Source organism: Vicugna pacos, unplaced genomic scaffold, assembly GCF_048564905.1.
Source record: "Vicugna pacos unplaced genomic scaffold, VicPac4 scaffold_20, whole genome shotgun sequence".
Taxonomy (NCBI): Eukaryota; Metazoa; Chordata; class Mammalia; order Artiodactyla; family Camelidae; genus Vicugna; species Vicugna pacos.
In genome coordinates, this window is record NW_027328741.1 from 47,489,677 (window position 1) to 47,727,612 (window position 237,936).

A 237,936-nucleotide genomic window follows, 5' to 3' on the forward strand; every position below is an offset into this window, starting at 1 on the left:
CTACCCTCAAATCTGCTTCTCTCCTAGGCTTCCCAACTACACTACCTGGCACTGTCATTTACCTGTGGGCTAAGGTCAAAAAACTTGAAGTCAAACTTAACTCTAGGCTATTTCCACCCCTCATATCCAGTGTCCAGGAAATTGTGTTATAAATGTAAAAAAAAAAAAAACTGACCACCATTCATCAGCTCTGCTGTTAAAGCTCAAATATTTATTGATTCTTCATCTTTCACTTTTAGTGCCTATATGCTATTTCCCAGGCTAACTAATCCTTTTCATCTGAATATGCTACTTATTTGCTCAGAGTTCCTCAAAATATTTTCATTACTCATAAAAAACATACTGCAATCAAAAGTCTGACATGATCTGGTCATCCTTGCTCTATTGACTCATCCACTATCTGCAGATCATCCAAGGTGTTTTCCTGATTATGCCCTGACCACAGGAAGCACATCCCACAGTAAGGCTTTACCTTTGCAGACTGCTTTGAAGTTATTTCTCATCTAGTTACTTGGCTAACTCCCTTATCTTCTCATTGAGGCTCTCCTATTTTTTTATTTTATTTCATTTTTTTAATTGAAGTATAGTCAGTTACAATGTATCAGTTTCTGGTGTACAGCATCATGTCCCAGTCATGCATGTATACATACCTATATTCTTTTTCATATTCTTTTCCATTAAAGGTTATTGCAAAATATTGAATATAGTTCCTTGTGCTATATAAAAGAAATCTGTTTTTAATCTATTTTTATATGTAATTGTTAACATTTGCAAATCTCAAACTTCCAAATTTATCCCTTCCTAACCCATTTCCCCCAGTAATCATAGGATTGTTTACTATGTCTGAAAATCTGTTTCTGTTTTGTAGATGAGACCATTAGTGCCCACTTTTTCCTTTTTCTTTTCTTTTCTTTTCTTTTTTCTTTTCTTTTTTTTTTTTTTTTAGATTCCTCATATGAGTAATATCAGATGGTATTTTTCTTTCTCTTTCTGGCTTACTTCACTTAGAATGACAATCTCCAGATCCATCCATGTTGCTGCAAAAGGTATTATTTTATTCTTTTTTTTTTAATCACTGAGTGGCATTCAATTGTATAAATATACCACAATTTCTTTATCCAGTCATCTATCAATGGACATTTAGGTTGCTTCCTTGTCTTGGCTATTGTATATATTGCTGCTATGAACATTGGGGTGCATGCCTCTATTTAATTAAATAAAAACTCTCACCTTTCAAATATTCATTCTATTTTCTTTTCACAAGTTACACTCTAATTTGTTTTCAGAACTCTTCTTACATGGAGAACTGTCACAGCATAGTGGTTAAGAGTACAGATTTTTTGGAGCCATATTTTCTGGGTTTTACTTTTTAGTAGTTATGTGACCTTGAGCAATTTTACCTTACCACTCTGTGTTCTGGTTTCCATAACCCTAAAAATGAGGCTAATAATAGTATCTTGATAGTGATAATGTTACTTTATCTAAGGGGCTTAAAACAGTGCCTGGCACATGGAAAATACCAAATATTAAGTTATATATTTATTTGTTATTATTTATTTCTCACATTAGAGTGAAAGATACATGAGAAGGGGCAATTTGTCAGTTTATTTACACAATCTTCCTAGATCCTAGAAAAAATGCCTGGCCTATACATGAATAGAAAGGCCAGAGTTAAAAAATATACATACAGATGCAAGAAGACATCAACAAATAATTATAATTAAATAAGATAATGCCCAGAAGAAATATTCAAACAGGGAATTGGGAGATGAGAGGATTAAAAAGAAAATCTATCTGTACTGTTTTGAATTAAATTAAATTGTTCTTTTAGTTTCACTCTTTTGTTAGCCATTTCTGCATCCATCCTTCATAACATTTTACATAGGTAAGGCTAACTTGCCTTGGCTTATCAACAGGGCAAATCATGTGACATCCAAGATGCTCCATTTGAAAGCATGCCATGTAATGCAATTAAGAGAGGACCATGTCAGTAAATAGGAACCTGGATTCATTTCTTTACTGTACCACCACAAGGGATTGATACTGCTTTGTGTCTCTCATCTTAGTTTTCTCATGAATGGAACTGGATTAAATAGTTACTATTAACCTTCTAGCTTTCTAATTTGTTGCATTTTTGTGGTATGCTCTGACTTTTTCCTGAATGTTTTCTATCTTTGTCCTCTTTCTGTCCTCAATTGGCACCAGTAGAAGGCATCAAAGTAATTTTAATATCATGGTAAACAGAGCATAATTGCAAAAATAAACATAAGGCGCAAAATTATATGCTATACATGTGTACTCACTGATAGTTGAATGTTATGCTATTTGGATTAGCATGGGTAATAATTTCTTATCTTGCCCAACCAAATATGGTAATATGAATTGATGTTAATTGATAGCATAAAGCACATGAAAATGAAGCAGTAAATGTAAGTGAAATAGAGAAAAGAAGGGTACCAGATAAAATTACAAATGGACAAAATGAGGGCAAGCCATCATAATTTATATATTTCCAATGGCTTCAAATTCTTTCTTGTTTCACAAATTAACCAAAACTGCTTCCTGGTGAAATAAGAGAATGGAGAAAATCAACAAATATGTGTAATCCTGAATCTGATTTCCAAATGGGCATCTGATTCAGTGAGGATGTGTTGTCTTCAAGTTGTAGAAAATCTGAATAATTTTGGCTTCTACTGTAGGCACTTGTATGCTTTCCTTTAATAGAGATTTTAGAAAAAGAGAATCTCACAGAGGGTGCTCCAGTGATGGAATGATGGAATCCTTTTCAAGCATTCTGCTGACTAGTCTGGTTACTCCTCCATTCATCAGATGGTGCTGGGGATTCAGCATCACATCCTCAGTTAACAACATCTGAAAGAAGCAAGGAAGGAGCGTGTAGAGGAGATCTTTCTTACTACTCTCCCTTTTCATCAGGAAGAAATAATGTTCCCTGAAACACCAAGTATTTTCTCTTATGTTCTCTTTGAAGACAATCTCCAGCAAAATAAGCCAATTGGGCTGAATATTGGTCATTTCCTGAGTATAAGGTGTCATCTGAAAACACTGATATCCTTATTAAGTTTATTTGTGTTTTTTAACAGAGAAGTGGGAGGGAAAGACAGACTGTTGGGATCAAAGTGTGTTTGTTTATTTGTAGTTGTTCTTGCTTTTCACATGTCCTTTAATAGGTAATAGTTCTAAACAAGGTCTATATTATTTTGGGCCTTGTATAAGATTGTTCTTCATTTCTTTAACTTTTATTTTAATATGATTTGCCCCTCAGGCTGAATATCCCCATCGCCTTCCCAGGAGCAGGAGGTGAAAAGATGGAGTCCTTTTTTTGGAGTTTTGCTGTATATTTTTGTATAAGTAAAGCTGATAAACACACATGGGAACATTTCTGGACCTACTCTGTGTTGGTGCACTTAATGATTTTTAGATTTTTAAGTATCACAACTGCTGACTTCCATTGATCTTCACAAAATGAAAAATAGAAATAAGTTGTGAACAAATCACTCATAAACTCTTTAGCCACAGTTGAATCAATCATTTCCTTGTGATGGAATTTTGGGAAAAGAGGGTTACAAATAAAGCAAAGTCCCTACTGGGAGAGTTTCAACCACCAAAACAACAAAACAAGTGTTAGATATGACACTGTCTTCTTAAGAAGGAGCCCTTAACATTGGCCAGTGTATGATTTTTGTGTGTTAGTGTGTGAGTGTATGTGTGTCTGCATGTGTGTGTATGGACTAAATTATTAAATATCAGGGATGCTGTTAATTCTTAGGATTATTTGCATTATTAGGAATAAAGAAGTATTCCATAAGGGCAAAGCATTTGCCATAATTTTTTGTGTCCTTTATTATAGTATTTTAATAATTTTTCAGAAAACTAAATACCTATATATTTTAATTAATTATATAATTTCTTGTAACTTCATAAATAGTAACTATATAATTTATTAAAATAATACTTATAATAACTTATTAGAAAATTTTAAGGTGCTCAAATGTTTTATTATTGTGATATATAACAGAAATATATGAGAAATTATCATTTAATATATTAAAAAATCAAATAAGGATAAAAATTAAAATAAATTCTTAAATGCTAAGTAGTACACAAATTTCATGTTGTCATGGTAACCTAAATATCAGAGATCAACTGGAGTGTCAGAATGGCAGACAGCTTTAATACATTTGTTTTAGAATTTTTGCCTCATGTAGTGATATTTTATGCATTTAACTACATTTTCATTCATGTATTATCATCTAATGAGTAATATAAATGACTGTCAATGAACCAAATATGTTACTGTAGAAAATATAATTTTAAAAGACGTGAAATCAAAGCGAATATTGTACAAGTACCATAAATGCAGACTTCCTTCTCGTCGCACATTAAATAAATATTATTATATAAATTCTCTCAGTACAATGATTTTCAAACAGAATAACACATATTCAGCTCTTAAAATCATCTTTATATGAGTGCCCTGTTTTCCTGTGGAGTTTCAAGTTAAGTGACCATTTCTTCCTCTTTTGCTGTTGTCAATCAGGCACTTATTCAAAACATAGAGCTTACACAGACATTGTCAAATGAAGAGCCAATCCGAAGGAAAACAAAGAAAAATAATTATCACGGACATCCTTTGAAAGCAGAATCTAAATAGCTGAAACTAATGCCAAGTAAATTCAAGGGGTTTTTTATTAGTTTTTTCTCTCTCTCTCATTACTGCTGTGTTTCCTCTGATAGCAAAATTCTTTTCAAAACTGCTATATAATTTTAGTTTTATTGAAAAGTCTCCAATTGATTCTAAATATATGAGAATTTAAATCAACCTATCTGAGACAAGCCTTTGGGGGCAGGAAAACGGACATTTCTGCCTCGAGGTCTTGAAGGTTTTTACGAGTGACAAGATGACAAATGCTAAGGTCATTGTCCTGGATGAGCATATCAGTGATTTGATATATGACAATCCGTTTTGAACAACTTGTTTGGGATATTGAGATTGAATGCTATTGCATCTATGTGATTGAAATTTTATTAAATTTTATTCTCCACCCCCCATATTCACAATCAAATAACAGGGGAAATATTAAATCAGTGGTTATAGATTATTTCATTATGTTTCATTGATGGATTTCAGAAAAACACATAATCCTGATACTTATCACAATTAAGTCTCGATAAATACTCTATCCTTGTTCACACTTTAGGGAAAAATATATCAAAGTATTGTGAGAGAAGTCCTTAGTGTTTATGAATACTAGCTTTACAATTGGTAGCCTCCACACCAGTGTTTGTATTTTAGTGCCAGCCTAGCAGTTTGTCCTAGGATTTAAATTTCCTAATGTCCAAAATTACTAATTTTTTGGCTTCAATCACCAAATATGTACTGATGTATCTCTCATCTTTATTTCCAGATTAAAGAATCTTTGCATTCATCTTAATTTAATGTTGTTAAAATAAAAAGCAAGGTGAGTTTTTAGATTTACCAAATTCTCTGTAACTCACAGGTTACATTTTAGTGGGTCATTTTAGGATAAAGTATAAGAGACTTTGTTCCATTCTAAAGAATGTGTTATTAACCCTTTAAAATAATAGAAAAATTTTAGTCTTTTCTCTTTAGAGCTTGAACTGAATGTAGGCATTAAGAAATAAAGAAATTGTGGTAACAATAGAAGTTACACATAGAAAAGTAAAGAAAATGATCACTTTTAATTCCTAATTTTAATGACTTTGATAATGATAATAACATCAAACTATAGTATAAAAGTCTAGATGTTCTAATAACTTAATGTATTTTATCCTTTTAAGCCTCCCTGATAATTCCATGAGCTAGGTTTCATTATTAATCCAATTTAACAATCAGGAAAACAGAAATTAAGAGTTTAAGTTACTTGTACAAGATCACACTACTTATAAATGACAAACTTAGTATTAGAGCCAAAGGAGACCCGGCTTTTTACACTACGTTGATACTTCTTTCTCATAAATTTCAGTCTTCTTTGGTGTCCAAACATCACAAATTTCTCCCTGCTTCTTCTTAGTCTATCCATTGTTTTTATCCTGCTACCTTTTGAATATATATGAACCAGAGCTTAGTTCTAAGATTTTATATTCTCACCTTGTACCTAGTTAACTTGTTAATGTAACTAGAGTAATTTACTTCACAAGACAGCAATCTTTTGGAGATTAAGACATTTTTACTCCATATTACTCGGTGGCTGCTGGAGGCATCTTGCCAATGATATTAAATCTTAAATGCGATTGAGCTCTGCAGTCATCACATAAGGTAATACAGGCAGACTTCCAAGTTTTCATGCTGTTGGGTGTAAGCCTCCTGGGAACCATGTGATAGCTCTGCCTTGTTTGCCATCAAGTAGAATCTCATACAAATCAAATCCTTCTTGCATTTCATCCAAGAAAATTTGCAAAGATTTGTATGCAAAAATCCTTCCCTTTAATGTATCAAGCTTGTAAATATCTGGTGAACATGTTTGATGGCAAGCTGTTTTCCAAGGCAGGGCAAACTTCTTCCATGAGGAAAATTCATTTTTCAAAAAAAAAAAAGCATAAAGCAATAAAAAAGATCAACTTATATCACCTTTAACAAATGGATCTAGGGGACTTAAAATTTTTCCTGAATGTTTTTCCTTTGATGAATGTGGTTAAATTGTATATCATATCTAAGGACAAAATGATGAGTTTTCATTCTTTGATTTACTAAGGCCTCTCATCTGCTTCTGCTCTCCAACACACACTCCACTTTCCCCTTCACAGGATAGTAGGGAAGAGAGTTCTGGATTTAGAAATAAGAGATCATGGAGTAATAGTACTATTTAAAAAAAAGATCAACAATCGCTTAGGCTCCTACATATGGATATGTGTAATGCAGTCTTTCTTATACGCATAATGTGTTTTAAAAATAAGATACCACGTGGATAGTTCACACATAAAAAAGGTAGTCCTCTATATAAGTTTACAAATATATATAATGGATATTTTGTGTGTTTGCTTGTGGATGTGAAACTAAGTAAATGTATTCATATACACACATATATACACATACATATATATACACATATACATATATATATTTATATACACACATACACACATATATATATATATATTCAGTGCTGTTCCAGAAGGTGATTATTACCTACATCTTTCAGACATACTGGAGGTACAAATACACTAATAAACATTTTTCAAAGACATTAATCCATGCATAAAGTCTCTATCAGTTATCTATTTGCTTAGTTTCATCATTTATATTATAGCGGGCCTCATGATGTTAGATATGAATGCAATATGGTCAATTATGTCAGGCCCCAGGTTGTTAAACACTCCCATTGAGCTGGTAATCTTTTCAGAAAATTGCATTGTCATAATACTTGTTAACCACAAGCAAATATTAAGAACTTACTACTTCATTGTGCATTGCTAAATGCAGGATAATTAGTTGAAGGGTTTTGTGACTTACAGAAGCAAAGTCCGTGATCTCTCTGGTATCATAGACACAGTTACATAACAACCTTAGGAAACAGAGATAGGAAATGTTAATTAAAAATGAATATTTGGATAAGTACTAGAACAATATAAAACAGACATCCAGGAAGCTTTTCAGATAGAAACACCAGAGAAGAATGCCATAGAGGTTTGAAAGATTTTGAAAAAATTGGTAAAGTGAGCTGGGAATTAGACATATATTTTTAAAGGAGGAAGGGATATTGATTTGGAATTGGATCAAACATCTACTTTCTTTATGCGATTTAAAGGACTTTTCAAACTTTTCTTCTTCAATGATTTGATGAACTCAACAACCACAAAACTAGTTTCAATTAATTCCTGTTAATCCACTGAAGAACTTCGTTCTAACTCAACCATCCACATATATATGAGTTTTAAGTTGTTATTAGCTTGTACTAGCAACCATCACCCATAGCTAAATAAATAATTGTACAACTATTTAGATGTCACAATTTACAATATTTTCACTCTTACATTTGAACCTCAATATAATGTGAGTTAAGGAGGACATGGTATATGTTTTTTCAATTTTGCAGATGAGAAAAATGAACATGGCATCTTGAATCAGATATACTCGATTTCAAATTCTGGCTTTGTAACTTACGATCAATTTGCATTTCCATGCATTCTTCAGTATTTTTTAAATAAAATGTTTTGAACAGTTAAATTAAATAGGGGCAGTAAAGCTGTTAGTACAGTCTAACAGATTAAGAAATGGTAGTTATTTTGTTTTAAATTTAAAGCGAACATTTTCTCACTCTGTCAAGTTGAATGCTAAATCTCAATCATTCAGGTAATTTAGAATTTTTACATACTAGACAGGGTATTCATAATTATTCATGCAATTTAACTTTTAAACCCTGAACTGTATGTTTTGGCACATATTCTATTCCATATGTAATGACAAAGATATGTGAGTCCCAGTCATTAAGTGGAGTTAGGTGAGGCAGAAAGGAGAAATGACACTGATAAATAATTCCAGGCCATTTCTGTGAACCACAGATGTTTACATCAAGCTATTAATACTTTCATAATTCACAATAGATTAATTTATTGTGGGTTGCCACCTCCAGCTCTTTTATAAATCAAATTTTTAAAATTGTATTTAATAAATCACTTTCATTTTCTAAAAATATGTAAAAAACTTAGCTGTCATATTAACATATATTGTGAGTCCACAAAGGAAGATTTTTTGAACTCTAACTCCCATAAAACAGAAAGAGATTTCATATATTGAAATACAGACAGCCTTTGAAAACATTTGTACATCATTATCAGATAATAAGTTTAAGGCAGATGTCATCTTTTCATCTTTATCAATCTGATCAAGTTTGTCCAAATATTGGTCAAAAGAGGAATCTGAGTCTATAATCTTATTCCAGTCTCCTGCCCCGACAAAGGTTTAGTTTATTTTCTTTAGAGACCTCTGTTGGAGGTACATATTTCTTGTTAACTACCTTCTTTCATATATGTATTCTCTTCTCTCACATTTTATGATTATAGTTTTCATATTATCTTTAAAAATATGAGCAGATTATTCAGAATGATTTTGTAATCAAGTAAGTTAATTATTCATACTTGACCCTAACTACAAGCAAATCTATAAACTAAAAAGGCTGTTAAATAATTGATTTCCTGTCTTGTTTTAAGCGAGTTGCTCAAACTGTGATTGTTAATTTTGCCGGAAATTTCAATTTAATCGCCTCTAAGACAGTATGCAGTTATTTTACTAGGTTCTTCTCTCCCCATTATAAATTTTTAAAACAATTTTCTAAATGTATTATTGATGAACTTTACCTACCTATCTGTCTATCTATCCCTTCCCTTCCTCAGGATTTAACTAATTTCTCATCTCCACTCTTCTGCTTATCTGTTGTGGACTGAATTGTGTCTTTCTAAATTTCATATGATGTCATATGATGTCCTAACCCCCAATGTAATTGTGGCCATACATAGGACATTTATGAGGTAATTAGTTAAATTAAGTCATTAGGGTAGGACCCTAATCCCACAGGACTTCTGTCTTTATCAAAAGAGGAAAAGATACCTGGTCTCTCTCCATGTACATATGAAAAAGGGGACATATGAAGACACAGAGAGCAGATCATCATCTACAAGGCAGAAAGAGAGGTCTCCCAGAGACCAGCCTGTTGGCAACTAGATATCAGACTGCCAGCCTCCAGAATGGTATGGAAATAAGTGTGCCTGTTGTTTAAGCCACCCAATATGTGGTATCTTGTTATACCAGCCTGAGCAGGCTCATCCTAAGCCACTAATTTCTACCACCCTTTCAGATATCTGTGTAAATATCACCTTTTCCAAAGCCCTTTCTATCACATCCGTTTTCATCAACACCACATTACTAGACTTGCTGCATTTTTATATGTTCTAGCTCATACTGTTTTGGATTTCTGTCACCTGTGACTGATTTAGAGGCTTCTTAAGTTTAGAGACTGTTTCCCACCAATTAGACATCCTTAAGACCTATCACAGGGAGTGGTGAATGTTAGGCTACAAGAAATATTTGTTGAAGTGCATTTTTGGAGACATATCAGTACCTGGAAGGCTAGCTACCATAAAGATGTCAAACAATTGTACATGTTCAATTTAACTTGAATTGTAATTCTAAAGACCTTTTTTATGTGGTAAAATCATGGGGTTCTTCCCTGCAGTGAAGTAAAATATCTACCAATGAAAGTATTAATTATATTATGCTATATCAACTCAATAGACAAAACTATTTAAGATTTCTTATTTACAAGATTATCTTATGTTATCTACCAATAGATACAGTTTCACTTTTCTCTTTTAAATCTAGATTATTTATCTTTCTTGTCTGCCTTAGCTAGAACTTCCATTAGAGTGCTGATTAGTAGTAAAAAGTAGACATCCTTGATTTATTCCTGACCTTAGGGAGACTGAATTATTTTTTAAGGCAATATAGGCAGGGAGTTATTTTGAATTTCATAAGATATCTATGTGTTTGACTCAAAGGAAAAAAAAAGAGTATCGGACATTAATTCCTTTAAAAAATCAGTTTCAGAGTTCTGTTTACCTTCTGATTTAGAGTAACATATCCCATTTTTTATTTCAGTTAGGTTAAAATAAAATTATACATGGATTTCATTATGGACCCACAATTTCTCCAAAGAAAGGTTACAACACAGAGCCTTTTCTAGAAAGGTGCTCCAATCCAATCCACAGGTACTAGGCTATAAGGCTTAGCCATGCCTTCTCTCACTGTCCACCTCTAATCTCCAAGAGAGAAGTCTTTATCCCATATTTGGACATAATTCTGGAAAAGAAACACAGACTATATGAAACTATTTGACCCATTGATGTCCTGAAGTTTTTGTTTTAATGCAATTCCAAAAACTACAGTACGGTCTGACTCAGAAAGGGAAGATAATCTCAAATTCGGAAGTCCCTAAAACTGTCCTGCATATTAGACTGAATATCTCCAATGAGTATTACTTATTTATCTTTATATACTTTTACATACTCTAATGGAAACCAGATGTTCCTTTGATGTTTGTTAAACAGAATAAATGAATACATAAACAAGTGAGTCACCGTTCCCAACGTATCCCTTTCCTAGGTGAGTTCCTGGAATAGGACTTCCTGAGACAGTTTCAGAAGCAGAACCCTCTCTTCAAATGAAACCTTATCCATAAGCCTTTGTCTCTGGCAATTGTTAAGAAGGTCAAAATTGGAACATAAAATATAAGAAATAAACAAGATAAAGCTAATATATGCCCTAAAGACAAGGGGATACTCTGAACCCTAATAAAAAAAATGAAAGGAAATACTGATTCCATATATTGTTCAAATGAATAACTAAAAGCCATATTTGCTTTCTTTGTTACATTTTAGACATTATGACATTTTGCCTCATAACTTTCCAGATTATGATATCAATTGTCCACATAAATCCCCTTGTGTAGACAGCACATATATGAAGACATAAAGAAAGTAACACTATGTGTGCCTCTAATACTTGAGAACTTTCCAATTCTTTTTCATTTGGGTATCTTTAAAAAGTTTAGGCTCAAAAATAGAACAGCCTTCACATATTATGGTATGCTAAATAATGATCCCCAAAGATATCTGGTCCCCAAAGCTATTCTAATCTCTGGAACCTCTGAATGTTAACTTCTGTGAAAAAAGAGACTTCGCAGTTGTGATTAAGTTCAGGATATTGAGGTGGGAAGATTACCCGGGATTATGAGCGCAAGCTGGGCCACCCTAAGTGTCCTTAGGAGGGGGAAACCAGGAGCACTGGCCCAGAACTGACACCAATGAAGGTAAAGACACTGAAGCAAGAAACTATGCCACTGGCTCTGAAGACACAGCAAGAGGCCATGAGTCCAGGACTGCAGCTCTAGAATCCAGAAAAAGCCCAGGAGACAGATTCCTCTCTAGAGCTTTTGAAGGAAACATGGCTCTGTCTACACCTTCATTTTGACCAGATGAAACCATTTGTGGACTTCTGTCCTTTAGAACTGTGAGAGGATACATATTATTTTAAGCCACCAAGTTTACGGCTTTGTTATAGCAATCATAAGAAACTAAGACATATATGTCCATTACAATTCTTTATACACAAGCACAAATTCCTATTCTGTGTTTCGCTAACAATTATTGAGTAAGTTTGATGTGCTTACTCTTTACCAGATGTTTGTGATGACACAATGATGCAGTAGACACCGTCCTCCCCTCAAAGATCACATACCCCTCTGGCAGGACAGACTAGCAATAAGGTAGGTAAACTATGAGAAGTGCTAAGACTGGGGACCTGTATCTTGTTAATGGACACAAAGCAGATATACTCAATTCCTAGTAGTTCCTAGGGGTTGGGGGAGAGCTGACTGGCAAGTATGCCTGAAGTTTCCCAGAAAAGCTGACATTTCTACCCTAAGTCCTGAAAAGTTATTAGGAATCAACTAGAGAATTAGGTTGCAAGGGGGAAAAAATAAAGTCACAGCAGGATTACAGTGTCCAGGTGGAGAAGGCAAAAGCCTCATAAGAGTGTGTGTTATGTACTGAGATATGCAAGAGCCCGAGGTGGGTGGGAAGGAAGAAGGAATTTCAGGGGTAAACAAAGGGTAAAAGCATGAAGGCCCCTCAATGCCGTGCTAAGGGGCCCGGGCAATGGTTGATATTAACAATTTAAAACGTACAAGAGTTACAGTCAGATGGGCCTTTGGAAAGATTGCTCTCATTGAAATGGGACAGAAGGGTGATGAAAGGAAGGGCTGAGTGAGGACAATGGAAAGGCCCCCACTGCAGTGGACCTAAGGGAAAGGTGAGAAAAGTCTGAGCACATGAGGGAGAGCCCCTGGGATGGAGAAAAGCCCCTGAGGTGGATAGAAAACATCTCTAAAGGAGTGACATCACATGAATTTTTTTCCAGCAACATTTACATGAAACACAAATGAAAAACAAAGGAAGCAAAATCTCAACATGAGAGAACAAACATATTCATCTTGTCAAACTGAAATTTCTTTGCCCCAGAGTAGGCACTATGATTCTCCTCAATTGGTGATTTGAAGAGCTTATCAACATCCCAGGAAACATAAAGGTGCAGAAGATTTAGGAAACAGGTCATTTGGCAAAAATTTCAGATCACTGAAGGGTTTCCATATCTTTCTGCAAGAGATATAATTATTTAATCCTCCTGTGCAGTGGATTTATGAAGAGAGTTCAAAATAGTTTAAAAGTTTGTGTAATCTTTGACATGCACAAGTCTTTGCCAGGACACTTCATAAAATGCTCTCTTAACCAACTCAGTTCATAAAGATGTAAATTTCAGTCTCCTATCTTGGCCACAATAAACTTGTCCATACACAGTTGTGATAAATCTTTCAATAATGCAAAATTCAATACATACACAGAAAATATAAACTTTCTAAAGGGTATTAAGATTAAATTCACATTTTTTTCCAGTAACTGCAAATATGTGAAATATTATTTTTTGAATCAAATATTCTTTAGTTTATTTTGCTTTGTCTGCTATCCATACCTTCTTATATATGACAGCAAAGTAATGAAACTGCTGTACTAGAGTTATGCATCTGCAAATACCAAGTTATTTCTCAATGAAATATTAATGAAGATAATTAATTGCCTATCAAAAGCAGTAATAATTTATGTGGGACCAGATATGAAACAGATTACACTTTGACTTTATAATCTGATGAATTAAAGTTTTATTCACATAGTTATCACTGGATCACTAGAAAAATTGGTTTTTCTGTATTTTTCCATTCTTTCAGAAAAACACTCCTTGTCCACCAGTAGCAGTACAATTTCATTTCCTCTAATCCCAAACTGTATATCAAGGGCAACATAGAACCAAATATTCTGCAGTGTCTGCCTGACCATGTACTGTACAACTCACTTCTCTCTGGGTCTGCATTCATTACACACATCTGTTCTACCCAGAGAGCTGTAACACACACACACACACACACACACACACACACACACACACACACACACAAATTCAGAACTTCTATCTAGGCATGCATGTTGATTCTTGCTGTATCTAAACTAGTCTTTCATTCATTCAGCCAACATTTACTGATTGCCTGTGATGGGCCAGACCCTGTGTTAGGCACTGGGATGGAGAAATAAATCTGATTCTGTACTGGATTTCAATGAACAACCAGATGAGTAATAGAGCTATAAAGATACAAGGGGATTTAAAAAAAAAAAAAAAGGTCAATGAAGTCATAAGGAAAAGCATGAGGAATAATGGGAACCCTCAGAGATGATCCCTTCACCCACCCTCCAAGTGGAAATAGGGGAAATGCCTCTCGAATCACGCATCACCTGGTCCTATCCCCCCAAACGAGGGGTCTCACAAAAGGAAAGTAAAGAGCATGTCGGGCAGACTCCATAATTATGTAGCCCCTTTGGTGTCCTATGAAGGGTGTGAAGAAGAGACCAGGAAAAACTGCCAACAGAACCATAGCATGGCGGCACTAGCCTTTACATATGGTGGCTGATGGCTCTCGGCATAATAGCTATCAGGTTGGTAGGTCAAGATGCTACTGTAACATCTACCACTGGGTGCAGCAGTAGCAAGAGAAAAGAAAAAAGTTTGAGAAAGACTTAGGCTGCAAAATTACTAAGACCTGATGATACAGTCATGTATTCAGAAATATGTTTTGAATACCTACTAACTTTCAGGCACCATTCTAGGTGCTGTGAATACAGTTGAAAAAAATTAAAAATATAAGCAGTTCTTTGTTTCTTGGCAATTTACCATCCAATCATAGAAGGGAGACAATCAGCATATATTTAATGTAAATACATAATATTTTAGTTGGTGATTAAATACTACAAAGAAAGATAAAGGCTGGGAATTGTGAGAGGAAGTGATGAAGTGAAACAATTCATTAGGGGACTTTGGGAAAGACTTGCTATGAGCAGAAACCTGGATGAAGGGAGGGAAAGGAAGAGAGAAGAATGGAGTGTTTTGGGTGTGACCAAAAAACAAATCACTGGGCTAAGAGACATAGTTGGAAGTAACTCACCTCAGGTATCTTTATTTGGGCACATGCTATGGTGTTGCCTGAAATAGGTAATCAGAGTCAACATCCAGCCTGTTGTCAATACAGTGGGGGAGCAGACTGAACACTGACACTAGGCAGTCACGGGACTCAAGAGGAGAAAACAGTTGCTGATGGGATCCAGATACAAACTGCATTCTTAAGTTTTTTTCTTTTTGTTTTTTAAACCAAGTGTAATTTTAATACATGTCTCCTCAGTGATATTCCTCAAGACAAAAAGACCTGGCTAAGATCATCTGTGGTTTGAATCTTCTATGAAAGCCATTAGTATTGATAATTCAGAATTTACTCAATCGTGTTGTGCACAGTTGTATGTACCACCAAGGGACACACAGGACACCTCAGCATGAGGAATAATTACCCCATGAGGAAATCTCGATGCTACAATCTGGGGGAATCCCATTTGTGCCTTCCAAATGCAGATGGAAGGTAACACTCATGCTACAGCTTAAAAGGGTAAATAAAGTAGTTTTCCAGATCGAGGTCACTGCTCTCTGCTTCAGTTTGTCCATGATGAAAACAGAATTCTTATGGAACTCATGGAAAATTTAAAAGTGTCTGTTAGTGATCATTGAAAGATCTTTTTTTTTTAACTTGATAGATGGATATGTCTCTTATCCTTAGAAGTGATACAATGTGCTATTTTCACTTATTATCTTTTTTGAAAACAGTGCTATAAAAATATCTTAACACAAATACATTAAAAGTTATATACATCTCTGATGAATCTTGATCAATGTATTGTTTTCATATGGTAAAAATCTCTTAGAATCTCTAGCAGCTTTTGCATTGCTCTGTTAACTGGTTCTATTTCCAGTGCCAATTCTTCCTTGAGAACATTTTCTTTTCTAACCTGAAATGATTATTTTTAAAATTTTTTGTGAGTGGGGTAAAGTAATTAGGTTTATTTATTTTTAGAAGTACCAGGGACTGAGCCACCCAGGACCTTGTGCTTGCTAAGCATGCACTTTACCACTTGAGCTACACTCTCCCCAAAACTGAAATGATTATTTCTAAATTAAACACACACATACACACACAAACATCTGAAAAATTAGAGATGAGTGATAGAATTGACAAAAGTATTCCAAATAAAAGTCACCTTTTCAATATATTTTCTATCTCCAAATTTTATCTTAAAACTGTTTCCCCTATTTCTTTATTGTTGCCATCCTAAGTCTGATCTAAAATCATGTCTTCCCTTGGTTATTTCAACAGTCTCCCAATAGCATCCTTGACCCTTTGAAGCCAGTCGATACACACTATTCTATAGTGATTTTTATAAACACTTAAATTGAATCACATTACCTACAACTCTTCCCATCCCCTTCCCCTTGAATTAGATCCAGACTCCTTGCTTTGTTCCATAAGATTCTGCCTACTTCAACATCATTTCAAACAACTCTCCTCACTCCCTAGTATTCAAACCACAGAGCTTCCTTTGCTTTTGGCCAGTATTTCTTTCCTGCCTTACATCATCTGGACATGTGTGTCCCACTAGCTGAAATTACCTTGTGTGTATTTCTCACATAGTTGTCACCTACTTACTCTTCACATCTCAAATTTGTGTTGCTTTACTGAAGACTCCCCTAAAGTCTCCAGATTTTCTATTGATCATCCTAAGGGCTAACCAAGACTTGAAATCCTTTTTATTCATTTGTTTTGCTTCTATATTCCACTAGAAAATGAACTGCCCAAGTCCCTTATTTCCCCATAATTGTATGCCCAAATCAGAAGAGGACTAGGAATACAGCAGGTGTTCAATACATAGGTGTGATCAAATGAATAAATAAACCAAGATGCAGGTGACATCAGATACATGGTGGGGCAAGGCATTCCTTCTCTTCCCTTTTTGTAATAACTAACTAGACACCCATAACCAAACAAAAGTAACTCTACTATTACACCAAGGGACCTGGAGATTTCTAGTCCACCTGGTCATCCAAACATAAACAAAGGGGATGTCAGTGGGGGTTGTGAACACAAAGGAGTTGGAAAAAGCTGCCATACTTCCACTCACCGAGATCAGAAAAGAAAGAACAAGGAGAGGGCAAAACTGGGCACATACTCATGGACAGGAGAATGTTTGGAAGTACAGGCTTCCTAGGGGAGATTCCTGAATGCCACTGGAATGGAATAGAGAACAGTTCAGTTGCAGAGGAATGGGAGAAAATTTCTGAGGTGCTTCTCCCTCTCCAGTGTGACGCAGCAAGGGCTAAGTTTCTGGAAGTGGCAGTAGCTACCTCTCCAGCAGAAGAGGTTAAAGAGTATTGATCTCTTTCATAGAGGGAGTGGTAACCACAAAGCAAAAATCTAGAGTAGATTCACAAAAACATCAAAAAGGGCCAGAGAAAACATCATCATGGAAAACCACCAATTTACAAAGACAGGTAAAAGAGTAAAATAATGGGCATACAGAACAACCAGAAGGCAAACAAGATGACAGTAGCAGATCCTTACATTTAAATGTAAGTGAACTGAATTCACCAAACAGCAAAGAATATCTGAATGGATTGAAAAAAAAGGGTCCAATTATATGATGCCTACGGGAGACTCATTTCAGTTCTAAAGACACATGGAGGCTCAAAGTAAAAGGATAGAATAAAACATTCCATGCAGGTGGAAACCAAAAGAAAGCAGACATAGCCATACTTATCAGACAAAATAGACTTCAAGCCAAAAATGAACACAAATAAGGTCATTATATAATAATAAAGGAGTCTCTCTCTCCCTCTCTATATAGGTAGATACATATTATTATACCATATATATATTATCATATCTCATATATACATATACATACATGTATACATACATACATTATACACACACACACACACACACATATATATATATAAACAATCATGACTACATACACACCCAGCCTTAGGGCACCTAAATATATTAAGTACTAACATATCTGAAGGGAGACATGTACAACAATAGTATACCTCTGTCAGCAATAGAGATCACCCAGACAAAACTGATGCAGAAATGTTGGAACTGAACCATACTTTAGACCAAATGGACTTAACAGATGTATATAGAGTATCCATTCAACAGCAGCAGAGAATACATTCTTTCAAGTGCTCACAGAATATTCTCCAGATTAGATTATGATAAGACTTATCTTGTGTCCTAGCAAATTTAAGACTGAAATCACATCAGCCATCTTTTCTGACCACAATGGTATGAACCTAGAAATCAACAAGACAATCTACAATGATGTGGAAACTAAACACACTTCTAAACAACCAATGGGCAAATAATGAAAACAGAAATAAATTATCTTGAAACAAAAAGGAAAGAAAACATCAAATCCTAGGTGATATTGCAAAAAACAGCTCTTGGAGGAAAGTTTACAGTAATAAGTGGCTATGTTAAGAAATTAGAAGTCTGAACTACCTAACTTTATACTTCAAGAAACCACAAGAATAAATTCAGCCCAAAGTTAGAAGAAAGCAAATAAAGATAAGGGAGAAAATAAATTAAAAAATCAGAGAAACAAAAGAAATGATCGATGAAATTAAGCTGGATATTCAAAAAGATGAACAAAATTGACAAACTCTCAGCTAGACTCAAAAAACAGAAGACTCAAAATTAGAAATGAAAGAGGAGACATTACAACTGATACTACAGAAATGTAAAGGATAATAAAAGACTACTATGAACTGCTATATGCCAGCAAGTCAGATAACCTGAAAGAAAAAGATAAATTTCTAGAAACACGCAGCCAACCAAGACTGAATATGGAAGAACAGAAAATCTAAAGAGACCAATAATGAATATGGAGACAATTTATAACCAAAAACCTCCCAAAGCAGTAAACTACATAACCAGATGGCTCTATGTGTGAATTCTATCAAACATCTGAAGAATTTATGCCAACCCTTCCCATACTTTTCCAAAAAACTCAAGCGAAGGGAACACTTTCAAATTCATTCTACAAGGGCAGCATTACCCAGATACCTAAATTAAATATGGCCACTAAAAAACCCCCCAAAACTATACACCAATACTACTGACAAACATAAATACAAAAAAATCAATATTAGTAAACTGAATTGAACACATTAAAAGGATTACACACCATGATAAGTAGGATTTATCCCTGAGATGCAATATGCAAATTGATAAATGTTTTACATCTCATTAACAGAATGAAAGAAAATATTTTCACATTTCCTTCCACGATAAAACCCTGAAGAGATTGCATATAAAAGGAACATACCTCAACATAACAAAAGCCATCTGTGACAAACCCAGACTTAATATTATACTCAACAGTGAAACACTGAAAGGTTTTCCTCTAAGATTAGGAACAAAACAAGGTTGCCCATTCTCACCACTCTTATTTAACACAGCATTAGAAGTCCTAGCTAGAGAAATTAGGCAAGACAAGGCAATAAAATATATCCAAGTCAGGATGGAAGAAGCAAAACTCTCTACTTGCAGATGATATGGTTTTGTATACAGAAAATCCCAAAGATTTAACCAAAAAACTGTTGGAACTAATCAATGATTTCAGTAAAGTTTAAGGATATAAAATCAACAAAAAGAAATCAGTTGTACTTCTACTCACTAGTAATGAAACATCTGAAAAAATAAAGAAAACTATCCCATTCACAATAGCATCAAAACCAATAAAATACCTGAGGATAAATTTAACCAAGGAAGTGAAAGATCTGTACAATGAAAACCACGATACTTCACTGAAAGAAGTTAAAGAAGACATAACAAATGGAAAGATATCTTGTATTCATGGATAAAAAGGATTTATATTGTTAAAAAATCCATATCACCCAAAGCCATCTGCAGACTCAACACAATGTCTATCAAAGTTCCAATGGCATTCTTCACAGAAATAGAAAAAACAAATGCTAAAATTTGTATGGAATAATACATATTTAGCTAAATAGATAAAGAAATCCTGAGAAAGAACAAAGCTGCAGGTATCACATTTTCCGATTTTACACTGCATTATAAAGCTATAGTACTTCAAGTATGGTACTACCATAAAAATAGACAAATGGAACAGATTAGAGATTTCAGAAGTAAACTCCAACACATTCAGTCAACTAATATTTGTTTAATATTAGTTAAGGAGCCAGGGACCACCTGATGGGGAAATGATAGTCTTTCCAACAAATGGTACTCAGAAAGCTGCATAAACACTTATAGAACAATTAAATTGAATCCCTATCTTACCCTACTCATGAAAATTAACTTGAAATGGACAAAGCCCAAACACAAGACCTGATACCATAAAACTGCTAGAAGAAAATGCAGAAAAGAAGCTGTTCAACAGTTATCTTGGATTGGAAGAATTAATATTGTTAAAATAGCCATAATACCCAAAGGAATCTACAGATTTAATGTGATCCCTATCAAGTTACTCAGGATATTTTTCAAGAACTAGAACAAATCATGCTAAAATTTAAATGAAATCACAAAAGACCCAGAATTGCCAAAGCAATACTGAAGAAAAAGAATGAAGCTGGAGGAATAATCCCCCCACACTTCAGACAATACTACAGAGCTACAGTAATCAGAACAGAATAGTATTGGTACAAAAACAGACATACGGATCAATGGAATAGAATAGCCCAGAAATAAACTCACAGACTTTTGGTCAGTTTTTTTTTTAATACAAAGGAGGCATGAACATACAATGGAGTAAAGACAGTCTCTTGACCAAACGGTGCTGGGAAAACTGGACAGCTGTGTGGAAATTAATGAAGTTAGAATACTCCCTCACCCCATACACACACACACACACACAAACTCAAAATGGCTTAAAGACTTAAACATAAGACAAGACACTATAAACCTCTTAGAAGAAAACATAGGCCAAAACATTAGCTGACATTAATCTTAGCAATGTTGTCCTAGGGCAGTCTACCCAGGCAATAGAAACAAAAGCAAAAACAAACAAATAGGACCTAATTAAACTTATGAGCTTTTGCAGAGCAAAGGAAACCATAAGTAAAACAAAAAGACAACATATGGAATGGGAGAAAATATTTGCAGAAGATGAGACTTGTCTAGAGCTTAATTTCCAGAATATATAAGCAGCTCATACAACTTAAAAACAAACAACCCAATACAAAAAATGGGCAGAAGATCTAAACATGCAATTCTCCAAGGAAGACAAACAAATGGCCAATAGGCACATGAAAAAATGCTCAATATAACTAATTATTGGAGAAATGCAAGTCAAAACTACAATGAGACTACCTCACACCAGTCAGAATGGCCATCATTCAAAAGTCCACAAATGATGAATGCTGGAGAGGCTGTGGAGAAAATGGAGCCCTCCTACACTGTTTGTGGGAATGTAGTTTGGTGCAGCCATTATGGAAAACAGTATGGAGATTCCTCAAAAGACTAAAAATAGATTTACCATATTATCCAGCAGTCCCACTCCAGGGCATATATCCAGAGGGAACCTTAATTCAAAAAGATACATGCACCCAAATGTTCATAGCAGCACTATTTACAATAGCCAACACACAGAAACAACCTAAATGTCCATCAACAATAACTGGATAAAGAAGCTGTGATAGATTTATATAATGGAATACTGCTCAGCCATAAAAAAAATAATAAAATAATGCCATTTGCAGCAACATGGATAAACCTGCAGATTGTCATTCTAAGTGAAACAAGCCAGAAAAGAGAAAGAAAAATACCATATGATATTACTTTTATGTGGAATCATAAAAAAAAAGAGACAAACTTATTTGCAAAACAGAAACAGACTCACAGACATAGAAAACAAACTTACGGTTAACAGGGGGAGAAAAGGGTGGGAAGGGATAAATTAGGAGTTTAAGATTTGCAGACACTAATATATATAAAATAGATAAACAACAAATTTATACTGTATAGCACAGGGGACTATATTCAATATCTTGTAACTTATGGTCAAAAAGAATATGAAAACAAATACATGTATGTGCATGTATGACTGAAACATTATGGTGTACACCAGAAATTGATACACTGTAAACTGACTATACTTCAATTAAAAAATAAGGAAGACTATTAAACAAAACAAACAAACAACAACAAAAAAACCAATGGTCTTGGCGATGACTTTTTGGTTATGACACCAAAAACATAAATGATAAAAGTAAAAATTGACAAATAGAATCACATCAAACTTAAGATTTTGCACAGCAATAGAAACAACTAACAAAGTGAATAAGCAACCTCTAGAATGGGAGGAAACTTTTGCAAACCATATATTAGATAAGAGGTTAATATCCAAGATATATAAAGAATGTATACAACTCAATAACAAAAAACAAACAATCCAATTAAACACTAAGCAGAGGACCAAAATAGACTTTCTGAAGAAAACATCCAAATGGCCAAGTAGTGCATGAAAAGATTCTCAACACCACCAATCATCAAGGAAATGCAAGTCAAAACCACATGGGCTATCTTATGACCCCGTTAGTATAGTAATCATCAAGAAGACTAGAGACAACAAGTATTGATGTGGGTGTAGAGAAAGGCAATCCCTGCACACTGTTGGTCAAATGTAAATTGGTGCGGCTACTATGTAAAATACGCAGATTCCTCAAAAAAGTAAAAACAGAACTACCATATGATTCAACAATTCTACTTCTGTGTATACATCCCCCAAAAGTGAAAACAAGATATCAAAGAGATGCAGGCATTCCCATGTTTACTGCTGCATTATTCACAATAGCCAAGATACAAAAACAATCTATGTGTCCATCAATAGATGAATGGATAAAGATGTAGAGTATATACATGATGAAATATTATTTAGCCATGAAAAAGACATTCTGCCACTTGTGAACATATGAAAGATCTTCAGGATATTATATGAAGTGAGATACATTAGTCAGAGAAAGACAAATACTATGTTATCTCACTCATAACTCATATCACTGTTACATCATACTCATACATGGAATCTAAAAAAGCCAAACTCATAAAAGCAGAGTAAGAGGGGTTTCCAGGGAATGGGAGTGAAGGGATTTACAGGGATAGGATAGTTATTTAATGATACAAATTTGGAATTAGCAGAAAATAAGTCCTAGAGATCTAATGCACAGTACAGTGAATATGGACAACAATATTGTGTTATAATCAAACTTGCTAAGAGACTAGAATTATTCCAGCCACTAAAAGGGAATGGTAATTATGCAGTGTTACAGGTAATAATTTTCACTATAATCACAATCACATTACAACCTACAAATGTACAGAATTAACATGTCATACACCTTAAATGTATGCAATGCTATAAGTCAAATATATTTTAAGACAAAAATTTTAAAAATAAACTAATATGTACATTAAAGGTGAAAAAAAGATTTGAGTTGACCAACTTTGGCCTCTGTAAAATGGGTCCATTACCTGCTTACGATGTGTTTAATGTTTCTGAAAGTAAAATTACTGAATAAAATTCTCTAGACTAACTGAGTAAGCAGAGCAACAACCATACTAATTAAAAAATCATTAAACCTTAAATTGCATTCCTATAAATATCCTAAGCAAAACGAGCTGTTACACTGGCAATAAAGAATAAAGATGAACTATCATTTAGTCGACTTGTGTGTAAAAACTGAATTCAATTTGCCATTTCTGGCATTATTGAGAAAGTTTATTAGAATACAAGACCTTGATGACAGAGACAAAAATCTACTTTTTTTTTAAGAGTTTGTCACTCAAACATCAATTCTCTCTATCCATACCTTCTGTAAAATCCCTAACTTGTTTAGTTTTTTTAAAAAGGTAATTAAAAACCAAAAAATAGGGGAGGAAATTCATAAGCCGCATTGTAATCATTAATCTCAGCCTCTTCCATCAGTGTTTACCCTGACCATATTTAACCATCATTCTTTTCTCTGTTCAACAATATCTTTTAAATCATCCCAAGGTTCCCCATCCCCTCCCCCCAAAAACAGTCTTCACCCAGATTAACATCACAAAAACATTTCCAGATTGCCTAATTTCTTTTCTACAGTTCTAGTCTATTAATTTGGGTGTACTTATATACTGCACTGTAAAACATTTAAAATTAAACTTATTCTTTGGTATTCTGTCCACATCTTTAGAAGAAATCCAAGGCCTGATGCCTTCTAAATATATGACCAGAGCACCAATAAAGCATAAAATATATTTGTTTGTACTGGACTTTGGCTTTCTCGGAGAAGAGTGAGATATGGATATGTGCATTTCATACGCCCATATTGTATGAGAGGCAGTGTGTTCTTGCCAGAGGAGAAGGGAAACATTACTAAGAAACAAAGCTACTAATTCTAGACCTGGGACAAACCTCCCCATCTCCTTACCAGAGCTGTTGCAGTGGGCGGGGTCAACCAGCCTTCCATGTTTATCAGAGTAGGTCATTGCTCGGAAGCGCACGCCTTTTCCACATTCTTTGCTGTCTCCTTGAACCCGCAGTCCTCTGTGAGGCTCCCTTCTGCCTTCAGGAAGAAGGAAATCTGACCAATTACCATAAGGTTGAGATATAAACACATCACAAGGACATGGTTCTGTTTCCACCAGAGGGTACAGGTAAGCATCTTGACATTTCTCCTTCTTCCTGCTTTTGCCTGTTCCAACAAGAGACATTCATGTATTAATTTCACATCTGCTGTTTTGTTAAAAGTCACTTACATTGTATTAAAAGCTATTAGACTATTAGTTCGTAATAAAGTTTTTTCACTCTTTTTTTCCACACGGAAGTAAATCCTAGGACAATGGAAGCAGGTCCCAGAGCATCTGTGAAATTAAAATTTATTTGGGAAAAAAGTTTCATGTTGAATACTGGCAGAAAATACTTAGAAGATGTTTGCTATGGTGGCTCAGCAACTAGAAAAGGTCTTGGTTGATTTATTTACTATCAATTTCCCTATGATTTACTGATAAAAACAGATTGATTACCTTGTCTCCATTTTCTTGAAATTAATGGTCGCCAGGGAAACCAACAAAATATTGTAAATATTAACTCCTTCTGTGTTTAGTCAAGTAGCTTTTTAAAGAGTTTATGTATTCAAAGAACAAAATGGTATCCTCCCAGACAATGGCCCTGGAGTCAGGCTGGGTGTCACATGGGGTGGTGGGCAAAGTGGAACTTATTTTGGCTCCTGCTGTTGGGCAGCTCACAAATGCTGCCAGAAACAACAGATTGCAATAAATGCTCAAATCACATTGGATAATTTAATCTGAGAAAAAGGGTATGCCTTCCACTTTGAGAGACCTTTTTATCTCAAATATTTTAGAATATGACCTTACCTTGCCAACTGACTTTGATGGACCTTTTTGCTGTAATACTAACTTTGAGTAATGACAATGCAAAGTCATTTTTCAAAGCTGTGAGTTCTTGCTAATCATGTTCAATGGATTCCAAGACAGCCTGCAACTTGACTCAACTTAGCTACTAACACAGTTCCTCTAGATTTTTTAAAGGATTTCCTAGATCTAATAATTTTACTTTGTTTCTTCATTAGTAGGTCATTAGCTAGAGCCTTGGCTCTGATTGTGTGGGGGGGAGGGAGAGAAGGTGGCTTTATTAGTCTATTTTCAGTTTTTATGGCTGTTTTGGAAATGCTGGATACAAGCTGATGCATAGACTACTTTCACTGGCAGATGGTTTACATTACACACAAGTCTACAGTTGTCACCTGGACACTTGGCTCTATGTCTTCTGTGATGCTTATGGTCACAATAAATGCAGGACCTGAAATGACCTTGTGAAAGCTCAGCCACACCAGTGTCCTGCTGGGAGGAGTTATTCACTTACCTCTATTATCAGTGACACTTACTGAGAATAAGTTTGAGAGGCACAGCTTCTACCACAGCTGGGGAATGTACCGGTTGAGAGATCTGTCAGTGGGTGGGGAATGGCTCCTTATCAGCATTTAACCTGCCCAAGTCTCTGGTGCTTTCTGAATTCCCATAAGGTACTGTTATCTCCATCTCTTCCATTTCTGCTCTCTCAACACATGTAACCCTAGATTCTAAGTCTACCTATTCCTTTAAACTACTTACTCTCACCAAAGTAATAAAACAAACCAAGCCCTGAACTATCTTTTCTTATCTTTTAGACTTGATCATTCAGTGATAGCTGTGAGTACTGACTGCATCATCATCCTTGAAATAACCTTTCCAAGTTTCATCATACCTTAACTTTTTGTCCCTTGCCCCTACCCCACACCCCTACCATCTCTCTGGGCACATCTTTATTTGCTTGTTGCAATCTCCCACCCTACCTCTCTTAACTGATGGGCTTCCTCAGGGGACTGCCCTAGATTCTCTTTTCTGATCCTACACTTTCACCCACACACAGAGTTTAAGTAATCGTCTATATGCCTTTGATCCCTAATTATTACCTTCAGCCCAGATTTTTTTACTCAAGCTCTGAGCCAGACTGGAAAACTACACTAAAGGACCAGTCAAACTCAATGTGACAAAACCCACCCTTCTGAACATCACAACTTTTCTCTCTCCTTCTGTGTTTCCCAGTTCTAACAATATGGCCAGGTCAAAAAATGGAGTGTCACACTTGAAACATATCTCTATCTTTTAATGACAAAAATAATTTCAAATACCTAAATATCTCCTGAATCAGCCCATTGTATCCACTCTGACTGATACCACCCATATTTAGCCCACCTGCAAATCCCCAGCTTAAATCACTACAATGGCTCCTTCCAAGACGTGACTGCCACCACAACCCCCTCCCTCCCTTCCAACTATTCCCCACACTGCAGCCAGGACCAACCTACAAATTTGGAAGTCTGATGACAACACCCATCTATTTAGAACTACGGTTCATGGAATGAAGTCTAGACTCCTCAGCCTGGTCATCAAGGCTCCAAAGGATCTGGGCTTATTAGTATCTGCCTCCTGCCTGTGCTGCACCACTCTGCCTCCAGCAGGTTACAAACTAGCATCTTTTAGCTCCTAGAAGCCACTCATCTAACTTCTGGCCTTTGTATGTTCTACTCCAGAAACTTACCAGTTCTATCCTCCCTCCATAGCCTAGCTAATGACTGCTTGCCCTTTAGGTCCAGAATAAGAGATTAGTCCCTCCAGAAAGTCATCCTTGAACACACTCTTCATCTCAGCCCTAGAAGAGGTGTTCTTCTGTACTTGTGTATCCTGTGGTAGGCAGAGTAATGGCTCTCCAGCAATGTTTACATCCTAATCCCTGAAACAGGTGAAAGTGCTACTTTAGACAGCAAAAAGAACTTTGTAGATGTGACTAAGAGTATGGATTTTGGGGTAAAGAGATTATTCTGGATTATTCAGGTGGGTCCAACATAATCACAGGATCTTAAATTCAGAGAACATTTCCTGGCCTCCAGTAGAGGGTCAGAGGGAATATGACCAGGAAAGAACAACCCAACAGATGCAATGTTACTGAATTTCAGGACTTGGAAGGGAGCCATGAGCCAAGGAATGTAAGTAGCCTCTAGAAGGTGGAAAAGAAAACCCTTTCCCCTAGAGTTTCAGGAAAAAAATGCTATCCTGCCAATCTTTTGCTTATAGGCATTAAAACTTATGTCTGACTTCAGACCTTCAGAAATCTAAGATAATAAATCTGTGTTGTCTTAAGCCACCAAATTTGTGGTAATTTGTTACAAAAGCAATAAAAAAGACTCACACAGCACCCTGTAACAGCTACTGTAGCAGGTACTACACTGTACTGTGACTTCTGTAGCAAAATTCTTATCTCCCATTAGCCTGTAAGCTCTTAAATCAGGGTCATGTCTATCTATTCCCTTGTAATGCCTAGAGCAATAAGTGGTAAGCAAAAATTGTTCCTTGATTAATTGAGGAAAGTTTTTAAGAAAGAAGGAAAAAGGAGGAAGAAAGAAAAGAGAGTAGAAAGAAATAAAGAAAACATCCACGTACAGGGTAACCAAAAGTTACTGGCAGAGCAAATATTCTGCACATATATACACTGTCTCTGTATTTGTAATATCCTTCTTAATCACATGGCATTGCTGTTTGAAGAATTTGAGCAAATCAGTTAATGAAGAGATGGTTCTCATAATAAGAAACAAGTTACCAGTAGTTTGCTTTGATTACATTCAAGTCATAATCAGCATTGAACTCTGGATTCAGAACCAGCTAATACTTTAAAAAAAATTTTAAATCAATCCCTACTACAGCTCTAAAGATATTTTTCCCCTTAAATCAGAGAAATTTATAACTGATTCCACAAAAACAAAACAAAAAACTACAATATTTAATGGGTATTAGTTATCCAATTATTTTTGAAAAAAAATTATGAATAACCTAGACAGACCTCCTATTTGATGGGCTGATTATTTACAGTACTGTATAGACAACAGCTTTAATTATCACTGAATCTAAAACTGTGATTTTCTTCTTTACGTACAATGCAGAACACCCAGATATTCAATTAAAACCTCTGGTTAACAAAAATGGAAAAAAGAAACAAACAGCCTAGATGGCCCCCTGTACAATGGGAGGCCTGTATTTATGTCTGTATGTTGCCGTGTGTGTGACTGTGTAGAAGAGAGAGTCACACTGCCTTGCAATCTAAGCCCAGGCCTTTCACTATCATTCGTGTTAGACACTGCTTATTAAGTTTACTACCAAATTACATGGGGAAAATCAAAACACAAGCATTAGTATCACATCAAATAAAGCTTGAGAAGCACACATTTTCCACTGCTTGTTTTTCCACCAATGACACTGCAAACAATGAAGAGTAAAGAGCATTTTACTCTCCGCCCAAATCTACAAAGGTTAACTCAATGCAGTGGCTGACTGACAGTGAACTCACTGTTTCAGGCAGAGGAAATTAAAGACAGTAACAGGATCCTCTGTGCTTTAGATAAACACTCTTAGCTTATTAGGCGCATTTCAGGAAGAAGTGTAATTACCCCCTCTTCTTGCATCTTCCCACACACGGAAAAACATCACGATCTTTAGCTTGATCATTCCTGTTCTTTGTGACCAGCAGTAAGTTTTCATCAAGATGTATGCTAATGCATGTATTCCCCAAAAACAAAATTGCAAGCTAGCCTTCCCCCATACCTGTTTGGAGCAGTTCCTCAGAGCTATCTGAGAGGCTGTCTCCAGCTCTAGAGTCCTCAGTAAGACCTTGCATAAACCTTAACTCACAACTCTTACACTGTGCATTTTCCTCTCAATCAACAGCACTAGATAATTCATTTGATTCTATTTTTAAAACAACTCTTATATCTCATGAAAACAGCCAGTTGTTTAGGTGTCATCCAGATATTAAGACATGCAAAGATCAATTAGCTAGGCAAAAGCACAGCAGTTAATAACCTAGAAAAGAAATTCTAAATAGTCTTTAGCATGAGTAATTCTTGGGATAGAGTTTGCAGAAAAAAGTATAATCATTTGCCAACATTTACATTAAAAGTTATGCTAAATAAAAGTCCAATCCATTACATTTTTGACCATTCATAACACAAACTGCACTGGTTGTAAAATGAATAAATATCCTAGGATTTTCAGTATTTTTCATTCTCAGTTTGCACGTACAAAGTATCACCACCAATTAAAAACTTTCTTTCCTCTTAAAGGAAATTCTCTCTCATCTCAAAGTTACAAAGAGAGTTGCTAGGATAATGACTTTTGAAGCATTATGTATGAACACGTAAACCAAGCTCCATTAAATTGTGCCTGAAGTTGGAATTATGCCTGTCATATATATTCTATACCAGTATATTGTTTCTCTATAAGAAATCTGTTTTATCTGAGAAACATAAGCAATATTGCATAAAATTATATATGAATAAATTTTTATAGAAGAGAGATCAAACTATAACTTATTTTATTTGATGTTTCCATTTGTGATTATGTTTCACCTGTACTTACAAATGGGATCCTGATGTGGGTGCAGAAATCCTGTTAAAGGCTCTCATGGATTATGTCAATCCATTAGAGTGAGTCAAATTTAAAACAATCTTGTGTGTAATGCATTCCAACAAAAGGGGTCTTGAAACAAGAGAATTAGCTCACGAATTGCTCATGAGAACAAATGTCATCTGTGCTTAATTCTTCAATGTCAACCCTAACTTTATTATCCCAATTGTTATTTTGGCATCTTTCCTTGGGTTCTTCACTCCCTGAATTAAGTTTTCTGCTTATACAAAAAAAACATACAATGAAGAGAAGTTCTGGCATATTTATTTAGACAAGAAGTAAGATAAATTATTGTATCAATTATCTGCATATTATAGGCACAATTTCTCTAGGACCTTGATTAAACTATTCATTGCTTTAATTTCCATTAAATTTCAAGGATGTAAATAAAATCATTAATTAATATATATCACCAAAATGGAATTTATTTATGCAATTAATTTTTTGCCTTCCCCTACTAAAATTTTAAAATATCCAGTTACTTAAAAGGTAATAGTAAAAGATGAAGACATGAATGAGATCTGCCTGTAATGTTATTTACAAATCCGGGGCTGCTTCCAAGCTGGCTGAGATCCTGGCATGAAAACGACACCAGATAATTTGCCATTAACTACTCCCAGAAAGTTGCTGGGTATATTGCCATTTATGACTATAAAGATTATAATGCTGTGTAGAGAGTAACTTTAGAGCTATAGAATGATTCACATCTTTCATTTGTTTCACAAGCATTTAACTGAGTATGTACTATGTAGTAGGTACCAACCACAGGCAAAGAGGATGCATAATGGCAGGGAGGGACGGGGAGAGGGAGAGACCTGATACAATTTCCTGCCCTTCTGGAACTTGATAGGTTCAGGAGAGCATCACTTGTCTGAAGACAAAGAGTGAGAGGCACACCCTACCTGTGAGCTGGCGCCGTCTACTTCGAGTTGTTTCACAATTCGTGGAGCAGGGCGTAAACTTGGACCAAGCACTGAAGGTGCAGTCATCACGACATGGGACCGTACACTCCTGCACAAGGGGAGGCATGCCATATGTCTGCCTGAGGCATTCCATCATTTCTGCTGACTGGTTGTTATCAGAGACACATGAGACAGCTAAAAAAACAGAGACAAACATTTGTTATTATTTTAATTAAATCAGTCTGCTGCTGGTTCTTTGACAAAATAGCAGAATTTCCCAACATTTGAAGAATTTGGTTATCACAGTGATTGCAAAAGGTGTTCAACATAGCTAACCTTATTCATCTCTGGAAATTAAATGTTTATTGTTGCCAGTGGAGGTTTTTGAGAATTCAATTGGTTTCATTATTAATACAAATCCTGCATTGACAGCAACCAAAGTAACATTTAGTAATTTACTGTATGTCCCACTTTGAGCATCTGATCTCTAGAGGAGATATAAACCTAGAAAAACAGAATCTGTAAAACAGTAATATAAAGACCAAAAAGGACAAAACCATCAAAAAATCATTAAAAATTTTCCTAGATTTGATCTTTTTGTTTAGTTGTTGAAGTGGCACTTATGGAAGTGGTCCTATTTTAATTTCACAGTCAGTATTTAAAAAGGAATTTCTGCTCTCTACAAGTAACCTTCTTCCTTACTAACATTTCAGGGTCAGTGAGAAATTCTAAATCATTTTTTTTCAACTACAAGCTAGTCTATCCAGATAATCCCCACTACAAATATTCTACCAACTGCAGACAATTCTTCCACGTTTCTCACATACATTTTCAACTAGGACGTCTCTAGTCATACCATGAAGTAATTAATAATCTCAAGATAAAACATTTATGAGATTTTACTTGATTTTTTGGGCTAATGAAATTTACTTTATTCAATTATGAATGGATAATATTTTTGTGAATCTTTTACTCACCCTTATTATGGACTCTAAGGATGTATCTTTATTTTCTAGACCAGCACGCTTCAACCTTGGCACTACTGACATTTTAGATTAAATAGTTTCTTTTTGTTGGTCCAAGAGTCTTGTGCATTGTAAGATATTGAGCAGCATTTCTGGCCTTCACCCATGAGTTGCCAATAACACACACACCCTCCCAATTTTGGAAACCAAAAATGACTCCAGGCATTGCCAAATATCAGCCCTAGTAGAAAAATACACTTCTAAGCCAATTCCTAACCAAAAACGTCTATGAGAATATATTCAATGGTGTAAATTCAGACCTACTATGTCAGCATCTCCGGGGGAGAAGTCCAGGAATATTTTTGTCTTTAAGTGTCAAAGGTGGTGCTGACCCAGTCTGCCCACTGACTGGCCACACCTGGCATGATGCCTCTGGATGTGGTATATGTTAATGGCTATTTGCTGAGATCATCATCTTAAAGAAACCAAAGTTTAGGGTCATTTTATTATAGCTCTATAAAATCTACCAAGATACAAGGAATAAAGAGACCACAGCTTTGGATCAATATTGTTAAGAACTCTTTACATAAGCCTCTCTAATACAGGATAAGTGTACATAAGGGCTTTCAGTTGCCCATTACTCTTATATTCTGAATTCCTTTCTTTATTCTGAACACAACAGAGAACAAGTCAATCTGAATCCCATCCATCCAGCCAGCCATTTACTTATTATTTATGAACTGGTGAAAGCCAATCGTACTGAATGATTTAGGACCTAGGAATTAGCTGAGATCACAATGGAGGCACATACAATACTTCCCAGTTTGTACATCTGCTCTGTGGCAGGTGGAGCTATTCATTCATTTTGAATAATTTTTTGTTTTTATTTTTATCCACATCCTAGGAATAAAATTTACTGCATATCAAGCCAACATCACCTGCATTTTCTTTGTTGGGAATATTATAGCCATTAATGATAAATATAGCAATATATTTTCTTAACTAGGATACAAGCAAATGTTATTTGAATTTCATATTGAGAACACTAATTTGGAGTCAATTTAGGGGACTTTTATTGTGCCAAGTTTATTTTTTCCCAAGATGACAATACACTAAATAACACGAAGAGAAATTTTAAATACTTTCAAAAAATACTGCCATTTGAAATTTAACATCTATGAATACACAAATGAAGAGCTTTTTTCCAATGATAATAAAATATTAACTTTCTATAATTTCATTTGAGTAAGTTTAAAATTTGAAAGCTATGATAAACATTCAATGATATTCTGAAGTTCTACAAACCATATAAATTAGAATGTACTGGGTTTATTTAAGTCCATATTGAACTATTTTGCATAAGAAATTAAGAATAGCTTCAGCACATGACAGAAATCACAGATACTGCTGTCACATGGCATGAATGCAAATTCCAACTCAAAACATCTGGGAATTATATGAACTAAGTTATTTAAATTCTTTATGCTTTAGTCTCCTCATCTTTAAAATGACTATAACAAGGGCATATGCAACAAAGTGTGAGAATTCTCGTAACAGTGCCTCACACCCACTAAGGGCCAAATAAATGCTATTATTATCCTTTATATTTGTTTTAAATCAAGCTGATAGTTCTAGCAGGTACACACACACTCTTGCTCGCCACACCACATTTCTTCCTTGGCCATCCTCAGAATCTGAAGGATAAAGATGAAAAGAAAACTGAGGGAATCTTCACCTGATTGCCTACTACACTTAAAATCACCCTTAGTCAACTCATATATTAGATACACCCTCAAAACTTTCACTGCATTAACAGGACTATGCAGAGCAAATCTGAGCCATCACTCCTACACAGACTTATACACTAGTCTAATGGAGACACTTGAGGATTCTAAGGGCCACAGAATACATTCAAAGTTGTAGCATGAAGTCTGATCCATATTACTCTGAAGACCAGTATCTCTAGGATCATTTATCTCAAGGGTTAGTAGTAACTGACAAGCTACAGAGCATGCAATCATCAGTTTAGGCCAGGCCCTGTGGTTTTCAATTTCTTCAAGTTCAAGATTCTAATTTCTTTTCACAAGCAAAAAGAACCACTAGAAATAAAAACATGAACAAGTTAAATAAAATGATTTCCTTCTTGGGACTGATTCGAGTATAAAAGGAATCATTGAATATACATTTATTGAATTGTACTAAAGGGGAGGCAAAAAATGAAGAAAGCACAAGTGAGAGGTAGGCAGGACTAGAAACCCAGCTGAGGAAAGGAGACAGATACACATACAAAGGAAATGAGAAGACATTTAGAGTCAGTGGGAATACACCCATTCACAGTTCCCCTCCACTGGGCAACTCATGGGCAAAGGATATTTTTAAAATGTTACTTTTAACTTACAATATAGTTCTGGGGCCAATATTAAATGTGTATTAACTCCATCAGTTAGATAACTTCTTTTGAGGACTAAATCAGAGGTGGCAGGTAGACTGTACCACCAAATTGTGGGGCTGGTGTCTAACAGAACTAAGGATGGCTTTTATATTTTTATTGTTGTTACCTTGGGCAAATTATGTAAATTCTCTGAAGGTAATTCATTCATCCATACCATGGGAATGATAACATCTACATCAGATGATAAACTGATGCCGATGAAGTGCTTAGCACAGAACTAAGCACTTGGTACATGTTTCTGGAGAGCTACCTATTACTTTGAAGAAGGCTAGTGGAAATGAAACCTAAGACGTGGTTGGAAAGAGGATTCCACCATCACTCGTCTTAGGTCAGGAAGAATTTTCCAAATCCCACCAAACTCTCTTGACCCTTAAAAAGTGTGACTGGACCCTCCCTTAAATTATAATGTCGCTGCAGCCTCTTCCAAAGACTGTGTGGCCCTCCCTGGGATATTGTGTTTTATTTCCAAGTGAAGCTCTGTGCACTGTGTTTAATGTCTATAAAAATGAGGCTACAATGTAAGCTCCCATATAAAATCACAACTCCAGGAAAAGTCAGAAACAGAAATCTAGGGTCTGCTGGAAATTCTTTTCAGAGGCAGCAAGATCAAAATACTTTCATAGAGTTTAATGGGAAAAGAGTGAAGATTTGTGTCAGAGTGCTGTCCATATTTACACCTCACTTACTGAGGTGGTCATATCCCACAGAAACAGGTGCCACGCCCCTCTCTGCTAAAATATACTGAATTCATGAGAATTTTAACACCTAAGTAGTATTTAGGGGTATATATCAAAGCTTTTCAGACCATTAGAACCATTTCAGTTTCATTACTGATCAGAAGAACAATGAACATAAGGCAGAAAAAATAGCTTATGCCTCGGGATTGAGAACAGAACTTCTTAATGTCACTTACTTCCCTGGTGGCCTAGACTTTAGACCACTTATACACATTGATCCTTATTAACTACATCTTCTGCCCTAATACTTACTGAAATTGACCTACTTTTTCATTCATCCATTTCTCCATCCACTCACTTGGTCCCAAAAAATATAAAGAACTAGGAATAATTATAAAAACATCCTGTGTGTGTACACAGATATGCATGTACATACAAATAATTCAGTTTCTGAGAAGCTACATTAGCGGCAGTAACAGGCAGGTAAATAGAAAATAGTAGCATAATACTACAGTTTACCTACTGGCGATAACCAATCGGGAAGTCCTGGTTTACCAAAGTAGGTACCTCAGTCTTGAAAAGATGTGTAAGAGGCAGACAGGAAAAACAAGCCATTACAGAGAATGTACCCATAAGACATCTGCTTTTTAGTTGAACTCTGATTTCCAGATCTTCCGGCTCATAGCATATCACTTACAAGTCATAATCTTAAGAGTTCTCTTTTGGTGCTTTTATGTATTGAAAGTGCTGTACCACACTAGTGAGAAAGGTGCTTTCCATCAGGCAAGGAAGAGGCATTTACTGCTGGCCATGCCTGTCATGTATTTCTACCTGTGGTGAATCGTTCAAGAGCAGTGGCAATTCAGAGATTATATTTTATTTACTAAACCTGAAATGTTGTCATCTTCACTAGAGTAAAGCTGTACTCCCATGTAAAAATCAGCTCAGAGAGCTGCAGAACATTCTCATCGTGCTTTGTTTGAAACTCACCTAAGCTCAGAGTAGCTGCCTGCAACAGCAGGGTCTTCTCATTAAGGGAGAGTCACCACGTAGGTGGGTCCAGTGATCTGGAGCTCTCCAGCAGCCTCTGTGATGCCTCGGGTCCCATTTTTCTATTCATAGTGTCTAGCAATGTATGTAACATATAGAATTGAGTTCAGCATTATCTTCCTCTCAATCAAGACACAGCCTGAGCAAAAATCACCCAAGAAGGAAAACAAGTTACTAATTGCTTTCCCTTGTTACCTGATTCTTTTCAATTCTAGCAGCATGAAAAGGAATGGCCTGGGAGAAAATGTAAAATTATCTGAGAATTTAGCAAAATAAATATAGCAAAGATGTGTATGAATTCTGAGTGTGTCTCAGAGTTAATTTTTTGAATACAGCAGCTTTTATGTGGGATAGTTAGGCAGCCTTCTTAGCCTTTAATGATGACTGAAATCAGCAGATTATTAACCACTACTAAATGGCTAGTCTTTCTGGCCCCATCACCTCTCAACTCTGATAGTCACACATGCCATGGTAAGTTTGTCTTCTTTTCAGTTATGATGTGAAAAGGGCAGGGTTTACTGGCCTTATGATAAGAAATGATAATGTTCTATCTGGAAAGATGAAATAAATGATAGAGCCCAGATCTGCTTATGTTTATCTCCTTCACCAAGGACACCCGCATCACTTTCCTGAAGTCACTTCTTACAGATTTCAACTCTAATAGTTGACAAAAAAGGGCAAAAAGAATTTCTTTCAAGAGGTCATGATTTCCAGGAAATAAGGGTGAGATGCTAGGAAAAATAGAAGGGCTCCATTAGCTTGCTGTCCTACAATCGGGAACTGCTTCAGTTCAGATACAGAGCTCAAGGGACATGCACCTCCAGGAGCAGGGAGGTGAGGGTTAGTTGGGGAGGGGGGCAGCAACTGCTAGATCAACATGCAGACAATGTGCTCTACAGGGCAGACCTTGCACTAGTGGTCTGGGCTACCCAGATGAAAGAAATCTGGAAATAAAAGTACCCTACACCTAGGGTCCCACAAGAACATAACTCCAGGGGCCTCAGACACTAGGCAGTCAGGAGCTTTCCTGGACCATGGAGACGCATGAAGAATGAGTAGGATGCACCCAGCCCAGATGGAGCCCGGCCAGGTGCTTGGCACACCTTATGCCTGTGCAGAGGAACAAACAATGATACAGGCTAGCTTCCTGCCCTTGCTATGCACATTCTAAGATCCTTAGATAAGGCTCATAACACTTGCAATTACACATTCCACATCTGTGTAGCAAGGTCACTAGTTCAATGATACAATGCAGGTTGCCAACATGTGTGGAGACCACAAACCACATGTTTTATTTCATGATTGCCAAAAGTCACTTCAGATTAAAACCTCTGTAAATATAAAACAACATCTGTGGACCTTTAGGTCAAACCCTGTAAACCATCAGCCTTTTTCTTCTGAGTGAACCTTAGAAAATGTATAATACCTTGAATTTTGAAAATTTTTTTAGTAATCAGATTTCAAATAAACCAGTTTGGTTATTATATTTAAAAAAAATAGGAGGCCACAAACCACATGTGGAAAGAGAGAGAAGTTATAATTGAAATGCACAAACGTGTAATAGATCAGTTCTACTCTGCCTTAATGTATCCGTCTTCATGACTGGGAACATTAGGGTCCAGTAAAAACTCTGGGATGACCTGGAGTTTCAGGCTGAAATGGGGCAGTGTAAGGGTTGTGGGCCCGGGTCTCTTGCCGTCCACCTTCTCATCTCACTCCCAGCTGGATTCTACCCCTGGAGGGACGTCCCTGCACTTAGGAGTGGGCGCTACAGTCTGTCCCCCAAAGCTCAATTCATGAATCAGTCACTCCTGTCCATCCCACAGGTCTAGGATATACAGAGAGGCAGTGCAAGTCTTCCTCTGAAGGCAAACTCAGAAGACAGGGCCGGGCCCTGCAAGTCCTTAAAGCTAGCTCAGGGCCATTGGTTTGGCAGGGGATTCTGGGGTCCTGACAATTGGGCAGAGTTTAAATAAGTGAATGGATGGGGAAGCATGGGGTCCTGTGGGGCTCCTCACCTGTGGGAAGGAACAGGCTGGAAGAAGGCCAGAGGAAGGACTCCTAAGGTCTAGAGGCCAGGGCAGGGCAGGGCAGCCCCCTCCACCTCCCTTCAGCCCAAGGCTAAGGGGGGAGAGCTGCACACCATTCCAATTACTTCATTAGAAACACGTGTCACCCTCCTTAGGCACTCCCTTCCTAGCAGGTAATCAGGAAAGGTACAAATGCCAACTAAAATGTATCTCAGTTTTGGCCATTTTGATGAGTTTCCTTCCTATTTAATTATTTTTGGGTAAATCTGGGTGCCTGCAGCAGCCAGCAAGGGTCTCAGATCTGCATAAGGCTTTTCAGAAGTGCTCTGGGTCTTTGCTAGCATCTGCAGGAAGAGTGGCCACCAGCGAAGTCTCAACTCAGGCTGATGACTCACGCTCAGCCCGGTCAGAGACTGTCCTCTAGCTGATGAGGTCTCAGCCCACACTGGTACCTGCTGGTGTGGAAGATCCTGGGGGACCATGGGACTAGAGCCCTGGGAGAGACAGGGCAGGTTCTCAGGTGAGACCTGCCAGCACCGGCAGCTGCCACGCCCCTTTCTCTCTGGAGCACAGGAAACTCAGGAAGCACCTGGGGAGGCACTAAGGCCCTCCTTCTGGAATGGCATTCCCGGAGGGCATCTCTTCCCAGAGTCCCAAACAGGACACAGAGTAGAAAACCTTCAGCTTTCCTCTTTTTTCCTTAGCCAAACTCTCCACCCCTACATCAGCCCTGAGTCAGGGAAAACCATGACACGGGTTCCTTCTAATCTACTTTCATCTCCCCTCTTTTTCTACCCACCACCTACCCTGGCAGGAGGAGAGCTTTTCATTCTTTCTGACTGATACTTTCCCTGCACAAAGTCCATCTCCCATCTGAAGTGGCATTTGTCTCCTCCCTTTCCCTGAAGCCATAATGGCAGACAGGATGCAGAGAAAGCTGATTGGATCAAGGATACAAATTAAAAAGCATTTAAAAAATACGAAGCCTGACATACACAAGCCGAGGCCCTAGTGAACTAAGCCTGTGACGGGCTGGTGTATGGATGTGTCTCCTAGTAAGAGAGGATGCATATGAAGGCACCCCTAAATACAACAGATGGACTCTCTGAAGCCCCACCATGAAGGAGGAGGCAGGGGCTGCTGCACAACACACATTTGGGAGAGGTGAGGGTCAAGCGCTGAGGGGCCAAGATGCTGTAGAGGACAGCCAGACGCCATCTGGCCTTTAGTTTCAGGAAAGTCCCACGAGATGGTCTGTTTGTTTGTAAATATTAATTGGTTTCCAGGGTATTACTGCTTTTCTGTTGCCTCTGTATCAAATTAGCAAAAATTTAGCACCTTAAAAGAAAAGAAACATTTTTCTTTCAATTCCAGGTGTTAGAAGTCTGAAAACAGGTTCACCAGGCTCCAGTCAAAATGTCTGCAGGACTGGTTCTTCTAGAGGCTCCAGGGAGGTGCAGGTACCTTGCCCGTTGCAGCTTCTGAGGCCTCCGACTTCCTGCACTCCTAGCGCCTCCCTCCGACTTCACAGCCAAGGGAAGCACTACCCACCTCTCCACCTCCTCCTTACTTCCGGCTTCACAGCACTTCCGGCCTCCCTCTTATAAGGGACCCACATTGGACCCACCTGGGTAATCCCGGGTGCTTACCTCCCCCACCTCAATCTCCTTAACTTAATCCATTACACCTGCGAGGTCCCTTTTGCCAAGTAAGGTAAGATATTCACAGATTTTGAGCATTAGGACTTGGGCCAGCCTACAGCACAGGGCAAAAGTACTTCTTCCTAGCTCTCAGGCACTGCCTCATCCACTGGAGTGAGAACCTAGCCCACCTCATCTGCTTCCAATAAGAAAAACAGAGTTGACACAATCAGGTTTACCGTGACTTCCCCATTCCCAGCTCCTACAGCTGGTTGGTTTTCTTTTGTTTTTTAAGTTTTCTATTTATTTATTTACTTACTTATTTATGGAAGTATAGTTTGTTTACAAAGCTGTGTTAATTTTTGGTGTAAAAAATACATATATTTTTATGGAGGTACTGGGAATTAAACCCAGGCAGGACTTCTACCCACCCCCCTCCCACCCTCGCCATTCCTATTAATTCCTTCATTTGTCAATAACCTGCCTGGCTTCCCTCAGTCACTCTAAGTCAGAATTACTCTCCCCATGTTCTGTTGCATGTCCTGAGTAAAAATAAGCAGACTTATTTCTTATTCAAGATGAAACATGAGTAAGAATGTCTATCTATGCTAAACAAAAGTGAAGTGCATTTCAGTGACAAAGACCAGTATTTGGGTCAGTCTGAGCCATGCAATATGTAATGCCACTTTCCCCACATCCAACTAGAATGCTTCGACTGTCAGCTTCATGAATGCATGAAGGGACAGTCTTTTCAGAGAGATACACAAAATTGAAGAGAGCGTGAGAACAGCTAGAAGGAATTGGAAGTTCTATGTCCTAGAAAAGAAGGCTGCCTCTAACCTCTCATTCACAGCAAGCATATCTTGGAGACCCTGCTCTGACCTGTCCACCGTAGTGACAATAGCCCTGAGGCACTCCCACAGGCCACCCCAGGCTTGTGAGCCAAAAGCTGACCAAGGTTGGGGTGCATTCAATGTAGGCTCTCAGATGCTGTGTAGACTAGTCTTCCCAGCTTGTCTGGGCCTAGTTACCCTGTCCATGGAGGAGAGGGAAGGACCACTCTAATCCTTCCCCCAGGTGGCCAGCACTGGTGCGGGGCAGGGCCAGGAGCCCCAGCAGCATAGGTGGGGACAGGGAAGGAGGCCACCTAGCATCGCATTTCCCAGGCACAGAGACTGGGGCCCCCTGCCATCCTGACCAAGCTAACCTGTCCACTCAAGGACCAAGCCCAGGCCCTTCCCCTTTGGATGTCCATCACCTGAGCTCTGCCAATGCCAACCAACCACGGTAACTGCTCTAATCCTCTCAGTGGACACCCTAGCAATTCCATTTCAGGGACAATTATATGCAATAGAAAAGACATTTTCACCTGTCATTATCCAAATGAGTCAATTTAGAAGTAAAAGCCAGTTTTGGCCATATTCCCAGGGTTTTCCTTTCCCCCTTGTATTTTTTTTCCTCTCCTGATGCAGAGCACAGTGTGAAAGCACAGTATTTGGAGGTCTCATTCTTCAAAACTCCCATTTGAATAAAATATGTGCTTATGATTACATGCTGAAAGACATATATGCAAATTTTGAGTGGAATAGCGTGAGTGGTGAAAACTGAATTAAACAATAAACCCATAACTACTTGTTAGGGTGCTTTAATTGACTCATAAGTACAATATGCAATGTTGCGTGGCTGCAGGAGCCCAATTATAAGCTTGCTTATGGAAAGATACAACTCATTTTGCATGTTGGAAACATATTCCCCAATTATTGTTGTTGCCCTCTCAGAAAAAAAAGGCATTTCAAATAAATAAGAAATGCTTAGTAAGCAAATAATATATACTTAGTCCCTTGGTAAGCTTGGAACACTTTATCTAGCTTCTAATACAAGATCAGGAAATAAATAGTTAAAAATGCCCATTCACTTTATTCTGAGGTATTTTTTAAAGCCCCGGAGCTCTCTGTGTTCACAGCTAACCGAAGAAATATACCTCGATACGGCTATTGGCTTCAAAGGATTTGTCCCCTAACTGAAAAACACCAGGAAGTAATAAAGATTTCAGGAAAAAAATAAATAAAATTACAAATGATTCATAAATTATATCAGAAACAAAAAAAGAAACCAAACAAGAGAATAGCTAATACAGGTGAGAGTCACAAAGAAGGAAGAAGGGAGATCTTGTAACTCTGACTGCTAACCTGGTGTGGCAGATTCCAGAAGGGAAAGTCAGGAATTGTGATCAAGTTACCCAGCCATGGTTGGAAGCAAAGTAATCACACTCAGCTGTGGGCCTTGGGGAGTGGGTGGTGGGAGTGGGAAAGACAGAAGGTCCAATTTGACTACCTGGTAAAATCAGGAAATCGGGAGGTTCTAGACCAAGAGTGTGAGCTCCTTTAAAAACTCAAGTGGAGAAGGAGTCGTCAGTGGGAATCCTGCACCTAATGAAGAAAAGCATTTAATTGCTTTACTCTAGGATACAGGGTAGCCTGACCACAATGTCTGCATGAATACAAGGGTCCTGGAGCAGCTTTAGACCCCCAGTGGCCTCCATTAGCCACAGTGAAAGCATGCCAAATCAAGATTTAAGTACAGAGAGTAGCTCACTTGTTGACAAAGCTGCATGACAGGTCTCTTAATCCCCAACCAGACCAAAAAATATATACACCCTGAATAGAAAGATCAGGCGATGCAAACTCAGCTTTAAAAGTTCTTAGCCTTTCCTTCCATTTAGACTGCCTCCTATCGACAAATACTAAAACCTGTATTGAAGAAAGCCACTTATAAATGCATATAAATCATCACATTCAGCAAGACATTTGGTAGCCATCACTCTAAATTAAGCCATGACAGTGACTCTGAAGGAGCCATCACTGCAACCAAGGTTTTTATACATCAGTGATTCTCTCCCTGATTTTACAACACCCTAGAGTAACTGCATTTATCTCAGCTGACTTTCTTCCATTAAAAATAACTCAGTGGGGAATGACTGCTCATAGTAGAGTGTTTCTTTAGGGGCTAATGAAAATGTTTGAAATTAGACTGTGATGATGCTTGCACAACTCTGTAAACATACTAAAAACTATCACATTGCACACTTTAAAGAGTGAATTTTATCTCAATGAAGCTAGTAAAAACATTTCATCCTTTAAATATTCTGACTCTCAAATAAATAAAAACAATTTTAGAAGAAGAGTTCAAAAAGCATGTCACAAACTTGTGTCAATTAGATGCTGTGTTTCCAGAAATCCTGAGAATTATAGGCATTTACCAGCTGGTGAAGAAATTATTCTCCTGAAAGTTATGCCCAGAACCATTTACATTAACTTTTACAAATAATTAGTAATAAAATTAAGATTTTAATTTTAATGCAGTTCTTTTCTCAAGATTCTGACCTGTAATCTGTTTATTTTTTATATCTTGTTATTTATTTTATAATCATATTTAACATTATGAATTTTATGTATGCTATGATTCTCATCTGCAAAATGGGTATAATATAATCATGATGCATTTTATTATTATAGGATAATAATATAACAGTAATAATAAGGTAAGAGGTGTCAATAAATATAGGTTTAAGAGGATCAAATAAGATAATATATGTGAAAGAAATAAACAAACATAAAGCGCTTATATTTTTAATTAATGTCATTCACAATAATGAAATGTTTCTTTTTTATTGAAGTATAGTCAGTTTATAATTTTGTGTTAATTTCTGATGTACAGTGTAGTGATTCATTTATACATTATATATATATATTCCTTTTAATACTCCTTTTTCATTATAGGTCATTACAAGGTACTGAATATAGTTCCCTGTGCTACACAGTAGGACCTTACTGTTTATCTACTTTATATATAGTAGTTAGTATCTGCAAATTCCAAATCCCTAATTTATCCCTACCCCCCTCCTTTTCCCACCTTGGTAACCATAAGTTTATTTTCTATGTCTGAAATTTATTTTTAAATTTTGTCCTACATTAAGAAAAATAAAGAAGACATTTGCCTAGACTGACTTACCAAGTTGGGATTCTACAGAACACAATTTCGAGGATATAGTCAGTTGAAATATGAAACATAACAGACGAATATCAGACAGAATTTCTGCCCTAAGAGGCTCATAATCTGCACAGAATACTCAACTTTCAGCATGTGGGGAAAAAATCCACTAAATACATAAATATCTATGAACCACCTGCATTTAGATGTATTCAGAATGCACATAAGCATTGCATGGTGGTTAGAGTTAGGTTCTTCACATGTTATAAAACTCTGTTGGGTAGGAAATCATGTAACTGCCCTTATAAGCTAACTCCTCTTCTTTTTCTGACTTCTTTCTGTGTCATGGCCTCGTTAGAGGAGTAAACTACCGATGAGGATATGCTCTAGCACGTCCAAGTTGTATTTCTCACAGCCACTAAAAAGACATCAGATCTGATTCCTTCAGAAATATCTCCCACATCTAAATTCAGCATCTTATGCCAAATGAAGTCCTCGAGTCAAACTGGATGAAAATGTTTTTGGCATTGCTTTTATATATCTGGGGAAAAAATTCATAAACACTTCTTTCTCAAAAAATATTGTCTCTAGGCAATAAGCTAGAGGCTTTATGCTCCTCTGGTCCCTATTTTATGTACCTGTACAAGGGGAAGGTGTATTTGGCAGGTATGAAAGAATAAATATGCTAATTCACACACAGCATGTGGAAAGTGATTTATTCCATTTTTAAAGGAATATGGCAGTATTTACATAAGTTTCACCTGTATCTCTGCTAACAGCTGTTGTGCAACCAAATTCCAAATCAGGAGAAAAAATGGGCTGGATATTTTTTAACAGTTGCTCTGGGTTTGACAGATGGATGGTGTTTAGTTACCTGCTGCACTTCTCACAAAGGCACAGGGAAGACTGGGGTCAAATCACTGCAGCAAGTAATTATAGATTTTTTTTCAAAAATGTACTTACTCTCGGATTATAAGAGGTAAGAGTCTAAAAAGCCTTTGTAAAACAAGAATTTTAACTATACCTGCCATGAAATAAGCTATCTTGATAATGAGTGCTGTATTATTAATCAGGAGGCTAAACTTCATGTCATAAAATCATTCCAGTAACAGTAACTAAGTAACCAATGAGACGTGAAACTCCCATTAGAAATAATTTGGTGTTCTCTATTGAAAATCAACTTCAAAGACCCAGGATATTAATTATTGCATTGCTACAGAGAAACAACAAATCAGCCCAATGTCCACATTTATCTTCCCCTCTTACCAAGCACACTGCATTTTCTCATGGATCTATCTACTTAAGGCATCTTCGAAGGAGCTCTCCTTATTCCACGCCTGATTTCCTCTTTGTAGATCACCATGGGTACTCATGCTTCACATGAAACCATAATCACTGCCATTATAATAAATTGCCTGTTATGTACAAAGCTGATGTCATGTCAAGAAGACATTTGTTTTCATTTTCTTGGGTCTCCTCCCACATAGACGCTGCCAAGATGCTGCTGAAATTATGTTTATTCATTCCCATTTCCACTTTGGTCCCTCAGGAAACCATGCATTTGCTACATCCTTTATGAAAAACAAATTTGTTACACTAGTATCTCAAACTGAATAAAACCCCATAATACAAGTCTGAATAATGGTGGATTCAGAGGATTCTACGCATGGTAAATATTCACTGGTCATACAACTTCGTTTCTCCCCCAAGACTTAGAGAAGAACGACTCACTTCACATAGTATGTAGATGGATTCCTGAAAAGCTGTATGCAAGAAACACAAAGGAAATGAACCTAACAGGGAAGCCTGCTATGTACAGAAAGGCTTTCTACCCAGAATAATGCTGCTTAACCTCAAAGATTCATTTTTCAGTGTAAACAAACAATATTGTGCTTATGTGAAGTTGAATTTGTTTAAAGTGATATATATCCCCAAACCAAATGCCTCCAATTTCTTATGTGTAATTGTTTTACCTGCTAAAAGTAGCTGAATTAAGATTAAAGCTGAAAAAAATGACACAAATGAACTTATTTACAAAACAGAGACAAACTCACAGGCATAGAAAACAAACTTAAGGTTACCAGGTGAGTAATAGAGGTGAGGAGGGATAAATTGGGAGTTTGGGATTTGCAGATACTAACTACTACATATAAAATAGATAAACAAAAGGGTCCTACTGTATAGCCCAGGGAACTATGTTAGTACCTTGTAATGGCCTACAATGAAAAATAATATTAAAAGGAATATATATATATGTGTGTGTGTGCATATATATATATATATATATATATATATATATGAATCACTATGCTGTACACCAGAAATTAACACAAAATTGTAAACCAACCATACTTCAATAAAAAAAAAAGATTAAAACTGTCTTCCGTGTCTTACCAGTGATGACTGAAGTCAGGAACTTGATCTATTTTTATCTTTAAGCACTGAAAAATAATTAATGTTAAGGTGACTAGCAACATTCAATTCACACCTTTAACTACTTTGAGGAAGTATTGGCCTCCTGCATGATTTGAACCACCAAGGCCAACTGGGCACTGTAACCAGATCATCTCCTGACAATACATTGTTTTACAGATTTGCTTCAAGTCCTCACAGTGCCCAAGTGGAACTGGTTATTTCAGCCAGAGTTCCATGGCAATAACCAGGACCCATGCACAATCCGCGAAGGCAACATGGCAAGTCGGGAGAATGAAGCCTGGATCTGGCCCTTCCTGTAACAGCTGCATGACCCAGTGGGCTAGGCTCATTGACACGCAAATGTATTTATATGCAAAATGAAGGAGATGGACTAGGATGATCTGGTCCATCCCTTCCAGCTCTAATACTCCTTGTTTATATTATGCGTACAAGCATGTATAATGCATTCTGGTGTGTATTGTTACAATCCATGATTCTACTGAGAATTTGCAAGACTAGCATAGCCAGCTGGTACTAAAGCAAGCATTTATGTGTAATTGTTTTTATTTCCCTTAGTGACATGTTGTTAAATACACACAGCATCCTAAAATATAATGGAAGACATTCTATAATTTTGGTAAAAACAAATCCCACACTTCATGCAGAAAGGCATTTTATATAACAAATATAAACTAGCTGGACTTTCAGGTAAAGAGGACAGAGTGGAAACTGGAATATACTTCTACTCTCTTCTAATTCTTCATTAAAACTCTGTGAACCCTTAACACATTAAGAGAATGGGAAAGAACAGGATGGTGTCGTGATTTTGGAAGCTGTAAATCCACGGACAAGACGTAAAGGATTAAACAGACTGAAGAAAATATTAAATTCTAAAGTGGAATCAACAAAATCCAAGGATTAATCTGACTTACATCATAGGAACTCTGGAGGTAGGATTGAACAGGGGGAAATGGGTGTGCTTGAAAAATCAGAAATTGCCCAAACTGTCTGTGTAAGTGTCAGATCCCCAGCTCACTCTCTCTTGTGCCACACTGCAAGGATACTGACTTCCCCTACCCACCCTTTGCAAAAAACTGGTAGTTAAAAAAGGTATAACATAGGCTCAAAGGGGTGGAAGAGGCAAAGGTCTAGTTGAGAAGATTATTTAATCACAGTCCTACTGAATACTGTAAACCCTCACATTCTTCCTAACTCAGCTCCCAGAACACTGACAAGTAAGTCTTCCTCCTGCAGGTAACCAATTTGAAAGTCTTCTCTAGGAAAAACAAAGCACAAAGGGAAAGGTTTAACTGTTGGCACGAGAATTTTCCCAACTGAACAGCCCAGTTCTATGGGCACCCAAATTCATGGAACTCAACTTTATCACCTCTAATGATAAGCAGAAAACCAAGGATTACCAGGTATCTGAAGCAAATGGCATGAAAAACAGAGTAACCAATAAAAGCCATGAGGAAAAAAAAATTTGGACAGATTGTAAGGGGAAGAAAACTGAGAACAAAAGGACTATCATTATAATATTTCAACCATGACTGGAAGTGAATATTTTGAAAAAAAAAGTTTAACAAATATTTTGTATATAAATTAAAACAAAGTAGCCCAAAGTAGCAGAAACTTAAAAAGAAACTCAATAGAGTGTAAAATTAAGTTCAGAAAAATCTTCTTCAAAAGTAGAGTAAAAAGACAAACAGATGGGAACTAGGAGAAAAAAGATTTAGAAAACCTAACCAGGAGGTCTAATGTCTGGATTTTAGGAGTTTCAGAGCTAGGGAACAAAAAAGGTAGGGGTGCAAATCATTAAAAAACATTCAAGAAAATATCAAGAACATAGATTTCCAAGTCAAAAGATAATACTGAATGCCTAGTAAACACAATTAATATAGATCCATCTGAGGGTACATTGTCGTGAAATTTTAGAACAATGTAGAACAAGATCTCAAAAGCTTCAAATTCCTTGCTTCTACTAAAATCTAGAAGGAAAATATCTAAATATTCTGATGGAAAAGTGTTTCCAAATCAGAATTTGTTACCTCACCTATGGAAGTGTGAGAACAGAATGAAGGCGTTTTCAAGACATTCACGGTTATGAAGACTTTACCTCCAAATCCTTTCTCAGGAAACTAGAGGATGAATTTCACTAAAAGAAGAGAGTAAATGAAGAAAAAGCAGAGGCGACAGTGAAAAGAGAGGATGATACTGAAGAGAGGTCCCATGGTGACAGATTGGCACTAAACACAGCAACTGAGTCGAGGCTGGATAGGTCAGAAAGAGTCATGAGATTTTTTCTGAAATATGAAATGGATGGATCTGATTATCTAGTGAAAACACTTAATCAGTGGAAAGTTTGCTTTTTTTTTCCCAGTGCTGAGAAGATGACAAAGAAAAATAATCTAGAAAATTAATAACACCAGGGATAATAAAATGTTACATGACAGATCATTGTAGGAATGATTATTGTAGTTTACTTACACATGTTAAGGCTTTCAAAAACACTTACACAGTCATGCTAATATAAACACTGAACATACTGACCTAACAAAATTACGTAATAACTATTAGGGGTAACTAGGTACCTGCCTAGTGAGGGTAGGTGAGACAAGAGAGCTACATCCTTATAATTTACAGCAGGGAGGGGATGCTTAATGCTTAAGTCTGCAAATAGATGCAGCCACAAACTAAACACAATTTTTGGGCAATATAGTTGAGAAAACAACATATTAAGCTAAAATAAATTAAAGTGGTTGACTCTGAAGAGGGGCAAATGGAGGCAAACCTCATAGAATTATTTAAACTTTTTATTTTTGTTGTAGAACTATTTGATCCTTTAAATTATGGGCATGTATACACTTGATAAAGATTACAATTAAAATGAGTGAATGAATAAAACAGATTAAATCTAACATCTTTAAAATACTCTCACAAGTATATAAAATCGTATATTAAATCAAGTATATGATATACTGGATCATGTATCATAAATATGTTCCTTATAGGCAAACCTTTACCAATTTGCCTCCTTTTGCCAATAAAATACAATGGAACACAATTCTATACTTTGGTACTCTAGTATTCCATCTATTTATTTATTCTCTTTCTTAACAAAAACAACAGAACAAAAAAGTGGCAGATATTTTTTTGCTTCTGACTTTGTGAAAATAACAAAACAGGTAGTCATTTCATTTATTAATGGCTTACTATGTGCCAGATGTTCTATTAAGCATTATGAAGTAAAAACATAAAAATGAAATCCTGTCCTTGGCCTGTGACAGCTTAAGCGGTTTGTTGGGAAGAAGGTTGGTTAGATGGGTGATGTAATTTACTTTTAACTTCCAAAGGAGAAACTACAACAGGATGCAGAGAAAACTGTTGATAACAGAGGTCAAAATGATGAAGATGGAATGCAATGGTTATTAGCTCATAATGAGAGAAGAGCCAGCAGGAACACCAAAGCCTACAAAAGAGAATAATTATTACTGAGCTGCCTGGAAAGGCAAAGGTAGCTGCTTACGAAGAAATAATTGGTTCACTTTCTTATTTAGAACTCTCCTGCCTTTTTCAGGCCATGCAACCCCTGACCATTACTTGCTTAAAAATCACATAATCTCAGATTTTATTTTCATGCTCCTATTTCTCTTTCTGGGAGAGTAGCTTTAATTTCTGTAACCCTTTAATTTCACAAGTTACAAAGAAATAGTCCAGTGCAAATCCAAGGCACTGGACACAGATTCCTCTGTTGATGGCATCCTGTCCTCCTCCAAACTGTTGTGTGTGACAGCAAATGATGCCAGAAATCAACTTGAGAGACAGCTGGCCACAATTAACAAAGCCAAACCAATGTAATCTCATTCTTTTCTCAGCCAAGACAAACTCATTAGTGACTCTGAGGTATCTGCTTCTTTCCAAACTGTGCAACCTTTTGGGGAAAAGAAATGCAAATGGGCAATATTGTCTGAAGTTGTTTCAAAACAAAACACAACAAAACAAAAACTGGGAAGGGATAATGGGCAAATGCAAACCAAAACATCAGAGAAAGCACCTGGTGGCCTGGGTGCGAAAATGATAAAATATTCTTAAAATACTTAACTTGAACACATTTAGATATTGCTAATATTCAAGTTTCCTGGTAGCCTATTTTCTTGGAAAAGTGGAATCACTGTAAAAGAAACCAAGAGGACTCGGTATTTATAACAAAACAAGAATGAGTTTGAAAAATTCCAAGCAGAGTTCTAATAAATGTCTGTTATTTAAATAAGACTAATGATTACACGATGATAGTCTTTTGAGGTCAGAGTTTCCAATGCAAATAACAAAATTAACACATTTTCTGAGTAGGTAAGAATTGGGAATCAATGAAATAGGATAGAAATAAACACATATCTAATGATGGATATGGAAATTTAGCTTCCTTATAAGTTACTTTCCTAGTGGTGGAAATTTTGACTACATCTGTTTTTTTTAACAGTGAAATGCTCCTGGCTCCGTCACATTCATTTCCGATGGTCTAAATTAGCACAGTAAAAATGTATCTGGAATGAAACCCTGACATCATTTGAATATGACATCATTGATGAAGTGACTTTGCACTAAAATCAGCTTAGTTGATAGGATAGCCTTTCACAAATAATTAAATGTAAGCTAGCTGAAACATTCAGAATTAATTTAACTAATACCCTCTTTAGTGATAACATAATTTTCATGTGGCTAGGAGAAACCCAAAGGGTTAAATAAATGCCTAAGCTACTGATCCACATTTATTTTTTAAGAGAAAAGAGGGAGCAAGGAAGAGGAAAAATGGCATAGTCTTTGAGTAAGAAACCTTAGAAGAACATTCCATAACTGTCTTTTAATCTGGAGATTTGATTAACTTTTATATAACTTTTCTTTTATACATCCTAAATTCATCCCGCTTTCATTTAGGAAGATAGTTCCTTTTTCTTTCTGTAACAGACAGAAAGCAGGGAGCTCACCTTCTCTGCATAATCTCAGAGAGAGGAAAGTGTTTCTTCCTTCTCAACCGTCCACCATCAAAGGAAAATGATGCGATGAGTCCTTTAAGCCTGAAGTGCACAGCCCACCCCTTCCAGCACTTTCAGGCAGATGCACTGAGTGGGCCATGCTACGGACTGCATGTTTGTGTTCCCTAAAATTCATATGTTGAAGATCTAACCCCCAATATGATGGAATTTGGTAATGAGATCACTGGGGGATGATCAGGGTTAGATGGTTAGATTACATCATAAGGATGAGCCCTCATGATGGAATAAATTGCCTTATAATAAGAGGAAGAGAGAAAGAACTATCTCCCCCCATGTACATCCCCAGGAAAGACCATGAGAGGACACGGTTGTAAGGTGGCATGTGCATGCCAGAAAGACAGCCCACACCAGAACCTGATCCTGCTGGCATCCTGATCCCATGCCTCCAATCTCCAGAACTGTGAGAAAATGCACTTCTGTTGTTTAAGACCCCCAGTCTACAGCATTTTGCTCTGACAGCCGGAGCTTACTAATGCAAGTTAAACGTATTACAGAATTTTAAAGCTGGAAAGGTACTCAGAGGTGATTGATACCAAGGGTTCAAATTGGTGGCCTTTTGAATTAGCCTACAGACTTGCTTTGTAGGTGTTCATAGAATTAAAAAAAATACTTAAAAATACTTTTGGGGTGATAACTGCAATTTACACAAGCCTCATCAGTGTCCATTGCATTATTTTGCCCTAATAACACCTTTGTGTAATTTGATTCATTTTTGTGACTCTGGTTACTGCTTATACCTCTCCTTTTTTCTTTTTTTTTCTTTTCAGTTTTATTAGGTAGAATTATTACAGTTTGACTGCACATATAATTTATATTGCATATAAATACAAATATACAATATACTGCATATTTTTTAGTTTATATATGTTTCTAAGAACAGATTAGAGCTTTAGCTTTTTAAATTTACACAGTCATCAAAGGAATAAAGCCAACCACAAAAAAAAAATCCCAACAGAATGAGGTAATCCAATCATAAACGACAGTCAAATGTGCTCACACATTTTCAAGACATCAGTTATCTAAGTTACAAACAATAAGTAGCTCATTTGTGTCCTTTTTCTTTTAGAGTCCACATATAAGTGATGTCATATGGCACTTTTCTTTCTCTTTCTGGCCCACTTCACTTAGAATGATGATAATACCTCTCCTTTGCACATGAAGAAAATAGAGTTCAGAGATGTAAGGTGACTTGCTCAAGCTGAGGCAAGCATTTAAAGTGGAAAAATGAGTCTAGAACCCAGATCTCTTGATAAGCTATCTGGCTTTCTACTCCACGGCCTGCCTGAGCTATATGTTAGCTAACCACGGCACCAGGACATAAGACGAGCAAGTAATACGGCTACCTGAAGCATGGATGCTGAGGGAAAATATCAAGCAAAAAGGGAAATAAAATGGTCATTTATTTTATCTCTTCATCTGCCCAGATAGATAAATTCTGAAAAAGTACATAGTAACTTTGAAAATGAAATAACATAATTTGGTAATAAAAGGGCAAGACAAAAATTCTCATACTTTATTCCTTGAAGTAGCTCTGTTAATATTGACTTCAGAAAGAATTTAAAGGTCTTTTGGTAGGAACATGTAATAGAGATAAGATAAAAATATAATAGAGCAAAGGAAGTAACATAAAAAGTAAAAATAATTATGGAAATTCTATATTTTAATATAGAGTGAGTAAACCTATTAAAATGTTTATATTTGAATCTACATTATTTAAGTCCCCATAAAATTTTAAAGAAGTATTGTAATCAATGTTCAAAAAAGTTTTTCTAACACAACCTGTGTGCTATACCTCCTTTTGATATTTCTTCTCCTCAAAACATTCTATTGATAAACAACCAGTAAAGTAAAAACAGTAGAAAACCTAGACATTTATAGCCTTTTCTTTCAACTGTTGAAAGATCTGATAAAGGCAAAAAATCAAAGGATTATTCCCTAGATAATAGGCCCTTGAATTTTTCTCCATAAATGTGTATATCAGTAAAAATGAAATGTAACATTTGTGTGATGTGACAGTTTACCAAGAAATTTTCATACATATTATTTGACTTGCTCCCACCCCCCAATTCTGGAAAACAGATGAGGCAGGGAATTATCTCCATTTCAGAGAAGAGAAAACTGAGGCTCACAGACACTAGACCTCGTGTCCAACACAGACGGCCACAAAGCCACATTTTCTGCAGTCTTTCAATTCCACATTTCACACTTTAGGAGTTAATGCTTCTAAGGACACTGTTACATTCATTAAAAAAGTTCACAGACATCAGCATGTCCTTGCTGGGCAAGTCAACTTCTAGCACTGATTACCTAAACTTAAAAAATGTGGCAGTTACTCAGTTCATGTAGCCCTGCTAGATATATTTTAAGCCCACTTTTATCTATATCCATAACTGGATCTCACATTAAGGTTCCTATATTACAAGTGAATCACCTCTTCATTGATTTATTCATTATTTCAATACAAATAGTTTGTCTTGGGAGCTTATAAGTGTCTGTGAGTGCAGGGTCAGAGGGCTGTAGGGGTATAGGAAGATAAGTCTAGAAGGAACCCCACCATCTACACTGGACCTTACAGCAGAGCAGGAGAGATGCCAAACACACATCCAAAGTAGCACCTGGCACATGACCTGTTTGTCTAGAAGTTCACGGAGCCCAGGAGGAGACTGAACGTTCCTGCACGTGTCTAGGGTTATAACAGCCCATGGCTTATTACTCCTCTTTAAAATGTAGATCTGGAGTCCACTCAGACCAGAGGCCCACGGTAGCACCCTGCCCCTCGGCCCTCCCGCCCTCCTTCAAAGAGCCTACCCTGAAAGCACCACCCCGCCCTTTGGTGGCTTTCCTTGCTAGTGACATGGTTTAAACCCCCACTTAATCCCTCTACATTTCACCTCCTTCTCCACTGCTCTGATGTCTTGACGCTGACTCCACTTCACTTTAATTTAGCTCTCCTGCCATTTTTAGATAAAGCAAGTTTTTCTGTGTCCTGGTGCTAAGCCCCTCCAAGGCTTTTCTTTCAAGTGCAACCTGCCAAAGTTCCAGTCCAGCCCACCCTGAAGTTGCCCCCACCTCCAAAGTGAGAGATGTCTGAGATGCCTGGAGGAAGCAGGACCAGGAGGGGTGCCTTCAATTTTGTCTGGTAACATGCAGAGGGAGGAGATCCTACAGAGAAAGAATGGTGTGGCTAATTAGCCCTCCTTGGATGAAAACCTAAAGCCCATATGGGAAATAAGACAATAAAATTAAGCACGTGTAACACCGTGGGAGGCCCCGGGTACCCTCTTAAGGGCTCTTGTCTCTATAGGTAAATAGGGATCTGTGAAACTTGGTTTGTGTGCTTTTGGCAGAGGAATATGTGTTTTAGGATATGTGATAAATGTCCGTGAGTAAAAGCCTTCTTTGAAAACAGCTACGGGCGCCAGACAATCCACAAATCCATGCATTGACAACCAATGACACTGATTAAAATGGTTTATGAAAGATGACATCCATGTTGTGATGCCTGGAAAGTCACTGAAGCCCTGCTGAAAGAGTCACCCACTGAGTAAAATATTTACTAAGCACCTTCTAAATCCAAGATGCTGTGTTTGGCACGGAAGGTTTCTGAAGTATGACAGATGGCTTCTGCTCTCAATGAATGGGTCTATACACAATTCCTGATTTCTCACACTTCCTGAACCTTCCTGTGGTGACAAGTGACACCAAAAGCAGAATGAGCATAGGAAGTCACTGCAGCTGCCAGGAAGGCTCCTTGTCTGAGAGCCACTCACCCGAAAGCCTTTCTCTTGTTTCCTGGGACATTATCTTTCATAAATCAATAACAGGTTGGTGCTGTTTAAGAGATTTTTTCAAATTAACTTGGAATATTTATAGCCACTCTTAAATAAACATTTTTTTCTAGTTGTACAAAGTTGACATCTAAATCATCTACTGTGTGCAAATTAAATCAGCCCTTAATCATGACCAAAAATGCTCTTGCAGATGCTATTACATGAGATGGAAAAGTCAGGTCTGTTTAAACCATTTTATAAAACCAGAGAAAGAGAAATAAGGTTCTCATTAGAGCCTTGGCTACCAGTTTTTAAAATGCATCTTTTCCAGGGAACACTGTCTATAAGGAAATTCCAGTGGGAATCTCAGAATTCCTTTTAGGTTAAAAAAAAAAAACAACTGACTAAAGAGTCTTCCAACCTGAAAAAGAAGCTTGCTTTACTAGTCCTGAGTTATTTGAAATAAGCAGCAACTCAGATTGGTGCCTGAGGGCATGAATGCTCATTTAGGCAAAAAATAAAATCACCATTAAAAAGGGAAAGTATCAGGGCAAAGGCACAAGAGAACAAATGGAGATAATTTGCTCTGAAATGTGAAAAAGTGGTAAGATTAAAAGGCATACTTGGAAGGAAAGTATTTGAAACACAGGGTAAAGCCTCACTTTCCATTTGAAATGTTCTAACAAGTGTAAGAGTGAGCTGCAGGGTAAATTATCATTAGCGCTCTTCCCACAGTTATGACATGTGCTATTGTAATTTTATCACTATTATTTGCCGCAGCCTACAACACTGTTGATCAATGTCTTGACACATGAGGATAAAAGATTACAGAGTGGGTTAGCAATGCCAGAGCTGGCACTAGTCCTCAAAAGAGAGACAAATTAGAATACCCATTTTCTCCAAATACATTTTCCAAACAGGAATTTTTTCCAGTGGTTTCATTTAAAGTAAGTTCAGATGGCCTTCAAACTGGCAAATGCAACTAGGAAGAAGAGGTAACTTACTAAACAACTCCTAAGGTGTTGAGGGCCCAACCTTTTTTTTAAGGACTAGGTGATGTATTAGAGCAGACAGGTAGCTAGATATGAGCAGAGAAAGGGGAACATGGGCCAAATGACAGGAAACCATACATCTTGTGAACAACAGAGGTCCCTGGGCAGAGAGAGAAAAGCAAGAATCCCTGGACTGAGAAGAAACCACACATTTTGGGATGACAGGTGGCCTGGAGGCAGACAAAGAAAGGTGAGAAAAGACAGGGGTCTCCGGTGTCTGAATGTGACCTTTTACACATTATGCCCTCATTACAATAAAATTACTTTTGCAGATTAGAAGTACCCATCATGCACTGACACCATGACATTTCCGATCCAGACTAAATAAGGACAAAAACCCTTCCTCCCCTCAGGAAGGTGGAGCTGGGATGAAAATTAGGGAATACAAGCCAAAACCCCTCCCATTCATTTTTACACCCTATGTAACCAACTTGTCAAAGAAGCTCAGCGCACCTGCTCACCTGAGCCTGCCTTCCCTCCCCTTGGGAATGAACTATCTATCCCTTAAAAAAATCCTCACTTCAATTTTCTTGTCCTCTGTGTCTCATCTCTGAATTCTCACTGTGATGAGATAAGAAACTACTCTCCCAGAACAGATGTACAATATTAAGTAAGTTTCAGGTGTACAAGCTAGTGATACACAATTTTTAAAAGTTATACTCCATTTATAGGTATTATAAAATATTAGCTATGTTCCCTGTGTTGTATTATACATCCTCCTAGCTTATTTATTTTATACATTGTAATTTGTATCTCTTAAACCTCTACTCCTATCTTGCCCTTCCCTCTTCCCACTGTAACTACTAGTTTGTTCTCTAGATCTGTGAGTATGTTTTCTTTGTTGTTATATTCACTAGTTTATTTTTTTAGATTCCACGTGTAAGTGATATCATTCAGTATTGTTTTCTCTGACTTGTTTCACTTAGCACAGTATCTCTATTTCCATCCATGTTGTTGCATACGACAAAATTTCATTCTTTTTAATGATGACTGAGCAGTATTCCATTGTATATACATATATGTACACACAGATACATTAGTTTATCCATTCATCTCTTGATGAATACTTAGGTTGCTTCCATATCTTGGCAAATGTAAATAATCCTGCAATGAATATTGGGATTCAAGTATCTTTCTGAATTAGTGTATTCTTTTTGTTTTTGGATAAATACCCAAGAATGGATTTACTGGATCATATGGTATTTCTATTTTTAGCTATTTAAGGACTCCCCATGCTGTTCTCCACAGTGGCTGCATCAATTTACATTCCCACCAACAGGGTACAAAGGTTGCCTTTCCTCCACATCCTCACCAACTCCCTCGAGGAGTATCAGGCTTCCTCAAGAGATAGCAGGAGCCTTCCAAGAGGGCATGCTCCAGTGGGCAAACACTTACCAAATCTATGTGTCATCTTTACAGATGTCCTGTTAGCCAAAGTGAGTCACATGAGCAAGCACAGAATCAACATGTGTCCCAAGGACACAGGTTACCAGGCTGTAAGATTCATTAGGAGTTATTAATGTACTATTCTAGCACTGATACTTTTTGGACTTGAAATAAGCTTTCCTTCAAAAGGGTGAGTAAATGAGTAAATAGCCTTGTGAGGATCCTAAAGAAATGACATTTGATGCTTGCTGTTTGAGGATTTAAAGGGAAAAGACATCTAATCTCTAAGTTTGATTCCTATAGAGAGAAGAGGGGGGCAAAATTCTACCCATGAATTGATGGATCATGAACTCAGTTCTGAATAGACACCTTAGGCCAGGTACAGCTCTGAGGTGTGGATATGTGAGAAATATAAAAGTACTGAGCATAAAGATATGCAAAATTGGTAACTCACCACAGTGTTCCCTTGGCCAAAATTCACACTAGGGGTTGTAGAACTGTCTTCACACTTAAGAACCGTGGTAGCTCAGTGATACTCAGTGATACACAGGACCCCCCCAACCCACATTAGCCTTCAAGGACAACTCCCTGCATCACTGAGAAGCCACGCCTGCAGTGGACTTCACAGATGCCTGTTCTCTCCCTGCTTGGATGAACATGACAGGCTGCCACCTCTATAATTTTCAGGAAAGAATAAGTTAAAGCAGATGGGCAAAAAAGCAGGGTGTTGACTTTAGAGTGCTTACTATATGCCCGGAACTATTCTACACACTGCAGTTGGATTCTATTATCATTTCCATTTTACAGAGAAGGAAACAGAGGCAAGAAAATCATGCTGATTTTAAAAAGCATTCATGAATTGGGAACTGTCTATTAGTATGCTTTAACCTTAACCATATTTCTGCTCCCTTCACAGATACCTGTGTCTGTGCAAAGATACACTTATTTTTCTTGACAGAAAACTGTTATTTCTTATACTTCTCATCATGTCTGGAGATACTTTTAGAAGAACACGTAGGTGTTAAAATATATCTTTACAAAAGAAACCCTTAATTCCTGTGGAAACATTTCTCTCTCTCTCTCTTTTTTTAATGAAGTATAGTCAGTAACAACATCAATTTCAGGTGTACAGCACAATGTCCCAGTCATATATATACATACATACATATATTTGTTTTCATATCCTTTTTCTTTAAAGGTTATTACAAGATATTGAATATAGTTCCCTGTGCTATACAGAAGAAATCTGGCTTTTTAAAAATCTGTCTTACAGAAATATTTCTGCTTATGAGTGTGTCATTTACTTCATGTAAAAGAAATATCAATCACATAAGATGACTTATTGGTAACACAATTCTGATTGGCTATTCTGATCTTCTGGCTTTTCAGTATTTAAATGGCCATCACATTTCACAGTTACAGTTGATGGCTACTAGTTTATTTTTATTGCTCTGTCTCCAGAAAAACAACAACAACAACAACAAAAAAAATCCCCCCCCAAAAAACCTTACATATAAAAACACAAGGCACTTAAAAAGCTTTAAAGTTTGTGACTCTTAAGAAAGAATAAATATTTGAGGCCTGAAATTCATTCATGACTACTCCTTTCAGAAACCATCAAACACTCAAATCATTCCAAATAAATCTATTAAATATACTGACAGTGGGTGCTTCCTAATTTTTTTTTAATTTTGTTGTTTACTTTGCCATTTCCTTGCTCGACTGCAGTAGTCCCTTGCTATTTTTTTTTATTTAACAGTTATTTCCAGTCTCTCATAACATCTACTTCAAGTCTCACTGTTAATTTCAGGCAAAATAAAAATGCATTTAGAATATTCCCTTTTGATTAGATGATCAAGACACAGAAAAAATGATGGCTCAGATACCCAGAAGGACCTAAAATTCAAACTTCAGTCAAAATAGGACTGAGTTTATGAGCTGTTTTCTGCACAAAAATAGTCCCACCTTGATTCTAAATTTCATAACTACCAAAAAAAATTCAAGATTACCGTGGATTTCATAATAGAATCTATAACCATAAAGGCAATTGCTAAATAGTCACAAGCGATGATAAAACTTGATGCAAAACTCTTAACCTGAGACTATTTCCTATCTGCCAGATGTACCTTATATTATTTAAAAAGGAAAAGGTATAAAATGAGTTAATTATAGTAAAATCTATAACAGAAAGAATCTAAATGCAACAGTATGTTATTTTTATATTGCTTAGCAGAGGACTTCACTATATGAGTATTAAAGAAAAACCCATCCTTTTGGCTAAACTATGAATATGATTACAAGTTACTGCTTCTTTCCAGCAGTCAAGGTACATGGTATTTAATCAATTTCCTTTTCCTCTTAAAAGAGAGACTTTTTAAAGTTAACATACACCAGAAATTGACACATTGTAATTGACCATACTTCAACAAAAAATAATAAAAATAAAAAATAAAATTAAAGGTAACATGCCATGCATTATACATTTACTAGAATTGAGATGTTCAGAGTAAGGAGTTCTTTTCTGACTGCATTAATTATATTCACGTATTCAACATCCACGGTCTATGAGGCCACAGGAATGCAAAGAGAAGTAAGATACTTATCCAGCCCTTAAGAAGCTCATGATCTCATGGGAAAGATAAATACATAAACAAAGAACTATAATAACAATGTAATGAAATATTTCAGAGGCAACATGCATATAATTGTTTGGAAGCAGAAGGGAGAGAAGTACTAGCTTTGCCTTTAGTGCCAGCCATGAAGTTACAAGCAGGATTAGTCTGAGACAGAGAAGAAAGATCAGACATCAGACCCAGCTGGGGGCTGGAAAAGCAGACCATATGGCAGCGAGATGGCCCTTCTCTAATAAAAAGTGACACAGAAATTGATTTAAATGTGTTGTATTTTTTCCCTGTAGCTACAGCCTACTAATTCTTCCAAAATATACTCTACCTCTTTTGCAACGATGTGCAGAATCTCCTGCAGTATGTAAATTAAGGATTCTGAAAGGTTGAATTGAAGGAAGGTTTCTATGTGGTTAAGGCTTCTGTTTTATTTGGCCAAAGAAAGCATAAGATCCTTTTATTCATATGTATTAACTTATAAGACTTTACCTAGAAAAATGAATAGGTGGATTCAAATGCTAAAGAGTACCAGGCTTGAAGACAAACTACCTAACCTACAATGGGTTCTAGGAGGTCTGGAGGAATGAATCCTCACTCCTGTGATTCTTTCAGGGAAATCCATGGCCCTGTCCAGAGCTACCACCTGCTCTGGACACACTCTAGCTTTTGAGGAAAAGAAGTGTGGTTGGATAGGGCGGTGAAGGATACACAGGGAGGCTGGGCACACACATCATTGTCCATAGCTGAATACTTGACCTAGTGGAGAATGGAGACAAAGCTTCACCACCAATCAAACACCAACAGCAACAGGAAGGAGCGGACAATACTGCTGCTAACTGACACAAGCTGCAAAACTCTCCAGTGAGACTGTCCGCATCTCCCTAAGTTAGCACTCCACTGTCCTCACTACTCAGTTCCCTTCTGACCACTTTTCTTACTCTCCACATCTCCACCTGCTCCTGACTTCTTTCCAAGTCTGCAGCTCTGTCTTTCCAAAATTGAAAGTCTGACTGAGTCAGTCACTGACTAGTACAGAGCATCTGCATTGAACAAAATTCCAGAACTAGGCCAATTAATAGTTATTTAGTGTCTTTTATGGACAATTCACCATTTCTATGGGATTCCAGGGGACAGATACTAGGAGATGATAATTAGAGTTTATTCTGCTATCAAAAGAGCTAGGGAAAATGCATACCAAACCCACCTCTTGGAAATTCACAATATGGACTGATATATGAAGGCTCTAAAACGTTTCAGACCAAACAAACCTCTTTAACTCTGTTTAATTGTTAAATAAATCTGCTTTAAAGATAAGGCCTTTTTGTCTTGAACATGTTGTATCCCTCTGAACATTTAGAAGTACTTCCATAAACAGCTTAACCTTAAGTTTAGGAAACACTGCTTTCATTGGCTCCAACTAAAACACTGAGATCCGCTTCCATGAGTTGTGGGCAGTGCCAGAGACAAATGACACTTACTCAGCAATTTACATGTCGGGACCCACTGGTGGACACTGGCCTCAAAAAAGGGCTGTGGTCATGGCGGGAATTTTGAATACTGTAGATCCCACTCTAGGTAAACCTCATCAACCAGGAGACAGTAACTTTTGGAACAAAACTGGTTAAAGACTCTCTAAGGCTGAAAGGATTCAATCACTCAATTCAGGAGCCAGCTCAGCTTCCTGAGGTCCCCATAAAACCAAACTGTTTTTGAGTGAGAAGAGTGACAAGTTTTTGTCCCTCCTTAAAAGGAGACCCATTCAAACACGTAGACTTTCAGAAGCAACTGTGGTTCAACCCACGTGATCCATCTGTTCCTTAACTTCCTTTGGATCATGCTGGCAGGTGAGAAAAGAGAGAGAAGAGTCTCTGTTTTGTCCTGACTAGTATTGAGAATTCATCTTCCTTTGTAATTATATGAAATACTTTTTCTCCTCTTCTTTTTTTTCTCTTTTTTAGGTAAAGTGTTGCTTTGAAGATAGAATAAATGATGCAACCATTTAGTGCTTTGTGGTTTGAGGGAGAATTACAAGAAAACTAACAGGATTATTAAAAGGCCATCCTTAAATAAAACTTGCAGTTGGCAAAATTTATCCCCATGCTTTGCCCGTGTCCTCACTGTCTTAGCTACACCAGGGTCTTCCCTCTACTGCCCATGTGTTCAGTGTTCTCAGGCTGCAAGTTACCCAGAGTCCCGTGCTGTTAATCTTCCACTTTCCCTCTATGTCCTAAACTCAATCAAGACTAACTTATCTGATGCCTTGTTCTATCAGCACTCTGTTTTCTACTTAGCTGGAGACCATCCCTAGTAAAAATGTCCACTAAAGTGATAATCTACCTTGCTTATGCATAGTTGGGTAGACTTTAATTTTTGCTAACAAATAAACTGAAGCTTTAGAGGCCATGACTTGCCTGAAGCCTCAGAAATATTGTATGTGTCCTGCTGAAAATACAATACTTCACTGGAAGATGATTAAAAAACAATCTATCAAATGTACAACTTTGATGTTCAGCATTAAACATACTTTGTTAATTACTTATGTAAGTTATTAAATGACACCCAAATTCATACCATGTTCTGCCATCTGACTTTAAATGCTGGAGTTCCTTGAGGCTTGGTCTTAAGCCTTCACCTCTTCTCAGCTAATGTAGTCTGTCTCTTAGTCTAGATGATCTCATTCAGTCCCAAGGATTCAACTGCCATTGGTGACACCAGGGATTACCAGGCTTGAATCTGTAAATCAGTCCTTTCCATTTAGCCCCACTTGTCTAAGAGTCATCTCCTCCAGGGTATATTTTCCATGCAGCCCATGCAAACATGACATGTCCAGAGTTTTATCAATGACCTTCTCTATATCTTCCTGCACTCCAAAGGCTAACTCATTAGTGGTGTCACCATCAATGCTGTCCTTGCTCAAGCCAGAAACCTGAGTGTTGTCCCGAATACTTCTCTTCTTTTTACTCCCCTCTTCCATTAATCTTGGGTATTCTACCTTTTAATGATCTCTGCAGCACACCCTTTTCTTTCCATCTCCACTGGCATCTTGATAATCAAAGCCACTATCATGTCTTCACTGGATTATGAAACTTGTCCTCCACCTGGTCTCCCTTATTCCAGTCTTCTATCCTCCCAACTCATTTTCCACATTACTTCTAGAGTTATCTTCTGAAAGCATATATCTAATCATGCCACTCTCCAGACTAACACTCTGCAGTGGTCCCACTGCTTTCATCATAAAGTCTAAGTACATGACCATAGTTCATATGCTCCTGTATGACCTTCCTTCCCTCCCCTCTGATGTAGCTTTACTTCAGACAGTCTCAATCTCTATGTCTAGCTATAATTTAGCCACAATAGGTCTAGTTCAATGATTCCCATGCACTGAACAACTTCCTTACATGTAGATGGACATATAATATTTCCTTTGTTGGCAATTTCCTGACCAATCAAGTTCCCTTTATCCAGACTCAACATTACTAAACTCACTCATTTCACTCTGAACTTTTCCTTTATAACACTTACCAGAATAAGAATGGCTTATTTAAAATATCTATTTGTTTGGTACATAATTGCATCATTAAGTTAAAAGATCCAGAAGGGTAACACTGCAGGCGCCACATTCTCCATTCTACCCTTGGTACACAGTAGGTTATCAAACAGCACTTCTGTTTTTAAATAATTAATGAGAATACCTAATATTTCAGAGATTGTTTTAGTGTCATTTGAAGCAATATCACTCTTTCCAGCCTCTGTGTTTGCCCTAGGAAGTGTATGCGAAACTCAGTCTAGCAAATTATGATTAACCATTGCTACACCTTATTATTTATCTCAAAATTAGTAGACAAGATAGATACCCTTAAAATGACACTTCTCCCTCTTTATCTCTGGTAGTTCTTTTAATGTTATAACTTTACCACATTACAGTTCTTGTTGGCTGATCACTGAGCAAGAGTTTGAAAAAGCATGGACTCATTTTAAAAATGAGAGACTAGGAATTTGAAATAACCATCACAAGAACTACCTGGGTATTCAAGAGTCAAAGACAAATGGTCTCAATATAATGGTGAACACAGTAGGCAACAACAATAGCCTACTTTGAAACTATAACCAGAAGCAGGGTTTGCAATAACTATAAGTGGGTCAGACAGCTTTGCCCCTCTGGCATAAGTTTTTAAGGCGATTGAAAGGTTCATGATTTAAAGATAGAACTTTCTAAAATATAACAAATTTATAGCTATCACCTGGCACATTATTTAACAAATTGCCAAGGATTTTCACGAAATTTGTACAGGCCAGGCATGATTCTTACAGCACTGGGGTACTGTGTCCCACCCAGCTGGCTTTAATCAGCTGAAACTGAATGCAATCAGTATCACAAATTAATAATATTCCTTTTCATGATCATTTTCTTCCACGAAGAAATGACAAATGGGTAAAAATGCTGTTAAAAAATCACAAATAATGCCTCCATAGGAAACATGTTAGTTGGATTTGCAGATTCCCGTGATTACTTATGCTTGATTTCCCAAAGCAACAGACTTGAACACATGCTTCTGAAGCCATTTTCCATTTTGATCAGAGTCAAATAAAGGGTTTTGCCAGGGGACAAAATGTATCGCCAACTGTACCTAAATGTATCCGGGTCTGTGGAAGTAGTTACACACACACACACACACACACACACACACACACACACACTCTCTCACGTTCAGGAAATCACAATTTTAGCTGGCCAGAAAACTATTTCATAATTATTTTATACTGCTATTGAGTTTTTGGAAAAATTCAGATTTATTATCACTTTCTAAAACCACAAGAAAGGTAAAGAATAATATTCTGTAGCCAGGGAAATGCTATCTAAATGCACAGATTTCTAAACTTTCAAGACAATAGGAATGAAAAAACACAGCATTTAGATTCCAGTGCCTTGACTCTGACCTTGATTAAGTCAAACTTTTGTGCTCCACCACTCCTTAAGTAAAACTGAAAAGGTAAAAAGGAAAACAAAAAGAAAGAAAGAAAGAAAAAACGTGTTCACAGAAACAGGATAATGAAGTATTCTACCCAGCTCGTGAAATATGATCACTGGTTCATATAGACACTTTGATTTAATGTGCATAGGCAGACAATTCAAAAACTATGACTGGGCCCTTATGTGACACACAGGCTCGCTACAAAACTTGAATCACTCATATGTTTATCTCATAAAGCACAGGCTGGTACAACATAAGGGCATTTCTAGCTTACTCCATGGAGGCATAATCTGTAACTGTTTAAAATGATAAAAGGCTAACAAAATGGACTGAACACTTGTATCGAGGGCATATGATTAACAGCACTCAGGAAATCAAAAACTAGAGAAAACGCAAGCATGAGCAGGAGTCTGAACATCTGGCCTTGCAGATACAGATACTGTCACCAGGCATTCATTGGTGAACAATTGCTTTTTAGTTCCTAAATCATGCTTGGCTTTTGATACTACCTAGTATAACCTAAATTTAGATCGTCTCTTGGTGATGCTTTAATCATATCTTTTATTGAGTGTCTACAGCAATAAGATATCCATGAAATTTTACATCTGGTTCTTTCACAATACCTTTCTTCACATGAGATCCTTTAAGATGGGCCAAATGCCTGCATATAGACGTTTCCATATTGCTGAATGCATGCAAACAAAATGATTAATGGTCCAATTTAAGTGCAGCTACTGTGAAACTCTGGCCTAGATTCCTCTAGTCATGCTACGTTTTTCATTTTTGTGGGGTTTTTTGAAAATGAATCCCCTACAACTCAACAACAAAAAGAACAAATGACTTGATTAAAAAATGGGTAAAGGATTTGAATAGACATTTCTCTAAAGAAGATTCATAAAAGGTCAACAAACCTATCAAAAGATATTCAACATCACTAGCAATCAGGGATATGTAAATCAAAACCACAATGAGATATCACCTCACACTCATTAAGATGGCCACTATCAAAAAATGAAACAAAACAGAACAGTAAAACAGAAGACAAAAAACAAGTCGGTGAGGATGTGCAGAAACTGGAAACCGTGTGCACTGTTGGCCGGGATGTAAAATGGTGCATCCAATTCAGAAAAAAGTATGGTGATTGCTCAGAAAATTAAAGATAGAATTACTATATGATCCCACAGTCCCATGTCTGGATCTATATCCAAAAATAACTAAAAACAGGATCTTGAAGAGATTTTTGCACACCTATGTTCACTGCAGAACCTTTCACAATAGCCATGATGTACAAATGACCTAAATGTTCATCACGAGAGGAACAGATAAAGGAAATGTAGCATATACACACAATGGAACATCATTCAGCCTTAAAAAAGAAGGAAATCTGGTCACATGCCTCAGCATGAATGAACTTTGAGGACATCAGGCTATGTCACCTAAGTCACAGTAAGACAAACACTGCATGACTCCACTTAGACGAGGTATCTAAAGTAGCCAAACTTAGGAACAGGAAGCAGAATGGTGGCTGCCAGGAGCTGGGGGAGGGGACACCGGGCATAATGTTCTGGATGGGCAGGATGACAGGTTCTAGAGATCTGCCGCCCAACAGTGTATACAGTTAACACTCTACACCGTGTGCTTAAAAATGTTTAAGATAGCAAATTTCATGTTATGTGTTTCTTACCAAAATAAAAAACACCCTCAGAACAAAGATAAATGGGGTAAGGGAAGGTCCACGAGCAGAACAGCAGCTGACAGCACCCCACCCTTACACAGAAGTAAAGGGGCAAGTTCCCCATCCCACTCTTCCCACCACACTAAGCAACCCAGGACACTTCATCAAGGGCGAGACACAGGAGTTAATTAAATTTAGAAAAAGAATGTCTTGTTTAGATTTTTTTGTCTTATACTGTTTCCTACTCTTTTTTTCCTTTCTATCATTTATTTATTTTGTATCAGCTGAATTGCTTCCATCCCAGATCTTGTTCCTAATCGCACAAATTTAGCCAGTACATGGAATCTACATGCCCCCTCTGACCCCTCCCCTGGTCTAGATTAGCTGTTGTCTACGCTTCATGCACTGCCAGTTTTCCTTGTCTTTTCTTAACTGCTCTTCTCAGTGACTGTTCCAACTTCTTGGGTTCCATATTCTCTCTCTCTCTCTCCCCAGCCTGTCTCTCCTTAAATTTTCATCTACATTCTTGATTGAGCATATCCTTAACAGCATTGATTCTTACATCCCATTATTTTCCTAAATTATTTTTTCTACATTCTGAGGCACATCTTTTCATTTTTCACAGCGAGGTCTGTGTCTTTCTAGATGCATTACATATTCCTGCATGTCTACTTTTTTTCAAGTTTTATTTTCTCTTCACACATGAATAGAATAGTGGGATCTGGCATTAAATTCTAGGTAGCAAGTTGTCTCTCCCTAGCTGTCGGAGGTACTGTTCCATTAACTTTTGTGGAGCCAGAATGCTGAATCAGAAAACCAGCAACACAATCTGCTTTGTCACAGTCTGCTTCCTCAATGAACTGCTTTTTGTAGAAGATTCTTCCATTTATTGAGTTTTCTCCCTTGCTTTGGTATTGGCATCTGAAATGTTGGATGACTAATGACTTACTAGCATTTGTTTATAGTTGAGATTTTCTGTTAGATTCTGATGTATCAGGACACACAGCGTGTCTGAGGGTGGAGATGAGAGAAGGCAAGAAATAGCTTCCGGGGTTTGTATTCACGTCTGTTTTCAGAAGGAGGGAGTCGGGGGCTGAATATGGAGTCAAAGACGACCCTGGGGTCAGTCTCTGCACAGGAGACTACCTGCTTCACTTGGGTATCACCATCCTGTCCTTCCCATTTAAGCGACCACGTGTCAGGCTCCATCTCCTAACATGTACTGCCCCACCACTGTTTGACCTAGGCTGGAGTAGGGAGATTAGCAAGAGTCAACGGCTAATGATAACTACCCTCCCTTCTTTTTGTGCTTGGACACCCCCAACCCAGCAACGCCTCTTCTGTCCTTTACACCCATTCTTTCCAGGCATGGTGCACTCTTGCAAAGGCAGCACTTAATTTGCATGCAATAACTAGAGAAAAAAGTTCTTCCCAACCCGTGATGTTTCCTCCACAGGAAGGAAGTTTCAGTAGCTGTTAACACTTCTGATCTGTCTCTTCCTTTTCATCATCCCTCCCCTGGAAGGGAGGAAACTGACTGGGGCATCTGGAATAATGTGGGCATACAAAACCCAGCACCTTACTTTGTTTTCATCATTCCAAAGTGGGCCTGCCTGCAGAGGTCATGAGGGGTTCTCTGCTCAGCCAGACTGGATGTTACAAGGGCAGCAACCACATCTCTAAATGTGGGAAGGTCTTCCCCAGCCTGTGTTGCCATGGCTGGCTGGAAAGTCTGTTTCATTCTCACATTCAGAAACTCATTTGTCCCTAGATGTAAGTTTAACAAGTGAAATATTTAATCCTGAGTCTTAGCCCATTGTTTTCTCTTTTTTCTTTTTCTCAATTGTTTCAGGACTCAAGGAGTAAAGCGGAACACTATTCATCAAGCACTTCAAAACTGAACATGTGTATTTGAGACCATTGCTTCCATCAACAATCTAATCTTCCGTTTCAGCAATTTCTGGTCCCCCCAGGAGTCAATGTATTGCAAAAGAATGAAGTCATGTGTTAGTTCAATTATCTTTTCTATCCTTTCTCAGGATTAAGTGTGGGAGTGGTGCACTAGAGTATGTGCTCAGCCTAAGACCTGGAAACATATCCTTTCTTCTAAAAATAAATAAATATCTAGTCTAGCCCAGAGGTTCTCAAGTGAGGGTCACTGTGCTTCCCTAGGTGGAATTTTAAAATGAGAAGCATTGTGCTTGTCACAGTTAACTAGGTGGCATTTGGAATCTAGGGACAGAGGAGCTAAACATTTTGCATTTCCCATTTCAAAACAATCCTATGATGTAATTATTAGACCTTTATCCTAGATGAAAGAAAACCGGGGTTTCAGAAGACTCAACCACCTGCCAAATATTGCCTGGTTGGTTAGTAGAGAACCTGGGATAAAATCCCAGGGCTGTCTGATATTAAAAAACAAACAAACAACCTATTCTCTTCCTTCAGGTCACTGCTGCCTCTCTACATTGTTAAATTAAGGAGCGAGAAAAGAGCTAAAGAGGGAGGTATGGCAGGAAGGGGCCCCATGTCTATGTAAGTGAAAAACAGCGAGCCTTTCCGCCTGTCCCACACCTCACAAAGCCACCTAATAAAAGTCTTATGGTGGCTTCATCCCCATGATGGTCCCCGCTCCTAGAGTCACTTCATGATAATCACTTGGCTCAAAGCATTTTCCTTCATTACTCTCATTGAGAGACCTATTTATTAACAATGGCTGCCTTATAAATCTCCCCCAAACCTCAAACCACAAGTGAAGAGCCCTTCCTTTGGTTTATAATTCAATTTAGAAATTAGGGCATCCACTTTAACCCCAGCTCCCAAGCCCTCCCTTCGCAGTCCTGTGCTGTCTCTCTACTGCATCCTTTCCTGTATTCCCAAGTACGGCAAGGCAGACTTCCTCTGGCTATTTTTACTCTTCCTTCTCTCCCGGCATGCAGTCGAGCATTAAGGAGCTTGTGTGCATTTGCCCTTCTCCAGTTATTTTTGCCTCTACTGCAAAAAAACCTGCTCCAGCGATTGCTGGATGGACTGGATGCCCGCCATCTGACAGGAACAGTTGTGCTTACCTGTTTGAACAGAAGGACCACATGTCTAACAGCACAGGACTTTGATTGATCACACAGTTCTTGGAAGAAAAGTACCAGTGGTCAGTCCTTAATTTGTCTTCAAAAGATATTTATCAGGAAGAAAAAGTTTGTCCTTTGTCAGTTTTTAAGAGACAGTTTGGGCTGGTACTTCCTTATGTTACAGAGAAATAGATTGTAAGTTCCTCGAGAGTATGCCACCTGTGACTACATACAAGTAGGTGGCTACAGAATCACAGAAAAGATAACTTCCTGATGCTAAGGGACCTTGATAAAATTGCTAAAGAATAAACATCAACAGACACGACTGAATTATTTTCTCCTGTCCTCCTTTCCATCCATCCCCCTCTGTCAGTTAATTATTTCACGATGTGCAGCACACCTAGAAGCTTTGTGAATTACTTCAGTGATGAGGTTCTGGTGAGTCAGATTCAAAACCTCCTTCTATGCAGCACTTATATCACAACCTAAGCAGAGTTTTGATTTCAATGAAGCACTGTTGACTGTCACGTTAAATTAATCTTGTTAATTAAAAATACATAGGGGTTTTAGTATTTCTGGTATATAACTTGAATTACTGTCTAATTCAGAAGTCCTGTAAGCATAGAGAATATCTTCTTATGGAAATATGAATATATAGGCATATTATGTAAAAAGGAATATGTAGACATAAAAATGACATTAAAATTAAACTAATTTAAATCAAAACCAGGTATGTATGGTAACTAGTCTCCAAGGTGCCATCATTAATTTTTTCTCTCCATTTCGTGTAGGCCATTCCCCTACTGAGGGCCTCCCAACTTCCCAAACTTGAACCCACTGGCCCATAACTGCTTTCGTCAATAGAATATGGTGGAAGTCATGATGCGTGACTTCTGAGGCTAGGTTTCTCAGAGCCTGGTAGCTTCTACTTGGATCTCTTGGGGCATTTTCTCTGGCAGAAGCTACCAGAGGTAGAAAAACATCAGACAAAACCAATCATGGTATATAAGATGTTCAACTATGTTGAGACTCCCATAATCTGAAGAAGCCTAACTAGCCATTGGAAGGAACGATGTGGAGAAAGACCTGAGAAGTCCCCACCTTTTCCAATTTTTGGCCAGGTTTCAAACACATAAGGATGGAGCCTTCAGCAGTCTTAGCAGTTGTCTGTCTGCAACTGTTTGAGGGATCCCAAGTGAAAGACATCAAATTCAGATAGCCCATCCCCAGAAGCATGAGAGATAATAATATAATGCTGTTTTAAGCCATTATGGATTTGTCACACAGCATTAAATAAGCAAAACAGCATCCATATGTTCTTTTCCCTCTTTAGAAAAACATTAATATATTTGGAGCCAACTTGAAGGAGTTCCCAATGGCCACATCTGAGACAATCTGAGCAACAAAATAATGATAGTAATGGATTATAACTCACTGACTAATACAACTATCCATGAGTCCATACTGATATAAATAATTGAATAAATAAATTGATGGGGAAGAGACAGTTCTTCCTATCAGTACTATTCAAATGAATAAATATAGTTAGGATGATGGAAAATCACCACTTGGCAAATATTACATTTGTAATTTTTGCTACTAAGAAGCTTTGATGGCTTCTAAAATTAACAGACAATAGAATGATGAGAAATAGGATAATAACTTTCCACAAAAACATATACTACTTACAAAAGAAAAACAGCCACTTCACAGTGGAGAAACCTGCCAGGTACCACGTTAGCAAAGTGGTGAGAATGTATCTGTAATAAGACATGTGGACATCAGATATCTCTGATTTGATGCTGTTTTTGCCAAAAAGGTATAACCTCAATCTCATCATGAGAAAAATGTCAGACAAACCCAATCTGGAACACATACTGTAAAAATAAGTGATGAGTGATCTTCACAACTGTCAGGGTCACCAGAGAGAAAGACTGAAGGACTATCTCAGATGGAGGGAACAGAGAATGAACTAAAGTGAAATGCCATGTGGAATCCTGGATTGACTCTGAAACAGGAAAAATAAACAAAACAAAAAATGAAATCCATGGGATATCTGGTGAAATTTGAGTAAGGTCTTAAGATTACTAATAATATCATATCAACACTACTTTCCTGGTTTAGATTACTATGATATTATTACATGTAAGATGTTAACAAAAAGGAACACTGGGGATACAAAAATCAATGTATGATTTTGTAACTTTTCGGTAGGTCAAAATTGTCTTAAATTGAAAGTAAATATCAATACATCACAAAATTAGGGTGAAGAAGGACTGGGTGTGACCTCAAAGTTGCTTCATTTTATTCTTGAAGTGGGGTGGGTATAGCTCAGTGGTAGAGAGCATGCACAGAGTGTATCTTTGGCTGTTACTTGTATACTGCAACACTCTGCCCCACCGCTCATAGCAGGTTGAACAAAGAGTTGACAGGTAACTAAAGTTTTGTGGGTTGAAGTGGATTCAGATGCCAGCGTCCAGTTTCAGCAGAGCTTCCAAAGGTAATGAAAGTAGAGGATGGAGAGGAAGCAGATCATTTACTAGCTTTTCCTTCTTCCACTCTTTACATTTCAGCCTTGACAGGCAGTTTTATTAACATCAGACATTATAATATTAAAGTATAAATAGCCCCCAAATATTTAAAGTCACCTTGAATATTTTCAATGAGCTCATCATCATGATTAACTGCTCCCCTGACACATTAGTGTTGATAACTGAGAACTTTCTTCTACTGTCTCAAGAAAGCAACACTGAACTTCTAAAGACCAACAAACTTTGATACGTTATACTTTTTTCATACTCCTCTAATCAGTAAGCAACTGTGTTCTTTGAAAGTTAAGGCTATTAAATAATACTCATTAACGGTTCACTAGTGGAATATCTTACCACCAGAATGAAGTCCTTATGTAAATTAAGAAAATACATAAATAAATAAAGCAGCAGAAATAAACAAACTGCTAAACTTGAAAAGAAAAACAAACATTTTAAATTTGACAGGGCAATATTCTTCACTTAAAACCCAAGAAAATTTTCTCTGAAGTTGCTTTAGTTGAATCCTAATCACCATTCTCTGTGTAGGTAAATTCACCTAAAGTCAATATTCTGGCCTTTCTTAGGCTTTTGCTATCTTAAAACACCAGCACTGGGTCTATTTACTCAAAGTGCACTGAAGGGCAATAATTACAACTCAAGAACATCTTACTATCCTCTCTGTCCTTAATCTGGTTCCTATCTGTCTAACTAACATAATACACGCCAAACAGTATTTCTCTTCCTCGCCCAATATTATCACCAACTGCTGCTGATTTATTTAGAGGCTGTGAGAATGGGTTATTCACTTTGGCAGGAAAATTCAATGTGCATAAGGGAAAAAAAAAGACTCTTTCCAAGAGGGGAGGTTAAAAGAAAGGCTAAAATAAAACTCCTTGCAAAAGGGGAGAAATAAATTCAGCAAGAATTGATGCATTGGTTGCTAAAATGTTGGTCTATGGACCCTTCATGAAAATGGCAGAAGGATGAAGATCAGATGTTTCCAGAGCCCATGGAAGGCACTTCCTCCCTTGGCCATCTATTATTGACAGCCAGTGCTTCGGTTACCCTATCTGTGAGCACTCAAAAAAACCCAACGCTAGGCAATTCTTGGCTTAAGTAGGATCAAGACAGAGTTTCTAACATACGAATGGCTTCATTCTGAAAGTTCATATGTTATGATAAACTCAATTTGAATCTCCAAATAACTACTGTATTCATCTATATAAATAAATAAATCCTGGGATACATGATAGAAATCAGGTTAACCCAAGTTTAAGTGTATTTAACTGTCTTCTGTAACACAATCTATATGGGAACAATGCATTCAGACGTAACTTTGGAATGCCAGGAGTACATGTTCTTGCCAGACGTCCTGCTGGCTCAGTCATCACAGGAGAGCTGGGGGCATAGGAAGGGATGAAAGCATTTGTGGGAGGCATGCTAGCAATTAATACTGGGCTGAAGAGTCAGGAAGAGTTTGGCACAAGACATGGAGTATGACAGAAAGGCTTGGGAGTGAAGAAAAAGACAGGCAGTGTTTACCCTCCCCCTCCCAGCCTTGCCCTTCTCTCTCTGCATCCACATTCCATCTCTCCTGGAGCTGATGCTGGGCTGGATAATCTGAGGAGGGAAAGAAAGAAGAATGACGGTGGAATAAAATGTAACAAACGTTCTTCTCACTTTCTCTCCTTCTCCTTCGGCCCCTAGCATTGCAGTAGAAAAGGGATGGTGCAGAGCAACGTACAGGTCAGATTTGTATGGCATGCCTGTTTTATAAATTGCAAAAAATTGATTGGAATGCAGTCACATCCATCAATCCACATGTGGTCTACAGTTGTTTCTGTGCTAAATGGAAAAGTTGAATAGTTATGAGAGAAGACATCTGGTCCACAAAATCAAAAATATCTACTATCTGGAGTTTTACGGAAAAGGTTTGCTGACTCCTAGTTTAGACCCATACTGGAGAATGGTTTTAGGGATTAAGAAAAGTCATATCAAGGGAGAGAACTTTGCCATCCAACCTTGCTACTTCACCCCATCATCACGACACTGTCCTGATACAGGCTACCATGACACTGGGATTATGCAATGAAGGAGACCAGGGAGACTGAGGGATCGGGGTAATACAGGGTGATAAGCATGGGTATAAAGTGCAGAATGAAGGAGAGAAAGTACCTGGAAGATCAGAAGGAAATGGAGTCTCTTTTGCTATCCAAGGAGAGCTACCTTTCTTACCAAAGGTCAAATGGAGACTCTTTTGAACTCTTGTCTATCTAGTTGTCGTCTATGCTATGAAATTTTAGATGTTTGTCTATTTTCTGGCTCTTTTTAATCCATGTGGGGATCTTATTTTCCCAGCTAGGCAGCAACTTCTTTAATGTGCAAGAACTCTGTGTCTTTTCTGCCTTCCATGGTGTTTGGCAGTCTAGGCACAGGCTAACATAATCAAGAGTGGCTGATTGATGGATTAGGTCCAGAAGCTATTTATTCATGCAGAAGGGCTCAGAGACAAGAAAATACAAGGTTTAATTTAGTCATGTGAGCATCCTTGAAAATTCTGAGAACGTACAGATTAAAGTATTCTTTTGTATAAATCCTCTCTAAATTTTCCTGAATTTCAAGAAATTTCAACTGGGAAAAAATGTATGCTTATTAAAGATTTTTGTTTCTTATCCATTTTATGAAATTCATCCTGAAAATGTTGAAATTTGAGCATCGCTTTTGTCTTTCAATATTGGCTCTCCATTGCATGCTTGCTCTGCCAACACTCATGACGCTCTGTGTGGTTACAGGCTGAAGAAAAGACCCCCTGGAGACATTTCAATGATGAAAGAAAGCCAGTTAAAAGAGAGCCAGACAGTAGACAAAATCCAAAATTTTACAGCACAGACAACTAGGCAGAAGCAGCAAAAATTCCAAACCTCAAAATTTAAAGCTTAGACAACTAAAGAAAAGAGAGCCAGAAATAATGTTCCATTCCTAATGTCTAATGGCGCCAAAGAACTTCAAAAAAATTCCAATAAAAGACTACATTTTTAACATCATACTGACAGAGCATTTGGCTAGCTTGCTATAAATTTCATTTAAGGGAAATTAGAATGTTGATTAATGCAATATTAACAGAGAGCCAAATATAATAATAATAGCACATTACTGGCAATAAGTGTATTGACACATTATCTAATCTTTACAATCACCATGTGTCACATTATTAGCTCTGTTGGAAACTGAGTCTATGAATGATTATGTAAACTGATCAAGGTTACACAGGTAGATAGCAAGGAAGCCAAGACTGGAATTCCAGTCTGCCTGATAGCAAAAATCAGATCTCACGCCTGCTATCCTCTACTATCCTTCCATGGGTGGTTATTTATTTACAGACACATAAACTAGAGTTTGTAAGCATGATACTAGATACTGGGAAATCAGGAATAGGCACTAGGGACATGAATTTACCATTTAGTTATCACAGGGTTTATAATCTGGTCATCACATCATTCATTAAAGAGTCAGTATTAATCAACTAATCACACAGGTTAATAAATGAAAGTTGTGATATGTGCTACGAAGACATGATATGTCAGAGAAAGATCTTAGCAGTCTAGGGGACAGAGAAGTTTTCACCAACCTAGGACAGTATTTTGGGAAGAAGGGCTGGAGGCTGAAGACAGTATTATATATTCTAGGAACTGAGAAGACATCGGTATGATTGGAGCACGGAGTCGGAGGGAGGAAAGGATTTCCAGGTTTGGAAAAGAGCACTGACATACATGCCTTTGCCAACCATGTGAGGACCGTGCCTTTGTCCTTAGAGTAAAGGAAAATCACTGAAGGGTTTGGGGCCAGCAATGATAGCATTTAAGACATCATCTGAGCAGCAGAGCAGAGTGTGGACTGAAAGGCCGATCTGAACCAGGGCAGTGGTGGTGGGGAGGGAGAGCTCTTAGAAGGCAGATGTGTGGGAACTTGCGGGGTGCTGGGCTGGAGATGATGGGGGAGAGACGTTCAGGATGACTCCTAAACTCTCAGCTTGGGTTAACCTTCTTCTCAGCTCACATAACTGTTTCCTCTACCACACAGACCCTCCCAGTATTTCTCTGGGCAACTTATGGTGAACTGATGCACTTGGTTTCCTTAGTTCTTGTATGTGTATGACTGTATGACTCCATGAACATCTAACTCATTCTGCTGCTCAGGAAACCTCTCTGAGTCATGAGGATTTGGGAAGAGCTGTGGAGAAAAGAAAATGAGTCAGGCATCACTGGAGAGTAACCTACTAAGACCCCTTTTCAAAGGAAGAAATATAATCACTACTAGTATATGTTTCGCTACCATGTTTTCTTGATGCACATTTTCGATTGATAATAAAAACATTTTGATTTTGTTTGTTTGTCACAATAAAATAAAAATAATATCATTGTCAGTGTCCCATTTAATCCTTGTCTTATATGAAATTGCAGAAGTGTTCTCCATGAAAGTCAATACGATTAAGACTTAGAGGAAGAGGGCAATCAAACCCTGCTGCTACTGGAAAGCGGCTACTGCATTTGGTTATGAACATTTTTCTGTCTAATTTTTAGTAGAGAATATGGGTAAAAAAAATCAATGAATAAAAATCAGACTTTTTACCCCAAATGTTTTAAAAAATATCCATTCTCTTTAATTGATAGATACATGTTTTTCTCAGGGTAAGACATCAAATCTTATACAACCATGTCCCACTTATGAAAAGGAAGCAGTGAAAAATGCCAATTACTTCTAAATAGCTAATTAGGAAGCAAAGATCCCCATTTCAATAAGGGAAAGACGTTGCGAGAGCTTTGAAATTTTTTTTTTTTGCCTCAGTGGTGTCTTGAAAATTCATCCAGCTGAGGAAAAAATGTCAACTTGGACTATCTGCTTTCCAAAATGTCAGCATATCTTTCACAAAAAGGCCTCTGAAGAATTGGGAAACTCCAAAGGCCACATCTGTAGAATCTGACAGCTTTTGATTGAAATAAATAATGCTGTTTAGCTATTGTGCTATAAAGAAATACATGTGTAGGACGAGAAATGATCATTATTTCCAGTATCTAACAATCCTGAAATTGTTGCTTGAAAGCATCTTTTTACTATATCTAGCTTTACGTATTTCCAAGCCAGAGCTCACTTAAAGTGACAGGCTGAACATAATGGTCTCACTCATATTTATCAATCTACCCACAATAAGCTGGCAATAAATATTTAATAATGGAGAAAGGGAGAGGTGAAAGGAAGGGCATGGGGCTGGGAACCACATACAAAGGGAGTAAAGAGAAGGTAAGAAGAGAGAGGGTGGAAGGGAAGGACAGATGGAGGAGACTGAAGGTAGAGGTGGAGAAGAGAAAATGAAGGAGGAGGAGGGAGAGTAGAGTCAGGTGAAGGAAGAGGAGAAAGACATCACTGGAAAAGCATCAGCCAGAGATTGGGCTAACTAATTATAGCAAGGCGACACTGTGACTTTCCACTCCTTGGTATCACACTGTAAGTAAAAAACCCACTATGATGAGATACTTCTGATATTAACAGTAACAAATCAAAACTAGCCTATTAAATCCTGAATCCAAGGATAGTTGGTAGGGGCCAATGCTCTTGGGCAAGACTGATAAGAAGGAAGAGGTGGACAATATTCAGCAGAAGTCACTGAATATCTCGGGAGTGGCAGTGGCCCGGGGTTACCAGCCCCTCGCCTGGCTGGACTGTCCCAGCTCTCCCTGATGCTTGCTTGCTCTTTAAAACAGGGACCTCAGTAGGCAACAGGCAAATAGTGCCAAAAGGACACTCAGCGTTCATTTGGCAATGGCCAATTCTTTACTAGCCACTAGAGGAAGGAAGGATGACTTAGTCAAATAGAAATAAAGCCACTTAATGTGTGGATAAACGTGTTTTCCAGGAAAGAATCAACAATGTAAGTGTTCCAGCATTGACCCACAGAGAGATTTTATGCTTTTATTATTTTCTTCCTTGAACATTCATCACAAAACATATTTAATCATGCTTGCTATGTGTAGGAGCCTGCTCTCTGGCTTATTCTCTTAGAAAGTCTTGTGTTGACAGAGAAAAAGGACACGTGGAGACATACAAGTTAAGACACTGACAAACAGCTTTGTAAACTACATTTTTTTAGCTGCAAGTATCAAGCAGGTGTGTGTTCTTATGACCTTCTTCTATTGATTTGTGCTGGTTTACTTGCTAGTTTGTGAAGACTCAAGTCATTTTCATTTTCATCAACTATTTGGTTTCTAAAGAAAGTTCATTCCAGGGTCTTCTATTCATTTTGATTATCTCCAAAAAGCTCTGCATTTGATAGGCCTGAAAGCAGTGCCTTGGACTAACCAGCAATTTTTCTTACTAAGAAGGACAGTACAGGAGAAACTGTAGGGGTGACTTTGGATGGATTTCATGATTTAAAAAAATTTAAAAAATAGAGCACTGTTCCCTGTCAATCATTTAATGTAAATGGTCCTGTATAACTTGCTATGAAGTTTCTTTAGTTAAGTTTACATTGAGCATCAACTACATGCCTGGCCAAGAAGCAGCTCGTTCACTTACTGTAATAATTCTGTTTGGTTTTTATGTATTATGTATTCACTCTTCCCCTTCTTCCTGATGGAACCCTAGCTTTCCTTTGAGTATCTATCCCTCCCCACTATGATCATGTGCCTCAGAAGAGTTAAGGCCCACACTAGTGCCAAAGGAAGGCTTGAAGCGTCTGAATTTGTTCTTGAACTATTAATTGGATTGAGAACTCAAGTAAAACAGTTCTTGATATTCCCTTACTAACCAGATTGGCTCTGGAATGGGCTTGCAACCCAAGCTAAGTCAGCGAAACATGGGGAAGATTTTCTAGGGCTTCTAGGAAAAATGCTCCCTTGCACTTAAGAGAGGACACTGGGAAGATATGTCTCTTCTCTTTGGACGGCACGGCAACAGATGGATGTTAAGTCTGGAATTGTACAGTCATGGAGAAGCCAGTAAGTGAAGACTGCAATGAACAAAGTCAAGACATTCAGAAAAATATGAAGCAGACACAAATCTTGACATCTGGATAGTAGGATAATTTGAACTGATTTTGCAGCAAAAGAAAAATCCTTTCAAATACAATTATTGCATTTCATTATCAAATATAAAAAGTATTATTCCCATTTTAGAGATATTAAGCTTAGCTAACATGTGTTGAGTGCCAGATACTGTGCTAGTTTTTTTTGGAGATAATCTCACTAAGCTCTCACACAATCATCTGAGATTGTCTCTCTCCATTTTGAAGATTATGAAACTGATGAAGGATATGTAATACCACCATAGTCAGGCAACTAGTGAAGGAAAAAATTGTGCAGGTCTGATGAACCCCACCACCAGGTTTCCTTCTGCAATTTCACTTTGTTGGGCACAAGGACTTTTGATCTGCTTTCACTGCTGTCCTTGCTCTTTTCCATGGAAAGCAAAAATGGGGAATTAAAAAAAAATTCATGGATAAAAAGCAAGACAAAGCAAAGGTCAAATGCTTGACTTCTCTTCAGTTTAGAGCTTTCTTTGTCCCTGCCCCAGACATGGACCTGATTTTTAAAAAAATAAATAAAAATAAAAGAGGAGGTGGAGAAGACAGCAAGAATTCAGAGATGATTTCTCATTAACCAGCATCTGCTTGTCAACTGACAACTTCTTTCCCCAGCAACAAAATCTTGAATAGACACACTACTTAAAGCCAACACCTATGGCAAAACCACAGACTGGAATAGAAATAAAACCACTGACTTTGAGGAAATCTGTCATACCATATCATAAAAACCAAGCAACCAGTGGAATGCAGTTGACTATGAGATGGAGTGGGCTGCCCTCTGTTCACAAGGAAGAGGCATGTACTGATCAAGCTGACTCAGGTCTGAGACTTTCTTCCTCCTGCAAGAAAGCTCCCCAGAAAAGGGCCAGCAATATGGAGCTTTGCTTTTGCTCTGGCTCCATTTTAATTCATCTTCTTGGTTCTGTCTTTGAACTAGTCCCATCCTGCCCTTATACTCTTGATTTAATTCATATTTCCCTTGGTTTAAACAAAACAATAATGTTTGAACTTTTGTTATTCTACAAGACTACACATTTGTTTTCTTATATTTGTCCACTGCTAACAAAGGGAGAAAAACTTCACTTCAAGAATCAATATGAATTGGTAGCAATCTCTCCAAAAAGTCTACCAGTAATCATGTCACTTATTTCCCTTTTAACTGTAATCATTTTGAGGGTAGGAACTCTAGAGATAAATTTCTCTTTTTATTATTTCAAAATAAAATTTAAAGCAATGAAAGAGTGGGCTCTAAAATATTTAGTAATTTCTAATAAAATTTAAAGCAATGAAAGAGTGGGCTCTAAAATATTTAGTAATTTCTCACTGAATGGGATAAACATGATGGATTTCATTAATTATTGGCTGACTGAGTTTTTCTCCTCAGGAATATTAATCCTAGCATGGTAAATACAACCAAGTGATAACATCATTTGCTTATATTTTTATCCATTAACTGAAGAAACATTTATTGAGTGCCAACTGTGTGTCCAACTACACACGGCTTAAGGGCTGTGTGTGTTAAAGGGGCTGATTTTGCCTCAGGGTGTTTAGGACACAGAGAAGTAATTTCAAAATTGTAAAGCAGTGTGATGAGTGAAAGAAAAATAGCATTATGTGTCAATTTTCCAGTGCAAACCCTCAAACACATTACATTCCTGAGAGTTTTGACAACAGGGGAAAAGATAAAACTCAGTCAAAAATGATGATGTCTCTTTGGGCCACTCACTGCTATGAGCCTCAGAGAGTGATGTATTTTCCTACTTAAAATTCACTTGCAAAATGATTATGACCCAGGGAAAACATGGAAATAAATGAAAGGTATTACTGCTGACTATAATGCAGCATTTTGCTTTGCCAGAACTGGACCATTTATTCTTGTCAAATAGAATCTCATTCATCTTCCTAAATTTTCTCCTATGAAAAGATGAATATTCATCTGTGAAATTTATGTAATTAATATCTTTCAAAATTATCAATTCACTACTGTGTGTCTACAGTTTGGCTTGGAGATCAATTTGTCATCAGGTTTCCAGTCAAATTCATTCATATAAGCCAGAGACGAAACACTCACCTAGTCACCACTACTTCATCAAAACTGCTCCCCTCCCTCCCTCAACAGTTAATAAGTGTCAAGAGATGCCAGCCCAGACCTGTGTGCAACTAAAATTCTCCCCTTCTCACCACACACTCCCTTCCAGCAAAATCAGTGAAGAACAGACACTTTAATTCATTCTTTTGACTGAAAATAAGAGAGGTCCTTAGTATATTTCAGTGGGGAGGGGGAGAGTGCTATCAGATTATTTTGTCAGGCAAAAATTCAATCCCCATGTACTGAATTCCTGTGCATTCATGGGAACACAAGAGGGCACTCTGAACACCAAGCTTCCAGTGCAAGAATAACACTGGAGTCCACGGTAGCTAGAAGGTTGGGCTGTTTGTTCCCTTGCTCATGGGCTGAACAGCATTTCTGTCATGCCACCTCTGCCTCTGCATTAATATTTGCTCCAGTCTACTCCTTTCTCTGTCAGCTGTACTGTGTTTTTTTTTTGTTTGTTTGTTTTTGGTGGGTTTTTTTTTTGGTCTTCTATTTTATAGACGATATTTAATCCCATGGTTTCTGTTCACTCAGTTTTTCTCATTCAAAATTTCCTATTGAACATGATCCATCATGGTCTCTTTGGCTTCTTCCTCATCACATGCCTCGAGTTGCTTCTAAATCATGTGTATAAGAGTGTGTTGACTGGCTGAAGCCAATGAGCTTTTCTAGGAGTCAGGAACCTGGAGCCAAAGAGTAACAAAAGCAGCTGAAGGGCTGCCCTTTCAAGAGGAGCTCTGCCATGACCTTCCTTTACAGAATCTGTGTGAGTGTCAGCCAATATACTTGATGTGACTGTGACAGAGATGACAAAACACCCCCTCCTCTGGGTCCAACTCCCACATCAGCTCAAACTAGGTTTCTATGCCCTGTGATGTACAGCCATGTGCCAAGTCTGGAAATCAGAACGGTTTTGGGCTCTTCTTGAGAATTTCTTCTAACCATCTAAATTTATCATGGCCATCCCTGAGGCTATGGTTAATCAATGTCTGATCAAATCTCAACGCAAGGTCAAAATGATTTTTCTCACCTTTTGTCAAAGATTTGTCAACTACAATTCATGAAGAGAAGAAGGACACAGTTAAGGACACCAACTCTGGAGTAAAACTGCATGAGAGTGAATCCTGATTCCACATTTTCTTGATGAATGAGCCTGGCAAATTTAATTTCTCTGAGATTTAGTTTCCTCATCCATAAAATGCATGCAATATAACAGTACTCACCTTACAGGATTTCTTGAGTACTAAATACACCAATCCATATAGAACAGAGCCAGAAAGTAACTTTCGTTCACTATTAATGTTAGTATATGCCAGGCTCCCTGCTACATGCACTATGCTTACAACTGCATTTAAATCATCATAACATCTCTACTTGGAAAGTGTTACTGCCTATCTTTGACAGAGAAAGTGGTAGATCTGGGACTGGAATTCAAGTTTGCACAGGAACTTCCAGTCTAGTGATTTGCAACTTTATAAAAGCTTCTACTCAAAAAAAAAATCAAGATTAGGGTTTAAATTATGATCCAACACCAGGGAGGAAAAGGGAACTGAGTTTTGGAGTGAGCAAATGAATTTTTAAAGGTTCAAAATTATATTCCCACAGTGGTGTTTAACACTTGGCTACCTTACTGCTCTACACTCTTAAAACCCTGCTTAATTCAACATATGAGGAGTGTTGGCCATGCATATGCAGCCACAGTGCAGAGGCTTGCAGTGCATAAAAAGCATCTGCTTCCCTATAACATCTCAATGAATCATTGTGACAAACAGATATAAAGCCAATGCATTTCACTGTATAGCTGATGCCACTTTTCTGCTCACAAGGCACAGAAGTTAATTATTATGAAAAGATGTGCTTAGATTGGACAAGAATTTATACTCCATGAAATTCAGCATGGACTAAAACAACACAATCTGGTGGGTAGATTTGTATTTCTTGGTGGCTGCTGAAAGGGACGCACTGCTCAACAACTGAATGCCCTTGAGGGCTCGCTTTTCCTGCTGCCAACCACTTCACATGCATTTCACTCCAGGAGAGTCCACTTTACACACACTGCCACATTGCCTCACTCTTAAGGCACCTGTGATTGGTTGGCTCAGCCAGTGGCAGGACAGACTAAAGAAGCCAAGATTATGAGTATCTTCCCCATCTGGGGTGTCAAATTGATGCAGTATCTCACCCCTTCTGGAGCAGGTGATCAGATAAGAAACTTGTAGATTCAGTAGCACAAACAAAACACTTCTATAAATAGTTCAGAGTGGCTGTGCACAAAGTACAAAGTACAAAGCACGCAAACTCAATCATTGACTAGTTAATTCATCCATTCAAAAGATGCTTGTTTTGAATTTATCCTGTTCAATAAATGACCTATTCACCACTTAGTTCATGGCTACTCAAAGGTGAATGAAAACTTTTCCTTCTCTACACAGTACAGAATTCTACCTCTAAGAGACACAATGCTCCAAAGCACAGTATACGTTAAGTGTTAAAAAAATGAAAAGAATAATTCTCATAAGACTAATGAAGATAAGGATGAGGAAAAATTCTATAATTTGAGTGTTAAATGTGGGTTGACATCTTTGTGAAGACCTTATGTAACTAACCTCATTTAATCTCATAGCTTCTTTATGGCATGGGTACTGTTATGGTTATTTTTAAAGACAAGAAACATGAGGGTTAAAGAAATTCAGTAACATGTCTAAGGCTCATGAAAGCTCGAAGTCAGAGAGCCTGGATGAGAGCCCAAACACATTTTCTTGTGGGGCCCTAGGAAGCAAGAGAAAAGGAGGAATAATTCTGCTGTCTTGGAAGCTGGGAAGACCTCACAGAACAAGTGCCATCCGCTCTGGGCTTTGAGGATAAGTAGGATTTCATCAGGCAAAGAAGAAGGGAAAGAGTATTCAAGGCAAAGCCAGGTGTAGAGAAAAATGAATGAATTACCTCTAATTTTGTCATACTTCCTTCTAGCTCACCTTTATGAGCAATTCATTTTATTTATACATAAGTGTATATTTATACATAAGTATATACATATACATAATATATATCTGTATGTATATTATATAATACATAAAATCCTTCCATTTATCATGAAAGCATGACCTTGGGCATTTGGAAAAAGTTACAACTCAAACATTACTCCAAGCATTACAGACAAATTCAATATGGTCTAGATATATAGAGAGTAACTCAAAATGAAGGACAAATTCTTCATCTAATGTTATTTCCTTAATCAAAGACTAATAAATCTTACTGAAGTTTTGTGATTTCAAAATTTTTAAAATTTCCAATAAACTTGGATGATTCTTTTTGGAGAAAAGGGTCACTTTTTTAGTATAAGTATGATACAGTAGTCAAAAAATGTTGAACAGTACTGGGCTATGTAACAAAACACATGGATACGTATAGAAAACTACATGATATCAGAATATATGATGATTATAATCTAATCTAATTTTATCTTTAAACTTATATGAAATCATATGCAAAATATGGGTACTATGACCAGAAAAAACAAAAAGGAAGAGTCTATATGGGAGTCTCTGTCAGATAGGAATTGTATTCTGCTGCTAATAACAGAAGTCCAACTACAGCAGTTTGAATTAATTAAATTCTCTTCCTAGTTTATTCTCTCTTATAAAACAAATCCAGTGATAAGTGGTCCACGGTTGCTAGAGCAGCTCCCTGAGGCTCTTTCTGTCTTTCTGCTCTGTAATTCTTGGTGCATGCCCTCCATCCTCTAGGGCACAGCATGGCAGCTGGAGTTCTGACAGTCTCATCTATGAGCCAAGCAAGATGAGGGGCAAGTCGAGCCAGCCCCATTTAGTGATATTTCCCAGAAGCCTTACCCAGTACTTTCTGCTTATAATTCACTTGATAACTCTAGCTTTGAAGCTTCTTGCGGGAAGCCTGGGAAACAATGATTTTTTTAAAAAACCAGGAACCCCTAAAAATGTCAAGATCTGTTATTAGGGAAAAAGGAGAGAATTAAAATTGCGCAGGCAGCTAGAAGTCTCCACCATACTATCAGATGAGAAATCCAAACTGTTAAATGAGAAGACAGCAGCAATAGCAGTGACAGCATCTTTGCAGCACTTCACACTTTCTGAAGTGTTTTTGCAGTCCACACAATGTTGAACAACACAAAGCAGTTTAAAGCAACGACCCCGATTAAAGCAGCCTGAGCATGCAGATACTAACATACAGAAAGTGTCACTGAGGGATTCCTAATGAGAAGTAATTTTTTCTGCCAAATGTGTTCTAACATGACTCAGTCCTCTAAAATAAGTAGTCCAGTGGTTGTATTTCATAAGATGCCTCTATAAGCAGGCAACTGCAGAAAACACAGTCACAACATATTACGAAAAAGGTTTACATGTAATAGACTTCTTATATAATCATCAATAAACACTATCTGAACACCTTGCATTCATTAAGAATACTCTATTTTATCTATGAAACTACTTGAAATAACTGCTCATCAATGTTTGGGTAAAATAAAAATAGGTCAGAAAACTACTCTGTAGGACAGAGTCATTTTTTGGATAAAAATAATACCTGATCAATTCTTTGCAAAGATTAAGGAACAGAAAAAAAATCATGATATACAGAAAAGGTGTGTGTCAACATCACATGGGAAAAACTGTCAACTGCATTCAAGGACCAGCGTAACACTCTGAATAACAATTACATTTACAAATTATTTCAATTTATACGTGAAATTCTATAGACTACTCCCCCTATGGTTTTACTTTTACTCTTGAAATACAAATTATGTCAGAACCTGTCAAGCCAGAAAATTAAGCAGCCTTAATTATCCACTGGGAGTAATACATTTATATAATGCTAACAACACTTGATGATTATAATTCTGCTTCTTTTACTGGCCTACTCTCTCCACCTCTCCTTCTCCTCAAGTTATGAAATATACAAATCTGATCAGTTTTTCACAGCAACTAGTCCTGATTTAGATGACTGACTTCTGTGAACCTAGATTTTTTTTTTCCAACAGTTTGGGAAACATTATATAAAAAATTGGGGGAAGGGAAATAAACCCAATAGGGAAAATGCTACAGTAGTTTCTTAATTTCTTTTTCTTTCTTTTTCTTTTTTTTCTTTTTTTTTTTGGCTAAGTGTCAGAGGTTATTCTTAGCATGGAAATGAAGACTGGCATTCTGTTAAGATAAATCATTTAACCTTCACCATGTCCTACTGCTTCTTAGTTTTAAGGATTCATTTGAAGCCACCATTTAAGCTATCTTTTTTTCCACAAAGGCAGCCTATGCAAACACTAGAACTTCTAACATACCTACGATAATATACATCTTGCTGAACTGCCAATTTATTTCCACCAGATTTACCCTCTGAAGTAGTAAATTTAACCCAAGTAATAATCTGACATGATATCAAAGTCTATGGAATGCACACAAAATTAAGTTAAAAATCAAAATAAAAATTTACTAAAGGATTCAAAATGCACACGAAGAACAAATATATAAAATTCTGAAAATATTGTACTATGCAAACAATTTGTCCTAGTAGACGTTAAAACAAATTACAACACTAGGAATATTACAACAGTGGAATTACTAGTGTGTGAATAGGTGGATCAAAGAAAGAAAATAGGGCTCAGAAACAGACCCTAACAAGAAATTTTGATAGGCAGGTTTTCAAATTGTACAGTGGTTGGAGGTAACTGGTTGGCTACTTGGGAAATAAAACATTCAATCTCTATCTCAATCTTTCACCCAAATGTATTCAAGTACAACATAATAATTAAACATTTTAATGTAACAGAAAAAGAAAGTATAAATGGATATTCCCATAATCTTGGGTAGAGGAACTTCTCTAATTATAACAACAAATTTAAAAACTGAAGAGTGATAGATACTCCACCAAAAATGTTTAAAAAATTAAGAATATCAATTCCTGAACCCTGCCCAATAATTTTTAAAAGCACATTTTAAAAAGTCCTATAAATGAAGTTAAAAGCAAATATCAAGTTGGGAATATATTTTTGAAATACGGTGCAAATAAAGCCTTCCCATTCATATTATATCAAATAACTCTTTCAAGTTATAGGGAAAGTCAAAAAGACAAAGGGCCATTCTAAAAATAGACAAAGAAATTTGAGCAGCAATGTTCACAAAGGAATATATTTGACTAAGAACTACTAGCAATCAAAGAGATACAGGTACAAAAACAAGTTATCACTTAACAACTAGAACTGACAAATACGAAACATCTTGGCTAGACCTACTATTAGCTGAAGGGGTAAAGAATAGACACAGAAATTTTTAAAGATACATGTTCTCTGACTCAGCACTTCTAGAGGTAAGTCCTAAAGTTAAAAGTGCACAAAAGTTGTAGTGAATGTTGTTTCTAACAGAGAAATACATTCACATCTGTCAGTAATAAATTTGTTACCACAAAATGGAACATTCATATAATCATTAGCTTTGTAATGTGGACAGATAACGTTGCCTGCCATATCAGTAAACAAAGGATGCTGGCCTCCTGACACCATCAGCCACTGCAGCCGCCCTAAAACTGTGCACCTTGAGGGGATTCAGGATGGAGAAAAGCAAGAAACTGGCCCTAGAGAATTAAGGTGCTGATCAAAGGAATGATTTCACTGAGCCCAGACTCTTGCACCTTCCCATCCATAGAAAAGTGCTAAATTCATTAACTTGAAATGTCTGTTTTTCCATTAATTAACAGTAATCTTTTGATGTTCCAACTACTGGTTTTTGTTGGAAAAAATCCTGTATATCTTGGCACCTCCTTTACCTCTGCAGAGCAGTCCCTCAGAGCTATGTGAGAGGCTGCCTCCCAGACTTGAGTCATAAGAAAGTCTGCCAAATAAAACATAATTCTCAGCTTACAGGTTGTGCATTTTTTTTTTAGTCAACAGCATTCATAATAAAAGACTCCTAGAAAGGTCTACCTCTAGTAGGAACTAGTAAGAAGGAAAAAAGGCAGGTAAGTTTCCATGTATGTATGTATAAAAAGATGTTTGGAAGTTTGTCACTAAAATGTAAATAGTGGTTTCCTCAGGTGATTTTTATTATATTATTTTTTACAGAATTCTGAAAAACAAGGGAATTTTTTCCAATGTATGTAACTTTTTAATCATAAGGCAAATTATATTTTGGAAACTAATTATATAAATATATAAAACAAACCATGAAAACAAAAAAGAAGACGCTTGTCTGAAACTTGTAACTGGACAACTATGTGTTAATGTGTGCTAATGGACAATTTAGGGATAGGATAAATCAAATATTGGTAATGATTCTGAATGAAATCTAAAGTAGGTCTTCTTAAATGTGGCATGTGATATCTAAAGGCACTCCATCACTTATAAAGCCCCTAGGAGACAAGAGGGAAGGGGGCAGGGCACAGCCATTGAAGACCCCTTACCTCCTGCCCAAGATGGTGGAGGATCTGACTTCCAGTGGGCCTTGAACCTCATTATACACTCACTACAATGTATCAGCCGAATGGCACACCCACAGGCACCATGGCAGTCCTAAGACTAACCATAAGACGCCAAAAGGTGGGCAGGGCCCAATTCCTGGTAATCCTCATCCTTTCTCCAAAATAGTTGGAATAATCTTCCCACTTGTTAGCATATGCAATTGCCAAGCTCATAAAAACAAAACACCCCCACACCCCGTGGCCTCTTGTCTTTTGAGATGGCCCACATACTGCCTATGGAGTGTGTATCTCTCCAAATAAACTTGCTTTCTTTTGAATTCCTTTCTGCATAAAGCCAAGGACCCTCAGTTGGTGGGGCACATCCCAGGGACTTGCCCAAGACCTGGGACATGAACATCCCCTTGCATCCCATTTTCCTGCAACACCTATATAACTTCAAAGTAGAGAATCAGTTCTGCTGGATCTCTACTCACAGATGAAAGAAGCTTAAGCAGAAAATAAGCTGGTCTGGAACTTGATCAGGAAACTCAGAGCCACCACACACTGAATCACCGCACACTGTTTGAAAAGGCTCGCTCTCTTCCTCCTGGTGATCTTTTCTGCTTGAAGCTCAGATAGAGCAGGGGCATCTCCATGGCAGCTGGGACTGTGGCTTGAGTTTGTGCAAATGTGATGTGTGCAATGTCAATTACTTAGGGGTAAGTAAGAGAAACAAGAGGGTGTTAACTGAACACCTGGAGGAAAGGATTATGGGAAGCCTCTACTCTTTCCCCTACAGTGCATCACAAATGCTTATCAGATGAAACAGCAAGGATAGAATGATTAAGAGCTTGTAAGACAGGAAATACTGCCCTATTTGCACCCCTACCTTCCAGAAGAATCCTTCCCTCCTGCTGGCAGGTGACAGCAGCTCCTGTGAGTGAGCTCTAAGACTTCCTCCCTCATCAGAAAGTCTCCAGAGAGGGACATCCCTGCTGGTCAGATTCTGGTGTCCTCTGACTGACAAGGACACCAAAGTCAAGAATGATAAGTCCTAACATACATGCTAATCCTACAATTCACTCTGAGACAAATTTCATTATGTTTGTGCAACATAAATCCAATTTATGCCTAACAGTGTCCAAGCTGCCCACAGAATAGTAAAATCATTTTCAGTGCTTTATGACCATTGTTCTTTACCTTTTATGAAAATACCTGCATGACTTCCTAGGAGAGAAAGCCTGTAGGATTTTTTTAGGAATATGTTTCATATTTGACATTTGAGCTTGCCATTTTCACACTCTAATAAATAATGCTGCGATTTATCCAGAGCATTCTCACCACTATTCTAGCATCATGTCTTCGAAAGGTAAGTGAATACCACCTTTGGATTCAGGATGAAGTAGAAATTGATATTGATTCAGAGCTTCCTCTCATTCTTGAGTTGTCAACACACATTCCTAGGAAGATCAGTGTCTCTTTTGTTCTTCACTTGCTTGTGGTCACCTCCCCATGCCCCTCGTAGTGGGGTTCTGGGAGTTACCTTGACTGAAGGTGGTTTATGCTAGGAGGGCTGAAAAAGGAGCCTCTCACAGGTCTGCTGGGAGTACCAACATCAAAGGTATTAGGACTAAAAAGTCAACTTGAACTCTTCATCTGTTAAGAAATTGTGTGTTGTTAAACCTGAAAGAAGGACTAATCCCAAAACAATCCTTCCTTTCCAAGGGAGTACACCAATTTGTAAAGCTGCTGCAGAAGCCCACATTTCAAACTAGTCCTTCAAAGCAAATATAAATGAACAATGAAGAATCCCAAGACATATGAGGGAAACCAAGATGAGAAGAGATAATGCAGATTACAGAAAGGAATTTAAGGTAATCCTGTTCTCAAAGATTTAAAAGGGCATTACATTACTTATTTTAAGAGGCTGGTACTTCAAAATTTTGTTATGTGCCATCTATCATTCATCTACCCACCTACATACCCTACCTATGTATTAGACCAGGCAGATAGCTAGATATGAGTAGAGAAAGGGGGATTCAGGACAAATGGCAGGAACTGGGCAGAAAGGAGGGGTACAGAACAAATGCAGGAAATCATACATCATGTAAGCATCAAGGGTCCCTGGGCAGAGAAAGAAAAGTAGGAACCTTGGGGCTGATAAGTGGTCACACTTTTGGGGGTGATAAGTGGCCTGAAGGCTGACAAAGAAAGGTGGGAAAAGGCAGGAAATCTCCAGTGTCTGAATGTGACCTTTTGCTCATTATGCCCTCATTTAAATAAAATTAGTCTCGAAGATTAGAAGTACTCATCATGCACCAACGCCATGACACTTCTAATCCAGACTAAATAAGGACAAAAATCCCTCCTCCCTTTGGGAAGGTGGAGTTGGGACAGAAAATTAGGGAATATGGCCCCAGACTCTTCCCATCCTAATGAATATTTCACCCATTCATTTTTACACTCTATGTAACCAACTTGCCAAAGAAACTCGGGGCAGCTGCTCACATGAGCCTGTCCGCTATCCCCTTGAGTGTACTATCCATCCCTTAATAAATCTTCACTTTACTTAACCTCCACATCTTGTCTCTAATTCTTTATGGGACGGGACAAGAACCTGGTTACAACTACTGGCAACATATCTACCTACCTATCTTCCTATCTCCTTACACATCTATGTCTTTCTGACACTTTTGGAAAATAGGGGCAATCAGAAAATAAGAAAATATTTGAATTAAAAAATTAGCATGATTGATACTTACAAATAGTCAATAAATGTTAAAAATAGAATAGACACGGCTGAAAACCATACCAGAGATCTGGACAATATATCTATTTTTTAATTCAAAGAGAAAAGAAAGAGACAGACAACAAGAGAAAAATTAAGGTGTAGAAGATGGAGATGGAAGATATCTATCTGTCTAAAGATACAAAAGAAAAAAAAAAGAAAAGCAATTATACACACCATAAAACAGAATTCTTTACTACAGAGACATGTAAATTTTTAATTTCTGCCCACTAACTACAGAGAAAATATACAATATAGCAATATCTTATTTTGACAATAAATAGCATAGATGAGGATAAGAATGAAGATAATAGTAATAATAAACACATTGGCAAACTCTGGTAAGAAGTTTGGGAAAAAAGGGAATAAAAGGGCACAAAAATAGGCTACCTAAAAAGGCGTGTGATGGTTTTGTATCATGTCAACTTGGCTAGTTTCTGAGAGACTTTAGTACATTTCCCCAGAATTTTTACTTGTACAATTCAGGCTACAGTGATGCATAAGGGAGATATTTCGTGGATTTGAAAGGAGGAAAAGCAGCTGTAGCATTTTGTAGCTCATATACATTGTTACTGACCTGCTGACTTGCTTCCTTGGCATGAAGCAGTAGCTAAGCCTACAACTGTTCTATCTCCCTCTGGATCCTCTTCTTAGTTTTTCTGGCCCCTAGGCCAAGTTGTGTGTTTAATTCTGACAAAAACAAAACAAAACAAGACCCCATCTAGCTTCTGCAAGATAACCTTATAACTAAGGTGAGAGATAGACCAGAGTTTCAATTCATCTCTCAAACAGGGCTCATGAGTTCCAGGCTACTTGTGATTTCTTCTTCCTGGGTGCCTACCTTGTAGACTTTAAGCTTCAGCATCAGATACTACCTTACAGAGACTGACTAACCAGTTTCCACAATTGTGTAAGCCAAGTCCCTTAATAAATCCATATTTCCTACAGATTCTGCTTTTCTGGTTGATCCTAGACTGATACAATACATGTCTGACTGGCACAAGACTTCTGACTCACCACATGGGAAAAATCATTTCAAAGCCAAAATTCCTATACTCTATAAAACTGTCATTTCAGTTTGAGGGGAAAATAAAATCCTTTTTGAACACATTAGATCTCAGAAAATTTACCACCTCAGGACTCCCAAAAAGTAAGCCAAGCAAAATGAAATATAAATCCAAGAAAAACAAGGTAGAATTAAATCTATGTTCAAATCTGAGTTTTATAATCATACAGCAGGTCTAGAAAGTCCCATGGATATGTGTTTACAAAGGCAGTATTCACCATTAAACGGACTGAATAATCAAAATCCTGAAAGTATAATTAAGATACACAGTTGTTAAGAAAAATGCATAACATAAACAAACAAACAAAAAAGAAAACTTTAGGAAAAGAAAAAAATCCTATGAAGAGCCATGGTTCATGGATGAAACAAGCTAAATGTGGTATGACTTGAAGCAATTAACAGTGTATACCGGAACGTTCTGGAAAAACAGCATACACATACCAGTGAAGAAACTGCAGAGATCTGGGGACTTACTGAGAATATAAAGTCATGTGATTTGTCATTTTTATTTAATCTATAAAAGGTACTAGTATAATAATTATCTCACGATGTACTATTTTTAATAATATTTTATTACTTAGAAGAATTTTGTCTTTAAATTAACCTTTCCATATTATTATTTCTATGAATAGATTTATATGTGAAATTTTTTTCTTGTTGTTAAAGTAAATGTAAGTTCCATTAGGCAAGGCTTCTACCTGTGCTGTAATGATTGCATCTACATTTTCTAACATAATGCCTAGCACACAGTACTTAATAGATATTTCTTGAATTATTTAATTAACTTTCAAAATTTAGGAAGATTTAGTTTGCTGCTTAGATGTCAGCAGTATAATTTGATTTTTAAGATACAGTTGATTAAGTATTATTAATGGAAATAAACATATGGCCATTAAGAAACAATTAAAATCATAACTCCAACTAATTAATGTTTCTCTGAATTTCTTTTGAACTTTAGATTAATTTTTGAGAACAAATTATTCCTTTCTTGAAATCAAAATAAAGTATTTGAATTACAGCAAATCTCTCATGTTTGTTTCTTTTCTGTTAAATTTATATGTAACATTTTTCAATAAAAATATTAATAGATTTTTTTCTAGGAAGTGAATTTAGAATAAAAGTATTTGCTGTGTATGATATAGAAATTTTTCCTTATTATCTTTTCTTACTGATAATATGCATCAATTTTTATAATCAGAGAAAACTTATATGTAATTTAAAAAACAAATGAGGAACTTCCATACATAATCATACATAAATGTACTTGTATTATTAATATTAAACAAAATTGCAAAGGTTGTAACACAGTACAAACCTATATTTTTAAAGTGTCTCTCTGTGTGTCTGTGTGGATATTTGTACGTATACTTCTGGACAGATACACACTAAGTTTCTTTTGAGTTTATTTGAGAAGTGAAATTGTGGTTGGCGGAATTGAAGGGGAAGGACTGTATTTATTTATATATTGTTTTTGTTTTCCTCTCTTCTTTAATGGTTATAACTCCATTTTTTCTTTAACACAGAAAAGAATACAGAAGTAAAGCTCGTCTCTTCTTGCCTTTAAGGACATTCTTCCAGCCGTTCTCTTCTCTTTGTCTATCACCAGTTTCTCTTTCCACTGAATCAATCTCTTCAGCTATTATGTTGCCAATATTAGAAACAAACAAAATAAATGAACAAACCCCACTTCTTTATTTCCTTCACATCAAAAGTTGTTGCGAGTTTTTAAAATTTTATTTCATTTTCCCCAGTCACTGTCTCCAACTATCTCTTGAACCCACTGTCATCATGCTCTTGCACCCCTCCCCACACCTTTATGTAACTGTTCCTGTCAAGATCAACAATGACCTCCACATTGTTAAACCTTGTGGACAATTCTCCAACCCACCTTACTTTTTTTTTTCAACAATACTTATCACAGTCAATCCCTCCTTCTCCTGAAATATTTCCTACTCTTGGTGTCCAAGACGCCACCCTCTCCTGGATTCCTCCTGTACCCTGATCTCTTTTCCTGTCTCCTTTTCTGGTTACTCCTCACTTCCCTAATCTCTTAGCCTTGGCTCAGTCCTTGGAATCCTTTGGTGATCTCATCCAGTTCCATGGTTTAAATATCAGCTATATGCTCATAACTTGCAAAGCTTTACTTCCAGTCATCCTAGGATAAGCTATCATTTACCCAATCCTTTTATAGACCCCCTACAACTCTGCTTTCAAAGCATATTCAAAATCTTATGATTGGACTAATCATAGTGTTTTGGTCAAAAGCATCACCCTCATTCCACACATCATTCCAGTAGCCTCCTAATTGGCTCCTTGCTTGGATCCACCCACTTATAGATTACTAACCACTCTACAGACACGTAAGTCAGATCCTATCAGTTTTCTGCGTGAGGACTTCAATGTCTGCCCATCCTGCTCAGAATAAAAATCAAAAGTCTCTTCATAAGTTTGTTTATGTCTGTGAGTCTGTTTCTGTTTTGTAGAGAGGTTCACTAGTGTCTTCTTTTTACTTTTTTTTTTAAATGACTCCACATATGAGTGATATCATATGGTATCTTTCTTTCTTTTTCTGGCTTACCCGAGGGAAGCGGGTGGGAAGGGATAAACTGGGAGTTCGAGATTTGCAAAGATTAACTACTATACATAAAATAGATAAAAAACAAATTTATTCTGTATAGCACAGGGAAATATATTGTAGTAACCTATGATGAAAAAGAATATGAAAACAAATATACATATGTATATATATGACTGACACATTATGCTGTACACTAGAAATTGACACAACATTGTAAACTGACTATACTTCAATTTAAAAAAAAAGTTTCTTCCCAATTAGCTTCCTCTTCTCCAACATTCTGGCCTCCTTCCCCCCTTTTGTCCTCCTAGCTTTTTGGCTAAAATTTCAGTCTTTTGTTGTTCCCTGAATGCAGTAGGCTCTTTACTATCTCTGGACTTCAGTATTTCCCAGATATAAACATCATTCACTCTATACCCCCCTCCAAATCTTTGCTCAAATATCACTTTCTCAGCAAGAGCTTTCCCTGATTGACATACTTATAATTAAACCATTTTCTTCACCGAACTCCTGCATTCACTATCCCTCTGTCCTGATTCATATTTCTCCAGAACTTATCACCACCCGACATAAACCTTCAGTTTGTGGATAACTGAATTCCCTTCACCCTAAAAAAGTTCCAAGAGGTAACAGATCTTTGTTTTGCTTTGTGTTGTATACCAGAATCTAGAATTGGTGCTTATGACATAATAGGTGCCCATTAAATATTTGTTTTATTAATTAATATATAAATAAGTGAATGAATTAATAAATTTTTGTGCCTGAAAGAGCCAGAAGTGTGTCCTGAAAGCTGGGGTCCAGAGCCAGTTCCTGGAGGGTCAGGAAGAGAAAAGCAACCACAGCAGTTCCACAGGATGCTGCGGGCAGCTGGGTTAATGCCCGTAGTAAATGCTAACAGGCCAGCCATGAGGCCGTGCTGGGTGCAGTCATCTCTGTGAAGAACCAGGAGGAGGGATGTTTTCATATTGTTTTATGAATTATAAGAAAGGTTATAAATTCCAATTATGAAAAGGCTTTAGTTCTTTCGTCAGTGATGAGAACTGCAATTAAGAACTTCCTATCTGGTCCAGGTACTTGCTCTTTATTCTCCACACCGACTTCCAGTATGGTTTCTAGAGCTCTGAATCCTTTTCCTGCACATTCCCTGCTGTCTCTGTCCTCACTGGCCTGGTTGTCCTCTACTGTCCTCAGTCAATGCAAAAGCCCTTTCAATTTTTCTTCCCGTGTACATTTGTCTCACCATCTCTTACTTTTCCCATATTCTAGTATCAAATCAACTACCCAGCATTATAAGTACGAATGTTTTTTCTTGGCTGATTTCACTTTTCTTTTTTCCAGAATGTGCCTTCGATTATAAATATCCTCTCACAGATTTTTATAAATTTCCCATCTCTAGATTTTCAGGCAGGACAAATTACACATTGCGGACATCTTACTCCCTCTAGCCCACATAGAATTGGTAACAAATTTTGAAATTTCACTTTCCACATGGAAATGTCCTCATGAACAACAGTCAGATAGACACACACACACATACGCACTTATCCTGTAATTGCTGGACCAAGTTGTGTCACTAAAAACGTAGATTAGATGAAATGGAAGCATACACCATACAATTATAATTCAAGGAAAGAAGGAAGGAGGTCAGGCAAGCTTTTAAGTTTTCATAGCCTTGTGTAAATTATGAAATAACTCACCAGGTTAAGTTGTTCATCATAGCTGTTTAAATGATATTGCAATAATCAGTATGGATATTTTAGCTGGGATAGCCAACTATTTTTTTTCTTTTTTTTTTTTGGTGTAGAAGCTCCAAGATGACAGGGGCAAGTAGGAAAAAGAAGCAATTAAAATAGAATTCAGTTTATAAATGCTAAGAGTGAGGTTCCTATTTGATTTCTCTTAGCACATAAAATGTAGAGGAACAATTTCATCCATGAAACAGATTTCTGAGAAATCATAATCAACCTTTATCTACTCCTATTCATTCCATAAAGCAGATAAAATATTTTTCATCACGCACATAACAGTGGGACACAGCAATGCTCTTGTAAAGAACACTGTTCAATACTTTATTGCCTGAGAGAACAGGTGTAAAAGATTGCATACAATATCATGTTTTATGGTAAAAACAATTGCTCAAAAATATAACAAATCTATAGAGAAAGTTTAAAGCATATCTATCATTCACTGGTGCCAAATCAATTTCCTATACTGAATAGAGAAAAACTTGTGATATAATAATAATTCAAACTTAAAAATATATGTAATGCTAAGGTTTCATAGCCAGTTAAGCTCACGAGTTTAGATATTTTTTAAAGTCTAATAAGGCTGTAATGTTTTTCAATAAAAGATGTTCCCCAAAATCCTTCTATAGATAAATAAAGTAGCTGATGGTTGCAGTATAATTTTACTACTTTGTAACTTTGCCTTCTGAGATCACTTGATCTGAAAAACCTAAATGCAACCTTTCAGTAGCACAAAGAGGAAATAAAATCAATAGCTCTTATAGTTCATCGTATATTTATACATGTTTAAATAAAGACTACAACAGATTAGTTCAGTACAACTGCTACAGAATATTTTCTGTGCTACAGAAGTTAGGCACTTTGGGTTCAGTTCAAGAGCGAGAGAGGAGAAAATGATGAATACCAGCTCCAAGGTCATGTAACGAGTCATGATGGAACTTGGCTTTCAATATTTAAGTTGCCTTATTTATGGAATCACATTTTAGTGACCAATTTAGTCCCTTTTAAATATCTGAGTATTTCTTACTTAAACTTGTGGCTTTAAAAACATTTCAAATATGATCAGGTTGAACCCAGTATGTTTACCTAGAAAATATGCAGAAAGGCCAGGGAGAGGATGGTATGATGGTGCGGTCACCACATTAGGTATTTTCTGAGATCCCTTTCAACCCTCACATCTATAATTCTTTGGAAAAGGCAACAGATCTAAACAACAGTGCACAAATCTGAGCATGAAAAGAATAATAATAAAAACCATTCACTGGAGACAAAAATAGAAAAGACAAAGCAGTAAACATGAGCCAAGGAATCTATTACGCCAGTTATGAGGGAGTCAACTTGAAGTAGACAGGTTGTTTTTTGTTGTTTTGTTTATTTGTTGTCAAGGAGTAGCTGAGCATATCAGAATGGCCTGAGCAATGAGCAAGGAAGTCATAACATCCACAAATTCCTAGTCACCAGAGCTTGTGCTTAAGGCAGAGCTATGGTTAATTTTATGTGTCAACTTGACTGGGTCTCAGGGTCCCCAGATCTATGGTTAAATACTGTTCTGGGTGTGCATGTGAAGGTGTTCCTGGATGAGACTGAAATCTGTATTGGCAGACAGAGTAAAGCGGATTGCCCTCCCTGGTGTGAACAGCCTTCACCCAATCAGTCGAAAGCCTTTCTGAAAACAGAAAGACTGAGTAAGTGGGGACTTCTCCTGCCTGACTGCCTGAGCTAGAATGTTGTTTCTTTCTGGCCCTTCCTGGGTCTCAAGCCTCTGGTATTCAGATTCAAATTTACGCCATTAGCTCTTCCAGGTCTCCTCTGCTGACTGCACATCTTGGCACACATCAGCCTTGATAATCACGTGAATCAATTCCTTATAATCAATCAATCTTCTTCTCTCTCCCTCTCTGTCTCTATCTATATGGTTTTGTTTCCCCAGAAAATTTTTAGAAATACAGTACCCAAATGAGATGAGGCTCAGGTGAGAGGAGCCTTATTCGGCACCTGACAGCTCCTGCTTCTGTGCACCTACTGCCGACTATGATGATGGAAAGGGAATTAGGGAGGTTCTTCAAAATGGCTTCAATTTATCTGTCCATACATGTACAGAGTGTTTGCTTGTCAAAACTGTCATTTAGCATTCAACTGTAGCACTGGAGTTAATAGACCACTGCTGACTATGAGCTGCTGCACAAAATGATTTAAAATCTTCCAGGCATCATAAGTTTAGAGTCTATGGTAGCTACATGTCTTTTAATCACAATATCTGGAAGGGAGAAGGAAACCTTCTATAGCATTCCTGAGAGCCAGTAAACTAGTTTCAACAGCTTCATAAACGGTGCCTTATAAACTCACAGGCCAGTGCCTCACACTGTGGGGTACCTCTCTTGTGTAGAAAGCTGTATGCTAGCTGGGCAGCAAACTGAGTCACTGCAACAAAGAAAGGAATACCAGATAATTGTCAATAAATAAATAAAGGAAAGAAAGGTAATCTTTAAGTGTAGTAAGAGTCAAACTGAAGAAAGTCAGTAAAAATAATTCTAGTTTGACACAATACAAATGACAATAAATTTGCAAATAATATGGCACAAATTCTCTTCATAGTCTAGGTGCTTATGGGTCAATAGCAAATGTTTGGAAAAGTTTGTTATATGGAATATATGAAGAAAAAAAGTCATTTTAAACCCAAATGGATTTTTTTTTCTTCCAAAGACTCCTAATCTACTTATGACAGGAGGGTGATTGTATTAGACTTTTGATGTTCTGGGTTAACATACTGTACCATGACTTACTGACAGCCATAAAGCATGTATCATAAAAAAATCAAAGGAAGAACTCAAAGAAACAGGTTCTGGTACATCAATAAATTTGGGAAAATCAAAAGATAGAAGGAAGAACTCAACTGTAAGCGAGTGAAAGAAGTCAGGTCATGCAGGACTGGATTTACATAGCTTAATCTAGCTCAGCCAACAGAAGATAAAACATTTTGGGACTCCAGATATTAAAGGAAACAAACCAGCTAACAAGAACCTGATCACCTGAAAACGTGTAAGGGTAGAATTTGTACTAACAAAAAGGACTTTCTCACTGCACTAGGGCAAGGTGTTCCATTTAACACTGATACAGTTTTCAATGTCTGTTTGGCATCTGTGCTCTGTTTGAGGGATAAGAACATGATATGTAGCAAAGTTCAAAATTCCCAGGGGAATTTTATAAATGGAAAAGATACAAAGGGAAAAACAGATAGGCGTATTGTTTGTGTATATTAAACGTATTTTAGAGAAAAGGACAAATCTGTCATTCTAATATAGTATTATAAACTAGATAAAACAGAAGCATTTGTATTTATTCAGCTGACAGTTTGTGATGTTTATTTTGACTATTTCTTTAGCATGTGTTGCTATGATATTGCTGGATGTGCTAGCAGTTTAATTGGACAGACTCTGTTGCTTTTCTATAGTGACTCCAATGAGAAAATGGGAAGAAAATGGAGACAGTTAGAAACTCAGCTGAGAAATTACATCTGAGAGGTGTGAGTAAATATCAGCCATGATACTAGGGGCAGAGAAGAGGGCATAAAGGAAACATGAAAGTAGTATGTTGATAATTAGTTAATATGGGTATATGTGTATGCAGGAATTCTAGTTTTGAAGCTCCTTCCAGAATAAAAAAGTAAAATGTCAGCATGAGTTAGAATTACAGTAAGAAAAGACATGCAACAAGTCACCAGTGCTCTAAATACTTACTGGATACCTAGAATGTGCCAGACACTATGTATGTACAGAGATGGATAAAACACAAGTTCACCCACCACTAGGAGACAGATAAGTAAACCAACAATTACAACCAGCAATAAAAGAGCCCAAAAGAAAGATGCCATGGGAGAAGAGAATCTCCTATCCTGAAGGCACCATAAAGAGTCTGAGCAAAGGAAAAAGAGTGGACACATGATCCAGGGAAAATTCAGTGTGTAGCTGAGTTAGGTACTGGAGTGGTAGAGTAAGTATGGTGAGAAATGAGATTAGGGGCCAGATTGTAAACAGCTATGTATGTCATGTTTTTGAAGTAAGCAGGGATATATTTAAAGTGTTAGATAATGCCATAATGAAATATGAATTCTAGAATAACCATTCAGAAATATCCAGCATAGATTTGGAGATTAATATAATACAGTTCAGAGATGGTAATGAGGCAGTGAACTAAACTGGCAGTAGGAAGAAGAGAGAGAAGATCACAGATTTGGGGGAGAATTTGGGATCTTATGCTTAATAAGATATAGTTGGTTAAGAATTGGGAAGATTACAGAATAATTTCACAGTGATACCATTCTTTTGAATATGGAATAGGAATAAGAAGTTGGGTGTACAGATGTATATCAGGCAGAGATTTAAAACTGCAATCGAGAGAACTAAGTCTGGTTAGCTTAAGCCGAAGAGACAGAGGAAGAGAGAGAGAGAAAGGTAGAGAAAGGAAGCATATGAGGAATTTTAAAAATCAGGAGAAAAAAATTATGATTTCACATCATAAAACAAAACCTAGGGCTGCTCTTAAGTCGGAATAGCAAGAAGATTCTATTGAAAACACCACAACTGGCCCATTCAACTTAATATTCAAAACCCAGGAGACTAGAGCCTTGATAACTGGCTGGGAAATCATGCCACCCACACTTTGGCAAAGATAGGGCAGGCGATTTGATTCAGAGTTTTGCCAACAAATAACAAAACTCACTGCTCACATTAGGTTGCTGGTGGGGATATGGAGTGCTAATGTACGAATTTAACCTGGAAGATGAAATAAATGAAGAGCAAGTTACGTTACACATACAAAGGCCAACGCAGGGACCATAATGAAGTCATGGTCTAGAGTCACGAGAGATAACTGGGATGGTGAAATTGCTGCTGGAATTTAGGGAAATGTGGGTCTTTATGCCCAGCAAATATGGGTAGTTAGCATGAGGGAATAAATAGCCTAATTTCAGAAACATTAGTAAAAGAAAACAGCTGTGGAGACAAAGTTCTTTTTTCTGGCAATATAATGAAGAAAAAGTACTTATTAAATACCAACTGTGTTAATGGAAGATTCAATTGTTACAATAACACCATACAAATTAAACCTAGCAGGTTCTAAAATATAAACACAGAATAAATAGCTCTTTACATGGCGTATGATTATATCATTCATGTCACTACAAAACCCAGACTTCCAAGGGTAGTTGCTGATAAGAAGACATAGGACTCAAATTTTCAGTCTACGCAAGTGTTTCATAGTTTAATTATGAGTTTGCAGTTTTGCAAATGTCATAGTACCATCCTCCTTCCCACTGTAAATTCTGAAGTGCTCCAGATCCACATATTGAAACAAATTCTTTATAGAATTACTCAGCACGACTCTGGCTTAAAATACTCTTGTAATGAATTTAGAGTTATGCATGCAGTTAACCAATTATTAACAATGAGCACAAATTGTAAGAAATATGTATATGGGAAGCATTCTGATTAGTTCTTTAAATAAAAAAGTATTTTAAAATTAACTCTGTTTAATCATGAGGAAGTGAAGCTAACAATACACTTCCAGTTCTAGAAGCAGGATTGCTTGATCTCAGCACTAGTGACATGCCAGAACGAGGCCAACTGTACCTCATGCTCCCCAATGGTGACCATCAAAAATGTCTCCAGTGTTGCCACATGTCCCGTGGGGAGCAGATGCACCGATGGTGAAAACCACTACTCTGGAGAAGTGAAGCAACACCTTTTGCTCACTGCTTCAGGGAAGTGGCCAGGTCCTCCCACTTGCACATAAATGCATGGAAAGACACCTACCTGCCTGATAACTATGCAAGTTCAGCTCATGGTCTTGACATCAGAGAATCAGCTTGTACAGTATTTTATCATTGCCTGATTATCTTTCACTAGAAATACACTTATGAAGTGACCTGTAACGTATGCACACTGTGGAGTAAAGCCGATTCAGCCCCCACTCTCTAGGAGGCTAAACTCTCACAAGCGCAGTTCCTTTTTCCATGACTTGATACAAGCTGTAGGGGTATATTTTTAAATAGTATTAATAAAATAGATAAAATATTTTACAACAGTAACTTTCATATGTCATAATTTCTGGTTGTCCCTTTACAGAATAAAATTATACATGCATTACGTGTACTTTGATTCATCACATTTGGCCAAAGTTCTGAACTTCCTATTCTGGTACACAGAGTAAGGATAATTATCACACAAAGATGCACTGAGCAACTATTATGTATATAGTATAGGGATATTTGGGAACACTGGTGATATAAAAATGAATACAGTGCATTCTGTGCATTTAGGAGCTGAAAATTATATTAAGGGGGTATTCAAGGTATAATATAATTATAAAACATTAAATATGCATATAGGGAGTGTACACTGAGAAGTGCTTAACTGTAACAGGAAGAATGGAACTATTTGAAGAAGCTTGTATCTGAGATGGGACCAGGAGGAGGGACAGAATCTCAAGTGCAGGAAGGTAAGAAGAGGATTTCCAAACTGAAAGAGAATCTTGAAACTCATGAGTGTCTTGTGGATCATGGTGGTACCTTGGCAGCGGCTAGTTGGTGGGCACTCTGAGAGACGATAGTGGGAAAAGGGAAACAGAACATGAGATTAGGAGGATATTTAGCGCATAGTAATGGCTTTAAATGGGAAGAGGTTAACCACTGAAAATTCTTTGGTAGGTAAGTGATAAAATCAGATGATTCATTCTACACAGATGGCCCTGGCTTCAGCACTTAACAATGGATTTGTAAGAAACGTGCCTGGAAACAAAGAGAACAGATGGGAGATTACCATGATAGCCAGGAAGACATGAACACTGGTCTATAAGAGAGGGAACAGACTCCAGGGCCTCATGAAGATGGAACTGACAGGATTTCATGGCTGACACTCTACTTGAGATCGAAGAATCAGGAAGGAAAATTCAGCGTCTCGTGGTAGAAAGTAAATTCATCTTTGGAAACAATTTTGAATTTGAATTTGAATTTGAACTATCAGTCTATTGTCTGTATGGTGATTAATGTTCAGCAGGTGAAAATCCTAACCTCTAGTTAAGAGAGATTTTTTTCCAAGAAATAAAGATGTAGTGATCATCTCTAGAGCTCAAATACTGGAAAAAGCTGGGGTTATTGGGAGAGACATTATAGATGAAGATGATAAAAGCAAACAGGAGAACTATGAAGGATGAGGCCATGTAAATGTAAGTGAAGGAAGAAAAGCCATGCTCAGTGACAGGGATATAAGCATTCAAGAGAGGCAGAGACACTCCAGGAGAAAATGGGACATGAGAGTGAAGGTGAGCACTTTCTAAATGAAAATGTACCTTTGTGAACAAAGTTGGAAAGTAAAAGGAAAATTACTTTTTTCCCTACCTGATCCCTTGAGAATTAAGAAACTTTCAGTGAGTCTTCTTATTTTCATGACAATATATTTGTTCACATACGTTCAGTAAGAATCTGTTCTTGAGACAGGATGCAATTAGAAACATTGGCTGTATTACCATGTCTTTGACTGGAATATCGTATTTGAGAGAGATGCTCATAGACTCAGATATAACAACATGGCTTCAAGAAACTGCTTGGAAAAATCGACCTGGTACTTTGCTTACACGGTTTCAGCAAAGCAGTCTTAAAAAATAATGTATATGGTCAATCATTATTCTTGCTTCACTTGTAGAAATAATCAGGCAGAGCTTTATACAAACAAATTAGTTTTACTGTGATTATATTTGGTAAACAAATGGGGGTAACTATAGAGAGAAAAATCATGTTTGCACCTTCATAGATATTAGATGTTAGTCCTGTTAATTACATCTGAGGTTTTGTTATATATCTGTAACCTTGGAACTTGAATTTTTCTAGTTTTCCCAAATATCTAGCTATGATTCACCAAACTAATGTTTCCAATTTTCTCCCACCCTTCTGATCTGGAATCACTAAGGACAAAGGCAAGCTTAGAGCCCCACTGGAAGGGACGTCACCAAGTACCCCTGGGCACTGACACTGCTGCCACACTACAAAGTACTGACACACATCTCACAGTTCAGGAGGACTCCACCCAACACCTGGTCCTGTACAAACGCTGGAGACACTGAATCACACTGACCAGGAAGAGACGGAGCTGATGTCAGTGTAGGTAGACTGCTTCCACCCAACATGCCAGACCAAGATTTCTCCTTTAATTAGGAGGTTGGGATTAGCAGACACAAACTATTACATATAAAATAGATAAACAGCAAGGTCCTACTGTACAGCACAGGGAACTACATTCAATACCTGTAATAACTTATAATGAAAAAGAATCTATATATATTATGTGTATATGTGTGTGTATGTGAATATATATAACACTGAATCAATATGCTGTGCAGCAGAAAGTAACACAGCGTTGTAAATCATTATATTTCAATGAAAAATAAAAATAAATAAATAATAAAGACTTCCTCCTTTAGCTAAACATGAAAATCTTTCTTCTGTTCTCTCCCTCTCTCTGTCATTGTCCTGGGAAGATAATGCCCTCATTTCAATATTCCAGGCATTGCGAAGGGTGGGGGCAGGGAACCTCTAGAATTTAGGATGACTCTGTATTTCAGGCCAGGAGACTGTCTTCCCAAATGTGCTAAAAACATGACTGACCCCTGGCTTGGACAGGGAAACACAGCAGTCCCTGTGAATAAATCCAGTCCCTGTACTTCCGTAAGAGGAATGAGCTGGGCCCCGACAGATCTTGTCTTTGTCTGTGGTGGTTATCATTTGCCTTGGGCCTTTGAATGCTGAGAAGGCTGGAGCACAGCTGGGCTATGCCTCTTAGGCTGACTAACCATGCCCCTAATGGTTCTAGAAAAGGCCAGCCAGGAGGCATTCATGATTTGAGAACTGCTTGCTTTGGCAGGGCCCTGCTTCCCTGGTCAGGAGTTAATACAAATGAGGACACGATCAGGAACTTTTCCTTAACACTTGCAGACATCGCTGTCTGACAAAACCCCTTGGAATCTCAGGCCAAGCTTGTTTTTGAGAACAGGATAGCTTTTGATTGTCTTTTGGCTGAGCCAGGAGGTGCCTGTGTTGTGATGTACTTGCTGTACCTGGTGTGAGCTTCTGGGGAAGCTGAAACTCAGTCATGGAAGATCAATGACCGCTTAGCTTAAAAGGCTGACTCCTTCAACAGTGCTTTCCTTTGATTTGGGTCTTGGGGATCATGGCTCTGAAGCGCACTCCAAACATAGGGAGTTTTCCTGCTTTTAATAATCACAGTAGGCTCCCTGGCACACCGCATCCTTTCAAAAGTTTTAAATATATATTTGTATGCACTGACCAGCAGGGAAATATCTCCCTAAGACTAGAACCTCAGAAAAGCAATGAGAATGACCAACTTAGAGATTGTGAATCTGAAGTTGTGGCCTGTAAATATCACAGGCGCTCAGCAAAATCATCAGGACTTACGATGACCACACTCGATAAAACTGCAAAGCAGTAGCTGAGAGTAATGCTAATGCCTTAAATTTTGATCGTCTTTCTCAATTAGGCTGACAGTCTGATCAAAAGGGGGCACTGTTAAAGAGAAAAAACACAGGCCCAAAATAGTGCTACTTGTGCTAAATCCCATGATACCAAACCCAGGTTTAATACTTAACATGACTGCAGTTTCCACCTTCTTCTCCAGAAATGTACCAGTCCGGAATTTTCTGGCCTGCACCAGTGAAGTCATCTGCGACAAGGGCCCTCTCCACCCCCAGAGGAAGAAGAGGCAATCTTCATGAAAACACTCTGCCATCACCACCACCCCCTAAAAAAAGAGGAAGTCCTGGGCTCAAAATCCTTTCTTTTCTTTGGTTCATAGCTCCAGTGCCCCATCCCTCTTCCTGTATAAACTTGCCATGTTGTACCACCCCGGGGAGCACCCTCCTAGTTCCTAGATGGGAAGCTGCCCCATTCACAAACCACCTAATAAAGCCAATGTGATTATCAAATTTAGGATGCTATTTTTCAAGAATACTCAAATACTGTATTTCTCTCTCTTCCCATTTTTATGTCAGTTATTCATGTCAATTTTGTCAGATTTTTTGTGTCAAATGGTCCATTATCATTAGCCTAACACCACTGAATCTTTTCAGTTCTTCACTTTTCTTTTACTCTGTATACAAATGTAGCTATTAAGTGCCCCTTATTTTTCTCATAAAATTTCTTTCATGTATATCCCTTCTAATCCATTCCCAAAGGCACTACAGGTGTAGAGGCTCTGAAAACCCTTTGTGGTGTAATTACAAAGCCTTGGTGACCTCCTAACCTGACCTTCTTACTTTCCGCTCCTACTTTCAGTATCTTGTTAGGAGGTTGATCATCCTATAACTTGACTGAGTTTAATTGGCTGTAATGGATTTTTAATTCTCATTCCTCATGAGTCTGGATTAAAAGATAGTGTCCCACCATGTGAATTCTCCAAAACATAACTGGCCTAAAAAGGAACTTGTTTTGCACCTTTTCGATCCCTTGGTGTATGCAAGGCTTTGGTTTCAGGAGCCTTATTTGGCACCTAAATCCACGGATGCTCAAGTCCCTCATATAAAATGGCACGGTAGAGTCGGCCCTCTGTATCTACCAGTTAAACCTACCAGTTGATGCCTAATCTGTGGATTCAACCAACCATGGATTGAAATTTGATTTGCAGTTGGCTGAATCCTTGGATATGAAACCCACGTATCCTGAGAGCCAACTGTGTGTGTGTGTGTGTGTGTGTGTGTGTGTGTGTGTGTGTATGGAAATCTGCATGTAAGTAGACCCCTGCAGTTCAAACCCATGTTGTTCAAGGGCAACCGTATTTAAATCCAGACCAGTGGTTTGTCTGTTTTGATGCCCCTCTGTTACTTTTTAGAGCCTCTCAAGTAAGTGTGGGCACCTTTTCCTCTTGCTGCTACTAGAGGAATGTTGAAGTTTCTGATTTCTTTAGAAATGCAAATAAAAATGTAAAAACATAACTCCTTCTGATACAATCCTAACATGGCTTGAGGGCTAAACAGAAATGAGTATGTTGACCTCAGTAACCTGAGAGCTAAGGGAAGCCAGGAGATTCGCATCTATTTGAAGACAGTGAATTCTGGTTCCTGACAAGAGAAGGACCATCCTATTACAGTTAGCACATTTTGCAGTAAACTTTGAAGTTCATATGAACATTCCTGAAGGGATGATGGTTCTGTAAGAACCATGCAGTCAGAAAAGAAAATTATTGCTCTTAGTTTAGCAAGTAACTGTATTCCTCAAATGAAAAAAAAATTACCCCCTACTCATCCCCACCCCTCTTTTCATCAGGGAAATGCCTGCTGGTGATGTGGCTGGGGTGAAGCTGGACTGAATGGTTACTTTTTGCTTTGCATTATAGCTTATTACGTGAAAAAACAGAGAGGCTGGCTCAAGACATCTCTGAATCTTTACTTAGTTAACATTATGCTACTAAAGCATCATGCCTTATATCAATCAACTCCTTTCATATTTATTTTTAATTTATAGCCAGTTTTTGAAAAATGTGCATATTCTACCCACAGCAACCAAGAATGCTGTAAAACTAATCCTACTCTAAAACATGCGAAGGAAATGAAAAATACCTCTCAGAATCATTATTCATTTGTTAAAATGCAATCTTTGCCATATATTCCACACTTGACTCTCTAAACCAATGCCTCAGGTATAAAACTTATTCTTTGGTTAAAATCCAAGGATTTTTTCACTTAGAGAATTGCCCTACACTGTCAATTTAATTACTTCACTCTAACCTGATTTTCCTTTTATTTTCATACTTTAAAAAATTATGTTTAGAAGAGATGTAAAGTTTCTTAAGATATTTATAATTAATCATTTTGGTATCAGGTCTGATTAGTAAGATAAATTAATAAAGATCATGATGACCTCCAGCTGGTTATTCTCATGCTGAAGTCAGACCTGAAACCAGGAAATCATTCCAAGGATGATCTTTAAGACAAAGAATACCGGAGTCTGATCATTTTTCCTATGAGATGAGCATGCAATTATCAAAAATGAAATCACATAAGTTATCGAAAATAGTCTCACTCGTTGCCTAGATTGGACACCCCAGGATGTTGATTTGAGATCACAGGCGGTATCAAGTGGAATCACGCCCTTCCTTCTTGAAATGGGCAGGAAAGATATCCACAAATGTCTCTCCCCATTTAAGAAACAATTAATCTGTTGACAGAGTTCCCAGAGGGAGCTAGTGGTACTCCCCATTCTCTCCTGGAAACACCCACAGTTCATAGTTAATGTAGCTTGTTTTTGTTCAAGCTTTGAAGCAAATAAAAGATACTTTACTTTCTTTCCTGGCAAACCTTTCCTCGCCCCCCCACCACCAAATACAGAACAAACATAGAAATGACAGTGACTATCTTTGTCTTTGACTATGCTGTTCTGTCACAGTTAAATCCTATATATTTGTTTTCCTCTCTGGACCTACTGAAATGACTTCTATGTAGATGAACATGATGGACAATAAACTTGTGCAACTCATAAGATTAAATGAACATGACTGCCTCTATCTGGAGGATAAAAAGTCCAGTCACCCAGAGATATTTTGTTAAACTCTTAAAATGCAAGAATACTTGCAAGCTTAACTTCTTCCTACCTATTTCTAACTCCCTGCCTTTTAAAAATAAAAGTAATCCAGAACTTACTCTGCAAGTGGATTATTTTGCCCAGTATTTTTCTGGAAAAGCACTTTTAAATGGATTCCTTGATTAAGAGGTACAGACTGTCATCTATAAAGTAAATGTCATGGGGACATAATGGACATGTAGGGAATGCAGTCAATAATGTTGCAACAACTCTGTACTGTGATGAATGGTAACCGGTCTTAGTGCTGTGATCATTTCACAGGGCATAAAAATATCAAATCACTATGTTGTACACCTGAAACTAATATAATAGTGTATGTTAATTATAACTCAATATAAAAAAAATAAAGGGCTCCCTTGAATGCAAAGAAAACACACAGAGTCCATCAGAACTATTGTATAAGAAGGCTATACCTCTCATGGTGACAAAAACCAATTAAGGAAGAACAAAAAGATTTGATAGAGATAACAGATCTCCCTCCTTCGGTCCACATAAACATTTTTCAGTGAGAACAAACCAAAAGAGAATTGAGGGTACTTCACAGGAGTCCAGGGTCTTTAAGGCAGCACACTTTCGATTTCCAATACCTACTCTGTATCCATTACGGTGCCATGGATGTCAAGTCTCTCTGCTATGATAGAGTGTATGCACAAACTTTTGAATGAGAAGAAAGTACTATCCTAAAGAAAAACACTGGCAAGTAGCCACTGTGAAGAGTAAAATAAGGAGCAGACCATATCAGCCCACAGACAAATCCAGTCCCCTTCCAGCAATGCCAGCATCCTCACTGTCCCCTGTCTCAGTACTGAAATTTTACCCTATTAAGGCCAGATACATCCGAGTGCATTAGCACTTGTTTCTTCCTCTTACATTTTCATTTGCCATAGAAGCTGAGCTACAATAGCTTCTTTGTTCAGATTAAACACAAGAAAACTGTGAAAAGACCCAGGTGTCCCTGAAGTATGAGGCAGCCAGGAAAACGGAACCCCAAATGCCCATTTCCTTGAACATGGTATAGATGTTTAATGACTACTGTTATCCTATCTGCCCTTCTATATTCTTTTACTTTTCTTCTTTTTTGATTAGAAGACTATTACATAAATGTATTCTTACTGCAAATCAATTAACCAGGTCAGCAATATAAAAACACAATGAGATAAAACAAGGAACGTTTCTATTGGGGGCAGTATTGTGGCTTAGAAATCATAAACGACTTTTGTAATGAAAAAGGGGAAAAAAAGCATTGGATAAAATATCTACCTTCTAAATGGATTGCTGAGATGACCCAGAGGAAAGGAAACTATAAAGCACAAACCAAAGAAAAAGCAGGGAATGCAAGGTAAACAGGAAGGACAACTTTTATCCCGCGGGTTTCTGTTAAATCTTGGAGACCCACTTTTCCACTTTCATGGCTTCAAGGCCTGCTATGGAGAATCTCATAAAAGACAGAATGCAAATGATGACCACACAGGCTGGCCCTTGGGTTATGGATGCACCGGAAATAGACATGCCAAGCAAAACATCTCGGCGAGGCCACTTGAATGGCTATGATTTAACACTGGGTGAAGAGGGGAAAAAAGTCTCTTGTAAGAATTTATAACCTCCGGCTGGCCTTTCCACGACTATATGGTCTGAGTTCATGCTCCCTCTGTGATTCAAAATATTCTCAAAGAGAAATTTAAATTGAAAGCGTTTCCAGACTGCTTGGGCTTCCACGGGACTGAAGAGTGTAAAAGCTGTCTGAGCAGTATGATAAAGCAGGGGAGGAAGGACTGAGGGTCTCATAATTCCTTCTTCAGACTTTCAACTGAACCTCCTGATTTCAGCCTGGCCCCTCGTCTCACCCTCCTCTGTCTCTTGTCTGAAATCCACCACCTCTCTGGTCTTATATCCAAGGAGAATAAACCTCCAGGCTCCTACAAGAGCAGGAAGAGGTAGGAGCCTGACTGTGCAGGGTGAAGGGCCAGGTATGGAGGGTGTCTCTGCCTTCCTCCCATCCACTACACACACACACACACACACACACACACACACATGCACACACACACACAACCTTGCATAATTCCTTCTGCAGAACGTGATGCCTTTCTGGATTTGGCCAGACCACATCACCCTGTTTCTCTTCAGCCCCCATACCTTCACCTCTGCCAACACTTAGGTAAAATCCTGTTCTCCAAGGTACTTTACCTTGTATCTCCATCCACTTTCTACATCATACATTATGACTGAGGTTTTGGGAGCAATTTTATAAAGGGGAACTCACTGAACATTATTTTCCTTGCTGGTTTTGAAATAATTTTAGAGAAAAGACGAGTGTAGAAATGTCTTTGCTCCACTATCTTCAAACTGGAGACCGAACCTACTGCTTTAAAAGTGCAAATTTCCCCAAAACTAACTACTAGAAATTATCTAATATTGAAGTATAATTTGGGGAAAACTCAAGTAGGTACCTTGCCTAGTCTAAGGACTATCACAGCCTTCCAGTTAGACGCCGTTTAAACTGAGATCCAAAGTAGACTATGTCTAAGACAGTAAAAATAATTTACCATTTTGTGGTAAGATTCTATATAATTTGGGAGCAATGTGTCTGCAGAATGTACTAAATGGCTTTGTAATCAAAACCAACCATTATAATATTCTAGTATCATGGAGCATCGAAGTCTAGGTCACTAGACAGTGTTAAGTTCTGCCCGGCACAAAAGTGCCTTCTTTAAAGCACTTCATTCACGTACATCGTGCTGATCTAGATATTTTATAACAACTTTCCAACAGAAATCAGGCACAAGTCTTGTAATCACAAGATGGTATCATTACAACAATTTTCTGTCATAGGAAAATAAAATGTTTTCAGGAAGTGGTCCCTTCCATGAATTTACAGTCCCTGGTTAGCTTTGTAGCAGCCCTGAATCATACTACCTTGCAAATCAAATTTACACCTGCAAATGTTCTGACAGGGACATCATTTCCAAGATGTAACTATTATGGACCGAACTGTGATCCCTGAAATTCATATGCTGGAGCCCTGACCCCCAATACTAACATAGTTGGAGAAAATTAAGACTGCCAGAGGCAGTCTGCTTTCGGTGGGCAAGGCTAGCGATGCATCCTCACTGTCCTACCTCGAGGGGTCTATCAACTTTTCAGCCCTATTTCACATATTAGTTTGCAGGAATCTTGATCCATTTTCCATCAACAAGTTATCACACTGGCTCATTACCCTGGTGACATTATGCTGACTGGACCTAGTGAGAAAGACAAAACAGCTACTCTGGACTCACTGGCAAGACATTCTCATGGCCGAGCATAAGAAATAAATCTGAGAAAATTCAGGGGCACTCTACCCCAGTGAGATGTCTGAAGGCCCAGTGGTGTGAGGCATGCTGAAATCCCCCTTCTGAGGTGAAACATGCTGTTACTCCTGGACCCTCCTACAACCAAAACAGAGACACAGCCTCTATCAGATGTGCCTTTGCAGATTTTGGAGGCAATACAGTTCTCATCTGGGTGTGTTATTCCAGCCCATTTGCCAAGGGATCTGAAAAGCTGCTGGTTTTGAGCAGGACCCTAAACAAGAAAAGGGACTGGAACAGGTCTAGCACAGGCTGCTCTGCCACTCAGACCACGGGGTCCAACAGAGCCAGTGGTGCCTGGAGTGCCAGGTGGACATGGTGCTGTTTGGGGCCTTTGGCAGGTGCCCACAGGTGGACTGCAGGTCCTTGGACTGAGGAGCAGTGCCCCACTGTCCTCTGCAGACAGCTAGTCTCCACCTGAGAAACAGCTTTTGGCTACTGGGCGTCAGTAGAGACTGAATGCTGAGCTGTGGGCCACTAGACTTACCAGGCAACCTGAGCTGCCCGTCACGAACTGGGTGTTACCTGACCCATCAAATCATAAAGTGGGGCATCCACAACAGCACTCCAGCATCAGATGGAAGTGGTATGTACGTGTTCCGACCCATGGAGGCCCTGAAGGCACAGTAAGTTACAGGAAGGAGTGGCCCAGCTGCCTTCTATGTTCCCAGCTGCACCTACGTCCTCACAGGGAGTTTCCTACCTTCAGCTGACACAGGAAAAGAAGACGTGGGCCTTGTTTACAGACGGTGCTGCGTGACATGTCGGCACAACCCCTAAATGGACAGCTGCGGCACTAGGGCCCCTTTCTGAGACATCCCTGAGAGATGGAGGTGAAGGGAAGTCTCACCAGTGGACGGGACTTGAAGCAGTGTAACTGGCTGTTCACTTTGCCTGCAGGGAGAAATGGTCACATGTATGTTTACGTACCTATCCGCAGGCTGTGGCCAATGATTTTGCTGGTTGGTCAAGGACTGAGAAGGAACATAATTAATGACTAAAAATATAGATTTTTTTAAAACTACAGAAGGCTCTGTGGGTTGCGTTGGTGGTCACGCTCCTGGCCGGATGCCGGGCGGAGATGGAGCCGGAGCCAGAGGTGCAGCTGGGGCAGGAGCAGCCCGAATGGCAGGGCAGCCAGCCCTGGGAGCTGGCTCTGGGTCGTCTCTGGGATTACCTGCGCTGGGTGCAGACGCTGTCTGACCAGGTGCAGGAGGAGCTGCTCAGCACCCAGGTCACCCAGGAACTGACGGCGCTGATGGAGGAGACCATGAAGGAGGTGAAAGCCTACAAGGCGGAGCTGGAGGAGCAGCTGAGCCCTGTGGCCCAGTAAACCCGGGCCCGCCTGTCCAAGGAGCTGCAGGCGGCGCAGGCCCGGCTGGGCACAGACATGGAGGACTTGCGCAGCCGCCTGGCGCATTACCGCAACGAGGTGCAGGCCATGCTGGGCCAGACCACCGACGAGCTGCATAACCGCCTGGCCTCTCACATGCGGAAGCTGCGGAAGCGGCTGCTCCGCGACGCCGAGGACCTGCAGAAACGCCTGGCCGTGTACCAGGCCGGGGCCGTCGAGGGCGCCGAGCACAGCGTGAGCGCCCTCCGCGAGCGCCTCGTGCCCCTGGTGGAGCAGGGCCGACTGGGGACCGCCACCACGAGCACCCTTGGCAGCCAGCCACTGCGGGAGCGCGCTGAGGCCTGGGGCCAGAAGCTGCGCGGGCGGCTGGAGGCGGTGGGCACCCGGGCCCAGGGCCGCCTGGACAAGATGCGCGAGCAGTTGGAGAAGATGCGCGCGAAGTTGGAGGAGTAGGCCAGCCAGATGTGCCTGCAGGCCGAGACCTTCCAGGCGCGCCTCAAGGGCTGGTTCCAGCCCCTGGTGGAAGACCTGCAGCGCCAGTGGGCCGGGCTGGTGGAGAAGGTGCAACAGTTGGCTGTGGGCACCACCCCCACACCTGCAGCCAGCAAGAATCAATGAGTGCCCGGGCATCCGCCTGGGGCGCCCCACTACTGCCCAGGTGCCCCCTGCCTCCCTCCAGCCTACGGGAGGCCCTGTCCCTGACCCAGCTGTCCTCCTGGTAGGCCCTAGCTTAATAAAGAGTTCATCAAGCTTCACCGCAAAAAAAAAAAAAAAATTAGAAAATTGATGGCAAGGAAATTTAGGAAAGTGGTAGCTGGACAGACTTCTCTGAACAGGCAAAAATGTGAAAAATATCTGTGTGCCATGTGAATGCTCCCCAAAGGGTGACCTCAATTGAAGAAGATTTTAATAATCAAGTGGATAGGACAACCCAGGCTGTGGATAGCAGTCAGCCTCTGTCCTCAGCTATGCCATCGTCCAGCGAGCTCACGAACAAAGTGGCCCTGGTGGTAGAAATGAACTTTAGGCATGGGTTCAGTATCACTGACTTCCATTCACCAGGGAGACTCGGCCACAGCCACATCTGAGCACCCAGTCTGTGCAGCAGGGGCCAATGCTGAGTCCTCAAGATGGCACCGTTCCCCAAGGTGATCAGCCAGCTACATGGTGGCAGGTTGATTACATTATACAATTTCCATCATAGAAGGTGCCGTGTCCTGTTCTTACCAGAATAGGTACTTACTCAAATAGGATAAAAATTTGCCTTTCCTGCACGCAGTGCTTCTGCCAAAACTACCTACTACCCACGGACTTCCGTAATGCTTATCTACAGTCATGGCATTCCTCACCACGTTGCTTCTGATCAAGGAACTCACTTCACAGCAAGTGAGGTGCAGTGGGCCCAGGCTCATGGAATTTACTGCATCTTGAAGTAGTTGACTGGAGATAATGGTTAAAAGGTTTTTGGAGACTCATTTCAACACTGGTTAGGTGGCAATACCTTGCGGGGCTGGGGAGAAGTTTTCCAGAAGCATCCAGTATATGGTGTATTATTTTCTCCCAGAGCCAGGATTCACAGGTCTAGGAGCCCAGGGGTGGGAATGAGAATGGCACAACTCACTATTACTGCTAGTCACCCACTCGGAAGATTTCTGCTTCCTGTTTCTCGGCGATCTTAGGCTATGCTACTCTATGGGTCTTCTTTCCATTAGAAGGAATGCTTCCACTAAAAGACAACAACGATTCCACTGAACTGGAAGTTAAAACTGTCACCCACCCATGTCGGGCTCCTCATGTCTTTGAACCAACAAGGAAAGGAGTTATAGTGCTGGCTGGGGTAACTGATCCTAACTAACACAATGACCTATGCAGCAGGAAGGGAACAATTCTAAACATGCCTTTTAGGAGACTTATGAGACTGGTGGTATGCAGTTGGTCCTACAAGGTCTGATTTTGCTACATATATCCCTTTAGCAGCAGAGTATTGGATTTTAGAAAGAAAGCACTTCTTATCAAGCCTCATATCACTGGTATGAATGAAACAGAAAAGTGAGCTATCTGACGAGTCTCTGAGTGCTTTTCAGAGGTTTTGATATGCCACACCTTCTAGACATGGATGATAAAAGGCTTGTCTACCCAGATCCAGAAGCCTATTCACAATGCCTTCCGGAAATTTTAATAGTTCCTTTGTATGCATGTTACATACAAAACACAAAGTAAGTACCTCTATAACAATCAAGTTTAAGCCATGATTAGAATGATTAATTAGTTCATTCAACAAATATTTAAGAACGCCTAAGAAGTACAATATACATTATTGGGTCCAATCTTGACATTTCCTTCATTCCTCAGCTAATATTTGACATGCATTTGGAACATCAGCATCAGAATGTGCTAATGGCTGAGAACAGATATTTGCTTCCACTGCATTAGTCCTTATGTGCACTAGCGAGTTATGGTGAAAAGATGGTCTAATAGCAGCATTTACTAATGCCAAACTTAAATTCAAACACGAGTAAGTATAAATAATCCAACCCAATATTATCACAACTTAACCAACCAGAAAAATAGAGCAACAGTTTATAAGAATAACATAATGTTGACTTACCTTTGAAGAGAAAAAACATTTTAAAGTTCCCTTACCTCTGGTTTGTACCCCCTTTCTGCAGGCATTGCTGGTGCCCATTATCCCCTGCCTGACCGACTTGGGCTCTAAGATACTGGAACTCCATTTCTGTGGCTTCCACCTGTGATTACAAAGAACAGCAGACTAGACATTTCACCAGGGCAAACATATCAAAGAAAGACTTGAAACAGATGAACTGGAAATCCGAAAGCATAAAGAGTGAACTTCAATAAAGATGGAATTGAAACCAAATCTATAAAAATGGACACAAAAGGAAGTGCTGGCACACACTAGGGATGGCAGTAGGACCCTCTGCCCCAGATCCATGGTTGATGCAATCAATACTTTTTTTTTTAATGTGGATATTTTGCACACACATCTTAGTTTACATAGCAAAGTGATCATAAAAAAACATTTGACACACAGATCAAATCTAGAGGGCTTAGCTCTTTATGAACTTAACACTGTCTAAAGAAAAACAATAAAAGAAAATAAAAGAGAGAAAATCCCTATGTCTCACTGGAGCATGAGAGAATCAAGGTTTGAACATCTGAAAATTTGGGGTGCAAACCTTCACACGATCTTTTGCTTTAAATGCTTCATAAGTTGTTGCCTAGAACTTTGGGGTAACTCAGATATCTCAACAGATTATCAAGTCAAAGGGCAGTGGGGAACCATGGGGACCTATCTTATGTAATAGCTCATCTCGGGGAAGAGGAATGGATCTGTCTCTGAGGAATTACCCATATTTCTATTCCACAGAGGAAACAGTGTCTAAGGAATCCTTCTGGTTTTCCAGTATTTGTTTTTAAAGCCAACAAAATTCTCTATTTTTATGACCCACAGGACAGACTATGACCTGTGCCCTTAAACCTGTGTCTTCAGAATGTTTCAGAAAACTTGCACCTTAGATGGAAGGACAGATTCTACTTTTTCACTAAGGACATTTTTATACTTTTTTCACACGAGCCAATACCTCTGGTAAGAAATGCAACTTCAAAAAAATGAACAGAAACATGAAGTAAAAATATTATTGACCAGTTTTGCCAGATGAAAAAAAAATCTAGAGACCTTTTGTTTATCATTGTGCATACAATTAACACTACTGCATTGGATACTTGAAAATGGTTAAGATGGTAAATTATGCATTATGTGTTTTAAAAAAGAAGTCTCAGCAAAAGGAAAACAACGTATACTAGAGCACGAAGCAGGATTCCTTTGCTCAGGAAAAGTCACCTTAAAGGCCCCTCTTAGTTATGTGAATGTAGCTTCACACAAGACATGGAGATCGCTTGGCAGAGCCAGTCATTAACATCAGTGCTCACCACCACTTCTGCCCCACTTAGATTGAGTCTCAGGTTTCTTGGACAATTGGAGATAAGTGAGGCAGTGGCAGCAGATACAGATCATCTTGCAGAACCAAGCAAAGTACATTGAAATGTAAAAGTGAAAAACAAAAGGTATCACTGATCTCATTCAAATGGCCTCCATATTGTGAAGAATTGGGGTGAAATCAGGAAACAGCCAAATAGAAAAACATGTCACATTTAAGGAAACCACCTATTAATTTCAAGTAGTTACATGTTTCCTTCATAGATGCATAAACTCATTAAGTATAATTCCAAAACACAGAAACTGCACTGGTAAAGTGGTTTAATCCGGCTTTTCAACTTTTCATTCATTCAGATCCCTCAAGTTCACAAAAGGCTTTCTTAGACCAAAGTGAGACCAAGGAATTCATTCTAGTGAAGTGCGCTGCAGAGATTGAAATAGAAGGAAGAAATTTTCAGGACTCTCCTGCTAGACTCACAGTTTTAGAGTAAGACTGGGCTCAGAGAAGTGAAGTGACATGCCTGAGATTGCACGAGTCAGGGCCGGCCAGCTGTCAGTCCTAAGTCCCCAGGCGCTCAGCCACAGCCTCCTGGTGACACCTTCATGCCCAGTCTATACAGGGCTACATGGTGTCTTCCCTTTTGCTTATGTTAGGGTCCAGGCTAGGCCACCCCAAAATGTGCCTCAACTGCACGCTGATTATTCTGAATTAAAGTTATTTAAGAAATGACCAGTGCAGGAGGGACATCCTGACCTTCCTTTCTGTCTCCCTGAAAGCAGGAATTAAATTGCCCATATTAAAGGTGCCCTCCCTGCACCTGGAGGAAGAAGGGCAGAGTTCTTCCAGAGTTGGGGTATTGGGGACTATACAAACCAACCTTCTTACTTCTTTAATTTACCACCCTAAGCCCAAACTCTGTTTAGATTCTTCACAGATTGAGCACCCAAAACCTACATTTCTTTGTCTTGTCAATTCTTCACAAATTTATTGTCTCTTTGTCTAAGGAGTATAAAAGCTGCCTGGTTTGGCCACTCCTTAGGTCTGATATCGCTGAGATCTCCATGCACATGAATTAAAATGTTTCTTTTTCTCTTGCCAATCTGTCTCATGCCAGTGTTATTATTAGTCCAACCACAAGAACTCAAGACAGGGTAGAGGGGGAACTTCTCCTCCCCAGCACTTACTAACTTTACATGCTGGGAAGTGCTCACATTCACAGGAAAATTTCTGTAGACATTTGGATTCAGCTTTAGTTCAGTAAACCTGTGAATATCTCACTTTAAGGGAGGAAGAGAGATGAATCAGAAGAAAATGATAAAGGTTTACATTAACTTGCCTTCCTAGCATACCAATGAGGGGAAAGCAAACCTAACTTGGCACCATATTGCTCAGAACGTAAGCATGCTTTACTAAGGGGCAGAGAATCATGCTGGTAACTTGGACACATACTAAACACATCTGGAGAAATGATACAATGATCCAGTCCATGCACAGTGGAACTGATTTCTGGGGTAAATGGCAAGAAGTCACTAGGGGAAACTAGTTCAAACATGAGTGGTTAAATTGAAGTACAACCGGAGAGTAAAGAAAGTAGACAACAGAAAGAGCTCACCAACAGTTTCTAGAATCTTCTCTGATTATAAGGGCACTGTGTTCATAAAAAAAAGTCTAATAATATTTTATTTGACTAATTGTTTTCAATGGGCTACTTTCCCTGAGAGCTCTTCTGCTGGGCTTGCAAGTTTCAATTATTTACATGTGGCATAAAAAGGTGGATACTGACAGTCTTCTTACAATGGCCCTGTGGTTGATGGAAAAGCTGGTCATCTGGGTTTATTCCAGGGTTTGTTCAACTCCTCTATAAACTGGTCATCAGATAGAAACAATGGGAGGAAAGAAGGATGAAACTGATAATAATTTGGACATCTTCAATGACATTCTAAACTTTAGTTGATGGAAATTCTTCTTGGAAACCACCCCCCAAAAAACAAAAGTAAATTAGCTGAGTAAATTAGCCCTTGAATTCCACAGCTTTAACATACAGTTTCTCAAATAATCAGGAGAAACATTAGACATTTTTGAAATCAGCAAATCCCAGTAGTGATTAAATTTAATCCAAAAGTACTTTAAAGTGATGTTTCAATCCAATGTTGAAAGAATGGAAGTTAATGACAAAGCACACAAAGGTATTGTGTTTATAAATAATAATCACCAACTTTCCAAAAGGGAACATATGTATTTTAAAAACTACTCATCTTCTTTCCTAAAAAAAAATATTATACATAACTTAAACTTTTTTCCTAAGATTTCTTAAAATATGTATATGATTAAAATTGAGAACCAAAACCATTTTTAAATTAAAATAAGCAACTATTAAAGAAGTTCAAATCTGTCCTTGGTTCTTGATTAAAAGCTTTAGGATGAGAACAACAGAATGAGGTAAGGTGTGTGTGTGTGCGCACGTGCGTGCGTGTGTGTGTGCGTGTGTGTGTGCGTGTGTGCGTGTGTGTGTGTTTTCCAGGTAAGAACCTCATCCTGAATCTCTTTGGATTCTGATCCTGAAAATTAATTGCCTGGTGGCAGAACGCCAGCAGCTTAATTACAGTCAAACCATGGTTTTGTTTTGTTTTTTTCCTGTTAATTAGACTTTCATAGTCTTTACTCTCTCAAAATACATTCAAGATAAGAGGGTGATACAGTGAGGTACTTGACAATAAACAAGATTACCTCTTTTTATTTCTCACTATGAATATTTCATACATTAACCATATCTTGTGTGAAAGAAAATAGGTCATGAGTTATGCTGAGGTCTAAGGATTATTTTAGAAGGTGATTAATTACCGATACACGGGGCACAATGAGACATCTCCACACTCTCGCTCTTCGAATAAGGTATCTGGGCATTCTTGGCCTCCGTTGGCTGCTTCTTGGATGATAATCCTGTATCGAGACTGTTTTATGGTGGCATTTCCTAAAGTAAAGGAAAAATAAAATTATAGTGCTCTTTTATGTGAATGCAGAGAAAAATCCAGGGTGAGAGAGTAATTGAAAAAAGAAAAAAAAAGAATAGAAGAAAAAAGAGTAGGTGGGAAGGCTATCTGGGGAATGAGACTAACAAGCAAAGTCCAGGGATTAGGACTCAATCTCACTTCCGTGAGAAAGACACACCGCACTTAATAATTGTGATTTCAAACTTACGTGCTCTAAAATGCAAAGATTGTTTCCCACTGTCTTAATATATTTTAATTCTTATTTTTATTGAGGTGTAGTCGATTCACAGTGTTAGTTTCATGTGTACAGCAAAGCAATTCAATTATACACATACACACGTATATTTTTCAGATTCTTTTCCATTACGCACAGCTCATTACAAGAAATTGAATATAGTTCCCTGGACTGTACAGTAGGTCCTTGCTGTTTATTTTACATATGGTAATGTGTATCTATTAATTCCACTGCCTTATTATATTTTAAATTAATCAGAGTCTATATTACCTATGCCATAAAAGTTCTATGGCGTAGTCTGAGAGGCTCCATAAAGCCAGTTTGATCTCAAAACAACAGCTCAGGGGCCTGAAGTTTAACTATTAGCAATTCTTCCCCCTCAGGTAAGTCACTTTCTTCTTCAGGCTACTTTTTATTATGCAAACACTCTTATTAAAATTAATACATTAGTATCATATTTATTTATGGGGATTAGCTTATTAAATGTCTTATTCCTCATAACCAGAGGTAATATGTGTCTAACTGGCATTTAGAGAAGAGGCACTACGGTGAAGACAGGACAAAACATTGTCTACTTGGTGATTTTGCTGAGCAGCACAAGCGTCAATAGGCACCTCAACCTAAGGACAGCTGGTGTTCACTTTAACATGGAGGCGGTTCACTTCATCATCTTAGATCCTTCTGAGTCAACAAGAACAACAGAAACCCACCATGGTGCTTTGCAACTATTTTAATCTTTATGCGTAAGATACTGCACTTGATACACAGATACAAATTCTGGAACTTACAACTACTCAGAAAGTAGAGGTGTTAGACAGCTACACAACAAGTTATGAGACCCTACAGAGTGAGAATCGTTGGACAGTGGTGCAGTAATGGGAGAGGACAGAAGACAGCGTAATCATTTTTAACTCTGGAAACCAAAGACAGTTCCTGAAGGCAGATTTTATTCTGGGACTTGAAGGCTGAATAGGGTGGTTTCTTTTTTTTTAAAGGCTGAAGCCATTTCAGGTCAAGGAAATAGTTTGAGAAAAGGCACTGAGATGGAAGGGTTTGTGGACTTCACAGAGAAAGACACTGTGTTCGGGGGCAGAGTTGTGTATAAGGCTCATGCCAGCGCACTTCTGGGGGCTGGGGATGAGCACAGAGAGGGCTGTAAGGAATGTGGAGAGAAAGAAGCATAGGAGAAAACTGAATTAGTTTTTAGTTTTGAGACACATAATGGAACTACCCATATGAAGAGGAAAATTTCTAGAAATCCAGCAAACTAAGTGGAGCAAATCAAAAGGGGAAAAAGGGGGCACTTTTATGAAAATTCTATATTCACATGGTTTTTAAACAATTTTTAGTGCAGAAAGACTTCCTACAGTGAGAATCAACTGACCTACAGCCCATTCCCTGTCCTCCTCCTCCCAGAACATTCTGAACTCTTTGTGCATTTAGTTCTTCTGTGGTTACCTCCAAATCGATAAATAATATGTTTATGTCATTTCTTCCTGATTTATTAACGTTCGACATTACCTATCGACCTTTCGCTATAATGGCTGAGTATTTATTTTGCACCACCTTTCAACGTTTTACAACTATATCACTATTTTTATGCCTCTCCTGGTTATTTACAGACTTAAATAACCTGTATACATTTTTTCCATCCCACTCCTCACTCCCACCCTCCATCAGACCAGCCACCATGGTTCTAAAGAGCCTTCCTGGGGAGACAAGCGTCCTCTTCTCTTGCCACCCACTTCCTGCTCCCTGTGCCGCACCCTCAGTTTCTCCATCTTTCAGTCTTTGTCCACTGACTCTACCATAAATAAGTTGAGATCTCTCATCCATGGATGGGCCTCTTCTTTTGTTTTTGATTAGGAATTGGGGCTCCTAAAATTAAATTCTACCATTTTAATGTGATTATGAGAAGGGGAGACCAACCCACTTTTATAACCTTGAACTATGAGTTAAGGAGATCTTTTCCATCTGCTCCTTTTTTTTTTCTCCTTTCTTTAACCTGCTTTATACCCAGAGATCTGACCATATAAGATATTTATTAGTGGCAGCCTTGTCCATTGGCTTCTGGCTGGTTTTGGCCAAAGGTGTTTTGGGGCATACAAAGGAAGGAAAAAAAGTTAACAAAGGACAGAGAGAGAGATGAGGGTATTTATTCCACAAGATTTAATCCTCGCAATCAACTCAAAGTTGGTTCCCTTGGTTCCCAAAGCCACAGTTCGTACAGAATGCCACTGTCCTACAGCCACTTTCTCTGAGTTCTACCTACTGCTCCCATCTCTGTCAACTTTCAGGCTCTGGACCATCACTAGCCAGGCCCCACTGTTTGTTTACATTAACCCTGTCCACTCCTCTGTAACAGTTCCTTCATTAAATTTTCCCCAGTTACCCAATTTGAGTGGCTACCTGTTTCCCACAGGGCATGCTTATAAAGTCAAAGGAGGGTTGCTACTATTTGACGGAGAGGAATGGTATAATCAGCCCCTTTTTGAATGTAGTTAAGGCCCAGTAAGGAGTAGAGAAAAGAAAGCTAAATAGAAAAAAAAGTGTAATTAAAACAGTTCTGCATAATAATATACAAGCTATCTTCATTTGGGTGGGGACATTGTGGGTAAATAATTATGCCTTTAGGAAAATGTATCTTCCCCCACTTTCAATTAATTCTAATTACATCGTACTTACTCTGATGATTATTGTTTATCCTTAGAATGTGTACATGAATGTGGGTTTCTCTGTGTGTGTATGTGTGAGAGAGAGAGAGAGAGAGAGAGTGAGTGTGCTTTGTCCAAGTGTAAGGAGACCAGAAATAAAGATTGAAGACAATAAAAAAATGAATGGGCTGACTTTACCCCACCCTGAGAGAGAACAGGGATCAATGCCTCTCCCTTCACAAGGCATGCACATACACACACACACACACATGCACGCGTGCACACACACACACCCCCCACCACACACATAGAGGTATTTGCTTTATAGTGTAATTCCATGTCAAATAATCTAAAGTTTTGGAAAAGGAGTTGCATTGATTATCATGCCCTAAAAATGTTCAGGTGAAGCTGAGAAGGATGGATTCTACAGGCAAACAAACTTTTAGAAATGAGGTCAGGTTTTCCCAGAGAGAAAACTGGTTAGCACTGTATGGGAATAAAGAAATATTTATGTCTTTGAAGAGAGAGAGAGAAACAAGGAAGGATCATAATACAGGGAAACACCACCAGATCTGTGAGATACCTGTTAAGAATTTCTCTTTGTAAGTGGTTGTGTCTGTGTTTCTTTTCCCCTAAACATTGAAATCTCATGAATTTTGCATTCAGTTTTAAAGGATTTTTCCCCTCCCTATAAATGAAAGTACCTCAAATTATGACCAAACTTACAGCAGTCAGTTATGCAGAACAGACATGATTTAGCTCATGTTATGGGAAATTCAAGGATAGGCAGTTTCTACACTTGGGATGAATCCATGGTCTTCTCACTTGACCTGTATTTGAAGGCAGCACATGGGTAGCAGTTCGGTATCACCAGGACAATAATTCCATAAATCCGAGAGGTAACCAGCAACAAAAGAAATGGATGCCTCTGACAGTACCAGCATCATAATTTGAACTCAGACAAGAGAAGTTGAGCAAAAGGCCAAGTGGAAGCTCTCAGGAAGTGATGTCCAACAAAGCTTCCCTTTCCCCTGAATATACAAGTAGAAAATGATTTCTGGGAAGGAAATATGGAAAGGCAAAGACAGTATTTTTGCAGGTGGAAAACACTCTATTAAATAAGTATGTAAAATATGTTAGAAATTTCCAGAATTATCACTTTAATCTATGTCACATCCACTTCTTGGCATTATGCATATGCTATCTCATTATTACAACACTTTATGAGATTGGCTCTTATTACTATTGTTGTTATTATTATTATTATACCCACTTTGCAGATCAGAAAATAGAGAGTATAAGAGGAAAATAATTTCCACAAAGTCATCTAGCTAGGATTAAAACAGCAGCTAAATCGATATCAAAACCCATGATTTTTCCATAAAAGAGACTTTACAGTAAGATGAAGAGAAAGAAAAGGGGCATTTCAGGGACGAGTTCACATCAGTGACTCTGCTATTCCCAGTGGATACTACTTCCTTCCTGCTGGCAGAAGGCCTTAACTGTCAATTAAAGCAATGTGTGTAGGGCTTTGTGAGTGAGGCTTCTGACCTCATTAGGTCTATGAAAAATAACAATAAATTAAAGTGCCTGTTTGCAAACAGAAATGACTGCTCAAGCATGATTATGGCTAATAAACAACTAATCTAAATTCAATTTTAACTTATGCACAATTTATAATTAGTAAGTCATCAGACATAATTAAACTTAAGTTAGTAATTGCAGTCCAAAGAAGTAACATTAAGTGAAGATGACAACTTAAAGACCAAGAGCCATATTTCACATGAGTGGACACAAACAGTGAGGGATATTTATAGACCCTCAGTAAAAGTCTATACCAGACTTTCCCCGGAAAGGTGGTAGCAAAGGTGGTGGAAATTAGCACATAAAGATGACCTCTGGGTGATTCATGGCCAGGTAAGCTGGGACACATTTCACTGAACTGAACAGTCATGGCTATTGAGCCCTGACACCAGGGTTACTCAATTAATGATTTGAAGTAAAGAATTGACCCCCTAAGTTTCTAATTGATTTGAAATGTGAGAATAGGGTAAAAGCAAGTACAGCAAGTGAGAGCATGGTGAATGTGAGCCCTTGCTGACAGGGAGGCAGGGTTGGAGATGGATGCAAGAGGGAAGGCTCCTAAAGGCACATGGATATGACAAGTAGGTGCAGGATGGGGACATACTGGTCACACACAGAAGTTACTCCAACACCAATCTGCAGAATTCTGATGGTAGGTTTATAAAAAGTGACCGCGCTGGCTTTCCTCATTTCTCAAATGTCTCGGTTACTAACAGGTCTAATAGATTTCAGCCACCCATTCTGTCTTTTTTTATTCTGGTTTATTATTTTTTTTAATTGAAGTGTAGTTGACTTACAATGTTAGTTGCCAGTGTACAGCAAAGTCATTCAGTTATACACATACATAAATATATATTTTCTTTTCAGATTCTTTTCCAATATATGTTATTACAAGAAATTGAATACAGTTCCCTGTGCTAAACAGTAGGTCCTTGCTGTTTATCTATTTTATATACAGTAACGTGTGTCTGTTAATCCCAAACTCCTAATTCATCCTCCTGCCCCCTTTCCCCTTTGATAACCATAGCTACTTTCATATGTCTGTGAGTCTACTTTTGGTTAGTAAATAGAATTTGTATCACTTTTTTTAGATTCCATATATAAGTGGTATCATATGAGATTTGTCTTTCTCTGTCTGACTTACTTCACGTAGTATAATAATCTCTAGGTCCATCCATGTTGCTGCAAATGGCTTTATTTAATTTTTTTTTTTTACTTAGCCACCTATCTGCTTCAAGGCACCAACATCCTACCAGACTTTTCACTATGTCAATCTTAGCTCTCATGCAGTGCTCTTTCTTCCTCCCAACTTATAAGTCCAGTTCACCACTAAACAAACACAATCCAGATTCTGTTGATCATTCCTCTCTAATCCATCAATCCTGAAGCCAAAGGATGGCACCAGTGATATTTTAAGATTCGTATCATGGAAACAACCACACATTAAATACTTTCTGGGGTTGAGCTGCAACGCTAGTGCTTACTAGATTTCAGACAATCCCTCTAATCATGCTAAGCCTTAGTTTCCTTGGCTGTAAAGTAGGCCAAATATACGTTTCTATTTCATATGATCATTTTGAGGATAAATGAGATACTGAATGAAAAGTATGTCCACACTGCCTGGGACAGGGAGTCTCCTCCAGCAGAGTAAGAATTCAAGAGACAAGGTGAGAAGACAGATTTTAAAAAATAGTAGGAGAAGAGCATCATTAGTTGAGGCTCTTTCTAAATAAAAGAAAAATGTGACAAAAATGGTCTTCCATTCAGTGCTGGATTTTACCTGTGTTCTGGAAATCTAAGAGTAGACCATGGGTGGCTTAAAATCATTCCATGTCTCTAGTAAATTAAACTCGAGCTGCAGTTAGCACCAGCCACCTTCTGGTATCATTGAAGAGGAACAGGTAGGGTCATCAAACATCCTGTTTCCTCAGGACAGTCCAGTTAATGCCTGTTTTCCTGGCTACAAGAGCTCATCTACTCACTTTCAGAAAGTCCTCAGTTTGTATGAAAAATTACATGATCACTCAGAAAAAAACCATCACCCCCATGATTGCAAGAAACAAGCACATTTTGTATCTCGCCTCAGCAGAAGGGTTGCATTTCGAATGTGTAGAAAAGGCAGGCTGCACTGCTGTTCTTAAAATTATCTATTTAATCTGATCATTGGGCCTTTTTATTTCTTGCCACAGAATTCTGCTTGAGATAGCAGTTCACACATCCAAAGAAAACTGCTTTGTGCCCCGAGCACACTTGCTTATGAATCTTTATGTTAAAAATGAAATGGAAAGAAAAAGATAGGGCTTGCCTCAAAATAATCAACCAGAGCTACTTTCTATGTGTTCTTACAATAAACACATCACAAAGATGCTACATAACTAAAGAGAACTGGCATTTAATCAAAGAGGAGCATGAATATGAGGTGAAAACAAGCTTCACTTGGCAAAAAATTCCACATGGTCATTAAGGAGTCTGTTTCTATGTTAATGCTACAGACAAAGATCCCAGTATGATGTTAGGCAGCCTGAGTTTCTTCAACATTAAATCCCCTAAAATGTAGATTCTCTCTCCTGATTAATTATACACAAGAGAATATCCCCTTTCTAGTTTATTTGCAACCATTTTTGAGATTCGGAGCTGATTTCCTTTGTAGAAAAAGTACAAAAACAGGATTCACCAGACCGACTATGTCCCACTTAAATTTGGAGAACCCAGACTCTGGGTTCTCAGAGGGAGGCAATGACCCGTACAGTGCTGTCACCATTGATAAATATTTATCAGGTGGCTGCTATATGGAAGAGACGCATGCAGTGCTGTGTGTTACACTGAAGCGTACATGCGTGCATTATTAAACCTCCCCAGTGAAGCAGAAGTGAAACACGATGGATGGAGAAAAATGGGAGACGTTCTCCATAGTTTTATAAGCATTCAGAAATGATAATATGAACTTTGTATTTACTATCCAAAGGCCATCGAACCCGTACGTTCTCTCTTCACTCAAGGAGAAATGGAAGGCTTAAGTGGTGAAAAATGCAAAGCCCTAGAAGAACCACGAGGAGGAAGTTTTCATATCCTTCCTTCCTCTTCATCTTGGTGTTCCCTGCAGAGAGCAGATACATCAAGGGCTGTCTCCTCCCCCCAAGTTCCCTCCCAGCTAGACCTCCAAGTCCTCCCAGATGAACATGGAGCCCATCCATATCCAGATGATATTAAACACAATTGCAAAGCTCTTCTGCTAAACTTTCCAGGATTGCTGAAAAAAGGCTCCAGGATACCCATATATATCTTTCATTTTGAAATGTTGCCTGAAAAAAATGTCTTCTACAGTCTTAACTTTTCATAATCATCATTCACTTAGCCACACAGGCCAAGTTCAGCAGCTCGGGCAATAGACAAGACCCCTAGGGCTCAGATTTTGAATCCAGCTCATTATCAAACTGCTATACTGCCGTGGGCAAAGCACTTAACCTTCTAGAGCTTCCATTTTCTTACTTGTCCTATGTGGGCAATAATGTCAAGCCAACTAACAGGACAGCTGTTAGGAATGAGATTTAAAGTGTTTTGCAAATCACATATATACATACTGTACTTCATGTAAGCCTTTACTATGGATTTCAAAAGAAGCAACTCACTTTTATATGTGCCACCTAGGATGACAGTTGAGCAAATAAGCATTTTTGTCCCTATGGTAGGCACAACATACTCACTGAAGCCTACACAACAGTTAAATTTCTAGAGACTATCTCCAATATCCTCTACTTCCTATTCTCAACCACTAATGCTCTTCAAACATTTCCAGTTTGGATAGCTAGCCTTACTGGCCTTTCCTCTCTTTAAATATCCCAACTAAGTCCCACACAGCTAATCTTGCTGTCTCCTCAATCCATGTGGTCCTTCACCCTGACTCTGTATTAGAATCTCAGAGGGTACATGTACAGACTCCTAAAGTCCCACAACCCAAAGAATTTAAATCAGAATCTCTGGTGGGTGGGGCCCAAGCATGGATCTATTTTAAAAATCTCCCTGGTAGGGAACCACTGACTTAGCACACTTAGAGCTAACATCTCATATTCATCCATATGTAAAACAGAAAAAGACAATGCAGCATGCTTAACCAAGCAACAGAAACAAATGAGCACCCACTAAATCGTTACTGCTCTCAACACATTTTATAAAACATGACCTGCCTTCAAGCTAAATACATCATATTGGGCATAATTGGAAATGTGTACTATAAAGGCGGACGGTTACCAACACTGTCTAAAATGGTGCATTGCACTTGTCTTTTCTTGCTGCCAGTGTGTGAGGAAATGACAGGGATTTATTCCCCCCACAACCTGACCCCTTTTCATTTTAGCAGATAAAATGTCTGGAGGCTGCCTGCTACAGCTTGCTGACATGTGGCACTCAGTCAGCATTAAGACTGAAATACACTGCCACACCATACTGCACTTTGTGCAGATGGGTTTGAGAAGGAGGCACAAATGTCATCTAAGATGCAAGTTCAAGATGTTGTCATCATTATTAGTCATGAATCCAGAACTATATGTTAGAAAAATCCTTTTAAATAATACATGTCTCCCTATCCTGTTAATGTTTCATGCTTTCGTGGGCACGAAAGGACAATACTCATGCCCAGGATCATGCTGACAGCTAGAGGACAGAAGGGCTTCTGAGTCAAGTTCATGGGCCATAGCAGAGTAAGGACTCAAGTTAGGGACAGAACCTTCACGGGTCGAAACTTCTGCTAGAAAGTCCAGAATCTCAGATCCTCATATCTTTTCACAAAGGAGTGAAGAACATCACTCACCCATTTGCTGTCTGGAGCCTGCAATGTTCCAAATGGATCAGCACTCATCAACACTCAACCACAGAAATCCTGCTCTCTGCAATGTTCTGCAATGTCCCTTCCAGGATGTGTCTACATGTAAAGAAAGACTGGTTTACCTGAATGTAAGGTGTGTGGGGAATCTCTCAAATATTAATATCAGCTGTGATATTAAAATTTTTAGTTTGGGAATAAAGGTAAAAAAACTCAAAGGAAAATAACTCTGTGAAGGCAAACCAATTAAAATAAAGTTTTTCATTTTCAACTCTAAATTTTATCACAATCTAGACAAAGACTCTTAATTATCTCCTTTATGCATGAGGTTCATGTTATTACCCATCTTACTGTCTTCATTATTTTGTCACTAGCTTTTGAAATTCCTCTTTTGGCTTCGAGTGGATGTAATAAAATGACTTTTTTGAATCGGTGAATCTAGAACTCCAGGTTTGTGAACTTGGGAAAATTACTTATTTCCCGGTAAATAATTAGATCACCTTACTTGAGGACTTTGATGACGAAGAATTAAGTAAAGGGATGTAAAGTAGGTCATTCAGCATCTGGCATCTGGTAAGTATACAAAACTGCTAGCAGGCAGACAGGTTAGTGTGGGGAAGGGGGTAAGCACATTCTTCTTCTCCTTTATCCAGATAACCCCTAAGCTTCCTTTGAGACTGAACAGAGGGTCCCCTCTTTCAAGAAGTCTTTCCCATCCCACCCTCAGCCAAGGAGCCCTCCCCTTATGCTTCCAAGCCTCCACCAGATCCACACTGTATCCTACTGTCTTCTTGTCTCAGAAAGAGACAAGCAGAAATCTTCCAAACAGCGAGTCTCTCCAGGTCTTAGTACCAAGGAGACAACTAATGAATGACTGTTGACTAAATAAAAGGATGAATGAGTGAAAGTCCTGACTGCATGAACATACAAACACTGACCAAATACTTATTTTCTTAAATGGGGAGTTGGGAGAGATGAGTTTCCACCCATGAGGCAGGGTACACATCTGGTGAAACTCTGTTAGCATAGAAAAAAATAGATTGCTGGAGAAGTTTGTTTTTTAGTTCTATGTAAAATGTTTATCTTTTATAACTTTGGAAATTTTCAAACATATCAAATAAACCCAATGTATCCATCCATCAGCTTCAACAATTACATGGCCAAGCCTGTTTGAACTATACACATACCCACCCACTCACACCCAATTATTTCAAAGAACATTCAGATATCACATAATTTCATCTGTAAATTTGTCAGGATAGGTTGATAAAAGATAAGGTTTGTTTTCTAAACATAACCATAGAAACTATCATACATAGAAATACTACTATCAATTATCCTAATATACTTATAAATACCCAATGGTCACTGGGTTACAATTTGGGTACCAATTGGCAATTGGGTTACAATTGGTTGCTATGTCCTACAGGATCCTCCTCCTTTTCTTCCTGTCTCCTTTGCAATTCTCATTGGAATACTTTTAAAACATTTCATAAATGCACTGCTAAAAATACAACACTAAGGAAAATTTTTGGAGCACTGGCTTTTGGAGAAAATTCTCCATTGCTGGTGGTAAGATCCTGGCTTTTAATGAAGACGGTAAATCAGGAAACAAGTGATAAAGCCTGTGGCCAGTGCACAGGGCCAGGTTTGGTCAGAGACACCCCCCCTTCACACACACACACACACACACACACACGAAGCCTAACTCCCTTAGTGCGTGGACTAGAAAGTCACATGATCTGACAGAGAGACAGAGTTGGGATGCTTGTCTATCTTGGCCTTCACTGCCAAAGGAATAAACAAAAAAAAAAAATCACCAGAGATTTCCTAATCACATGCCTTCTATTAATACTTGGGTGCAGCTGGAATTTTCATTACTCCATCTAGTAGGATACCCAAGACATAACTGTTTATAAAAAGGAGTTCTTGATTACTCTGGAAGAGGAATTTGAAATTCTCAAAGGAGGAGACACTGTTTTGGAAATCGAGAATACATCAAAACACAAGAAAACACTATCCCTGCACTCATACACTTTACATTCTAACAGAGGCAGAAAGATAATTAAAAATAGTATCAGCTATTTAGTGTTTTGTATGTCAGTTAAATGCTGTGCAAAGCCCCAAAACAAAACAGAACAAAACAAAATGCAGAAGGGAGGGCTAGGTAATGCATGCATGTGGGGGGCAGGAGGGATGGGTGTAATAAACTTCAAAGCCTCAATGAGAAAGAATATTTGAACCAGAACATGAAGGAGGTCAGGGATCACCTATATAATAACCTGGGGAAGAGAATTCTAGGCAGAGTGAATAATATTTGTAAAAGGCCCAAAGTCAAATTCTAGAAAGAGCAAGGGAGACAAGCGTGGCTAGATCATTGGGCATCCTGGGGTGCATAGAGAAGACAGAAAAGGAGGTCAGTGTCTCCACGTGGGAAAAGTCATTTGATTCCTATCTAATATCATACATATAATGAATTATTAAAGGCACAAGTCAACTTTTCCAAAGAAAAAGATAGGGTACAAGCTTTCTGTATTTAGCATAGGAAAAATATCTAAAAGCACAAAAATAAAAATCATAAAGTAAATGATCAGTAAATTCAACTATGTTGAAACGGAGCATCTCTGCTCACTGAATGACAAACCTCACCCTGAATGGTAAAGTTTGTACTATATTAAACAGCCAGATTCACGCTCCAGAATATAATCTCCAAAACAATAAGAAACAAGACCCGAGCACTTACAGTGTTTCAGTCGCTTGCCAAGTGTTTTCCATGCATCTATCCAGTCCTCCTAACAATCCTAAAACCCAGTTACTCTCATCATTCCTATTTTGCAGGTCAGAGAACGGAGGCACAGAGAGCTTTTGTGCCTTGTCCAAGATGCCACTGAAGTGATAGAGAAGACTTGAAACCCAAGCAGTCTGGGTCCGGAGCATGTGTCCTCACCTGCTGCTCTGCTTTGCTGCCCTGGCCCCCGCCCCCACCACTGCCTTGTTCCTATTTCTTCTGATCCTTGAATGCTCTCAGCCAAGTGTAAGAACTGCGATCCAATACAATGCTAATCCAATCATCTGGGTTAGTGTCTTAGCCACAGGATATGACAACTGTTCCCAGGAAGCAAATGTCAAAGTTAGGATTCTGGCCCCTAGAGAAAGCCAATGAGGACAGAACCAGCATCCTGGGCATATGATCCATGTGGGTTCACGCAGGCTCAGTGGGGCTCTGACTTAATGTTCTGTTGCAGCTTAAAAATCTTGGTAATTTTTGAGCCAGGCACTCACAATTTCATTTTGCACTGGGCCCTGCAGATTATACTGCTGATCCTGATAAGAACAGACACTGATAACGTGGTGAGTTAGTGAGAACCTCTTTGTCTTTGGGTTCATTTTACTCCTTGGAAGCACACACACTCAGGTGACCAGGAAGGATTTGCTCCATCCTGGATCCATTCTGCCCATTGCTTACTGTGTGTTTCTCTCTTTGCCCTGAAATCCCTTGAGCCAGAGAGAGGGTTTATATAATCACCCAGTTATGAGACCTCCAGTGGATGGGCGGAGAACTCAGTACATATCAGGTCATGAAGACACACTATGAAACAACGTCGAGTTATGGAAATTTAGACACTTACTTATAATTCTCATTTACTTTTATTCAAGAAAGCAGATTCTCTTCATTTCTTGGTCAGATAATTGAACAGCCTCATACTTCTTTCCAACGGGTTCCAGCGCTGTCTAACCTCATTATTTTCTGTACTATTTTTTTCTCCTGAAACACAAGTCTGATTCTATCACACTCATGCTGAAAATTTAAATTGTCTATCAGAATTTCAGATAATGTCCAAACTTCTCAGAGTGCATAATCTCTTCATGAGCTGGCTCCTGTGTGTCTTTCTAACCCTATTTCTTATCTCTCCACCATATGCCTTGTGCATCCTAAGTATCACAGGCTGCCTGTAATTAGTTGAATCAAAATGGATACTCGCACCGCCAAGCCTCTTTACAAGCATGGCCTTCTCCATCTTTAAGTTACTTGGACCCCATGTACTTGGAAACTCCCGATCCACCAAATCCTGCCTCCTCTAACCGCTTACCTACAGCGAGACATCCTCCTTTGGCTGCTTAATACCCTGTGCACATTCCTGCTCTAGAAAGAATACACTTACACACTTGAATCCCCTAATGAAAAGCCACTTGATTAAAGTAACCTCATCTTATTCATCTTCATGTTCCCAGTGGTCGGCACAAAATTCGGTACAGTAAGCCCTATGCAAAGCTCTACTCAATGACTGACATGTTCATCCATTGTCATCCCTTCAGTAACCATTTAGGCACTACTGCATGGCAACCACTATTCAGCACATCTAAAGGCACAGTGCCAGTTACATTCCAGCTGGGAGACTGGGCAGTGCCAGGAGGAAACCAGCACAGTGATAAGCAAGAAAGAGAAGCGGAAGGAGGTGACATCTTAAGGTGGTCAGAGAATGACTCTTTGAGGTATGACATCTGAACAGAAAACAAAGTCCTGATCAAAAGGCACCCAATCAAAAGCTTGGGAGAAGAACACTTCTGGGAGGAGGAGCAGCAAGTGAAAAATCTGAGCAAGATAGAACGAGCTTGGTCAGAAAGGAGGCCAGCAGAGCTAGAGGAAAGGAAGAGACAGAGGGTGGCAGGACTGAGTTCACAAGTTGCTTGGCCAGAGACTGTCAGGAGGCAGCCCTCCTGATGGTTCCTGCCACGTGAGTGGAGACGCATTTCCTTCGCCTTCATCATCCCTGGACTCCACCGCCTCCCTCACTTGTGGTCCAGGAAGGACAAGTGACACCTAAATCATGACTTTGGGAGAAGGGAGTGGACATACTTTCCCTTCTTTATCTTCTCTTTCTCCAGGACACATCTGCTCCGAGGATGCAACATATTCTGATCTGTTTGCAGCCACGCTCATTCAAGGTTTTAGTCATCCAGCAAGGCCTGTGACCAGGTAGCTAAGTCTGTCTAATTCTGGGGGTGAGAATCAGCTGATATTTTGATCTCCCTCTGCTTTGATGTACTCAATTGTCACCGAATTTGGGTGATGGGTGGGAAATGGGTAGGAAAAGACAGACTTCCTCAAAGTCTAAGACCCTGTGTGTGCTGGTTGGTCATGTTATTTCAGATTCCATGCAATGTATCACAATATAAATTTACTAAACTCTGACTATTGTTCTGCTAGTAGAAAGTCTCTCTCTCTCTCTCCCTTTTTCCCCACACATATGCACACACACACTTAAGTATCTTTTGTTTATAAAATTAATTTTCACGGCTTGAGCTTGAGTACTCATGGATCATACAACTTAGAAGGAACAAACTAAGAAATGAAGGACAAACAGGGTGTGATCACACTGAGCTAGCCTCTTCTTGTAGGAAAAGAAAACTCGAGGAAGCAAGCTGTCTTATGATGCTCCATGTTATATTTATCCTAAGATAAGCATACAGAGTCTCAGAGAGGTTAACTGAATTTCAGAACACAGCTAAGAAGTGGCAATGCCAGGAGTCCACCATAAGGGTGTTAAGATTCTAAAGGTCACGCTCCTTCCACTACACATAAACAAATTAGAGAGAAGCTCAAGACAGAATAGAATTAAATGCTAAATGGGATGCAATCAAGCATATCAGCTTCAAAATTGTTGGAGTCATTCAGCAGTGGCAGAGGTATCATTGGCTCAAACTAGACATGAACATAGACTTTCATTTGCTTTTCCAGATTAAAGAAGTTATTAATAAAAAAAAATCTTGTGACTGAATTCATGCAGTCTACACTCCTACTTTTGTTACCATCTATAAGGTCTCAAATAAAGTTATGATAAGGGTACTTTAGATGTCAGAGCAAACGAAATTTAACTTGGAAAGATCTCAAATAACAGAGAATTTGTCATTCCTAGCATACTTATTTTGGGATATTTTCTTCCTTATCAATGAAAATAAGTCATTCAGTAGCTGCTGTCTCTGAAACATCTCCATGTAGTAACTTAATTTTGAAGAAACTTCAAGAGATTAGCAGGATATCCAGTGACAATCTTTCTATTAGGGAGCACTTATAAGTTGTTTATCTAAGCTGTCAGCAATCTACTTCATTTTCAGCATGGATTTTAATATCTTTCTGATTTGCTACCATACATAAATTATTTGATGTTCTTATAAAACCTGTAGTTCCAAAGTGACATATTAAGATCCCAACATGTAACACCACCTCTAACCCAAAGCTTTGTTTTAGTAACACAAATTAAATAGTTTATAAATCCACCATCATATTAACTAATCAAATGCATCAGAAACTTCCTAAAACCACTCTCTGATTTAAAATCACATTAAAATTGGAGCAATGCCAAGGAAGTGAAAAGGAATTAATTTCTTCTTTTTAATTGCAGAAAATTATTTAATTAACCTAAAGTAACACCCCAGCTAAATCAAAACTAATTTATTCTATGTCTTTGTAAAAAGTACACTGAAAGGCTAAAAGTAAACCCCTAATTAGAATGAGTACCTTGGTTTTTGAAAGGCAACTCATTCACCTCTATAAGCAAATAAGGATTATAGTATGTCGCAGTGTATTGCATGCAGAGATTTCTAGAGATAGGAGAAAGAAACCAGCCAGAAGTAGAAACATTTTGAAAAGAAAGAGCATTTACATTCAAAGAAACTTAGATTTTTGCCACCAAGACTAAGAATAAATCATTAGAACTATCCATGTGAGCCACGGGGTTTATTTATGCTAATGTGGCCTGACTGTTGAATGACGCAGATTAACAGTGCTTTAAAGCAACTTTTAGATAAAAACTAGAAGGGAACACAGTGGATTTTAGGTGTAAGAGACAGAACCCCATGCTTCAAATCTACATTTGTTTATTTTGATTGCTTGTTTATTTATTTGATTTTTTTAAGACAGCCAAGACAATATTGTTCATGATAGATTTTTGGTTTTTTTGGAGGGGGTTTGCAGAAGAGGCAATTTGATTTATTTATTTATTTATTTATTTATTTATTTTAATGGAGGTACTGGGGATTGAACCCAGAACCTCATGCATGCTAAGCATGTGCTCTAACACTTGAGCTATACCATCTCCCCTATGACAGACTATTGACAGGAATGACAGCACAGGCACTTTGATACAAATTCCAGTGCACACAGACTCCACTTTTTGTTTGAAGTAAAACCTCTGGCCCAGATCATGCACAGGGTGACTGCCTTCTTTTTCCTCACAGTGTCTGTTCTACCTGAAGTGTCACACCACTGCCTTCCTATTCCCTGGAGCTTCATTTCCCTTTTCTATCTTTCTGTTTAATTGACAATAGCACTCTTCCTAAACCTAAGCTCTTGTGGTGGAAGGATGCTGGCAGCTTCTGCCACACCTCCTATAGTTCAGCACCTTGACGGACTGATGGGAACAGAGGGAGGAAGGAGGTCAGGTTCTGAGTTCTCTCCCAGATTGCTGAGCAAGGGTGTCCTGGGGAGGTCAAGAGCCACTGCCTTGACCGGAGCGGAAGGCCCCCACAGTCAGTTCCCACTGCTTTCTGCACCACTGCCCGTCACCTCCAGATGGGTCCTGACCTGAGGGGCTGATCCCTGGGCTGCTGAGTGACTGAAGGACCTGACCCAAACCCGGCCACCAGACTTTACTTGGTAAGTTGAATAAAGATCCCCAAAGGAAAGGAAGTTTCCGTCGGTGTTGGGTACTTGATGTAAAAAGTTTGTAGATTTCGGACTAGACAGCCATTGCTGCGCCCCATTTCTGCTGGTTATAAGAGCAGAGATTCAAAGGAAGCCCATTAGAAGGGGCAGGGCAGCAGGTGCACAGAGAGAAGCAGAGATGGGAGGAACCACACTGGCTCTGAGAGCCGGAGGGAGAAGCCTCAGTTTCTGCTTAACTTTCTAGTTCCCATATGCCCGCAAACTGTCTTTTCCTTATTTTTGGACATCTGTGAGATTTCCTGCTATAACCTCCCAACAAGCCCCTTTTTACTTAATGTAGCTTTGTAAGCTTTGTAAAAAGACCTTTGATCCTTAAAAGCCAAAACAGACTTGGTTAGAACAATATAATAGACACACATTACACATTTCTCAAAGAATCCATTGGCACATCATTAAATTAAAATTTTCTACAGTTCAGTGGTTCTCAAACTTTAATGTGTCTTAGAATTCCTAAGGCAATTTGTTTAAAAACGCAGATTTGGAGGCTCTGATCCTGACTTCAAAATCAGAATCTCTTAGGGTTTTAACAAGAATCCCAGTTAATTCTGAGCTGGAAGCCTATGGGCCACACATTCAGAAAATTGCTTAAACTAGTCTAAGTTTTACCCTTGGATCAATCTAGGCCACTGAAAAACTGCATGTGACCAGAATTTTGGATTTCAACATTATACCCTTTAATTGTATATTAAAAACTCCAGGAAACCCATCATTGCATTCGCTACAGATATACGGCCTCAGTTGTGAGTGCTGTTGCAATGTGGAGCTCTGGTAGGAACTGCCTTTCAGGAATTAACAATTGAATAGTCTTTGTTTCCCATACAATACTTATACGACTTCACTGAAATATTAATAACCAAACTGACTGGATGAATGAATGAATGAATGAATGAATGAATGAAAGCGATGGAATGTGTTTCCCTTTTAACCACATTTGCCAGGAAACCAGAGACAAATGTGAATCTCTAAGTCCCACATCTTCTACTGCCAGCGTCATAGTGTGATGTGGAGGAAATTTAGTTGTAAAGGCAGATCCTCTTCCCTTTCAGCAGTTTGTTAGGTGTGCTTAAGCAAGTAGGTTCTAACTGGCATCCATTTTGTCTGACACAACTTCACTGAATTCTATTCTGTCTAAAGTTCATTACTAGGCACTTCGGGGAATGAAAACTGAAAAGGTGTTAGCCCTCCAGGACTTTGTGTTTTTACAGAGAGACACAAAACACATTAACCAATAGCTAGACTGCAAGCCATTCAGAAAGGGTTATGAGACTCTAGAGTGAGAAGTGGTTATTTCTAGCAGGAGGATCAGGATCAGCTCTGCAGAGGAGGCAAGGATTTTACATCTAATAAGATGGGCAACCAGCAATGGTGAGGAGAAAGACATTCCAGACAGAGAGGAATTCTGATTCTGCCTTCCTACCTTTTCTCCTAGCTTCCTGAATTCCACAAAGCACATATTGTACTTTGTAACTGTATATTCATTTAGGTAATTCTGTGTTCAATGCCTCTGTCTTCCTCCACTGGCCAGCATTCTCCCCTATGGAGGGCTTAGTGTGTTCCCCCACCACTCTGCACATATACACACGGTACCCAGCACAGTGCCTGAAACACAGTGAGTGTTTAGCAAATATTAACTGCTGAAGGAGTGGTTAAGAGCTTAGGATTCCACGTGCTTTTGCCATTCATTAGTTTTGCAACCTTGGGACCCAGAACTAAGCCTCTATTTCCTTGTATGGAAGATGAGATTATATAGTCCTTTTCAAATAGAGTTAACAATTAAATAGGACAACACATATCAATAAATTATAGACTGCTTCCGTGTCAACCACTGTATGGACTAATATTTGCTCTGAAGTCGGGGGGGTAGGTAACAGCATTTATATTTCTGCCCTCTGAGGACGAGGTCTCCTTATAACCCACCAGTGCTCTTGCACGTCTGAATGGTCATCAGGTTATCATGAAATGTTCTAAATTTCCTTTCTTTTTGCCAAATCTGATTTCTTGGCCAAATCAAAGCCACCTCATACTGGGTTTTAATAGAGATGGGCAGAAGGTGCCAACTTTAAAGGGAAAAAAAAACCACATGGAAGGAAAACATTGAAAGAAATTAAGAGAATTTCATCTTTTTTTTTTTCCTATGTATGAATTGAAGGCAAGTATCTTTTACAGATTTTATCAACAGAAGCCTTCAGTTTGGAAGAGGTATGGGTGAGAACTGTAATTTCTACCAGCCCAAGTGTTTTTCATTTCTCCCACTAAATTTTCAGGAATATTTATTGAGTACTGAGGCAATGTGGTGATCTATGGGCTATAAATCATACACTAAAGGGGGCCCATGCCCCCAGTGGAGCCTGTGAAAACAAAGGCACCTGTCCTCTGCATGTTAGGCTGTGCTTGGGATGAATATGTGAGATACACATCTTATTTTACTTAGTTGTTTTTTGAACACCTGGTAATAAAAATCATCCAAAATTTATAGAGGTTGTAACTTAAATTTAGATTAAGTCACTTTCTCAAGGAAAGTCACTAGATCATTATATCGCCTTCAACACCATTTGGGGGGCTGGTGCTCCAGGCCCCACATCCTGATACTCAAACACTTTAGACTCTCCAGTATTTGGATGTAAACTATACTCCACTCTCCACTTCCCAGGTGGACAAAAGTACAGATGGGCCTGTGTGGAGAAGGAGGGGTCCACATGTCCTTGAAAGGGTTAAGTACAGAGAGAGGCTGATGCCAGTCTGCCTTTGAGTGGGAGAAATTCTGAAATCCAGAATAAGTGATTTTGAACCGATCTGACATTCTGAATGACCAATACCTTTCCCCCTAATTGGCCTGGATGTGCTGAACAATCTGTTAATGCTTTGGCTTCACCTAAATGGAAGCAAGACCTTTCAGAGTTAGAACTGGTCATGCAAAAGATGTGGATTTCATTTACTCATTCATTCAATGACAATTACTGAATGTCCATTATGTGCCAGACATGGTGCTAAGCACTAGATGTTCGTTAGTGAAAGCAGAAGATCTCTGCCCTCTAGACTCTGTAATCTGTTCAAGAAAAATACACACATGGAAACAAGTCTCATAAGACCAGTACATGGACAACTAGCAACTGCAAGATACCAACACAATAGAGGACAAGTTCCCTGACCTTAAGGCTCTTAAATCATCACCATCATCGTCTTAACATAATAATAATTTTCTTGTACTTGGCATCCTGCTATGTGTCCCATTCTCACTGAATCCTTATAATTCACTATGAATTGGGTGCTTTTTTTAGCCATTTTAAAAAGAAGGAGGAAACTGAAACACAACATTTAAAGTGAGTCTCAAGGGACTTGTATGGCAAAGATGGGATCTGCACCGAGGTAGTCTCGCTTGAGATTCCATGTTCTTCATCACAATAGCACACCACTCGGGCATTAAAAAAACATTATTGTCTTTGATACTGGAAGCTCATGGTGTAACTCCAGGACCTTTGACACAGGAGCAAAGGATCCCACCAGATGAAGTTTCCTACCAATTCTCAACAGCAGTTTGCCTTTGGCCTTCCTGTTACCATGATGCTGCTCTGCAGCCTGCCCTTAGAGATGAAAGTTAAAGGAACTCGATCAGCCTTAAATTATTAAGAATGACAAATAATTCATCATTAGCTCCATGGTTTCTAGCAATTTACAAGAAGAACTATTTTGAATATACCACATTTTATCTAATAAAGTGTCTAATAACTTTTCCTCTTTACGTATTTTTCCCTTCTAGGGAAGTGGTATACATATCTGGGAACCATTACAAAGTATCCACTGGCAATGAAAAGGGGGATAAGGGTATACAAACAAAACATGAGTGATCACGAATTGATGATAATTTTTACTTGGTGATGGTTACATAGGAGTGTGTTCTATTAATCATTAATATTTTTACATTAGTATCGTAGTATTTGATGTATGCCTGGAATTTGTATTATTAAACCTTGACAATATAAAGTGAGCCTATTTAAAGACAGCCTGAGAGAAATCTTGGAAAGTCAGTACTCATTTGTGACTTTAAAGTAAAAACACTAGATGTCATAGTTATGAGATCAGCAGCCAAGATAATTAATTTCCAATACTAATGAGGCAAACAATTATCAGCAATCTCCTAGAGGAGGCTAAAATGCACGTGAGGATATCTTGTAAATTATGAAGCACTAAATGAGTGTTTCTCTTGCCTGCTGACTTGTAAGAGTCACTTCTGGTGAGGTTTAATATTGCAAATGTCCCTCCAACATGAAGAGACTCTAACATGGGATGAGGTGAGTCTGGGACATCTGTGCACTGAAAAAACTCCATGATTCTGAGAAACTCTACAATTAAAAAACTGTTGCCATTATTAAGCAAACAACACTGGATACTTATGCAGGCATTTGACTCACAGGTTGAAGGAAGATTAGAGAAAATAGCAAGAACATCACCAAAAAATGGTTCTTGGCCATTTGACTGATTTCTTACTGGGGCTTACAAATTGGAGAGTCCACCACAGGGCCACAGCTGGAGAGTTATCTGATTTGCTTAGAGGAATGTGGGTCTACCATTAATCCTTTAAAGAGAGACTCAGATGAAGAGGAGTAAGAAGACAGAAAGCTGGCTATGAGCTAGAGACTGTTCATGGCTTGAGAACACTTTTAAGGGGTAAGGATTTTGATCATGAACCCAGCCAGGACCAAATAAAACCTGATACAACTCATCCATTGCTAAGACACAAGTCACTCCTGGTACACTCTGCCCCTGGGAACCACCTTGGCTTTTTGAGAGCTTTAGAACGGATCTGGTTTTGGATTCACATAATCAAGTGATTCCCTGATCATAAAAAAATACTATAAAGTCATAATGCCTTGGAGGAGGACCCACTGGGGATTAGGAATGCAAACTCATCACAACTTTGATGAATCAACCCAAAACCACAGCTGCAGAAAGAGATCCTCCCTTCTCTTTAGTGGGGGGGGTGCCACCTGCTCAGGCCCACCCTTCTCTTGATCTCTCTGTCTGGGTTAAACCATTTCCCTCCACCCCACACCCCACCCTACCTGTGTCCCCACATGCTGGTCTGCCCCTAGTCCATGCTTTTCACTTTGTAACTTTGACAATGTCATTGCCTTGTTCAAAAATGTCTAACTAACCCCACCCCAAACTGGAGCTTTGTAATCTACACACAGTTGTCACCTGGGAGCCTGGAGAAAGGTATAATGCCAAATTCTGTCCAGGACTACTAAATTAGAACCTGCATTTTAATAAGATCCCCCGGGGACTTATAGCAGCATTTAAATATGAGAAGTACTGCTTTAAAATGCTATTTCCCAAATTATCTTTTGAAGGACAGTCTCAAAAACAGAGAATCAACTGCCTGGATTCAAAGCCACACTTTTCTCCCTCATTAGAGGACATCTGTCCATTCAAAAATACTGAGTGACAGCTCTGCCCCATGCTATCCTGGGCTTACAGGACTTAGTGATAAAGATGACACAAGTGGTCCCCGCATTTGTGCACTTACAATCTAGGAAAGGTGACATTAACAAGGGAGGATATGTATGGGAGTGTCAGAAAGGGGGTGTGTAGGACGCTGTGGAATGACCCAGTTAGTGAGGCGACTAGGGGAAGAGGGGCAAACGTAGTCTGAAAGATGAGCACATTGTTCCCGGAGAAAGGCTGCTACAGCAGGTCCCTGTGGACGTACAGGTTGAGGGTGCAGGAAGGAAGGGCAACTTAACACAGCCAGCCTCACACCAGGCAGGTGCAATGGCCTGCCAGGTGCCTACCCAATGCAAGGCAATGAGTGCTCTAAGTATTTCCCTTATGCATAGGTGTGGTTATTAACCCTGTTTTACAGATGAGGAAACTGAGACACAGAGAGAGTAAGTAATGCATCCACTGTCACACAGCAAACCTTGGAGCTCAATCCTGGCTGTTTGGCTCCAGTGTCTGTGTTCTCAGCCATCACACTCTACAATGCTGGAGCAAGAAGCTGAAAAACAGGCTGTATGTCCAGAGTTCAAGCAGTGTTTGCTCATGGATCTATGATCCACTTTTATTTTAAGGGGGGGAGTACATCCCCCTTCAGGGACGGCTTCTTACAACACACATTTTGGGAAACAGCCCACAGTTACTGAACCTGAATTTCTAGCCATGTAGCCCAAAGTCTGCATTTTAACAACGCTTCCACATGATTCAGAAGCAATAAAGCCTGAGAACCATAGGATTAGAGCTACCATTTCCTCCAATAATCTCCTCCCTCTCATAGTCTTCCCTAACGAACCCATGGTTATTTAATAATATATTGGTCCCCGAGTATAAACTAGACATGTGGGTGAATAGGATGGAAGCAGAAGACTGGAAGAAATCTAAAAATTGAATTTATGCTCTGCCAGGTCCCCTGACTGCCAGGGTGTGAAGAGAATCATCTAGGTTTGAAAAACTGGAGGCAAAAAGAGACCACAGAGGCTTAGAACTATTTTCACTACAATGCCAACCATTTAAATAACTAATTGAATCTCTGAAAATGGGAGTAAGAGCTAAAACTGCTGGAAGAGCAGTTATCTCGCATGGCCTGTGATCCCTCCATCCTTAGGCGGCACTGGACGAAGACGCTCACACAGCAGAGGGAATTTTCCTGAATGTAGATGCATACAATAGCGGTAGCTGAAGTAATCTCTGGCCACTGGGGCACATGGGCTCAACAAAACTAATATGCCTTCTTAGGTGTCAGGGGACCCTGACAGCTCAAAACACCAATATCTGGCTGCCAGCATGGGTATTCTTTTTAATTCAGTCCTTTCCTCTCTTAAAACCATTTAACAGAGGCATTATGCTAATCCCCTATGAGGAAGAAATGAAAAGAAACAGCTGAACTTCAATAAACCTCTATTAGCATAGATTATTTGATCTTCTTGCATTTTTCCTATATATATCTTTAAGAGCTTGAATGTTTTTCAGATAAGTGACTACAAAAATTTCAAAAGCCAATCTCCTCCTTCAAATGGTTCAGAATAGAGATCACAACTTTTCCATCCCACTCTGTCTGGAAACGACCTTCCCCAGGTGACTCAACAAATCCTGTTCCTCCGGCTCAATTACTCTGAATTTTCATTCTGGAAAATAAGTGCTGGAGGGTTTCCAGAAGAGACTGCTATCTCCACCCCTCAAAAGATCAGATAAACATTCCACTGTATTGTCAAAGTTCTTCTGTATTCAGTACATTTATTTCTGATTCCATCCACAGGCAAAGTTCACTGGATGCTACTATGTTAATTCTAGGGCAGAGGGTCATTTAAGAAGAGGAAATGGCACAGTTAGAAAACCTTCATACAGGCACCCCCCAAACCCATTGCAATCTAAGACACTGATTGATGATATTCTTCAAAAGCAGTCACTACCAGCACCCCCCACCCCCGTCCATCAATGAGAAGGGCTTTGAAGCAGCAGACAGGTCTATGTCAATGCTGGCCACATTGTCATGTCACTCCCATGAAGATGTGTGAGTCAGAGAGCCTTTGGGGGATCCTAGATGCACAGAGCCAGAATTTTCCAAGGAGAGGAGTTCAGTGCTCTCGATCTCTGGGATGGGTTCTCTCTTCAAAGAGCCACATGCTTTCCTCTCCTGGAGATCTTCCAGGGGGCTAGAGCAGTGATGCACTGAGAGCCACGCCCTGCCCGAGTACACGGCTGTCCAGACAAGGCCAGAGGGGTGTGGATGTGAGTAAGTTTGCTTCGAGCAGTAGGGTTAATACTCTTTCCATCCTTCCCTTTCTTGGGTGTAACTTTTCTTACTACGGCAATGGTAAGATTCATAGAACCGAGGCTGGGGTCTGAGGCTAGGGGAGAGGGACCAAGTAATTAACTCTAGGTCTTAGGCCAAAACGGAGCTCTGGAACTAGTTCCTGTGTCTCCACCTGGACTACCTCATCAGGGGACTGAAATAAGTGGGGCGGAAATACTGGTTCTAAGAAAGTCATTTTATAAAAGTTTTCCTGTGTGTTTATTGGAACTTAGGTATTAAGCCTCCTGGATCACAGCCCTCCAAATACATCCAGAGGTACAGAGCATCACCATTAAAAGGAAAGAAGTACCTACCATATATTGCCAATTTCCTTACCTGTTCAATACTTTTTAATGTATCTGCCTCTTTTCTTCCACAGGCTGGAATATAAATTCATCAGTGACACATGCTTAGCGCTTAAGGCCCTATATTCTAATGAAGATGCCTGGAGTCAGGCTCTAAGTACAGGAGCCACAGATAAATGGGATGGTGTGGATGTCTGATGGGGGACCACGTGTGAATGGCTGATTGAAATGCCACAACGGGGTCAACAGAAGACGAATACTTCTGCAACACACACCCGAGGCACTACGACATGTAAAATTGATCATGTTTTCCCTGCCAAGTTCTGTGGGATCTGGAAATCTAAGACTTCATCTACAAATTTTACAACCTTTGTTCCCAGGGTGACATGCAATTGGAAAAGACAGGAGCTTCTGTTCCACAGTCTCTGGCATATTTATCAGTGGGGAAAGCAAGCAGGTGATCAGGAAGGAGAGAAAGCATGAAGGGAACAGCGTCCGCCTACCTGGCTGGCACAGCCTTGGGCAGGGCGTCCACTCGCTGAACATGGTCACGATACAGTCTTTCTTGCACAGGAGACAGGGGCGTACTGTTTTGGGCCGAGTAGATTCTGGGCATCTGCCAACATGAAGAGAATGCATCAGTGCCTCCTGGAGAAAGTAAGCAATTTAACACAGAACCATCGGATTTCAGAACTGAAATCACTGAGACCTTTTATAGAGAAGGGAGAGAGACCCAGGGAGGTGAAGTTATGTGCTGTGCCCAAGGCCTCACAGCCAGAGGGAGAGCCCGAAGCACACCTCACCTCTCTTGACCCACAAACCAAAATTCTTTTCACTAGACCAGAAGAAAAAAAAAATCCCTGAAGCTAATGTAAGACAGATGCCAAGTGAGTATCTCCCCGTCAGCATGAATTCAAGGAACACTTGATTTTTTTTCAGAATAGACAAGATTTAATTTTTTGAAAAGTGTTTTATTCAGGAATATATCAAATCAGTGATAGTGTACGAGGTGACACATGGGTATATTGGGAAACAAAAAACATTGACGACCATGCAAAAATACTGCACACCCCGATACTCAACACAGGTTTAGAATTACTTAAGTAATTGACAGGTGTCTCTTTAGAACACGTAAATTGATGAGCTGGAGTCAGCGAGACATAAGTGGAGTATGTTTGCTTGCAAAGAACAAATATACGGACTAGCATTGACAGGAGAAACATCTTAGTTCTGTTATGCTGCTGAGAATTAATGTACTGTTCATACTTAGGGGGACCGGAGTCAATGGACTCATCGTTACTTGGAAGAACTGAAGTCTCAGAACATGGCAAACAAGATTCTGTTTTTATTTGCATGCTTGTTTGCTTATTTTCAAGAGTACAGAAGGCTAAAAACCACATTTATTATTTTCTAAAACAGTGCCATGCCAAAAGGAGAACAGAAAAGCACTCTGCAACATATGTCTGCATCTTTGAATTCTGTTTCCCGTTAAGCTTCCTATACAGCACAGAGATGCATTGCGTCTAAAGCTTAACAGCAGGAAGTCTGGTACTAGATGTCAGTGGTGAGTAAGTGCTTTGCCTACATTCTTTCATTTATCACTAATGACAGCAGTGAGAGGCATTATAATCTTCATTTTCAGATGATAAACTGAGGTGCTGAAATAATAAGTAATGGACCCAAAGCCACATGGAGACAGAACACTTGAGAAAAATAACGATCAGAAAAAGAAATCACCTGGCAAATTCAAATAGACAATTGAGACTTCCCAGTAGAAGAGAACAGAAAATTGAAGAAGTAAAAGTAACAAGGAAATCATGGATTCAAATATCGTAGAGCTGATGGAAGGCTGGCAATTCAGAGTGGAACGTCTACCAACTGTGCACAAAATGACCAGCATGCAGACACAAAAACTGTCCAACTGGCAAAGAGCAAGCCAAGGTAAGAGGAGAGGTAACAATGGCTGGGGGAGGTGAGGGAGAAAGCCAGGTCACCTGACAAAAAAGGAGACTCTCACTGAGGCCAAATCTTGTCAAGGTACATAATTATAAAAATAAAAACCTATTCTTAGTTTTAAAACTTTAGAAGCAATACATAGACAAGACACAAATTTGGCTGTGAACAGAATGTACACAATATTTTTCTTGTCACCATAAGGTGAAGACACAGTGAGCGCAAGATGGGAGGTGGCAGGGGAGGGAGGCTTGGATGTCCTCCTCCAACAAAGCAGGTCCTCAGAGAGCCAATACATATAAATGAAATGAGAAAGTTCTAAGTAAATTAATCAAAAATGCAAACATAACCAACCAACAGAGCACCAACCAAAGGAAGAGGAGTCAAGTCAGGAGAGGAGTGTAAACGGACATTTTAAATTGATCAGTGAAGAGATATATGAATGATACATGAAAACTACACCATTTAGAGTAAGGAGGTAAACATCGGAAAGGGGAGGGAGGATGAGGATATATCCTGGCGCTTGCCTGCACTGACATAAAGACACAGTGGAGACAGACAAGAAACTAGCAGAGTGGCTGGCAATGGCAGGAAAGGAGGCGGGGAGGCGGGGGATGGGAGCAGAAGCGGTAGAAGGAAATTCATTTTCATATATTAGATGTCCCTTTGTATTTTGTTATAACTTGTGAACCACATGAAGGCATACCCAGCAAAAACAGAGAGAGAGAGAAGAGAGGGGAAGAAAAGAAATAACTATTAATAGTTAATAGAAACTACTAAAGTGGTTGTATTTGGGATGTGGGATGCTAAACGTAGTAGATTTCCATCCTCAGTCCCTCTATATTGTTTTACTTCCACTGTGGTGCTTATAACACTGTAATACTGATAAATTAAAGTGGAAATGTATATATGCACAGAAAAAACTGCTCAATAAATTGCTAGTGGTCTTATTAATAATCATCCATAATATACATAAAAACTACCTATTAAGTAGTTGAATTCAATGAATGCAACAATGGAATGAAAAAGTGTCTTTAGAGAAAATAGTATTTAAATAATACAAACTATTCTGGTATGGTAGACTTATGTCATCCTTTGACAGAGATAGCAAAAAACACTAAACTCACTCCCAAGTCCTTTACTCATACCCTGAAGTCTACTAAAATTTAATTGAACTGCTCTTTATTCTGTCTGCTCTCCAATCTCTCCTGGTATGTGGCTGGAAATGGAAGGACAACTTCCGGTGTGCTCAGTGGGGCGGCAGGGCTAGGGGTGCACAGACCCAGCCAGGACCCACTCATATGTCCACAAAGAGCTCAGAAATGCCTGTGCTGCTGGCTTGGCTTCAGGTGCTCTGAAGAGAGTGGCTAAATCTGCAGGCACTTTGTTCACTTCCAGTTAGGAGCAGCTGTTCATCTTTTTTGGGAAACCAATATTGCTTATGTTTATTGACACTTTGTTAGCATCACACACCACAAACACTCAACAGGCCTAAGGTCAACTTCGTAACATGGTCCTCTTTCTCTGTGTTCTTCCCCTAAGTCCACCAGTGAGAAAGGTAAAATCCCCTCAAAGGCATATGTCAAACTCAGGTTAGACTGCTTTTATCAGGTTAGATGCCATGAACAGAAGGCTTTCCTGAAATGTGATTGCTGGTCTGAGAGGAGCCAAGTATTTTCTTGCCAGTGAAACTGTCTTTCTGTTCATTTTTTCAGCCAATAATGCAGACGTTTTCCTTAGAGGTTCAACTTCCTCTTCCTCCTATTTATATGCTGTCTAACCCCTTCAAGGACCATCTCATTTCCAATTTCATAAATTTCCTCTTAGTCTTCAAAAATATTCTCTTCGACCATTAGCAGCTTATGTATCCTCCACTTCTAAAAACTATAATGTTTATTCTCTGTATCGTTTATTGTCACTGAATAAGAAATAGCTTTTGACATCTTTCATGCTGCTGGTTTTCTGGGTATGTGTGTGCACAAGTGTGCATATATGTGCATACTTTGTACATACACTAATTTTGATGGTAGGATTCCATTTTATATCATAACTTAAAAATGCCAGAAGATCTTAATGCATTGCATATATTTAGTAACAGGAAGTGAGTGACTGAATAGTACTTATGCTGTTGGAGCCACAAGGCAAATCCCTGGGAATATTAGGCACATTTATCCAGCCATCTCTGAAACAAAACTGAAGCCTTAAAAACCAGGGAAACACACAGAGTCAGTTTTTAGTTAATAAACACATCATGGCTCCTTGTCTTTTGCCAAAATTCATACTTCCTACTCTCCTGTAACACTCTGATCCTTGATTGGAAGTACTTTTGATAAAAGGATGAGTACATTTCATTTCAACACATACACTTTCCTGGACTTGCACTGGAGTATTCCATGATGATTGCCTCTTGGCGTCCTATAGGTTTCAGTTCCTTATAATCACTGTGCTGAAATGCATCAAATTGAGCTACAGAGATCTGCCATTTTCCAGTTATGTGTCCACAATCATGGTGCAGACTCAGCACTCCAACCCCTTCCCTTGAGTAGTCCTCCAACCCAGGAACTGCTGTACCATCTCAACCTGCCAACTTTTTCAACAGGAAATGTGTAAACGGAGCTCTCAATTACTAGATCTCACAAAAGGGCCCATGTTTTCATGTTAATGGCAGAAAGTACCTTTTAGGACCTTTGGAAGGCTTTGAGTTGTGGGATTTTAATCTTAGTTATTATTTTTTTGCACATTGCAACTGAAAAAAAAATTGAGTAGTGAAACAAAACCAAACAAACGTCCCAAAATATCCCAACAAGCTCTCACTCTGTGTCAGTTGTGTCTTAGCTAGTCCTCATTTTCTTTTCTTTTTTTTTTAATGGAGGTATTGGAGACTGAACCTCATGCATGCTAAGTGCTAAGCACGTGCTCTGTCACTGAGCTATACCCACACCCCTAGTCCTCATTTTCTGATAAAATCAATTCTATTACACATACAATGGCAACCTATACAATTACGTGGAAACCAAAACACCACCCTAGGGAAGCAAGAACTTGCAAGGAATTCTGTACATCCCAGTGCAGTGGGTTTAGGGCTAGAGCACATGATGTTAGCCCATCCAGTCCATGGAGACATGCTTCTTTCTCTCTACCCTGAAGCCCACTCTTTCTTGAGGATATTTTCCTCTTCCCTTTCTATTGCCATCACCCCCACCCCCAGGATTTCACAAAAGGGAGGGGATTTTTTTCCACTACAATGGCTTTCACATCAAAAAGAGCAAAAGTGTATTTTTCTGAAACGACAGAGCAAAGGATACTTTCTACCGCTGATCTTCTATCTCACTATGTGCTCCACTGGATACTAGGTATTATTTTCTTAGCTCAATTAATCTCATTACCTCAAGAATTTTAATTAACTTTTCTTAAGTCAATGCAGGCTTCCCTTGTTGAGCAGGACTGTTTGGAGACATACAGTAAAAACTAAAACTAGGTTGTTAAGTCTCCAGCCTCATTAAAAGTGCAAAAAAAAAAAGTATGTGTGTGTGTGTGTGTTTTAGGGAAAACATATGTGCAATTAATTTTCTTGTGTTGGAAAATCAAGCAAAACTGGAGGTTATTCATTGTCATGATGATATTTTTAGTCTCACGTAAATTATCAAACAAATGCATATGCATTTGTGAATTGTGCTTTAAACTATAAACTGTTGGCCCTGTGATTTTTCTTCTGACAAAATATCATTAAGTTAACCTTTGAATAAGCTGATGGGCTTAGAGACTTTATAAAAAACTGTCATTATAGTAATCAGAAAGCCAGACAAGGAAATAGGGGACTGTTTGAACATATAATCCAACTTTTCATGTCCAAATAGTGTTTGAAATGTGATGATAATGTCTTTGGTAGCTGTCGGTCTCAATTCTAATGCTCCATTGCTAAGACAAAAAAATAAACTGCATTCACATCAAGTAGATTTTTCCTGTTGTGGTTCAGAGGTGAAACATTACCTGGAAGAGAGCTCATACTTCAAGTATGCTCAATTTTCTCATCACTGTAAAGAATAATAGTTTGCTGCATTTCATGTAGCATCCATTCCTATATCTAAGCTATACTAATTTTTATTTGGATATTCAAGCTAATATGTCACGCATCTTTTTTTCAGCAGTTGGAAATTTACATGATAAAAATGAACACTATCAAGGCTGCAATCCGTCTCAAGATAAAAAGAGTTCTTTTGTCTGCTTGGTATCTTTATAAGCCTTTCAGAATTTTACCATAACCTCATGAATTTGATTATGTCCTGAACCAAATGATGTGCAAATGTTATTGTCCATGTTTGGCTAAAACTTTCACTGACTCGATTGATCCGCATGGTGTTTTGTTACCACCAGGTAAACTGAAACACACACTGGTGTAAACTGACATTCCAAAAAGTATCACAAGCAACTTAGAGTTAGATGCTAAAGCAGAAATAACATTTATGACTTAATAAGAGCAGAAGGACATACATAAAATCTGCACATCACACTTCGTGTCAGTCCCCTTAGCCAAAATTTATCATGGTAGATTTTATCTTTTTCTATTTCACATTTTTATATTTTTAAATATTTTATATTTTTTCTTAAAGCAAAGGATAAACATCAGCTTCTTTAATCTTCTACAATTCATATCTGTTCCATGTCAAACCCTGTTACTTTCCTACACATAGGTCTGATTCATTCATAAATTCTAAAAACGTTTATGGACACTAACCACATGCCAGACACGGTGCTAAAATCTGTGGTGGCAACAGTGAAGATCATCCAACCCCAGCTTACTGAACGCCACATTTGGGAGGGGGGAGATTCAGTCTTCTTGACTATGCTTCACTTCCAGCCCAAGTTATCTTCTCTTGTATTTGCACAGCCATCTGCTCCTCAGATGCTCTAACACCACAGTATCTGGCCAGTCTGCCCTATTTCTGCCATCAGCAGCTCAGGTTCTATGACTTTCCTTATACACAACCCAAGCGGTTTCCATGGCAATGTGGCTAAGGCCCAGAGTCCGTCATCATGGTGCCCCAAGATGAGATTAATCAGGTGTCTGAGTTGCCCATGACAGCAACACAAACTGGATGGAAGCAGGCATGAGAGCAAATGTAGTTGCCCAGGTTGCCAGGAAAGGCAGCTCCCTCAGTGGGGATGGGACCAGGGCTGGATGCTGCCAGGATTTGTTCTGCTTCAGTTTCTGCTTCTTCCTGAGCATCAATTTTACTCTCTCCTCCTGCTTTTTCCATCAGGTGAGAGCACAGTCATGTCAACTCTCCACTCATACTCTCAAAGCATCAAGATCAGAAAGAAGAGAGGGTATCATTTTCCCAACTTAGAAATGCCTTGGGAAGAGCTCAAAGTTGCCTAGTTTGTGACCCTAGACCCAAGTTTGCACCAGCCCAGCCTGGGGACCCACACTGCCCCTGCGGCTGGAGTAGAGTCTTCCATCACTGGAAGGGGACTCATTCACATGTAGCCACTTGGAAATCTCTATGGCAGGCCAGTTACCCAGTCTCTGTACATGAGGCAGGTCCCTTACATTTTCTCTTCCAGGAGCCCTCCTGCATGGACTGCAGGAAGACTTATGTCTCCCCATTTGGTCTAAAGAAACTCCTCCAGCCAAGTGCTCTTTTTCCCTCCATCACTTGCAACTGTCCTGATCCTTGCTGATGTCTATATCCTAGTCCACATGTCCACATTCTCCTCCTTTTTTTTTAATTTACCTCTCCCTGTGCAGGGTATGGCATGCATGAGACTGTAAGCCTACTCAAGGGCAGGAATTAGTTGATTTAAAATGACCGTGTGGATTTACTCAGTGCAGACAAGAGCAGCGGGACCTAAAGAAGAGTGAACATAGCCCTGTATTTTCAAAGTGTGTGTGTAACCTACCTTCACATGGACCTTGTCTTTATGTGACTGAAAAAGAGTCAAAAATACTGATATCAGCTCTAGAAAATCTGGTTACTCAAAACGATTCAATATGGGTGGGCATTATATTTACTGTTATCCATTAATTAATGCACACATTACAACTTAGTAAATTGTCTACCTCTGGTTGAGGCATATTTTTTAAGTCCTGAAGAGTCAAACAAAGCAAAACAAAAATCTCTTACTCCAGCACAGATTGAGACATATTCAGGGCTTGAAAAATGCTTCTGACTGAAAATATTCAACTATGCCATAATCCTATGTACTTTCAATAAATTATCAATAATACCTTTTTGTCATCACCTGTCCCACATGACTCTTGACACAGAAGACCCTCCGTGTCTGAATGCCCATGCCACATGTCGCTTCTCCATTCCAGCCAATGGTTGCATTAAGGGCAGTTACCAATGTGTCTTCAGAACAGGGGCCCCACGGAGCTGTCTCCCAGTAGAGTTGCAGACAAGAATGGTCATTGCATGAACGATACTCGTGGAGGGCCTGACTAGGGGGGCATGGCTTTCCACTTGCAAACACCAAAATCAAACAGAATACACAGCGGGCACTGGTGTTATCGCCATGTGGCTGCTGTTGTTACTGTCGTTCTTGTTTTTTGTTGTTTTAACTGTTTAAATGGTCTAGAAAGAGGGCCTTTGTGAAACAACCTTTCATTGGCCTGAGCCAAGTCACTCCATTTCCAACTTGAAGGTCATGGTTCTTTCATCCTGAGGAACAACCTGAGAACAATACATTGCACCATTCTCTCCCAAAGAACAGATAATGGTGCATGTCAATTAGATGTAAAAAATCAATTGATTCTACTTTCCACCTCTGAGTCATGCATTTCTGAGATAAACTCCAAAGAAATCTGCTTTTATCTTAATATTATTATGCCTACACAAATTAGTCAGTTAGCTATAGTAACCCATGACCTTGAAGTGGTATCAGGTCAAATACACACATACACACACATTACCTACATAAGCTCTTTCTTTCCTAAGAGACTATTATTTTCTCTCAGAGAACCACTTTAAGACCTCTATCCTCCATCAAGCAGTGCATTTTACTGCTATTTGAGAAATTGAGAAATCTCAAAGTTTGGCAGGAGAGAGCCCATCCTTAAACTCAGAAATAATACCAGGCAATGTGTTATCCACTGCCAGGCAGACCAGACAGATGTGCACCCTTACAATCCTGGGTGAGTCAGACAACCAAATTTCATGACTATCTTTTCTTTCCCATTTTTATATCCATGTAAAAACTGGTATTTACCTAAAGTCTTGACTTTTTTCCCCCTCCTCCTCCACTCTATAATGTTTTATTCAGTGGGCCAAATGCTGGAGAAGATCTATGACCTTGGTCTTGTTATTCTTGTTATTTCTTTTCCCCCATTAAATACTATTGACTTTTTCTCCCTCCAGAAGTATAACAGACAAGAAGAGAAAGCAAATGCACTTTAAGAATATGAAAATCTTCCTTCATCTTGACCCTGGCCCCATTTCTTAGGACCACAGAACAGAATCTTGTTTAAAAAGTTCCTCAAAGCCAGTAGCCATACTACTGTACAGTTCCAACTGAGCTGTAGGCACACAAAGCCGAGGGAGGACCTGAAAGAAATGACACATGTGTCTGGAGACTGAGACCATCGCTGTAAGTGATAGGAAGAGTAGCTCCTCTCATTTGCTCTGATGTCACCCATTTACATTCTCATAGTACCATTTTAGCTTCTTCAGAGCCATTTCCACAGCCTTCATCTTTCTCCCTCTCACCACAGGCTAGCCTGACAGAACAGGAGATGAGGGCACACAAATCAGGTAGCCTACCAATATCAGTGGTGGCTCTTGTTCAAGAAGCCATGTCTCTTAACTCCTAATTTGGAACTCATTTTACCAGACATATTCCAATTAGGTTCCCAATTGCATGAGCTATCTGAAGTGGGAGGTATATCAACCCAGCTTTATTTTTTTCCCCAAAAAGTATTTCAAAAACTAACATCTGTCTGATTGCCACAGCCTGTATATAGGATGGGCTTAAGTAATTCATGTCGATATGGGAACCTGCAGAGGATCAAAGAGAAAAGGCACACCTGGAAAACAAACTGTTCATTTGGATGTAGGGAACAGAAGCCTTTCCTATTACTCACCTTCTCCAGCCAACGCCAGTATAGTCCTCGACCTGGTCTGTTTCCATCTGAGTTTTTATTTGAACAAGACTGGGAGCAGGATGACCACTCTGTCCACTCACTCACCACACAGTCCATTCGGCAGGGAATTTCACAAGCTATCTGTTCAGGAGGAGGAGATGCTGGACAGAGACTCCCCGATACATCTCCTGCAATCAACCAGATCAAGACAGATGCTGATGAATATAAAAACAAAGCCAGTCCAAGGAACTTTTAGGTTCATCACTGCCTGTTACTTCAGCTTAGCTCACAAGACGTCACCTGGTGTCTAAACCAATAAAGTACAGAAAAATGATTTTTTTAAGCCAGTCATAATATTTATGTCAAGAAAACCTGCCAGGAGAGAATTCGGCATTTAGAAAGGTAGATACAGCAGCAAAGCTGCCATTTGTCATCCTTCACAGGGACAAGTGGGCTTCTCCCAGGAACAGTTTAGCCATGGATGGCTGGAGACAGACAGGACTGACACGTATTGACAACCACATGTAACAAGTACATGGTTTTCTGCAAAATGGGAGTCAGAGTAGTCAGTTGGCCTGAAAACCACAATATATGTTGAACAATCTATTCTACTCACTCCCCAAAATTATCAATCTAATTTTCTATTGAGTGATTTCACCTCCAAATATGTAACCTTAAGCAAGACTGTCACCACGATGATCCTTTTATGCTGTTTGTGCATAGTCATATATAATCCTAAACCACATGGAAATGAACCCATGGCTAAAATTATATAATGGGGGGAGGGTATAGCTCAAGTGGTAGAGTGCATGCTTAGCATGCACAAGGTCTTGGGTTCAGTCCCCAGTACCTCCCCCAATAAACAAACAAACAAACCTAATTACCACCCCAAAAAATAAAAATTAAAAATAAAACAAAATTATATAATGGATTTATACAAAAGTTGGAAGTTTCTCCTAATGCATTTACTATTCCCCTTTGAATGATGTGATGAATTATTCCAACCAAAGTATTTATATATATATAAATATTTATATATAATGTATATAAAAATAAATAAACATGTATTATATATAATAATATATAGCACATATTATATATATATTATATGTATATATAAAAAATGGGGGGATGGAGTTTTACAATTAACAGATGATAAGACTAAACTGATCATTTGTAAGTTGCTTTCCCGTATCTCAAATGATTACAATAAAAAATTTTTAAACTCTCTTTCAGGTTATTTATTCACTATTTTTAGAATTCAAATATTCCCCTTATAGATAACAATTCAACTCTTACTAACCCCTGCCCACCCCTACAGTTGCCACACAGAGACAGAAGACGTGAAGGAGAGCGACACCATTCATGGTTTGAAGAAATGCCGTGAAACGCGGAATGGCAACAACGGGGAGAGGCAGCTTTGTCCGTATGACTTTATGCCTGTGGAACTCTCCTGTCATAACCTGACACAAAAAATAACTCCAAAAAGGGACCAATACTTGTGCAGCATCTCTCCTGGGCCAGGCACTGTCCTTGTAAAATGCTCTTGGAGGCAGAAGTGACTCATCTTGTTTCGTAGATGATGAGTCAGTGGCTCTGGAAGGAAAACCTGCTCAGGGTCACACAGGCCTGAGTTGGGAATTAAATTGAAACTTTCTGACTCCAAAACTGAGTTTCCCCACTAACAATACTGGGTCTAATTCCAAGGGATGGATATTTCTTTTCAGAGGAAGTAAATAAAACAAGCTAACAGTGAGCCACACAGTCTGGGGGAGAAGACAGTCCCCTCCTAACATCTGCATTCATATTTGTAAATGAGGCCAGGCTCATTGCCCTTAAGGTACAAATAAAACTTTTCAAGCATATTATGAGAAGTAATAGAGATTCCAGCAGATAATCAAGCTGAAAGACCAGTTCCAACCATTCTCTTTTCAATCTCAATCTATTTTCAGGTTGAGTCCAAATTGTATAGGACATGCAAAGACACACACACACACACACACACACACACACACACACAAACACACCAATACAACTAAGGGGGGGTGCCTTCCCAAGTACTATGTGGAAAGGCCGAACAAAATGTACAGACTAGATTGTATCAAACTCCAGTTTCCACATTTGTGACTATTATGAGCAAAATTTTTATACAAAAAGACCTTGAAGCAGTTTCTTGCTAAGAACATTTTGAGGAATAGGAGATATTGGAAGAGTTCTTATTTTAAAAATTAGAAGGTGAGCTTAGAAGTACGGGTTAAAATAGTAAAATCAGTCTCACTACTGTAGAGCAGTGGATGTTGAAAATGCCAACTACTATGTAAACTTCCTGAGATAGAAATGGTATGTGGTGGTTTTTAACCTTATTTGACCAATGGCTACCTTTTAGGGAGAGCATCTCTCCCAGAAATGGTATTTTATTGATATGTTTTGAGAAAACCCTGCCTTCAAGAGTTATAAAATTATCAACTACTATTTCATGAGCACATACCAAGTCCAAGGCATATAATGGAATAAATACAAGTGAAGATATTATTATTCATCTCCCAGCTCATGATTAATAACAGAGATGAGCTATAAATACATAAAAATAACACCTAGTCCAAAAGTAAATTTCAAGCTGCAAATTGATGTTTTAAACAGAGACTGCTATGGTGGTTTAAGGAAGAGGAGGCTTTCTGAGGGACTAGCCTAAGAGCAGAAGGCTTTCAACAAGCAGAAGGAGCAAGGCTGAGAATCAGTGGCAACCAGGGAGGGCACTCCAGGCAATCCAAATGTCAACAAAGGTATAGTGATAGGAAAACACAAGGTATGTGGAAGACAGTTAATCCTGAAGCTGCAGAAGGAAGAGAGAAAGCCTGTATAGGAAGAGGTATCTGACATCAAATTTTGAAAAACTTAGACTGACACATGAATTTGGTTCTATTTCTGCCTTCCTTAAATTCCCAAATTTTCAGGTTTCCCATGACCCAAATTTAGCATCCTCCCCAGTCATCCATCATTCAGCACCCTTAGATTCACTTGGGGTGCTGGGATGATTTTTTTTAAAACTTAAGCTGTCCTATAAACTGATATACCCATTTCCACCATGCAGTTAAATGTCAATATTCCCACCAACATTCTGACAGCTTGTCTATACAGGCTAACTCAGAAGTGTGAGCACACAGATAAGATATTCTTCAGGGAAGCCAAGTGAACAGTCAACAAGCAAGCTCGGCAATTCATGCATGAGCTAGTGCATAAGACGTTTTGCTAAAGAAAAGTTGTACAATGGGATCCCAGCCACAGGTAGCCTAAGTATGTGAGGATGAATCCTAGCACCACTGATCCTCTTGCGGGTTTTGCTTAACTTCTTCGAACCTCAGTTATCTCATTTGCAATAATGAGATAATAACATTAACCCTTCACAGATATTCTAAGGATGTGAAATCACTTATGCAACATACACAGCAGAAAGGCTGTCCAACAACACAGAGAGGATTCCACATAGAGACACAACCTTAAAAAATGATGTTTGCAAAGAGGTACACCACCAAAACCTAATGAAGTTCTTTATCTAAAAAATCTAAATATTTACGCCACAATCTTGGAAAGAGCCTGCTTTACCAAGCATAGATGTGTGCAAACAACTACCAACAGTGGCACAGATTGGTTCACACAATATATTAAGACTGTTTATAATTATCCAGATCATTTTATTTATATGTGGCTACTCTAAATGATTTAAGAGCCAAAAATAAAGCACTTGAGACTGAATAACCTCATCTGCCCATCCACATTGGTATAATTATCTTCCCATTGCACAGAGAGAACACGTTTCAAAACAGGATCATTTATACTTTCCTGTTTTCATTTTCGAGGCTGGATCGATGAGACCAACTAAAATCTCAGGCAAGCATGGAAAATAAAGCAGCACACGGCACAGAATCAAGTCATTAAAAGTGATTTTCACAAGCTCTCGTAATCTAATGTCATAATAAAACTGAATATATATAAGAGGCAAATTGAATTCATCTTCCAAGAAGACCCTAAAATTACTTCCAGTCCTCACCAAGCTCCCAGTGATGGATAATGACAAACGCCACTTTCTCTCCTCATGTAATAGATGTATTTAAACCATTTGTGATTTTGAAAATATGGGATATGGTGCTGCTCCAACCTTGTCACCTGGTACTTTTTAAATAATTTTAAATGGCAAAATCCACATTACATAAAATGAACCATTTTAGAGTAAACACTTCAGTGGCACTTAGTTAATCACAATGTTTTTGCAACTACCAACTCTATCTTGCTTCAAAACATTTTCACTACTCCAAAGTAAAAAAACTCTTCACCTGGGAGGGTAATAGCTTAGTGGTAGAGTGCATGCCTAGCAAGCAAGAGGTCCTGGGTTCAATCCCCTGTACCTCCATTAAAAAAAAAAACAAAACAAAAACCCATTACCCATTGAACAGTTTCTCCCCATTAATTCCTCCCTCAGACTCTGGCAACCACCAATTTATGTTCTATCTCTACAGATTCATCTGTTCTGAATATTTTATATTAATGGAATCATATATGTTGTGATCTTTTGCATCTGGCTTTTTTCACTTAGCATAATACTCTGGAGGATGATTGATATTGTAGCATGCACCACTACTTCATTCCACTTATGATGGGGTAATATTCCACTGTATGTATTTCCATGATTTGTTTATCCATTCAAGGCGAGGAGCACCTTTTGGCTATTGTGAATAGTGCTGTAAGAACACGCTTAGACATGTATTTGTTTGAGTAGCTGTTTTAAATTATTTTCACTATATACTTAGGAGTAGAATTCTGGACATATATTCATCACTCAGTTTTGCTTGTGATTCTGTAGACATTGGCATTGACAGCCAGATGACTAGGTCTTGGCCATGGTTCACTCTACTTCTCTCATATTTGCCCATTCCTGGCTAAAAACAACAGTTCTTAGATGAGGGAAAGATTCTTGAACATCTGAATCAACTTGGAATTCCCCAAAAATGTTTTTATGCTAGTTCAAATGAATAGGCTACTTAAAGTAAAAATAATTCATGGCAGAATCTCTATGGCTATTGGTTAAGCAACCATGTAAATTTAACACTAATGTAGCCATCAGACTTCGGGCTTTCCACATCAAACTAATGTTTAAACCATACTTATACTATATCCTGTGGCATTCTTTCTTTAATAATCCTAAAGAACTAGAATTTAATATTATAAGCTACCATCTATCTTTTATAACAATACAACAAACAACTATCATTCTTAGTTTTCTGACTTTACACCATTTATCCAAAAGAGAAAAGATATAGACAAAATAGGAAAAGAAAGAGAAACTCAGATATCCACGAATCCACAGTCTGATTTTAAAAGTTGACCAGCATTCAGTCATTACACAAACTTCAAACTACCTTACTCTTCCCAAAATAACACAATTTTGGTGCTTTATTGAGATTTCCTCTTGTATTCTATCACACTATCTATGGAGAATAATGAAACAGTTATTGAAAATACTATGCATGTCATAAAATTTTATGTCCTATTTAAATTTCAGAAAACAATGTCAATAAACCTTGATTAAATTCTTGCCAACAGCTGAGTAAAATGTCAGTGGACAGTGCATAGCAAATTTACTGGAATTTGTATACATTTAATTCCATTTTTTTAATTTATCTGTTATCTCCTTAAAGGCAAGTAGCCCCTGGTCACTTCTGGACTGGGACCCTAATCAGCTCAGGAAATGTTTATATTTCAAACCAACAAAATATGAAACAGAAGTAAGGGCTAAATAGAAGCTGTGTGCCACAACGCCATGGCAGCATTGCAATTAATGCTTCTGCTGGCTAAGTTTACAATATGAAGTTTATTTGTCTATCTAGCTTGCACATACAGAAAGGCAGATAAAGAAACTTGATGTTAAGTATCATCATATTCATAATAACCAAAACAACAACTGCAATAAAATAAAATTAAGATCAGCATCTGATATCTGGGAAAGCACAGAGTGTGCTATACTCTGCGCAAACCACACGGTTTACTGAATATTCATATTGACATCATTAGTTAGTCACTATCGTTACACCTGAGGTCCTGAATTTGCACCTCTTGGCAGGAGATGTTAGCTATCTTGATAGTGGTAGTGGTTTCATTGGTGTATACACCTATTAAAATCCATCAAATTGTACACCTGAAAAGTGTGTAGTTTACTGTACAGGAATCATACCACAATAAAGGTGTTAAAAAAAGTAAAATATAAAAAAGTATTTTTTAATTAAGAAAAAACACTTGGTCAAAAGTCATAATGGCTTTTAAGTGTCTGAGCTGGAACTGGAAAATCTACCTGCTGGACATTACAAGCCATATTCTTATCCATTTACTGTATTGCCTACTGGTTCATCTCTTACCTACGTCTTTCTTGTTACATTACTTTTAGCTGATGTCAAACCATAAAGAAGGGATTCTACACAATTCATTCTCAGATAGTCGGTAAATTTAGTATTGGAATAAGTAAGTACAAGGGAGGGAGCAGCTTGATTATCTGGGAATTGCATCATAAGACAAGACTGAATAAGGCAATACTTTTCAAAAATGAAAGTTAAACAGATGAAGAAGATTCCAAATGGAGCATTGGAAGGACAAGATAGAACACAAGGCCAAACAGGAACAGGAAAGTATGGACATTCAGCAAAAACACACAATGCATGATCACACAAATACAAGCTCAAAATACAGTCATGATGTAACGATGCTCAGAAAGAGAAAAACAATAAAACTCTAACAGCTGATACAAGAAGAAGAGAACGTAAGAATAAAGACTAAATAAAATAAGCATGAAGAAAATGACAAACAAATGTTCCTAACAAATATTAGGAAAATACTTTACATAAGAAATAGCAATAGCAAGAGAAAGAAAAATACCATATGAGCTCGCTCATATGTGGAATCTAAAATTAAAAAAAATAAAGAAAAGAAAATGAAAGAATTATACACAGAAAATTATAAACCATTTAAAAAATGGAAAGATATTCGATGCTCTTGGATTAGAAGAATCAATGTTGTTAAAATGGTCACACTGCCCAAGGCAATCTACAGATTTAATGCAATCCCTATCCAATTACCCAGGACATATTTCACAGAACTAGAACAAATCATAATAAAATTTATATGGAACCATCAAAGACCTAGAATTGCTAAAGCATTACTGAAGAGAAAGAAAGAGGCTGGAGGAATAACTCTCCCAGACTTCAGACAATACTATAGAGCTACAGTCATCAAGACAGCATGGTATCAGTACCAAAACTGACATATAGACCAATGGAACAGAATAGAGAGCCCAGAGATGAATCCACAAACTTTTGGTCAACTCATCTTCGACAAAGGAGGCAAGAATATACAATGGAATAAAGACAGTCTCTTCAGCAAATGGTGTTGGGAAAACTGGACAGCAGCATGTAAAACAATGAGGCTAGAACACACCCTTACACCATATACAAAAATCAACTCAAAATGGATTAAAGACTTAAACATAAGACAAGATACAATAAACCTCCTAGAGGAAAACATAGGCAAAACATTATCTGACATTCATTTCAAAAATTTTCTCCTAGAAGAAATAAAAGCAAGAATAAACAAATGGGACCTAATGAAACTTACAAGCTTCTGCAGAGCAAAGGAAACCAGAAATAAAACAAGAAGAAAACCTACGGAATGGGAGAAAATTTTTGCAAGTGAAACTGACAAAGGCTTGATCTCCAAAATATATAAGCAGCTCATATGACTCAATAAGAAAAAAATAAACAACCCAATCCAAAAATGGGCAGAAGACATAAACAAGCAATTCTCCAAGGAAAACATACAAATGATCAAAAAACACATGAAAAAATGTTCAATATCACTAATTATCAGAGAAATGCAAATCAAAACTACAATGAGGTATCACCTCACACCAGTCAGAATGGCCGTCATTCAAAAATCCAAAAATGACAAATGCTGGAGAGGCTGTGGAGAAAGGGGAACCCTCCTACACTGCTGGTGGGAATGCAGTTTGGTGCAGCCACTATGGAAAACAGTGTGGCGATTCCTCAAAAGACTAGGAATAGACTTACCATATGACCCAGGAATCCCACTCCTGGGCTTGTACCCAGAAGGAAATCTACTTCAGGACGACACCTGCACCCCAATGTTCATAGCAGCACTATTTACAATAGCCAAAACATGGAAACAACCTAAATGTCCATCAACAGGTGACTGGATAAAGAAGATGTGGTATATTTATACAATGGAATACTACTCAGCCATAAAAACCGACAACATAATGCCATTTGCAGCAACATGGATGCTCCCAGAGAATGTCATTCTAAGTGAAGTAAGCCAGAAAGAGAAAAAAAAATACCATATGAGATCGCTCATATGTGGAATCTAAAAAACAAAAACAAACAAACAAAAACAAAGCATAAATACAGGACAGAAATAGACTCATGGACAGAGAATACAGACTTGTGGTTACCGGGGTGGGGGGCGGGGTAGAGGGTGGGAAGGGATAGACTGGGGTTTCAAAATTGTAGAATAGATAAACAAGATTACACTGTATAGCACAGGGAAATATACACAAAATGTTATGATAAATCACAGAGAAAAAAATGTGACAATGAGTGTGTATATGTCCATGAATGACTGAAAAATTGTACTGAACACTGGAATTTGACACAACACTGTAAAATGATTATGAATCAATAAAAAATGTTAAAAAATCAAAAAAAAAGAAAAAGACAAATGAACATTAGTACAAAACTGAAACAGACTCATAGACATAGAATACAAACTTGTGGTTGCCAGGAGGGAGGGAGATGGAAAGGGACAGACTGGGATTTTGAAATTTGTAGATACTGACAGGTATATATAGAATAGATAAACAAGATTATACTGTATAGCACAGGGAAATATATACAAGATCTTGTGGTAACTCATGGTGGAAAAGAATGCGACAATGAATATACGTATGTTCATGTGTAACTGAAAAATTGTGCTCTACGCTGGAAATTGACACAACATTGTAAACTGACTATAACTCAATAAAATAAAATCTAAAAAAATAGCAACAGCTTAAAATAGGGAATCAGTATTTCCAAGGTAAACATGTCCACAAAGGCCAGAAGTTAGCTGAAATTCCATCTGATGGCTGGTGAGCTGTTTGTTCAGAAGCCGGTCTGACTGAGCAGGTATATGAGCTCCTCAGCATCTCGGAATATAACAGCAGCAGCTAACACTGTGATCACTGAGAATGTATCCAGCAGAATGTTACAGTTTATATGTATTTATGAACTCATTTAATCCTCAAAGCATCAATAACAGTAAACATGTACATTAATCAATGTTTGTTACTCTAAGTGACTTACATATACCAACTCATTTAAATGTCATGGCAGTGCTATGAGGTAAGATCTACCATTATGCTCATTATGCATATGAGAAAACTGAGTCTTAGATTTGTGAAATTACCCATACAAAGACAAACACAGGTAAAATGGTAGAGCTTGAATTTGGACCTGGGCAACCTAGTGCTAACAGCCCATTTCTTAAACACAATCCTTTATCGACAGGCATATCTTCTACTCACTGTCAGGACAATTTATATGCTTGGCTACACAAAACCTTATCTGTGGAGAATCAGTCAAGTGTAAAGCATCCCAACACCTTTAGCTCATGAATTCTGTGTGTTACTCAGGTGTGAGAAGATGCGAAAGGGCAGAAACAGTGTACGATTTACGAGCAAATTACAATTGCTTAAAAACACATGCACATAAAATCTAACAAAATGTCTTAGTGTTGAAACATCACATTTCCTTGGCCTCAGTCACATATTCCAGAGGGAAGTAACTGCTATTTTATGAATGTGTAAAAGGTTTAAAAATTACTCATTTTGACCTAGGTTTGAAAAAACAGAGACTGTTTGTATAGTTCTGTTTTCTGACACCTACCAAAATGTGGCCTTAAAAAGTTAGTTTTTTTCCTGTAAATGATATCAAATTGCTCACAAGCCCCAATTTCTGGTTGGTGGCCAGGGCCAGATGGGAGTTGGGGAAGGGACAGAAATATATCCATTTAAAGTAACTTAGCACCTCATGATCCAACTAAATCTTTTCAAAGGTAACTCGGTCTCAGTTTTTCTATATTTCTCCCTCTCTCCTTCTTCCTTTCTCTCTGGGTGGCAGCTGAATGTAACACACACCCATGTTGTTGCTCACTCTCCTTTGAAATTTGCTGGTTCCCTACTGAGCTATTCCCATCAACTTGGTCTTTGTGGATCATCATCTAGTCTTTGATGATTCACCTGCATCCACTGCTAATTTCTAGGGTTCCTGTCACAGCTTCTGATTTTCTAGTTCAGGTACTTGATACTCACGTAGAGCTGACTCCAAGCTACTTCCAGTTTCCTGGGGCAGTCAGTACCTCCACGTCCCACAGTGGAGCATGATAAACCCCCAGGTTACAGATAAACTGGGGAGACCAGGTTGGGAGGGTGCTGGGCAGCTAGCTCAGACCCACTCTGTGCCTAAACACAGCACACCCGTGTGTCACTATTTCAGCCCCATCTCTTTATGTTGGGGTGCAAGGAACCCTGTGTATAATCTCGTCCCACAATCTCAAACCAGGAATGAAATACTGGCCACTCTGCTTTGCTTTTCCTTTAACCTATCTGAAATGTCCAGAGGTTTCATTTCTTCAGTCCCATATTTCATCTGCAGAATGAGAGGGGCCAAGGATCCTCATGTCCACATGCCGCTTCTCAATCTTCTCCCTAGGTCCCCCCTTTCTGATCCAGGAAACTGGCCAATGCAGGATTCTGGCTTATGCTAAAACTGTATTCTGAGTCATCTGGCCTCTCATTCTCCTATCTGGAGGGAGCTATCTGGGATTTACAAAACACTTTCCTCCCATATGCCTGGCTCTTACATATGAAAGTCTGCTTTTCAGGGTTACTGTTTCTGAAAATGAGCTTCAAGATTTCATTTTTGAGCACTGACTTGTTCTGTCTGTTTGCATCTGAGGCATAATAAACTTAATGTTTTTGTACACAGTGGATTGCTCAGAAATTTGGTGGGGTGGTAGGTGGGGGAGGTGGTAAGAAGGTCTTGTCCAAGAAGGCACAGAGCAAACACTGAAAAAAGCACACTGATATAGCTCAAAACACGATTTGAGGGTATCTGCTTAGTGTGGAAACCGTGTTTCTCATGAGAATTTAACAGAGAAACTGTATAATTTTTAAAAGTGAATCTGGAATGACAATAATGAAATAAATGTCCTTTGTAATGCAAGACATGCTTCCTCAAAAGGGAAAAAATCTTTTGAGTAAATAAACAGTGCATTATAATAGACAGAATATTTGACGAGGAGTTGGGATTTGAGTTCTGCCTTTGATACTTACCAAAATGTGACCCTGGAACATTATTAAGCTGTTTTAGGCTTCGGATGCCTTGTATAAGCAGGAGGTGGGGCACTACTATCATCTCCAATTACATTATCGGTTCTGATTCGAGATCAAAGAGGCTAATGTAAAATAATATTTTGGAAATTGCAAAGCACCTTTATATATAATGTAGCTTTTTATTACTGGTGGAAATAAGGATAAAGGGCATTCCAAATAGAAAAATGATTTGAATCAAAGATACTATATTCTCCATCCTAATTTTGCCTTTGCTCGAAAAATAAGAGGAATTGAAATGATTATAAAGGCAGAGATATTACTCTTCTCACCTGTCTACCTATCCAGCTGTATATTGAGCTAATAGGAAGAGGACTTGGACCAGATTGAATATGTGGTATACCTTTAGAAAGTACAAGTTTCAAGTTGTCTAAAAGTTTTCAAATATTTGAAAATCAGTATTTTAAGTTAAACTGGGGAAATCAACAGAGTAAAATGATAATATATCAGTAAAGAATAATCATTCCTCTCTATAATTAACCTTCAGGAACATAATTTTAATGCCTATAAATGGGAAATATAATTTACTTAACTACCTCACTTTAATTGCACAATTAAAATGTTTTCAATTTCCCTGTGATGAGTAATACAGCAAAGAACACTCTTGACCATATCGTTGATTGCTTTCCTAAGAATAAATTTCTAGAGATGGAAAATCCTAGTCAAGGAATGTGAACTACATTAAAGTTCTTGTATGGAAAATAATCTCAATTTCCTTTTTTTTTGTTATTTATCATCACCCTTGATTTAAATTTATTTTTAAGTTACATACAATAAAATGCACTCTTCGGGCGCTACAGTTCCATGGGTTTTGGCAAATGCATTGAGCCTGCATCCACTACCAAAACCATGAGACAGAACAATTCTGTCACCACAAATATTTCCCTGTGCTGTCCTCTTTGGACTCAACCCCTACCTGCCCCAGCCCCTCAGTCTTAACCCCTAGAAAATCCTGATCCATTCTGTCTCTACAGTTTTGCTTTTTCTCCCCTAGAGTGTCACCAAAATGGAATTCCACAGCCTGTGTTGCTGCATATGTCAATAATTCCTTCCATTTTTGTTGTTGTTGAGTATTACTCCACTGCATGGATAGAACACATTTTGTGTATTCTCCTACTGAAGAACATCTGGGTTGTTTCCACGTATTGGTGATTCTGAATAAAGCTGATACACAGGTTCTTGTGTAAATATAACTTTTAATTTACTTTGGGTAAATAATTAGGAGGGTGATTGTTGAGTCATCTGTAAGTGTAGATTTTATAGGACACTTTCAAACTGTTTTCCAAAGTGGTCACACCATATTTCATTTCATCAACGATGTGTGGGCTTTCTGGTTGTTCTGCCTTGTTACCAGCAGTAATTCGGTATGTATGTATGTATGTATGTATTTACCTATTTATCTATCTATCTATTTATTTATTTATATTTATTTAGAGGTACTGGAGATTGAACCCAGGACCTCATGCATGCTAAGCACGTGCTGTACCACTGAGCTATAACTTCCTCCCCAATTTTCATCATACTTACGGTGAATAGTGGTAATACTCCATAATTTTTATTTTCACTTTCCAAATTACTAATGATGTTGAACCTCTTTTCATGCTCTTACTTGTCATTTCTACATCTCTGTTGGTAAAGTGTCTATGCAAATCTTTGACTCAATTTTCAAACTGGACTGTGTTATGAATCGAATGTTTGTGTCTCTCCAAAATCATATACTGAAACCTCAACCCATTATGTGGTGGTATTTGGAGAGGGGGCCTTTGGGAAGTGACTAGGTTCAGACAAGGTCATAAGAGTGGGGGTCTCATTGTCAGATTAGCGTCCTTATAAGAAAAGGAAGAAAAACACGCAGCAAGAATGGAGCTGTCTACAAGCCAAGAAGCAGTCCCTCACCAGACAACAATCTATAGGCACCTTGATTTTGCACTTCAAAAACATTTTGAAATAAACGTCTGTTGTAAAAGCCACCCAGTCTACTTATTTTGTTGCAGTAGCCAGAGCTAAAACAGGTTGTTTGTTTTCATAGTATTGAGTTTTGAGAGTTTTTCATATATTCTAGTTACAAGTTCTTTGTCAGACTTGTGATATACAAATACATGCTCATGGTCTGTGTGGTTTTTTGCATTTTCTTCAGAGTATTTTTTTGCAAAGCAAAGTTTTTCATTTTTAATTAAACTTTTAATTTAAGTCCAATCTGTCAACTTTTCCTTTATGGGTTGTGCTTTGACGCCATATCCAGTTTGCTTTGAAAAAATACAAATTTTCAGGAAGGAATAGAAAATGTATTGTCTGTTGCAGACAAAAACTGAGTTGAAACTTACATAGTAGGCCCTAAAATTTCATAATTTTGGATAGAGTGAACTCTTTAACTAGCGTGTCCCACTCTCTAACACTAATACAAGGTTTCAAATATGGAAGCATAGTTTTTCCACGGCAAATATTTACTGATGTAACAGTTGAAAGTCCAGCATTATAACTACCGACAATATGTGTGATGCAGTAATTAATAGCTTCTGGGTAAAACAACACTTATGAGGTATCCAAGCAGTTTGATGCACAATCTCCAAAGATGGAATTTTGCCTTTTATAATATTGCATCAAACACTGAGCACAATGCCTGGTGCATAGTAGGTCTCAGCAAATTCTGGCTGAAGAAATAAATGAGAAGAGGAAGATGTTACATTGATGTAAGGTAGAAACTGTAGCTTATGCTTTTGTAGTATGCATCCCAGCCCCAGTGTAGTATGCCCCGACAGACATCCGTGATGAAACCATAGAGATGTCAGGCACTAACTGGGAAACAGGTCAGGTTTCTGACCTCAACAGTAACTCAGAGACAGTATCGCATAATGGATTCCGGAGACAGATGGCCCCGGTTCAAATCCTTACTCTGACATTTGTTTGCTAATACTTGACCGTTCTGTGCCTCAGTGTCCTCATCTGTACAACAGGGACTTATATTTCTTAGGGGACTGTTCTGAAAACAGTACCTTCTTCATAGCACTCCTATTCTCCTAGGTTATTTAAAAAATACAATCAGTTGATATACGTAAAGCTCTAAGATGGGAGCCTGCCACATAATAATTAATATTATTAGGTAGTAATGTGTTGAAAGTTACAGACCACAGTAAACAATTTTCAATCCAACAAATTTTTAAGCTTAAGCCTCTGGGAAGGCTGTCTGTCTAAATCACATGCCTGCTACTGTGGGAACTATGACACTGTCAGTTTTTCCCTTCAAACCCTGTGCTATTTGTGATCCTAGAAGAACATGTAGAGTTCACCAATATCTTCTAAGCATTTTTGTACTCAGGAAGAATTCTACAAAAGCAGAACTTTTTTTTTTAAAGCAGTCAAATATCCCTGATTGTGTAATTCTCATAGGAAGGCCATACCATTCCCCTTTAAAAGCACCATTGATGCCTTTTTCCTATGCTTCATCCCCTGGCTATTAAAGTATTCCTATTCTATTTTACAGAACATGGCAGGGGTCTAATGATTACTTCTGTACCAGATTGAAGAACTATAATAAAACACTAAGCCACAAATCCACGCTGAAGGTTTGCAGTGCTGAACTAGTGGAGAATTATACTCTATCATTTTCTCATTGAAATGCTGCAAACTAATTAAGACTCTAAAATGAAGACGGTATACTACTTTCCCAATTCTTTTCATAAACTCAGTTCAGACATAGGATCACAGTATCATAGACCAGAGGGCATATAAACTGATTCTCAGAATATGTCTCATTATCTATCAGAAAATGAGGTCCAAACAGCATTTAAAAACTTAGTTCTGTCTTTTCTCAAACCAGGCAAATGAGAAAAATAGAATCTCCAAATAAAAATTAAGTGGATGATAATTAGAAAAACAGGATGGTGAAAGAATAAATGCTGAAGGTTTTATTAAAGTCATAGTGATGTCAGGTGGACATCTGTAAGTATACTAAATAAAAATGTTTTCACTTAGATTAATTACATAGATGATATGAGATCCAAGAATATATAGATTTCCACTATAATAATTTTTACCTTCTATACCTCACCAGTATTGTCTTAAGACTGATGTTGATGCCTTCTAGCAATTAAAGGAATTCTAAAGTAGAATAAACCTTATCTCTGGATATATGTACAGGAGTGGAACTGCTGGATCATATGGCAAGTCTATTCTTAGTCTTTTGAAGAATCTCCATACTGTTTTCCATAATGGCTGTACCAAAGTACATTCCCATCAACAGTGTAGGAGGGTTCCCTTTTCTCCACACCCTCTCCATCATTTCTCATTTGATACATGCACCCCAATGTTCATAGCAACGTTATTTACAATAGCTAAGACATAGGAGCAACCTAAATGTCCATCAACAGATGAATGGAAAAAGAAGTTGTGGAATTTTTATACAACAGAATACTACTCAGCCATAAAAAATGATAAAACAATGCCATTTGCAGCAACATGGATGGACCTGGAGATTGTCATTCTAAGTGAAGCAAGCCAGAAAGAGAAAGAAAAATACAATATTATATCACTTATATATGGAATCTAAAGAAAAAAAGACAAATGAACTTATTTATAAAACAGAGACAGACTCACATACATAGAAAACAAATTTATGGTTACTGGGGGGGAAGAGGGTGGTAAGGGATAAATTGAGAGTTCAAGATTTGCAGATACTAACTAATATATATAAAATAGATAAAAAACAAGTTCATACTGTATAGCACAGGGAACTATATTCAGTATCTTGTAGTAACTTACAGTGAAAAAGAATATGAAAACAAATATATGTATGTTCATATATGACTGAAGCATTGTGCTGTATGACAGAAACTGACACATTGTAAACAGACTATACCTCAATAAAAAAAGTAAAAAAAAAGAATAAACCCTCTCTCTACTTGTATGTCTTCATAAAACTGATCTATAATTATAATGATAATTCAATTGGCACTACTATTTTTCCAGCCAATCTCAAATAGTCCAAAAAATCAATAAACTTGATTTATAAGTAAGGTTTAAAATATCAAAATAAAATGTATGCTGAAATATTTCAAAATCTAAGGAGTAAACTCAAGCAAACGTTTCAAAACTCCAAACCTTACTTTATACTACTGCCAAATTCTCCTTAATATTCCATAAGGGTAATTGTGCCATTTGATTCAAGCTGTATGCTCAGAGTAATAAATGATGAATACAGACATTTGAAATCTTTGAAATTCATGTACTGCTTTTTCTTCTGCACTGAGCCCCAAAAGAATCACGTTCTTATTTCATGAAATAAATATTATTTTATTGGATGTCTGCTTTACTTAAGAGGTCAAATCCTTAATTACATCATTAATAATTATGTTGAGATTTATTGCCTACAAGGCACGGTTTCTTTGGAAGCAATTAAAGAACATTAAATATTTCAGATCATTTATGTAAATCTAACTGGCCCCACTGGTTAGAAGAATAATTTTCTAATCCTTTGAGGCGGTTAAAATAGCACTTATTAGGTTATTTGTAATGTAAATAGGCACTTTTTTTCCTGAGACATAATAAATGGAAGGAAACATCCACTTAATAAATTTAAGATTGTATAATATCTTAAGTTTTTAACCCATTATATTGCTTACTTGCCAGAGACACAATGTATTTTTGAATCCCCAGTGCCTAGAATAGTACCTCATTCATGATAAATATTCAACAAATGGTAATTGAACTAAAGTAGAAGTGAGCTGAACAGATGTTTTAGGCTCTGAGATATTTCTAGCATTCATAGGGGTAGCACAAATTGAGAACATTTTTAAATGCTTAGGAATGTTCCAACACAAATATATCTCATCTAGGTCCTATTACTATGAGTTAAAACACTAATTTAGAGGCAGACAGACCTGGGTATGAATTCTAACTTGTCCTGAATAGTTGTGTGTCACTCTGTAAGTTATTTCAATTTTCTACATAATGGCTCCCTTATCTAAATACGTGAATAAGAATTCCTACCATTATTTCACAGGAGTTACATGATAATTAAATGAATTAATTAAAGTAACAGGTGCATAAGAAGTGCTCCATATGTGTTGGTGGTGATGATAATAATGATGATGCATATCTACCAACCTCCCCTAATGTCTTTAGATTTTGCATAAGTTCACTGTAGATATAAGGGAATGTGTGAAAGACTATTCTAGCATAGGAGAGGAGTTAGGAAGAATGTAGAAAATAATGGATCTACCAAAAGGCATTTATGCAAAGATATGCAAGGCACCATCTGATTTGTCAGTTTGGTTGCTTTGGCAGCAGATTTGCCTATCCATGATTTTTATTTTGCTTGGGGTAATATTCCATTAGCATATATTTCAGCAGGGAGCGACCCTAAGAAACAATACTGAATGGCAAGAGAAAAGTGTCAAAAAGAAAAGTCTGCAACAGGGGTTCTCATTTAGGTAATCAGAAATGACTGAAAGTGCCAAGAGGGAGGATAGCAGAATATTCAAAAAAGAATCAAGTTTCCATTATACATAGCTCTCGGAAGATACGGGAGCAAACCTGCTCTGAGGTATTTGGGGGAGGAAACCTAGACAATGCCATTTGAGCACCCTTAAGCTACAAACACTGCCACTGGCAGTCTGGGCATCTGATGCATTACTCTGCTTGCAGAACCAGCCTCATGTGACTTTCCAATCTAGTTTGCAAAGATCAGCCAAAGCTCGGGAAACCACATTTTCTTTCCCTGTGAAATTCACAAACTGTGAAAGCTTAACCACCAACCTGTCTTATACATCAAGCAAAAGCTGAGATGACTTACAAGATCTTTGCTAAGCATGCCAAACTCATTTTTGGATATCTGGGTACCATGGGGCACTCGTGCCCAACTCAAAAGTAATTATACATTGTTTACCATCAAGCTGTGACAGAGGTTCCTCTAATTTCATACAAATGAAACTTCAGCAACATGGAAAGGGAAATCTGTTCTGTTTCCCTCATTAATTGCTTTACCTACATCTCAAGTCTGTAAAAAAAAAATGACTCACTCTTCCAAACTGATGTGTGGAAATGGAAGAAAAGTATGTGTGATAATTTACCTCAAAATACAAAAAGTGCCAATGTTAGAGTAGGCAATACTGTTTCTCTAACTCCAAAAAGATCTTCAGCTGTCTTATTATTCGCTTATTATAATGGAAGAGAATAGCCTGACAACTGATTTTGGCAGAAGTTATTATATGTATGTGTGCAAAGGAATAAGTATGTAAATAGAGAAAAATGTAAAACTTCCAATGTTAATCTATATTTTAATACTCAAGCATATCTTGACAAGCTTTCAAATACAGAATGCATGAAATTCATAAAATATATATGAGCGTGATTGCATTACTTTTTCTAATTTATTTTCCCCCTCAATGAAAATTCTGCCTTTGAATTCTTTTTTATTATGCCTTTTATTCAATTGAATACCCATGCATAAAATACAATAAACCTTTGCTAATTTCATAAAATATTGAACCACTGAAAATGCAAATGGAATTTCATTATCTTTATGTGCTTCTGGGCCTATCTCACAGTTTAATCTAAAAACCTAGTTAAGGAATGCATGATTTCTTAGACACTTATCCTGATAAATTACTTTCAGTACCTTTGAGAAGAAATATTCAAACAAAACTCAGAAATAGCATTTCCACTTGTTTAAAAGTAGTCAAAGCACTCATTCACAAAGATCAGGAGATTAAAGAAGACAACAAATGTGGCCAATGTCTCAACATTGTCTCAACAACTTCCAAAACAAGTATGTCTCTCACCCTCTCACAAGGTTTAGAACTAAACCAAAATCTTGTAAGAAAGTAAAGACCCCTTCTAGGGGGTCATATCTTTATCAAGTCAGTGTTTTAAAACTTACTGTATTGTTCTGATTTCCTAATCTACATAACTCCTTCTGCTGAAGGCATATGGCATTTCTCCCGGCCAGCAGTCTCCTCCATACATTACAGAAAACAAACACCTTGTTCCAAATGATCCCTCTCTCTGTGGGGACTTTGACTATTCATTTTCAGAATCTGTATAACCTTCCTTGAAATCTGCGGTGCTTGTAGAAGAAGCTGAGGATAGTCTTTCTTAAAATGCTTACATATCTCTTTATCTTCTACCAAAGGCATGGCTTTTAAAACTCGAATATTTATTAATACCATGCTAGAGATTCTTATTAAAATTCATATTCTTATTTTAATAGGTCCATTTCCATTTGTTCCCTGGTCCTTGAAGTCAGCAACCTTAGATGCTAAACTTAAGAACCATGGTAAACAGAAGGAAAATCCAGATAAAAGTACATAAATTAACACTGTAACAATGTTAAGTACTTATTTCCCCAAAATGAAACCAGCGTCTATGGGAAAAACACATATACTGCCATTAATACATAAAATCTATGGGATGAGGTTATCAGCTAGAATCACAGGTTTTATTTGTTTCTTTCCTTCCCACTGGAAACATACTGACATATGAATTCTCATAATAGTATAAATATTATTACTATTAATACTATTGTTGTTATTATTAACAGATTCTGAATTTTACTACAAAGGAAACAGTTTAAAAATTCTTTTAGTTTTCAATGTTAGATTAGAATCAGTATTTTCCTTTCTCTATTATGTTAACTTGATTTTCCATATAATCTAGGAAGCATCCTATTAAAAAAAAGACTTAATGTCATTTGCTAAAGGGTGTATGTAATACACAACATAAACATGTTTCCTTACATGTATATCAGATGCACCTACATTTATGCCAATCATAAGAACTATACACAACAAGAATATCTTTTTTAAAAAAAAAAGCTATGTTTGTACATCATTTGTTTAATTAAGACATTATACTTTGGTGAAATGTGTGAGCAAATAAAACTGGCTCAGGACTTTGGTTTAACCTCGGTTTTAAATTTTTTCTGCTTTACTGGAAAAGAAGATGAGACTTTTGGGTACACATTTAGAAGTTAAAAAGGCAATCTTATTTAATTTTAAACACCATTAAATTTAATTTAATAGACATTAAAACATAAACAAAACTTGAATTCACAGCTTCAGTATATTACAACTCCACCCTAATGCAACAAGTGGATCCTAAAAATTTTACTTGCATAAAACATAGTATTGAGTTATTATGAAGTTAAGGGAACACCTGGAATGAGCCTGAGGCATCACCTGTGTGTTCCTGTGGATCCAGTCCTGCCTGTCTTTTGTCATCACCTGGTGGCTGCTGTCCACTTTGGTTTAAAAGAGAAAGGGAACAATTCCAGTTCTGAAGCCTGGCTGAGGTTTCCAGAATCAAGATCAAAATTCCAAAATGGGCATGTAGCTTTTTGAATTAGAGCTTCCTCCAGATATACGCCCTGGAGAGGGACTGCTGGATTGTATGGTAAGTCTATTTTTAGTCTTTTGAGAAATCTCCACACTGTTCTCCATAATGGCTGCACCATCTACATTCCCACCAGCAGTGTAGGGGAGTTCCCTTTTCTCCACACCCTCTCCAGCATTTATCGTTTGTGGACTTTTTAATGATGGCCATCCTGACTAGTGTGAGGTGACACCTCGTAGTTTTGATTTGCATTTCTCTGATAATTAATGACATTGAGCATTTTTTCATGTGCCTATTGGACATCTGTGCACCCCAATGTTCACAGCAACACTATTTACAATAGTCAAATATCCACTGACAAATGACTGGATAAAGAAGTTTTAGTATATTTACACAATGGAATACTACTCAGCCATCAAAAACTAATAAAATCACACCATTTGCAGCAACATGGATGTCCCTGAAGAATGTCATTCTAAGTGAAGTAAGCCAGAAAGAGAAAGAAAAATACCATGATATCACTCATATGTGGAATCTAAATAAAAGGAAAAAAGAAGACACTAATGAACTCATCTACAAAACAGAAACAAACTCACAGACGTAGTAAACAATCTTATGGTTACCAGGGGAAAGGGGGTGGAAAGGGATAAATATGGGAGTTTGAGATTTGAAAATGTTAGTCACTATATAAAAAAATAGATTAAAAAACCCAAATTCTCCTGTATAGCACTGGGGACTATGTTCAATATCTTATACTAACCTTTAATGATAAAGAATATGAAAATGAATATATGTATGTATATGCATAACTGAAATATTGTGCTGTACACCAGAAACTGACATATTGTAATGGACTGTACTTCAATTTAAAAAAATTAAGGTTAAAATTAAAAAAATCCCAAAATGATTTTCTTAGTATTGGCTTCTCAGCCCAACCCAATCTAGCTAGGAGAATACTGGGGATGAAGGGGGCAACTCTCTGAATCTCCATTTGAATTTTTTTAGTATCAGTAGATAATGATACATGTTCTATATAACAGTAGTATGATCTGTCATATACAATAACAGATAATCACACAGATATTAAATAGATCATCTGTTAGTATACTGCCATACAATACTATCATATGTGATCATCTGCTATTATATATGCCAGATCATACCATTAACTGCATTACAGTATAATACAAAGTGCATTATATATGATATATAACCTTATATAAACTTAATGCTAAAATCTAAAGATATTTTATCATATACAACCTTTATATTATATAGGTTAGACTTATAATATTAACTAAGACCTAAGATATTATATATTATAAATTATATATATATCATATATTATATGATATACTATATATTATAATTTTATATATAATTATCTGCTAATTTAGTAAAAATTCAAGTGGAAGGAGAGAGCTGGTGCTATACATCAGCAGACACACTGAAGATGTGTCAGATATGTATCTGATAACTGACTGATATCTATCCATCTGTCTGTCTGTCAATCATTGGAATATAAATAGTAAAAGTAGTCACAGAAAATTTTGACAGAATTTATGTGCTGTGTCAAAGAAAAAAACAGAGATGGACGGTAGTCAAAATGGTTAAAAAAATATGTATCTTATTCAGGACTCTTGCAACTGGGAAAAAGAGACTTCAGTATAGAACTGGACTCAATTCTAAAATAAGGAAAAGTGGGGATTTATAGCCAAGGAGCAGAGTAGGGAGCTGGTGGATGGAAAATTACTAAGAGGGTAGTGTAATTCTTGATAAAATGATCTAAGAGGATTCTTGCTGAAGGCGGGCCAGGATGATCAGGTAGCCCCTGGGTGATGATGAAGGGTGAGGAATTTGGTCAGATACTAAGGGTGATCAGAAATCAAGGGTGGGGCTTCTCTCTAAACTGACTTAGTAGAATCTCTGCTAAAGCTGGATGCCACAGAACAGAGATGAAAGCTTGAGGAGGGGCCCAGCTGAGCAGAGAGTTCAGAGGAGTCTGACCAAAGTCTGGTCAAGGAGAGAATCTGTCAGCCCCTGATACGCCAACACTTCTCAGTGTACTCAGAAATATCTCAGAGTCTCCTTCAGAAGCAGGCTTTCAAAGATACTACATATCTGATGAGCTTTCCCTGTAACTCTTGTTTTTAAGCATAGAGATACTAGCTTACAGAATTAAGGACAATTTCTGTTCAGGCAGATGCCATTATCTGGACCTGAGTTGAGTTACATTCCTGTCCTGGAACCTTTATTTAGGGATCAACTATCAAGGAAAGTATTCTAATTCTTATTTTGAGTCCTTAGACAGGATTTTATATAATTTGCTGTTCTTTCTCAGGTCTTTTCTTCATAACATTTTAGTTTTGTCCCTGGAGCTGTCCTCAAAGCTTACTGCATCATTTTACATATTAAACATATTCAATACTCATCTTAAAAATGCTTTATATCCATGAATGACTAGAGACTGCCTGGAGCTACATAATTTCTGAGCTAAAAGTCTCAGGACAAAAATGACATTCTTTTCATAGTAAAGAAAATGCCAGCTTAGAGATGGGGCCTACCTTAAAGCATTAGCTATTAGCATATCAGCTCTCAGTGTAGTCCACTTTCAAAGCCAATGGTCTCAACCCAGATCACGTCTTAATTTCCCTTAAAACTGCACTACATACTATTTCTTTTGGTCACATTTTCAATTACCTGGGTTTGACAGAAATCTTGAGAAATCAAATGGGCTAATTTTCAAGCATTCTCAAATCTCATCAACTCTTGGTAAAGAGTTTCCTTGTCTAGGGTTTTCACAATTCTAATAAGAATACCTGATTCTGTACCATTTCTGTGTCTCTGAAATGCTAGAGGATATGTGTCTTTGAAAATAAAACAAAAAGTTTACTCATGACAAAATGAATCCAGGAAAAGACATCGATAAAACTATGGTATCTGACAAAAACAAACATAAGGTAAAAACTGACCAGGATCTAGACCGTAAAACCCAAAGTGGCACCTTTTTATACAAAACGCAGCTTTTAAAAATATTTAGTAAAACAAATATTTTAAAAATTGTTGACTTTTAAAGAACACATTAGAAAACATCACTACAAATACTGTTTTGGTTTTATATTCTTTTATGTTTGCATTCATGTCAGAATATCCCTTTCCTTTATTAATCTCCGTGATGACAGAATCTGTTTCTATTTTTCTCAGCATGGTATCCTCACTCCTTAGACTGAATCTAGCACAGAATGTGAATTCAATAAATACGTGCTGAATGAATGAATGTTGGCCTACCGAGAAAGGCTGATTTCTGCCCCCAGGTTTACTGAGGTATAATTGAGATATAACATTGTGTTAGTTTAAAGTGTAAAATGTGACGATTTGATACACATATATTAGTGATGGTGAGAACATTTAAGATCTATTCTTAGCACTTTTCAAGTATGCAATACAGTACAGTTAACTGTAGTCACCATGCTGTACATTATGTCACCACAACCTATTCATCTTGTAACTAAATTTTGCAGACTTTGAGCAATATCTCATCATTTCCCCCACCCCCAGGCCTGTCAATCACCATTCTATTCTCTGTTACTTACTATGAGTCTGATTTCTAGAATCCATATATAAGTGAAATCCTACTGTATTTGTTGTTCTCCATCTGAGAGACAAATTCTCTTATTTCCTCTAGCAGAATACCCTCAGAATCCATCAATCTTGTCACAAATGGCAGGATTTTCTTTTTATGGCTCAAATAATATTCCATTGTACGTATATACCACATTTTCTGTCTCTGTCAATAGACAGGTTGTTTCCATGTCTATTATTGTGAGTAATGCTGTAATGAACATGGGGGTGCAGGTATCTCTCTGAGATAATAATTCATTTCTTTTGGATATATTCCCAGAAGAGGAATCATATGGTAGTTCCACCTCTAATTTTTTGAGAAACCGTCACACTGTTTTTGATAGTGGCTGTACCAATTTACATTCCCAAAAACAGTGCACAAAGTTCCAATTTCTCCTCACCAATACTTGTTACCTCTTGTCTTTTGGGTGACAGCCATTCTAAGGCAATATCTCATTGTGGTTTTAATTTACATCTCCCTGATAATTACTGAAGTTTAACATCTTTTCATGTATCTGCTGGCCATGTATATGTCTTCTTTGGGAAAATGTCCATTTAAATTATCTGTCCATTTTTAGGGGGGCTATTTGGCTTTTTCTTTTTGTTATTGAGTTGTATGAGTTTCTCATATATCTTGGATATTAACCCCTTATCAGATAAATGATTTGCAATTTTTTTCCATTCCGTATGTTGCCTTTTCATTGTGTGGATTGTTTCTTTTGCCGGGCAGAGACCTTTTAGTTTGATATAGCCTCACTCGCTGATTTTTGCCTTTGTTGCTTTTACTTCTGGTGTGATTTCCAAAAAAATCACTGCCAAGACCCATGTCAAAGAGCTTTTTCCCATGTTCTCTTCCAGTTTTTTAGTTTCAGGTCTTAATTTTAAGTTCTTAACCTTACTTTGAGTTACTTTTTGTGAGTGGTGTAAGATAAGGATCCAATTTCATCCTTTCACATGTGAATATCCAGTTTTCTCAACACCATTTATTGAAGACTATCCTTTCCTCGTTGAGTCTTCCTGGGTCTCTTGTCAAATACAAGATGACCACATAAGGGTTTATTTCTGGGCTCTCAACTGTCTTTCCTTGTTCTACGTGTCTGTTTTCATGCTAGTATCATACTGATCTGATTACTACAGTTTGTAATATAGTCCAGAATCAGGAGGTATGACTTCATCACTGTTCTTTCTCAAGATTGCTTTGGCTATTTGCGGTCTTGTTTGGTTCCATACAAATTGTAGGATTGTTTCTCCAGTGAAATTTTGATAGAGATTACATTGAATCTATAGATGACTTTAGATGGACATTTTGATAACATTAACTCTTCTTTCTGATCCATGAACACAGGATATCTTCCCATTTCTTTCATTGACATCTTATAGTTTCAATGTACAGATATTTTTCCTCCATGGTTAAATTTATTCTTGAGTATTTTTTGTTTGTTTCAGATGCTATTGTAATGAAACTGTTTTCTTTGTTTATTTTTAAGATCGTTCATCGGTAGAGTATAGAAATGGAACTGATTTTTATACATTGATTTTGTAGCCTGAAACTTTACTGATTTTATGTATTATTGATAAGCAGTCCCCTCACCCCAAGTGGCAACCTAAGGATTTTCTACATATAAACTCATGTCATCTGCAAAGACAGACAAATTTACTTCATTTTTTCCAATCTGGATGCCTTAAAGCTGATTTTCAATCCTTGATTTCCTTTTTTTTAACCTGGTAAATAGGCAGGAAATCATGTAAATACCACAAAAGACACTTTGAATTAACAACCATAATTTCAATGACAAAAACAACAGCAACCCCACACCCCCCAAAAAAAACTCATGGAGACTTCACTGTTTATAAAGTCATTTCCCACATCGTGTGTCAGACATTCCTCACCATAGGTATTAGCAGAGATATTAATACTGATCTTATTTTGGCAAGTAATCTGAGGTACAAGAAGATTTATTGTATTGTCCCATGTCAGCTAACACATGGTGGAGCCGTAACTCAAATATAAGTCTTTCTACTAATATCATTTATAAATTCTAGACTAAAAGTTCACGTAAATAAGGGCACATGATTATAATATTAAAATAGATAGTTTAAAATGAAAATTAAATGATTATATATGCTTCCTAAATGATTGAGCATTGTACATTATTTTTCATTTAAAATACTGCCTATATTGCAAAAATCTTGAGTTTGAGACATTTAGAGCACAACTATGGCATTACTTTGTGTGTGTGTGTGTGTGTTGTGAATGTAGGATAGAGTCAGGTTGAGGTCACAGACAAACAAAATGAGTTAATAGTTTTAAATGGGCTACTTCCCATTGTTCAATGTCAAATTTTATGAACAAAAATATCAAACAGTTGGACCATAAAATACTCTTCCTCATGGCTAATATCTATTCCTGTTTATGTACATTCTCACCTCCTGAGTTAATGTGAAAGATATTTGAGGTCACTGGCTACCTTTGAAACACTGAATGCCTGGGAAGTATCTTGCCGTAATAGGTTCTTAATGAATGTTCACCTTCACAAACTGCTGAATTTCAGACCAAAAAAAAAAAAGCCAAAAAATATAGCTGAGAAAGAATAGTTAATGTTCCTACAATCAACAGGATCAAATCTCAAAAGAAACAACTATAATATGAATAAATTCTCTTTTCTTCCCCAAATGAATTATTGTTTTCACAACCCTTCAAAATGAATAAAAGATAGATAAGGAGATCAAAAGCCATCTGACATCCCAAAGTCTGATGTACCTAGAGGCCTAAGTACTATCTTCTGAAACAACTATTTTAAAAACTTCAACTTTTGAGAAGAGGCAAGATAGCGGAGTAGAAGTACGCTCGTAAGTCACCCTCTCCCACAAATACAACTAGACCCACATCTACAGACCCACTCAGCCAACCAGAGCACCTGTGAAACTCCGACAGAACATCGCCCTCTTCAAAAGATAAAGATGCCAAAAATCTGGTAGGAGAAAAGGAAAAAAGAAAGAACAAAAGGCAAAGCAGCACGGGACAGGTCCCATGGGGAGGGAGCGGCAGAGGACTGGCGCTCACTCGCTGGGTCTCCCCTCTCCACCTGAGAGGCCAGCGGGATGGAGGGGGAGCCTCTGAGGCTTGGATCTGTACAGAGCAGCCCATGTCTGACAGAACAAAGTTAAACAGGCACAGAGCGTCCCCCCGACACCCAGCCTGAGACACGGGCCGGCAGCGGCAGGCAGGGCCAGGCTGCACAACCTGGGCGGATGACGGGGGTGGCTGCACCGAGGCAGCTCCAGGGGACAGCAAGGGGCTGGACGCCATGGTTGTGGGTGTACAGGGCAGAACAACCTGGGCCCTCCATAAAACAGCAAGGTTGATGTGCGCTCGGGGGAAGGGTGCATACCCTCATCTCTGAACATCCGCGGAAACTTTTCAGGGGAAGAGAGGTGGGGCCCAGGCACAGCCGCCATATTCTCCAGCGCTGAGCACCCAGGCGGGGGCAGGGGCGAAACGTGCATCCGCACCGAAGGGCTCAGCAGCCTCAAGGGCCAGACTGAGACGGGCCTATAGCTAGGGGCAGATAGGATCCTTCCATCCTGGTCCCTCAGAGAACTTGCTCCAAAAAGAAAAACAAGGAGCTGGGTCTTGGCTCGAGTAGGGATGAGGCTGCCAGTCGGTCTTCCCTGAGCCTACCCACGGAGCGCCGGCCAGGGCGGAGTGCCAACCAGGACGGAACACACAGCCGCACAGAGCAGCGGAGCTACCCGCGGCGCAGGCAGACGGAGAGCGGGTCCCCCCGTCGGGCAGGAACACAGCCCCTGACCGAGGTGCTGGGAGGGGGCACGATCCGCCCTCCTACCTGGCCAGTCTGCAACATCTGACTGTGGCATCCGGAGGGGCAGTGACCCGCCCTCCCGCAGCAGAGGAGAGCTGCATCTGACCCCATGTTAGGAGGAGGCGCAGTCGGCTAGCCGACAGGTGCTGGGAGCAGCACACAAGAGGGCGCCAATGGAGGGCCTATGAAAACAAGCTGAGCTTCCAAAACAGGACGAAGACAGAAGGACTTCACATTAAAAGCACACACACTCCAGGAGAACATTGAAAACCCCCTTTTCTTTAAATTTTATTTGTTTTTTTGTTTATTTTTTGTTTTTATTTAAATCTGTTTTTACCTGTTTTATTTTGAATTACTCTCTTAATTTTTACTTCTTAATACATTTCTACTTCTCTTGGGTTTTGATGTCCTCTTATTGATTAGACACAGGCTTCAAACACATATATTCATCTCCCCACCCCCCCTTTTTTTTAAAGGTTTTAATACTCTGCTTCAACCCGCTCCTCTATTATTCATTATACACTGTTTTCAAACCCTCTTTCTCCCTTCTTTTAAAAATCTTTCTCTCTCTCTCTTATTTTTTCTCTTTTTTCTTTTTTCTTTTTTCTTTTTTTTCCTAAGTTCTATTCCTAAATAGGCATTAGATAGATAAAATCCTTAAGATCCAAAATAGACAACTGATACTCCATAAACCACAGTGCCAGAGAGGTATGAGCAAGATGAAGAAGTAGAGAAACTTTTTCCAATTAAAAGAACAAGAGGAATCCCCTGAAAGAAAGCTCCATGAAATAGACATCGATAGCCTACTAGATCAAGATTTCAAAAAAGGAGTGATCAAATTGCTGAAGGAATTAAAAGAGATAGTGCTTAGAGTAATAAAATATGTCAAAAATGAAATTGAAGCTATAAAGAAGAGCCAAGCAAAATGGGAAAACTCATTGACACAGATGAGGAATGATCTAACAGCTGTGCAATGCCAACTAGTTAATGCAGAGGAACGAATTAGTGATCTAGAAGACAGGGCAACAGAAAGCACCCATTCAGAAGAAGTACTACAAGATAAGCAAATAAAAAATAATGATAATAGCATAAGGGACCTATGGGATAATATAAAGCATCCCAATCTTCGCATAATAGGGGTCCCAGAAGGGGAAGAAGGATCAAAGGGAATTGAAAAGGTTTTTGAAGAAATCATGACTGAAAACTTCCCAAACTTAAAGAAGGAATCAGATATACAAGTACAGGAAGCTCAGAGGGTCCCAAACAGGAAGAACCCAAATAGACCCACACCAAGACATATCATAATAAAGATGGCCAGAGTCAAGGATAAAGAAATGATTCTAAAGGCAGCAAGAGAAAAGCAAAGAGTGAACTACAAGGGAACCCCCATAAGGCTTTCAGCTGATTTCTCTACACAAACACTACAGGCCAGAAGGGAGTGGCAAGATATATTCAAAGCCCTGAATGAAAAAAAGATGCAGCCTAGGATACTTTATCCAGCAAGGCTATCCTTTAGGATAGAAGGAGAAATAAAGAGTTTCACAGGCAAAAAAAGCTGCAGGAGTTTAGCAACACTAAACCCATGCTAAAAGAAATATTGAAAGGGCTATTCTAAATAGAAAAGCAGCAGGATGCTACAGAAATGAGAAACGTACAACTGGAAAGGTGATAACTCATGAATTACAAATAAAGAAAACACGAAATTATAAAAGAAGACATACAAATCACTGAGAGTGGGAGAGGGAGGCAGGGAAATATAGAATTTTTTTTCTTTCTTTTTTAAATTTTTTTAACAGTAGGATGGGTTTGAGATCATGTTATTATCAGTTTATTAAAAACGGGTATAGGTTAATAGATTTACAAAAAAGGGTAACCACAAGTCAAAAATTTACAAGGGAGTCACAAAAATTAAATAAAATCTTTCTCTCTCTTAATACAAAGGAAAATTACCAAACCACAAAAGGAAGAAGAAAGGAACAAAGAGGATATACCAATTCAACTGCAAAGATAAGTTCAAAATGGCAATAAACACACATCTATCATTAATTACTGTAAATGTTAATGGACTAAATGCTCCAGTCAAAAGACATAGGGTGGCAGACTGGATAATAAAGCAAGAACCTTCAATATGCTGCATACAAGAGACCCACTTTAGGGAGAAGGACACATATAGATTGAGAGTGAAAGGATGGAAAAGGATATTCCATGCAAACGGAAAAGCCAAAAAAGCAGGTGTTGCAGTACTGATTTCAGACAAAATAGACTTTAAAACAAAGGCCATAAAGAAAGATAAAGAAGGACATTTTATAATGATTAAAGGAGTGATACAAGATGAAGATATTACACTCGTTAATATATATGCACCCAATATAGGAGCACCTAAGTACATACAAGAATTACTAACAGAAATAAAGGGCGATATTGATGGGAATACAATCATAGTTGGAGATTTTAACACTGCATTAACATCACTAGACAGATCTTCCAGACAGAAAATAAACAAGGCAAGAGAGAAATTAAATACTACAATAGAAAAACTAGATTTGGTGGATATTTTCAGAGCTTTACACCCACAAAAAGTAGAATATACATTCTTTTCAAGTGCACATGGAACATTTTCCAGGATCGATCATGTACTTGGACACAAAAGAAACCTCGACAAATTTAAGAAGATAGAAATTATCTCAAGCATCTTTACTGACCACAATGCCATGAAACTGGAAATCAACAACAGAGAAACAAAGGAGAAAAAAAGAAAAGCATGGAGATTAAACAAAATGTTATTGAAAAAACAATGGATCAATGAGGAAATCAAAGCTGAAATTAAAAAATACCTTGAGACAAGTGATAATGAAAGCACAACCACTCAAAACCTATGGGACACAGCAAAGGCAGTGCTAAGAGGGAAGTTTATAGCGATACAGGCCTTTCTCAAAAAAGAAGAACAATCTCAAAAAAACAAGTTTACCCACCACCTGAAACAATTAGAAAAAGAAGAACAAAAAGCCCCAAAAAGCAGCAGAAGGAAGGAAATAATAAAGATCAGAGAGGAATTAAATACAATAGAGATTAACAAGACCATAGAAAAAATCAACCAAACCAAAAACTGCTTTTTTTTTTAAAGTAAATAAAATCGACAAACCTCTGGCCAAACTCACAAAGAAGAAAAAAGAAAGAGCACAAATAACAAAATAAGAAAGAAAAATGGAGAAATTACAACAAACAGAATAGAAATACAGAATATCATACAAGAATATTATGAAAAACTATATGGAACCAAACTGGATAACCTAGAGGAGATGGACAAGTTTCTGGAAACATACTGTCCACCAAAACTGAGTCAAGAAGAAACTGAACACTTGAACTATCCGATCACTAGAAAGGAAATAGAAATAGCAATTAAACACCTCCCTACAAATAAATGTCCAGGACCGGATGGCTTCACCGGGGAATTCTACCAAACATACAAAGAAGAACTCATACCAGTCCTTCTCAAACTCTTCCAGACGATTGAAAAGGAGGGAATACTCCCAAACTCATTCTATGAAGCCACCATCACCCTGATACCAAAACCAGGCAAAGACACTACCAATAAAGAGAATTATAGGCCAATATCACTGATGAACATAGACGCCAAAATCCTCACCAAAATTTTAGCAAATAGAATCCAACAACACATAAAAAAGATTATACATCATGACCAAGTGGGGTTCATCCCAGGGACTCAAGGCTGGTTCAACATACGCAAATCAATCAATGTAATACGTCAAATCAACAGGAGAAAGGACAAAACCCACATGATCATCTCAATCGATGCAGAAAAAGCATTTGATAAAATTCAACACCCATTTATGATAAAAACTCTCGCCAAAGTGGGTATACAGGGAACATATCTCAACATAATAAAAGCTATATATGACAAACCTATAGCCAGCATAGTTCTCAATGGTGAAAAACTCAAAAGCTTCCCACTAAAATCTGGGACAAGACAAGGATGCCCACTATCACCACTCTTATTCAACATAGTCCTGGAAGTCCTAGCCACAGCAATCAGGCAAGAGAAAGAAATAAAAGGGATCCAAATTGGAAAAGAAGAGGTAAAAGTGTCATTATATGCTGACGACATGTTACTATATGTAGAAAACCCTAAAGGGTCCACACAAAAGCTACTAGAGCTGATCGAAGAATTCAGCAAGGTAGCAGGTTACAAAATTAATGTTCAAAAATCAGTTGCATTTCTTTACACTAATGATAAATCAACAGAAAAAGAAAATAAAGAAACAATCCCCTTTAAAATAGCACCCAAAGTAATAAAATATCTGGGAATAAATCTAACCAAGGAGGCGAAAGAATTATACACAGAAAACTATAAACCATTGATGAAGGAAATTAAATAAGACTTTAAAAAATGGAAAGATATTCCATGCTCTTGGATTCGAAGAATCAATATTGTTAAAATGGTCACACTGCCCAAGGCAATCTACAGATTTAATGCAATCCCTATCCAATTACCCAGGACATATTTCACAGAACTAGAACAAATCATAATAAAATTTATATGGAACCATCAAAGACCTAGAATTGCTAAAGCATTACTGAAGAGAAAGAAAGAGGCTGGAGGAATAACTCTCCCAGACTTCAGACAATACTATAGTGCCACAGTCATCAAGACAGCATGGTATTGGTACCAAAACAGACATATAGACCAATGGAGCAGGGTGGAGAGCCCAGAAATGAACCCACAAACTTTTGGTCGGCTCACCTTCGACAAAGGAGGCAAGAATTTACAGTGGAATGAAGACAGTCTCTTCAGCAAGTGGTGTTGAGAGAACTGGACAGCAGCGTGTAGAGCAATGGGGCTGGAGCGCACCCTTACAGCATATACAGAAATCAGCTCAGGATGGATTGAGGACTTGAACATAAGACAGTTTACAATGGACCTTCTGGAGGAAAACATAGGCAAAACATTATCTGACATACATTTCAAAAATTTTCTCCTAGAAGAAATGGGAGCAAGAATGAACAAATGGGACCTAATGAAACTTACAGGCTTCTGCAGAGCAAAGGAAACCAGAAAGAAAACAAGAAGAAAACCTGCGGAGTGGGAGAGAATTTTTGCAAGTGAAACCGACGAAGGCTTGATCTCCAAAATATATAAGCAGCCCATACGACTCACTAAGAAAAAAATAAGCAACCCAATCCAAGGATGGGCAGAAGACCTAGACAAGCGGTTCTCCAAGGAAGACATACAGATGATCAAGGGGCACATGAAGGAATGTTCAGTGTCAGTAATTATCAGAGGGCTGCTGATCGGAGCTGCGGTGGGGTGTTTGTTATCTCACACCGGTCAGAATGGCCGTCATTCAAGGATCCAGGAATGACGAATCCTGGGGAGTCTGTGGAGAGGGGACCCTCCTACACTGCTGGTGGGAATGCAGTTTGGTGAAGCCACTATGGAAAACAGTGTGGAGATTCCTCAAAAGACTAGAAATAAACTTACCATATGACCCAGGAATCCCACTCCTGGGCTTGTATCCAGAAGGAAATCTACTTCAGGATGACACCTGCACCCCAATGTTCATAGCAGCACTATTTACAATAGCCAAAACATGGAAACAGCCTAAATGTCCATCAACAGGTGACTGGATAACGAAGATGTGGTATATTTATACGATGAATTACTACTGAGCCATAAGAACCGACAACATAATGCCATTTGCAGCAACACAGATGCTCCTGTAGAATGTCATTCTAAGTGAAGTAAGCCAGAAAGAGAAAGAAAAATACCATATGAGATCGCTCATATGTGGAATCTAAAAAACAAAAACAAACAAACAAGCAAAACAAAGCATAAATACAGGACAGAAATAGATTCATGGACAGAGAACACAGACTTGTGGTTACCGGGGGTGGGGGTAGAGGGTGGGAAGGGATAGACTGGGATTTCAAAATTGTAGAATATATAAACAAGATTACACTGTATAGCACAGGGAAATATACACAAAATGTTATGATAAATCACAGACAAAAAAATGTGACAATGAGTGTGTATATGTCCATGAATGACTGAAAAATTCTGCTGAACACTGGAATTTGACACAACATTTTAAAATGATTATAAATCAATAAAAAAATGTTAAAAAAATGAGATGGTAGTTATTTTGTTTTAAATTTAAAATGAACATTTTCTCACTCTGTCAAGTTGAATGCTAAATCTCAATCATTCAGGTATTTTAGAATTTTTGTATACTAGACAGTGTATTCATAAGTATTCATGCAATTTAACTTTTAAACCCTGGGCTGTATGTTTTGACACATATTCTATTCCCTATTTAATGACAAAGATATGCGAGTCCCAGTCATTAAGTGGAGTCAGGTGAGGCAGAAAGGAGAAATTACACTGATAAATAATTCCAGGCCATTTCTGTGAACCACAGATGTTTACATCAAGCTGATTAATATTTTCATAATTCACAATAGATTAATTTATTGTGGGTTGCCACCTCCAGCTCTTTTATAAATCAAATTTTTAAAATTGTATTTAATAAATCACTTTCATTTTCTAAAATTATGTAAAAAATTTAGCTGTCATATTAACATATATTTTGAGTCCACAAAGGAAGATTTTTTGAACTCTAACTCCCATAATACAGAAAGAGATTTCATATATTGAAATACAGACAGCCTTTGTAAACATTTGTACATCATTATTAGATAATAAGTTTAAGGCAGATGTCATCTTTTCATCTTTATCAATCTGATCAAGTTTGTCCAAATATTGGTCAAAAGAGGAATCTGAGTCTATAAACTTATTCCAGTCTCCTGCCCTGACAAAGGTTTAGTTTAGTTTCTTTAGAGACCTCTGTTGGAGGTACATATTTCTTGTTAACAACCTTCTTTCATCTCTCTATATATTCTCTTCTCTCACATTATATGATTATAGTTTTCATATTATCTTTAAAAATATGAGGAGATTATTCAGAATGATTTTGTAATCAAGTAAGTTAATTATTCATAATTGACCCTAACTAGAAGCAAATCTATAAACTAAAAATGCTGTTAAATAATTGATTTCCTGTCTTGTTTTAAGCGACTTGTTCAAACTGTGATTGTTAATTTTGCTGGAAATTTAAATTTAATCTCCTCTAAGATAGTATGCAGTTATTTTACTAGTTTCTTCTCTCCCCATCATAAATTTTTAAAATAATTTTCTAAATGTATTATTGATGAACTTTACCTACCTATCTGTCTATCTATCCCTTCCCTTCCTCAGGATTTAACTCACTTCTCATCTCCACACTTCTGCTTATCTGTTGTGGACTGAATTGTGTCTTTCTAAAATTCATATAATGTCATATGCTGTCCTAACCCCCAATGTAATTGTGGCCATACATAGGACATTTATGAGATAATTAGTTAAATTAAGTCATTAGAGTAGGACCCTAATCCCACAGGACTTCTGTCTTTATCGAAAGAGGAAAAGATACCTGGTCTCTCTCCATGTACATATGAAAAAGGGGACATATGAAGACACAGAGGGCAGATCATCATCTACAAGGCAGAAAGAGAGGTCTCCCAGAGACCAACCTGTTGGCAACTAGATATCAGACTGCCAGCCTCCTGAATGGTATGGAAGTAAGTGTGCCTGTTGTTTAAGCCACCCAATATGTGGTATCTTGTTATAGCAGCATAAACAGGCTCATACTAAGCCACTAATTTCTACCGCCCTTTCAGATTTCTGTGTAAATATCACCTTTTCCAAAATCCTTTCTATCACATCCATTTTCATCAACACCACATTACTAGACTTGCTGCATTTTTATATGTTCTAGCTCATACTGTTTTGGATTTCTGTCACCTGTGACTGATTTAGAAGCTTCTTAAGTTTAGAGACTTTTTCCCACCAATTAGACATCCTTAAGACCTATCACAGGGAGTGGTGAATGTTAGGCTACAAGAAATATTTGTTGAATTGCATTTTTGGAGACATACCAGTAACTGGAAGGCTAGCTACCATAAAGATTTCAAACAACTGTGCATGTTCAATTTAACTTGAATTTTAATTCTAAAGACCTTTTTTATGTGGTAAAATCATGGAGTTCTTCCCTGCAGTGAAGTAAAATATCTACCAATGAAAGTATTAATTATATTATGCTATATCAACTCAATAGACATTTAAGTGACCTCTAAAAATAATGATTATGAACTCTGTGTAGCATTGTGGAAATATTACAATAAAATGTATGTGAATTTCATGTAACATAATAGAAACATTATAATAAAATGGAAAAGACAGGAGGTGAAATTGCTCATGAACTATGATTCCAAGTGTTAACAGATTGAACCATGAGAATATTTAGAGAATAATAGTTATAACATGGTGTCAATATGAATATTTTCTCCATTTTCCAAATTTCTGTGTTGATTTCTATTTTCACCATTAAAATATTAAATTTACTTAAAAAAGCAAGGAAACATGTGAGTAGCAGAGATAATATGTATTAGAAGAATATGTGTTAAAAAAGTGAGTCTGTTTGCATGGCAGCTGGACTCGTGGGCATGGGCAATCTGGATGGGGTTAAATCTCATATTTAATGCTTACTAGCTTGATGATATTGAAGGAGTGATTTGCATGCTATGAGACTTCATCTCCTTGTCCTTTGAATGAGAAATGATATTAACATAATGCCCACCAAAGAATTAAGAATGCTGGAGTATCAGGAGTGCTCTTAAATGCCAGCTAATAATTTCCAATACAGTGTAAACTCTGTGAGGCTAAGGACCTGTGAATTCACTACTATAGATTAGTGCCTGGCATTTGGTAATTTTATAATACAACTTTATTTATAGATAAATGAATAAAAGGGTGAATGTAATGAAGCTAAAAGAAAAGACTTCATAGAAAGTCTAGGAATTTTGAAGAAAAGAAGAGCAGGACTTTATATACATATATGTGCATATCTATCTATAATTTCATTATATGCCTGATGTCTAAGCAGATAACTAAATAAACATTTTCTGCTTCCTGAAAAGAATTAATCCAATTTCCCTTTAAGTTCTTTCCTGAGTAAAATAGATACTTTTTTCAGAAACTGCTTTAACCCTTACCTTGTGGTAATTTTATGTGTCTCTATTCAGAATGATTTCCTTGTGGTAGGTTAGCTCAGGTTCTAGTAGAATCAGCCATGGTAAATATGTAAAATATAATTACTGTAAGAAAGATGAATAACATTGGTAAGATCATTTAATATTTTTGGAAGAGAAAAAAAGCAGAAACTGCCTAAAGCTTAGAATGCCTCTAGGAACAAGCTGCATTCTCTGCTTTCAAAATCCTTCTTGCTACTTCTGCTCAGTGATGGCACTGAAATTCACTGATGCCTCTGCACTCAGTTTTCTTTTTTCAATCTCAGGTCATATCACATTTAAGTTTACTGTCTTAAAAACACCTGGAATGCACCCAGTGTATTGATTATCTCTCATATTTAAATTGAAAATTATAATGGACTTGGAAGGGAATAAACCAAGTGGTGGGCAGTTTTCTCCATCACTTTTTCTGTGTGTAGCACAGCAGATATATCTAAACATTTTCAGGATAAAAGGAGATTCAAGCGAGCCACTCAGTGATGTCATAATAAACTTCCTTCCCACACACACATAGGAGTGTAACGCTGACTTAGATGTGTTCCAGGAGATAAATCACTCACCCATTCTTTAGGAAATAATTATGAATGGAGTAAGTCAGAGTGTGTCTCCCTGTCCCTTCTCTGGCCCTTATTAATATATTCATACATCTACTGATTCAAAAGGTTAGTCATTCAAATATATATACTATGTATTCATCACACATTTTCTCTATACGAAAGAGCTGTGGAATTTTTGCATTCCAAGAAGTTACATTGTAACTGGGAGAGAGACACTCTAAATGAAAGAAAATAAGTAAAGTAATTTCAGAATGCAAAAAATAAAAAAAGTAAAGAAGAAATAAGGGGGAGTGGTATAGAGTGAGGAAGTTTTCATGGCTACTTTAGAGCTAGCATTCTGAATGGCTTCTCTTAGGGAGTTACAGTTCAAGCTGGGGTGTGACAAATGGACACTCAGCCACAACAGGATATTGGGAGAAGAGAGTGTCAGACTTAATTTCCAAAGAGGATAGTGGCTTGAGGTTTCCAACGAATTGAAGAAGAAAAGGGAGGAAGGAAGAGGGAGAGAGAGAGAGAAAGAGAGAAAAAGAGGAGAAAATGTTAGTGGGATTGAAGAAAACAATGACAATTTTTATGGGGCGGATTGAAGGAATAATATGGGCTCAATTTGGCCATGAAAAAGTCTTAGGTATTCTTCTAATTGCAATTGATCTTCAGTGGAGCATTTTCTCTAAGGCAGTGATATTATCTATTAGATAATTTCTAAAAAAGTTTACACACACATACATACATACACACACACACACTCACACACACACTACTCCAACATCTTGTGTCTTATGAAAAAATTGTCTAGACACAAAGATAGGACACCAGGTACTTAAAGAAATCAGAGAAAGGTGTCCAAAGGAATCAATGTGAGAACTGAATTGTGAAAGCTTTGAGTTCCAGTCCAGATGAACAAGAGGAAAAAAGCACTTTTTAAGTATTTAAGTATTGGTGAATCAACTTTACACTAACATTTTTTAAACTCTTGATTTTGTCAAAAACCATAAATATCAGCAAGATGCAACTGAAATTTTTTGACATCCCTGAAGTTTTAAACAATCTAGACATATTTGCTTAAAGTTTGAGCAAAGGTTGGGAGGTTGACTTCTCAAGTATCTGCGTATATTTTATTTACTACAAATATAAAAATTTCTTGTATACCAGAAACAGAATACAAAGTGGTTCCTCAAAAATATGTTGGTGTATATTTGTAAAATATCTACCATTTATTGGACTATTAAACTGTTCTGTTTGTATTTTAATTTTTCAAGAATTCAGATTTGAGGGGGAGGGTAGAGTTCAGTGGTAGAGTGCATGCCTAGCATGCATGAGGTCCTATGTTCAATCCCGGACCTCCATTAAACAAACAAACAAAAAAAAACTGACCACATTACCTGAGCCCCTACTCACCTCAAAAAAAGATTGCATTAAGAAAAAGAAATTCAAAATTTACATTGACACTAACAGGGAACTATTATCATGTTCAATTTCCTGTTGAAGAAAATGAGTTTCAGGGAGGCCTCCCCAGCTCATTTCAGATGGCAAATGTCGGGGTAGGACTAGACCTGAGCTCAAGTCCACCGAATTATTCTTCTGTCCCACACAGTTTAAACCATGGCTACTTTCAAAGCATGCTTGAGTATTCAGCAATAGAATGTGGGTTTCCTTTAATGTGTGGCTTACTCTGAAAACAATAAAAGCACATAAAATTATGAAAAAGAGGAAAGAAAACATATACTGTTTTTTGTTATTTTTTAAACTACTCTATATCATTCTCCTCCTCATCCTCTTTTCTACTGTCCTTTCTTACTTAATGGCTTCAATCTTTCTTATATCCCTTCTTCATGTCCTTTTTCCAACTGTGCTTTATTTCTTTGTGGCATAAGCCTTTATTCTTAGATCTACAGTCTTATAGTACATTTGTATATATATCTTATCTTTTTAAGAGAAAGATATGTAATATATATATATGATCATAGAATAGCAAACTTTATAGGACTCCTAAATCTATAATTTTATATGAATATTTTGGTCATTTTTAAGCTTATATGTAAAATCTCCATGTGAAGAGTATGTTTGCAAATACACAGACACCAAATATAAAATGATATAATTTAGAATTTTTATGTATTAAAAGCTATGGAAATAAGCCATAAGCAAAGTGCTTATAATTGTTGGCATGGCAGAGAGAAAGTTATGTAGTTTACATAGCCTCAGAGCATCTGTTATCTGAATAAGAACCAAAAACACTATTTAAAAGATCCTGGGCACATTAATGGAATCATGATTTCCCCTAAAAGTGAATAAACCTATAGATTAATATTACAGGAAACTGTGTAAGAGGATATAGTAAAATATTTATGCAATGTTATTTTAAAAAAAATACTACATCTGTTCTACTACCTGAAGACATTCATCTATCAAGAATTTGACTGGAAAGAACAAAGGAAGGAAAAGAAATAAGTAGAAAAAAGGCTTGCAGTCAATTTCCCTAAAAGCAGTACCTTTTTCCTGGGCTTGGTACTTTATAAAATACAATTGTCTATGCCTGCTCTTCAAATAGAATCATTTATAAACATTGTGCAAATCCATTTTATAAATTTCATAGCTCCTGCCAAAATTAAGGATATTTTCTTTCTTTGAAAAACACCTAATATAATTGTTTTAACTGCAAAACTAATGAAATTCAGAACATCAAAGAAAAATTACAAAACAAATGACTAACATATTTTACAGCACCTCCTATTCAAGAGATGGAATCTGCATCTCAGTTCTGTGAATCTGGGCTTGTCTATGACTTGCTTTGACCTAGAGAACCTGACAGAAGTAGTGGTTATCTTTTTAAGTTGTTAAGTTTCCTGGCGTTTCTTTTATTCAACACAAAATAACTGATACAACACTGACCAACAGGAATTGGACAAAATTATTTCGATAAGTTTTCCTTGACAAATTTAATATCATGATATCTAGATATTAAGTTCACTATTCATGCCTTCTGCCAGAATGTGGCTTTCTTCACCTGTCTAGAAATTCTAGAGACCCTGAGCTGCGGTTGCTTCTTTCTTAGAGAGGATGGATGAGAGTGGACTAGTCTGCTTATTGACCTTGTTCTCTGTTAGCCACATCTGAAGGTAGCTGCTCATCTAAAGGTGGGATTCTGCACTGTTCCTATTTGTTATTTTCTCCAGAGCAGAAACTGTGGACCTATGGTTACATGTGATCACAATCCATGGAAGGACACATCACCATGGCCTTTTAAATAGATATAAAATGTCAACAGGCCTGGCTTATCAACACATACAGGTCCTTAATAAAAGCTTAGGTAAAGATTGATCTTTGAGCTTCAAAAAGAAACAAAGAGCTATTGGAGGTCATCAATGAGAGGATGTGATGTCAGCTGACTCATGAGCTGGGCCCACCAATCAGAGGCTCCTCACCCTCTCCTCTGCCCTTGCCATGTACCTTCTGACCACCTCTCCCACAGCTGGAGCTGTTTTCAAGGACACAGCCTTGAGAAAGCAATGTATGATGGAGACCATCTGGAAAGTACATGTGACTGAATCCAGTAAAGGCCTCCAAATAAACGTTTAAGATTCTGGTGGGCAGGTTCAGAAGTCTAATTGTCCCATAGCCACCCAAGACAAACCTCATATGTAACTTCCCATGCTTATTAAACCTGCCACATACCAGTCTGGAGTGGTTTGCCTCTTTCTTCAGTCTCTCTTTGAACTCTATGTATGGGGATTAGTTTTTAAACCAACAAAAGTAGCTTCATTTCTATAATGTGGCTATTAGCAGAAACCATAGATTGAATAGAACACATCTGGTTATTACCTCCATCTACCTTAGAGGGCGGAGGAAGAGGGAAAAGGATAAAGGGCTCCTGACTTGAGTCCATGATGTTTGTAGAGAGGAGATTGCTCACTGCTTGGTAGTGAGCTCTTGAGTGCAGTATCTCAGCTTTACTACTTCAGACAAAGGCAGTGATTTTCGTAGGGAATGTGTGACAGCTGCAGCACTGATTCCACCAGTTTTCCAAGGAAGAGAGGCTGAAGGATTATGCCTTTAAGTGGCTAGGTGGGATGCTCAGAGTTTTGTTTTTTTTTTTTTAAGCAGTAGGTCTTCACCTGGAGTTATTCTTCCCTGGGACATTTGGTAAGATCTGGAAAGATTTTTGATTGTCATTCTAGGAGTGCAACGTTATTGCGGTCTCGTATAAGATGCTGCTAAATGTCATAAAATGTACAAGTCAGCATCCCTCCTCACTCCCCCACCACCACAGACACACAGACAAGCACAATCCCATCCAAAATGGCAATAATGCCAAAGTCCAGAAACCCTGGTCTAGAGGAGCCAGGCCTTCCTTCCCAGATCAGGATCATGCAGGTGGTTTTTGCTCTCAGTCTTTCAAATTGTGTAATTAAATCCAAATGACAATTCTATAATTGAAACAGAATGTTTGTGCTTAAATTTACACTACTCTATTATAACAAAATAATGTTATCCTCTTTAAAATTTACAGGGAACAGATTTCAAAAGGTTTAGGGAAGAATCTGTTATTCAAAGGGAAACAATAGGCCCAGGTCCCCAGTGTGGGATTCCATGAAACAATTTACATAATACATTTACCATTTACTATAATAAACCCTCCCTTATTATACAATTTTAGTTTTATAAAGAAGCTTTCATGTACCTTGTTATTAACAATAGCCCCAAATCACTGCTTAAAAAACTCGTGTGGACCCGCCCTCCTGCCTGGCCAGTCTGCAACATCTGACTGCGGCATCCGGAGGGGCAGTGACCCGCCCTCCCGCAGCAGAGGAGAGTTGCATCTGACCCCGTGTTAGGAGGAGGCGCGATCTGCTTGCCGACAGGTGCTGGGAGCAGCACGGAAGAGGGCGTCACTGGAGGGCCTCTGAAAACAAGCTGAGCTTCCAAAACAGGACGAAGACAGAAGGACATCACATTAAAAGCACACACACTCCAGGAGAACACCGACAACCCCCCCTTTTTTTTTTTTGGTTTTTGTTTTGTTTTGTTTTGTTTTTTTGTTTTCTGTTTTTGTTTTTGTTTTGTTTTGTTTTAATCTATTTTTACCTGTTCTATTTTCAATTACTCTTTTAATTTTTACTTCTTAATTCATTTCTATTTCTCTTGGGTTTTGATGTCCTCTTATTGATTAGACACAGGCTTCAAACACATATATTCATCTCCCCACCCTTTTTTTTTTTTAAAGGTTTTAAAAGGACTTCTCCACCCGATTAATACTCTGCTTCAACCCGCTCTTCTATTATTTATTATACATTGTTTTCAAACCCTCTTTTTCCCTTCTTTTAAAAATCTTTCTTTCTCTCATTCTTTTCTCTTTTTTTTCTTTTTTCTTTTTTCTTTTTTTCCTAAGTTCTATTCCTAAATAGGCATTAGATAGATAAAATCCTTAAGATCCAAAATAGACAACTGATACTCCATAAACCACAGTGCCAGAGAGGTATGAGCAAGATGAAGAAGCAGAGAAACCTTTCCCAATTAAAAGAACAAGAGGAATCCCCTGAAAGAAAGCTCAATGAAGTAGACATCGATAGCCTACTAGATCAAGATTTCAAAAAAGGAGTGATCGAATTGCTGAAGGAATTAAAAGAGATAATGCTTAGAGAAATAAAATATGTCAAAAATGAAATTGAAGCTATAAAGAAGAGCCAAGCAAAATGGGAAAACTCATTGACACAGATGAGGAATGATCTAACAGCTGTGCAATGCCAACTAGTTAATGCAGAGGAACGAATTAGTGATCTAGAAGACAGGGCAACAGAAAGCACCCATTCAGAAGAAGTACTACAAGATAAGCAAATAAAAAATAATGATAATAGCATAAGGGACCTATGGGATAATATAAAGCATCCCAATCTTCGCATAATAGGGGTCCCAGAAGGGGAAGAAGGATCAAAGGGAATTGAAAAGGTTTTTGAAGAAATCATGACTGAAAACTTCCCAAACTTAAAGAAGGAATCAGATATACAAGTACAGGAAGCTCAGAGGGTCCCAAACAGGAAGAACCCAAATAGACCCACACCAAGACATATCATAATAAAGATGGCCAGAGTCAAGGATAAAGAAATGATTCTAAAGGCAGCAAGAGAAAAGCAAAGAGTGAACTACAAGGGAACCCCCATAAGGCTTTCAGCTGATTTCTCTACACAAACACTACAGGCCAGAAGGGAGTGGCAAGATATATTCAAAGCCCTGAATGAAAAAAAGATGCAGCCTAGGATACTTTATCCAGCAAGGCTATCCTTTAGGATAGAAGGAGAAATAAAGAGTTTCACAGGCAAAAAAAGCTGCAGGAGTTTAGCAACACTAAACCCATGCTAAAAGAAATATTGAAAGGGCTATTCTAAATAGAAAAACAGCAGGATGCTACAGAAATGAGAAACGTACAACTGGAAAGGTGATAACTCATGAATTACAAATAAAGAAAACACGAAATTATAAAAGAAGACATACAAATCACTGAGAGTGGGAGAGGGAGGCAGGGAAATATAGAATTTTTTTTCTTTCTTTTTTAAATTTTTTTAACAGTAGGATGGGTTTGAGATCATGTTATTATCAGTTTATTAAAAACGGGTATAGGTTAATAGATTTACAAAAAAGGGTAACCACAAGTCAAAAATTTACAAGGGAGTCACAAAAATTAAATAAAATCTTTCTCTCTCTTAATACAAAGGAAAATTACCAAACCACAAAAGGAAGAAGAAAGGAACAAAGAGGATATACCAATTCAACTGCAAAGATAAGTTCAAAATGGCAATAAACACACATCTATCATTAATTACTGTAAATGTTAATGGACTAAATGCTCCAGTCAAAAGACATAGGGTGGCAGACTGGATAATAAAGCAAGAACCTTCAATATGCTGCATACAAGAGACCCACTTTAGGGAGAAGGACACATATAGATTGAGAGTGAAAGGATGGAAAAGGATATTCCATGCAAATGGAAAAGCCAAAAAAGCAGGTGTTGCAGTACTGATTTCAGACAAAATAGACTTTAAAACAAAGGCCATAAAGAAAGATAAAGAAGGACATTTTATAATGATTAAAGGAGTGATACAAGATGAAGATATTACACTCGTTAATATATATGCACCCAATATAGGAGCACCTAAGTACATACAAGAATTACTAACAGAGATAAAGGGCGATATTGATGGGAATACAATCATAGTTGGAGATTTTAACACTGCATTAACATCACTAGACAGATCTTCCAGACAGAAAATAAACAAGGCAAGAGAGAAATTAAATACTACAATAGAAAAACTAGATTTGGTGGATATTTTCAGAGCTTTACACCCACAAAAAGTAGAATATACATTCTTTTCAAGTGCACATGGAACATTTTCCAGGATCGATCATGTACTTGGACACAAAAGAAACCTCGACAAATTTAAGAAGATAGAAATTATCTCAAGCATCTTTACTGACCACAATGCCATGAAACTGGAAATCAACAACAGAGAAACAAAGGAGAAAAAAAGAAAAGCATGGAGATTAAACAAAATGTTATTGAAAAAACAATGGATCAATGAGGAAATCAAAGCTGAAATTAAAAAATACCTTGAGACAAGTGATAATGAAAGCACAACCACTCAAAACCTATGGGACACAGCAAAGGCAGTGCTAAGAGGGAAGTTTATAGCGATACAGGCCTTTCTCAAAAAAGAAGAACAATCTCAAAAAAACAAGTTTACCCACCACCTGAAACAATTAGAAAAAGAAGAACAAAAAGCCCCAAAAAGCAGCAGAAGGAAGGAAATAATAAAGATCAGAGAGGAATTAAATACAATAGAGATTAACAAGACCATAGAAAAAATCAACCAAACCAAAAACTGCTTTTTTTTTTAAAGTAAATAAAATCGACAAACCTCTGGCCAAACTCACAAAGAAGAAAAAAGAAAGAGCACAAATAACAAAATAAGAAAGAAAAATGGAGAAATTACAACAAACAGAATAGAAATACAGAATATCATACAAGAATATTATGAAAAACTATATGGAACCAAACTGGATAACCTAGAGGAGATGGACAAGTTTCTGGAAACATACTGTCCACCAAAACTGAGTCAAGAAGAAACTGAACACTTGAACAACCCGATCACTAGAAAGGAAATAGAAATAGCAATTAAACACCTCCCTACAAATAAAAGTCCAGGACCGGACGGCTTCACCGGGGAATTCTACCAAACATACAAAGAAGAACTCATACCAGTCCTTCTCAAACTCTTCCAGACGATTGAAAAGGAGGGAATACTCCCAAACTCATTCTATGAAGCCACCATCACCCTGACACCAAAACCAGGCAAAGACACTCCAAAAAAAGAGAATTATAGGCCAATATCACTGATGAACATAGACGCCAAAATCCTCACCAAAATTTTAGCAAATAGAATCCAACAACACATAAAAAAGATTATACATCATGACCAAGTGGGGTTCATCCCAGGGACTCAAGGCTGGTTCAACATACGCAAATCAATCAATGTAATAAATCACATCAACAAGAGAAAGGACAAAAACCACATGATCTTCTCAATCGATGCAGAAAAAGCATTTGATAAAATTCAACACCCATTTATGATAAAAACTCTCGCCAAAGTGGGTATACAGGGAACATATCTCAACATAATAAAAGCTATATATGACAAACCTATAGCCAGCATAGTTCTCAATGGTGAAAAACTCAAAAGCTTCCCACTAAAATCTGGGACAAGACAAGGATGCCCACTATCACCACTCCTATTCAATATAGTCCTGGAAGTCCTAGCCACAGCAATCAGGCAAGAGAAAGAAATAAAAGGGATCCAAATTGGAAAAGAAGAGGTAAAAGTGTCATTATATGCTGACGACATGTTACTATATATAGAAAACCCTAAAAGGTCCACACAAAAGCTACTAGAGCTGATCGAAGAATTCAGCAAGGTAGCAGGTTACAAAATTAATGTTCAAAAATCAGTTGCCTTTCTTTACACTAATGATAAATCAACAGAAAAAGAAAGTAAAGAAACAATCCCCTTTAAAATAGCACCCAAAGTAATAAAATATCTGGGAATAAATCTAACCAAGGAGATGAATGAATTATACACAGAAAACTATAAACCATTGATGAAGGAAATTAAAGAAGACTTTAAAAAATGGAAAGATATTCCATGCTCTTGGATTCGAAGAATCAATATTGTTAAAATGGTCACACTGCCCAAGGCAATCTACAGATTTAATGCAATCCCTATCCAATTACCCAGGACATATTTCACAGAACTAGAACAAATCATAATAAAATTTATATGGAACCATCAAAGACCTAGAATTGCTAAAGCATTACTGAAGAGAAAGAAAGAGGCTGGAGGAATAACTCTCCCAGACTTCAGACAATACTATAGAGCTACAGTCATCAAGACAGCATAGTATTGGTACCAAAACAGACATATAGACCAATGGAATAGAATAGAGAGCCCAGAGATGAACCCACAAACTTTTGGTCAACTCATCTTCGACAAAGGAGGCAAGAATATACAATGGAATAAAGACAGTCTCTTCAGTAAATGGTGTTGGGAAAACTGGACAGCAGCATGTAAAACAATGAAGCTAGAACACACCCTTACACCATATACAAAAATCAACTCAAAATGGATTATAGACTTAAACATAAGACAAGATACAATAAACCTCCTAGAGGAAAACATAGGCAAAACATTATCTGACATTCATTTCAAAAATTTTCTCCTAGAAGAAGTAAAAGCAAGAATAAACAAATGGGACCTAATGATACTTACAAGCTTCTGCAGAGCAAAGGAAACCAGAAATAAAACAAGAAGAAAACCTACGGAATGGGAGAAAATTTTTGCAAGTGAAACCGACAAAGGCTTGATCTCCAAAATATATAAGCAGCTCATACGACTCAATAAGAAAAAAATAAACAACCCAATCCAAAAATGGGCAGAAGACATAAACAAGCAATTCTCCAAGGAAGACATACAAATGATCAAAAAACACATGAAAAAATGTTCAATATCACTAATTATCAGAGAAATGCAAATCAAAACTACAATGAGGTATCACCTCACACCAGTCAGAATGGCCGTCATTCAAAAATCCAAAAATGACAAATGCTGGAGAGGCTGTGGAGAAAGTGGAACCCTTCTACACTTCTGGTGGGAATGCAGTTTGGTGCAGCCACTATGGAAAACAGTGTGGCGTTTCCTCAAAAGACTAGGAATAGACTTACCATATGACCCAGGAATCCCACTCCTGGGCTTGTACCCAGAAGGAAATCTACTTCAGGATGACACCTGCACCCCAATGTTCATAGCAGCACTATTTAAAATAGCCAAAACATGGAAACAACCTAAATGTCCATCAACAGGTGACTGGATAAAGAAGATGTGGTATATTTATACAATGGAATACTACTCAGCCATAAAGACTGACAACATAATGCCATTTGCAGCAACATGGATGCTCCTAGAGAATGTCATTCTAAGTGAAGTAAGCCAGAAAGAGAAAGAATAATACCATATGAGATCGCTCATATGTGGAATCTAAAAAACAAAAACAAACAAACAAACAAAAACAAAGCATAAATACAGGACAGAAATAGACTCATGGACAGAGAATACAGACTTGTGGTTACCGGGGTGGGGGGCGGGGTAGAGGGTGGGAAGGGATAGACAGGGATTTCAAAATTGTAGAACAGATAAACAAGATTACACTGTATATCACAGGGAAATATACACAAAATGTTATGATAAATCACAGAGAAAAAAATGTGACAATGAGTGTGTATATGTCCATGAATGACTGAAAAATTGTGCTGAACACTGGAATTTGACACAACACTGTAAAATGATTATGAATCAATAAAAATGTAAAAGAAAAAAAAAAACTCGTGTGTTACCCAAGTTGTAAATGAATCATTTCCTTGTGATGTCAGGAATCTTGGGGGTCCATAAAAGAAATTTTTTTAGTGTCTATCAGAGTACACTACAAAACAAATATCATTAAGCATATGGAAAGCAATATAATGTTCCTGCTTTTTGAGAAGACTTAGAAAAAACACTCATTTAATAAGATCCTCGCACTGAACATTATACTAAGATATGTGTAGCTTAATTGGATTAAATTTAAGCCTTTTTTAAGTTGTAATTTAAATTATGCTTTTATGTTAACTTTTTAAAAAATCTATTTATGTGTATTTCTGAAACTTATTTGGATGGACATTTAATTATATCATATTTACTCCTCTCGTTCTTTCTAACATAGAATCTAAAATAGATTGAGGGTTGTTTATCATCTGAAAGTTAAAACTCAAACTATAGATGACTCTTAGCTCCTTATGCTGTTCATTTTTTCCTCCATTGTGTACTGGGCAAATGCTGTAGTTATTAATAATCTTTTCCATTGTCTCATGGAAAGAGCGAAAAGAAACAGAAATGGGATAGGAGAAATTAGCCTAAAGCATAGACTTTAAGAAGAAATAAATGTGAAAGCTGTTATTGCAATTTTGCAGTTGGATAACTATTGTATGAAGTGACAGAAAATCAATTTTTATAGAAGTTTTATACCATTAAATGTATATTTAATTTTTTTCTTGAAATTCTTGTTTTTGGTTTTGTTACTTACAGATCAAAATTTAAAATGAGTGCTTTTTGTTATTTTTCTTCTCCATGAAAGTCATTTTGATAATTAGTCCATTTATTACTGCATTCCTTGATTTTAAGTTATTTCTGCTTCTTCATTATCTTGATTACATTATCTTATACAGTGACCCAAAAAAACTGCTGTTACCCCTTTTATTCACTGATTGATAAGGCAGTGAATATAGTTAGCAGAAATTTTGTAAAAACTGAAGTGTCTCATGTATGTGGAAGAATTTAATTTGATTTTTCTGGGAATCTATATCCTGACATTGATGCTGTCATTCAAAACTGCTTTAAGCATTGCTTTCTAAATTCTTACATTTATTCAACAAATATTGAATACATATAACACATCAGAATGTCCTTAGTCAAAAGGATATAATTTTTAACACAAAATATGCTTCCCTCCATGAAGCTTGTATTATAGCATCCTCTATCCTTCTGATTATGGTATTTCTCTTGATTCTTTCTCAATCTATGCATTCATCTTTTTAACAAATATTTATGGTGTTCTTATGTGCTTGGCTTTGTTCTACATGTTTGGTACATAATGGTGAGATGATTACTATCTTCGTGTTTTTTAAATTAGAACGGGGAAATGAATATTATATAATAAAGGCAGACCTGAATACAAAATAATGAGATTTTAAGCACTAAGAAAGAGACAAATTCTCTGTAGGAAAACAATCTGGGTAGCAGATTCTTGTATAGAATATGTAGCCCATCATTGTCCTTAAAAGAAGTAAATCAACCTGAGAGCTGAGTGAAGAGAAGGAAATAGCCATGCCCAAGAATTCAAATTCATGTTTTTCTGATAGAATATCATCACATTAAGTACTGAGATGGGTAAAAGTCACAGTTGTCAGTACACCAGAGTCCAGTGCAACTGAAATTCACTGAATAAATGGAGAGAAAGGTATTAGAAGATGCTGGGTGGTGACCATGATGCTGAAGATCAAGAAGGTGTTTTTTGGAAATATAATTATCAGGAATGGTGATATTTTTTTATGTGAGGACTAAGGAATACAGAAGTATCAAGGATGACCCCTAAAATCTGAGCTTAAGCAGCAAAACAGGGGACATAGTTTATGGAAGGAATGAGATGAGTTTGCGAAATGTGTTAGAGACACCTTTTCTGGCATTAAAGCAGAGATGGCAGGTGGAAAGCTGAGTGTAGGTCAAACTTCACAGGAGGTGAACAGATTGAAGTTAGAGATATAATGAGATATGTCTTGGGCTGATATTATAAGTCATAAAAACAGGTTCCCCAAAGAATTTCTAGAGAAGATACTTCAAGCATAGATTCAATAGCAAGGTTTGAGTAGAGGAATAAAATATGGGAGCATGCACTAGGAAATGGGGATACAGAAAAAATAGAACAAAGCTTTGATTTCTAGGGGATTAAGGTCAAGCTGAAGAGATAAACAAGTATCTGAATAGTTATATGATAAAGGTATGTACTAGCTACTAACGGAGTACAATGGAAGAAACATTTAATTCTTCTGGGGGTAGTTCAGAGGAGAGTTACAGTAGGATAATATGGAGCAATTCTGAAAAATCTTCAAAATAAATAACAAGCTAATAGGACACAGGGAAGAACATTCTGCACAAAGGTTTTGAGATTAAAAAAATTAAAAGCATTTGAACATTTGTAAATATTTCAGCTTAATTACATGGTTATATCTTGTTTCACAGTTGAAGATTTAGGTTAACCTTCACTGATGTATATTTTCACATTTATTTTACATTCCTGTAGTAATTAACAAATCATATTGCATTTGCCCTCTCATTGTCTGTATTAATATTTTCTCTCCTGACTTGTCTCTAATCTGCACACTAAAAAGAGGAGCAGAATGACTGAAAAATTGTGCTGAACGCTGGAATTTGACACAACATTGTAAAATGATTATAAATCAATAAAAAATGTTAAATAAATAAATAAATAAATAAATAAATAAATAAATAAATAAAAAGAGCATAATTCCTTCTTATAAGCAAATGCTCATGCAGTTCTATGGAAATATCAGATGGTCTACAAATGTATCATTTTCTAAACAACTGTATTCTTGTCCCTTTGTCCTTGGTGGAGATGGAGGTAAAACTTTTAATTAGTGTGAAAACCAAAATAACTGTATCCAAAATATTACAACATATCATTCTAGCCTATCCGTGATGCCCTGATGTAAGTAAAACAATTCAGTGATCTGAAATTAACCTGTAATTAAAGTGTTGAGAATTAATCAGTAAAATTTAGGTTTTATTAAATTCAAACACACTCAAAATTGAATCAATTTATTAAGTTTATTTATTTCCCAGTCCCCAACAGACACAATGATACCAACATATAACAAGTTCAGATATAAAAACAGCTCCACTATTCCACTTACAGAAGTGAGACTACAACTTCCCAACTAGAATAAGGTACACTCTAAATGCAAATTAAAAGCAAGACAAGACAGTCTAAATCGGAGATCTGCTTGCTGTTGGTGAGAATGCCTTGAAATATTGTTCTTGATCTATATGCAAAATTATTGGGACACAGACTTGTCAAAAAAGAGTACAAAGTTCAATTTAACCAATCCATCTTGTGCAGATTTTCCCTTCAATCAGTGCAAGTTTAAAATGTATAAATTATTTTGATCAGAATTCAGCAATAAAATCTTAACTCAAAAACAAAAACAACAGAAGTGTCTTGTTCACACAATGCCTGTGTGTCTTTGAAAAAAGAAAACTACCTGGAAGCAATCCTCTCTGTACCTCTCTGTCAATTTTGATTAACAGATTCCCTCACCTTGACTTGGAGCAACTCTCTTAGAACCATAAATTGTGAAAATGAATTGCACATTAAAGGTTCTGGCAACCGAGGACCTTGAGTTTTCCAAATAATGTTTTTCAAGACATTTAACTGAATGCAACTATTGTGTAAGGAGATGGCAGTTGTCAATATGAACACTTCAATAGAGTAGAAGAAGTCATGTTGAATTTTTTGTATTCAATTATTCATTCTATGTTATATGATAACACATAATCTATCAATTATTTGTTAACTATCACAATTAAATTTGTCAGAATTTTTGGTAAAACCACTACCAAAAACAGCAATGACTAAACATGCTTTTATAAGGATCAAGCATCCAATGCTGTTTAACACATGATCCATTAGACCTCTCTTTTCAAATCCTGGAGTTCTTTGACAGGTGGAAAAAATGTAAATACTGTATACGTTACAGAAGAGATCTTACAAAATTCTATCAATAAATATCCACAAAACTATTGCATGTCACTGTTAAAATTCAATTTCACTATTCTGTTGAAAAAATTCCATTGGTTACATATCTCATTTAAGTGTTGGAAAGAATACTCAGTGACTTCTAAGAAATGATGGACAATCTGAATTAAATCGCTAATTAACTTAAAATCAAAACTATAAGTTACATATTTGATAAAAGTAATCTATATGTGTGCTTTTCACACTAATATAATGTAGAATAAGATGGCTATAATTGTGGATGACTGGATCTACAGAGGTAGTAAAATGGTCCTGCTAGCTAGTAAATCTGATTATTAAAATCAGGAAGGAATAAGAAGAAAGTAGGGAAGAGAGGGAGAGAAGAAGATGAGAGGGAGTCTAAGAGAAAAAGGAGGGAAGGAAGGAAAGATTTGTAGTCAAATTGTTACATGTCAGGCCCTAAAATAAATTCTTTCCTTAATTCTCCAACACTGGTTCTATTGTCCCCAGAATTTAGTTTAGCTTTTTTTTCCCAAGGTGAAAACATCAAGGTTTAAGAATATTAAATAAACTTTTTGTGAGCACATAAATAATGAAGGAAGAAACAGGACTTTAAACTATTGACTTTTTATTATATCTGGACAACAAAATTTACTTAAACATAGACTGATTAAACAAATATTTACTACTATTTATTTTTATCATTTACCTACTTTCCTGTAACTATGATAATCACCAGCAAAAACTAAGGATATAATGTCTCTTTATTTCACCATTGTAACAGGAGAAATAGAAAAAATATTTCCTATACAAAACATTTGATTTTAAGATATTTTTTACTCAGCATGCTGAAGATAAATTCAATTAATGGTAGTTAAAATTAATCAGCAAGAAATTGAATGGGACAAAGGGCCTAATTGTTCCTTAAAATATTTATTTCACAGTCTGTTCTAGATGTCATTTTTTATGACGTCTTGTTGAGATATCTCTTAATAATAAAAATAGTTACTTTTTTGAGATACACTTTTGAAAGGTTGTGATAATATAATACAAATAGAATTATTGCTGTTTTACTTAACTTGCATAAATGCAAATTCTGAAACACAAGCATAATGTCAGCTTTGTTTCTCAGTAAAAAATTAAACTATACTAAATTAAACGATGCTAAAGGGAAGTGCTTGGCTAAGGCAGTTTGGCCATCTCAATAAATGACCATCATTTATGCAGTTTGCTCTTTCCCCTGCAATGCTTTTGCATGTTAAATTAAAATTGATATGAGTGAAAGGATATGAAATCTCTACCAACAAATTAGAAAGAAAAATAACACACTAACTTAAAATATACTTCAGCTACCTGTCATGAGCAAATTTTAAAAAGCCTTAATGGAAAGAAGTGCAGTAGTTCATAATATCAGTACTTGCTTCTATAGATGATTCAGCTTATTTGAGTCTTAAAAAGGACTTAGATATATTTTTATATTCATATCTGAATGCTATGTGGTTTTCCTGTGGGATAAGGTGAATTATTTCCATTTAATAACTTTAGAAACAAAAGATAGGATATTTCCATAATAAATTTTAGATGTTGGTATTTAAAATAGCACCTTTGGCCATAGCTTGACCTCATATTTTGTTTCTCTTTTTTTATATTAATCTTAAATCATCAATTGCAAAATTTTGTGCATGATATTTCTTGTGAATAATTAAAATGGGTCAAATCAAGGAATTGTATTTGACTTCTTTAGGGCAGAAAACTGGGAGAAAAAGTTAAGAAATTCTACCATTTTACCAGAGATTGCTCTGCAAGGCTGACTGCAGGAGACTTTCAACTGCTTACCCGTGCAAGGGTTTATCAGTAAACTGACAATTTCAACTGTCTGTATTTACAAGTTCCTGCTGTTCAACATCAATAAACTCACTGACAGAATTCATACAATTCAGCCACACAGCCAAGCACTGACTGCAACTGCAAGGAATGCCTTTGAAAAATTGAGATCAAAGATTGAAAACTTGCACTTTTAAGTGTAGATCTATTCACATTCTTTATGACTCTTTTGGGAAGCACAGCAGAGGACAGTCATATAACTGCTATGCACTTACAGTTGGTGTTATTTGTTAAGAAACTGTATGGCAATTAGAAACCAGAAAAGGGATTGACAAGATGACAGAGTAGAAGGACACATGGCCCACCCTGTCCCATGAACACACCAAAAATTATATACAAATACAGAACATTTCACACAAAATAACTCCTGAAATTTGACATAATTTCTCTTACATTTGAAATAAAAGGAAAGCCCCACAAAACCAGGTAGAGGAAAAAAGTGAAAGAAAAAGGAAATTGGTGCATGATATGCTTCACAGAAAGAGAGCAGCATAGAAAGAAAAGTGCCCTTACCCTGGGAAGCTCCCTGTCCAGCAAGGAGATCCACAGGGAAAGAACAGGAGCTTCGGAGGTTTAGAGGAGGCAACAACAGCAGCTTAGCAGAAAGAACTAAGAGAAATCAGCAGTGAGAGTCACTTTGAATCCTAGCCTAAGATGCATGCCAGTGGGGACAGGCTAGGCTGGGCTGCTGGAACTCAGGCTTCCACGGATCAGCCTGGGGAGAGGACTGGGGTTGACTGCACACAGGCAGCCTCAGGAGCCTGGAGTGTGGTGCGGGCTGTGGCTAGAAGAGAGTGCAAATCAATCTGGGTCCCTCCATAGAAAGCACCATTGCATGTGGGATGAGGGGTGCATTGCAACCTTCATAGCTGCCATCTCTACTACTGCACAGGGTGTTACTCTGCACCAATGTTGATGAGCATTCCTGTGAGAAGAGTGGCAGGGTTCAGTCACAACCATCTTCTCAGCTTGCTCTGGAGCGGTACAACTGCTGGTGCTCGTCTTCTGGGCAGAGGAGGGGCTGAAACATGAACCGTTACTCAGGGGCCCTGCAACATCACAGGCAAGACTGTCATTCTAGTCCCAGGCAGAGGTGGTGGATTTGCTCTTCTGGTGCCTTTGTGGAACTGTGCCTCTAAGACAAATGAGTGGAGATTTGGTGCACTTTGGGGATGGGTTTGGCATCAACAGTAGGTCTGTGTACCCTGCTTTTGATTTGTGGTTACCCTGTTTTTTAATTATGTTAGCCCATTAGTATATCTATTTGCTTTAGAGTGGTAGTCATAAAGGCTCTAACACATCCTATGAAGAATGCAAAGAAAATTTACATTTGGTTTCACTGGGGAATTCTACCAAACATACAAAGAAGAACTCATATTGATCCTTCTCAAACTCTTCCAAAAGATTGAAGAGGAGGGAATACTACCAAACTCATTCTACAAACACACCATCACCCCAATATCAAAATCAGGTAAATATACTACCAAAAAATAAAATTATAGGCCAATAACATTGATGAACATAGATGCAAAAATCCCTCACAAAATATTAGCAAACAGACTCCAACGACACATAAAAAGATCATACACAATGATCAAGTTGGATTCATCACAGGGATGGTTCAATATACACAAATCAAACAATGTGATACACCACATCAACAAAAGAAAGGACAAAAATCACATGATCATCTCAATAGATGCAGAAAAAGCATTTGATAACATTCAAAAATTATTTATGATAAGAATTCTTACCTAAGTGGGCATAGAAGGAACATATCTCAACATAATGAAAGCTATTTATAACAAACCCACAGCCAGCATAATACTCAACAGTGAAAAGGTGAAAACCTTCCCTCTAAAATCTGGAACAAGACAAAGATGCCCATTCTCATCACTTCTATTCAACAGAGTAGTGGAAGTACTGGCCACAGCAATTAGACAAGAAAAAGAAATAAAAGGAATCTAAATTCAAAGAGAAGTAAAACTGTCACTAAATGTGGATTATATGATACTATATTAGAAAACCTTAAAGGCTCTACACTAAAACTAATAAAGCTGATAAAAAATTTGGCAAGGTAGCAGGATACAAGATTAACATAGACAAGTCAGTTGCATTTCTTCACACTAACAATGAAATATCAGAAAAGGAAAATAAAGAAACAATCTCTTTTAAAATCTCATCCAATTAAAAAAAAATTCTTGGGAATAAATCTGACTAAGGAGGGGAAAGATTTGTATCAGGAGAACTACAAAACATTAATTAAGGAAATTAAAGATAACTCAAAGAAATAGAAAGATATACCATGGTCTTGGATTGGAGGAATTAATATTGTTAAAGTGGTCACACTAGCAAAAGCAATCATTAAAAAGTCCATGAATGATAAACGCAAGAGAGAGTGTGGAGAAAAGGGAGCCCTCACACTCTGCTGGTGAGAATGCAGTTTGGTACAGCTATTATGGAAAACAGTATGGAGATTCCTTAACAAAAACTAAAAATAAAGTTACAATATGATCCAGCAATCCCACTCCTGGGCATATATCTGGAGATAACTCTAATTCAAAAAGATACATGCACCCCAGTGTTCATAGCAGCACTATATACAGGTAGCCAAGACATGGAAGCAGCCTAAGTGTCCATTGACAGATGGCTGGATAAAGAAACTGTGGAATATTTACACAATGGAAAACTACTCAGCCATAAAAAGAATAAAAGAATGTCACTTGCAGCAATATGGATGGACCTGGAGGTTATCATTCTAAGTGAAGTAAGCCAGAAAGAAAAAAAAATTTTATGTGGTATCACTCATATGTGGAAACTAAAATAAATTAAAAATAAAGACACAAATGAACTTCTTTACAAAGCAGAAATAGACTCACAGACATAGAAAGTAAACTTATGGTTACTAGGGTGAAAGGAGGTGGGAATGAATAATTTAGGAGTTTGTAGATATATGTACTATTATATATATAATAGATAAGCAACAAGCTTCTTCTCTATAGCACAGGGAAGTATATTCAGTATTTTGTAGCAACCTAAAATGAAAAATAATATGAAAACAAATATATGTATGAATACATATATGACAGAAACATTATGCTGTGCACCAGAAATTGACACAACTTTGTAAACTGACTTTACTTCAGTTGAAAGAAAGAAAGAAAGAAAGAAAAGAAAGAAAGAAAGAAAGAAAGAAAGAAAGAAAGAAAGAAAGAAAGAAAGAAAGAAAGAAAGAAAGAAAGAAAGAAATTAAAAAATTTAAAAAGGGAAAAGAAGGCCAACAAAAATCGTTAACAAAAAAGAGGAAAATTGGATTGGATTGTTTCAAAGTACCCCTTTATCTTATTATTTATAATTTAGTCAGTCCTCTATTCAACCATATATCAGTTGGTTATTGCCCCTGACCGTCACTGACCTACTTTCTCTCTCTATCATCCTACTTATTCCAAATATTTCATATAAATGGAATCCAATATGTGGCTTTTTGTTTATAACTCCTTTCACTTAGCATAATCAGAACTTCATTCTTTTTATGGCCAAATAATGTTGTATTCTATGGATATACCATATTTTATTTACCCAATTACTTATTGGTAGACTTTGGCTTGTTTTCATTTTGGGGCTATCATGCATATTGATGCTGTGAATATTTGTGTACAAATTTTTGAACGTATTTTTAAAATTTTCTTGGGCATAACAGTGGAGTTGTCGGATCATATGATAATTCTTTCTTTAACTTTTTGAAGAACTAGCTGCCTTACAAATTGGCTTCACTATTTTACATCCCCCCGACTCTAAGCAATGTATGTTTACAACTTCTTCACATTCTTTCCTGTTATTGCTTGTCTTTTATTTTTTTTAAATGATAACCATCTTGGTAGGTGTGAAGTGGTACCTAAAATTGTATTAACTTTCTTAGCATTTACAAACTAAGTGATATATGGGTAGATATGAAACTAGATTCATAGGGACATAATTAGATACATGATAGAAGAAGGTATACAGGAATATCTCAAAGATATTTCATGTTCAATTCCAGACAACTACAATAAAGCACATATCACAGTAAAATGAGCCACATAATTTTTTTGGTTTCCAAGTTCATATAAAATTTATGTTATACTACACTATAGTCTATTTAGCTTGCAATAGCATTATATATAAAAAGCAATACACATACCTTAATTAAAAATACTTTAAAAACTGTTAGCCATCATCTGAGCCTTCAATGAGTCATAATTTTTTTACTGGTGGAGGGTCTTTCCTCGATGCTGACAGATCAGGCTAGCAGTTGCTGAAAGTTGAGATGTCTGGCAATTTATTAAAATAACAATAAATAATAATTGATAGTGAAATGTTGATTGATTCCTCTTTCACTTGAACACTTAGAGGCCACTGTAGGTTTATCAACTCATCTAATTTAAATATTATTGTGTCTCAGGGAATAGTGAGGCCCAAGAAAAGAAAAAGAAGGGGGAACAGTCAAGTCAATGGAGCAGTCAGAACACACACAGCATCTGTGAATCTGGTTTTCATCTCATGTGGGTGGGGTTCATGGCACCCTGAAACAATTACAATAGTAACATCAAAGATCACAGGTCACCATAACAAATATAATAATAATGAAATAGTTTGAAATACTTGTAAAATTACCAAAGTGTGACAGAGAGATACAATGTGGAAAAATGGCAGTAATAGAGTTGCCAGAGACCAGGTTGCCACAAACTTTCAACTTGTAAGGAAAAAACTCAATATCTGCAAATTACAGTTAAGTGAAACACAATAAAATAAGATATACCTGCATATAGAAACTTCCAAGCCAATTATGCAAATTCATGTTTTTTTTCTGAGAAAAAGCATAGTCACAAGGTCAGATACTCTTTTGTGAGAGGAATGACCCTTTTGAAGTCACCGGCATTGACTGCTTTTTGAAGGATGAACACTATTCACACAGAGTGAGAAGAGAGAGAAAACTCTTCAAATTGAATATTTAAAGTAACATTTTGGGATGGCAAATTGTACAGGGTATCATTGTGAAACACTGGGTAGATCTACTTTCCTTGAGCAGACAGTTTTACAATTGAAGAAAATAAACCTGGAAAAACATATAACCATTACAACTAAAATAAGGCAACATAAATAATTAGAATAATTACACACATTCAATATTTTGAAACAATGCAAGATGATGATATGTTTAAGTGGCATCATGAGTGAAACATCATAATTAACATGACTGTGCACTGAAATTTTCATAAGATTTTCAGAAAGGGATAGTATTTGGATGGACATAGACACAACCATGTTTGGTACAATAGCAGAAGGAAGTATTGAGAATTAGATAAGAGATGAACAAAGCTGTGCCTGCTATTCATTTCTCCCACAAGCCTTGTGCTGTACCATGATATCCCACTGAATCTGGGCTTTCTGAGGCCCTAGAGCTAAGGTTGCTTCTGATCTCCATGTATTTCTATTCTTTTGAACCAAATTTGGCTACTAGTTACATTATGTTTATATAAACAAAGTGTTTTATGTGAGGATATTAATTAGCTATGTCAGCACTGGACTTCACCCTGCAGGTCTACAAGCCCTGTACTTGCCCAGCTTCAAGACCTGAGAAAAAGCCCAGAGTCAGCAACAGAGATAATCAATAGTTTAATGATTAGGGTGAACTTGCACATCTGAAGCAAAGTCCTGGAGCTACATCCTGCCATGTGTGGGAGCTGGAGGGCAGGACATTATGGCAGTCTTTGCTCCTGGTGGGGAAGAAGAGGTTACCAGTTATAGGGGAGTTGATGTCAGGTTGGCTTATTGGTTACCAGGGTAATCAGCAGAGGTTCATGCCTCTTACCACCCCTATGATAAGCATATTGGTGAGTTCTGATCTAAATTTAGAACAGTCATTAGCTGGGGCCTGGGGCAAATATGAAGGAAGATCAGTCATGTGAGTTGTGTGTAGGTGAAGCAAGCACAAGGCACGCAGGGGATGTATAGAGAGCAGCCATCTTGAGTTGCCTGACCATACAGCCACCATCAGAGGTACATGTTATTTATTGACTGAAAATAAAGAATCACGGAGTAGTGACATCAGAATTCCCATGCTCTCTTAAGGTTATAATTGCTTGTTCTCACTGTATGGGCAGAAACCTTGCCCCCAAGTTTCTGTTGAAACTCAGGTTTCAGGGAAGTGTCTTCCAGAATAATGTCCCTTGTATACAGGAGATGGAACTGGAAATTAAGAGAATGGTTAGGATATTAGAAAACTAGACAAAATGATGACAAAGGGATGGCTATCCATTCAGAGGAGAACATAAAAAAAGAGAGGGGAGAATGGCAATCTGATAGTGGACACTTAAAATAACCAACGTCAGAAAACAACCTTTGGGAGGACATTTTACTTTTCAATAGTAGGAAATCACCAAAAAGGAAATCATAAAGTTGGCTTGGAATGTGTGCCATCATCCTAAATAGTCTTAAGACATATGATGTGATATGTCGAGTTCTCTGGTGAGTGGAGTGATTAAGCTGTAATGACAGCTCCACAGGGCACAATGTCAGGAACCAGTCCTGTTGCTTTTCTGTTGAGGAGGGCAGTAGGGTGGAGGTGGGATTCCATTTTCAAGTTCTTTCAATATGCTGGTCCTCAAGGCAGTGCATATGTATCCGGGGCAGCTGAAAAGAAGAAGGATGAAGAAGGGCATTGAAATCCTTTAAAATTGTACTCAAAGAACAAGTAACACTTACTTTTATATGTGGCTGACTACAATTTAGTCACTAAATCTAGCTACAAGTCATGCTGGGAAATGTTCCTAGATAAGTACAACTATCATTTCTACCCAGGAAAGGAGCAGCAGACATTGAATGATAGATAACTGGCAGTCTGGCCCACATCCTTAAAAAAAGAATCAGTGTAAATCCTCTTATAAACCTGTAGTTTTATGACTCTCAACCCTTGTCTCACAGAAAAGGAAAGTTAGTTTCAGAATCTAGAGTAAGCATTTGTGTCCTGCCTTCCTCTGCTCTAACTTCACTTGCTCTCAGTAAGTCAGCTGCTCATTCAGAGGAGAAACTATCAGATGCCAAAAGCAAAATTGATCTATTGCAAAAGAGATGAAGTGTGTTCTAAAGAAACTTTAGACACTGCTAAGTCCTCGACACTGAAGGCCTTCAGGATGTTATGTGATTGTTATAATTATTTTTGGTTCCTTTAAGTCTGTGCTTAGAGCATGGGACAGGTAGCTCTATTTCATTTTAAATATATTTGGATGATGCTATTCATTGAGTAAATGTTGATCGGACATAATGCGTATGAAGATCTGTGTTAGTCCTGATATTTCCATTAGGAGAGAATGAAATATACATAAAATTGTGATGTGTTACAGACACCCAGACACCCATAGTACAATGAGAAGATGACAAGTATTTAAACTACCAGCATGAACAGCTTTACCGCACATACACATGCCACATATAGAATATGTTATGTTATACATGCTATAACATGTATGCTACATAATATAATATACTATAGTGTATTATACTATACACTTTACTGTAGAGGTGAGTAATACATTCTTCCCATTTTCTAGGAGTTAAATCCTTAGTAACTTTCATTCAAAGGGAAAGTAGAAGAAGAAATGTTTCCACTTGTTTTGGGAAAGAGACAACATGTAAATATACTCAATCAATAAGACAAATGAGTTGAGGGTACTTCTTTTTTTATGTGTTCCTCAATACATGTACTTTCTTGTAGAAGTGTACTTGAGCATTTTGATCACTAACATGTACACATCATGAAGATGCTGGGTGAAGATGAGTGTTTCAATAGGAAACTCCATAGCATACTCAACTGGAGAATTCTGCCACTGGCTAGAATGACAGATTCAGTGTAAATGTCTAAGTACAGCACTAAGAAGATTTAAGTTTCCCTTTTGTATGTGAAATACTGAGGTCATGCTCCTTACATGCAGCTTGCTTGCGGGGTAATTGGAGTAGGTGATCAGGGCAATCACACTACCTGTGGATGGCTGGAGGGGATGGTGGGCACAGAATGCTCTGGAATATGACACGATAGATTTCTACTCCTCTTACAATGTGCACCCCCCCAAAAATAAGCTACTTTTTAGTATTTTTATATACATATACATATATATAATATTATTATATATAGATATATATAATATATCTCCTTATTTAGTTTAATTCAATTAAACTTTTGGATAAATTATGCAGTCTTATAGTCTGTCAGACAACATGATGTTACAGGTAAATAGAATATAAATTTTACACATTTTAATTCACTGTATAGAAAAGAGCACTTTAAGATGAGAAAATTCACAATTTCAAAATTTTCATATCAATCTTTAAAGGGCACTATCTGCTTTTAGTTTGGGGAAGCACAAACCGAGTGCTTTTGTGATTGAAACAACATTGTGGTTTCCCATTTTCTCTATGGCATCATTGTCATTACTCACATCAAATTTAATCAATCCATCTTATTAGTGTTTTATGATTTTAAAAAGGATATAAAATTACATTTTATTGAATCATAAATGTGAGTATAATAGCTATTAATATTTCCTGTGGGTTGATGTCCATGCACCAGAATGCATTTGTACTATTTTATTAAATTCAAAAATGTTTCTGTTTTTGCTGCCCATTTGGTTTGCACATTCTGTGTCTTAGTGATGTTCACAAAGTTTTCTTAAGATTTGTTTCTGCCATTACCACAATACAACACATTTTTATAGTAATACATTCCTTTAGTATTTTAAGACAAAAAGTTGTACTATTTTGGAAAGATTGTTATGTTTCTAACAATCCTTCCTATGCTCTGGCAATCAGAGGAAGTCAAATTCTGCATTTTCTAAATGTTTATAAAAGCTTTATAGCTAGACAGAATAAAATGATGCTGACAATATAAAAAATAATATACACATATAATATTTTGATAAAAAGTGCATTTAGACCACATTATAATATTTAATTTTCATAACATTCTGGTACAGGAATGCTATTATCTACAATTGAAGAGAAGTGAGTCCAAGAGAGGTCAGTAAACATGTTCAAATTTGCACAGTTTAGATTTCAGATCCAGAACCACACAGTGAATCTTGTGACTCCAAATCTCTTACTCATTCTGCTAGACCATGCTACTTCCAGAAATAGATCCAGGCAGCCCAGGTCTACCTCCACAGGATACTTTCTCAAAAGAAATTTCAACGAAGGCAAAATTAATTAAAAAAAATGAACATCTATCTTTTTCTCATATTTAATTCAAGATCAATCTCCCTCTTCTAAATATGTCTTTATATTTGACCTTCACTTCAAATCCAAGTGCCTTTTTAAATGAGTTTAAATTTATTGTCTCTAGTTTATCTTTTAAACTAAGTAAATGATTTTCAACATCAGCCTCTACCACCAATTGAAACTGGTTAGTAAAAATGACTTTCCTTGTGATCATATTTTTTAAATTTTGTTTTGATGGGGGAGATATTTATTTATTTGTTTATCTATCTATCTATTTATCATTTGTTTGTTTGTTTGTTTCTTTAAATGAAGATACTGGGGATTGAACCCAGGACCCTGTGTATACTAAGCATGCACTCTACCACTGAGCTAGAATTTTGTTGTAGAATGAACTGTGTCCCTGTATAATTTGTATGCTGAAGTCTAAAGCTTGGCTGCCTCAGAATGTGACCTTATATGGAATAGAGCTGTTGAAGGTGTGATTAGTGAAGATGAAATCATGCTGGACTAGTGTGGGCCTCTAACCTAATATGACCGAAGTCCCTGTGAAAAGGGAATATTAGAGCATGGATACACATGGACACAGGGACAATGCCACGTGAAAATGAAGGTAGAGATTGGGGAAATGCTTCTTCACACCAAGGAATGCTAAGGACTGCCAGAAAACCACCAGAAACTAGGGGAGAAACCCTAGAAGGAATCAGCCACACTAAAACCTAGATCTCAGACTTTTAGCATCCTAATCAATAAATTGCTACTTAAGCCACTTAGTTTGTGGTATTTTGCAGGCCTCATCGGTTAATATATAGCCTTTTCTTTTCTTTATCAAAATCACTATTCTTTCCAGGCTCTTTCATCTTTATAATGATTCTTTAAGAGTCTCTAAAAAATTTGGATTTACCATCCACTCTAATGCCTAAAATGCTGGTCTACTTGAGGATCGTCCTTTATATACAGTTTTAGAATAATATCAATATCTGTGGTTTAATCTAATACTCATTTATATACCGAAATTGCATGTGTCTTCTAAAATCAGGCACAGATTACCCAATATATCTAAAACTGAATTCACTACACTTGGTGCATTTCCCTATTTTGTTATCTCTTCCCCACTCTCTCTATTGCTGTAAGTCACTCCTTTGACTCAGTTACTCCAGCAAGAATTTTGAATGAAGGTCAATCTATATATGTCAACTTCATGTCCTACTTTTAAATAGTACATAAGCCCATCAATTCTATCTCCTTAATAATTCTTGAATAAATCCAGCTTTTTATAACCCTTTACATTCTCTCCTGGTCAACTACAGTACTTTCCTACCTAGCATTTCTGACTTCTGCCTTATGTACTTCCCCCAATTCATTCCTTGAAAGTTGTTCTGTTTGAAGACCCATTCTGTTCTGAAAGATATAACATAGTGTATTTTGACTTTTTAAATTTACTTTTCATTTAACTCAGGAATAATTGACAAAAATTGAAATTGTGATTCTTAATACACATTAATGAGAATAACAGTTTTTAGATGCAGTTCATTTATGCAAAACATCTATCTATTTTTGGCATCTAGGTTTCTTTAATCTTAATGCATTTTGATTTCCATTCTTTGTAATGATGAAACATTGCAGATTTAAATAAATTTACATCAATGTTTTATTATCCGTTAAGTTTAAAACACCATAAACAAAACCTCTTTTTTCCCTGTCTACTTCACCTTCAAACCTCCTGCCCCTCTCCAAACACATGCACACACACACACACACACACACACAAAGTCATCACTCTCTTTTTTTTTCATTTGTGTCAGCAACATGCCATGGATATAGCAAACATATTTCTTGGTTGGTCTTTTTGTGAGTCTGAATGAGGTTCTTGTGCATCTGTAGGTGATTAAAAGGAAATTTTTGATTTCATAGAAAAAGTGGTAAAATGCTTTGGAAAGTCTTTTAAAATAGCATTTCTAAACTTGAAGTGGAATTTTGACATTTTGGCATTTAGCATTTTAACTTTTATCCATTTATTAGGCAATTTAATGTGTTTTTGTCACCTGGCCTTTTCTGTCTTATTCATATATTTCCAGATGGTACAAATTTCTTCCCCAAAGAAAGTTCATAATGGCAAGAATGTTAGTTATATTCTTGATTTTGTGTTCTGTAAGGTTTTATTGAACCATACAATTCTAATAGCATCTTTTTTTCTGTTTTGGTGGAAATGGGAGAATAAAAAATCATTTGTATCATTATAAGTCAAATACTACTTTCTTTCAATAATTAAATATTTTAAGTAAACTTATCTATTAACAGTTTCACTTTTTAATTTTTTCTTGTTCATTTCCCTCCATGAAAATCCCTAATTTTAAGCACAGTAAGCAAAATTTCCTTGGGTGACTAGTTCATAGAAATTGGAAAATACATTTGCTCAGGCAATAAGCGCTTTACTATATCAACATATTTCTGCCATGCTTATAAAATCATTAATCTTGCACCTTTGGGAAGATTTTAATTAATTACAAAATGTCAATTAATTGATGGAGTAAAATGAGCAAAGGTAACATGGAACAGAGTTAGCAATATACAAAAGAGTTGGATATCTTCAGTCTATGCTTGATAGAAAGTTCTAATTTCCCTATCTTGAGAACAAAGGACACTGGACTTAGACATCTGTTTCCAATTTTGCTGTTAAGGAGATTTGGGCCCAGGAAGGTCATTTAAATGATGGACATTTCTTTTCTCATAAATGAAAGGACAGGACCAGAGTACGTAATTTCTAAAATTCTTTTCAACTCTAATATTTTATTTCTTTGTCAAAATCTATCAGCCTCAGTGATACATGTTGTCAAATACTAGAGCTATAGAAAATGATGATGATGATAATGATGATTTTGATAATGTCTAATATTATTGAGTGCTATATGCCTGCATTTGATTCCCTAATTTTCCTAAGAGTGGGATATTACTGTCTTCAATTTTATTAATGAGAAAATTGAGGAAGAGATAATTTAACTCATATGCCCAATATCATAAAGCCCTATGCCAAAGTCAATTATTTCAAATATTAAGCTTTATGGAAAAAATATTATCAGTGTTCATTAGTATCCTTTCTGTGCACCAGCAAGACTGTATTATTTATCCACTTGAAGATAATTAAGGTCATGTAACTAGCTTTGTCCAATGGCCATGAGTCAAATTTACATGAATAAGTTTTGGCATAAAGCATGGAAAAACCAGCAATGGCTCTGCAGGTGCCTCTTTTTCTGAGATGCCCATCAGGAGGCAGTAAGCTCCATATGATGTTGCTTCAAGACGGTGGTATTTTCCTTGTTCTGAATCACTGAGTTGTTGGTTTTGGAACAGTTCATCTTGCTTCTTATCTGGATACAGACTTTGCTAGAGTAAATTCTAAATCTTTGTTGTTTAATTCACTGAAATTTGGGGATATATATATGTGTGTGTGTGTGTGTGTGTGTATACATACACACACATACATACACACACACACACATATGAGGATATCTAGCCTATACACAAAATCAGGATATTTTTATCTTAAATGAAAGTTAAGGGCATGAAGCTTTGAAAATTTTCCATGTTATCAATTATACCAGTATTTTCTGATATAACCAGCAACCTGGTAGTTAGCGTTGGCTACCATGAAAACATCCTTAAGCATGAATTATTCTCTCCTGCTAGATTATCTCCTTTTTTCTCACTTCTGTCTCTCTTGAAACCTCTTATTCCTTGCCCCCAAATTTTTAGTAAATACATAACCTAACAACTCCTACTTTTTTTTGGAAATATTCTTTCTTTCAAGATTGAGAAATAGTAAGAAATATTTGATTTTCAATACTGACATTTAATAGCAGTGTGATCTCATCAAAATTATGTCTCAGTCAGATTCAATCTGAAAATGAAAACAAATATGAGTATTATGTAATAAAGAGTTAGATATGTGATAGCTCTTCCCCAAATTGTGTGTATTGCTGGGGTCATAAATTTCTAAAAGGGAGAATTGGAGGATCAGAGAAAAGACAATAACCAACCCTTTTAAATAAAGCAGTTTGGGCTGCCCAAGTGGGTCTGCAAAGGAGACCTGGTGGAAAAGATTATGGAAAGCTGCTGTCTCCACTTATTTGTTGGGTCTCAGTGGCTCTTGGTCAGTAACATTTTCATTTGGGAAAATGATGTTGGTGTGGAGCCAAAGACAGCAAGAACTAGCTAGAATCCACATGTATCTTTTGTTTGTTACTCGTACCTCTAAAATAACAGATTTCAGATGAGCTGCTTTATTTTCCCCTTCCAAAATTTGTAAAAAGAATTTTTATTTGGGCCAGTTAACAAAGTATCATACAGGATAGGGGATTCTTGTAAACTATCCTAGCTTAGCCAAGATGACAGTGCAAAAAATTGCTGCAAGTCAATTAATTTTCCTGTACTTTAATTTCTTTATTTCTAAAATGTTTGATTTTGCTTCAGCAAATCAGTGTCATAGTTGTTGGAATCACATGTGAATATACACTGAAAATTAGGATAATGATAAAAATTATTATTGTTCCAAAGTAATTGTGATAACATATTTTAAAACGATTTACCTAAACACATCAATCTGTGAAATTAAATATTTAATACATTTTAAAAATAGAAGCCTCTTGAAACAGTGTGGGCTTAACTTGTCTTATGTATATCTGCTTGTTCTATAGTCTATGATTGTAGATTTCAAATTTTTACAGTGCAGTACACAAAATTTACATAAAAATTTCAATAATCATCTGTTAACTAAATCCTTACTTGTGACTTCTAATATAATATATTAATAATTTAATGTTCATGACACATACAAAGAGGTGGATAGCTTACAAATTCTATTACATGGAATTCTGAAGTTCATGTACTACCAAGAAAATTATAAATATAGATTAGAATCTTATGTAACTGCTGCTCTGATAAAATTAGTTGGAAGAAAATTCAGTGTTTTGAGTTTTTAATAGTTATTATTTTTAATACTTATTTACTTCAATTTTAGCTAATGAACAGTGGAAACCAACACACATTTAAGCCAGTAATTTCTACTTCTAGCCAGAAACACATAGGAACTGTGTATAAATAAATGCAAATGCCATTAATATATAGATTTTTAAAGTTCTACTATATTTTTCTTGGAAATGAAGTGAAATTTCAAAATTATCGTTCTTAATTCTATCATTTGATAGATAAAAATACAAAATTACCCAGATAAAGTAAGAAATATTATATAGATCATAAATAAACTTTTTGTATAATTACTGAACATTTCATGTGCCTGTTTTATTTTATTATTGTTTTTTGTAATACAACTGACTACTTAAATCAACCACTGTGGTATATATTTTACCAATTGTGCACATATTTCTATGATTCAGTCTTACAAATGTTGATTATGGTGTGTTCCAAATTCATTTGGGTTTGCAAACCTAATCATAACTAAAACAACTGAGGAATTAGAAATTCATTTTAAACAAAAATCAAAGGAGACTTTGCAAGAGACTATCCCAATCAAACCTATGGCCCTATTGCAGAAAACAGATTTTAAAGAAATCTGGGCTAGGCCTTGTTATGTACATGGTATATAGACTGAGGTTCAAACCACAGTGCCTGATGTTGGGAGTATGTGGTCTTATTAAGATAGTGAAAGACATGTAGTCAGTAGTTACAGAACAGTGCAAGTATTTGACAATGACTGTTTCATAGGAGAGGCAGTGAAGAATTGATTTCTGTGTTTTCATCAGAGACATAGAGTTCAAAACAATGACTTTGGTCCTAAACTTAGGAGATTTTATACTACAATAAGTAGTAGTAAGGAGGATGTGTGGATATATTGTGTTGTGCGTGTTGGGGCACACACACACATGCCTGTTTTGGGCAAAGATAATGTGTTTTTGGCAGGGTTAGCTCATTTAGCCGATACTAAAAAAAAGGGGGGGACATAGATCCCAAGTGACTGTGATTTTTACTACTAATAATTATAAAGAAAAACACTGGCAAAATAAGTATAAATTACAGAATTTTTCTAGTTTTTTATTTTTTTTAACATTTTTTATTAATTTATAATCATTTTACAATGTTGTGTCAAATTTCAGTGTTCAGCACAATTTTTCAGTCATTCATGGACATATACACACTCATTGTCACATTTTTTTCTCTGTGAGTTATCATAAAATTTTCTGTATATTTCCCTGTGCTATAAAGTATAATCTTGTTTATCTATTCTACAATTTTAAAATACCAGTCTATCCCTTCCCACCCTCCACCTCCCTGGTAACCACAAGTCTGTATTCTCTGTGAGTCTATTTCTGTCCTGTTTGGTGCAGCCACTATGGAAAACAATGTGGAGATTCCTCAAAAGACTAGGAATAGACTTACCATATGACCCAGGAATCCCACTCCTGGGCTTGTATCCAGAAGGAAATCTACTTCAGGATGACACTTGCACCCCAATGTTCATAGCAGCACTATTTACAATAGTCAAAACATGGAAACAGCCTAAATGTCCAACAACAGGTGACTGGATAAAGAAGATGTGGTATATTTATACAATGGAATTCTATTCAGCCATAAAAACCGACAACATAATGCCATTTGCAGGAACATGGTTGCTCCTGGAGAATGTCATTCTAAGTGAAGTAAGCCAGAAAGAGAAAGAAAAATACCATATGAGATCGCTCATATGTGGAATCTAAATCACAAAAACAAAAACAAACAAACAAATAAAAACAAAGAATTTTTCTAGTTTTTAAATCCAAAGTCTGTTTATTTTTTCAAGCAACTGTTATACTCACTGAAGGGGAATAACAGTTCCTGCCTTTTACAGTGAAGGAATAAAGAGTATTCATGATGTGACTTTTCATTAAAATATGAAATTTTCCATCCTAAGGTCCTAGAAAATTAGTTATTCTACCCTGATCAAAAATGGTCCTCTGGGCATTGACTCATATGGGGTAATTTAATGGAATTTCACATTCTGTAATCGAGACTATATGTTCATCTAATGATGCCACGCATATTTTAAAAACCCCTCAATACTGAAGTTTCAGTCTCTTGTCATGATTGTTTATATCTCTCAGTTGATTAGTGATTCTAAATGACAATGCAAATCAAAATGAATTTTCATATTGTGTTTATACCATTGGTGAAAATCTAATTAAATATCTAATAATTAATGCAACTTCTTCCAGGAGAGTTAATACATCAGAGAATGTCAATGGGGAATATCCAGTGGGAATATTACCTTCATTGTTGTGTTTCTTATTGTAAATTGAGTGAATTATAGTGTATATTATATTTTATATGCATATTTTTTAAAAACTGCGTGGGCAAGACAATCCAGTTCTTGGTACAATAATGTAACTTTCTTTTAGTTGGACATTATTATATTGATAACATGTCTATGTGTCTGACACCAGGTCACCCAGCCAGCTAGTCAGTAAACATTTAAAGAGTGCCTAATATGTGACCAGCACTGTGTTAAATGTCAGTGATATAGAAAGTGTTATTATAGAGACCTTTTTCTAAAAAAGATCTTTTTTAAAATTACTAACCATTATAATTAATCATCTAATTTTCAGTGGGGAACTTTTGAGTGGAGGTCAGAGAAGGTTATCATGCATATTAGAATATCCTTTGGCATTATATTTTCACGTGAGGAGTATTCATTTTCTCCTCCATTTGGGCTTGAACTTGTAACTTGCTTTGGCCCGTAGGCTATCAGCAGATATGATGTGATGCAAGCCAAGGCTTGAAATGTGCTTATGCACTGGGCTTTCTCTCTTGTACTCTACCTCTACCATGAAGACATGCTGAGTAGGCTGATTGGTCTCAAACAAATCAAAGGCACTTAAGATTAGACCTGAACTGAACCCATGTCCTCGAACTAAACAAAAGTGATGGCAACAGAGGTCTCAGCAGAGCTGGCCCACTGGGTCAGCAGTTTGAGGTAGAACCCCAGTTGAACAATTAGTCAGTGCATAAGAATATTTATCTTTATAAGCCTCTAAGTTTTGGGATGTTTTGTTGCAGACCCATAGCTGACAGACACAAATGAATCTGTGTTTTATAGTGATTGCAATAACAGGTATGTTTTTCTTTTTAGATCTTGTATTTAAAAATATTTACAGGAGTATAAATATGTGTTCTCGGTTTTAAGGAAACAGAAGCTTCATCATTATTTAACTATAATTTAAGAACCAAGCAACAAAGGCAGAAACAGTGAAAACATCAATGGTATAAATGTAATAATATGAATGATTGTATTCTACCAAATGTATCCATGACAATTTCTTAAGTGATTATCAAAGTATAGGCAAATTATTCTCCTCAGAAGGCCCTGTAAGCTCCCTGTGTAGTTAACCAGTTTACATAAACATGTGATGGAGTTGCTTCTTGATTTAAGAAAAAAAGTTGTGTCAGTGTCTTTAGGTAATTTTCATCTGAGTTGGCTCAAAAAATGACAAATAGGCAACATAAATATAAAAATTCTAGGCCATTAAGAGAAAGAAATATATGCTAGACTTAAAGCCATTAATATGTAATTGTTAACTCCTTAAAATAAAGCACACTCTTATTTTATATTATACACCTCTAATCCTTAGAGCTATGTCTTTCATGATGTTGGTATATCATGTATGAGCAATAAATAGTATTATGTGATTAAAACAATGATCACAGATAAATATATTGCTAATGAAAAGTTAAATGTTTAGGGACCTTTGTATTGTTAGTCCTTGTATAATGTACTAAATTTACTAAAACAACCTTTTCATGTACATATGTACATTAATAATAGAAAGTCATTTGGCATAAATTAACTGTGTATGTTCAGTGATTATAGTCACACCTCAAATCTCTGGAAGCAGTTATTTGGTACACTTTGACATGGACCCTTTTAAAATTAGATTAAATTGTTAGTAACTCTAAAATCTCTGACAAGAATATGCTCCTTCCAGCACATTTTATATAAATATAAAATTAAAGGAAGGATGTACCCTCCTGTGAGAAAAGCAAATGTAAATATCCAGTTATGTGGATTAGGTGAAGCAAGGACCTAGTGCTCACTTTACATAGTTTTATAGTGGGCGTTTTTTCACCATGACTCTTTCATCACAGGGTGACTAAATGTGACTTGTTCATAACTCACAATTTAAATAGTTAGAGCTCATGTACCCCTTAAGAAAAAAGTGAGATTCAGCATTGCATATTTAATTCTTAAAGTGTAAACTGTCTCATATTTACTATCACACAAAATAACAGAACAAAAATAAGTAAATACAGTAGAAAAATATGAATCTGTAGGCAAAATTGACCTGTAAAAATAAATGGGATTATTCCAACAATGCAAATTAGTTTGCCTGTATACAATAAATTAATGTAGTATGGCACATTAATAGATTACAAAACTACAAGGGGAAAAGCAATTGATCATTTCAGAAGATGCAGAGAAAGAGCGTGATTAAAGTCCAATACTAGTCCTGATAAAAAGCTCTTAGAAAACAAGAAATGAAAGAACTTCTTTATTCTGACAAAGAATATCTGAAAAAAAAAACACCCAAATTAAACTACTTTGATCAATACAAAAAAGTAAAAACATTAACTTCAAAATTAAAAACAAGTTAACAATATTCTCTATGACCTCTTGCATTCATCATTGTAAGGGAGGTACTTAAGAACTTAGTAAGAAACAGAATCAAATGTATTATTTACTAGAATCTGAAAGAAATAATCTAAACTGTTTACGTTAAACAAATAGATATGTATAAAAAGAGTAGTTTACAAAGACTAAATATCAGGTGTATTTCTATGCCTAGAAACAAAATGTTTGAAATGCAATAAACAGATACAATTTTAACCACAGAAAATACGAAGAAAAGAAATTCACCAAATAAAAGTCTTGCGTGCCGTCAGAAAAAAAATATGACTGTGTGGAAATGCATTAAAGATACAAAAGTAACTGGAGAAATATAGCTTCTTCATGAATATGGAAAGCCTATATTTTAACCATATAAAATCTTACCAAAGTGATTCACAGATTTAATCTCTATGATTAAATGCTGGCAGAGTTTTGAATGGTACTCAACAAACTTACTCTAAAATTTATATGGAAAAAGACACAGCCAATGATAGTCAAGTTATTCTTGAAGAAATTTAGGTGAGTGTAAATTCCAGCCATAAATATTAGACAGTAACACTTAGCAGAAAAGATAGAAAAACACTTACCCAAATGTGAAACTTTGAGTTTAAACTTTAAACTTTAAGTACAAGAGATGTGGTGTTGGGGCAAGGAATAGCGACGTTATTTGGAAAGCTGGCAGACCGAGAGGATGGCCGACTAATGTCTTGGAGAACCATCCAGATCCAGTCACAATACAGGCTTCTTTTATACAAAACAAAAACAAAAACAAACAAGAACAACAAACAAACAAGAAATAAAGGAGGGTATATGGTTGGTTGTTGCAAACATCTTGCTGTAGAAATTCTTTGTTCTTGCAGCTGTCCATGTGGGTCAGTTCATGGTGTCCCTGTAAACCTCCAACAAACAAATGTTATTCTCTATTCTACAGCTGGTTATCTTTATGTGAGTGCAAAGCTAGCAAGACTAAGCCTCGGAAACAGGGCACAGTGGTCAAAGCTAAAGGAACAGATCTAAGATAGAGTCAGATTTGTTCTCCACTTTTACATTAACTTCAGAAAATTATAATATTCTTATAAATTAAAGGTGTCAACACACGAACTCTAGCAATTTCTTTCCTAAGTTACCTTCAACCTTCTGCCTGTGTTCAGTGTGCACCAAGATAAATATACAAGTATGTTCATAACATCATTGCTTATAGTAATCAAAAATTGTAAATAACTCAAATATCCACTTTTTGGAAAATGGATTAATGGAGTAATTTTTAAGTTCCATTCTAAAAATTTCAGTTTTATAAAAATTAATAATTCTAAATATAAAAATTGTAGTAAAGAGAATGTTTCAGGGGAAATTGAAAAAAATATAACATTTAATAAATATAAATGGCAACTTAAACTAAATGATATCATTTTATTGATATATATGTGTGTTCAAGAAATTATAAAGAAAAGCAGGAGAATGCATTTTAAAATCTCAGGATACTCCATAGTGAAGAAAGAGAGGTAAATAGGATAAAAATAAAAGCACATTAAGGGCTTTAATAATAAAGTACATGTATTAGTTAACGTCAAAAAGAAGGTTCATAAATTTCAGTTAGCCAGACAATTAGCCATTTTTGTTGTTTAAATTTTATCTTATTTATTTTTATGAAAATAGTACAAATTTATCATCATGAAATTTGTGGACACTTCATTTCTGACTTACTATATAGTTATTTTTTGTCATTTTTATATGTACGTTTAAAAATATATATTCTGTGAGGTGTACAAATTGTTAGACAAAGGTTGGAAACTCTATAAGAAAATCCTCTCTGTACATTTTTTGTCTAATTACTCTAGAAATCTTCAAGGGATTAGTTGGTTTTTATTATTGTAAATCTTCTCACTTTAATTTTGAGTTTCTCAATATCCAGACATTCTTTTTTTATCAGTCTACACTATATCTACATATATGAGAGGACCAAGACCCTGATGCAACAATCATTCTTCCCAGAGAAAGCCCATATCCTGGGATATATAGGACCCAGCAGTATATATAAATATATACTTATCTACACTGGCACATTATAATAACTCATAATTACCTTTGGACTCACTCTTGGTGTTGAATACTCTATGTGTCTGGACAAGTGTACAATGGTATTTATCCACTATTACAGTACCACACACAATTGTTTCACTGCCCTAAAAATCCTGTGTGCTTTACCTAATCAATCTTCCCTTTCTCATAACACTTAGCAACTTTTCATCTTTTTATTCTCTCCATAGTATTGTTTTTTCCAGAATATCATGAGGTTGGAATCATATAATACATAGCCTTTGTAGATTGGTTTCTTTCACTTATCATTATACATTTAAGGATCTATATTATCTTTTTATGGCTTAATAGCTCATTTCTTTTCAGCACTGAATAATAATCCATTGTCTGATTGTACTATGGTTTATCCATTCTCCTACTGAAGGATATTTTTGTTGCTTCCATGTTTTGATAATTACAAACAAACCTGATGTAAATATCCTTGTGTAGGTTCTTATATGGACATAGTTTTCAGCTCCTTTAGGTAAACTGCAAAGAGTAGACTTGAAGTATTTTATGGTAAGAGCACATTTAGTTTTGTAAGAAACTGCCAAACTGCCTTCCAAACTGTTTTAATCATTTTGTATTTCCATCAGCAATAAGTAAGAGTTCCTGTTGTTCTACATCTTGGCAGGATGTTTGGTGTTGTCAGTGTTCTAGATTTGGTTAGTCTAATAGGTATGTAGTAGTATCTTCTTGTTTTAAATTGTAGTTTCCTAATGGCATATAATGCTGAACATATTTTCATATGTTTGCTTGCTATCTGTTACCTTCTTTGGTGAGAGATCTGCTCAGGTAATTTGCTCATTTTTTAAATCAGGTTGTTTAATGTTCTATTGTTGAGCTTTTTAGAATTCTTTATATATTTTGGCTAATAGCCTTTTATCTGATATATCTTTTGCAAATACAGCCTCCCAATCTGTGGCATCTTATCATTCTTTTGACAATGTCTTTTGCAAAGAAAACCAATTGTAATTTTTTTTAAAGTCCAGCTTAGAAATGATTCCTTTCGTTGATCATGCCTTTGGTGCTATATCAAAAAGTAAAGTGAACAAAGTCAAAATATGGACTAGATAATCCTTTAAATAGCAGAACCAAATTTCCAAAGATGGAGCGAAATACCATAATGTACTTATAATATAAAAAATAGTTAACATGACTATTTTCTTGATATAAAGTAGAAAATATATAAAAATATATAATTAGAAAAAATGTAACTATCCTTGTGTAGGATAGAATAATAACTATCAGAAAAAAACAATAAACAGGTTGTTTTTTTATATAATATTGGCAAAACTGGATTAAAGAAGACAGCTTCTTGAAATTTATCTTTTATAGAAAAGTCATCCTGAATTTTAAATTCTAGAAATAGCCAAAATATTATACAAGTAAGAAATAAATGAAATTATCTTTAGTGGTATAAAGAATGAGGTGTTTAATGCCTGAAAAACACATCTGAAGGAAAAACAAAAGAAAGTCACTCAAAAAAATGAAAATTAATGAACAAAGTTATATGTGGAAAACAAAATAAAGTCATAAATAAATTAGTCAATAATACATATGGATAAGCCTTAATTGAGTCAATTTTCCTATTAAAAGACATTAAAATGCATACATTCTCAGATATTTGGGGGGAATCTCTAGGATATTTGCAAGAGGAACAATTAAAAATGCTGCAAAAATTATTGAAAATAAAAATATAGAAAAAGAAACACCAGAAACAAATACCTATTTCTATAAAATGTAGTTATAACAGTTTTAGTTTTAAGCAACATAAAAGAGCAAGGGTAAATATATTGGAAATGTCATGTTTTACTTCTCAGTTTGGGTGGTAGAGTAATGGATATATATTTTATAATCATAACCTGTATGTATCAAATGTTTCATAATTTAGAAATGCAAATAAAAACTATAATCAAATCTTACTGTAATGTAACAAATAAAGAATTAAACATACTTTTTTGTATGTAATTCCTGGGTATTAGTTATGTGTGTGTATATTATATATATGTATGATTTTGTCCTTGAATCAAATTATGCACACAATTTTGCTCTATGAACATTAGACATTCTATATTGAGAATCCCTTTTGGTTTTAAAAGACTGTAAATATAATTATTAATAAAATAACTTTTTATTTGTGAAAACCATAAGAAATATAATTACTCAGTTTTACTGATGTTGTTACATTGTTTTTAATGCTTCACACTGTCATTTTTCTATTAAAATAACCATTCTAATATCTCTTTATTTATACAATTAAAATGATTTTAACTTTGAAATTAAATTCTTAAAAATTTTTAGTGAATAATATAGGTTATTAAATTTAGAAACAAAAAAATATTACTCACAAGCCCATAATTAACTAAATTTAATCTTAGATATAGAGACTTCCAGAATGGTACCATTAAAAATATACTCAGTGTTGTAATCATAAATTTTGCACAGAAATTTTAAAATGTTTTACATATCCAAAAAGTCATTAACTCTGTTTTCCTTTTCTTCTTTTTCCCCACTACTTATACCTGATACGGATTAGTGTTGAAGGGATCATCAAGAGGACATGACTACTGGAATGCGTTTCTCTTGCCTTCCCTGCAGAAGCCCCACCAAGTACTCAGCCTTGTGACAGTAATGTGGTTGTTGCCGAGACCATCCGGACAGTATTTTAAGGCTTCTATATAAACTTTTAAGATTCTGGTGGGGTTGCAGGGAGACTCTTGTGGCTGCTCAAGACAAGTCTCATAAGTAAGTTATCTTGCTGATAAAACCTGCCGCCCACTAAGCTGCAGGGCTCTGCTTCTTTCTATGGTCTCTCCTTCCCCTCTGTGTTGGACCAGTTCGTGGATCATCAAGCAGACTGGGCTGAAGTACACCCTCCAGAAATTCTCTCTGTGAAGATGTCTGGGTGTAAATTTTTTTTCATCCTTTTTATTTCTAGAAGTATATTTGGTTATTACTCTCACAACTGCTAATTTGTCCAGATGCATAGTTATAAGCTTAGAGTGATTTATCTTCCCTTCATCATGCTGAAAATGTCTCTCCTTACACAGATTCATTATCATGGTGGCCCAGTTTATTTTTTTTATTTCAATTTGAAATTATATAGGCAGAGGTATCTTTTCACCAATTGTGACATCAATGTTTTGAACTATTTTAATATACATGCTGTTTACTGAAATACAATTTTATAACATGAGAGTTGTGGATTAAGTTTTATTTGGGGCAAAATGAGGACTATAATCTAGAAGACAGAACCTCAGATGGCTCTGAGGACCTTTTCTGAAGAGGCAGGGGGAAACTCAATATTATATATGTAATTTTAGAGAAAGGGAGTATGTGCAGTCAAACACACATTGAGTTCTTTTGCCAGTTATGAGGAGCAGATGTCACCATTAATGAATTTAGTGCTCTTATAGATATAAGGAGATGCAAGAATTGGGGCTTATAAAATCTTCTCCTGAAAACATTTATCTGAAGCTGTATTTTGTCATTTTTCCAACAGCACAAAGTGCCCCATTCCTTATCTCCACTGTGAACTTTCAGGGAGTGTTGGAGGTCAGCGGCTACAGTGGCTTGTGATTGGTTATAGTACCAAGCAGAGGTAGATGGCAAATGTTATAAACGATTATTCCCCTTAGCATTTTTATTTGAATCATTTTTTGCTTACTTTTTCTCCATTATAATTTTCTATTTTACTGAAAATATAAAGACTTATGATTGATAAAAATTCACTGTTAAAACTTTAATATGTAAATATTAGAAAAGAAAGTTATTTTTGCTATCTCAACTTTTTTATAATATTCTTTTAATTGTATCTGTGTTATTAAGCATATAATAATCAATAATGCAAATTGATATAAAGTAACATGCACTTACAAAATCAAACAAGTTAGACGGAAGTATCATTTTAAGAATTATTTTTATTTATTGGCATTTATTTTGAAATATTTTCAAAATAGACGTGATCCTTATTTTGTCTACCTGTAGATTCAATACCCTTTAACATAGCATTTAAATAATCATATCTTTCTTCTTAAATTTTAATAAATGTATCCTTTTCTTAGTATTTATTTTTATTTTTTAGGATAAATATATGGTTACCATTCCTTCTGATTCTTTGAATGTCTTGGTATTACTTTGGCTTAACTACAAACATAACAACCTTAGTGGTAACACAATTATAGTATTATTATATTTTTTCTCAAAGCTTTATAGCTATTTCCATAATATTTTGTGGCTAGTCAGTCTTTAATAGAAGAAGACAAGGCTATTCTTTGTTTTCTCTATAGAAGTAATTTTGTTTATTTTTTTTTTCTGGTCCACTTTTAAGTTTAACATTTTGAAATAGATATAGATATATATGTATTTTGTATTATAATTAAGCTTTAAACATGGTATATTCTTTTACTTATCTTGATATGCCTATTTCCCTGCCCTGGGAACAAATCTGGGTATCCAACAGTTTGGCACATTTTCTTGGTTGTTCTCTGATTGCTTAGAGTCAGGTCATACCCATGCTTTAGCTACTGCACTGGATGACTGAATTTCTAATGCTATTTCCGTCTTTTGAGCTGCAGTTTCATTAAATTTATGTATTATTTATTGTAGAAGCAAATAAAAGTTTATATTTGTAGGTAAATGGCATAAGTTTTAGTGGAATGTGGAGGTCACAATACAAATGTTTAGTTGATATAGATCTTTACTCTAAATAATGATGAATTTTTTTGATGTTAAGTTGCCTTCCTGCTTTCCTTCCCTCTTCTTTTCTTTCTTTTTGATTGGTATTTTTGGCTCTAAAATTTATTTTTTTGGCAAAATCTTATTTGAATTGATACAGAGATGAAGGATACACACACACACACACACACATAAATGTCTATGTAAACTCTGCTAAATAAATAATCATAAATCTCTGTTTCTCCAATCAATTCAAAATATTTTAAGAATGCTGCTTTCCTTGAATTAAACTTAATTCTTCTCACTTATTTATTAAGCAGCATTCCTTTGTCATGTGGTGAGTATAGCCTTGTTCTTCCTATAAGTAATTGTGTTTTATAAATTTGTAAGCAACCAGAGTGATTTCAGAATTTGTTAAAGATTTACAAAAAATTGACATGATCTTAACCACATGCTGCTATTGCCAATATGCCCTTTAGAGTGATGATTTTACTAAAAGCATTGTCTAACTCCTTCACATTCCTACAATAATGGCCTTATTATTATACTACAAAAGATGACATCTTCAAATAAAAATGTCTAACTCTATAACAATATTCCATGAATTCACTTATTACACAATATTAACAAACTACTTAAAGAATGAATCAAAACCATATAAGATATTATTTCTCATGTATTGGAAAAAATAATACGATGAAGTAAATTAAATCTAATAATGTTAAAATATTCAAAGCCTTTCTAATGATAAAAACTTTAAATATAAAATATTCTACTTCAAAAATGCTTTCAGAGATGTTATAAATGGTGAGAGGATTACATATCATATATAGTTTTCTGTTTATGAATTTGATTATAGCAATGGAACAGTGTAATATTAAATTAAAAAAATGCATATCAATTGAAGATATAAATTAACCTCAAATTTGGGTTGTAAATAATTTTATATTTAGCTTTCAGTTTTCTTTATGTGTTTTTATATACTTTCAGGAAAATAATTATCATATGCAAATGTACAGATTTGAGTATCTAAT

General features: G+C 37.2%; 1 protein-coding gene and 1 pseudogene across 1 annotated transcript; one reads left to right on the forward strand and one right to left on the reverse strand.

Annotated features, from left to right (window-relative positions):
- Positions 1-23,646: 23,646 nt before the first annotated feature.
- Positions 23,647-184,242, reverse strand: LOC140693683 (thrombospondin type-1 domain-containing protein 7B-like). The gene is given in 11 exon segments (XM_072957390.1): positions 23,647-23,668; positions 24,436-24,715; positions 30,941-31,135; positions 117,052-117,155; positions 121,209-121,338; positions 146,970-147,082; positions 154,649-154,882; positions 156,496-156,541; positions 156,544-156,687; positions 157,803-157,962; positions 184,177-184,242. Coding segments are annotated over 11 exon segments (1,494 nt in total).
- Positions 113,882-115,171, forward strand: LOC140693661 (apolipoprotein E-like; annotated as a pseudogene).
- Positions 184,243-237,936: the final 53,694 nt, after the last annotated feature.